The 288,358-nt window shown below is 40.2% G+C and overlaps 1 protein-coding gene across 3 annotated transcripts; it reads right to left on the minus strand.

Moving 5' to 3' along the window:
* Positions 1 to 4,639: 4,639 nt before the first annotated feature.
* On the minus strand, positions 4,640 to 203,636 carry phip (pleckstrin homology domain interacting protein). 3 transcript variants are annotated; one of them, XM_048530796.2, is made up of 41 exons: positions 203,304 to 203,636; positions 203,143 to 203,201; positions 203,029 to 203,058; positions 202,822 to 202,881; positions 193,087 to 193,237; positions 192,891 to 192,989; positions 169,053 to 169,213; positions 139,625 to 139,846; positions 124,539 to 124,639; positions 118,947 to 119,017; positions 109,110 to 109,210; positions 106,049 to 106,089; positions 104,761 to 104,859; positions 97,257 to 97,410; positions 95,957 to 96,091; positions 91,406 to 91,534; positions 85,263 to 85,488; positions 84,288 to 84,422; positions 82,742 to 82,925; positions 81,021 to 81,123; positions 73,707 to 73,757; positions 67,590 to 67,733; positions 63,026 to 63,105; positions 58,772 to 59,006; positions 58,468 to 58,587; positions 50,704 to 50,811; positions 47,833 to 47,957; positions 46,576 to 46,658; positions 45,702 to 45,813; positions 41,366 to 41,427; positions 39,283 to 39,438; positions 34,621 to 34,741; positions 33,156 to 33,281; positions 30,619 to 30,685; positions 28,715 to 28,768; positions 27,305 to 27,454; positions 24,584 to 24,736; positions 22,374 to 22,537; positions 20,477 to 20,742; positions 11,541 to 11,696; positions 4,640 to 9,635 (listed from the first exon to the last, which is right to left on the minus strand). In XM_048530796.2, exons 1-41 carry the CDS (start codon positions 203,341 to 203,343, stop codon positions 8,974 to 8,976), a joined length of 5,496 nt encoding a protein of 1,831 aa, XP_048386753.1. In that variant the 5' UTR covers positions 203,344 to 203,636; the 3' UTR covers positions 4,640 to 8,973. The 3 variants fall into 3 exon arrangements, with proteins under 3 accessions (XP_048386753.1, XP_048386751.1, XP_048386754.1); XM_048530794.2 differs by having other exon boundaries at positions 11,541 to 11,699; XM_048530797.2 differs by lacking the exon at positions 73,707 to 73,757 and having other exon boundaries at positions 11,541 to 11,699; positions 203,304 to 203,634.
* Between the last annotated feature and the right edge of the window lie 84,722 nt (positions 203,637 to 288,358).

Genomic DNA, 288,358 nt, shown 5'->3' on the forward strand with positions numbered 1-288,358 from the left:
ATAAGACTTCCAAGACACCCACTCTTACTGCATCTGTAACACTGTCCTTAATTAGTAATGCAGCTCCCCCACCCCTTGTACACCCCTCTCTATCACGCCCAAAACATCTAAACTGGTTCGATGAGCTGCCAGTCTTGCCCTTCTCTCAATCAAGTTTCTGTAATGCTACATCATAATTCCATATACTAATCCAGACACTAAACTAATTTGCCGTTACCTGTTATACTCTTTGCAATAAAATAAATAGACTTCAGACCACTAGTCCCAACATGTCCATTAATCTGGCTCTGCTTGTTCTTCCTATTTAGACTTACTTGACTTAACTTCTACCTTCCCCTCAATCACTCCACATGCTGACCTACTGCTCTGGCTACTGTTCCCCTGCCACACTAGTTTAAACCCTTCCAAGTAGCACTAGCAAGCCTCCCTGCAAGGATATCGGTGTCCCTCTGTTTTTGGTGCAACCTGTTCTTCTTGTACAGATCCCTCCAGCCCTGAACAGATCCCAATGATCCAGATTTCTGATGCCCTCCCTCCTATACCAGTTCTTAGCCACACATTAAACTGTATATCTTCCTATTTATGGCCTCAACAGCCCATGAAACAGGAACAAATCCCAAGATTATAACCTTAGGAGGTTCTGCTTTCCAACTTACTGTGTAACTCCCTAAATTCCCTTTGCAGGACTTCATCTCTCTTTCTGCCTATGTTGTTTGTAACAATATGGACCACCACTGACTATTCAACCTCTGGTGTCCTGCGCACACCCCTAGACATCCTGGACCCTTGGACAAGGGAGGAAACACATCATCCTGGAGTCTCACTCACGGTCACAAAAACACCTATCTATGCCCCTGACTACAGAGTCCCGTTTCACTACCACTCACTCAATTACACTTCGACTCTCCCTGTTTTACAAAAGTGCCAGTCATGGTGCCACTGATCTGGTTGCTGCTTTGCTCTCCCCCAAGAGGACATTTTCCCCACCAGTATCTAAAACAGTACACTTGTTAGAGAGGGGTATAGCCATGGGGATTCTTGCACTGGTCACCCATCTACTGGGCTTAATCTTTGGTATGGCCACATTCTTGAAACTTTAATCTAACACACCCTCTGCCTCCTGTGTGCTCCTCAGTGAATCCAAATGCCGCTCTAACTGATCCATGAGGTCTCAGAGGAGCTGTAGGTGGCTACACTTCCTGCAGACATAGTTGTCAGGGATGATTAACTTCACCCTCATCTCACAGGAGGAGTACACCACTCCACTAACTGCCACTACTATCCCTCTAGTAACTATCAGATTTAAAGACCCTACCTTACCATATCTTAATACTGCTCACTCTCCTTAGTAAAGCCTAATGCTCACCAAAGCTTGGAGACAAGGAGGACTGCAGATGCTGGAAGCTAGAGTGTATAGGAATGAGGCTGAAAAAGCACAGCAGATCAAACGGCAGGAAAGTCAACGTTTCAGGCTGAAACCCTTCATCATAAACTCGACTGTCCGGGTCAACCCATTGTCTCTACCTGTTCCTGGCCCACTGAGCTCACCAAAGCTTGCACTTTGACCTCAACAATAGCACTTCTACCTCAGATCCTCTCTTCAAAATGGCCACCCATTAGAGCTTATATACGCTAACAGTAGGAAGACAAAACTCTTTCAGAATCTCCCACAGTCACTTCTCACCACTGCCCTCTGTTTGATGCCCTTTGTCCTGTTGAGCACCATGTCCTCTGCAATCCCCCTCTCGGTTGTGGTGACAAAGCCAACTTCTCCCAGATTCTTTCTTAGTCTTTTCTCACTACCATCCTCAGTTTAAAACTGAGCATGTATAAAATACTGCATTTAAAATCTAAGTAAGTTGACATCCATACCTTGCCTCACAGGTCATTTCACAGATATCTCATCAAAATACCCAAAAGCAGAATGTGATCATCAGATTTGAGACTCCACACTTACTTGCAAACAGACATTTGTTATACCGAGGCACTCAACTGGCCACACAGCATCTGTGGAGACAGAAAAGCAAACAGAAACCTGCAAATGTTGGAAATCTATGGGTTTTAATGAATAATCTGAAACATTAAACCTACCAATTTCTCTCCTCTGATATTTCTGCTGACTTCTTATTCTATGCTCTATTTTTATTCAAGTGCACACACTGCTGAAAAATACGACTGCAAGAAAGATTGCTCCAGAACAAATATTTCCAAAGGATAGCTGTACACCTGCTCTGTCTGAAACTAGCAGTTAGGGTTAACGGTCTGAACAATACAGTGGTGTAATTGAAATGTTCTGTCCTCTTCGAATTTTCCCAAACTGGAACAAATCCTATGCTTTGTCAAACTGGTGCTGCTATTCTAAATTGACAAATGCATCTTCCCTTGCAACAAGACTTCTATAGAGATACTTAACAGGTTTGCAATTTGGCTAATTTGAAATGTATTCACTGGTGGTGAAAGGTAAAGTTGTCATCATTCTAAACAACTATATGACTGTTGTCTCACTAGAGAGAGAGACAACTGGTGGTGAATTTAATCCGAGGGTGACCACGCTTCAGGTGGGGCCTTCATGGTAACCTCAGCTGGCGTGAGAATTGAATCCTCATTGTTGGCATCATTCTGCATCACAAACCAGCCATCCAACCAACTGGGCCGACCAATGTTCTCAGAAGGATGCAGTGGCCTGACAATCTATTACAACAATGACCGTGACTGGGAAAGCCATAACACAGAATCTCTAAAGTTTATTCTGCAGAAGCCTCACTTTGGAAGGGATAGAACTGGATAGGTAGGTTCGAGGGGATGCATGGCCTCCTTACCTGTTTTCGACATTCCTTTTCCAAGACTGCTTTTCTCTGAGTAAATGTTCCTGGAGTAAATGTTGGCATGTACACAATACCTGAGATACAGCAGGATAGGCTTTCTTAACCCTCAAGGTCTGCTGTTACTCCTCCAAATCCAAGCACACCAAAATGAATTTTCCATTCACTGGAAGATGCAAAAGGAATATCAGCTGAAACCAAGACAGTTATAACAGGAAATGAATGTTCTGCAAAGCAAAAAATAATTAACATTAAGTTAAAATCTAAAGGAAGCAATGCATTGATTATAAACCTATCCAAGTGACAATTAAAAGCTGAAACTATTTTAAGACTTTTACTCTCCATTTTCAAGTAGGCAAGCAGTGTTTCTGATAAGAAAGCAAAGAATCATTGGGGAATATTTTAGTTTGCCTTTTAAAGCATCACTGATGTTGATCACTTTGCAAAATCCAACAATGCTTTTTCTGGCCATAAATGGGTACATTACGAACTGGGCATGCAACCTTCATGTCTGATGCTGTAGCCTGCATTTGCAGGATGTTACACTGCCATATGAGTGAAAATTAGGAAAAATGGATAATACTGTGTAAGTATTTTAAATCAACCTATTCTCAAATGTTATGACACCTTTCTGGCAAAGGTGGGACTTGAACTCTGATCTTCTGCCCTAGAGGCAGAGACACTACTACTATGCCACAAATATCCAACCTCATAAATATGTATATAAAACAAAACACCAGGTGTAATCAGGCTCGTCTCAATTGATTTCTCATTTACCACTGGTTAAAATCTGTGAACAGGTGGCCTTGGTTATTATGGGGAGAGAAAAATAACTCAATCATGACACTTGAAAGAATAGTTGTCAGAGAAACAGTGGAGTTAATGCAATCTTCTCTCTGATAGTTGGCGACCAATTTTGTTTAGAATCCAGCTAAGTCGTAGCTGTGTTGTACATTTTTTAAAAACAGATTGCATACAACTTTATACATTAATAAATAAATAATGCTACCAATTGGATGATTAATGCCCTTTATACAGTACTGCACTGTTGTGCATCAACAGTGAATATTTAAGACCTGGGTTTTGTTTGCAATGAAACAGCTACAGTTGTTGTTGTCAAAAACTTGAAATGTTACTCGTAACTGTCCTGAAAATCATGCAATTATATCTGGCACGGTGTAAAAGAACGATTTGAATGGACTGAACTCCTATATAAAATTCATTATAGTACCTAGATAGCATTTACTCAAATAACAGTAGAAAACGGTGTAACCGATTAATGCAAGAAGCTCTAATTAAGTATTCGGATTTATACCAACAAAACGTCTTTAAACCTTAGTTAACAAGTCCAATGAATTACTCATTTTTGCACTGTCAAACATGAACTGGCAATTCATGACAGACATAAATGGGCACAACATTGTGCAATCCTGGCCCTCAAATGAATTGGCTCAAGAAGCTGATAGTGGATGTCCCTAGGCAGATCACGAAAAAAAAAGCTGTTTGATTGTGTGGAACCACTCTTATGAATGTCACTAATGCAGACCATTAAAGGTGTATAGGTGACTTAGATAGAGGTGGAGAATGATGACATTGTCAGGAGGTGGTCAACATCATGACAAAAATGACTGTAGCTTCAGTGAGGTGCTGGTAGGAGCACTCCTATTCTGTCACACATTATGGTTTATCTTGGGTCAAGGTTACAAAAAAATTACGAACAATAAGAGATAAATTTATGTTCAGGTAGTTAAAATTGTCGGAGAATCACATGTCACGTATTAAAAACTGGCATCACTAAATACTGAAAAGACAAAAAGTGCTGAGGAGAAATTATTTTTATTTGTTATCCGAGGTAATAGTATCAAAAATAATATGTTGGCAAATAGGAACATAGGAGCACGGGAATGTCATTCAACCCCTCGAACCTGGTCCACCATTCAATGGGATCATAGCTGATCTGTGATCTGTTTTAAAAACAAAACTGAATTCTTAAGCCAAACTAATAAATTAATCCACAAAATTCAAGTGTGTGAAATATAACATTTAAAATAGGATTATAGCTAAAACTTAACTCATATTTATGTTTTTTTCACAAAATATTAATTTACGGTCTTTATGTCTCATACTTTATACGGAGAAGGTTTTGGAATCTCCATTAAATTCAAGTGGATGGTGGCGGGGGAGGAAGAAAGGAAAGGTTTAAGTTGCAATTACTGACTGTTAACCAGTATTAAATCTTGCATGTCTTTTGACAGATGATTGCAGCTCCTTAGCCCAGGAGCTAAATTTTAGAACAGGTTTCTAAATAATACCATAATTGTAAAAGGACAGGAATTCAGCATAAGCAAAATCAACACTTTACATTTTCCATGAAAATGTTTTGTGGAATATTTACATATAGTTTCCTCTTTTTTATTCAAATTGAAGTGAGCAAAATATATAAACCAACAATGTTAATAAACTTAAAAGATTTACTCTTTTTTGCCCCACCAAGGACAAAAGAGGAGGACACAGTTTAGATAGCTCAGTTGCATGTTCATGTACAAATAAATCATGAATGTTCAAACTTAATAAAGACAAAGATCAAATTCTCATGAAATACTTTTCTCGAATTCAGTTTTATTTTAAAAATAGGATCGGAATAAGGATCCTAAGGGAAATGGCAAAATGCTGTTCTGCAGATATGAACAGTATAAAGGAAATATATATAATATATACGGTGTATGGAGTTTCCCTGTATCCCACTGCAACTTATTTTTGATAAACCCACAATAATGTGTCTCAAGGGAATAAATATTTCTCAAAATAAGTACCATTTTGGTTACACACCAATGTTCCAAAATGCTCTTAAGACCTTAAGAATCCCACATATTTTCACAAAACAGCAATAACGCAAGTTAAATTCCAAACACAGTATACATTATAGGACAAACATATCAGTGAGTGATTTCAAATGTTAACCTAATCTAGGGGTTCTGATGACATTCATGAACAGTTCAGATTTAATTCTTATCAGAATCCCTTAAATAGGATATGGCCTCAAAATCCACTCATAAGAATCCATTATTTATTTACATCATGTTTGACAAAGAATTACAAAAGGGAAAGAGACACCTTAATTCAGTTTGTGGGTTCATTACTGTTAAGGACCAGTAAGAATGAAAACAAGGTCACATTAAACTTGTACAGAAAATAACAATTATTTCTTGGTTCACTGGCTATTGAAAAAAAAAATGTTAACAGAGGCAAATACTTAAACAAAAGCCAGAATGATGCACGAGTACATATCATAGCAACAGTTTCCAACTTGACTGGATAGAATGCAATGGTATCTTGACGAGTATGATGCTCCTCCAATCTGCATTATCTGTATTATTTGTAAGTGACGAATTGCAAAAATGATTTCTAAACAGTTCATACAAAAATAACGGGTAAGAGGGTGATGCTTATATAAAAACAACTAACTGTTTTAAAAATCCAATCAAATAAAAATGGTAAACCAAGAAATAAAAACTATCACATTACTTCAGAAAAATGAACAGCAAAAGAAATCAAGTTCACTTCAGTGAGAAGTTTGCCATCAAATAAAACATCACCCTTACATTGCCAAGGGGAAATCAGAACTGGGACAAAATTCTGAAATGTCTTAAAGAAATATTCTGCTTCAGAATGTACTGTTTACATTTGGCAGTTTGGAAGAAAATTGATCTGCAATCATGTATACATTCACTGCATGCAGTGCATGGTATCTCATCACTTTCAAAAGTGATTTCTGTGCTCTCATGTTTAAAAACACAGTTTTGCTTGTTATTTACATACAAGTAGGTTATGTCAAAAGATAGAAAACCTCTGGAGTGTAATAATCTTTGTCCCAGCCCTAACCATTAACAAGAAAATAGAAAAAAAATATATTCAAGGCACAATCACCAAATGCTATTCCTTTTGTGGGAAGATACTGACTCAATGTAGCATAACAGACATAGGCAGAAAGTGCACAAAAACGACACTGTGTAGTAATGTACTATTTGCAAGCATCCAATAAAAAGTAATTTGACCACTTCATTACTGATTACAAAAAAGTCAACTTTCCTTTAAAATCAGAAAATAGGGTGCAAGCTCCAGAACAGATTACTGCATGGAATGAATGTTTCTCCCTAGAAAGCCCAGTAAGCATAATTGAGCTAATATTCATATACAATGGGATCTTTAAACCATGACGTTTATTAATTGCGTACCAGTGCCAAGTAAGTTCCCATGAAATCCTGTATCATTGAAAGGGTGGGGGAAATTCTCACAAACTAAAGAAGTCTGGAAATTTCAGCACAATTCACATGCTTGGTAGTTCTAAAATCTCATAACGTTACCCAGTTAAAGGAGCTGGGCATGTTCTCATAAACCCTTTATAAAGAGTTCATATGTGAGTGTGCTATAAAGCCATTTGAATAGATGACACATCTCAACCCCATCCCTGCACTATATCTTAAAATATTTTTTCTACTTACAATATACAAGTGTGTGTGTGTGTGTGTGTGTGTGTGTGTGTGTGTGTGAGTGAGAGAGAGAGAGAGAGAGAGAGACAGACAGACAGAGAGAGAGAGAGAGAGAGAGAGAGAGAGAGAGTGAGTGAGTGAGTGAGAGAGAGGGTGAGAGAGAGAGAGAGAGAGTGTACGCAAGTGAAAAACATAACTAAAATCAGACTCCTTCTTCGGCAACATATTTTTCCTGATTGTGTAAGACAAGCAAGAGACAACCACTCAGTTCCAGTGCAATGCAGTCTTTTTTGTTTGTCTCTACATTCAACAAATGGGAGAAGCAGCTTATAATTGCTTCATAATAGTGGGAAAATGACAGGGTATTTGTGCAATTCTTTGGAAAGCTTGAATTGCAGGTGCCCAAATGCACTTGAAGTCAACTGTCGATTATCTGCAGTACATTATGGCTGACAAATAAGCAAGGACTGATTGTTAGCTTCTGAAGGTGAACTGAGGAGAGCATGTACAACCTAAAACACATGATAAAATAACTATCAAAATGTATTTTTTGTGATAAAAATAAATTATATTTGCTTAATTGTATCGTGGTCAATTATACATAATTGGTAGTGCAAGTACTTGCAAAATTTGCTGATTGTAAATGAGTACGTGAAACATCAAAAACTGGAAAAGAAAGAATTGCAATCAAGAGATTTTGATGGTAGGTGCTTTGGGGTTCTAAGTAAAAGTGAAAGTCAAGTCTTATCATCCTTGGTCGGCATTTAAGATTTCAACTTAAATATGCTTATTGAAGAATGGGATATATTTGCTGATGTGCAAACCAATCAATGATAAACAACGCTATTCTACCCAGCACAGCATAAATGTGTTACATTTTGAAAAAAATGTAGGTAATATTACACAAACAAATCTATCTCAATGCTAAGGAATCGAAGGGAACATTAAAGAATTTCATAAAATACTGACCAACATACATTTCCAAACTTAACTGACCACCAATGCAAACTTTTGAGAGTTACAAATACCTAACAAATATTAAATGTGTTTTCAGGGATGCTGAAACATGGCAGTCACAGTTTTAATTTATTGTTTTAGATTACTTTTATAAATTCTTGGTGATAGAAATTTAAAAACAGAATGGAATACCTAATTTTTTTCTAAACATGAAATAACGAAATGGAAAATTTAAAAGGTATCTTTTTTAAAAAAAGGAACTTGTCCAGTTTAATGCTAACTAATTGTCAATCATTGTTCCATTTTTATGAAGTTGTAAATACTAATTGAGCCCATCCTCTAAACTGCAAATTTGTCTTCAATTCCAAAGCAAAAGCAAAATCTGCAGTTCTTCAGAAAACAGAAGATGGAAGTAGGTGAAAATATACTTCACAATGTCAAAATTCTACCATGAAGTACTGCTAGCAAAACATCAACGATTTCTTGATTATAATGTAACAAGACAGTAACTAGTGAATATTAATCAAGAAATTAAATTGTTTTTAAACAATTCAGTCCTTGCTCATTTTGTCTTCTGATAAAATCCCAAATCATGTCGTTAATCAATCTGCATGTCACAATGCAGTGACCTCAAGTGCAAAATTCCCTTACCCGTTCTTGTTAAAACAAGAAACTTCATTGATTAGACAAAACGCTATAGTTGTTTACCAACCAATCAGGTTAGCCTTTGCTTTTTCAGTCAGTTTCCGCAGCCTGCCCCTACTGGATGTTCCAAAAGTTAAAGAGGAATCTTCAAACAGTAGCTGCCTTTGTTCCTCCTCTGAATCCTCCTCATTGTAGCATGTTGTCCGTCTACCTTGATTCCTCGTTTTCATGACCGATTTAGAGCCCACGGCCTCCTCAGTCCTTTCGTCATCTTCCACAGGCTCTATGGTCTCAATGGGTTCCAGAGGCTCCTCATGTTTCCTACTGTTGCTTCTTGTCTGCATTTTTCGTTTAGCAGCAGCTATCAATTTGGATTTAGCTTTTAGACTCTTTCCTTTGGGTTTCCTGCCTCTTGGTTTCTTCTGCAAAGATTTTCTTTGTGTGTGGGTCTCTGAACTAAAGCTGCTTTCTGAGGTAGCTTCTTCACCATTCTCATTGGATGCGTCTTTTTTAACTTCTGCTTTCTTCATTGCATTCTGATGTTCAATATCAAGTAGCTCTTTTTTACTTTTCCTACCTCTTTTCTTACCAGGTCCTTTAAGACTTTTTACCTCCTGTGGTTTCCTTCCAGGACCTCTCTTGACCACAGATTCAGAGATGCACACACTGTGTCCATTTATTTGTGGGGTTTTCTGTGCTGAAGATTCAGCTTTGATGTCACCTGTATATTGAAGGGAAAATAAATATCTACGTTGAAAAGACACACATATATGAGGGGACTAGGGAATGTAAGCAACATGCATTATTCTAAATAAGTTAATTGAATTTGGTATAGTTCAATTTTAAGACAACGTTTTTAGTTAGTCAGTTACAAGTTAGGCTTGAATCAAAGGTATAAGTTTGTCGACACTTTTTCATATTTAGGCACAGCCATTATCGTTATTAATTATTCAATTTAGTTAAAGTTATGAAACAAATGGGATTCTAATATAGCATCTCTTACCCTCAAGCCTTTTACTACTGTGTTTCTCTTCTCAAATTTTAGAAACTTACTCAAAATACATTTTTCTGAAAACTGTTTGTTACGATTGGTAATCTCTCCCTCAATAGATTGAAGCCATTCCCATATCTAACTCCATTGTGAAACAGATTGGAACAATTCGTATATTATAATTACAATATAAATGACAACACATTCAGAAGTCTAATCTTGTTCTTGTTGGCCTGCAAACTTCTACTGTCATAAATTCTAAATTTACAAAAACTTAGCCACCCATATCAAATGCTACACTAATTCCTGATCACCTCTTATTGACTTACACAAGTTCCATATTTTATAACCTATTAAATTTAAAATCATTATCTCAATCTTCAAATCCTTCTATAATTCTCATTTCTTACAGCAAACTTTTGACTTCTTAATCTGAATATTTGTTTCTCCTACCCTTTCTTTGTCTATTCAGTCAGAACAGAGTTTATGGAAGCTTCTGCTCTAACCATTGAAACTTCCAACATAAAGGCCTTTACATTACTAATTTAAAACTTGTATCACTCTGCCTAATTCATTAAGAAGTTTGTGGAAATTTTCTTTTCATTAAAGGCCCAACGTAAATCTAATGCTGTTATTGCAAGGGAATCAGCACAGCATAAGTATAGTAAACAGCTGATATACAGAACATAATTAGTTTAAGATCTGAAGGAACAAATTCTTCTGTTTATTGTGTCTGCAAAATTACAAACACAGCTAGAGATTTGTTCTCATTGCCAGGCATTAGCAACACTGCAATCACAACAGCAAAGTGTCCTCTGGTTGCTACGGATTAGAAGCATTGGAAATCTGACAGGAATAGTACTCAGTTAGCAATATTGCAAACATGTAAACTTGCTACAGGCTGTTCTCTCATATTGACACTGCAAATCTAAATGGGAAAAGTTCCTCAACACTATTAAGGGATTAGTCAAAAGCATGCTTTTTCTCCCTTTATTCTTTGATAGAATGTAGGTGTCACTAGCAAGGCCAGCATTGGTTGCCATCCTTAACTGTTCTTTGCGCTGAGTGACTTGCTAGGTTCTTCCAGGCAGCGGTTTAAGTCAACCATGCTGCTATGGGTCTGGAGTCACATGTATGCCAGACCTGATAAGGATGGCAAACTTCCCACCCTGAAGGGCAATGAGCTTTTACAACTCTCAACTGGATGCCATGGTCATTAAATCAAAAAATATCAGTGATAATGATGGAATTGAATTTCCACCAGCTATCCTAGCAGGATTTGAACCCAGGTAGCTAGCACATTAGCCTGGGCTTCTGGTTTAGTGGTCCAGTGACATTATTAGAGTGCCATCACATCCTCTTCTTACAGCAGTTTAATACTTTCATTGGAAATAAAAATCTTCTCAATTATATTTATTAAGTTAGTAATATATATTAACAAGACAACATTTTCTTTGCAGATTTTAACATAAAACTCCCTTTCCTGTACTTCTAAAAAGAAATTGTATTGCTACATTTGTACTGGATAAAGACGCAAACAGGTCTACACATCATCAGGTTGCTGCCCACTAGGATACATCCATCAAGATAATCAATTAGATATTTGACTGGTGTAAGATGGTTTAGGATACTTGCCTTTTGGTTGTTTGTATGGTGTTGATTTATTTCTACGTGTTAACTTTCTTTTTTCAGGTTCCTCATCTGTCAATGTAGTCTGTGCACTGTGTTTTGATTCAGATAGTTCAGGATAACTGAGATTGTTCTGAGCTTTTGATGGCTTAGCATTATAATCTGCTAAAACAATTAGAAAAACATTTTACATTTGTAATGTCTGGCTTGTTACTACCTACTCTTGTGCACTCAAGTGTCCCCTCGAAGTTCCAAAATATCTGTAGATGTGTAAATTGCGCTAGGTGCCATACTGGTGAGGGTTTTCATACACTGATGCACAGCATGCAAGCTGGAGACATTAACTTCTGTGCAACACCAATTTAACAACAACACTGACACATTTGAGCTAAGCATTGCAGGTATTGCTCTTTCTTAACTTAGCAAAACTGAGTACACATTCAGCAACAAGAGGGTCACTCAACCATCAGTGCCACTTTAAGGAATCAACAATTAATTTCAGATTGCTTGCTGGTTGAGTACTTCTAATTGTTGCTACAGTTCAACAAGCATTTGGTGCTTGCTAGAGTTACCCTAAGCATCAAAAGCCAACAATGGGATTCATAGCAAATGCTGAAGAAGCTTTACCAATTTCAAGGCTTCTGCACAAACCACTCACTCCCAAATTGCACATCAGTGGGCAGGCCCCCTGAAATGCAGCATTATTTGGAGAATGACAGTGGTCACACAGAGGAAGCTGTTGGAAGAGTGAAAAGATGTAGAAGCAAAACTTAGATAATGGGAATTGGAACTGAGATAATGGGAACTGCAGATGCTGGAGAATCCAAGATAATAACGTGTGGAGCTGGATGAACACAGCAGGCCAAGCAGCATGCTCCTAAGATGCTGCTTGGCCTGCTGTGTTCATCCAGCTCCATACTTGATTATTACAGTTGATCGTGTTTTCTCAGTGTGTTCAGGAAGTAGTTGCACTGCCTAAGCCTCAGTGAAGTTCCTGAGATTCAATAACAATGTCCTCACTGAAATTTGACACCAGCTGCAGGCAGAACTATAACACTGGGGCAAGAACTGTACAAGATATGTTCCAAGTAGACCATATCTGGTATCTTGTGGTATTGGCCAGCCCTCCTAAACTAACTTTATGGTTGGTTCACAAAGTTCATTACCACAAATCGTCTTTTAGATTAGATTACCTACAGTGTGAAAACTGGCCCTTCGGCTCTCCAAGTCCACACCGCCCCTTGAAGCATCCCATCCAGACCCATGCCTGTATAACCCACACCTGAACACTATGAGCAATTTAGCATGGCCAATCCACCTAGCCTGCACATCTTTGGATTGTGGGAGGAAACCAGAGCACCCGGAGGAAACCCATGCAGACACGGGGAGAATGGGCAAACTTCACACAGTCGCCCAAGGCTGGAATCGAACCCGGGTCCCTGGCGCTGTGAGGCTGTAGTGCTGACCACTGAGCCATCGTGCCGCCCAAGTTTTGAGTTTACTTTATCCGGGCCTATCTTGTGATTAGCGGTATAGCTTCCACCTTTGTAGAGGGGCACTGCTAGATAGCAAGAAAGCTTATCGCATGAAAACAATAAGTAAACTACATTTGGTCAGTCATAATTAAAAGGACTTAAGGGAACTGGTGTAGATATACTATAATCCTAGTTTTCCCCACAGGCTGACTGTGCTCAGTAGAATTAGTGTAGCCAAGAATCAGAAACAAAATGTAAAAACAGTGAGCTGGTGACTGGCTGTATTCTGCACTTGTCTTCTTCCACGCTGGGGTGGGAGATATTTGCAACATCCTGCCATCTGCTGTTGTGAAAGGGAGGTCACTAAATTTTTCTACTGATGAGAACGAACTACCTTTATACTCTTCTTTCAAAGGTAAGAAGGTGGAAAATTCCAGCCTTCCCAATGCCAATGTCTGAATGCACATTTGTTTTTTGGGTGCTACCTGCCAACACTACCCTATACTAGAAGTGAAAAGGATTCCACTCTCTCAACGTCTATCTAGTAGGTGATCATAGGCAGAGAACATAAGAACATAAGAACAAAAGAACTAGGAGCAGGAGTAGGCCATCTGGTCCCTCGAGCCTGCCCCGCCATTCAATAAGATCATGGCTGATCTTTTTGAGACTCAGCTCCACTCACCCGCCAACACACCATAACCCTTAATTCCTTTACTGTTTAAAAATTTATATAGCCTTTCCGTAAAAGCATTCAGTGAGGTAGCTTCGACCGCTTCACCGGGCAGGGAATTCCACAGATTCACAACCCTTCAGGTGAAGAAGTTCCTCCTGACCTCAGTACTACATCTGCTTCCCTTTATTTTGAGGATATGCCCCCTAGTCCTAGTTTCACCTGCTATTGGAAACAACCTCCCTGCCTCTACCTTATCTATTCCCTCAATTATATGTTTCTATAAGGTCTCCCCTCATTCCTCTGAATTCCAATGAGTGTAATCCCAGCATATTCAGTCTCTCCTCATAATCCAACCCTCTCAACTCTGGAATCAACCGAGTGAATCTCCAAGTGAATCAAGCAGGTCACCAAGCTCAGGTATCCTGATAACAGTCACGATGCTTTAATTCCGCATCTATTTGCTATACCAATTGCATTTAAGCCACATCAAACCAAAAAAAACTACTGCGGATGCTGGAACAAGCACAGAGGATGCCAAAGTTCCAGATCTGCTGAGTTTCTATCAGAGCTGAAGAGTTATACTGGCTCAAAACCTCTAAACGCAGTCTTCCATGTTACAATTTTTCACTGTGACCTGGGTCAGATTTGCTTTTGACATGACTGTCAGCACATGTTCCAGCCACAATGCATCTCCATGCTTAGGAGGTGCAGTCTAGTTTTAACCATCGTTGGCTATATTTAAGAAGTGCTCTTCATGCATAATTGTGAGTTTCCTGCTAATGCTTGCAGTCCTCAAACAGCAGATACATCACTGGCTGCATGAAGCAATAATTCAAATGGCCATGCAGCATAAAAGTTGCATGTTGCCTACATTTCATTGAACAGGTATTGATTAATCATGTACTTTAATCCTGTATTTGTTGCTGGTAGTGCAACAATTGACCCCACTATGTTTTCCCTTTTCCTACAGAGTAATTGCATTTAATATTTCCTACAAGGCACTTACTTCCAATAAGATAGCATTAGATAGCACTAAGTAGTCATAGCAGCTATTACACCAATGTAAATTATTTAAAAATTTCTGATAAATAAAATATGTATTCTGGGTCCAATCGCCTCAAATGACAAGAGTGCTCAACTCCTGAAAAATAAATCATAAAGGATTCAAAAGCCAGACAACCACATGGAATTTGGAGTTCCAATCACAGCCAAGCCATTTCAATCCTCCCCACCCAGCAGCAGTGCTATCAGTATTAACTGAAAGGAAATGAAAGCAAAAAGTGCTGGAGAAACTGAAAAGGTCTGGCAGCTTCTGTGGAGAGAAAAACAATTCATATCTCGATTGCGGTATGACATCTTCTTCAGAAGAAGGACAAGATGACTTATTTGGAACTGAAGAGAAATGCCAAAAAGTGATGTGATTTATACTGTAAGGGAAGGTGGGGAACAGCATGCAAAACAGAAGAGGCAGTCGGGGAAGCTTGGAGGAATTGAGAGAATAGAGATCACAGGTATCACAGAACAAAAAGAAAGGTGAACGGTTAGAGAAAAGTCCAGAGCAGGCGTTCACAGCAGAATACAAGACAGTTGTGAACTAGGGGAAAGATGAAGGCCAGAGTTCATGATCTGAAGCTGTTGAACCCAGTGTTCTGTCCTGAAGGCTGTAAGGTGCATAAATAGAAAATGAGGTACTGTTCCTCCAATTTGCTATGGACTTCAGAGGACCACTGCAGCAGGCTAGGACAGAAATGTCAGCATCAGAGCAGGGTAGCGTATTAAAACAACAAGCACCGTGGAAGGTGGATGGAACTGAATCAATGTGTTCTACAAAGCAGTTACCAAGTCTGTGTTTGGTCTCATCAACTAAGATTAAACTTCTCTCTTCAATTGTGAGCAAGTCATATCAGAGTTAACATTAACTAAGCTTATCTCTTTCCCAGCGCTACCAGACCTGCTGAATTTCTCCACCATATTTTTTGTCTCTTTAAGATCTCTACAATGTGCAATAGTTTGCCTTTGTGTTAAAGTGGAGGGATGAGCTGATTATCAAGAAGAATTTAAGTGTAGTCTAGTGAACTGGAGTTCAAACACCAGTATGGGAGTTTAAGAACTGGAATTCAGTTAAAACAAATGCTGGGAGTCAAAAACTGGCATCAGTAAAAATGACAATGAAGCTTCTGTATTATTAGTAAGGTCCAATCATTTCACTGTTCCATAATGAAAGGATAGCTAAAACCTTTACTTTAGCTGGCCTACAATGATTCCAGTTTCACACAGACATGGTTGATTCTTAACGTCCTTTGTAAATATTTGAGCTGCATCGAATTGTTACACGTCAGTAGTTCAAGCAGAAAGTAATAACAGAGCTTTCCATATCCCACAAATCCATAAAATTGGTCAGAAAAAAAAATCATGCATGGAATGAGAAGACTGCTGAGAGGTCTAACATTTGTTGCCAGCCATAATTGTCCTTGGAAAGATATGATGGACCATCTTCTTGAGCCATTGTAGTTCAACTGATGGTTAAGAGGTTTCCAGGTTTTGCCAGTGTAAAGACAGCAATGATAGTTCCAAGTCAGGATGGTTTATGGCCATAAGGAAAGCTTGCAGGCGTGAAGTGTTCCCAACTGTTTGCTGCCCTTGTCCTTCTAGGTGGTAGATGTTGCAGTGTTGGAATGTGCTACAGAGTTAGGCATGGTGAGTTGATGCTGTACATCTTTTGATAGAAAATACTGCTGCCACTATGGATTTGTGATGGACAATGACTGTTTATGATGATAGACAGGGTACCAAACAAGCAGACTCCTTTATCCTGGATGGTGCTGATTTACTTGACTGTTGTTGGACTTGCACTCATCTAGACAAATGGAGAGCATGTCATCACACTCCTGCCTTGAAGATGGTCGAGACAATGTGGGGAGTCAGGAAGCATATTGCTCACTGTAGAATTTCTGGCTTTGGACCTGCTCCAATAGCTACAGTATTTATATGATGGGTTCTGTTAAAGTTACTGGTCAATGGGATCCACTAGGATGTTGACGGTTGGATATTCAGTGATGGAAATGCCACTAAATGTCAAGGGAGATGGTCAGATTCTCTTTTATTGGTTGTGGTCATTCTGAGCACTTGTATGGCACAAATGGTCCTTGATAATTAATAGCATAAGGCTGAATTGTGTCCAGGCCAATAGCTGGGGAGTTACGAATGTATTGAATGGTATCAATGAATGTCCCCACTTCTCACCTTATGATGGAGGAAAGTCATTGATGAAGCAGCTGTGAATAGTTAAGACATTACTTTGAAGATTTCTGTTGCAATATTCTGAGAATGAGATGATTTGCAATTACAACCATCTTCCTACTTTATAGGTGTGACTTCAGTTACTGGAGCTTTCTCTAATCTTCACTGACCTAATTCTTGTTTTGGACCTTATTTTACGTTAGACACCAAGAATATAATGAGTTGTATTCTAAGTAGTTCTGCTGGAAACCAAACTAAGCATCAGAGAGCCAGTGTATCAATGAGTAAGTGCTACTTGATAGCGCCGTCAATGACATCTTTCATTGCTTTGCTGACGACTGACTGAAAAGCCCAATAGCATTTTCATCAGCCAGAATGGAATCATCCTGATTTAATGAATAGGATACACCTTGGGCAATTTTTCAGCGCTGAGTACTTTTCAATATTAAGCTATTCTGGAACATCTTGGCTACAGACATTGCTAGTTCTGCTATATAGGTTTACAGCACCATAGCTAGGTGTTGTCATGGCCCAGCACTTTTGCCATTTCCAGTACCTTCAGCTGTTTCTTGATAATACTGTTAATTGATGTTGTTGGAGTAAATCAAATTGACTGAAGACTGGCATTCAAAACACTACAGATCTCAGGAAGAGACCAAAATGGACTATTCACCTCAGCTCATGTGGCTGAAATGGTTACAAATGCTTCAGCTTAGTATTCTGCAAACAAGTGTTGTCCTACATCATTGGGGGATTGAGGTTTTTGTGCGGCATTCTTCTCCGTCTATTTATCTAATTCTCCATCCTCATTTACAATTGGAGTTGGCAGGAAATGCAAAGTGTCAACAGGTTCCACAAGTTCAGGAATGGTTAAACTCAGTCTTTAGCATGATACATTTGCTGTTTAGCATACATCTAGTTCTGAACTGTGGCTTCATTAGGTTCGTAGGTGTCATTTTTAGATATGGTCAGTGCTGCTCCTGGCATGGTCTCCTGCATTCCTCACAGACCTGGCTTGATGGTATTGGTAGGGTGAGAAATGCTAGGCCATGGGGTTACAGATTATGCTTGAATAAAATTTTGTTGCTGCCACTGTTTTCGCACAGTGCCTGATGGATATTCAGTTTAGTGCTGCTAGATATGATCTTAATCTCTCCTGGAATTGCGGTCATTTCACACAATATACAACAGAACTTAGTCTGAACAATAACGTCATGGACAGGTCTGCTGCAAAGGTTGACTGGTCAGAATGAGATCAGGGAGAATCCTTTAGTGGATTCCACCATCCGCTGCAGCAGATCTGGTCACGCAGATATGAACTTCAGGGCTCAGCCAGATTAGTCAGTCATGGTACTATCAAACTACTTTTCTTCAAGCAATGTTGAAATATCCACTTGGAATATTTTCCACACTCTTGCTACACTGAGTGCTTCTTCACATCAATGAACGAGGTGGATTTGTTTTTACAACAAATCCGTAGATTCACGTTAACCAATTTCTTGCGAGTTTTAAAAATTCATTTTCAATAATTGAATTAAATCCAGCAGATGTCAGAGTGGATCTGAGCTTGAGTCGCTGAAGGCCTCTGGATTCTTATTCCTGTGACGCTGCTGCTATCATGCAATGATTTTATAAATGAGCAGTATCAAGGAGGTGGAGGATTTAAATGGTCAAGGACATAATTCAAAAGAACTGATCCATTAAAAATATGACATGATTGCCCATCCACCACTTGAGGCAGTGGTATGGATGAGAGCACAGGCTTGTGGTGCATGCAGGGAAGATGCCGAAAAGTCTGTGGATGGAGGAGTAATGTCAAAAGCAGACTCGATGGGCTGGACTTCTGTTGAAGTCTGTTGCTATGTTACTAAGTGCTATGAACTTCTGTTCCTATGTTGTACAGTCTGGAAGAGTGGGTGAGGGGGGTCCACTGAGGTGGTGATAAACAAGATTTTGAATCCTATATCTGAGGTACTAAAATTAACTAATGCCAGGTGAGGACAGTGGTGATGGGCAAGCATTACTTATGTGGGAATACAGGTGTATGCACATTGGCTCAAATTTACGAACAGCTTCATCAGCAACAGCATCCAGAAGTGGACTGCAGCAATTGAGTCTGGAATTTCCATGAATTCCATTAGAGATTCACATTTTGCTGAAGAAGGTAAATTCCTTCTATTAAAGAAGATATGACGACAGAAGTTCTGCTTGGGTGCCGCCTCTCGTTTACGCTGGAGAGAAGATGGTGGCGATGCTACTGAGTGTGCAGTAAGAAGTGAAAATGATGTGAGGACTGAAGTACATTCCCAGTGTTTGGATGAATTGTAGCAACAAAAAAAGAAACGGAGATGCAACGAAAAGATCTGGAAAACCATCAGTGACACCTTTCATTGCTTTGCTAACGACTGACGGAAAAGCCCAACAGCATCTTCATCAGCCAGAATGGAATCATCCTGATTTAATGAATAGGATACACCTTGGGCAATTTTTCAGCGCTGAGTACTTATCAATATTAAGCTATTCTGGAACAGCTTGGCTACAGACATTGCTAGTTCTGCTGCACAGGTTTACAGCACCATAGCTAGGTGTTGTCACGGCCCAGCATTTTTGCCATATCCAGTACCTTCAGCTGTGTCTTGATATCACTGTTAATTGATGTTGTTGGAGTAAATGAAATTGATTGAAGATTGGCATTCAAAACACTACAGACCTCAGGATCTAACTCTAACCCTAACATTTGTCCATTATTAGCAGCCCACACAAACCCAAGTGCCCAAAACATAGCTATGTTCCACAAGAGAATATTGGAAATTTGACTACAAATGATAATGATCCCTGAATGTTTATCACTTTACTAATTCACATTCTATTAAAAAAAATTCCTAAAATTCCTTCAGTATTCATAAAATAAAATAAATTATACTGTTCTAACATCAGGTGCAGTTAAGATTTTTCTAGTTTATTTAAACGTATTTCTATTTCAAGATGCACCTGATCTTATCACAGAATCATTGAATCCCTATTGTGAGGAAGCAGGGCATTCAGCCCATCAAGTCCATATCAAGCCTCCGAACAGCATCACACCCAGACTCACCCGCCCTACCCGAGGCCTGTAAACCTGCATTTGCCATGGTTAATTCACCTTGCCTGCACATCTTTGGACACTATAAGCAACTTAGCATGGCCAATCCGCCTAACTAGCACATCTTTGGACTGTGGGAGGAAACCAGAACACGCAGAGGAAACTCAGGAAGATCAGGACACAAAAGCAAACTCCGCACAGATAGTCGCCGAAGGTATAACCGAACCTGGATCCCTGGAGTTCTGAGGCAGCAGTGTTAACCACGGAGACACCGTGCTCTGGCCATTATATTGTGGGAAATCTAGGAGTTGAGAGTGAACATGGCTCCGTCCAATACCAACAGAAATGAACAGTCTATTTAACCATTTATTTATAATTCAACAGCTCTTCTTAATTTTGTTTAGCAAGTCAGTGGTATTGGAAATTTTATTACCAGAGTAAATAAGTACAAACAACAAAATCAATCTCTTACTTGAAGGTCCTGATGAAGCTGCAACAGAAGACTTGGAAACAGCAGCCACTGCTGCCAATGAAGATGATGCTTCTGTCCCAGAGGTAATTCCTAGGCGTAGCCTTGTTCTTCTGGTCCGCACAATAGTAGAAGATTCACTTGCCTTGCCATTGGCCTGAATAACAGATGTTTTCACACTTGTTGATCTGACAGGCACAGATAAGGGTGAAGAAATGGACTCCTCTATCTTGGCTTGGGGTTTTAAAAACCTTCGTTTCCTTTCAGGGCTGCAATTAAAATATAGATCGTCAGCATATATCCATAGATGAAAGCTTCACACCTTTGAAATCTTTTTTCTTTTTCAAAATTATTCATGGGAAGAGGTAATTGAATACCATCTTACCCTCTTAACTCTTGTTACAATAATTAGCTAAGTAAAAGGCAGCAAATAATTCAAGTTCACACCATTGTTTGTTTGAGGACAGCAAATCCAAGAACGATCAAATTCCTAACCGTGTCTTTGTATTTATAAAGTGCTCCTTGTTTTTAAATTTTTGGTAATTCAAAATCACCAGAATGAATATGTTGTTACAACTCCACCAACAATAACAATGCATCTACCAACAAAATCACGGAATCTTAGGGCACATTCAGCCATCATGCTTCTGCGAAAGAACTGTTCAATTTATTTTCACACCCTTGTTCATTTCTCAAAGCTTTTAAATCCTTCCATTGGCACAGTGATTAGAACTGCTGCCTCACGGTACCTGGGACCCACGTTTGATTCCAGCCTCGGGCAACTGTCTATGTGGAGTTTGCATATTCTCCCCATGTCTGTGTGGGTTTCCTCCCACAGTCCAAAGACATTTAGGTTAGGTGGATTGGCCATGCTAAATTGCCCATTGTGTCTGGGGTGGGAAATGCAGGGATAGGATAGGGGGTGGGCCGGGGTGGGATGCACTTCAGAGGGTTGGTGTGGACTCGATGGGTTGAATGGCCTGCTTCCACATTCTAAAGGTTCTGTGACTCTTCCAATATTTTCAACCTTCTCTCCATTTGTCACCAATGCATAGTGGGAGTAATGTGTACCACCTACAAGATGCAATGCAATAATTCACCAAGGCTTCTTAGGACAGCACCTTCCATACCCTGAGAAGGACAGATACATGGGAACATCACTACGTTCAAGTCACTGTATTGTCGACGTCTGTGGTCAAAATCCTGGAACCTCCTTCCTAGCACTGTGGATGTACTGACGCACCAAGGATTGCAACAGTTCAAGAAGGCAGCTCACCACCACTTCATTGAAGGCAATTAGAAATGGGTAATAAAGGCTGGTCTGGCCAGTGATAACAACATCACGTGAATGTGTAAAACAAAATCTTACAATGAAGTACTGATAAACATTTTTGTGTCACAAGGAATATTTCTGCATTCCGCGTAACTTTAAACTGTCACCTTTGACCTACAACAGCAGCATTATGAAAACCTTTCCAAAATAGCGAAAATAATTTGAATACTTTCAAAGCTTCATTAAATGACTACAACATGCATGAACAAGAACAATTTATTAAGATAACAAAGTGTGGAGCTGGATGAACACAGCAGGCCAAGCAGCATCTTAGGAGCATAAAAGCTGACGTTTCAGGCCTAGGCCCTTCATCAGAAAAACAATTTATTAACACATTGTCAGCAGAATAGCATTAGAATAGGATAACAGTTCATCAACTTGTGGCCACATACATAGTTTTATTCAAAACATCCAGTCTGTGTCTAGAAGAAAACAAGATAATATCGGATCTGCATCCTCAAAACAAAACCACTTTCATGCACACGGTACCTAATAACAGCACGGATAGTGCAAGAGGTTAAGACTGCAGTTTATGAGCCGTTCTTTAACCTTCTGGTATTAACATACCTCGATGCTGCACTGCTCGAGGGAGAGCTACTCCTTCTTCGTTTCCGCCTTTGGCTGGAAGCCTTCTTTCTCGAATAAAATCGAACTGCTGCCTTGTAGTCAGATATAATGGAGCTCATGTGTTCTTCAAATAATGCTGACAACCGTAAACTCATACTATAGATCTAGTGAGAATAAACACTTAATTATGAGACTGATTTAATGCAATACACATGCCCATTTAATTGTCTAATTAACAAGTAATTCTCTAGCAATACGCTCAACAATTCTTGCCAGTCCATTAGATTACTTCAGGGATTTATTAATTATTCTGTTAAACAAACACAATGCTTCTCAAACAAGGGGTGACAATTCCAAGTGAGATTCAAAGACATGGAGGAGGTATATGCCTTTGCATCCTGAAGGTAAGTTGATGGTCAGCTGGCAGGTCTGGAAAAGGCCCACCCCACAATAATAAAGTGCTATGGTCAGGCTATATTGATAGATAGTAAGGCTTCTGTCCTCACAATTAAGTCATCCCACCCCATGGAGCCAAATCCTGCAATCCTCTGGCAATGTCAGAGCTCTGACATTGCCAATATCAGGACTGCATGTACACTTCATATAGGAAATCTGACAAATTCCAGAGTGAGGTAAATCAAAGGGGCTCAATCATGGAGCGTTTAATACCTCAGAGAAGGAAAGGACGGGGCCTGTGAGGAAATTTAGGGGCTGGATTCTGTATAATAGGCTCATTGGAAGGAACAGGGGTAGAATCTTCTCAGGGGTGCCACTGATGGGTCAAAGACACACCTTTCCCTCTCTGCCTTAAACATAAAAAATGTCAATTTCTGTGCTTTGCTGACAAAATTGAGGCATGGGCAGTATAATAGCAGGGTTATTGACATTCAATACTTCTTTACATATGGTAGACAGTTGTCAATTTCAGTAGCACGGGGTTGAGCGTGGGTGTGAATGGAAAGTTGGTGCTCTAGCCACTTGGAAACGCACTCAGCAGAGGCATGTACTATTCAGCTCTGGTTACATCACATCATCACCGATTTACATCACATCACTGACTTAGGGAACTTTGGTGAGTTCTGCAACTTCATAAACGTAATTTTTTTTTGATTTTTTTTTATCAAAGAACAGCAACGTTCTCCCAGTACAGTCTAATGTTTAAGGTTCAACCAATATGTCACTGATTAACAAGTCAGTTATTTCATTTATTTTGGATAAAGTGGTCTTCAAGTGACCATTCTGCTTGCTTATAATATAACAAGGTTGCAATCTAAAAAAATAAAATGTCCTTCCTTGGCTGAGAAGCACTTTGGCAAATCTTCACATCATTAAAGTATGTTTGTTCTTTCCACTTCAGAGCAAATACAACTGGTGATCTGATGTCACAGCCTAAAACATTTGCATGGCTTTACAGTTAAAGATACAAGAGTTGGTTAGTTCAGCTGACTGGATAGCTGGATGGAGATGCAGTGATGCCAACAGCATGGGTTCAATTCTCATAACAGCTCAGGTCATCATAAAGATCTCATCCTCCCAAATTTGCCGCTCACCTGAGGTGTGGTGACCCTCAGGTTGCTATCACCACCAGTTGTCTTTCTAATGAGTGATTAGCGCTATGGGACTGTGGAAACTTTACCTTTAACAACTAAAGGGCTAAAAAAATTACAATTTCCAAGAATTCCTATGCAGTAGTGAGCACATCCCTATGGACAGTGACAACTTACTTTTGTCTCAAAAATTTCAGCAGAGTTTTGCAGAGGTCAGGGTAGGTAACTGAGTTGTAATGCCACTTCCCCCAGATCAAGGGGAACAGGTGGAAGTCATTCGGCTATTTTTCTAGACATCAAACAGCTAATCATTTCACTGCCAATTCTTTGCCTTTTGCCCATTTCAACAAGCAAGTTAATATATTGAGAAAGGGTGCAGTTGGTGGGGGTATTGAAGTGAGAGAGAGACAGAGAGAGAATGGGAAAGAATGCATGATTATTTTAGCCATGTTATATTTTTATGAGTTTAAAATTAACAGGAAGATATATTTGGACATTGGTTGCAGCAATGTCCCCAAAAATAAATGTAATTTTGTATTTTATCCACAACTAAGAGGCCAAAAATGCAAAGAGCACACTAATTTCTTAAGTATCGATCAACGACACATTCTGACTTTCTTATTATTTAGGTTTGCTGATGTGACATTTTAACTGTTAGCTTACCCTTGACTTTTTGCTGGGAGTATAAGACTTGGAATTACTAAAAATAAGGCGCACATCTTTACGCAATTCCAACGGTGTCTCATAATTTCCAGCTTCGAGAGTCTCCTGAACTGTTCCAAAATCCATTGGTGTATCTATGATATCTCTATAATCCTGAAAGAAAAGTTGCTTATAAAAATAAGACTGCTAACAATGAGAAATGAAGGTAAAGTTTAAGAATGTGAAAATGATCTAATGGACCAATGTGATTATTCTCCCGTGCTGAAATGTGCCCAATTAATTTCTTCACCAATTTCCAAATTGATTTGTAGAAACATCAATAACATTGCACAAGCATTTGATGGAAATAAATTTGCAGCATTATAGGGATCCAGAAGGGGAATGGGTACTGACTGGAGTGCTTAACAGAGAGCTGACACGGACTCTCTGTGCTGAATGGTCTCCTCCTTTGCTGCAAATTACATTAAATTTCTGCTAAGGCTGCAATAGCTGATGGTCAGAATCCCTGATATGTTTCCTACTGTTGATCTATGTCTCATGATGGTAATTGTGAATGTGTAAAAATGTAACAAGTAAATGGACACAGAAAATGTGGAAAACACTCAGCACAACAAACAGCAACTGTGGAGAGAAAAAGGTGAAGTTCAAGGTTGAGATGACCTTCCAAACAACCTGAAACATTAAAACTATTTCTCTCGACAGATGGTGTCAGATCTACTGAATGCTTCCAGCACTTGCTTTTATTCCAGAATTCTAACTTTGGAAGTATTTTACTTTTGCAGCAATAACATAAGGTGCCCAGTAATTCTCGGTGCATACATAAGTGACATTTTTAAAATAAATTTAAAAAGAAGTCCAAATACTGGAAAGCAGAAACAAAAATATTTGGTGTAGTAGGCCATAGATAAGTTAATATCTGAAGAGACAGATTAATGTTTCAGGTGGGACAGCAATTTATTTTACATTTTTCTTTTACTGACATAAATTCTATTGCATGTTCTTTCTAATATGATATCTACTTGTCTGAATTCCTTGGTCAGATCCTGTCGCTTGGTCACAGTGATAAATGCCAATTTACTCTAGGATAGATTTTTCTCAACTACGTAAAATCTCAGCCAATAAACCACAAGAACTACCACACATGGATAAGGTTACTTTCCACAAGCTTCCATATATTGTTATACAAAATTTTCTCTCACAACTGGTCTACTTATGTCAGATATGGTGATTTTATGCTGCATTTCATCAGCTTGACCTTTAGAATTAGAAGGTTTGCTAACTTGCAAAATTTTGGGGAGACAGGAGCTGAATGGCCGTGAAGAATGGTTTAAAATACTGATCAATATACAAATAATGATACAGTTTCAACAAAGATCAATACTGGTGTTTCATCTGGATTTTATGTTTATGTTGTTTTCAGCAAATCAGAGCAAACCATCCCCTGAGAAAAAGAACAGGAAATGACATCACCAACCCAAGGAAACCTAACCAGATAACTAAAAAGCGGGACATAACACCAGTGCTTCGTCGGAGGCTCACCGATGATGTTACCTAGAATGGTGACGAAACGTCTGAAAACTAACCTTCCAGCTCAGCGAGCAAACTCACATCCAGAGTTTGGTTTAATGTCTGCTATTTACCAGTTCACATAATATTTTGAAATATGCATCCCTGACTATACCTGTCTGATTATTCACAATCCTGCAAATTTCTGTGCTTCTCAAAAATGACGATTAAGGTTTGCCATGAACGTTTTGATTTCTCTTTTCAATCAATGTGCAGCAATGGGATATGGATGTTGCTGGCTTGCTCATCCCTAATTTCCCTTTGGAAGGTGATCCAACCTCTTCAATCACAAATAGGACGTCCAGGATTTTAACCAAGTGACACTGAATGGACATGATGGGCCAAAGGTCCTTCTCCCATGACTTCTACGATAATGAGTAAATGGTGATTATATTCTGAAAGTAGACTGGCCTGTGTTTTGGAGGGAAATTTACATGTAGTGCATCTACTTGCCTGTTGCTCTTGTTCTCCTAAATGATTGACATTAGGACTTTGGGACATGCTCCTGAAGAACATGTGGGGACTTCTTGCAGTGCATCTTGTAGATGGTACGCACTGCTGCCACTGTGCATTGATTGTTCAAGCAGTGACTGCTTCAGGTGATGGGTGGGAACCCAAATGGATGGAGGAGTGCAGGAAACAAACAAAAGGTAACTATAGGGCAGTAAACTGTGCAGCTCTCAGATCTGAATCCTCCTGTAAGTTAGCCTAATTCTGAATCCGAATAGCTCAGCCCCGAACCAAATCTAGCACTTTCCAAACAGTGCAGGAAACTGCAAAGATGTGTCAACGTTTAAATCCAGGCCACATAAAGAGTAACATGTGCATGTTATGGAAGGGAGAGATCCACTTTGGGGAAAGAGATAATAACGTATAAAGATCTGGCATGTTATTTATTTCAACAGTAATTAGATGCAGATCAACAGCAAAGCCTCTAGAATCCTGCATAGCAAAACAGGGACAAGATCCGATCCCTACACCCAATTTTAAAGTCCGCACTCCCAGGATGATGTAGCGCCTGACTGTGAGCGGTCTCCAACATCTTCCTTTGTCTACCTTTTCAAAGCACCCTGTTAAAATACCTTAGTTACTTTAAAAAATATTCAGTAATGTAAACAGTATATAAATAAATGTTATATCAAGTTATATACATACGGGATATTGAAATAAATCCACAGGCCGACGGAAAGGCTCCGAATCTTCACACTGAAAGATTAAATGCAGCAGCTCTCTACAGCGCACCTTCCAGGCATTAATATCATGTGACCGGACACGATTACGCTGCGTCCTTCTTGGCTGGTATTCCTGGACTCCCCAAAATACCAGAATTAAAAGCTTATTCCCACAACAATGTGGATAATTATTAAATGTTACCATGTGACAAGTTCTCATTTGCTGATTGACTTCATCCTGGAGTTTTAAAAGAGCAGGTGTTGAGGTAGAAGATGATATGTTGGTTTTACTTTTCCAAAATTAATTTGGTGGGAGACAATGGCCTAGTGGTATTATCACGAGACTATTAATCCAGAAACCCAGACCATGTTCTGGGTATCCGAGTTCAAATCTCGCCACAGTAGATGGTAGAATTTGAATTCAGTGAAAAGAATCTGGGGAATTAAGGATCTAATGATGGCCATGAACCCATTGTTGATTTTTGGAAAAATCCATCCGGTTCACTAATGTCCTTTAAAGGGTGGAAACCTCTCATCCTTACCTGATCTAGCTTAAACGTGAATCCAGACTCACAGTAAACTGGTTGACTCTTAATGGCTAATAAATATTGGTCCAGCCACAGGCTGGTTCCATCGGACTTCAAAGTAGTGAAATATAACTCCTCTATACAGGAGGGATGGAGGCTTGAAGGGCCAAATGGTCTACCTTTGTTCCTAGTTCATGTCATATGGGTATTTAAGTTTGAGGAATAGTTTTAAGTACTTTGTAAATCTCACAGAATTACATTTTACGTTCATACTTATTGATGAGTAAAGAATTAGGGCTTTATTCAAGATATTTTTCAAAGATATTTTTCGAAGCAAAAAAGAAAGACAAAATAAAAGAAGAAAATTCTCAGCAGATCAGGCAGCATTGATGCAGAGTAAAACAGAATTATTAGGCTGTATTATATGGTGAGCTCAGGCTCCTCGCACTCCAACCTCTACTCGACTGCTTCGCCCCTCTTTAAATTTTGGGCTGATTGCCAAGAGGCAACAAAAATAATGAATGCAAGAAATTTGGAGATCAACAAAGGCTGTTCGCTTCATTTGAGTCAATAAACATCGCAGCTAAAATAATGGCTAGTTTCACATTTAGTAGACTGGCTACTTCTTTAAAAAATGATATTTTGACATTTGTTCAGGTATTTTTTGGTAATGCGCACTTTTTTCCGTCCCTAAAACACCATAAGACCATAAGGTATAGGAGTGGAAGTAAGGCCATTCGGCCCATTGAGTCCACTCCGCCATTTAATCACAGCCACAGGTAAACAAAAATACATTACACGAGCTGACGCTGGCTTACATATGTACATGCTCCAGCTTCTGTTACACAGGACTAAGATCAGATTACCTTCTTATTCCTGGTAGAAGTTCCTGGAACATCAGAATTCTCTGCTTCATCATCCTTTTAACCAGAACAGAACAATGTAACACAAACATTACAATTAGAAAGAACTTCTAATGACACAATGTGGATAATTATTAAATGTTACCATGTGACAAGTTCTCATTTGCTGATTGACTTCATCCTGGAGTTTTAAAAGAGCAGGTGTTGAGGTAGAAGATGATATGTTGGTTTTTCTTTTCCAAAATTAATTAATTTGGTGGGAGACAACGGCCTAGTGGTATTATCACGAGACTATTAATCCAGAAACCCAGACCATATTCTGGGTATCCGAGTTCAAATCTCGCCACAGTAGATGGTAGAATTTGAATTCAATGAAAAGAATTTGGGGAATTAAGGATCTAATGATGGCCATGAACCCATTGTTGATTTTTGGAAAAATCCATCCGGTTCACTAATGTCCTTTAAAGGTGGAAACCTCTCATCCTTACCTGATCTAGCCTAAACGTGAATCCAGACTCTCAGTAAAGTGGTTGACTCTTAATGGCTAATAAATATTGGTCCAGCCAGAGGCTGGTTCCATCGGACTTCAAAGTAGTGAAATATAACTCCTCTATACAGGAGGGATGGAGGCTTGAAGGGCCAAATGGTCTACCTTTGTTCCTAGTTCATGTCATATGGGTATTTAAGTTTAAAGAATAGTTTTAAGTACTTTGTAAATCTCACAGAATTACATTTTACGTTCATACTTATTGATGAGTAAAGAATTAGGGCTTTATTCAAGCAATGAAATTCAAACAAATTCACAGTAGATTGATCAGTCTCATCAATGATCCATATCAAACTCTGTCTAAGTACAGCACTTTGCATTTAAGTAACGCTGGGCCAGATCAAGTCGGGGCAGCAGTGGCCCCACCGCAGGCCACAAAGTTAAGGGCAGCCCTGCTTTGACCATTTCCAGGAGTCGCAAGCCAATTCTCTGGCAATCAAGTAACTTACTGACAGTTGTTGGTGCTCCCGCTGATACGAAGATTTTGATCATACAAGATCAGCTAATCCTTCATTTTCGGTACTGCCACCCTGGGATTAAGCCAATTGAGGTCATGTCACCGGGGCCTGTCAGGCATGTCCCAGTGGATGGTGGGTGAGCACAGAATGTGGGGGAGCTGGGGAATGAATTCTGTGAAGCTCATCTTAGAAGGATTACAGAGAGCCTACAGAGAGAGCCCGAGGTGTTACAGGACAGTCCTCCAGTGTGGGTGCAGGAAGAATCCCTTAGTTAACTTGAGTCTAAAATCAATTGCTTTGTGGATGGTCATGGTCCACCACCCCCACTGCTAAGAGAATACTACAGCGCTAGGCAAGCCACACACAACCTCCCTGCTCAATTCTCCAAATGCCTCCACTTCCTAAAGACCCAATTAAAAAATGTCCATTGTATGGAATTCTAACAATGCATTCATCTTCTTAGCATGTTAAGATCTGTGGCATTTATACAGCAGAGATTAGGGGTCATTTCTTCAGTTCCATTAGCACAGCCAGTGCTCCAGAATCCAACTGCCCATTCATTTATGTGGTACTGACGTATCAAATTCTGATCTTATCCGGGTATAAAAGGCAAACATTGGCACTTTATAGTAACCATTAGTATGAACAGTAATCACCAAGAGGAATGGTGACAAATTTATTTTCTCCTGTGGCACCAAAGATGCTGAGGTCAATTAATCTTGCCAACTACTGTCCTTGATGAGATCAGTTAAGCACCCTTATCCTGAATGAACATTGTAATCCCGTGTAAAATACTCCATGCAACTGATGGAATTTATATTTTTAAACATAATTAAAGAAACTACTTTGTCAGATTTCAGCCTTTTAACATCACTCTGTTCAATTTCTCAATCTTATTTTACCTCATCTGAAATCATTTTCTTCTTCAAATTATTGTAGAATGGAAGGATGTCAGTAGAATTCTGGTCTCTGCAACAATAAAAAGTAAAATGTAAAAGAGTCAAGATCACACTATTCATGAATTCCAGATATCCCATTTAAAACTAACGAAATACTTTTCGAAGCTTATTCACCGCTGCAATGTACAAAACGTGTGAGCCAATTTACAAATAGCAAGTTCCAAAAACAACATGTTAGTGACTAGATAATCTGTTTATTTTTTGAAAAGCTGTTTGAGAGATTAACATTGCCTGGGATACCAGAGATGAGTCTCCTGGTGTCTCTCCAAATAAGATCATTGACTGAAACAGCAGACGTGTCATCTGAAAGAGGCACCTCTGGCAATATGACACTTGGTTTTGGGGTTCAAGAACTGGAGACAAGACTTGAGCTTTATAACTCAAAAGCTGAGAATGCTACTAACTGCTACAAAAATAAATGAATGTGACTAGTTGAATCTCTGGATATGTTTAGAAGGCCTTTTCATCAACCAAAGGACTACCAGCAGTTCATAGTTATCACTGGAAATGGAATAATAGCAAGGAAATGACAGTTTATAATTGGTTGTAGCACCAGTCATGACATATCATTTCCATTTTAAATCTTAAGATGAAATAAGTAACCTCATAACATTATGCCACTACATCACTTTATCAAAGAATACAATTAATTAATTAATAGGTTGGATTTATTTTATTATATTTGTATTTAATTATGAGAATTACAACAAAAATATTTAAAATATTTACTATAATGTGTATTTTAATATTACAACGTACAAAAGGAAATATAATTTTCTAATAAAACACCAACACAGGATAATTTTTGGTGAGTTTTTTTTTGAAGGAATTAACATGCATGAAGTTGGTCTTACTATAGTCAAAGACCAGACCCCCAAGATTTTGTTGTGATCTGTTTAAGGACCTGTAACATTTTGTTTAAAAATAGTCTTAGTACAGAATTCTGGGTATTTACAATGAGAATAGCTACAAAAGAAAGTAAACTTTGTTATGCAAAGCCAGGCTAGCAAACAATCTACAATATCTATCTTATACCCAAACATGTTGAATTAACACCAAGCAAATATAGCTTCATGGGCAATCCAAACATACTAATCTGTACATTATATGCCACATGTGCCCAAGGCCACAGATTTGTCAGCAGCCCATGCTGATGTAAATAATCACAGAGTCAAGGAAGTCTTGTTAACACTGTCATTCTCCTGAGGGATTTCACATCTTTATGTCTTATGTCCAAAGTACAAATTCATAGCTACAATTTCAGATCTTTAGCCAGTCTGAGCACAACACCAATGCATGAAAGGGTTTCCTTTACCACAATGGCCAGCAGCAGAAAGAAGGTGACTTCAACAGCCCACAATGGCGGTCATATCCTTATGCCTGATGGGGCCATCCCTCAGTGTGGCAGTCTCAATTAAGAGCGGTGGTCCTGGCCTGGCATGGAGGTCTTCTTTGGCAGCTCCCAGGTATTCCAGCAGCCCAGTGTGAAGGTCTAGTCCCGGCACGGAGGTCTCGTCTTGGCATGGAAGACTTATCCTGGCTTCACAGGCAGCTTCTACGTCTTCCAGCAGCCAGCATGGATGTCTAGTCCTGGTGTGGAGGTCTAGTCCCGGTGCGGCAGGGCAGTCTCAGCCCAGACCTGCGTGGGGGTCATGGCTTAGTTTTCCAGCGTACCGCAAATCCAGGAGACATTAACTGAACAGTGATGAACTTCTATTTCTTTTCTTCCTTATTTATGGCTTCTGTCATCAATTTAGGTGCTGCCGTATGGCAACTTATAAAACCTTTCACTGATTTTTTGGTAAAAATACATGAGACAATAAACTGTTGTTCTCGTCTAGCTCAGAGGCACAGCGTCTGCACCCCAGCTGCAGCAAATGGCTTGCTCAGCTCTTCTTCAGTCTCAACCCTGATTCTTGACTTCAACTGAGGGCTCCAAGGGCTTCTCTCCACCCTTACTGCCTGCAGCCAACTAAGAACAGCTGTTCTCTGCCTGTTGCCTCTTCCTCTCCAGGAGGTCTCTCATCTCTATGGCATGGACTCCCTTTTATACTGCCGTATCATGCTATTCTCACTGTACAGGTGCAGAGTTTCCTATAAATGGCTGGATCCTTCATCTGTAAAATAAACCTTGAACAGTGCATGCATAGCCTGAAAATATGCTACATTCTGTCTATGGTCCAGAACTTTCCAGCTGGTTTGGAAATGGAGTTCATGCTGGAGTCTGGAAGAAGGTAAGTTCACGTTTCATAACAGTTTGCTTGAAGCTTTATGACATCTGAATTTGAACCACCATTTACAGGCAAACCCCAGCAGCTATGCTTGAATTTTGTTTAAAAAAATCCTGCAGTACATTTTCTTTCTTAGGATGTGAAAATCATACAATCAAATAGCGAATCACAGTCATGTTTCACATCAAAGTGTTGGATTAAATAAAGGGAAGGAGAACTTAGTTCTGTTTGGAGGAAAGAAAAACTTACTTTATGAACTGCAGGAGAACATCGATGACTAATTTGGCTGATCTAACTATAGGGCTTCCAGGTTCATTGAAAGTCCGGGCATTATGTTCAATATATCGTACCTCCCACATCAAGGATGACAAGCGTCTGAAAAATAACAGCTTCACTTTACTTAACCATACTAAGCTTGTACAGCAATTACAGAATGATAGCAACAAAGTGTGGGTAGGAGAAGATACGACAGAATATGCTATATACAATCCAGCATGTGGAGAATACTACACCCAGCATAACATCCATTCAAATGAGAACTAAAATAAGTTTCTATTGATTTTTGATCATGTCATCCTTCGCAATACTGATCAGTATGAAAGCTGAGAGTCAGGACTGAAATAAATTAAGGAATAAACAGCCAAAAAATAATTAAGTGAAATATCATTCATTGAATAGGTCTATTCTTTTCAGTAATGCAGCAAAAAGAGGATAAGTGCTTTTCATTCTAAATTTCTGTTGTTATATTATATGTAACATAAAGTTAATAGAAGATCATGTTAATGTCTGCATCTAAAATCTCAATGTTAACCACCAGAAATGCAAATTTTCCATAGCAGGGGCATGAATTTGCAAAATTTAACCGTATAAATCACTGCAGCTGTCATTCAGACTGTGCTGCAAATTCTCCACAGCAGATGCACCATTATCACATCAATATATACCGAAAAGTATGAAACAGACTACAGTATCAGCCCAGATTGTAAGCTTAAATCTTATTGAGGATCTTAACAAGCTTCTGGCTGAATACCAGAATGCCAACACTCAGCCGTAGATGACACCAGTGTTCTTTCTGAAGAATGACATTGTCAATAATAATTGAAAGTAAACACTGCCAATGAATTCTACACAAGTTAAAAATTGAGAGCCTGTTTTGAACAAATGCAATTCTATTGTTTCTTTCTCTAATACTGATCACAGATGACAAAATTTAAGAGTTTTTCAGACAGCAGTTTCCCCCTTCAATAAACTACTTGGGTATGGGCATTTCCCATCCACTGTCAATGGCACTTTTAAGAATTTTTTAACCTCATAAAATCTGTTAATCATTGCCCTAATTGAGTGGGAAAACAAAGATGAGTCAGTGCAGAAGAATTCACCCTTTAACTTTTTCTTTTTTTCATCTGTCTAACAGCAGCTTAAAGACAACACAGTGCAACATCCTGCTACTAAATTGAGATAATGTTTGAAAAACACAGCATGAGCTTTTGATCAGTTATTCCACGCTCTGGTGTGTAAACTCTGTTGTCCATTTGGCTACACTGCTGCAAATCCAGAAATGATTTGTTTATTCTAACTAAGAAAGAATCTTTTGTTATATTATTGTCCTACCTCTGAAACAAGTAGATCACCAACTCATCAACATTGTAACAGCACATGTGGATTAGCACTGCACCTTTATTCCTGCTCTAGACTAAATACTGTGTAAACTCACCTGTAAAACCTATTCTCCACCCTCTGTTTAATTGTGTTCAGGTCTGTAGGATAAGCCACTACTGTACAATATAAAGGATAAGCCTGGAGATCCACGGGTGCCACAAATGGAGCAGCAATATCTGAAATGAGATCGTTAAAGTTCAAATAATTTGTAACTTAAACATTATGACACTTGTGGAGAGGCGGCAGGGAAGATTTACTGCAATTAGATCAGGGATGTGCTACTTCAGTTACATGGTGAGATTGTGGAGGTGGGATGGTTGCCACTGAGTATTGATAATTCAGGAAAGGTTTAATAGATGTGTTCTAAGTTACAATAGAGTTTGATGCTCTATAAGGCAAAAAGATCGGTAACCAAGTCTGGCTGCATATGAAATTCTGTGTTATCTCAGGAATTGGACACGGAACTAAACACTGCACAATCATCAGCGAACATTTCCACATCTTAGTTTAAGATAGAGGAAATTAACTAAAGTATCTGAAGGTGACTTGGTCTGGGGCACTATCTGAAAAACATTTTGTAATTACAACCTGGGACTAATACGAATGGCCTCCATTAATCACAACGATCATCCTTTATTCTAGGTCTAACTCAACTACAGAAATGCTTTGTGAGGTTGTCGAATGTATGCCGAGGCAGCTTGTTTTCATTCAGCCATTTCGTCACCATGCTAGGTAACATCATCAGTGAGGCCTCCGATGCAGTGATGTTGTTCTATTCCAATTGGAATTTATACTGTTACGTCTGTTATGGGGAGTTGTGTCATTTCTGGTTTTGTTCTGTATTGCTTTGTATATGGGGTCCAATTCTATACGTTTGTTGATTGCATTATGGGCTGAGAACTATGCCTCTAGGAATTCCCATGTGTGTCCACGTTTGGCTTGGGCTACTATAATTATGTTGTCCCAGTTAAATTTATGGCCTCCATTTTCCAAGTGTACGGAAATTAATTAAAGATCGTTGTGTCATTTTATTGCCAGCTGATGTTTGTGTATTCTGATGGCTAGTTTCCTTCCTATCTAGGTAGGGTGTAATGCTTGTGGCAATCATTGCATGGTATTTTGTAAACCATGTTTGTTCTGCATGTTATGGGAACAGGGTCTTTAATACTTGTGAGCATTTGTCGTAGAGTGGCTGTGGGCTTGTGTGTTATCATGATTCCTAATGGTCGTTGGAATCTTATTGTCAGCTCAGACAGATTCTCGATGTAAGGCAGTGTGGCCAGTGTGTTAGGGCATACTATTTAGTAGGCACCTGCAGGTGAAGGCATGGGGATATGCATTCATAGCGAAGATTCTGTATGGGTGCTTTTTCTCTTTCCTGCGTAGTTGTAGTGTGTCGCAGTGGGTGGTGGCCCATTTAAATCGTGTCCTAATACAGAGGAAGGGTCACTGGACCCAAAACGTTAACTCGGTTTTCTCCTCCAGAGATACTGCCAGACCTGCTGAGCTTTTCCAGCAACTTTGTTTTTGTTCCTCATACAGATTTGTTTGTGGACGCTGGGGTGGTTGCTATGGAATTTGAGGATTTGGTCTGTATGGGTTACTTTCCTGTATACCGCCGTTGTGAACTCCCTGTTGGTCATACGCTCAGTTCTGACATCCAAAAATGGCAGCTAATCGTTGTTTTCTTCTTGTCTGATAAATTTAATCCCAGAAAATACATTGTTGATGAGGTGTTAGGTCTCTTCTAGTTTGGTGCGTTTAATGATGACAAATGTGTCGTCCACGTACTGGATCCAATTTAGGTTGAATATGGGGGAGGGTGGTGTGTTCTAGTTTTTGCTTGAATGGCTCTGCAATGAGTCCTGAGATAGGTGACTCAATAGGTGCACCATTGATCTGTTTGTGAACTACACATTAAAGACAAAGTGTGTGGTGAGGCATAAGTCTAGTAGTTTGATTATGTTGTCATTGCTGATGGAGCTGCTAGTCTATGTTCTTGCCTCCCCTAGTGAAGTAGCCAGTGTTTCTCTGGCTAGTGGGATGTAAATTGACATCAATAATGCTGTGACTCAAAGGATACAATAATTTCATTGTTGTTGATTTTTATTTTCTTAAAGGGTATTGAGGCATTCTTGGATTGAGTAGATGGAATGGGGTGATTCGTCAACTAGGTGTTTCGGTCTCTGTTATAGGTCCTTGGCCAGATAGTGTGAAGGTGTGCCCAGTAGGGAGACATGCTTCTGTGGGGATGTCTGGTTTGTGTACTTCAGAAATTCCACAGAAGCGGGGTGTGGGGGGTGAGGGTGTTCGTGCCTTCTGGTTTCATTCTAATCTAGTCCATCGTGGTTATCTGTCCTGTTTCCTTTAGTCTCTCCAGGGTCTGAGAGATCCTATCACCTAGCTGCGGTGTTGGGTCTATCGCCACCTGTTGGTAAGTGTTTGTATCTGCGAACAGTGCCTGTGCTTTCTCAACATAGTTTGTTCATAACGACAGTGATGCGCCCTTTGTCACCTGGTAGGATTATAATGTTCTTGTGTTTCTTTAGTTTATCTCGTGCTTTTCTTTCTGCTGTGTTCCGGTTGTCCCATTTGTTTCTTCGGTTTAGTGTGGGGATTACAGTTTCTTCGGATGGCTTGTTGACAAACAAGGGGACACAGTACACCCTAACACACTAGCCTCACTGCCGTACATCAAGAACTATCAGAACTGACAACAAGACTCCTACTACCACTAAGAATCATGGTAATAGACAAGCCCACGGCTAATGTACGACAAACACTCACAAGGATTAAAGACCCTATTCCCACAAACATGCAGAACAAATGCAGTTTACAAAATACCACATAACGACTGCCACAAACATTACATCAGACAGACGGGAAGGAAACTGGCCATCAGAATACACAAACATCAGCTGGCAGCAAAATGACACAACAAACTCTCCTTAATATCAGTACACTCAGACAATGAAGGCCATCAGTTTAATTTGGACAACGTAACCATAGTAGCCCAAGCCAAACATAGACGTGCACTGGAATTCCTAGAACCCACAATGCAATCAACAAACGTATAGAATTGGACCCCATATACAAACCCATACGGATCAAAACTGGAAATGACACAACTCACCGTAATGAACCGGAAAGTATAAATTCCAAGCGGAGTAGAACAACATCACTTCATCGGAGGCCTCACTGATGATGTCACCTAGCATGGTGACAAAGCGTCTGAACAAAAACAAGCCAGCTTGGCAAGCAAGTCAACAACCTCACGCATAACCCAAGCTACAGATCTTTGTTAAAGTCTTAAAACTGAAATGCTTTCTATGTGTTCCCGTTGACATCAATTTTACAAGGGCCCCTAATGTCCTACTCAGTGAAATGCTGCCTTGATGTCAAGGACAGCAAGCTTCATGTCATCTCTGAATATGATTATAATCGCCCACCTTTGCTCTGATGCTACAGTAAGTGCAGGAGCTTACTGAAACCTAATCAGAACATCAGTGAGCAGGTTAATCGATACCACTGTCAATTATACTTTCCATTAATTTGATGAAGATTGAGAGTATACTAGTTGAGCACTAAATGTTGGAATGGACTTGTCTTGCTTTTTTATAGACGGGACATTCTTGGGACAATTTTCCACTCTATCCAGTGCTGGGGCACAAGTTTTCAGAATTTTGGCAGGGATGTTATCAAGAGTCCTTAGCCTTTGTCATATATGGAACTTCAATCTAATTCATTAGTTGTGACATACCTTTGCTCTCTCCACAGAATATTGCAAGTGCTGTTTAGCATGCATTTATGGGATCTTCACCAGCATGACAAACTATTTTCAAGAATGCCTGGTTCTGTTCCTTACATATTGTCCTACATTTTTCACTGATCGTGTGGCTTGTTGTTAATGGAAAAGATAGAGATATGTATGGCCAAAAGGTTACAAATTGTAATGGAATATAATTTCATTGCTGTTGACGGTTCATCCAACTCATGGATATCCAATTTTGAGCTGCCTGCTTTGTTTTGACTTTAACACATTTTGCACAGCGGTAATGTCAAAATGGAGTATATACTCAAGTGTTAAAACTGAACTTCAATTACATAATATTGTGAAGTGGTCAGTTGTATCAATACTGTCGCAAGAAATAGTTGGTGAGGATGAGGTTTATTCCTCGTGGTAGTTTTCTCAGCGTCTGCTATAGGCTCGGTTTGGCCGATCAATCAGCAAAAACTAACCACTATACATTCTGTACCCCTGATCCCTCAATGCTTCTTCCAGCTGGTATTCAGGAAAAACACTGATTCATCAGCTAAAGGAAGACAATTAGCAAGATATTATTTTCAAAAAAATAACAAAAATTCTGAATACTTCAGGTATCATTCTTCAGAGACGAGCCAAGAATCACAATATATTTTTGACTTCTGATGGTGAATCGGAAGAATCTGAGATTTCAATCACCTCAAGTCAAAGTCAAATGTTTACTAATTAGTTACAGAGGCACTATTAGAAACTGGTAAAGAAAAAGGCATTGAATTTTTTTTTGTGCAGGATCTAGCAAGTACCATGCAGACAACTGGTATATGGAGAGTGCGGTTATGAAGAAAATGTGAACTTAATTCAAAAGGACACCTAAGAATTTGGTCAAAGCTGCTTGTCCAACTGAACGTTCAACTTTAATTTAGTTAATTCAGGTTTTCTTGGATAAGAACATACCAAGTGTTATGAGCTGACAGATCCCATTATAAATTCTGTCACATTCATCATCTCTCTTTCTGCAGCCCCATTCTCCTTCCTGAGATTTGTACAGCTGTATCTTATGATCAGCAGCAGTCAAGGGAACACTTGATCCAGGTTCAGTGGGGAAAACAGCTGAAATACAACAAGCACAGTTAATCCAAAGGAAATAATATGATGACACAGTCTCATTAATGAAAGGTTAAAGCTAGCCAAACCCAGTTCAGATAAAGTTTACGACAAGGTTCTCTCTCTTTTTTAAAAAAACAACTAGCTATGAGTAGCTGGACACACAACAGTGAAATGAAATTCCTTCCAAGTTTTGAATGTTTAATAAGATCACCTCAATTTTCCATATTCTATATAAAACAGCCCTAACTTACTCAGACTTTCATGATAACTATACCCCCCTATTCCTTCCATTATCCTTTAAATTTTTTTTTTCCCAATGCTCCTACATTCTTTTTTTATAATATGGGCACCAGAACTGCACATAAAATTCTCAATGCAGAATAAGAAAGGTGTCATAGACCATTTTTACCAGAATTTGTCTGTATTTCAGTTCTGTTCCTCTAGAAAAGGTCCTTTTGTTTGCACTTTTTATGGTTTCGTTAAACTGTGGGTTAGCACAGCAGGAAGGCAAAACAGTAAGGAGACACAATGGGACTAAATGCACTACAATAAGTAGAGAATGGCAAAAGGAGTCATGCAGCCAGGTTTTACCCACAACATCAACCCAATATACAGACAGCAGTTATCAATGCCTTTTCCAAACAAAAAGCATAAAGAAAATGCAGACAGCACTGAGGAAGATATCAGGGATGAAAACATAATAAATTTAAAGAGAAAAGTAATAAAGAAAAAGGGACAAGTAGCAGAAGACAGGGAAAGAAACAGCAACATGAAGGCATTGGATGACTGAGAAAGACCAACTTGTCATGTGCACTGCTACACATAACATTTACTTTGCAATGCAATGGCTATGATTTAAGGCTTCATTCTTGGGCTAGGATATATCCGTGAAGCCTTACACAGAATAATTATTTGATGTTCTTGTGTAACATTAAATAATTTTGGAGAAGAATCAAATAGAAACTACCAAGGCTTGACAAAGTTACAAATCTTGCACAGCTCTGTGCAAAGGTTATCAAATTCAAGCTCAGAACTTTCAGAAGCTAAAATATTCAATCAAAACTGTGGCAAGTAACTCACCTCCTGACTCCCCAAAGCCTTTCCATTATCTACAAGGCGCAAGTGAAAAGTGTGTTGGAATACTCGCCACTTTTCTGGATGGAAGTACCTCCAACAACACGCAAGAAGCATGACACCATCCAGGGCAAAGCAGCCCACTTGACTGGTACCACATCAACAAGCATCCACTCCCTCTACCACCGATGCTCAGTGGCAGCAGTGTGTCCAGTCTACAAGATGCACTGTAGAAAATGAAAACACCATCCCCTGCAACTTCCCATCCAAGCCACTCACCACCCTGACTTGGAAATATATTGCTGTTCCTTCAGTGTCGCTGGATCAAAATCCTGGAATTCCCTCCCTAAGGGCATTGTGAGTCAATCAATAGCAGGTGGACTGCAGCAGTTCAAACAGGCAGCCCATCATCACCTTCTCAAGGGTAATTCAGTTTGGGCAATAAATGCTGGTCAGCTAGTTACAATCATATGCCATGAATGAATAATCAATATAAAAACCCAATAAACATAACAACAACCTACACAAAACATGGTACAAAGTAAGGAGATAGACAGCGGTTCCATCTAGGCTTCATTTTGTATAAAATACCTGACCATTCCTTACACATTTTGGAACTCTAAAAACATAATGGTTGCCCAGATGAAAAAACAGAAACTCATGAAACAGAAAAAAGGCACAGGAATGCAGGTGATCAGACACAATTCAATCATGAATGATTATTCCAATAGCATCTCAACACCAATTCAATTTATCAGTATTCTCTATTATGGACGTACAAAAGATTTGACAAACTGTAAGCTGTAGTTAAAGCAAAAATATTCTTGGGTGAATGCTGCATTTTCTCTGTACCTACCATCAGGTGGTATCACTTCCATATCCCAAGGGCTCATCTTTTCAGTATCTCCGTTATCCCAGCTAGAAGTAGAAAGGCAAAATATAAGCTTCTAAAGACTGTACTAATAGTTACAAATCAAACTCCGAAATAGGTTGAGCTTAAACTGTAAACTTCGTTGTAATCTCTAGAAATGTAGGACTGTAGGAAAAGGAGTAGGCCAGTTAGGTCCTCGAGCCTGTTCCGCCATTCAGTGGCATTATGTTTGATGTGCGACTTAATTCTGTATACTCATGAATGCCCTTCCCAGCAATTTGGGTATTATAAAATTGATTTCTGCATGAGGAATATTGATGTGTCTTGGAGTAAGGCTTGCCAGATTTAATATACAGAAGAAAATAGATACATTAGGCACCTTATTTTCTAACACACTGGACATTAAAACAGCAAATAAACACTCAAATAACATTCTGACAACTAATGGATCACTGAATGTTCAAACCTTATAAATACACATGATAAAAATTTAACTGCCAAGTTTAGTTTGCACATGCACACCTGAAGCAACGGCACTTCTGGTGGGGGATGGGGCTGATATATGATCTCCTCAGTTAACCAGGTTGCTAAGAAGCAGAAATGAAACAGTCATGGTGGTGATTTACAGCGAAAGCCAAAAGCAACTATGTCCATAAAAGCAATTCAGCTTAACTATGACAGTAATCTCCCTCAATATGCATCTTCTGTCCTCCCATTTAAATTTTGCCTCAAGATCTGCTTGCACATCCTCCGACGACATTATGAAATATATTTGAAAATAATTCATACAGGTTACTCTATGCATGTACAAAATAAGTAAAATGGATAAAATCTTCCCTTGTTAAATTGTTGACCATTTTTTAATGGTCTTAAAGATGATAGCAAATGTATTCGCCCATGAACTTAATTCTGGCCAGTAAGTTTTCAAATACTGCATTTGCTGATTGATCACAGAAAAACCTGAAGGCAACAGTGTCTTCATTATCAATCACTGCACACACTTGCAAAGACGATGTGTCACAAATTCATCCCTTGACACACAATAAACTTAAGACATTAAAAAAAGTAACTTGATAACCAGAAGAATCAGGATTTAAGTGGTGAACTGCCCTGTTGTATTCACTGCCAACACATTATGCAATCAGATATTCAGAACATGTCACACACCAATTTCTGTTTCACAAGCTATTTTTAGCAATTTGCTTTCACTTCCTGAGTCAATCTTCAAATATGACAATAACATTTCAATTTCATAATCAAAGGGTGCTAACATTCATACAAAAATAAACTGGGCAATGGTATACCCAATTATTTTTTTCCAAATATATTGCATTATTAGTTACAAAAAATAATAAAATTCAAGCTATTGTTGCAAGTTAAGTACAGCTGTTTCTATAAACATCACTTTAATAAAAGCGACCAGGCATTTTGCATATATAGTTGACATGTGACTCAACTCTGTCTACTCATCTTTGCCATCAATAAGTTTGCTGAACAAAACTTAACAATTTAGCTTTTTAAACTTTCCCATTTGAGAAGTGAATTCCAAACTTCCAACACCCGCAGTACGTACAAGCGTTTCCTAATTTCATCCCGGGATGTCTGGTTCTAACTTTTGGACTGCTCAGCCTTGTTCAAGACACCCCAAACACTGGAAATTAAAGTTCTCACATTCCTGAAATCCTTCTAATATCTTGAAAACTTCAGTCAAATTGCGCCTTAAACTTGGAAACTCCAGGGTGACAGTACTGAGAGAGATCTCTTTATAAATTTCACCAGAGGCAGTGTTTAGGGTTTTGGGCTGTGGCAGGGTCAAATGGGGGTGGGGTTCAGGCATGTGTAGACAGCTGTCACTCATCAGTGATTTTCTCTAAACATGTTCTCTAACATGTACACGCTGTGGACTGGTTGTTCAGGCAACCCTTCTTATTGCTTGTCCTCCTGCAGAGATAGTTATATTACACCCCCAGAACACTAATATCGTGGCACCACCTATACCTGATTCCAAGTACTACATTCTATCTTTATTTCATTTACATGTGGGACATGGGCATTGCTGGCTGGGCCAGAATTTATTGCCAATCCCAAGTTGCCCTTGAGAAGGTGGTTGTGAGCTGCCTTCTTGAACCACTGCAATCTATGCGCTGTAAATACATCCATAAAGCTGTTCGGGAGGGAGTTCCAGGATTTTGACCAAGCAACAGCAAAGGAGCAGTGATGTACTTCCAAATCAGGACAGTGTGCAGCAATAAAAAGTTATTTTTTTAAATTCTCTGATTTTTTTTAGCTTAAGGTGGTAACGAGAAGGCAAAGTACTGGGCTAATGGTATGTATGACCTTGGTGTGTCATGTCTTCTTAGTATAACTGCAAGTTGCCATTTTTTGACTTCTCACACTCTCTCTTTCTGACAATGAGAGACAAAATTCTGGTCTGTTTTTTGCCAAATATCGCTTGTACTTCATTTCTCTCCTCTTGACCATTTCCTGGATAATTCAGTAGAATGTAAGCTTCAACATTTTTTCAGAAGTTGGCAGTTTTGTAATAGAGGAGGTGACAGTGCAACAATGTTCAAAGGTGTGTTTCAGTGCTCAAGCAGGGACTTCCTGTATTTTTTCAGCAGGTTCTTTATAGTCTGAATGGCTCTGTCAAACTTGACCATCTGACTGTGGAAACCCTGGATTTGATGTAACTATCCCTGCATGAATGCTTGAATTTCTCAGCTGCTTGCAAAGTTTCAGAACTCCTGAGCTGGCAAATGTTGTCTTCAACAAGAATCCCATACCTTACAAAGTTGGACTTCATTGCTATAATGACTTGCTTGCTTGTAGTTTCTCTCAATTTGGAGATTTGAGGATATTATTTTAAAAAAAAAACAGGCACAGAAGATACTCTCTACTGTTGTCATGAAACAGATCAAACCCAACTTTTGGCACAACTCATTCAGGTATCTGACGACAAATGAGAGGATTTTGTGCTTTGTTGTTCGTGGAAGAGTTGCATGCTGAACACCTTGATGCAAAATCTTCAATCCGTTTCGCTATCCCTTGCTTGTTCTTTGCACTTGGTTCTTAGGTGAGCCTCAAATTTTATCAAGCATTTCCTTTTCAGTGGAAGACTAGTTCTTGCAAAAGTAATCCCACTGAATAGGTCAGAACTACTCTAAATGTCCAACAGTGCTGGATCTTCTTTGAAATTTTTCTTCTAGATTCCAGCTATCCCTTAAGCAGCTCTTCATTTACTATGCAACTCTTCATCCTCTTATGTTGTTGTCTTGAACTTTTCCAATTTCTCTTCTGAGACAGGAAGTTGACATGTGATCATATTATTTTCCAACCTGTTCTCACTGTTTTCTTTGAAATGGGATAAACTCAGTGTATCAGCCACATGCACTTCTTTGTGTGGTTTGTATTTAGGTGTAAGCAGGATCTCGTAGCTAGCTAGCTAATAGAAAGCCGACCAACTCAGGAGGAGCTGTTGCCTGCCATTTCAGATGTGAGAGAGAGGCCACATCCATTCTGAGGTGCACTCCCAGCACTTTTAAAATGTCTCCATTTTAAACACCCAGGTCAACATCATCAATGGGAAAACTCCTCCAGAGGGCAGCAGAGGTGTGACCAGCTAGAAAGGGCTGCAGAGTTGTACCTCAGCTCTACTACTGTGACACCTTTCCTGGTGCTGTCATCAGTAGGAGATGCAGGCCAGCTGAAACTGAACATTGGCCTTAGTTGATAGTTGATTTGTTAATATCTTAATTATCTCCCATTGTCCATGGATGGAGGTACAGCCCAATGTCCTTTTACTGCTTCTGGAAAGATAGCTCTGTGGAGCAGGTTACTGGCAAACCAGTGCACTGATCATCAGTGTAATTGCACCCTTGTATTTATCTATTTCTTTTCCAGTTATCATTATGATAAAGGCAGATGGTGGGAATGTTCAGTTACTTAGTGTTCATCTGAAGTGAATAATTAGTTCAACTTCAAAGTAGATAACTAAGCTTTTCACACCCAAATCGTACTACAAATGAAAAATGTTGAATTTTCCTCTTTGTGCTTTAGTCCCAACCTAAATGTACGTCGTGTGCAATCAGCTTGGAAATCAGTGGTAATCAATTCTTGGAATGTAATTGGGGTATGACGGTGGAGGAAAAAGCTTTGGAATTATTCAGGAGATAGTTATGTCTGGTAGGGAGGTTAAGCTCTAAGGGAGGGAACAGAAGTCGATGGGTCAAATTACCTCTCTCACATTTATGTAACTTTGTGACTACACAATTTAAGTCAGTTAAGTTACTCTTAATATACATGCTGTCAGAGATTACCTTACCAGACATTGTAGCACTGGAATAGACTATCAGGATATTCTGGTTGTAGGGGCTCCTGGCTCTCAATGGTCCCAAACCACCATGCATCATCGATAACTGACCGAAATCGATCTCCTAAAGAATGGTAGGTCAAAACAACACTGATGTTCATACTGGAATTAAAGTGTCTCCATGTCAACCAAACTAAAATAAATACAATGCAATTTTAAATAGACTACAGTTTAATAAGCTAATGTGCCAAGTAAAGAATATGTCTGTAATCCCACCTCAGAACCTTTATTTATCATACAATAGAATAATTTTCCAAGATTTGAGAGCGGTTATTAATTCTATAATGTCCTACATAAACTTGGATAATTTTATGTCAAATTGTAGGAGTCCCTCAGCAAACATTTTATTAATAGTTCAAGGGTGGGCATTTCCCTTCATTGGAGGTGGCAAGGAGAGCAAATAATTGGATGAAATGGCCCAGAGAGGTGCTCAATCCTTCCTTGCCATCTCAGCAATTAAACACTGGTGATAAGTTTATGGTGAACCATCTCATACCATCTCCAATCCAGGCCCTTAAGTGATCAATTAATGAGCACTTAAGGGCCTCAGTTTGCAACTGATCCAATTACTAACACTCCTGGCATTGTTTTGTAAAACTGATATATGGTACATACATTTTAGTTATAAAGTTTATTTCTTCAAATTACAACAGTCAATCACAATTCTACAAGATAGCTACAAGCATTGTCCATTAACCAGAGATAACATCTAATCTTATTAACATTGTCACTGCAGTATAATGAGCATTGGAATTTGTAGCTAATGTCAATTTGAACTAATGTCAAAAACGAATAACATTCATTTGATTTGCCTTTACATACATACCAATCTTCCACTGTCGAGATTTTGTCTCATCAAACTGCTGTCGTAGCACTAGAAAATCAATAACATCTGGCATATCATGGTACCTACAATCAGGATAAAAACAAATACTTAAAATATCAACTTACATTCTTTACACACTGTACAGTGAACACTAAGTCTGTTTCAAAGATGGCAAGCAAACTCAGTGTGAAAACAAAAAAGGATTAACAGAATAATATTGTAGAATTTTAAACATTTTGCTCAGTAGCTATATATAATGAGCCATTTGGAAATTAGAGAGATTTCAGCAGCAGAAATAATCTAACCTTGGCTGTTCATAACTGAATAATGACTGATGATGTCTGGGTACAGCGAACCATGTGCAGCACCAAGGCATGCTGTAACACATTTTAAATTTTTACAATCATGTTCAAAGTGTGACAGCGGATTGAAAGCCCTTTTCACATTTCTCAGTTCTATATGCATTGACTTCATAAAGTCAATTCTACTCCATTGTGCGGTCCATTTGTAAAAATGTTAAAATAACAATTTAAAATTTGTTCTAAGCTAATTAATAAAAGAAGAGACCACTTTTTAAATTTAAATCTTGCCACCTGTCTCCCACCATCAAGACAGGACATGGAATTTTTGAGAAATTTGTCCATTTGACAATAAGTATATTCACACTGTCTGATTTTAACACTGATTACTTGGCCAGAATGGACAAGTAGATTGGACTGCCTTCTTGATGTATTTCTATTCATTGTGATTTAACTTTTGAATATTTGGCAAATCCATAGTACCTTTTGAATACAAGCAAGGGTCTAGTTAATATAAATGTCATGCACCTAAGATACAATTTCGACCCTGGCATGATGTTAATTGCTGTTTGCAGCAGTCATGCACAATTATATCAATTATATATCAAGTGTACACGAACACTGAGCAGGAACTGGCTCAGAAAGAGTCCAAAAAAGTCAGTAAAATATTTGTTTTTTGTTTCTTTTCAGACTGGGTATGGTCTTGCTGGCACAAGGATATACCTTGGGTGTCCCACCTCAAGTTGCCCTCCAGCTCACCTGATAAAGTTCACCTTGCGATCACCATCAACCTGGCCTCTTTACCCTCCCTTCCTCAGTATTCATCTGCTCATAAGGACCATCCCTACAGATCACCAGCAGTAGATTCCTGGTAGTGAAATCGCCCATTCATCCTGCAGGCAAGTCAATCCAATTCATCAAGATTTAATTATTACTTTCCGTAAAAGACTGCTCTTACTTCATAGAGAATGAACCTCCTGTCAGTTTGCCTGTGTCTGTATCGATGAAAGCCAGTTTGAGACAGCACAGAGATGGGGGTCCCACTTCATATTTGATCCCAACTATTTTCACCAGCTCTTGCTCCTGCCAAAAGTACAAAATATGTTTAAGGCTGAACTTTCAAACTTGCATTAAAATCTTTCCCCAAGTATTACAGAAAAGTAAACTATTTAGACCTTTGTACAAAATCATTTCAAGAGCAACCCAATGTGACAAAGGCTCCAAATATGTTATTATTTGGACACTTAGGTTTTAAAATTGAGCAAAATGGAGTTTAGTCCTCAGTTTTATGATGGCCTGATCTTTTCTTTTAACGCTTAGAATGTCATTTTGATTAGCAAGTTAAAGCCAGCATTTCCAGGAAATCATTTGATTACTAGGTGAATGACAAGCATGGTACTCCACCACCCCAAGATAGTTACTAAGGTTGGTTTACCATGCATTTTACAACTCAGAGGGGGATGGGAAGAGGGTTCCAGAAACAAATTAATTCAGACAAAAACTGGTTCCATCACAGAGAGAAGATCCTTAACAGCAGAAGCACTGTTACCAGCAGTTCAAGAATTCAGTGTTCGAAAGTATCTACTGCAGGGAAAGAAGGCCTTTGTCCCATGGCGTCTGGGAAAGTCATCAAACAGCTGTCTATTCCAACAATGTTTTCCAGCACTTGGCCAGCAGTCTTGCGTGCAATGGCATTTCATGTGCTCACCTAAATAATTTTTTATATGCCTTTCAGGCAATGAGTCACTACTAGCGAATAAAACCTTTGAGTTGCTTAGGAGAAAGCCAGTAACAGAAGGCTGTGGGTGAGTTAGAGTGGAAGCTAAATGGATGCCTTCAAGAGCCTCATAGGGTAAGAAATGCCTGCTAAGCAGTAAGTGAGCTCAGTAAGCAGCTTTTTAAGGGTGTCAGGAACACACATTAATTGAAGAGATCTGCACTCAATGAATGAACAAAAAAGATGCCAAGAAGAGAACTGATGACAGTTCTTCCAACTAAACAAGGATCCTTCAACTAAGATTTGAGTACTCTAAGCCTGTTGTTGTGGTTAGAAGTTCAGACCATCAGCCATAGGAGTAAAAGCAGAAGCAAAAATAGGCCATTTGTCTCATCGAGTCTACTCTACCACTCAATGAATTCATGGCTGATCTGACAATCTTCAGCTTCACTTTCCTCCCATTACCTCATACTCAGTTCCCTGATTAAAAATCTGCCCATCTCAGCCCTGGATATAATTTATGGCCCAACCCTGACAACAGATTCATCACTCTCTCAAGGAAGAATTTCTCCTCAACTTCATCTTAAGTGGGTTGAATCTTTCTTTCTGATTTTTGTAGTGAGACCTTTTCAAATAGTCCTTGAATAATGTAATATGAATGCTTTTGCTTTGTGCAGTAAACTTTCACGTTCTTTTGTTAAAAGTAAATTGGCTACCATGGCAAACATAAAGGAAAAATAAACTTATGGTCTAACGAGCCACGGAGCTCACTGCAGGATGTGACTGGTCCAGTATTATCATCAGTTGGGAACTGCACATCAGCGTTGCATTTCTGTCATTTATATACTGCATATTCTAAGAGCTTTCAAGTAAAATGAAAATGCTCTTCAGTGCAATTTTTTTTTTTTGGCCTGGAGTCTGGTTGGACAAAGACCCATTCCCAATTTTATAAGTCTCTAAATCATATCAAATAAGCAATCCAATGAGGGAAAGTATCTGTTTGCTCAACATAGTACACACATTCTCCAAACCCCACAGCTTACAAAGTACATGTCAGGTCTAAGACCCTGTTAGCTGTGGAAGAGGGAAAAGTGTGGACAGCTGAGAAGTTGGACTCATTAGCACCACAATATCTGCAGAAATAAGCATAAATATAATTTGTTAGCAAATACTCAGAACAGGCAGTTCCAGGCCATTCTCTATATTGTTTTCAAATAACATAACCGATGAAGCATGAGTCCAATCCCCAAAGGCAGATGCAAGAGAAAGAGAGATGGAGAGAGACAGAGAGAGGTTTTAGTACAATGAATTTTCTATTCTGGAAAAAAATTGTGATTCTGCTCAATACTAGCTTTCGGTTACTTCTGTGTTACACAAACCACCAGTTTGCCTTTCTCACAAATATTGATATTGCAAAGTGAATTTTCCGGAAACTTATTCCTCGTTCCAATAGTTTATTCACAAAACAAAAATAGCTGGTAGAAAGGAATGGATTGTAGATACAACAAAATAAGTCACTTTTAAAGGCGGCACGGTGGCTCAGTGGTTAGCACTGCAGCCTCACAGCGCCAGGGACCCGGGTTCAATTCCAGCCTCGGGCGACTGTCTGTTTGCACATTCTCCCCATGTCTGCGTGGCTTTCCTCCGGGTGCTCCAGTTTCTTCCCACAGTCCAAAGATGTGTAGGTTCGGTGGATTGGCCATGCTAAATTTCCCGTAATGTTCAGGGGTGTGTGGGTTATGGGGGATGAGTCTGGGTGGGATGCTGCAAGGGGTGGTGTGGACTTGTTGGGCCGAAGGGTCTGTTTCCACACTGTAGGAAATTTAATCTAAACTGACAGTTTATGGGAAGGCCACGTATCTCCAATCATTGTGGGGCACGTGGGATACCGGAAGGATCAGCCATTCTGCTCGACTTAACAGCAACAGTTAGAGCACAGCCTTGACGGGATCCTGATATAATCATCACTGAGTATATTCAGCCGACTCTCAATTACCAACAGAAAACATTTTGTCCCCACTCTTCAAGATTCTCATAAAATGAATGTTACCTGTTGACTAGAACAAAATTATAATGCAACTTTTCTCAGACAAACTTCCAATGATACTTTACCCGTAAATCCATCTTGTGCCATGCCTGCTTTTTAGGATTTATACGAAAAAGTTTTAACTTCTTAGCCATTTCAACGTAGGCTTCATGACCCTGTCGAAAATAGTAAACCTAGAATTTAAACACAAAAAAAGTAGCTAGCTTGCTATTCCCAAGACAGAGCACAAGTATGGATGGATAACATATTCTTACAAAATAATGATTTAGTGCAGACAGTAATGAAAAATCCCTGGGCTAATGAATAACAAGTCAACCATGGTCAATGAAAATGCCTCAATTTGTCAGGTGAGATATGCAATATTACAAACACAATTATTATGTGAATTTATCTCTATTCTAAAGCCTACATACACAGAAATTAGATATGGGAAAACAACGCTATCTTTAGCGCAAATGCATAGAAAGGATGAAAAGAGATTGCATATATATTATAAATCAAATTATGGACATTCACTCATGCATAATTCACACAATTATGAGCATGAAATACATCATTTAGATATTGGAATCAATGTAATAGAAAGGTTAGCACAGTGAGAACCTGACATTGGATTTTTTTAAGGTGGGGGTGAAGTTATGTGTTCCTCAAGATGCCAGATATTAGTACTGAGGAATGGAGCAGTTTCTCAGTTGCAACACGCAGTAACATATCAAGCAACACCAAATCAAACACAGCACCAAAAAACAAAATCTAAGCAAGCAATGTGCATCAACCCCAAAAGAACAACCACAGCAATTCCATTCTCTGCACCATGTATATCTATGCTCGAAGCCAGGAACTGCCGGAGAAATTCACCAGGTCTCATAGCACCTGCAGAGATCGTGCAGATCACAAATGCCCTGAACATGGTACTAACAAACTAACTACTAATATTGATCGGAGAGACCGGAAGGATAAGATAAAACAAAGAACTATAGGTGCTAGAAATATGAAATAAAAACAGAAATTGTTGGAGAAATTCAGCAAATCTGGTAGCATCTGTGGAGAGAGAAACAGAGTAATCAGATTTCCAGCATCCACAGTTCCTTGTTTTGTTTCATACTTATGGTCTTTCTGATCAATATTGCCAAGTTAATACCAAATTCAGGACATTTGTGGTCTGCACTGTTAACAGTCAACTTTTGTCAAGCTCCTTCATTTCTTAAAGAAATACAGGAACTAAGAGTAGGAATAGGCCGTTCAACATTCCAAGCCTGCGCTGCCATTCAATATGATCATGGCTGACCTTCTACCTTCAATGCTATATTTATTTCCTCTTCATACTTCATGATACCTTTGAAATTTACAAATTCATCCAACTCTTTCTTGTACATATTCAGTGACTTGACCTCCACAGCTTTGTGTGGTAGAGAATTCCACGAGTTCATTACCATTTTGAGTGAAGAAATATTTTGTCATCTCAGTTCACCCTATCACAAGAACCAGCCTTCCGTCCATTGACTACATCTATACTTCCACTGCCTTGGGAGAGGAGCCAACATTGTCAAAGACTCCTCCACCCTGGTGATACTGTCTCCACAAGGTAGAAGATGCAAAAGTTTAGAATTACATACCAACAGATTCAAGAACTGCTTCTTCCCTGCTGTTATCAGACTTGTGAATGGGCCTCTTGTATATTAGACTTGATCTTTCTCTGCAGTTTCTCTGTAGCTATAATACTATATTCTGGACTTTGTTAGTACCCTGATCTACTTATGTAAGGTATGATTTGTCTGGTTGGTACACAAAACAAAATTTTTCAAAGTATCTTGGTACGTGTGACAATAATAAAGCAAATCAAATTAAAAACGGTCTCCCCTGCATCTTGAAACCCTCTCTTCTGTTTCTAGATTCTTCACCCTGGGAAAATGTACTTCCCACATCTTAACACAGCGTGGAGCTGAAGGAACACAGCAGGCCAGGCAGCATCAGAAAAACAGGAAAGCTGATGTTTCGGGTCAGGACCCTTCTTCAGAAATGGACACGTTTCTGAAGAAGGGTCCCCACGTGAAACATCAGCTTTCCTGCTCCTCTGTTGCTGCCTGACATGCTGTATTTCTCCAGCTCCACACTGTGTTATCTCTGACTCCAGCATCAGCAGTTCTTACTAGCTCTCTCCCCACAACTTGTCTGTCCAGCCCAGTTAGGCTTTTGTATATTTCAATCAAATCCCTTCTCATTCTTCTAAACTCTGGTGAATACAGGCCCAGTCAAACTAATCTCTCCTCATATGACAGCCCTGCCATCCCCCGTATCAGCCTAGTGAACCTTTGCTGCACATGCTCTGTGTCAAATATATCCTTTCTTCGGTGTTGAGACCAAAACTGCACGCAATACTCCAGGTGTGGACTCACCAAAGTCCTGTAATAACTTGAGTAAGATATCCCTACTTCCAAACTCAGGTCTTCCTGCAATGAAGGCCAACATACTGTTTGATTGAGCTGTTCTTGAAACCGTTCAGAAGTAACTTTATCAAACTGTAAATCAGTTTGTATTATGGCCGATAGATTCCTCTACCTAATTTCATTAGGCTATGTTCACTATCCTCCAAAGTTATACTTTGTTCATACTTGTCTTAACTTATTTCCTCAAAAAACATTTTTGCCAGATAGTATTCAAACATCAATAGCAGATAACATTCCCTGTCTTTTTCTCATGGCTCCACAAAACTATTTTGTTTGCATTGGAATGCCTATTAATCCAAGATAAAAGAAAGAACATGTGGTTCAGGTAATCAGTGATTAAATACCTCCAAATTGTAGCAGACAATGGATATTCCCAGTTGGGCACAGGAACACTCCAACTTCTACCAAAACCTCAGTAGCCTTGTGCTTATGAGGCCTAAGCACAGCAAAAATTGGAGACTTTTGGTAAAAAAAATCTTATTGTCCTGTATCAGTCCACACAGATGATCACAAACTGCAATTCTCTAAAACCAGGTACATGGCTGGGTTTACATAGAACATAGAACATTACAGCACAGTACAGGCCCTTCGGCCCTCAATGTTGTGCCGACCTGTCATACCGATCTCAAGCCCATCTAACCTACACTGTTCCATGTACGTCCATATGCTTGTCCAATGACGACTTAAATGTACCTAAAGTTGGCAAATCTACTACCGGTGCAGGCAAAGCGTTCCATTCCGTTACTACTCTCTGAGTAAAGAAACTACCTCTGACATCTGTCCTATATCTTACATCCCTCAATTTAACGCTATGCCCCCTCGTGTTCGCTGTCACCATCCTAGGAAAAAGGCTCTCCCTATCCACCCTATCTAACCCTCTGATTATTTTATATGTTTCAATTAAGTCACCTCTCAACCTTCTTCTCTCGAATGAAAACAGCCTCAAGTCCCTCAGCCTTTCCTTGTAAGACCTTCCCTCCATACCAGGCAACATCCTAGTAAATCTCCTCTGCACCCTTTCCAAAGCTTCCACATCCTTTTTATAATGCGGTGACCAGAACTGTACACAATACTCCAAGTGCAGCCGCACCAGAGTTTTGTACAGCTTCACCATAACCTCTTGGTTCCGGAACTCGATCCCTCTATTAATAAAAGCTAAAACACTGTATGCCTTCTTAACAGCCCTGTCAACCTGGGTGGCAACTTTCAAGGATCTGTGTACATGGACACCGAGATCTCTCTGCTCATCTACACTACTAAGAATCTTACCATTAGCCCTGTACTTTGCCTTCTGGTTACTCCTACCAAAGTGCATCACCTCACACTTGTCTGCATTAAACTCCATTTGCCACCTCTCAGCCCAGCTCTGCAGCTTATCTATGTCTCTCTGCAACCTACAGCATCCTTCGTCACTATCCACAACTCCACCAACCTTAGTGTCGTCTGCAAATTTACTAAACCATCCTTCTACGCCCTCATCCAGGTCATTTATAAAAATGACAAACAGCAGTGGACCCAACACAAACCCTTGCGGTACACCACTAGTAACTGGTTGCCAGGATGAACATTTCCCATCAACTACCACCCTCTGTCTTCTTTCAGCAAGCCAATTTCCGATCCGAACTGCTATATCTCCCACAATTCCATTCCTCCGCATTTTGTACAATAGCCTATTGTGGGGAACCTTATCGAACGCCTTGCTGAAATCCATATACACCACATCAACCGGTTTACTCTCATCTACCTGTTTGGTCACCTTCTCAAAGAACTCAATAAGGTTTGAGAGGCACGACCTTCCCTTCACAAAACCGTGCTGACTATCCCTAATCAATTTATTCTTTTCTAGATGATTATAAATCCTATCCCTTATAACCTTTTCCAACACTTTAGCAACAACTGAGGTAAGGCTCACTGGTCTATAATTATCAGGGTTGTCTCTACTCCCCTTCTTGAACAGGGGAACCACATTTGCTATCCTCCAGTCATCTGGCACTATTCCTGCAGACAATGACGAGTTAAGGATCAATTCCAAAGGCTCAGCAATCTCCTCCCTGGCTTCCCAGAGGATCCGAGGATAAATCCCATCCAGCCCAGGGGACTTATCTATCTACGCTCTCTGAAGGATTTCTAATACCTCTTCCTTGTGAGCCTCAATCCCACCTAGTCTAGTAGCCTGTATCTCAGTATTCTCCTCGACAACATTGTCATTTTCTAGAGTGAATACTGTTGAAAAATATTCATTTAGCGCTTCCCCTATCTCATCTGACTCCACACACAACTTACCACTACTATCCTTGATTGGGCCTAATCTTACTTTCGTCATTCTTTTATTCCTGAAATACTTATAGAAAGCCTTAGGGTTTACACTGATCCTATCCGCCAACAACTTCTCATGTCTCCTCCTGGCTCTTCTGAGCTCTCTCTTTAGGTCTTTCCTGGCTACCTCGTAGCCCTCAAGTGCCCTAACTGAGCCTTCACATCTCATCCTAACATAAGCCTTCTTCTTCCTCTTCACCAGAGATTCCACCTCCTTCGTAAACCATGGCTCCCGCACTCTACAGCTTCCTCCCTACCTGACAGGTACATATTTATCTCGGACACACAGGAGCTTTTCCTTGAATAAGCTCCACATTTCTACTGTGCCCATCCCCTGCAGTTTCCTTCCCCATCCTATGCTCCCTAAATCTTGCCTAATCTCATCGTAATTGCCTTTCTCCCAGCTATAACTCTTGCCCAGTGGTATACAACTATCCCTTTCCATCACTAAAGTAAACATAACAAAATTGTGATCGCTATCACCAAAGTGCTCACCTACTTCCAAATCTAACACCTGGCCAGGCTCATTACCCAGTACCAAATCTAATGTGGCTTCGCCCCTTGTTGGCCTATCTACACACTGTGTCAGGAAGCCCTCCTGCACGCACTGGACAAAATCTGACCCATCTATAGTACTCGAACTATAGTGTTCCCAGTCAATATTTGGAAAATTGAAGTCCCCCATGACAACTACCCTGTGTCTCTCACTCCTATCGAGAATCATCTTTGCTATCCTTAAAGCAAACTTAGACAGGATCGCATGAAAAAGACTTTTTGATGAAAAGACAGTCTTGCAATAGAATAATTCGTACAGAATTAAGCCTGGAATAATTGCATCCAGTGTTAATGTAAAATGCATTATGGGTCACACACCTACTTCCCAATCAATTATAGTTTTTGACCCCACTCATAAATGGCCATGTTAACAACTTGAACTAATATTAGGCTAAATACATTTTCTCTGGCTACTGATCCTTAGCTTTCTTTCAGGTTCACCTTCAGCGATTACAGCATCATTCCAAGTAAGGTGCAACTTTTTTTTTTATTTTTATTACAGTTCTTTACTCTTTTCTAAATTAAGCTTCATCTGCCATTTTGGTGAAAATTTCCATGTCTGGTTCAACTTCAATTTCTAATCTGGCTCCTCCAATTTCACCACTTCTCTTAGCTTGATTCATCTCCATATTTTCACATTTTGAATTAATTTTGATTCCAGGTCATTTACATATGTGTCACATTCCGACATATCCATTCAGTCTCTTCTCCATTATGACATAATTCCTCTAGTATTATTAATTCCTGTCCTTCAGAAGTTTCTTATTTATGTCCAGAGTGCAACCTGAAATCCTAAAAGCCCAATGAACATCTACAATAAAAACGATCATTTCATTATGAAATCTAATTGGACAAGCATCACATTGTATGTTTAAGTGGTTTTGGAATTTGAATACATTGCATGTTGCACTGAACATTGTACAAGAAACATCAATATTTTGAGATAATGGTATCCATAAGACCATAAGACACAGGAGTGGAAGTCAGGCCATTCGGCCCATTGAGTCCACTCTGCCATTTAAATCATGGCTGATGGGCATTTCAACTCCACTTGCTTCACTCTCCCCGTAGCCCTTGATTCCTTGTGAGATCAAGAATTTATTGATCTCTGCCTTGAAGGTTTCTAACGTCTCGGCCTCCACTGCACTCCGTGGCAATGAATTCCACAAGCCCACCACTCTCTGGGTGTAGAAATGTCTCCTCATTTCAGTTTTAAATTTACCCCCTCTAATTCTGAGGCTGTGCCCACAGGTCCTAGTCTCCGCGCCTAACGGAAACAACTTCCCAGCATCCACCCTTTCTATGCCATACATTAACTTGTAAGTTTGTATTAGATCTCCCCTCAACCTTCTAAACTCTAATGAATACAATCCCAGGATCCTTAGCCATTCATCATACGTTAAACCTACCATTCCAGTAATCATCCGTGTGAATCTCCACTGGACACGCTCCAGGGCCAGTATGTCCTTCCTGGGGTGTGGGGTCCAAAACTGGACACTCAAGGACTCCCTCAATAAGTAAGTGTATATGTGCACAATGCACTCCCAGAATTGACAGTGAAAAGTCTTGTGATGTCCTACTGACGGTGATGAATTTAATGAAGCAATTTTCTCAGCCTGATTTTCTGCACTGCTAGCCAACAACAGCACACCTGTCTTAGGGAAGGAAAGGGAATGCAAATTGCTTGTCCCGTGTAATCAATAAAGTTCAAGAGAAACTCTGTCACAAGCCATCCCCTGAATGGATTTCCACGCTAGATACAAGGGAAGGAAACAGAAATTTTTGTTTGCAGGACTACAACAATACAAAAACAAACTACCAAGGATGTTGGTAAACTGAAATAGAAATGAGAAAATATGCTGAAAAAAACTCAGTAGTGCAGGCACCATCTTTGAAGAAAAACAGAGTTAACATTTTAGGTCAGCTCCGTCTGAGGCTGCCTGATCTATTGAGTAATTCCAGCATTTATTTTTGTATGCATTAAGAATGTTTATTTCATACTTTCTTTTACACACTCATCCACCATTACCATTATGAAACATGGTCCCATTTGATGATATTTAAACATGGTGGAGATTTCTTAATTTGACAATGCATCTTTCTAACCAAATCAACATTAACATTTTATTTTGGCATGAAGAAGTTGTATACATTCCATCAGTCATCACTGGTCTATAGTTGGTCTGCTGCCCATTCCCAATAGGGGCTTGAGTTTGAGAGATTACAGAAGGAGAACAGTAAACGGGAAAAGAAGGTACAATATTTTCTGATATTACAACGTCAAAACGGCATTCGCTTTCTGAGTACGATCAACCACCAAACATTAATTTCTCAGAACTAAGCACCACAAATGAACATTAGAAACTGCAAAGATGAAGAGGATTGATAGAACTGAACAAATCTTCCATCTCTATGGCAGTGAGATAAACCAAACAAATTAGGACAAAAATATCCCATGTTGAATAAAGAGTAGGCCGTTATCCTGATAGTAGAAATATAAAATTGTAATACCTCATCACCCATTTGTGGTACAAAAGGACAACGTCTGGGCATAGTGTCAGTAATCCACACTGGTGGAAGCCACTCTTCCAGAGTCTCTCCCTGCTTCGGTATGACTCCAGCTGGTGGTCTCTGGAAAATGACAACATTTTCTATCTATTAAACTGGCTCAGTGCAATCATTTACAAATGACCTCTGTACTGCACCAGTAATCATAAGTAACCTTTGACTTGACATTCTTTCATGAGCTGATTCCTCACCATTTCTACTTTTGTCTACTGAGGGACTAAAAAGCACTTTCCACATAAACTATTACCTTTATTCTTTTCTCCCTTGGTTTCCTTCTTATCTTTGGAGTTGCAGTACCATCTTTGTCTTCTTTATGTTTCTTCCTTTCCTTCTTTATTTCTTTTTCTTTCCCCTTCTCTTTTTCTCCTTCATCTTCTGAACTACTAACAGCTTTCTTTGCTTGTTGCCGTGAAGATTTTTTTGGTGGCTGGAGGTTAATGCCAGCATCAGCAGTCCAGTCAGAATAGTCACTTGAATAGTCACTAGAAACAGAAAACTACAATAAGTGAAAAGGCCATTGATCTGAAACATTAACTCTGGTTCTGTCTTCACACAGAATAATACAGCATAGAAACAGGCCCTTCGGTCCAACCAATCCATGCCAAACATAATCCCAAACTAAACTACTCCTGTCCCATATCCCTCCAAACCGTTTCCATTCATGTACTTATCCTAATGTCTTTTAAATGCTGTAATTGTACCCACATCCACCACTTCATCAGGAAATTCATTCCACATGAGAATCACTCTCTGCATAAAAATGTTGCCCCTTGTGTCTTTATTAAATCTCTCTCTTCTCTCCTTTAAAAAAAACCCTAGCTTTGAAATTCCCCGTCCGAGGGAAAGAACAACTACCATTAAGTCTATCTGTACCTCTCCTTATTTTATAGACTTCTTTCAGGTTGCTTCTCAATATCCTATGCTCCAGTAAAATAAAATCCCAGGCTATCCAGCCTTTCTTTATAACTCAAACCTTCCATACCAAGCAACATCCTGGTAAATCTTTTCTGAAACCTTTCCAGCTTAATAAAGTCCTTCCTATAACTGGACAACCAGAACAGGACACAGTATTCCAGAAAAGGCCTCACCAATGTCCTGTACAATCTCAACATGATTTCTCAATTCTTGTACTCAAAGGTACAGCAGCGAAGTCAAGTGTGCCAAACGCTTTTTTAACCGCCCTGTCTAGATGGGACGCAAGCTTCACAGAATTATGTAACTGCACCCCTAGATCTCGCTGTTCTGCAACACTGTCCATGTTGAATGATGAGCTTCATTCTTCCAGCATTTTCTGTTTATCATTTCGCAATTACTCAATAGACATCTCCTCCAGACTACTTTCTTAATAATTCATACAGCTTCCTCCAGAAAAGCAAATGCAGAAGCCCAAATTTTCTTGGTATTTGTGGCAAAATGTAATCTTGTCATCATTCACTTTTCAAAGACAGCTAATTTGGAAAGTTGGACAGGTGCAGGTGCACTATGGGCTGTACAACTTTTAGCTGTAACATTAAACAGCCAATGCAATACATCCTCATTTTAAGTACTTCATTTTAGATTGTTTTGATTTAACCTTGTGTTTCTAACAGGTCTAGTTTTTGCATTTAGCTTTATAGATTCACAGACATAGTGTTGTTTCATGTCATGTCTTGTTAAGTCCCAATTGGTACCATTTTGGAGCTGCCTCTTCCATTTCCTAATTCTCTCAGTCACTGCTAAATCTTCTGATCAGCATCTCCCACCTCTTCCAGCTTGACACTGCTCAGTGCGGCACAGTGGCTCAGTGGTTAGCGCTGCAGCCTCACAGCACCAGGGACCTGGGTTCGATTCCAGCCTCAGGCAACTGTCTGTGTGGAGTTTGCACATTCTCCCTGTGTCTGAGTGGGTTTCCTCCGGGTGCTCTGGTTTCCTCCCACAGTCCAAAGGTGTGTAGGCTAGGTGGATTGGCCATGCTAAATTGCCCATAGTGTTCAAGGGCGTATGGGTTATAGGGTCTGGGTGGGACGCTTCAAGGGGCAGTGTGGACTTGCTGGGCCGAAGGGCCTGTTTCCACACTGTAGGGAATCTAATCAAACTGGTACCATTTGGTATTATCAGTACAGGATGTGAAACAACATTAAGACTGCAAATCCATGAGGCTAAATGCAAATGCTGGGCCCATTAAAAATATTCGGTTATATCAAAATTAAAATTAAGTAACTTAAAAAGTGAGGACATACCATATTGGCTGTTCAATGTTATAGTCAACTCAAACTCAATAATGTTGTCAGTATGTAGGTCGCTTCCTGCCTCTTGCCTTTCATCTTCCAGACCATCGCTTGCACAACAGTTTGGAAAAGGGATGTGGCCAGGAGGGTAGGTGGAAGTTTGGGGAATGGGGCAGTCAGGAAGCACTGTCAGTAGAAAGCCAGATGACCAAAGTAAAATATTCCTGGATAACCTTATGTCATATAAAGGCACTAAATAAATTCCTTACTTTTCCAATAACATGGGTACCAGTTTCATGTAAACATTGTTTATGACTTGAAATATGAATACTCCTAATGCCATTTTCCTTATCTTTCAGGAACTACATCATTACATGCATATTGCGTACAAAGTGTTTGCATTTAAGAAAACAAAGATATTTTTGTTCCACAGAATATATGACATACCTGAAACATCCATACCTGAAATTCATACCTAATGGCCGAGCAAAATCCCTTAAAAGCAACATTTATAGCCTTAGTTACTCTTATTAATTGAGCTGGTCACAAACTACAATACTGTAATCAATTAATTAGATTCCTGCAATCTGGAAGCAATGAAGAGAGTATCTTATCTAGTACTGGCAACATACTGTAGCCCACAAAGGGCCATAAGCATCTCTTTACACTAGAAAAAGCCAACTGGTTATATACTGTATAACATAATTTGAGAGATATCACTCCACATCAAGAGCAGGTGAGGCAATTAAACAGACAGTACCAAGGTTGAGCCTCTGCTGTTGCCATCATTCTCCAGGCACCTAGGCAAACAAGCTCACCCACCTTCTATTTATTCTGTGGCCAACAATAATGTGCAAAACTATAAGTCATAGCCAACCAAGGTAACATCAAGGGGAGAGAAGCAATATGAAAAACAATGAAATGAACAAAGTGAAAAGCACAAGGGTAGATGTTTTTACATTCTCAATGATTACTGAGTATTATCTGTGCTGTATTCCTTGGCAGCTGAAGTTGAGTACCTATTAAGTTTTGTGGATGTGAGTTTGCTCGCTGAGCTGGAAGTTTCGTTTTCAGACGTTTCCTTACCATTCTAGGTAACATCATCAGTGAGCCTCTGACGAAGCGCTGGTGTTATGTCCCGCTTTCTATTTATCTGGTTAGGTTTCCTTGGGTTGGTGATGTCATTTCCTGCGTTGGTGATGTCATTTTTCTCAGGGATGGTAGATTGGCTCCAAATCAATGTGTTTGTTGATGGAGTTCCGGTTGGAATGCCATGCTTCTAGGAATTCTCGTGCGTGTCTCTGTTTGGCTTGTCCTAGGATGGATGTGTTGTCCCAATCAAAGTGGTGTCCTTCCTCATCTGTATGTAAGGATATGAGTGATAGTGGGTCATGTCGTTTTGTGGCTAGTTGATGTTCATGTATCCTGGTGGCTAGCTTTCTGCCAGTTTGTCCAATGTAGTGTTTGTCATAGTTCAGAACTGTGACAAACACTACATTGGACAAACTGGCAGAAAGCTAGCCACCAGGATACATGAACATCAACTAGCCACAAAACGACATGACCCACTATCACTCGTATCCTTACATACAGATGAGGAAGGACACCACTTTGATTGGGACAACACATCCATCCTAGGACAAGCCAAACAGAGACACGCACGAGAATTCCTAGAAGCATGGCATTCCAACCGGAACTCCATCAACAAACACATTGATTTGGAGCCAATCTACCATCCCCGAGAAAAATGACATCACCAACGCAGGAAATGACATCACCAACCCAAGGAAACCTAACCAGATAAATAGAAAGCGGGACATAACACCTGCGCTTCGTCAGAGACTCACTGATGATGTTACCTAGAATGGTAACGAAATGTCTACAAACGAAACTTCCAGCTCAGCGAGCAAACTCACATCCAGAACCTCAACCTGAGCTACAAATCTTCTCAAAACTCATTAAGTTTTGTTTCAGGATGGCTCTCTATCATACCTGGTTATAACAGATTACAAAACCTGTTTTGTAACAGTGACCAAGACACAGGTTAAAACTGTTCAGTGTGTTTCAGAGCAAACTAGTCCCCACTTACCCACCTCTTGCCACCCTTCTGGTAAGCTTGCTTATTTTTCACATTTGAGCATAAGTTTGTTCAACACACAAATTCTTCAGAATTTGGTATAGGTTTTGATTCTGCAACTCTCCGCATCACAAGCAGAAAATAGCAGTAAATATATTTTTAATCATTGAATAATGTTAAGAACTTAAAAAAGAAAATCATTTAAAACATGACTTGCCTAGAGCTGCTGCTTTCATTGTGCCAGGCATCCCCATCCTCTTCTGACGTCACACCATTGACAGCACAGACTTCGGCCTCCTAAAGATTAAAATCAAATTTGCTGAAGACATGTATTTCTATAATTGAAGGCATTTCACACAATATGTATTCCTGGTGCTGCCAGTAATGACATGCATTTTAGAATTACAGAGACGTGTCAGATGCAATTTATTAATGATGAAATTTAAAAAGTGTTGGCATCTGAAGTCATGGATGGTCACACCAATTAGAAGTTCAGAAATTGCTGTGTGATGGGACTCTTGTGAGTGCCCATACACAAATAAAGTCAAAACATAAATGTTTCTTTCAAAATGTCCTATTTATAACAGCAAGAGGAGGCACTTACCTCTCCTCTCTGTGTCTTCTCTCCCCTCTCACATGCAGTAGAACACATCGCAGTTCTAGGATGCGGGAGGGAGCCAAAATAATATACTCAAAAACAGAGGTTGGTAACCCCTAGTACAAGCTTTAAAACCATTTTTTAAGTTCAAAATTACACAATAAATTATCACTGCAATTCAATTTTTACTTTGCAAAGATGCTCCTCCTGTTCCTTCCCATTGGATTTTTCAGAAGGCGAGTGCTGTTATGTCCCTAGGAACTTCTCAACTTTACCAATTGTGAGAGGTGCCAATGCCTGACATGCCTCTAAAGACAGTTTACCCATTTGAACAGAAAGTGAAAGCGAGGGGCATACTTCAAAATGATCCCAGTAAATGTTAGCAAAGGCCCATACATACAAAGATTTGGTCATACTTCATAATGCAAAGTATTTCAAAGTTATACAGGCCAAATGCTGGCAAAAGGGACTAGATTAATTGAGTGTATCTGGTCCCATGGATGAGTTAAACCAAAGGGTGTGTTTCCATGCTGTACAACTCTATGATTCGATGATTCATGTCCAAATAACAGAGGTAAAACCTAACAACTTTTTACTCCAATAGTTCCAAAGAACTTTTCTTTTGGAAATGAATTCAGCTCAACTGAAAAAACATCACTAAGATGCCTCACTGAAAGCAAATACACTGTAGCAACAGATATAATAGATAAGACACCCAATACGAAAATCTAGCTCTGATGACATAAAATCAAACTTTATATTTACTACGTACTGATTACAGTTACATCTCAAAAGCTGACACAAGTCAATTCAATAATCACAACTGGGAGGAATACATCTGAGTGTATAGCAAATGTAATACAAGCAAGTTATCGAGAAGATTCAAAGAGAACAGAATCAAAGCAAATTACTACAAAAGATGGAAATCTGAAACAAACATAGAAAATGTTGGAGAAAATCAGCTGGTCTGGCAGCATCTGTGGAAAGAGAGAGACAGAATTAACGCTTAATAACTCTTCTTCAGAGCCGAAAGGGATTTGTACATGGTTGTTTTTACGCATTTAACAGAGGAAAAGGTGAAGCAAGGGGGAAACGGATAGTGTGCAGCAGAGACCCAGTGCAAAGCACAAAGGGATTGCTAATTCGGGTGAAAGAGAGATGTAAAATAAACGTCTGCAAGGGTGAAAATGGCCTTCTTGGTCAAGAGCTAAATGAAGGAAACATATGCAACATAAGCCTGTTTTTTTTTTGGGAGAGGCATGCCATTGGGTGGACATTGAATGCAAGTAGAATGGAGGATGAACTTCATGAGGTTGTGGTCACATTCTGGAAACTCTAAAATGCCTAAGCAGAAAATGGGGTCTTTGGTCCTCAAGCTTGTGTCATTCTTAACTGGAGCATTGCAGTAGTCCCAAAAATGAAATTTTAACATGAGAACAAAGTGGCTTATTGAGATATCAAACAACTGGAAGGGAGGGGTAGTTCTTACAGGCAAGTGTGGAGGTGTTCTGCAGAACAGTTACCCAGTCTGAGCTTCATCTCACCAATGTGAAGGACACCGCATTGTGAGCAATGAGTACAGTAGGCTAGATTGAACAAAGTACTAAGCTCCTCTTCTGAGGAAAAACATTATATCTACAGAGAGAATGCAACAAAGGTTTACCAGACTGACTCCCTGAATGGTAGGACTGACGTTTGAAGACAGACTGGATTGGTTAGGACAATAATCACTGGCATTTAGCACAATGTTGTGGGGGAAATCTCATAGATTCTGACAAGACTAGTAGGGTAAACTCAGGAGAGATAATCCCGATGACTGGGTGAGCCTAGAACCAAGGGCCACAGTCTAAGGATACAGGGTTGGCAGAGATAAGGAGAAATTTTTTCACAAAGAGAGTGGTAAGCCTGTGGAATTCTCTATCACGGAAAGTGAGTGAGGCCAAACCATTTAATGATTTCAACGAGTTAGATGATATTTTTAGGACTAAAGGGATCAATGGTAACAGAGACAAAGTGGGAATAGGGCACTAAAGTGAATGATTAGCCATGACTGTACTGAATGGAGGAGCAGGGTGAAGGTCCGAATGACTTAAACCTGCTCCGATTTGCTAAGTTTCTATGTTATACCTTCTGACATTGCATGGGAAGATGTCACAGGGAAACGATGAAGCATTAAGAATGATGGAGGAGTAGACCAGGGTGTTGTGGCAGATACTGTCCCTGCAGAATGTTGATAATGGAGAGGAGAAGAAGGTGTGTTTGATAGTGGCATTCTGCAAGACACGGCAGGAATGGTGCAGGATAATCCTTTGAGTAAAGTAGTGGGATGGAAAGTGAGGACAAGGGTAGCTCTATCATTGTTCTGGAAAGGAGAGAAAAGGGCAAGAGCAGAAGGGCAGAAAATATGTCAGGATGTTCACCACAGCAGAAGGCATGAGGGGAATGCTTGCTTAAGGAAAAGGAGATCATGTTGGAGGAAGCTATTATAAGAGTCAGAGAAACTGGGAGAACGGAAGGAGGATGTGAGGGGTGTAGTCGAAGTAACTGTGAGAGTTGATGAATTCACAGTGGATATTGGTGGGTGTCCTATCCCTAGAAATGGAAACAGAGAAGCAAAGGAAGGAGAGGGAAGACTCAGAGATGAAGGAGAGAGAAGTAGATTAGAAGCAAAACTGATGAATTTTCCTGGGCCTAGATGCAAGCAGGAGTGGCACCAATGACAGCATCAATGAATCGAAAAAAGATTTGGGCGTTGTGGCCCCAAGAAGGACTGGAAAAGGAATATTCCATATGCACCACAAAGAGACAGGCGTAACAGGGATCCACACAAGTACCCATAGTATTACCTTTGATTTAGAGAAAGTGAGAGGACTTAAAGGAAAAGTTGTTCAAAGTGAGAACAAACTCATCCAGGCAAAGGAGGGTAGTTCAGGATGGAGACGATTCAGAGCTCTTTTCAAGAAGCAGAGAACCTTCAGACTATTTAGATGTGAAATGGATGTGTAGAGGATTGCAATTCTACGGCAAAGAGGAGGCTGCTACAGCCAGAAAATTGGAATTTATGGAAGCATCAGAAGAATCATGAATGTTTGTGGGAAGAGACTGAACAAGGGATGAAAAACAAAGCCAGGATAGTAAGAGAGATAATGGGAACTGCAGATGCTGGAGAATTCCAAGATAATAAAATGTGAGGCTGGATGAACACAGCAGGCCAAGCAGCATCTCAGGAGCACAAAAGCTGACGGGATGAAGGGTCTAGGCCCGAAACGTCAGCTTTTGTGCTCCTGAGATGCTGCTTGGCCTGCTGTGTTCATCCAGCCTCACATTTTATTATCCAGGATAGTAAGAAATAAGTTTAGAGGAGCACAAACAGGCTGAAATAATGGGTGTGCCAGGGCTGTCCATTTGTGGGTATTGGGAAGGAGGTAGAAGCAGGCTGTGCATGGCTGGGGCACTATGGGGTGGGAAACTGTGGAAGGGAGGTCTCCAGAGAAGATGCGGGCAATGACAATCCTTGAAGTAACAGCTTGATGCTAAGTGGTGGGCTCATGACCAAGGGGGAGATAGGAGGGTGAGTGTCATGTTTAATGCTCAGCGCCTGCAAGGTAAGTATCAGCATACCAGCTGACAGTAACATCACCCTAACTAGTAGGACTGATAACCAAGTCAGAGATGGATATGAGAGAACACAGTGCATCAAGTTCCTAGGGTGACAGAATAGAGGTGGTGAGGAAAAGCAGGCAAAGTAAAGCATCCAATATCACATCGGCAGTTTTCAATGAAAAGATCAAGTGTAAGCAAAAGCCCAGAGGAGGCCAGATAGAGGGGGTGTACTGGAGATAGATGGAAGAGGCTGTGCAACTGGAACAGACAGACAAAGAGAACTGAATTAAGTATTTAAGTATTCAATAAATCAAGTGCCCAAAATTCATTGTGGAGGGTGCACAAAGAAAATACCTAAACAATCAATGCACTTCATTATGCAAAGTGCTTCGAGATGCAAATGATATTTGTATACATATCTATGCATAAAATATACACGTTTACATTTTTAGATATCAAACATCTGTAAATAACATTTCACTTGCAGTAAGCCATCTTACAAAGAGATAGAGGCTGATTAAATTATCCAGTCCAAACCCAATCATAAAAGGAGATACTTTTTGTTCCTTGACAAGCTCACCTCTGAAGAGCTGTTGTAATCAACGTTCTGTGGTAAACTTCTACTTCCATCATCCATTGCTGATCTTGTGCAATAATTGTGTATATTTTGGCGGCTCTGCTTCTTCCCTTCTCCACTTTCTTGCAAACGCTCATAGGAATGCACCTAGGAAGCAAAACATGGACAGAATATAATATTAGAACAGATTCAATCCTAAGACACTTGTTAAAAACTAACATGTAAAAGAAAATAAAATGTGAGGCTGGATGAACACAGTAGGCCAAGCAGCATCTCAGGAGCACAAAAGCTGACGTTTCGGGCCTAGACCCTTCATCAGAGAGGGGGATGGGGAGAGGGAACTGGAATAAATAGGGAGAGAGGGGGAGGCGGACCGAAGATGGAGAGAAAAGAAGATAGGTGGAGAGAGTATAGGTGGGGAGGTAGGGAGGGGATAGGTCAGTCCAGGGAAGACGGACAGGTCAAGGAGGTGGGATGAGGTTAGTAGGTAGATGGGGGTGTGGCTTGGGGTGGGAGGAAGGGATGGGTGAGAGGAAGAACCGGTTAGGGAGGCAGAGACAGGTTGGGCTGGTTTTGGGATGCAGTGGGTGGGGGGCAAGAGCTGGGCTGGTTGTGTGGTGCAGTGGGGGGAGGGGACGAACTGGGCTGGTTTAGGGATGCAGTAGGGGAAGGGGAGATTTTGAAACTGGTGAAGTCCACATTGATACCATTAGGCTGCAGGGTTCCCAGGCGAAATATGAGTTGCTGTTCCTGCAACCTTCGGGTGGCATCATTGTGGCAGTGCAGGAGGCCCATGATGGACATGTCATCTAGAGAATGGGAGGGGGAGTGGAAATGGTTTGCGACTGGGAGGTGCAGTTGTTTGTTGCAAACTGAGCGGAGGTGTTCTGCAAAGCGGTCTCCAAGCCTCCGCTTGGTTTCCCCAATGTAGAGGAAGCCACACCGGGTACAGTGGATGCAGTATACCACATTGGCAGATGTGCAGGTGAACCTCTGCTTAATGTGGAATGTCATCTTGGGGCCTGGGATAGGGGTGAGGGAAGAGGTGTGGGGGCAAGTGTAGCATTTCCTGCAGTTGCAGGGGAAGGTGCCGGGTGTGGTGGGGTTGGAGGGCAGTGTGGAGCGAACAAGGGAGTCACGGAGAGAGTGGTCTCTCCGGAAAGCAGACAGGGGTAGGGATGGAAAAATGTCTTGGGTGGTGGGGTCGGATTGTAAATGGCGAAAGTGTCGGAGGATGATGCGTTGTATCCGGAGGTTGGTATGGTGGCGTGTGAGAACGAGGGGGATCCTCTTAGGGCGGTTGTGGCAGGGGCATTGACTTTTCCAACTCATTTTTCGATATTAATTGAATAACTAAGTTTTTTAAGTTTAAACCATTATACAGTAAAAGCAGTGTGATATGAGCCGTGGTTGAGGGCTGTACTCGATACAGTTCAGAAGGATGGAACATATATCAGTGAAGGTATAGAATATGGAGAGGAAAGGAAACAAGAAGCTGAGATGCTGGAACTCAGAAACAAAAGCAGAAATTGCTGGAAAAAAACTCAGCAAGTCTAGCAGTATCTGTGGAGAAGTTGGCTAGGAAAAGGTTGGATATGTGTAATAGGCACAGGCTGAATATGGAGTGCGAAGAGGGGGAAGGTTGAGAAGCAGCCGACAGAGAGAGTGAGAGCGGGAGAGCAACAGTTGTACAGACAAACAATTGATCAAATGTCAGCCTGGGAGAATGAATAGCTGCTAATAGGGTTTGTTAGTGACTGACAATGGGTTGGTGTGGTGACAGCCCATTTGATGACAAGTCATGGTGTGTGGGGTTGAGTCAAGGATATGGGAGAAGGTGCTCAAGTCCGAAATTTGCTGAATTTGATATTGAGTCCAGAAGGCTGTACAGTTGCCTGGTGGAGAACGAGGTGCAGTTCTTCCAGCTTTCACCGAGCTTTAGGGGAGCACCGCAGCAAGCCGAAGGCAGAGGTATTGGCCGAGGACAATGAAGTTGTATTGAAGGCAACAGGAAGCTCACTGTCGTTTTTGCAGACAGAATTAGTCTGCATTCTGTCTCCCCAATGTAGAGCGTACTATATTGTGAGCAGCGGATACAGTAGACTAGATTGAAGATAAATCACTGCTTCACCTGGAAGGTGTTCGGGGCCTTAGATAGTGAGAACAGAGGAAAAGATGGAAACTCACTCACTCACTCTCTCTCTCCACCTATATTTACACCTTCCCTCTTCCCCACCTTCAGTATATATACCAATCTTTTCCCAGCTAAAACTAGCTCTGATGAATGGCCACATGACCCAAAACATTAACTCTGATTTCTCTACACAGATGCTGCCAGTCTGGCCGAGTTCTTCAAGCAATTTATGTCTTTGTTTCAGAACACCAAGAGGCCTGAATAGAATGGATGGCGAGAAAATGTTTCCACTAGTAGGAAAGATGAGAAAGATCTCAGCGTGAAGGGGCAACTCTTTAAAAGGTGATGAGCGGGAATTTCTTCAGCCAGAGGGTGGGCAATCTGTGAAAATCATGGCCATAGAAGGCTATGGAGGCAAGTCGTTGAGTGTATTTATGATAGAATGATTAGTAAGGGGATCAAGGGTTACGGGGAGAAGGTAGTAGAATGAGGTTAGGAATCAGGTCAGCCATAATTGAATGGTGGAATAGACTCAATGGGCTGAATGGCCTAATTCCTTTATCTTACGGTGATGCGTTGCTGCAGTTTAACTTAATACCACCATTTTTACTTCCAACTAGACAAGATTGATTCAATTTGAAATATATTTAGTTTCTAATATGGTTGATAATTTCCTACATAAAAATACATTTTCCAAATAGAGGAAATAACATGCCTGAAACGTACTAATCAGGAGTGAAGATAAGAGTAAGTGGCTTTCAGAGCAGATCAGACAGAGGGTCAGCTGTTGCTCCTGCAACCTGCCCACACCAATTTTGCCATTTCCAAAAAAAAACACCAGGTAGAAATTTTAAAAATGAGGTTTACAGAACCTCATACCATAGATACACAGTCAATACAGCCATCTGCTTAACACCTCTGTTCCCTGGCCAAATGGTTTCATGCAAAATATATCGAGCCAGCTATTGCCGGTATTCTGCTTGTGGCTCCAAGTAGTTCTGTGTAAAAATTGGACCCATACTTTTAAAAGAAGCCACAGGCTTTAATTTGAGTATAATAAGAGTATATGTTGGAATGTGGGACAGCCCAAGGCAATTCAGGAATGGCTAATGATTTTACATGTGTTCAATCACTCACCTACAAGATGCCTGCTTATGACATTGGTGATCAAAGTCAGAAATTAATGCAGAGCTGGTGATGTTACTGTTTGCAAAGTTACAGTTTGAAAAGATCTCAAACTACTATTTTCAAAAATTGATCAGGCTCACTTAATTTAGTTATTTAGCTATTTTATTTATTTATCTAGTTAGTACCTGTGCAAAATCACTGAAGGATAGTACATGGTGGAGTTCTCCAGGAGTCAGGATTAGGAGCCCTGTTCTCTCTGATATCAATTAAAGATCCTAGACTCTTGTGTACAACACACAAATTCAAAATTTGCAGCCAAAACAAAACTTGGAAGTATTGTGAACTGTGAGGAAGACAGTGTAGAGCTTCAAAAGGACAGAGATGTTGGTGAAATGGACAATCAAGTGGCAGATGAAACAATGCAGAAAAATGTGATGGAACTCATTTTCTTAAAAAAATGAAGTGCTGCATTATAAAGTAAAGCATAAAACTTTAAAGGCAATGCCAGAGCAGAGGGACCAGATTATATATGTGCATGTATCATTGAGGGGTACAGGATTAGTTGAGAAAGCAGTTAATAAAGCTTACAGCATCCTGAACATTATACACTGCGATACGGAGTACAAAAAAGATGCCTTGAACTTGTATAAAGCGCTGGTTCAGCTTCAAATGGAATATTGCATCCAATTCTAGGAACCACACTTTATGAAGGATGAGAAAGCATGTGAGAGGATACAGGAAAAAAAAAAGCACAAGCATGGTTTCAGAGGAACTTCAGTTGCATAGATAGATCAGTGAAGATGGACTGTTTGCCTTGGAAGAGAAAAGGCGGAGAAGAGATTTGATAGTGATATTCAAAATCACGATGGACTTGGAAACGGTACATAGAGAGAAACTGTGGTGGTAGGGTCGAGAACCAGAGGCCTCAGAGCTAAGACAATTGGCAAAAGTAATGATGACATGAGGAAACCTTTGTCACTGGCTGTGAATGGGTTCCGTAAGGTACTGCCTAAGAAATGGTGTAGGAGGTTCAATCAGGGGATTCAAGAAGAAATCAGATTATTTTCTGAAAAGGAAGAATGGACAAGGCCAAGGGAGGCAGAGGGGAATGCAGGTAGAGGAAATTACCCAGAATGCACGGGCTCAACAGCCTCTTCCTGTGCCTTAGCAATTCTATGGTGCTGAGATTTCATTTTCAAGCATTTAATACTAACTATCCCCAGGAACATCCTTAAAGTCCCTACATGAAACTTGTCTAAAAGTTTGATTAACTCACACCAATACCACCATGCACATTTCTGATCGCCTTATTAGGTAAGGGTAACAAAAGCAGTTCTAAAAGTGCAACAGAAATTTCCAAGTGGATGCCAGGATTAGGATGTACAATCAGTCAATAAAGACTAAACTGATCGTGGCTCACACTATCTCACTAAAATGCACTCAAAAATCTTCTTGTAGTTGTTGAGAACAGTAAATATGCAAGATGTTGCTGATGCGATGTTAAAGTTACACAAACTAAATTTATAATTTTTGACTTATATTGCAAATATTGCACGATTCAGCCTGTCTAGATAATTATGATGGTTTGTGGAAAAATTGATTCATTTTAAATTCTGTGAATTCTTGGCTTTTTTTAAACAAGGCTTTTCTTGGAAATGATAGTTCAGCTAATTGCTGGTCTTGCTTTCCAGAGATCACCTGCTTGTGTTTTATGACTGCCAAGAATTAGGTTTAGTTTAAGCAGTGATTTGCATGCAATTATATTGTTTGATATTCAGTTGGGGGAAAAAATTCCTTGCAAGGAAAAGATTGTTCCATTCACCTCCCTGCCTTTCTGAAACATCATTGTCAGAGTCCAGTGCAATACCAGATTTCTTAAGGGTATCTACAAGACATCTTGATACTAAATTTTGAAATGGCACTTACCAAGAACCAGACACAACTGCATGTTTCTAGTGATTGTCGGTGTGTGCCAGGTCGCCAACCATCTGAACATTCCATATCTTTTATATTTTTTCTTAAAGAACTGAGCATTATTAGCCATAGGTATCCTTTTCACAAAGTGAATTTCTGCAGAGAGGAATTCTTTTCTTGGTTTCTTTTAACTGTTGTGTGTTTTGTTTTTGTTTGTTTAGAGAGGTAAACATTTATACTTTTGTATTGTGTATGAGCTAGTTTTGCATCTTAGCTGAATAAAGTTAGCTTTACAATCAACAATTTCGCATTTGTTAAATATAGCTTGATAATCGATGTTATTGTTCTATGTCTAACATAGACAAAACATGCAATTGACCATATCAGGAACCCGGTAAAACATTTATGCTGTGAAGTTGGCGGGAGGGACAAGAGGGAGCACACTCCTTCCATCTTGGTCATAGCATAAAATTAGAGACTTGCAACAGGATGTCCGACGCTGACAATGTCCAATCGAACTGAGGCGACAATCATGGAAAAAGGACAAAAAGAAAAGACTTCAGATTTCCACAGCATTTTAAAAAGAAAACGGCCTTGATGATAGGAAAAACTTTTTTGGATATGCAAGATTTAGCTCCAAATGATGTATGAAAAATAAATCATCCTAGCTTATTAAAATTGGTGGATAAGTTGAAGTTAGAATTAAAAGCAGAGGCGAGGAAACAGACATAATTGGGATAACAGCACACCATTCGAAACTCAACGAGTTTAAAAGATTGATTTATCAAAGATTTAAAAAATGAGGCAGGAGAGAGGAAGGGAGTAAAAAACGACGACAAGCTTAGAAAGCTGGAACAGAAAAAGGATTCAGACTCCAATGAATCTTCCAATGAGGAAGATTCCGAGTTTAACCCAAGGCCCAACAGAGAGATGTTTAAACTCACTGAAGTCCTTCTGTGACGTTTGGCAAAAGGGACGAAAAGGCATCTTGATTTCTTTGGGAAGAAAAGGGAAAGAGAAAAGATCATAATTAGGTCTATTGTCACGAGCTCACATGAGTGTAGTAAAAAGTTTACAAAGTCACCACTTAGGGTGCCTTTTTGAGTACAAATGTAACTAGGTACAGGCTTTTAGGAATGAATTAGTAAAATAAAGAAATAAAAAATTTAGCATTACAACCCTTCAGCAGGCCGGGCCTCACCACCAGGAAAAAGGACACAGCGCTGCTCCAGGCGCCAAGATCCACTGCTGCCAATGGCCTACCTAAGCCAGGAGTCCTTGATCTGGACACCACCACCATCATTGCCAATGCCCCCCCTCACACCGCTCCAGCCTCCCCATGATGTCAGATGAAAGAAAAGAGAGAGAAAGAAAAAGTTGGAAAAGGAGACAGAGAGAGAGAGAGAGAGAGCGCGAGAGAGAGAGAGCGCGAGAGAGAGAGAGAGAGAGAGCGCGAGAGAGAGAGAGAGAGCGCGAGAGAGAGAGACACAGAGAGAGAGAGAGAGAGAGTGTGTGTGTGTGTGAAAACTCCCTACTATGCCAGCACCATCATCTTGGAAAGGCATCCAACAGAAAACTGGACATTGCTCAGGAAAGCAAATTGATGGACAGAGGGCGCTTCTACAGATTATAAGGTGGTAAAAAGTGCATTCAAGTTAGACACAAATGATGAGAAACAGAAATTTCAGAACATCCAGAAGAGGCCGAGGCAGATTTATATCGACTTTGAGCAGATAAAATAACTTTTGACTATTGAACATTGGTATTAAAGATGAAGACAATGTGTGATGCACTGAGGGAAGTGATTCTCTTGGAATAATTGAAAAATTCACTCTGTCAATAAGTAAGAACTCATCTAGAGACCTAGAAGGTTTCAACAGATAGACAAGCAAATAAGATGGCTGCTAATTACAAATGTGTTCATAGATCCAAAAATATTTTCTACAATCCCCTGAAACCCAAAAATGGTAACAGATGACAGGATGACAGTAAGGCCAGTACCTGATGATGAGAAGGGAGAGCTATGAGTGCTTCAGGTTCTCTTTTCTCAAGCTAGAAAGGAAGGTGCTGAGAGTGGAAGTGATGAACAATGGCCTAAGTATCTCTACTATCACAAGGGGGAACACCTTTGTGTAGGCTGCTGGAAGTTCCAGAGTAAGCCTACGGGACTTTTGGGGTCCACCAGGTTATTGAACAGTAAGAAGCCTTGGCTGACAGTACACTAGACTAAAAACTGTAACCGTAAATGATACTAATTATAAACACTTCTGTGAACGTAGAGGTAAACAAGAGTTACAGAGAATATCTGTCAAAAGGAAATTTAACTCCTACGTCCTCAAGCAAAGTGAAGTAAAATTGTACTTATGCTAAGTAATGCAGGATCTAATCGCTTGGGAAAAACACGAAAATTCCACCAGAAATCAAAATGAATGTCAAGGATTTGCAGGGTTTTTTTGTTTAAAAAGCTCAATGAAAACTTCTACTCTGGACAAGCCTTCTGCTCAAGCAAATGGCAGATGCTGAATGTTGACTGTGACCTGATAGAGAGGCAACCAGCAATGAAAAAAGGTCAGAGTTTGAGCTAGTTTTTGGACTGTGTTTAGGTCAAAAGAAATGCTAGAGAAAGGAAGTTTGATGCTTTGTGCTCTCATTACAAACTCTTTGAATGTTCTGAGAACAAAATCTCAGTTATAAGAATTAAACGAATGTTCCTCCCAGCCTACTGGAAAATATTTGCATACATTGGCGTAGTCAGAAACCAAGCAAGATATAATCCTATTTTCCTGTGTAACAATAATGTTACAATTGTGGAGTCTGCTTAAGTGAACCAGCCAGATACAACTCTTTATTTTTTTCCTTTTTATTAATCCACTAACTGTGACTGTTTGTCTGTCTTTGAGAGAATGGGGCTAGAATCAAGGAAAATAACATTTAATTAGATTACCTTATGATTTAACTCTGCTCTGCTAAAACTACCAGATTAATAACTTGTTTTATGCCATAAACCTGGGATCTGATATTGATTATTCACAAAGTCTGGTTGTTCACAAGTCTGGTTAAGAATGAATGCAGTCTATTTTTAGGGTCTTTGAAGGTTTTAATGTTGCTTTGTTGCAAATACAGAGGTTGGAAGGTTGATGTGGTTTGGCTGCCTGTTGCCCACAGCTTGCCCCTAGGCAGAGTTGATCGACTCTTAACGAACGATTTGGCCAGAATAAAAGTAACAGCTTCTCCAGTAGTCACACAGAAAAAGCTGTTACAGGAAAAGTTTCCAAGAATGTTTACTTCATATTTAGTGACCTGAGCACTGCCTGAACAAAGTCCATCAAAGGTTAAATTAACACTTGGCACAGATAACTGGTTATCTGCAAATTTCTTTGGGAATTCAAATAATTTGTGGGCAATGCTCAATTAGTCTTCTCCAACTGAGGTTTAGCAAGTCAATCCAGAGTAATGTATCACAAGTGACTCATACTAAAGTTGAAGCTAAGGTAGTTCCAGAATGTAAGAGCAAATTACTGCAGATGCTGGAATCTGCACTGAAATCAAAGAATGCTATAAAGTACAACTAGTCAAACAGTATCTATGAAGAGACAGCTGTGGAGTGACTCTATGAAGAGTCTTCTAGACTTGAAACGTTAGCTTGCTCTCTCTCCACAAATGCTGCCTGGCCAGCTATAGTTCCAAAAGGTTATGGTTTTAAAAATGGGATTCTGATGAGGAAGAGTAGGCCTCCACACAAATCTGTGACGAAGACTGGACAGTAGTTCACCAGATGGTGGTGGTGCCCAAATATCACCTGTAAATACTGAGGATAGCTCATGAAATTCCTATGGCAAAACTGGTACAATTCAGAAGACCTAAGCATTCATAAATCATTAGATTTACTGGCCAGATCTTCACAGGAACATGGTATAACTCATGCATTCGTTGATAGATTGTTGGAAAGCCACAACCTGCAATCAACCTTTAATTCCCACTTTTTGAGGAACCATTTAGTAAAATTTTAATAGACTGTGTGAGACTTTTACCCAAAATCAAAAGCAGGACATGAGTATGCCCTTACCATCATGGATATGATTCCTCAGCTCCCAGAGGTCATTCCTTTGAGAACAATTTCTGCAAAGGTAGTGGTCAAGAAGTTAACCCAGCTGTTCACTCAATACAAATTATCAGTGGAAACAAAATGGATCAAAGTTTAAATCTTATGTCTAAAGGTTGTTGAGGAAGTCTGGGTGTAACAGAGGTAAAGTAATCAACATACCATCCAAAGACACAACGTACATTAGAACTGTAATATCAAACTCTTAAAGCGATGGTCAGGGCATACTATCAGAACATTTTCATGATTAAGACAAAGGATTGGAATTTCTTCACTATGTCTCCCAAGATTCATCTCACGAATCTGTAAGCCTTGGTCTTTTTGAATTAGTTTAAAACAGGTCTTCTGAAATAAATCGAAGAAAAAAAAAGTACAAGAAGGATATTAAATCTGCATTCTGGACACAGTTCCCAGGAGGCTCCAAAGTGTTTAAGGAACATCACAGAGCTTCACAAACATCGTGAAAACGAGTTCCGAATAAAGGTCATTGGACTCGAAATATGAACTCTGCTTTTTTTCCATGGATGCTACCAGACCTTCTGAGTTTGTTGAGCAATTTCTGTTTTAGTTTCAAGAAGAAATGGGCAGACAGGCACACCAAGGCCTACACTTCAACCATGGGATGACGTGCCAGTATTATTGCCTTTACACTGTGAACCACTGAAAGCAAGAATAATCAAAAAGCTTGGTGAAGTATTTGACTGACACCCAGATTGCTGAAAAAAATCGGTTATCGCATGTCATTATTTTGATGCAATGTGACCACTGAGAGGAGAATAAGCAAGTACGAAGGCGCTAGGTAGTAAAGACAGTGGAGGATGAAATAGATAATGAGGGAAAGTCATGACTAGATAACTCCCAAATTGAACCTCCTATCATCCAATTAGTTTACCTTGTAGTGATATGGATGTTAGAAACCATGCTTTAATATTTACAGGCAGAACAGTGAAGAGACCTAACAAAATTTCAAGGAGTCTGTAGGGTCAAACCAGGGTGTACAAATTTAGTCATTTGTGATGGGGATGTAGGAGAAATCCTTCCTATAAAATGTCACCTTGATGGTTTAGGTTCAGGGAAAAGCCCCAGGTGAAAACAGAAATGGAGCACATATTAGAAAACCAACTCAATGAATGAAGTCAAAATAGCTGGAGTTCCCCAGTCATATTAGTGTCGAAGCCTCACGCTTCCAGATTCTGCGCACACTGCAGCAAGTTCAATACGGTAACAAAGATAGACTCCTATATAATTCCTGATTTACTGACAGATTTGGCAGTGTCGTACCTTCTACTAAAATTGACTTATTAAAAGGATATTAAAACGCACCTTTAAAAGCTAAAGCAAAAGAGATAATTATCCTTTGTCAGTCTTCTCTAATACAGTCTGATGCCGTTCAAGCCAAAAATATTCAAACCCTACTTTCCAGAACTTAACGAGTCAAGCATGAAACAGTGTTCTAAACTGTATTAAATACTTTGATGGTGTGCTGGTAAGCAGTGACACCCGGAAGGGCCACTTAAAACAGTTAGGAGGTTTATTAAAATAAAATTATAATCAGCTGGTTTAGTAATAAAACTTGCCGAAAGTATCAGAGATAGTGGGAACTGCAGATGCTGGAGAATCCAAGATAACAAAGTGTGAAGCTGGGTGAACACAGCAGGCCCAGCAGCATCTCAGGAGCACAAAAGCTGACGTTTCGGGCCTAGTCCCTCTCTGATGAAGGGTCTAGGCCCGAAACGTCAGCTTTCCTGCCGAAAGTATGTTTGCAAAAGCATGGGTAAACCTCCCTGTCATATAGCAAGGCAAAGAAATGTATTGCCAACAACAGCAACTACAAACTTACACACAAATGTAGCACAAGAATAGGCACAATCAGTCCCTCGAGTCTGTTCTGTCACTCAATAATATTATGGCTGATCTGATTTAACCTCAAGCCCATATTTCCTGCTTACTCCCAATAACTTTACATCCCTGAAAAAAAATCAAAGATTCTGCCTCCAGCTCCTTTTAAAGAAAGGACTTCCAGATATTCACAGCCTTCAGAGGCAAAAATTTACCTCATCTAATTTTAAATGACTTGGTAAACATTGACTCCTAATTCTAGATTCTCCAAATACAGCGCACAGCTTTTCCACATCAAATCTGTCAAGACTTTCAGGATTTTGCACATTTCAATCAAGTCACTTCTTACTTTAGTAAGCACCAACAGGCAGAAGCTGAACTGTCCAGCATTCATGAAATGTCTGACTGTCCTTGCTGGCAAAGCAACCAGGCAGAGTTATTCAAGTCATAGGTGTTCATCAGTTCCAAAGTTGAGCATTGAAGTGGTGTCTGAAGTTGGTCTGAGAGCAGGCATGATGATGTGGTGAAGCTTGTAACCTTCTGATGCAGAACTGTGTGCATGAAGGGCCAAAGAGGATGATGGCCATGAACCATGCAGGAACACTATGTAAAAAAAAGCTGTAAGATAACATCCAGGGCATGCATTCATCAAGCTGCAAACAACAGGTATCCGCACTGTTATACCTGTCTGGAGTCTGTCTTAGTTTCTCAGTACAGGAAAGGAGAACTTATGTAGGACATAAATAAGGGAAACTGGCACTTTAGTGAAATGCAAGTGAACAGAAATAGATAATCACTACTCACAGGCAAGACTCTGAAATTGCCATTTTAGGTTCAAAGGGAAAACCAGGAATATTTTTCACAATGCCAGAAATCTGATGTTGTCATTCCCAAACTAATTTGTCACCATGCTCACCATGGACAGAAAATGACCCCATGATTTCTGTTCATCCCATTGCTTTAAATCTGCATTAGGTACACAATCATGTGTGTGTACAAATTTTCAGAAATTCTGATAACAGTCACTTCATTCTGTGGCAGGATTAACTTATCTAGCCATATTGTTGGAATTCATTCAGTCTTCTTTTGACAACATGTTATTTGCTGGTTATGGTGAATCATATAAATACAAATAAGTGATTGAATACCTTCACAGGCAAAATGACAAAGAAAGCTTCAGCAAAATTTGCAGCCAGAATTTCAAGTGCGTTAAGTAAAAACAGGCAGCGATAAGTAAAGTGTTTTACCGTGTAAGCAAGAAGAACAGATGATGATTTATTCAGAAATGGTAACAACTGCCGAGGCTGGAGTCAGAGATAACGCTGTGCGGAGGTGGAAGAACACAGCGGGCCAGGCAGCGTCAGAGGACCAGGAAAGTTGATGTTTCAGATTGGGTCCCTTCTTCAGAAGGCCCTTGATTTCTGAAGAAGGGTCCCGAACCAAAACATCAGCTTTCCTGCTCCTGCGGTGCTGCCTGGCCTGCTGCGTTCCTCCAGCTCTACATGATGATTTATTCAGGCCACCTTTTTCCACCTCCCAGTGGTCAGCTCAAGTGTGAAATTATCAAGATGCTAGAAAAGGTGTCTGACCTCTTAATTTCTGCTGCGCTACAACATGCCTCTGTTAAGTAAGTATTGTTAACCCTTTTGATTCAAAATTCGCTTTTCAGTTTCACATTCTCACAAAGTCTTTTTCATTACCTATGTGGAAGGAGTCTCTGCAAAGCTCTAATAACAAATAATGCAAATGTTATTTAATTATACTGGACCATCAAATCCTTATTTGTAGTGTCCCTGTGCAAACAATCTGATTTTAAAATCACTGGATATTTATACATCAGGTTCATAGATTATGTCATTATTCCAAAGGACTGATTTATTTTCCTTTTATAAATCGGAAATCATCTACAAAGAGTGTTACCTTAGAAAGCAACTCATCAAGCAATATAAAACTTTTTGAAAATGGTTGTTAAATATTCTGTAACTATAGGAAAAGGGGCACAATTAATATCATGGTTCATTGCCAAGCAGAAATATTCAGAAACAGTATTAGTATTTGAGAATGTATAACTTGAGAAATACACAGGAATATGTAAGATTCAGAACATGTAATACTTCCAGAAAAGAAATCTAGAAAATTAACTTTCCTGTAATCAATGATACTACTGCAGTACTTGAGACTCTCTCGAGTGAAACGAGCAGTTAGAAGTAAGCAATATCCTTACAACTATCAAACGGTCAGCTGACTTTTAAAGGCAAGCATCTCACTTCTTTCAAGCTATTCATCAATTGCTAAAGGCATCTGATTAAGTTGTTACCTTGTTTTCTCGCTGAACCTGAGCTGCTGACTTCTTTTTCTTCTCAAATTTAAAAATGTTTACTTCCTCTTCTCCTTTGGCCGTTCTACAGTCCTCCTGTTTACTGCAATATTGGAGAAAGAGAAAACTTAGAAGCATTCTCATACATCTAGCACATGGCTAATGCAGGAGAAGAAATTAATTTGTCCAATTACATCACAAAGCAGTAGGTTAATCAAGCACAGAGCAAAACAAAACAAAAACCTGATGCCTTATATTAATCAGGTGCCTGCCTCTTTGCAGCACCAAGTATCCTATGTGTAAATGCACGGCTCCGTTGAATTCAGCAACACTTTGAGGACTGACCAAAAAATTTCCACTTCGTTTTCAAGAGGGGAAAAAAAAACAAAATTCTTTTCCAACTCGTGATACTGAGGCTGGTACGCTGGTGGCAGCTTACATTATGACATGACTGCTTTCTTCAAAATTTAAATGACATCTTAGCCTTGGAATAAAATGAGAACATCTGACAACTAAACAATCATTAAATAAAAACTGTCTTGTAAGTTTAACGGGTAGTGATCTTCAGGACAAACCTTCCTTAAATTTGTTATTAAAAATCTTTAGTTATGCAAATCTTGCTCCAAGATACAACAAGTTCACAGGATACTGAAAACTGCGAATTGTGATTTCAGAGTAGAAGAGCTCTGCAAGGGAACATAGAATGAAGTCAGATTTATATCTGTCCTGTGAGAGTGTGATTTGCAAAAAAAATGCCAACCCTGTTTACCACCCTATATTTTCACTTCAAAGTTCAACATTTTAAATTGCAAAACAGAGTTTAAAAACAAATAATATTTAAGATACTCAGTACATTTACACAACACTTTACAACAAACACTGGAATTTGTCAGAATGGATGTTGAGAATACGTTCCCTTTACTAGAAATAATAGAAACCGGCAAAGCAGATTAAATATAAAGTGAATTGCCATTTAAGAAAGATTTCTTTTTTGCCCTCTGGTTGGAGGTAGGGTCAATGAAAATTTTTAAGGGTGAATTATGATATATTCTTGATTAACAATAGAGACAAGGAAAACAGAGGGTGGGCAGTAAAATGGAGTTAGAATCATAGAATCCCTACAGTGCAGAAAGAGGCTATTTGGACCACCAACCCTCCAAAGAACATTCCAGCAGACCCACCCCCTACCCTATCCTCTTAATCCCACATTTACCAAGGCTAATCAATCTAACCTGCACATCCCTGAACACTACAAGACAATTTAGCTCAGCCAATTCACCTAACCTGCAATTCTTTGGACGGTGGGAGGAAACTGGGGTATCCGAGGAAATCCATGCAACACTCAGAGAACATGCAAGCTCCATGCAGACAGACATCCAAGGCTGGAATCGAACCCAGGTCTCTGACACTGTGAGGCGGTAATGCTCACCACTGTGCCCCACTATGTGGCAACTGAAGCCAGAATCAGATCAGCCACATGTTATGAGAGGACACAGTAAGCTCAACGGGCTGATTGGCCAGTACTGTTCCTAATTGATATATACATATGTAACTGCTTATCGTCAGTAGGTGCTTCAGAAAGCACACTGTAGGTAGACTACAATATTCCAAAAGGCTACACGGTGAAAACTTTAAGATTATTACTCATATTCGAAAGAGTGAACTATTTAAATAAGGGCATACAAGGCTACAGTTCTCTTCTAAGCAGTATGTGTTCCCACCTGGCTACACCTTGAGATAGTTCTGGGACTACCACCCTTCGACTCCAGGCCACAAGGTCCCGTTCAGTGGCAATTTCACTCCTTGGTGCATTACTGTGCATCTGCCGCACACCTTCAATTTGTCCACTGCGTCTCAGTCCGACGTTTGGAGGTGAATGTATCTCTGAGGTAGAACTCTGAGAGCCTAGTATGAACAAATTCAGAAATTTTCTAATGTATATCACTATACCAAAATCTTAATGTGGAATTAAGTTAGCAGAAACATGATACAAACAATTTTATTTTTGGAAGCGTTGGTAAGCAGCCCACTGTTGAGAAAGAGGGAAGTTGTAATCACCATTAGATGACACAAAGCTTGGAAAAATAGTAAAATATGAGCAGATCAATTTAAAAGAACATCTACAAGTTGGAGAAGTGAGCAGATGAAGTTCAATACAAGTGTGTGTTGTGTGATGTGCTGCTCTTTGGTACAAGGAATATGGAAAGACATGCAAGATGAAAAGTGCTATTAATAGATATGTAGGAGCAGAGAGACCTGGGTATATAGATACATTAATAATTAAAGGTGGCAGGACAAGAAGAAGGATCTGTTAATAAAGCACACAGTGTTCTAGTCTTGATTAATACGGGCATACAGTACAACAGCAGGGAGGAAGAATTTATATAGGACTTGAGTTAATAGGTTAGACTCCAGCAGGAGTGCTGTGTACAGTTTTGAGGGCCACACCATTGAAGGTTGTCAATGTGCTAGAGGAAGTGCAGGAAAGATTTATGAAAATGATTCCAAATATAAGACATTTAAGTTACGAGCACAGATTAGACAAATTTGGACTGTTTTCCTTCGAGTGGAGAAAGCTAAGGAGGAGATTTCACACAAGTTATCAAAATCATGTACAAGCTTGACACAGTGGATAGGGAGAAGCTGTTGCTCTCATAAAAGGATCACAAAATAGTGGGTACAGCTTTACAATGTTTTGCAAAAGAAGTGAACGCTAAGTAAGATAAACATTTTCACCAAGTGAGCAGTTAGAATATGGAATGCACTGCCTGGAAGTATGGCGGAGGCAGTTTCAATTGAGGCATTCAATAAGGCATTGGATGAATATTTAAACAGAAATATCATACAGGTTTATGGGAAAAAGGCAAGAGGTTAGCACTAAAATGCTCACAGTGATGGTGCAGACATGATGGGCCAAACAGCCTCCTTCTGCATCATAGCAATTCTGTGAAGTGTGCAGGAACAGAGAGAACTAAATTGCTGTTGAAGTTTGCCAAGTCTTCAAAGGAGTATTGAGACAATTGTTTCTTACAAAAATCCAAGAGTTCATGCCTATTTCAGAAAAGAATCTTGATATCTAATGACATGTGATACCTGAGAGCCAACAAAATCCTGCAGGTGTCTTCTGAAGTGACACCTTCTTTCCTCAAGGGCAGATGGATGAATGGCCTAAACCAGAACTGTCCTTCTCTTAGTTTAATGCTTTCTAATCTGCAAAGGAAAAAGCTACAACAATATATTTATCGATCAGTTGTTAGATTACCGTACCTATTCTTCCTCTGTTCAGGGTGTTGTTGGTACCTGCGGTCAGTCTCTGGTCCTGTTCCTGTTGTAATCGTTGGATTATGTTGTCTAAAGGACTAATTTCATGGCTTGCTTGCTGACTTAGAACCTGGTTCAACCCTGAAGAGATAGTGGCAAAGAGAAAACATGAAGTGTAAGCACAAATACATAATTTTATTGTTCATATAAAGAATAAATAAGTATTCACTGTCACATGTGATGGTTGCATGGTCATATTTTCCAACAACGGTAACTTAACAGAGTCTCACCTGGGCCCATTATTTTATTAAAGGCCAATTCTTAAACAAGGGATAACAAAATTCAGCGTAATACAGATGTTGTATAATTGACAGAAGTAACATTTAAAACTTGACACCATTTGCTACACTTAACATATACTATACATACCTCTTTCTACACATTTGTTGTGCTCTGGTCAATGACATCCCTATACCTAAAACATGCAGCATGGACTACGAAATGTCTTAATCATGTGTTTGTATTTTTAAAGAATATGATAATACATTTCATTCAGCACAACTTAAATGTAATGTAAGGTTTTGTCAAGACATTGATGTTTAACACTTGGTGAAAAACCATTACTTTGCAAGTGACTCATGGATCATGGGTGTGGTTGGCTCAGCCAGCATTTAATGCCCTTGAGAAGGTGATTGTGAGCTGCCTTCTTGATATCTTCCACATGTAGTATTCAGAAAAATATCAACATCACTGATCAACATAAACTCCATCTATTCTACAGAAAAGTAGCAAACTAAAGTAGAAAATATTAATAGGTAATCTGCCCGCTTTTTAGTCTTTTGATTAATGTAAAAATAATTTTAGGTGAACATTATCCAAGTTCAGGAGAACAATCATCTGTTTCAGATTGTTTCATAGCGGACCCTAATCCTGGATCAGTCTTTAATGATCTCAAAACCTTGGGCTGACATTTCATTTTACCTGTGGCAGACACGCCCATCTGTGGGATGAGTTGGTCATCGTTACAGTTCTCCCGGCCAGGTACTAGTCGTTGGTACTTTGGTGGATGGGGATTGCCATCCACATCCACGAGGAATGGAGGTGGCATAAGATGTGGTGCCTGTTGTGTCTGCTCATCCAAGACATAGTTGTTAGCATCACGAATTAAAGGTCGATAATCCGTGTGGAAGAACATCTGATCAGAAATCTGCATTGGGGGGTTTCAAAAGAAACTGGATTTTATTTTTGAAAGCTTTGCTAAAATTGTTAATTTATTAAAACACCTGACTGAAATGGATAAAGGAGAAATTTCGCATTTGAGGTTAAAATCATATCAGCCATGATCTTGCTGAATGGCAGAGGAGACTTAAGGGACCGAATAGTCTACTTCTGCTCCTAAGTCTTATGTTTATGCTGTATTTATCTGGAGTTTCCTCCACTCGAAACAATATAAAATAACCAACAGGAAGAAACCATTTACTTCTGAGAAGAAGCGCATGTTGCTGAAGCTTTTGTGTTGCACTCATCGGAACAACTGTATAATGTCAAATTTTAAACAATCACAACAATTCATTCTGGTGGCGAAAAACATGCTGACTGGTTGGGAAATCAATGGGGATTGGCAGCTGCCAATGCCATGGAGAAGACAATGGGAAAGTACAGGTACAAAGATGTAAAGGTTAAACATATCAAAGAATTGACTCTTGCGTATAAACACATGCTTTAATGAAATCACAGTTGCTGGATGCTAAAGATTCCCAACAGCTAATACAGGGAAAGAAGAAATAAAACAGGGGATCTCTGTGGCACCCTCCTCTGATATTTCTAAGTTGTAGTCTATTCTTGAAAAGCGATAGTTCATCACTAATCCACATTTTCTGTGTTCCAAAGTAAATTATTTTTTATATATCAAACTGCATATTATGCAATGGTTTCCATTAATCTGTTGTGCACTGGAAGTTTAAACTAATGAAAGCCAATAACGACTCTCCTGCGAGTCTGGAAAGTCTTAAAGGTGGTGTTTATTTGTGATTGTACTAACAAAACACTGAAAAGAAAGACTTTTTTTAAATAGTCAAGTACTTACTGAGTTGTCATATCTAAAATTTGCAGGCCTAGTTTGTTTAACCAGGAAGAAATCAAACATAAGTAAACTATGATTTACCAAGACAATTCTAAATTAATTAAAAGATTTTTACAAATATGATAACACATGAAACTGCAAGAAAAAGCAGAATGGGGAAATGCTATCAAGTCCAAAGTACCAGGTATGGCCAGGCCTCCAGGTAGCACTATGCAAAATTCCCAAGGAGTGTGCTTTATACCAGAATAATTACAAAGCAAATGTCCTCCTTCCATGCCAGGTAACAAACAACATAGCAGAAATGTTCCATACTATTTGATCAATTAGGCCAAGATCTACTCTGGTAGAAGTTAGTTCCATATATATGCATGAGAAAATACGTTTGTCAGAATCTCCAGCCGAGGATGAGGTGCCAATGTATCGAGTCTATGTCCTCTACACATCATCTGAAGCCAAAACGTCTTATAACATCCATATGGGCCATTAATTCTTCATTTAAAAGTGGTGAATTGAGATTCCTTCCACTCTTTTTGTAGCTTAAAACCTATTCTTTCAGATGCTGGTTATGGTACATGATCACCATGACAAGTTGCAAAAACCAATTTATTAAATCCTGCAATTTGTGGGCAGGTGCCAAAAAATGAGTGTGAGCTAGGTTTCTGAGGGAGTACAACTAATGCCCTTTGAAGAAGGATTCCTGCTATCTTGACTTTTGTCTCCAATTTTCGATTATATGATTGACTCTTGATGGTCTCAAAGAAACAATAAAAGGCTAAAATTTTAATTATAATCAATCAACTGAAAGAAAAAGTAGGAAGTGCTTCATCCGTCATTTGCATTTAAAATCAATTAATTCAATAAGATAATAATTTAGTAGTATAGACCAGTACTTGGGTTTTACTGAAATAAAGATATTTTGTCAAAGCTTTGCATCTTGCACTAATTAATTCACAAGACAATTCAGAATAATACTAAAACAGTCACAGTGTGAGAGAGAACAATGCTGCACTGGTTCCCCTTGGATTCTGATCAGAATGCTGCATTGGTAAACACACCAGTTAATGACGCTTTATAGCTAAATTGCTGGGCTATGTTTGAATTTTATACCAGCGAAGTTGACCCTGATTTGTCTGTAAATATGTATTAATGCACGTAGCTTCCAGAATCCTCATGTGCACTATGTCATAAACCCAAGTAAGATCTTGAATTGTGGTCAGCATAATTCTTCACACATTTAGGATTATCCAGGGAACCAAGTCCAATTGCAGAATCACATCCCACATTATTCCAAGTTTTGCAATCATGGTCTAGTTTGATATAGTCAGTACTTTCCTTGTAATGAATAGCTGAATGGATATGCTATCTGATATGATCTGCCAGTCTTTGGAATGTTTGCCCTGCATTTCTGGCGTCACATTGCACTGAAATTAATATATCATGTTAGTCATTTATCTTGACAGCAGCAGAATCTTGCCACTGGCAAACATCACTGTTGTTGCTACTGCACAGTAACTTCACATTTTGCTTAAACATTTGAAATACCTTAACTTCTACAGTAAACTGCAGCAGACTGAGCACTTTTCAGGACCAAGAATGACAGCTTTAGGGCCATCATTATATAGCAAGGTGCCAATATGATCAGGGTAGCCAGTATCCCACAAGATAGCTTTGATGTGTCCTATTTCAACCAAGCAGGGCAAGAAAATGACACTGGTCCTAATTACAAGGGTGCTAGTAAGGCCAATTTTACAGCACGGAAAGATTTCAGAATTAATGGTTCGAGTCTGATGACTCTTCATCAGAAAGGTTAGTTTCTAGGAAAATGTGATACCTATTTCGAAGCAGAAGACTTTTTTTTGGGAGGGTAGGGACGAGTGGACAAGTGGAGGTACAGCCTGGAGAGAAAAAGAGTGACAGATAGGTGGAGACATGAAATGATTAGGTAGACAAGGAGACTATGTATAGCAGGCCTGAGACAGGAAAAGCTAAATAAATGATAATAACAGCTAAGAGTGAGAAAATGAGTTAGCTGTGCTGAATACAACCCATAAAATGTGATAATGGGCCTTGGAGTACATGAGAATGGGTGACTGTGTTAAAAGCAACCCATGTCATAACAAAACTAGGCGTGGGGTCAATAAAAAGCATGGAATGACAGAGTCTTATTTTCACTCGGGCACCCTGCAGTCTCTAGGACTCAACATCAAGTTCAATAACTTTAGAGCCTGATTCCAATCTTATGTTCACCACTAACAGGATGCTGCTGTTATACCAAAACATATTCTATCACGTAGACAGTAGATACAATTCCACTACTGGATATTTGCTGGACAATCCAGACCATGCACAAAATTATGCTGACAACCAATTCAGGATTGTTAATCAGGCCTGCCAGGTGAGTTACTTGCATGGATTAGAAATTATATATTTCAATGTCCAGTGTCTTGCCATTTTCTAGCAGAAAGAATTAGTCTCAATTACTAGGGGTCATAAGTTCAAAGTGAGAGGAGGAAAGTTTATGGGAGATATGCGTGGAAAGTTCTTCATGCAGAAGGTGGTGGGTGCCTGGAACACGTTGTCAGCGAAGGTGGTAGAGTTAGTGTCTTTTAAGATGTATCTGGACAGGTACATGGATGGGCAGGGAGCAAAGGGATACAGATCCCTAGAAAATAGATGACAGGTTTAGAGACAGGATTTCGACCCACACAGGCTTGGAGGGCCGAAGGGCCTGTTCCTGTGCTGTAATTTTCTTTGTACTTTGTTCTTTGAATGTACCCACACATCACACAAATTTAAAACAAGAAAATAGGTCACTCGCCAGTTTATTTCTCAGGGCAACGTTTGACCAATGACTACCAAAGTATCTGATTTGAAATTATATGAAGCCTGCCAAGTAATTGTCATACATCATTAACTGTTGCATTTCCCATTGGAGTATCTCTACCCAATCAAAGCCCATTTGCCAACCAATTAGCAATCTCGTCTCATACAGTATAAATGTTGGGTTTCACTTAAATTAGTATTCTTATGAAATGTTCCATTAAGTACAAGTAAGTAGTCTAAAACAAAATCATCTTCTTTCAAAAATTAATCATACCATAATAAAATACTGTTGGCTCACAATGATAGGTTAATGTAATGTGTCTTAAATTTATTTCTGCAACCGAGTGGAAAACCTCCTACATCAACAATACTGATTTATTCATTTCCTTTTCCCCCATTTTTTGTATTGTAATTTCGCTCATCATGGAAAAATGAAAAAAAAAAATGACAAACTGAAAAACACATCATGGACTAATAGCCTGTAAAGGAAGTACAAGTCTGGATAACTTTGTACCATACTCTTCTGATCACCAGTGTTATGCCTTCATTGCAAACTAGCAGCAAAGAGGAATTAAACATTTCACTGAAGTCAAATATTCGCATAATCTGAATGAAACAAAAGCAATGCAAAAACAAAGAATTATAAAGTTGTTGACTTGCTCGCCAAGCTAGCTTGTTTTTTTTTCCAGATGTTTCATCACCATGCTAGGTGACATCATCAGTGCAGCATTTGAGGAAGCAATGTTATTCTAGTCTGCTTGGAATTTATACTGTCCGGTCTGTTAAGGGGAGTAGTGTCATTTCTGGTTTTTAAAGCGGCAACAAGATTTTGATATCCTTTGACATCACAGCATTATTCACATCAATCGACATCCCACTAGCCAAAGGAACAGTGGCCACATTACTCAGGGAAACAGCAATGCAGGCCAGCAGCTCCATCAGCAAGGACAACATACTTAAAGTACAAGACCCCTGCCTCACCACACACTTCGTCTTTAATGATCAAACTTACAAAAGAGATCACCAGTACATCAGCAGGGTCACGCATCTCAGGACTCATCATAGAAACAGTCATGCAAAGACTACAACACACCACTCTCTCACACATTTAATTTAAATTGTGGATCCAGTGGGTAGACGACACATTTGTCATTATTAAACAATGAAATTAGAAAAGACCCATCACCTCAACAACAGCGTATTCACAGGGATTAAATTCACAAGGGAAGAAGAAACCCACAATCATCGTCTGATTCTGGATGTTCAAGTAGAAGTTCCAAACGTCAGTGTACAAAAAAGCAACCCCAATGGATCAAATCCTCAACTTCCACAGCAACCACTCCAACGTCCACAAACAAAGCTGCATTAGGATGCTATTTAAATGGGCCAAGACACACGACAACACTCCAGAACTATGCTGGGAAAAGGCAGAACACTTATACAAGATTGTCGCATTAAAATGGATATCCCCGCAGCTTCATCCACAGATACCTACATAACAGACAACAACAGGAGGACAAGTATGACCTAACACACAGACCACGCTGCCCTATATCAAGAACATAAGGAACTGACGAGTCCCCTAAGACCACTAGGTATCACGGTTGCCCACAAGCCTACGACAAACAAGGATTAAAGACCCCATTCCCACACCATGCCGATCCAACATAGTTTACAAAATACCATGTAACGACTGCCAGATACATCATATCGGGGAGACAGGAAGGAAACTAGCCATCAGAATACACAAACATCAGCTAGCAGCAAAATGGCACAAAAACTCCCTTTAATAATTGGTCCGCTCAGGCAATAGAGGCCATCAGTTTAACTAGGATAAAGTAACCATAGTAGCCCAAGCCAAACGGAGACATGCACGGGAATTCCTACAGGCATGGTTCTCCACCCATACTCCAGTCAACAAAATTAGAGAATTGGACCCCATATATAAAACAAATCTGATCAAAACCAGAAATGACCCTACTCACCATAATGAACTGGACAGTAAGTAGAATAACATCACTTCATCGGAGGCGCCTCTGATCATGTCACCTAGCATGGTGATGAAACGTCTGAACAAAACAAGCCAGCTCAGCAAGCAAGTCAACAAACTCACCCACAACCCGAGCCCACAGATCGTTGCCAAAGCTTTAAACAGAGAATTATAAATTTTTCACAATAAGAGCAAACATAAAAATATGATTTTTTTTCTAACTCATACCTTATCATATTTACTGCTTGAGCCAAAGCCAAAGATAAGAAGGTGCCCATGGGAGTCAGTACATGCAAAATGCTGCCCGTCAGGGGAGCACTTACAGTCAAACACTGCTCCATGCCCCTGACCTTCAATCTGGAAGGTAAATGCACAGACAGTATGTTAAAAATAGCAAGGAATATGCACAGGTAAATCAGTTTCATACATTATGTAACAAAAAATAGTTTTTCTAACAAATCGTTTGGTCTAAACAGAATGATTATCAAAAGGAGAGTACATTTAATTTTACTATTGGTACCACATTCATGCAGAATTGCGTTTCTAGCATTCAAGATCTTCAAAATTAGAATTAAGCATACACTATATTCTACGGGGACGAAAATCATTCCGTGACCACACACATCACAGAAATTAAACTACAATTAAGAAATTAGAAACCAAAGACAAAAAAAAAATCAGTAGTAACAGAACAGGGGCTATTCTCTGTTCCTGACACTTGAAAGAAGTCTAAAGCCTTTTTATTGTATTGCCTAAAGAATAAAACAATTACTGAACTCATGCCCAAGGCTACCCATTGAGAACAACCAGAAAGTGTTTCAGGAACATGAATTACACTCATTATCCCCACATGACTTGAATGGCTTTAAATAGAAATAAAGTTCTCACTATTACCAAATAAATGTGCTGACAACAGTATGTACGCTTGCATTTTTTAGTGATTATTTTAAAGGAGGAAGGAGATAGCAGTTTAGACTCTGGAAACAGCAATCATACGCAGTGCCAAGTACACAGAGATTGGACCAATCAGGAGATTACAGGCTAATAAAATTAAACTGAGCCACAATTTTTATTCATAATTAGCTTTGTAAAAACCTATTTGCATACAGTGTCACCTTTTTCTTCCCAATATCAATTGAAGTTAATAACGAGGGATTTCACAGGAAGGAAATACCAAAATCAGGCTTAAACTTACTCAATTTCAAAATTAGAACTTTAATTCCAATTGTCAAGGATCCTTGCACTAATTCATCTGGTCTTGTTTACTGTTATCTGAAAACTCCAACAGCTTGTTCAGTTTTAACAGGAAAGATAGGAAGTTATCAAAAACAAAGCGCAGACATGTTCCAGGACAGAAGCCGTTTTTAAGTCAGCGCCCTGCTGCTGGGCAATCAATTTCATCTATCACTGGCACTTTCTGACATAATGCACACAGCCTGAGGATTCACTGCCATAAATCACCACAGCACCTCGTTCCCTTGCCACATCTACCAGCAAAAATGACAAGTTCAGCAACATTTTGAGAATGCATTGACTTCCAACTTCTCCAGTGTACATACAACAGTTCCTTCATGCCTGCTGGGTACCTGGCCTTCAACTCCCTGCCTAACATCATTATGGAAACAGCATCACCACAGCCACTGAGGTAATTCATTTAACGAGAAGGCAAACTACAGAATAAAAAGTCCACTTCCAGAGAACAAATAACATAAACAGAGGGGAAAGAAACAATGATTACATGCACCAACCACTTGATTGAATAGATAAACACATTCTAAAATACCGCACAGGTACTAGGAGGTGTAACCAAATTTTTGTTTGAAGTTTGTTTTTGAGGATGTGTTTCAAGAAGAACCATTTCATCCTCTGGGTTTCCAGAGGGAGCTACAGAATATAGGATTCATACAGGTATACAAACAGTCTCCTGAAGTAGATTTAGGGGAGGCAGTTCCGAGGCAAAGAAATACACAAAAAGGTTGATGAATTAGGGAAATGTAAATTTTGAGGGGCTGGGGTTAACGATGTGGGGGGGGGGGGGGGGAAATCACTGAACTACAGATCATGACAAAAATCAAAAGGGATTGGTCTGGAAGGATTTTCAATTTGTGACATTGTTTGCTGCTATACGTCAGTGAGGATATGAACAATGGATAAGCAGGATAAAGTGTGGTACAGGATAAGGGGAGCAGATATTAAACTAACTGCAATTTAAAAATGAAGGGGGCTGAGTGACTGACAATAAAGAATTATGGTGATGAGTCTGGAGATGGCAACCAGTTTTTGTTGGTTGAGCTTTGAGAGTAAGCTTTAGTTATGATTTTACAGCCTCATCTAGTGAATATATTTTTAGCAGTGAAACCAGGATCTGAATCTCCGACCTATAACAGTGATCCTGAGGTTCACTGTTGCATCTAATTAAACCAAGACTGAGGCTCTTAAAAAGTTATAAGCTCCCCAATCTATTAAAAATAATGAAAACTGTACAATAACACTGAGGTTTGACAGTGTCAGGGTTGTACGAACACATGATACATGTGAAGAAATGAAGGAACAACAGTGGACCACTCAGGTCTTCGAGTCTGTTCTTCCATACAATAAGATCGTGGCTGATCTGGCTTTGAACTCAGGCCCAGCCTTGCCACATAAGGCAATCTGCTCATTCCCTTATTAATGCAGTAAGCTGCCCCTGCACTGGTTACCAAGGAATGTGACTATGTTGTAAGTATTGCACAGTACTGAGAACACTGCTCAGAGCACACCATTTAGAAAATATGCTTCTTTTTTGGATGTGTTTCCTGATACCGATGCAAGCTCACTACGCCAGTTTGAATCGCACATAAACAAATTTTGAGGAGGAGGTCAAGATGATGGGGAGGAAGAAGAATCATGACTTGTTGGGCGGGATGCAGTTTGGCATTTGTGAGAGGACTGGGGTGGGAAGGGGTTTTGGAGCAGATCAAGAGGACCTGGAAGTGGGTGGAGGGTTGGAGAGAAAGAGAAGATCAGCATTGGTGTCGGGGGCAAGATCAGGATTGATGGCGGCTCAGAAATTTGGAGCAGCAGCTCAGGAGGACTCAGGAAGAAACGGGTATGAGATCAGGATCTGGTTGGGGGGGGATTGGTGAAAAGACAGGCCTAGAAGATCAGTAAATGCAGAAAGGAGACAAGGCAGAGAGGGCCTCCACGCCTCTGGGCTCTCCTTGTCAAGCCCAATCCCGGGTTCCTGGGCTCTCCTTCAATTCGCTCTGCAGTTCAGGGATTTCCCACCACCCATGTCTGCGTCTGGCATCCCACTACCCACCTCTGAAGCCCACGTCAAAATCATGCTGCTGCCCTGTGCATGCACAGTCATGCATTTGTGCATAACATCATAGCTTTGAACTGTACACTCCTGGTGAATGCACACACACATTCACCTACTGTTGTCAGTGGCAGAAATCAGTGCCATCTTTTTATTCTTTGTGTCAAGACTGACAATTTCACACTTTCACACATAAGCCATTTGCCAGATCTTTGCCCACTCATTTAATCTATCCATATCCTGCTGTAGGCTTCTTATGACCTCTTCACAACTCAATTTCCGACTTATCTTTGTGTCATCTGCAAGCTTAGGTACTGTATCATAGCTGTGGTCCCTTTATTCAAATCATTTTTATGAATCCACCATGTTTTTTCCACATTTAAATAAAGAATCATAATATTCAACAAACAAGTTTCAAGAGCTTTCAAATTATTTCAGCCCAATTGCAGCACAGCTACATCACTGCGTATCCATTATCTGGGATGTTATGACTCAATCACAATAATGACTATGGAAACAATTTAAATTGTGTTCTCCCACAACGTGAATGGAATACAAAAGGGCACTCTAACAATTTTCATTGCTATCAAATGTCTCCATTTTCTTAAATACTTGCATCACAAAAGTGGTTTTCTTCTTACTGTTACTTCAGTAATGTAAGTCAGTCACGGTGTTTAAGACTTTATGCATTTGCAACCTTACAACACAGCTGAAAATATCACAGTTGATTAAAGAAAATCAATTTCAGCTTTCCTCTGACAATAATACCCTTTCAAATTCTTATGGCATGAACTTGTCAAAATTAAATAATAAGCAACCACAACTTTTCTGATCCTTGGGCTGTGGGGGACATAATATTGGTCAGAGATTTGGATTCTTCTCTGCAAGTATTCAATTGGCACTGTTCACAAATCCAATGACTAACTGAAAGCTCAGGTATATCTATTGAGAGAGAAACAGGTCCATGGTTCTATCTTTGTACAACAAAACTGCCTGCAGCCCTCACTCTTTAGGCACTTAAAAGCCATAACCTCCAACAGAACATGGAAATAATTATTTTTAAATTCTTGCTTATTTAGAGCTGTGTAAATAATATGCAGTCATTTGTAAAGTGAATGCTTGCAGATAGTGACAGCAAAAAAAAATCACTGTTACGTCTTTCTCAGTAATGCCTCTCTACAGCTTAAGTTTAATAGACTTTTTTTATGCTGGCATATTTAACAATCTTCACTGTGTGCAAAAAGGCATACCTAAACAAAATAAATGTAATAATGCTTGGAAAAATGACAAAGCACCAAATCACCGGAACATTCAAAGGAACTGAGATCTCTATCATCTGAAAATAAATAATTGTAACAAATAATAATACTAATTATTCATCTTCAGATGATAGAGATCTCAGATCCTTATCATGGGAATAATGCTAAACTCATCCCCAAATTCCAACTGTTCCCTTAAGAATACATAAATATGCACACCATGTTGAAATACGATCGGATTTTCACGCCCCTCACTATGTCCCAAACGATTACGTTGCCATCATGCCCTGCAGAAAAGAGGACCCTGGGATCAAAGGGGTGTGGCTCAAGTACAAACACTTCGTCTTCATGTCCCTGCAACAACAATGGTGAATGATTAATCATCAGTAATCAATAATATAAATCATGATGGTCATTACGCAGGCTTTAAAAAGAAATGTCACAAATAAAAGTATGGCGTCACACTTATTTATATGTATTTATATGCTAAAGCTACTGAACTTCTCCCAAACAAGCTCACTTTTCAGACTTAATGATTCTACCCATTCCTTGAGACTGCCAATAAACATCAAGTCATGGATAAATAAAAATTGCAGAAAATTACAAAAATTACATTAAAAAAGATAAATTAGGAAGGTCAGTCTTGTAGAAAACTTTTCAGTTTAAACAAAAATGAATTATTTCTGAATTACATGGCATGCTACTGAATTAGAGTCCAAAATTGATCATTGGTCTCAATAGCATCAGCGAGTATAAATTTGTAGCAACAAGGGAGGAGATTGGTGGTCAGTGATCCAGATGCAGGAAGAGTGAAAAAGAGCCAATCTCCCTATTGCTATTCAGTGTTTCTGCTGAAAGATGTAGTCTTGGACAGAATCATGACATCAGAAGTCACACAACACCAGTTAATAGTCCAGCAGGTTTGTTTGAAATCACAAGCTTTCTGAGTGATGCTCTCTCATCAAGTGATTTCACGACACTAGAGACAGAAGGTAGGAAGAGCCAGCAGCTTTAGGACAGAATAGTAGAAAAATGGAGAAAACTTAGTGTTTCAAAAAAAATTTGTTTTACACAATAAGTAGCTTCAATCCATGTCATAGAGAGATGGCAGCCCAGTGGTTTTATCACTAGATAACTAATCCAGGAAATGTTCTAGGGACCTGGTTTCAAATCCTCCTATGGCAGATATAGGAATTTGAATGTAATACAAATTTCAAAATTAAGGATTTAATGATGACCATGAAACTGTTGTTGTTTAATGTCCTTTAGGGAAGGAAATCTGTCATCCTTACCTGGAATGGCCAGGTAAGTGATATGTGACTCCAGACCCACAGCAATGTGGTTGACACTTAATTGCCCTTTGGACAATTAGGGGTGGACAATAAATGCTGGCCTAACCAGTGGCACATACATATCATGATTACTTAAAAAATGGCATTCTTCATTATCTAGTACAGATTGAAAAATGTTTGTGATGTCCTAAAACAGATTACTCAAAATCAGGAATACAGCTTCTTACCATTAGGACATGTATGAGCTGACCAGTGCAAGAATTCCAAACCTTCAAAGTAAGGTTATTGACTGCTGTTATAACAGTGTTGTCATGACGATCCCATGCCACCATGGTTACTTTCAATTTATTCACTTTATCTTCTAATCCTTGTGGATTATATCTTTAAGCACAAGAATGGCGTATGTCAATAAAATTCTTTCTAAAAAAGTAAACCTACTCAAAACTTAAAAAATGTTTGCATTGATAAAGTACTTCACAATATCCCTTACATATATCTCCAAGCTGCTTTGTATTTGATAACATTTTCTGAACTTCACTGAGCGTTAGCAAAAAGTTATAACTAGCAATGATAAGCAACTAATTTGATACAACACTTGATGGTGTCAGTATATCAGATCAATAAGAAATTTTTGTTTTCTTCAAGTTATGCAAATGTTCATGATTCACAAGACCAAAGGATAGTACCTCTTAGCAATGCTAGATTCCTTCAAAATTCCATTAGAATATAAGATTTGTTCATGAAATCAAATGTCTAACATGGAACATAAATCTACAACCTACTAATTCAATGGCAAAAACGCCATCAACAGAGATAGAGATAGTAGTAACTGCCGATGCTGGAGAATCTGAGATAACACGGTGTGAAGCTGAATGAGCACAGCAGGCCAAACAGCATCAGAGGAGCAGGAAAGCTTGACGATTCAGGTCGGGACCTTTCTGAAGAAGGGTCCCGACCTGAAATGTCAAGCTTTCCTGCTCCTCTGATGCTGCTTGGCCTGCTGTGTTCATCCAGCTTCACACCATGTTACCAACAGAAATATGCTGATATTCTTGTTAGTTGTTAAATATGTTGCATCTTTCAAATATATTCTTAACGTACATTCAACATGTCGCTAAACTTTATCTTTCCCAGTAAAGTTCAGATTAGCGTCTAATTGTATATACTTCGAATCAGGAGAGGGAAAAACTGTTGTCAACAGTCATGACAATTAATTTAATCTAGGTTTTCGTACTTGACACTCCCATAAGAATAATTTCATTATCTTCCTCTAATTTCTAAGTTAACATACATAACAGATGCACATTTCTGAACTACTTCCTAGTTACACTAAGTGTACTAAATCTATTGTCAGAATCCAATTAACGTTTGAGGCACAGTTATTCAGAACAGTAGTGAGAAGTACTTGATATTCATTTGGAACATCATCTTTAACAAAATGTTAACCTATGTTTTTAACACCCACAATTTATCATAGTAACAGTATATCACATTTGTATAAAAGACACAACTGAATTTAATTATTGGATTTAATAATTTAATTTCTTTGTGATTCCCATAGACTGCAGCTTTGGTAAGGCTCTTTCCTCCGCTGTAGTCAAATGCTACCTTGATGTCCAGGGTAGTTAACTTCAGTTGCTCTCGTGAGTCCAGCTCTTTTGTCTATGTTGGCACCAAGACTGTAATGAGGTCAGGATCTGAGACGGCCTGATGGAACTCAAATTGAGCATCAGTGTCATTCCTTTGTAAATACCATTTGATGCCCTGTTGATGACCATCCATTATTTGGCTGATGACTGAAAGTCGACTGATTGGTTAGGAATTGGCAGATTGGATTTGTCCTGTTTTTTCCCCCCGACAGAACATGCCTGGGCAATTTTCCACATTTTCGGGTACAGTCCAGCACTGTAGCTGTACAGGAACAATTCGGCTGGGGTTTTGGCTAGCTCCAAAGCACAAGTCTTCAGTGTCATTGCCAGAATTATTCCCAGTGTATGGCAACATTATAGACGGCCGCTGTTTGCTCATAACACTATGCACGGCAAGAATCTCAGTTGCCAGCACCACCCCCCCAAACTCAGATAATGTCATAAATAATCAAAAATCAGCTAAGATTTTAAGTTAATGTTCAAAATGAAATTGGAAACTCACAGGACTGAATGTCAACTAAATCAGCCTCAAGTATAAATTCAGGCTTCTTGGTCACAAAATAACCAACACCACCTGCCACTGTCCCTGCCCCGTCCCCATATGTCCACTTCACAGCGAGAGGCAAATTAAGCCTCTTATGTATAGGCAAAGAGATACGGTTGGACAAGAAAGAACCAAGTTTCATTGAGTCATCTTGCTATTAACCTGGGGGGTGCGATACCATGTGAAATTAGGTGAACTGACTGAAGCTTAGAATTCGTGATGCTGTGGACTTCAGGAGGCAGCAGAGATAGGTCACACCCTCACCACTTCTGGCAGAAGGTACCTGCAGTGTTTCAGCCTCATCTTTTGCACTGACATGTTGGCTTCCCCATTATTGAGAATGAGGACATTAGGGGAGCAACTTCCTCCTGTTAGCTGTTCAACTGTCCACCACCATTCATGATTGGAGGGCTGAAGAAGCCTGAATCTATATTTGAGGCTAATTTATTTGACAATCCGACACCCAGGTTTCCAGCTTCACACTGAAAATTAACATCAAATCTCAAGTCATTCTTGATCTTACGTGACATCATTTGTGCATGTGCGGGGGTTGCTGGTGACGGCATTTCCTGACACAGGAAACCAGCATCATGGGTGTAGCAAGACTGTAGACTTAGATCTGGTCTGTTGGCTGTGGAACCAGTTAGCTTGGTTTATTGCCTGCTGCGTATGCTACTTGGAAATATTCCACTGTTGCGGCTGCACCAAGTTGACACCTCACTTTTATGTAGGCTTGATGTTGCTCCTGGCAAGTCCTCCTGCACTCTTCATTGAACTTTTTAGTCATACAACCCTTTGACAAAGCAAAACATTCCCAGGTACTTCACAGAAGTGTTGTCTAAATTTGATACTAGCTCACAGTAACAGACATCATTCCAAAAGAAGTAATTGTTAAGGAACACTGTGAAGAATGAGAGAGCGCGGTAGAGGGTGGAGTACTTTAAGGGAGGGATTTCCAGAGCTAGGGCCAGGGTTAAAAGCATTGTTACCAATAGTTGGGAATTAAAATCAGGAAGTGCAGGAGACTAGAAATGGAACAGGACAGACACTACAAATGCTTGGAAGGTTGGAGGTGGTTACAGAGATGGGGAAAGAAAAGGATTCAGAGGATTTTGAAGACAAGAATGAGAATTTGTAAGATTGAGGTACTACTGTACTAGGAGTGAAGGCAGCTTATCAAATAGATGGGTAATGTGTAGCAGGGATCTGGTGTCAGTTAAAATATAATTATAATAATGTAGTTTCTACTGAACACAAGTTTATTTACAATCCAAGCTGGGAGCTAATATTTGTGATTTTGAAAATTGGGTTATTTTACTATTGTGATAGCAATCCTGGCCTACTTGGAGGGAATCAATCATGGAATTGTCAGAAAGATGGGCACCAATTTGGAGGCTGAAAAACATTCAAGCACTTTAGAGAGAAAAAGGATTGAGGTGGTACTTCTCAAGGACAAAGGGGTCATTTCATCAGGGTAGTGGCAATGGCAGCAAATTTGGAGGGAGGGGAACAGAACCTGAGAAGAGATAAGCATTAAATTTAATCAGCTAACACAGAGAAGAAAAAGAGAAGTTGGGACATCACAGTTTGGAGAGAAAGGATTAATGAGTAGTAGATGGATAAGGATCTCATGGACAAGTTGCATTCAGAGCAAGTTAAAAAGCAACTGGAATAGAATCTAAAGAATCAGGGAGATCAGAGATGAGGCTGTGGAAATACAGACAAAATTTGTATTAGTGGGCCATGAAAAGAGAAGAAAATTGCAGAGGTAGCTGAACAAATTGTCTTACTGACTGTCACAAAATGTCCACAAGCTCCTTTGTACATTGCTGGAGATGATGGTGAAGGAGGTATGAATAGTGGTTTAAGTGGATGGTTAATGTTGGAGAGAAGCCAGGTGCCTCTGAGATCTGATTCTATGAAGAAGTAAAAGGGGCTAAATAGTCTAATTCAGTTTCTGATGACCCCTTGATAATGGCTGAAGATAACAACAAAGACAAGGAGGCTTTGCAGATTCAGATTTAGTCAGGGGAATAGATCAGTGTATAACAAATTTGTTTCAACATGGATAAGAGTGGTTTCACGCAACTACCTTACAGATTCTTTTTAATATTCAAAGCCACAAGGAGTCAAGATTCAGATGTCACCGATTATTGTTGACTGGTAAAGAAAAACAGAAGTATCACGAGGGAAAACTTTTCAGGTAGGCAAGGTCCAGCTGAGTCAGTGATGGAGGAAATTGCTACTGTGTCTTACAGAAGGAAATTCTTATCAAAAAAGAGAAAACTGCAGGATGATGGAACCACCCACGTTCTCCTTCAGCGAGCCAACACAAAGGAAACACATAAATGGGTTTGTACCTCAGACTGAAAGTGGTAGGAACGAAGCTGTTGGTATCACAGATGTTTCTGCAGTGGGGAATAGGGCTGGCAGCCAAATATCCAAGGATACAATTTCTAGCGATTGGACAGACAAATGGGCAAGGGAAGCAGGGTTACCTTGTCAACAAGAAACAAAACTAAATCAATAGCAAGAAAAGGATATAGAGTCACCAGGTGCAGGATCTGTGTAGGTAGAATTGACAAACCGTGAAGGGAAAATAGTCCCTAATGGGAGTAAAGTGCAGGCCTCCTAGCAATAGTTAGGATGTGGCGAAGAATACAAATCAGGAGACAGAAAAGGCATGTAAGAAATAACTAGTAGTTATGGTGGACTTCAATGCGCAGGTAGACTTTTTTTCAGAGCAGCCTGTGGCAGAGCCCACTAGGGAACAGGTAATTCCAGATTTGGTGATGAGTAACAAGGGCAGACTTGATTAGGGAGCTTAAGGTGAAGGAGCCTCTAGGAGCAGTGACAATAATATGATAGAATTCACCCCACAGTTTTGTTGGGAGAAGCTCAAATCAGATGCAACAATATTGCAATTGAGTAAAGGTAACCACAAAGACACAGGGGAGGTGCTAGTCGGAGCTGTTTGGAAGGGGGAGCCTAATAGGGAAGACGATGAAGCAGCAAAGGCAAGAGTTTTGTGAAGTAATTTGGGAGGTACAGGAGAAATTTAACCCATGGAAGAAGCAGCATATTGAGGGGAGGATGAGGCAGTTGTGGCTGAAAAGCTAAGTCAGGGACAGCACACTAGCAAAACAGAAAGCATAGAATGTGGTGAAGACTAGCTAGGAATCTGAAGATCGAGTTCAGATTAAAATAAGCAGAGGATATCTATAAAAACCATAATGGGAGACAAGATGAAATATGATAGTGACCCAAGTAGTAATATAAAAGAAAATTGCAAGAGTTTTTTTAAGATATCAAAAAGCTAAGACAGAGGGGCAAGAGTGGACAGTGGACCACTGGAAAATGAGGCTGGAGAAATAGTAATAAGGAACAAATAAATAGACGAGGAACTGAATAGGTACTTTGCATTGGTCTTTACAGTGGAAGACACCAGCAGCATACCAGAACTTCAAGACAGCCAGGGGGCAGATGTGAGTATTGTGGCCATCATTAAGGAGGTGCTGGGGAAGCTGAAAGGTCTGAAGATAAATAAATCAGATAGGCTACACACCAGAGCTCTGAATGCAATAGCTGAGCAGATTACAGAAGTATTGGTTATAATCTTTCAGGAATCACTGGAGTAAGGGAGGGTCCCAGAGGGCTGAAAAATGGCCAATGTAACACGCCTGCTGAATTAGAGAGGGAGGCAGAAGACAAAACACAGACCATTTAGCCTGGTTGTTGATAAGATTTGAGAGTCCATTGTAAAGGATGAGATTGCACAATACTTGGAAGTGCTTGATAAAGTAGTCCTGAGTCAGCATACCTTCATCAGGCTGGGGATAGGGGTGATGGTGTCATGCCTGGCAAATCTGTTAAAATTCCTTACGGAGGTAACAAGCAAGTTAGACGAAGGAGAGCCAGTTGACGTTATTCAATTTGAATTTCCAAAAGGTCTCTGACAAGGAACCGCACAGGACATTGCTAAATAAGATAGTGGCGGGGGAAGGTACTGACATGGATGGTGGCTCCGCAGGGGATCATGCTGGGATCACAACTATACACGTTATATATTCACAATATGATTAAAGGAGTTGAGGAGATGGTTACTAAGTTGCAGATGACATAAAGACAGCTGGAGGGACAGGTGGTGTTGAGGAAGCAGGTAGTCTGCAGAAGAACTTGGCCAGGCTGGGAGAGTGCGCAAAGAAGTGCCAGATGAAACAAAGTGGGTAAGTGTGAGCCTATGCACTCTGGGAGGAAGAACAGAACACAGACCACTTTCGAAATGGGGAAAAGCTTCAGAAATTTGAAGCAAAAACATACTTCAGACCTCGTTCAGAATTCTCTTTAGGTTAACTTTCAAGTTCAGTTGGCAATTAGGAAGGCAAATGCAATGTTGACATTCATTTCAAGAGGACTAGAATACGAGAGCAGAAATATAGAGCCAAGGCTGTATAAAGCTCTGGGTAGACTGCATTTGGAATTCCATAAGCAGATTTGGTCCCCATACCTACGGAACGTGGTGATGGCGTGAGAGGGGGTCCAGAAGAGATTCAAAAGGATGATCCCAAGGACGAACAGCTTGTCATACCGGAAGCGGTTGAGGACTGTGGGTTTATATTCAATGGATTTTAGAAGGATGAGGGAGGATCTGATTGAAACTTATAGAAGACTGAGAGGCCTGATAAAGTGGGTGTGGAGAAGATACTTCCATCAGCAGGAGAGACTAGGACCAGAGAGCACAGACTTAAAGTGAAGGAATTTTTTTCAGCTAGGTGTTAATCTGTGGGACATATTGCTGCAGGCGTCTCTGGTGGACAAATTATTGAGTGTATTTAAGGCAGAGATAGATAGGTTCTCGATTGTCAAAGAAATCACGGTTACAGGAGTAAAGTAGGAGGTTGGGGTTGAGAAGCACATCAGTCAAGATCAAATGGAGCAGAATTGATGGGTCAAAAAGCCTAATTCTTCTCCTGTACCTTATGGTCTGTTATGAATAGCCTATTTGGCCTCCTCATGTGTTGTAATGGTTTATCGTTCAATGAGAGGATACACTGTTAAATCAGGTCAAGGGAAAGATTTTGTGGCTGACAGTACAATGTAAAGATGGGCCTGCAGTATGAGATGGTTACACTGAGGACAAGAGGGTTTTTGTGTGTACTAAAACACTATATTTACACAATACACAAACTGAGCCTAACTATATCTGGATAATGTCATTGTTCCATGCAGACTCTGAGAAAGATGCTAAGGCGTGTGTACCAGACTGACAACGGCTTTCGAACAATCAGATGCTAGAATAAACGGTTCACCTTAGCAATGAACAAAACTTGACTAAATTTAGTAAGATTGCATTGTCCCAGAGTGCGGTTCTCTCATTAGAGAAACCCTGTTAAGGAAACCTTGACAAGGGAACCATTTTTACAGTTTTCCTGCATAATTTGCAAAAGGCATATTTCCAGATTAACATCCACATTGTCACGACAATAATTCTTTACAGTACAGGGCGAAGTCAGTGTACGGATAGAGCTAGTCACTCACCCAGCAGGTTTAACAGCCATATCCAGTAAAATGCTCTTCCATTCTTGACGTCGAAACTGCCAGATCCTTGCAGTACCATCTCGACTTCCACTAACAAACCTACCAATAGAGTCAAGACTTTAAATGTAATTTACATAAACCATGACGGGTTTTCTCTCCAATGAGGAAGCAGTCCGATGTCGAACTAGTAGGACTACGGTGACTTCACATTTTTTTCCCTTTTACATACTACAAGTGGTTAGGGAGGTGACAGCAGAAGTGTCCTATTAAACAACAGAAAACGGAATAGTGCTAAAGGATTGGGAGACAGCTAATGTCACCCATATATTTTAAACAGAAAACAGCATAAACCTAAGGAACTATAGAGTAGTTAGCATAATGTCAGTGGCAAGAAACAGAATGTAATCTTAGTTCTAAGATGGAATAGCAACACTTCAAGAAACCATAAACAAGGGTAGAGTTTCAATCTATCCACCATATTACAGTATTGTAATAAAGTAGGTCAAAAATATTTACGCAGAAGATGATCAGTATGTGCTTTTTAAGCAAAACAAAAATTGTGGGAATTGGGTATCTTCAGCAAGGACACCTTTTACCGCCTATTCCTAACTGCCCTTGAATTGAGTGGCCTTCTAGACCACTTCTTGGGCAATTAAGAGTCAACCATATTACCACCGATCAGAAGTCACGCATAAGATAGACTGGAAAGAATGGCAAATTACCTTCCCTAAATCAGATGGAATTTTATGATAATCAATTATAGTTTCATGTTCAACATCACTAAGACCAATTTTCAATTTAAGAATTAAGTGAATTTAAACTACCATGCAGGATTTGAATCTATGTCCTCGGAGCATTAACCTGGACTTCTAGATTACCAGTCCAGTTATGGTTACATTAAGATGTCGTCATTATTCAATACTTCAAATTCTGCATGAATTCTTCCAGGTGGAAATTAAATACAGCTACTCTAAAAAAAAACAATGATAAAGGTTACTGAAGGTGTAGAGGAGCAAATACTCAAGAAAATGTTGAGGTAGTGGCATTAGATTAGTGTTACTCTGGCAAAGGGCTGGCACAGTCATGCCAAATAGTTCTCTTTTGTGCTGAATAAATATATGATTATATATGGAAAAAGGCAATTCTTTGCTTGATGGCTAACAGTTCAGTTTCTGCTCTGTAGTAACATTTTAAGATTCTAGCAATTTACATTTTCTGAAGTTCTGAAAGTATGAGTATCAAGTTTAGTACATCAGGAAGCACAGGATATAGTAAGTATAACTCTTACCTGTCACTCATGTTGGAGAACTGAATACTGTCAACTTTGTCCTAACAAAAATGTAAACAGGAGCTAAAATTAGATGGCAATAATCATACTGGTCCCCTTCTTTATTAAAACCCCAAAGTATAATCAGTATGTACCTCAGATGCTCCATTTTCTAGATAGGTAAACCTTATGCATGGATCTTCCAATATTCAAAGGTATCTTCTTTCATCATTCCTTGCCAGGCTTATGTTGGGACCCTCATTAGGACTGCCTTTTGCAAAGCTAACAGTATTGAGCTGTCCTGGTCCAAGTCACACAAACTGATTCAAGCTCTATTAAATAGGTGAGCTCAAAGCCTCCACATGCCCACAACACTATCCTGCACCACAGGCATTTCCCACATGCAGAACAAAACCATTATGTGACTCTGGAATCTTGCCCCAGAATGGAGATAGCTCAATCTGAGTCTTTCTTGCATTCCTCCCTCATGTATTTTTATTCCCATAATGAATTCTATGTTTGTTTTTGAAATTCTCTCTAATAACATGCATTAGACTCCTGCATATCACTCCTCCTGCTTCTCAAACTGGGAACGAACCCCACTGGCCATCCTGTTTCCCCAGGATCAACATGTGGGTGCAATGTGCTCGCTGTTTACCTCATTATTTTTAATTACTTAATCTTTACCTTTGTCTTTAATACGAATAACTGTGTTAAATCAGGTTATTGGCACAGACTGTGTAAGTGGTTTGTGATGACAATGATAGGGGAAGAGAAAGAAAAACAGGAAAGAAGTGAGAGAGGGCTTTGGGTATGGTGATGAGAAGGAACAGAAGGGTAAGAAATGGGGAGGGAATAAGTGAAGAGAGAAAGGACTCAATGTGAACTCGAACACATGGAAGAGTAATTAAGTGTGCAAGAAGGGAAAGGAATGAGAGAGTTTAAAAGAAAGTTTTGCTTCACTTGCATCCCAGTTCAGACTTCACCAAACTTCAATTTGAGACAGTTTTGAAGCTGTAACAATCATGGTGGAGTTGCATTTCTTTTTGCAGCAATGACAGAAGCAATCAACCCTTCAATCAAAACCGAAGAGATAATAAATCATTCAATGCATGGGATCAAGCCATAGCAGAAAATTAAATAGCCATTCCATCAGAGAACGGGTGAGGGGTAAAGTACATTGGGAAGTTAAAGACATACAATAGAAGGTGCAGTTGGTCTGCAGCTGCTAAAAATGGAGAGGGGGAAACCAGATGGGGCAGACTCAACGACCAGCATGGTCTACTCCTGTTCCTGCGTTCTTGAAAGATTAAAAAGGGAAAATTTTCAAGGGGGGCAATCCACCAACAGGCTCAGCAAAATGGTGACAGCAGGCAATTGGAAGAAGACATGAACTTCTTCAGGGATGTGGCTGAATGGTAGTCCTGTATTAAAACATCAATAACATTTGGTATGTCGAGCCCTGTGGAACACTATGGTACCCTAGTTAAAAGATCAACAATTAAAGGAATTTCCTATCAATCATCAGTTGTATGGAGGTATAATATGGAATTAAATGTTTTGAGTATTATATTGTCACACATTAAACTTGGCTTGATTAGACAGCTATTTCTGGCCCCAGGTCTGAAAATGAGAACAACTAGGTTAATCATCTTCTAACCAGGCTTCCTTTAACAGCCCAATGCACCACATGTGGAACTTGTGCTGCACTTAATGACCACTTTCTTACTGTTTTCCACATTGACAGAATCTGATATAGAAGCTTAGAATTAATTTGAAACTGAATAGTACAGCACACAGTAAGTCTAATATGTAATAGGCTATTGATTACTGTTTTATCAGTAAAATATAAATGAATTGCACAATATCAAAATAGGTGAGAGAAAACTTGAAAGCAATGTAAATAGTGACTAGGTCAGTGTCAGGTTTCAGGAGATCAAAATCAGGCAGATGAAATAAGCAGTCACATGAGGTAAAATACAATTTAAAGTCAATAATGTGAAGTGATGTACTTTGGAAGAAACAATGTGGAGACAAGTCTATTCCTAAGGGTGCTGACGTGGGGATATTGCGAAGAAATCTGCGGCTGCATATTCACAGATCTTAGGTCACAAGCCAAATTGATAAAGTACTTAAGAAAGTTCATGAGATATTTAGGATAACCCAGTGTGAAGCTGGATGTACACATCAGGCCAAGCAGCATCGGAGGAGCAGGAAAGTTTGACGCTTTGGGTCGAGACCCTTCTTCAGACCCGAAACGTCAAACTTTCCGGCTCCTCTGACGCTGCTTGGCCTGCTGCGTTCATCCAGCTTCACACCGTGTTGTCTCAGATTCTCCAGCATCAGCAGCTCCTACTATCTCATGAGTTAATTAGTTGGATTTGTAAGTAGCAGCTCCAAATGAGTAAAAACAAGAAGTCATGCTAGCTCTTTACAAATCACAGATTTGGCCTCAACTCAAGTATTGTGTGCAATTCCTTATTTTAGGAAGTATACACAGAAGATCAGAGACAGTTTCCTGGGGACGAGTGACTTAAATTATGTGCAGTGATTGGACAAACTGGAATTCTTTTCCTTAAGGATTTAACATAGGTTTTCGAACTTGTTAGGGGATTCGATGCTTTCTTAGTAATTGTACGACTTCCTCGGAGATGCAAGGAGGTAACCAGATATCATCAATTCAAAATAATGGCCAAAGGTGAGCAAATTAGGAATAACTTTTTCACAAAACTGTTTTTTTTTCAAATTTGGTAAATACCACCTGAAGCAGTGGTGGAAACAGATTCTATATGCGATTTCACAAAAACATTCACATATGTTTGATGATGACAAATTAGGTGGGTTACGGAAAATAAAGGCTTAGTAAGAGACTAAGTTGGACAGCTTTTCCAAAGAGCAAACATAAGCCATAAGGTCTCCTTCGCAGTTGTAAGATTCTTTGATCATATTTAATAATGGTGATTTTAACATTGATCATTTCTTACAATTAATGTATTTCATTATATTATTTCACGTTCATGTCATTCATTTCCTTTCCAACATGAGAATTCATATAAAATTCCTATAAAATAAAGACTCTTACAGTATGAAATTCCAACTCTGAAATCTTCTCAGGTTGCCCTGACCCAAAGTAGTAAACTCTTATAATATGATCTGTGCTCCCCGTTGCCAAAAACATTCCACCTGAAATAAAAGAGACAGACTCATGTAGGCACACATTATACACATATGACTAATATTTTGAAGATATTTTGTTTAGTTGTCATATTTCTCACAAAGACATAGAGATAAGTGCACATGCAGAAATAAGCTCTCAGTATGACTTTTACTCTCAGAATGAGCAAAGCATCCTAATCAGATTTACAAGCCTTTTTTAAATATCCCTTTTATCTCCCTTTTCCTCCACACAACCTAACTTGAAGTGATGACACGATTTATGCAGAAGAAATCACTTCCCATTCTGAATTTAATGGCGATAATGAGGATGAGACCAGCAATATCACTGTTCTATTGGAGAAACTCTGACAACCTCTAGCATCTGTAGCTGAGCAGTCAAATATGAAAATCAGGAATTTTTTTTGTCAGAAATATCCACTCCTCCATATGTCCTGTCATTGTGCTTCATGTTGCAATCATTACCATGGCATGAAGTTGGTGCAGCTGCATACCAAGAACCCACAAAATGTGTCACAAGAAGTTAGAGCTGGTATAATCAACTGCAAGTGAATTTTTAACAACCATAACAACATGCCAGATACTGATGTGCTCACCCAAGCTGGTATGCCAAGCATCAACACCATATTGAGATAATCACAACTGAGCTGGCTGGTTATGCAGCCAGAATTCAGAACATTTGCTTACTAACTACGCACTTGTATGGGCAGTTTGAATCTGGAATGTGCTTTCATGGCAGTCAAAGGAAAGTATTACAAGCAGTTGCTCAGAGGTTCCGCACACACTGATCAAAATGTGGGCGTATTCACTTCTCTGTTGCCTTTGTGTATGAACCTCAAAGGTCTGTGCAGCAGCAGGAAAATTTAGTGACAAAATAAGTACAGTGTGAAGGTACTGTTCATGAATTGTGATGTCAAGCCAGATTCTGGAGATGTCTGCCCAAATTCACAGCAACTGGTACAACCAATGAAGGGTGGGGCCTGAACCAAATGCATGTCAGAGGCAGATAGAAAACAAGGAGAGAAGCTCAAAAACAAATGTGCTGGAAAAGCTCAGCAGATCTGGCAGTATCTGTGAAGGAAAAAAAAGTGTTAACGTCTCAGGTCTGGTGACACTTCCTCAGAACAGTTCTGGGCTGTTGGGCTTTTCCAGCAACTTTGTTTTTGTTCCTGACTTACAAAATCCGCAGTTCTTTTGGCTTTTATTTGAGGAGAGAAGCTCAATCATCTGTGAGCTCCCATCCTATCTGCAACACAATGTTCCAGTCCCAGTTCAGCTTTAAGAGTTATTTGCATATTTTGCAGAACCCTACCAAACGTCCTAAAGGATGGACGTGATTCTCTTTATCTCAAAAGACAACCAAGTGATAATCACTGCTCCCCACCCTTGGAACACTAATTTTAAAAGTTCAATTTCAATTGTTTCATAGGTTAATTGGCACTGGAGAATTTTTCAATTAGAGCTGAATCAAAATTGCTATTTTCTGAGTTCAAACTTGAGCTAAGGATTTACATCAACTTGAAAGGAAGAGTAGGAGCAATGAACAAAGGAAGAAAAAGGCGAAAGAAAATGAAAATAAAACAGCTGAGGAATGTGGGAAAGAGAAGTAAAGGCAGCAGAGAAATGCTGCAAACTGCAGAATAGGGTGGGTGAGGATATAATAAGAAAGGGGATAGGTGAGTGGGGTAGCACAAGTCTATGACAAAGCCTGAATAGAATGAGGCACAAGTGGTATTTCTGAATTTGGTACAGATGAGAATCTATCTGGTGAGCGAGTTTAGAAGCCTAGTTAACAAAACTCCCCGGCAATGGCAGGTATCAGTCACTGAGCTAAAAGTGAATAGATGTTAACCACTAACGCAGCAACCTGCGTTAGTGGTTGCAAGTTGGATGAGAGTCGTCTATAAAAGTAGATTTTGCTTGTACACAGGTGTGACAAGGCCTCAGTGCTAATTTGGTAATTCAGTGCAGGTGGAAATTAAATGTAGAAGGGGAAGGGGATGCTGCTTTTTATAACATTTATTTCAGTCTTCAGAAGCTGAAGAGTGTTCAAATTGCTAATTTTCTATGATTTCATCCCTCACACAGCATGGACAGAATCTTAAACTGGTATGGAATAAAATATAAGCATGGTATTCAATTTATAGTTTAGCTTGTTGAACTACTTAGTATTAACCACAGGAAACAATTGAGTGATATTTCTAAATAGGAAGCCTAATTTGTTAAATTAAACACAATAAAGCTGGTAAGGGGAGGTGAGGAAGGCCTTCTTGTGGCACAGTGGTAATGTCCCAATCCGCTCTGGCTTTTTCCTGACAGTGGTATTATCACTAGACTATTAATCCAGGTAATGTTCTAGGGACCTGGTTTCAAATCCTGCTATGGCAGATGTAGGAATTTAAACTCAACACAAATCCTGAAAGTAAGGACTTAATGATGGCCATGAAGCTGTTGTTGTTGTTGTTTATCAGGAAAGAGAAGGAACAATGTGGCAGGGTTGTGTTGAGGGTAATATCAACCAAATACAATAGAACTGGGCAGGGAGTGCAAATAAAGTCACAGTAGGGAAAAAAGATATGGAGAAAAAAAGGAAATAAAAATTTACTGCACATGCGGGAGCTTGCATTATTGGATGCGGTACATTTACGTGGGTAGAGAATCAGCTCTTAACATGAAATAGAGAGCCCGTAGGCAGCACGGTGGCTCAGTAGTTAGCACTGCTACTCCACATAGCCAGGAACCCAGATTTGAATCCAGCCTATGGCAACTGTCTGTGTGGAGTCTGCACTTTCTTCTAGTGTCTGCATGAGCTCCCTCTGGATGTTCCTGTTTTCTCCCATAGTCCAAAAATATGTAGGTTAAATGGACTGGCCATGCTATATTGTCCATGGTGTCCAGGGATGTGTGAATTAACCATGGGAATTGCAGGGTTACAGGGATAGGGAGGCAGGGTGGGTCTGGGAGGAATGCTCTTTGGAGAGGAGTGTGAACTCGATGGGCTGAATGGCCTGCTTGCACACTATAGGGATTCCAGGAAATGGGTCATCTTCAGGTTGGTAAACTGTAACCATTTTTGATAACGTGACAGTGTTGACTCAACAAATTCAAGGCTCCACCAACAATATAGCAAACTCCTGGTCCTATTCCAAGAGGAGGCAATGACCTAGTGCTTTTATCACCAGAATATTATCTAGTGGCCTGGGTAATGTTTTGAGGACCTGGGTTCAAAACCTGCAATGACAGCTGGTGGAACCTGACATCCATAACAAATCTACAGGCAGGACTCTAGTGAAACTGTTGCCATTTGCTGGAAAACCCATCTGGTTCACCAATGCCCTTTAGAGAAGGAAATTGGCCTTCCTTACCCAGTCTGTCCTACACGTGACTCCAGACTCTCATGCAATGTGGTCGACTCTTCATTGCCCTCTGGGCAATTAGGGACAGGCAAGTGCTAACTTACCTTGTGTCGCCTCCATCCTGTGAACCTTTAAAATATTCTTAGGATCTTTAGTACATGAGGTAGAAGATGATTATTTGAAAGAGGAGTTGGAGAGTATGGGGTAAACAAGGAAACAAGAGGACTGATAAAGATTCGGCACAGTTGAGTCAGAAAACTGAGTAAGGGAAGGAGGCCAGGAGCTGGATTTTCCTGTCTCAATACAAAAGCAAATTGCACAACATGCTTTTTAAAAATCGCAGGGAGCATCTGATTCCAGAATTCCTGGCCTCTATTTCAATCAAGGCAATTTTGATTGGTTTGGTACAAGCGGGTGGTCTGTAACCTCACCTCAAGGTGTCTCAACATTGCCAGCCATGTTCTGGAGGTGAGACTTTCAGGACTTCAAGCATACATTCAAAAGGACATGTCAACTTCACATCAAAATAAAATGTTGCATCATAAGTTATATACATTTTAAGTAGAGTCCTGTTTCAGCAAGGTATTTCAACTATTATCTTGTACTACATTATGAAAATGGAAAGGCCTTTAGATATATTAGAGTTTATTATTCCCAGGGTAAAAGAGTCTATTTGCATTGCTTAAATGTGAAGTTTAGATTTGATTTGGTGAACTTTCCCTTTCCTTTTGAATTTTCCTTCGAGTTCAGCTCAACCATTGTTTAACTGTTTCAAAGTTTTGACAGATGTCTGAGTTTTTGGCTGACATCAGGGTTTTACAGGGTTCAGCTTTGGAGGTTTTGCGAATGACTGTCCAACAAAATCTCATTCCAAGTTCCTTATTAAAACTCACTTTGGAAAGCCTGGCCAAGTATGAAACCAAATAATACATTCCGCTTGACACAGCTTTCAAGTGGATTGAGAGCTCAGTTGTACCTGCAGATTCATGACTTGCCAAGAAAATTATTTTGTTTTAAACATGCACATTGAAGTAACGTGTTTTGATTTGACAGTTTTATGAGCTTCTCAAAGACTTCTCAATATTATTATCGGGCACTATTACTATAGAGAAATCAAAGTAGAAGTAAAGATGTGAGGGGTTAAGATGGTGGAACCAGATGAAAGGAGAACTGGGGGGCCTCACATCCATCTCCAGAACTGAGACCATAACTCAGTAACAGAGATAATAGGAACTGCAGATGCTGGAAAATCCGAGATAACAAAGTGTGAAGCTGGATGAACACAGCAGCCCAAGCAGCATCTCAGGAGCACAAAAGCTGGTGTTTTGGTCTTGACCCTTCATCAGAAAAAAGGGTCTGTTGAAGGGTCAAGGCCCGAAATGTCAGCTTTTGTGGTCCTAAGATGCTGCTTGGCCTGCTGTGTTCATCCGGCACCACACTCAGTGACATATGCATGCCTTTTCACATCCTGTGCCTGTCTTTGTTTCTACCTTGAGCCTACTGCTTAAGTCAGAAATTTCAACTCCAGTCCACCCTCAATTCTTCACAATCAAAATAGCATAGTAAGGGACTGTCAGACCAGGAAGAGGAAACATGCCTCGAGAAAATTCCCAAATTCCTGATTTCTGCCTCTAACATGAAAATCATGCCAAGGCATACAACAGACAATGAAACCACAGTGTAACCCATTTGACTGGCTTAACGTGACTTGTTATCCATCATCTTTTCCAAATTCCTCCCTCCTTCCACTAACACTTCAAAATCCGTCTAAAATTTTGCTTGAATCTTCCCCAAACATTCTCTGTTTGTTGACGGAACATACCGAAAAATTAAAGGGAAAGTAAACAGAAAAGTTAAGCAAAGCTAATGAGAAACAGAGAAAATAAGAACAATCGTGCAAATGCAGCAAGCAATTGGGAAGATACGTGGTACTTTGTCCTTCATTGTAATGGGATTTAAAGTGAGGAAGTCTTGGTGCAATTATACTGATTCTTGGTGAGACTGCGCCTGGAGTATCGTGTACAGCTTTAGTCTTCCCATCTAAGGAAGATGATACTTGCAACAGGCGGGGATGGTTTACCAAATTAATCCCTATGATAGCAGGATTATTTTAAAGAAGAGACAGAATAAACAAGGCCCAAATTTGAGGTTTTGAGGAATGAGAGGTAATTTAATTGAAACTTACATAATTCTGAATAGGATGTAAAAGGTAGATGCGGACAAGATATTTCACGGACTAGTGAGTAGAATCGGAAACATGGTCTCAGAATAAACTGCTGGCCAATTAAGACTGATATGAGCACAGATTTCTTCACTTAGAGGATGGTGAAACTTTGGGCTTCTCCACCCAAGAATGCGTAGTTTAATGCTTGAGAAAAAGGCAGAAGAGATTTTAAAAATTGGCTGTTTTGTTGCCTAGTAACAAAGTGTCTTATAACATGAGAAAGGTTCTTTTCAGAAAGAAAGAACCACCTAGAAGGTTAGTAGTGTGCCTGCTTCTGTTAGAGATGAAAGTCTATGGTAGCAAAGGAGCTATTAGCTAAGCAGTGTCCAAAGCAGTGAAAGCTATAAAGCCACCATGACGAGTTTACTGTTAGTAAGATAAAGCTTCAGTAGCCGAGGGGTGTGGAAGTAGAGTTTAGGCAGTCTGTGTTAAAAACAAATTAAGCCATACTGTCAATTTGTTTGAGGACTTGTGAAGAGACATTAACTAAAACACTGGTGAATGCACAAATTTATTAAAAGAAACCAAGTGCAGTCACAAGAAAGAATTTGAAAGCAGAAACAGGGATAACCCTTCACTAAGGTTTGAGTATACGTGAGATTGTTGTTGAAGGTAAAAGTGTTGAATGTTTATTTCTGATATCTGTAATGACAGCATTTCCATTATTTCATGTATAGCATAAAACTGTTTGAGACTTTTTTTCTCCTTATGTAATTTTTGTTGTCTTTTATTAAAAGTACATTGCCAGCGTCTTGTGAATATAGTAACCAAATTGCAAGAAGAACACTTACACCTACCAAGGCAGATTTTATTTTGGGATCTGATTTGTTCAGATTTAGCATTCAGCTGTGATCAGACCTGTCCAATTTTATCACCAGCTGGGATCATAACGCAAAGGCAAACTTCCCTCCATTGGATAGAAGTTCTTTGTAATCATATTAACAATAAGAACACCAGAAATGGTCTCAGCAAAACCAAAGCAGAAGTCACTCACTGGTCCTGATGAATATTTACGCTTCAAAAAAAATACCAAAACTATCTGTGAATAACAGATAAGGCTCTGCAGAGCTGATATTTTCCATCTTCTACACAGAAGAAATTAACAACCTCAGAAAATTAATTCAATGACTGTCATCTCACTAACTGTGTTCAATGTACAGATGACCCAAGTAGAAATTGGTCCACAGATGAAGCAGCACATTTTTCTGGCTGTGAGCCCAGCACTTGTCAGTGCAAAAGATAAAGCTGAAGATTTTGCAGCAATCTTCAGCTAGAAGTGCCACGTGGGCGATCCATCTTGGCCTCCTCCAGTGGTCCCCAGCATTACAGATACCAGTCTTTGGCCAATTTGATTCAATCCACATGAAATCAAGAAACGGTTGAGACACTGGATACTGCAACGGCTATGGGCCCTGACAATTTTTGGCAACAGTACTGAAGACTTGCGCTCCAGAACTGCCGCTCCCCTCGCCAAGCTGTTCCAGGAGTTACAACACTGGCATCTACCTGACAATGTGGAAAATCACCCAGGTATATCCTGTATATAAAAAGCAGAACAAATCCAACCCAGGATAACAAAGTGTGGAGCTGGATGAAGACAGCAGGCCAAGCAGCATCTTAGGAGTTTTTGTGCTCTTTGTTATCTCGGATACTCCAGCATCTGCAGTTCCCGTTATCTCTGATCACAAATCCAACTCATCCAGTTACTGCCCCATCAGTGTGTTCTTGATCATCAGTAAAAGTGATGTAAGGTGTTATCAACAGTGCTATCAAATAGCACCCGCTCAGCCAAACCCAGTTTGGGCACCACCAGGGCCACTCAGCTCCTGACCTCATTACAGCCTTGGTTCAAACATGGACAAAAGAGCTGAATTTCAGATGTGATGTCAGAGTGATAGCCCTTGTCATCACGGCTACATTTGACTGAATATAGCATCAAGGAACTTTAGCAAAACTGGAATCAATTGGTATTGGGGGAAAACTCTCTGCCAGGTGGAGTCATACCAGACACTTAGGAATATAGTTATGGTTGTTGATGGTCAGTCATCACATCTATAAGACATCTCTGCAGGAGTTCCTCAGGGTGGTCTCCTCGGCCCACCCATCCTCAACTGCTTCATCAATGACCTTCCCTCCATCATAAGGTCAGAAGTGAGATATTCATCAATGAGTGCACAATGTTCAGCACAATTCGTGACTCCTCAGATATCAAATTAGTCCATGTTCAAATGAAACAAAATCTGGGCAGTATCCAGGCTGGGGCTGAAAAGTGACAAATAATATTTGTGCCACACAAATGCCAGGCTATGACCATCACCAATAACAGACAGACAATCTAACCACTGCCCTTTGACGATCAATGGTATTACCTTCAGTGAATCCCCCACTATCAACATCCTGGGGGTTATCATTGGCCAGAAACTCAACTGGACTCAACACATAAAAACAGTGGCTACAAGGGCAGGTCAGAGGTTAGGAACACCATGGTGAGCAACTCACCTCCTGACTCCTCAAAGTCTGTTGCCATCTACAAGGCACGACTCAAGAGTGTGATGGAATACTCCCCACTTGCTTGGACGAACACAGCTCCAGTGACACTCAAGAAGTTTGACTCCATCCAGTACCCTTGATTGGCACTAGATTCACAAGCATGCACTTCTTCTACCACTGATACTCAGTAGCAGCAGTGTGTACTATCTACAAAATGCACTGCAGAACCTCACTACAGATTGTCAGACAGCACCTCCCAAACTCATGGCCACTTCTATCTAGAAAACAGGGGCAGCACCACCACCACCTTCAAGTTCCTTTCCAAGTCATTTATCATCCTGACTTGGAAATATATCGCCTTTCCTTCACTACAACTGAGTCAAAATCCCGGAATTCCCTCCCTAATGGCATTGTGGGACAGCAGCAATTCAAAAAGGCAACTCACCATCACGTTCCCAAGGGCAAATAGGGATGGCAATAAATGCAGGCCCAGCCTGCCACATACACATTCCACAAATGAATAAATAAAAAGAAAACGGGAAGAAATAAGAAACACTTTACCAACGCATATTTACATAGCAAATTCAACAGAATGAAACATCAAGGTTCATAGGGATGTAAGAACAGGAGTAGGGAATTGAGGATCTCGAGCCTGTTTCACTGTTTGATGCGATCATGGCTCATCTGCGGCAAAAGCATTACCAATCTCAGATTTAAAATGAACAACTCTTCATCTCTTTCAATATTCCATATAGTGAATTTGCATTAGCCTCAGCAACGAAAGTAAAATTAAATGACAGAAGTTATTCACCTGAAACCAAGCACCAGTGTACAGTTTCTAGAAAAAAAAATTACCGCAACAGCCTAAATTTTCTAGAGTTAGAACATTGTTAAAAAGTGTGTTTTGAAAATTAAGGTTCTTTTTAAATTAAATTACAGGATGTTGGCATGGCTGATTGGACAACATTTATTGTGGATCTCTAATTGCCATGAAGGTGGTGTTCATTAGTTATCTTTTTAAATGCTGCAGCCCATGCAGGGTTAGAACACCCAAAATGTTGTTAGGAAGGGAGCTTCCAGATTTTGACCAAGCAAAACTGAAGGAATGCAATGCACTTCCAAGTTAGAATCATGCATGATTGACAGGTGAACTTGCACATGATGGTACTCCCATGTATCTGCAACAGTTGTCCTTCCATGCAATAGAGGTTGCATTTGGAAAGTATTGTCTTAGGGACCTTTGTGAATGTTTCAGCGCATCTTGTAGATGGTACATACTGCTGCCACTGAGCATCATGGTGGAGGTATGTCAATCAAGCAGGTTGCTCTTTCCTGGATAGTTTCAAGCTTCTTGAATATTAATGAAGCAGCACAAATGCAGACAAGCAGTCAGAATCATCGCAGCTCTTAAGTTCTGTTCTTTTGTCTGTGTTTGTACCTATGTTTTACTGAGGACAAGCACTAATTGGCCCTGGTAGAGCCCAATTAATGATCAACAAACAGTTTTTTTCCTGAACAAGTGCCATTTGACAATACTATTCACAACCTCTTCCAGCATTTTGCCAATAACTTGTCCATGTTTGATATGTTCTGCTTTAGTGGACACATGCTAACACTAAGATATAAAAAAAATTACTGTCAGCCTTCAACCTTTAAAATCTGCAATGGCACTTACCAGCACTGAAAGAAGAACAGATCATTTGAACCCCTGGCCTTGGTCGCTCAGTAAATTTAATTGGCCGATGGCTGTATTAAAAAAAGAGTGATGAAAATAATTTAGAATAATTGTGGTCTTGCCAACTTACCTCATTTTAAAACTAATACGTAAAACATTTTCCATTTGCATTGAAATGTACTATCCTCTTCCATAAACTGACATTTAATATTATTCGAAAAAAAATTTGACAATGGGAATAATAATTAATATTGACTGACATGAGAATTCTTTTGAAAACCAATGCCGCATTTATATCAAACTAATCACTAAGGCTGTATCAGTTATTAGGCTAATAGAATAGTATTTTGAAGCTAATACGCGAATAGTCTCTTAGTACAACATATCGGGGCGGCACAGTGGCTCAGTGGTTAGCACTGTTGCCTCACAACACCAGAAATCCGGGTTCGATTCCGGCCTGCGGCAACTGTCTGTGTGGAGTTTGCACATTCTCCTAGTGTCTGCGTGGGTTTCCTCCGGGTGCTCCGGTTTCCTCCCACAGTCCAGAGATGTGCAGGCTAGGTGGATTGGCCATGTTAAATTGCCCGTAGTGTTCAGGGATGCATAGGTTAGGTGGGTTATAGGGGTATGGGTCTGAATGGGATGCTCCTAGGGTGGACTTGTTCAGCCGAAGGGCCTGTTTCCACACTGTAGGGATTCTATGATATGAAAGAAAACAAAAGTTTGATATAAAGTCCTTTAAAAATGTCTTGATGAGATATAGACATGAAATTAAATGCTTGCAAATAAAATATAAAAAGAAACTGCCCTTTTAGAAACAGGTGAATTTTATGTTTCGCTCATACAGTAATTGTAGAAGAACAAAACATCTACCTATCACACACTAACAATACAGGACAGTAAGTCTTGTTAGGTCTGGACAATCAACAAATATTGTCTGATGTACTCCCAAAACAAATATTTCATGTAAAGAGATTAATCTACAGATACATTTTTAGTATCTTCAGTTCAAAGGAATCATAATTAAAATGTTAGATCAATGTTCTAACATCCATCAGTAGGATTACTGTTCCAGCAGAATCTAGACCTTGAGATTTTTTTCAACAGGAAAACAACACTAAATGGCAAGTTATTAATGATGGATATTACCTTATGCATCATTATATGCTCGAAGCACTCCCTGTCAAGTTTGTATTGAAAAACTGCTTCTCCACACATGAAGGTCCTTTTAGTTTTTGACTAGATGATATTGCAGCCATTGGACAACGTTCTGCTTTTTGTTAATAATGTAATAAATAATTTTGAGAACTCGGTTATATAATGTTATAACATTAGGGGCTGGTTGTTTCAGTTGGATGTCTGGTTTGTAATGCAAAGTGACAGCAACAGCGTAGGTTCAATTTCCACACCAGTTGAGGTTACCGTGAAGGACCCTCCTTCTCAACCTCTTCCCTCACCTAAGGCATGGTGACCCTCAGCTTACATCACCTCCCACCATACCTCTCTAATGAGACAGCAGCTCATGTTCCAGTTGGACGGTGGTGTCTTTAATGTTATGTTATATTTTACAACAACCCTTGCTCCTTTACTAGTAAGTGACCCTGATTTGCACATAAATAGTAAATCAAAAATCAAAACCACACACACACACACACACACACACACACACACACACACACACACACACACACACAAGAAAGAGAGACAGATGGCAGCATGCTCCTTGTGCGAGGTTCCATATCGATTCAACAACTACACAATTGTTAAAGAGATGGTTCCATGAATCACTCTCTTGGCATCATACATTAATTTGCTTCACATCACAGCTAAGACGCACTGAGTTAACTACGCACATTTAATAATTTAGAGGAGGAGGCAGTTCATTCAGTGCCAAGTTGAGCAACCCAAGGAAAAATAGCAAGTATTTAGAGTTGCACAAGTTACTCAAATTTATACAGCCTGTATACATTGTACCAGCGGTTTCACAAAATTTTTGGAAACTCTGGCTCACATTTTGAAACTCTGAAAAAGATAGTAACACTGGAATTGGGATAGTCAGCTCCACGTGAAAGCAAACATTCAGAGGCAAATGGGCTGGCGCTAAAATTCTCAAAGCAAAGATGATAAACATGGTCAACAGCTCATTTTGAAACTTGGAAACTTTCAACCTGGTCTGCATTTATGAGTATTCAGGAATTAGGAATGGTGGTGGTCAGCCCTCTTGAACAATTGCAGTCCATGGGACTTAGGTATACACACAGTGCTGTTGGAAGCAAGTTCAGGATTTTGACCCAGTGACAGCAAAGGAATGGTGATACTGTTACAAATTAGGATGCTGCGTGGCTTGGAGGTGGACTTGCAGGTGATAGCAATCCCTGCCTTTGTCCAACTAAGTGGTGAATGTCATGGTTCTGGAAGGAGCTGTTGAGTGAACCTTACTGTGCTGCTACAGTGCATCCTACAGAAGAGACACACTGTTGCCACTGTCCATTGGTGCTGGAGGGTGTGAACATTAAAGATGTTGGATGGGGTACCATTCAAACTGGCTGCATCATTCTGGATAGTATCGACAGTTGTTGAAACTACACTCAACCAGCTAAGTGGAGGAGTATTTCAGCACACTCCTCACTTGCGCTTTGTAGATGGTGGGCAGACTCTGAGGACGCAGTGGTGAAGTAATCACCGCAGCATTTCAAGTCTCCAGCCTGTTCTCTAGACACAGTATGTGTGTGGCTCATCTGGTTCAGTCTCCATTCAAAGGTAAATTCCAGAATTTTGATAGCTGACATTCAGCAATGGTAATGCCATTTAAATGCAGTATTAATTTAAGTTATTGATTTTATTCCATTTAAGATGGGGATAGAGCAGCTCAAATACAGTGGACTAACCAACATCTTTCTGAGATGTAAACCTTTACAAAACTACTCAAGGTTTTTCTTCCTCCCAAAGGAGCTCAAGACTCTCCGCTAAACAGTAGAGGAGGCAGGGTAATTGAATACTTTCAGCCAATTGTAGATAGATTCTTTACTATCGAGGGAGACAAAGGTTATCATGCGTAGGCAGGAACATGGATATGAGATCACAAACAAATCAGTCATGATCCTATTGAAGGGCGAAGCAGGCTAGAGGACTCTAGAATGGTCTAGTCCTGTCCCTAGTTCATATTTTCACATACAGATTATTACAGATTATGGATATTATGAATGTAATGGAAAGATGGTTAAACTCACACTTGTTGGAGAATAATGACATAAACATAGGGCTGGCAGCAAGAAGGACTGAATGTCTTCAGGAGCAAATGAACAGGATGCTAGAATGGCAGCAAGTTCCATTTAATGTTAAGAAATGTGAAATGATGCATGTTGGGTGAGAACCCATACAGTATGCATCCAAGCAAATGACAAAGGGTGAGGAGGAACAGAGACTTGGAGATGCAAGTCCATAAAACCGTGAAGTAAAAGTTCAGTAAGAATAGCAACGTAAAAGGGCAATACTGATTTAGGTTTACTAAGTAGTAGGGAATACGCAAGCAATGAGATTAGAATCTTCTTTCCCCAAAGGTTAATCACAGTTGTAGTACTGTGTGCAACTTTGCAGAAGAGACATTAGAACCAGATAAGTAAAGTGTGAATTCTTCAGGAATAAGAACTATGAAAAATATGAGAAAATAAATTATTTCTACTGGTGCAGAGAAGGCCAAGCAGAGATTAAATGAAGGTGTTTAAATTTATGAAATGTAAAGGAAAGACTGTTTTTACATTTGGACAATTGTAATGAACAGGTTAAGCATGGGAAAAGGGGAGATTAGATTCATTTAGACTCCTTCATTCATATAGCAGCTCAAATATAGTAGACTAACCAATATCCTTCTAAGATGTAAACCTTTATGAAACTACTCAAGGATAATCGAATTCAAACAGAAATACTCTACGGACTTGGAAATTGACTTGGTTGAGAATGGAAATGCTTTCCTTAAAAAAAATCCTTCGTTCCAAGTGCAGATGCTCATCATTTTGGTTTTCATGAAATGTGCAGACCTGAGTTACCTTCTTGACTGGTTTTCAAACCTTCTAACCCAAACTTAGTCAAAAGTTCACGAGCATACTTGAAATTTATCCCTATACCACCCAACATTTTAACATGTACATGTTAATTTCTCATACCCTTAAATTCTATCTGTAAAGTATTATCAGCGTCATTGTGAGAATATAATGGGACAAGAATATAACAGAATAACCGTGAAGGTACACCATTCATGAGAATAAAAATTGTATGACAAATTATCTTCATGTTCTGACATAACAGTTTGTAAGAACTGGATATGAAATAGCTAAGTTATCATCTGTTCAAAAGGGAAAGGACGTTTAACTCAAAACAATTACAAACCTCATGTTATGTGACTGATAATGTTGTATGTCAAAGTTAGAGTTGAAATCTCAGCCAAATCACATTCAGTTGCCTTTGAATTTATACTATGGGATGCAATCATGTTGGAAGGAAGCCATTTCTCATTCAGTTTTTTTTGGAAGCATCACTCAGACTGAATACATTTACTATTTCCATTTTGATTATTCAAATGTATGTCCATTTTTGGGAGAAATGGTGCATTCATGCAGCTTGAAAATAATTACAAGAACATGATGGAGGGCTGCTAATTTGTACCTTCATATGAATGCACAGTATCTTACGAAAAGGTAAACAAATAAACAAACGTGCATAATTATCACCCTCAGAATGGAAATTAAATTGTGTTTTTTGTTCTTTGAGGATGACGATAGGATGTGCTTTTGTTCAAAATATTCCCTCTTTAATAGAATAAAATAACATTCACCCAAGAGTCCTTCGACTTTGATTTTGAATTGTGTTGCACATTTCCCAGTATATGAGATTTCCTAGGATCAGCCAACTCCAAAGTAGACTATAAATCCATTTAAAGGGACATTAACTGCTGTACACCAGTCCCTCTGGTCTTTTTTTTTTGAAAGGAGGTAGCATAATAGTTCCGATATTGGACAACGCTCCAAAAAGCCTTGACTAATGATCCAAAGATTAAAATTTCAATTTGAAGCTTGTTAGCTGAGGAACTAAATCGGGAATAAAATGCTAATATCAGCAGTAATGATCATAAGACTATCTGATTGCTGTAAAAATCTGTCTGGTTCACTAATGACCTTTAAGGGAAGGAGATCTGCCATTCTTGATTTGACTGCAGTCCCATATCAATGTGGTCAGCTCTTTACTGACCTCTGATATGATCTGTTTTCAAGAGGTCGGCGCATCAGTATCCTTCTCCAGGTGCATTTAAGCACTGCCAATAAAAGGTTGAATTTACCAATGACACCCACATTCCTTGAACAAATGAGATAAAACTGAATTTCTCAAATAAAAAGGCCTCCTGTACTTCTTTACTGAAACTGCTCAATTGATATTGGGATAATTCAATAATTATGGCAGCAAAAACAGCTTTAAAATAATGTGTGAAATCAAAATCATTAAGCTTTGCAGAACTCAGATACTAAATAATTCCAAAATATTTAACAACTGTGAAGCACATAACATAATTTGCCTTAAAAGTAAAGCTCATTAACTTACTTAAATTTGTACATGCCAGCATCCCACTGCCAGAAGCAAACTGTACCATCTGCCCCTGTGGAAGACAGGAACCTCAAAGAGCCAGTGCACATTGGTGAAAACTGAAAAGCAACAAAATTATAAGTTAGTACTGGGTAACATGTTAAAGCACATTTTACTGTCAAAATGTGCTATGAACATCAATGGAAACATTTGATAGCTAAGGTGATTATGTGGGCCAGCTATAAAGGCAAATCAGTTTCTGACTAGCTACCCAACAATGATCCAGCTGCTGTCATTTTTGGGCACTTTCAGCTTGCAACATCCTGACGGATAACACACCCAATGATTCAGGGGGCAGGGAAGAAGTGTTCTGACCAGCGATGGTGCAAACAAATAAATCATTTTGCCCTACACTGAATTGAAAGTTAAGGACAGTCCAAATTACCTGTGAAGCTGTGAAGATTACAGTGGAACACAAGTGGAATTGGTCCAGTATCAAAGTTGGAAGAAAACTCAGTAAAATCCCAACTAGCCAATTCCTACCCTATCAATCTACTCTTGATCATCAGCAAAGTCATGGAAGAAGTTATAAATGTGCTATCAAGTGGCACCAGCAACAAAATAACTTTCTCTCTGACACTCAGTTTAGGTTCTACCATGGTGCTGCTGACCTCGTCATAGCCTTGGTTCAAGCATGGACTAATGCTGAACTGATGTGGCATGAGCGACTGTCCTTGATGTTAAGGCAATATGTGACAGTAGGATATCAGGGACCCTGAGCAACAATTTGGGCACACCTGGCATAAATGACAATGGTTGTGGTGCTGGAAGTCAACCATCTCAGCCCTAGGACATCACTACAGGAGGTCCTCAGGTCAAACCTTCATGTTCTTCACCAACCAGTTCCATCACAGGGCAGACATGGGATGTTCACTGATGACTGAGCAACCTTCACAAATTCATGACTCCTCAGATATTGAAGGAGCCTGTGTTCAAGTACACAAGATCTGGACAATATCCATGGGCTAATAAGCAGCAAGTAACATTCAGGCCCCAAAAATGCCTGGCAATAATCATGTTCAAGAAGTGAGAATCTAATGAACTAGCCTTGACATTCAAAGGCATTACCACCTTTGAATCTCTTAATATCAACATCCTGGGGCTACCTTTCACCCAAAACTGAGCCAAAAGAAGTGTATAAATACTGTGGTTACAAGAGCAGATCAGAGGTTAGGAAATCAATGGCCGGTAACTCACACCTCTGTCTCCCTTGCCTGTCCACCATCTACAAGGCATGACACCACTGTGACAGAATACGCCCATTTGACTGGGTGAGTGCCGTTTGAACGACAATCAAGAAGCTTGACACAATCCAGGACAAGGCATCACTTAACTGGTACCACATCCACCACCCGAAACATTTACTCTCTTCACCAGAGAAGCACAGTGGCTGCAGTGTTTTCCATCTCCGAGGTACACTACCATAACTCACCAAGTTCCACCTTTCAAACGTATGACCCATATCACCTCAAAGCATAAGGGAAATAGACACATGGAAACATCACCATTTGCATACTCGATATAATCAAGAAACATCTGATAAGGGGAAGTCTCAGCCAATACAATCAAGTGATAGAAGTAATCCAAAGCAGAATAAAGTTAATTTGAGGAAAATTAAAACATGGCTGCACAGCTCAGTCAGGTGGAATGTATGGCCTGTAATGTTCAGAAAGTCATGGACCCTACCAATATCCTGGATGCCCTCAAGTGCAGAGAATGCTGCCAGTTGCAGGAACTTGAGCTCCAGATTTCAGGGCACAAGTATTGACTGGAGTCGCTGTGGTGCATCCATGAGGATAACTGTTATTTGGGTAGTACATTTAGAAAGGTAGTGAAACTGCAACAAAGTCTTGGAGGCAGAACAGTAAGGCAGCTCGAGAGAAACAGGCAGGTTTTACAAGAGTTCCATGGAGTTGTACGCAAAAATCAGTTTCCCGTTTTCAAAGCTGACGAGTGCACTAGTTCTTCAAGGGAGCATATTCAGAGCCACATTTACAGCACCATAAACAGTTCAACTGTGCAAAAGGGATAAAGAAAGGGATAAAGAAAGGAACAGCAGTAGTGACAGTTAGGAGGTTGGTTAGTTAGTTAGGGGAACAGACAGATGTTTCTGCGGCCACAAATGTAAATGTGATGACGGTGATGCTGATAGTGATGGTGTGTTGCCTCTCTGATTCTACAGTCAAGGATATTGTTGAATGGATGGAGTAGCTTGAGTGGGAAGGATCCTCACTGGAACCAACATCTTACAAAGGAAAGGAGATATGGTCCTGTAGTCAGAATTTAGGAGCAAGATAGAAAATTAGCAAGTAGAATGTCAAAAATAGTAACCTCTGAATTAATGTCAGTGCCACATCCTAGACGGTCCAGAAATTGGAGGACAAGACAAATGATTGTGCACCTAAAACGGTGGACATTGGGACTAGTACTGGCCGATACAGGCCAAAAAACCTGAACCCAACCAGAGCTGGAACTAAGACCCTTGTTGATTGTTTTGCTAGTGCTGATGGGGAGGGTTTAAACTAGCTCAGCAACAATACAGGAACCAGAACAGATAACATCAGAAAATAATATTAAGTTACACAAAACACTGGGAGCATTAGGTAGCACTAGCACAGAAAATAAAAGTTAATAAATAGAATCAAAGTAAGATGGAAAGTAATAAATCCTACATCAAGGTTACTGTGCATATACATGAATCTTTGGAGTGTGGTAAATAAGACTGGGGAGCTGCAAGTGCAAATTGCTAATATAAATACTATGTATAACAGAGACTTGATTCGAGGAAGGGCAAAACTGGGTACTAAGTATCTCAGATATAAACTGTTCAGGAAAATTAGGAAAGAATGAGAAGTGGGAGAGGTGACAAATTTAAGGTTTTGACAAAGATCTGTGGCTCAGGTTGTGGGTGAGGTTGTTTACTTGCTCACTGAGCTGGCTTGTTTTTGTTCAGACGTTTCATGACGATGCTCGGTAACATCATCAGTGAGGCCTCTGATGATGTCTGGAATTTATACTGTCTGGTCTATTATGGTGAGTAGCGTCATTCCCAGTTTTGTTCTGTATGGGTTTATATATGTGATCCAATTCTACATGTTTGTTGATTGCATTATGGGTTGAGAACTATGCCTCTGGGAATTCCTATGCGTGTCTATGTTTGACTTGGGTTACCATGGTTTAAATGGGACAATGTAACCAGTGTACAAAGCCACTGTATGGTGCTGGTCCTGCATTACTAACATGTACAGCTTTTAGATCATTTCCAGCAGCATTAGAAGGTCAGGAGGAATGGGATACAGGGGAACTTAGCTGATTGGATACAGAATTGGCTGGCCAACAGAAGACAGCGAGTGGTAGTAGAAGGAAAATATTCTGCCTGGAAGTCAGTGGTGAGTGGGGTTCCACAGGGCTCTGTCCTTGGGCCTCTACTGTTTGTAATTTTTATTAATGACTTGGACGAGGGAATTGAAGGATGGGTCAGCAAGTTTGCAGACGACACAAAGGTCGGAGGTGTCGTTGACAGTGTAGAGGGCTGTTGTAGGCTGCAGCGGGACATTGACAGGATGCAGAGATGGGCTGAGAGGTGGCAGATGGAGTTCAACCTGGATAAATGCGAGGTGATGCATTTTGGAAGGTCGAATTTGAAAGCTGAGTACAGGATTAAGGATAGGATTCTTGGCAGCGTGGAGGAACAGAGGGATCTTGGTGTGCAGATACATAGATCCCTTAAAATGGCCACCCAAGTGGACAGGGTTGTTAAGAAAGCATATGGTGTTTTGGCTTTCATTAACAGGGGGATTGAGTTTAAGAGTCGTGAGATCTTGTTGCAGCTCTATAAAACTTTGGTTAGACCGCACTTGGAATACTGCGTCCAGTTCTGGGCGCCCTATTATAGGAAAGATGTGGATGCTTTGGAGAGGGTTCAGAGGAGGTTTACCAGGATGCTGCCTGGACTGGAGGGCTTATCTTATGAAGAGAGGTTGACTGAGCTCGGTCTCTTTTCATTGGAGAAAAGGAGGAGGAGAGGGGACCTAATTGAGGTATACAAGATAATGAGAGGCATAGATAGAGTCGATAGCCAGAGACTATTTCCCAGGGCAGAAATGGCTAGCACGAGGGGTCATAGTTTTAAGCTGGTTGGTGGAAAGTATAGAGGGGATGTCAGAGGCAGGTTCTTTACGCAGAGAGTTGTGAGAGCATGGAATGCGTTGCCAGCAGCAGTTGTGGAAGCAAGGTCATTGGGGTCATTTAAGAGACTGCTGGACATGCATATGGTCACAGAAATTTGAGGGTGCATCCATGAGGATCAATGGTCGGCACAACATTGTGGGCTGAAGGGCCTGTTCTGTGCTGTACTGTTCTATGTTCTATGTTCTATGTTCTATTACCTCTGCAACACTTAAGATTTGCTGACAGGATCAGTTCAGAAATATTGAAGTCCTAGAAAGAGTTGACAAAAAGAGCATTGAGGCCATCCTCCTGCAAAACTAACTACAGTGCATGGGTCATGGTGTTAAGATGAATGCCAGTCACCTGCCTTTGATCACATTGCATGGTGAGGTTTCCACTGGAAAGAAATTCCATGCAATTATTTATAAGACTTTTTGAAGGGGTTCATCACTGTGCCACATCAAACATTGCCAACAGGAAGTACAGGTGGTGAGCTATGATGTCTGGAGATGCTACAAACTGAGTCAGCATGAAAGAGAAAAAGAGACAGATGGATCGAGTTGTGAACACACTTTCACTTGCAGCCACTGAGAGAATCTGCTGGTCCTAGATAGATCTGGCCCATGACGAATGCAATTAGTGAATACAACATTGCTAAAATTGCCATCCATGAAGTAGTGCCAGGCTGGATTTGGCAGTGTGCACACTCCCCAAATGAGCATCAACTGCATCAGAATTCAAAACAAAATACAGCATGCAGAGCAGGATGTCATCAGAGAACTCCCACACTAACTACCTGTCCACTTCTGTTTGTCTGGTGGTCACACCTTTGCACATTCCATGCATTTGAAGCTGTGGGATGACTACATCTACAAATGTGCTACTCATTTAAGTCTCAGCCTCTCAGAGGTGTGCCATAATATACTAGCTTTACTCAAGTTCTGAAAAGCACAGGTCAAGCTGCTGCAGCCAACAACACTTCCTCCAGAAATGGCTATCCAGAATAGAGTGCCAGGCAATGACTATCTTTAAAAAGAGAGAATCTAACAATCACCACATGACATTCAGTGGCATTACCATCACTGACTCTACTACTATCTTCAGCCCGAGGATTACCATTAATCAGAAAATGAACTGGACGAGCCATGTTAAGTACTGTGGCTACAAAAGCAAGTCAGAGACCAGGCATCTGCATCAGATAACTCACCTCTGAAATACCCAAAACTTGTCCATAAATAATAAATAGAAGAATGATTAAGAGAAGCCATTTCCAGGTGCTGAAATGTCGATAATCAGTTCTTACACCAGTTACATATTGTCCTTTTCCAAAAGACCATAAGATGTAGGAACAGAATTCAGTCATTTGACCCATCAAGTCTGCTTTACCATTCAATCATGCCTGATATATTTCTCAACCCTATTCTCCTGCTCTCTTCCTGTAACCTCTGACACCCATATTAATCAAGAACCTATCCAGCTCCGTCCTAAATACACTCCACAACCCTCTGCAGCAATGAGTTCCACAGATTAACCACACCCTGGCTGAAGAAATTCCTCCTCAGCTCAGTTCTAAAGGGTTGTTCCTTCACTCTTGAGGTTGTGCCCTCAGGTTCTAGTCTCTCCCACTACAGGAAACATATCTTCAGTCACTGCTTTAAGCCATATGGCAGATTTCGGATTGTTGCCTCTAACCCTTTTTCCAAAATGGTTCTGTTTTTAACACGGCTAATCACTGTAAATCGAGAATGTACCTGCTGAATGGTGGAAGCAGATTCAACAGCAACATTTTAAAGAACTGCGTAGATCTAACAAAAGATAGAACAGTATGAGGGGACCAAATTGCTTCCTTCCATACTGCGTCATTCTATTAATATTTATTAATCTTAGAACTTAGCAATACCTGGAGCAAGTGAAGTATCCATTACTGGTCTAATGAGACATTCAGTTTCATTGTGCATTCAGACATGCATAAGATTAATTAAATACTCAATTACAGCATTTGTGCTGGAATAAAAGGAAATAGAACTACATTGAACTTCGAACAGTACAGCATAGGAATGAGCCCTACGTCCCACAATGTTGTGCCAAACGTGATTCCAAATGAAACTAATCCTTTCTGCCTGCTCTCAGTCCATATCCCTTCACTCCTTCCATATGTTCATGTCAACGTCCCTTAAATGCCCTTATCATATCTGCCTCCACCACAACCACTCCTGGCAGCATGTTCCAGATGCCTGCCACTCTGTGTCAAAAACTTGGCCTTTACATCTCCTGTTAACTTTCCCCCTCTCATCTCAAATGCATGACCCCTAGTATCAGGCATTTCAACACTAGGAAAATGACTCCGACCATCAACCTATCTATGTATCTCATAATTTTATAGACTTCTATCAAGTCTCCCCTCAACCTCCACTGCTCCAGGGAAAACAAACAGGTTTTCTAGTCTCTCCTTCTAGCTCATGCCCACTAATCCAGGCAGCATCCTGGTAAACCTCTTCTGCACCCTCTCCAAAGCTTCCACATCCTTCCCATAACGTGACAACCAGGATTAAATGTAATATTCTTAAGTGTAGCCGAACCAAAGTCTTATTAAGCTGTAACTTGACATCCTGACTCTTGTATTCAGTTCCCCAACCAATAAAGGCAAGCATGCCATAAGCATTCTTCACCACCCTTTCTAGTTGTGTGGTCGCTTTCAGGGAGCTATAGACTTGAACTCCAAGATCCCTCTGCACATCAATGCTGTTCAGGGTCCTGCCATTAACTGTATACTTTTCCTTAACATTTAATTTCCCAAAGTACAGCACCTCATACTTATCTAGATTAAACTCCGTCTGCCATTTCTTTGCCCACATCTGCAAGTGACTTATGTCCTGTTATATTCACTGGCAACCTTCCAAGCTATACACAACTCCACCGATCTTTGTGTCTTCTGCAAACATACTGACCCACCCATCTACGTTTTCATCCAAGTCATTTATATATATCACAAACAGTAGAGATCCCAGTATGAATCCCTGTAGAGCACCACTAGTCGTGGACCTCCAGCTTAAAAAACACTCTTCCACCATTACCTTCTGCCTTCTATGAGCAAGCCAATTCTGAATCCAAATGGCCCAAGTCACTGTGGATCCCATGCATCTTAAACTTTTGCATGGGCCTACCATGAGGGACTTTGTCAAAAGCCTTACTAAGATCCATGCAGACAACATGCATTGCCCTACCTTCATTGGTCACCTTTGTCACCTCCTCAAAAAATGTAATCAAGTTAGTAAGACATGACCTGTCCCACACAAAGCCATGCTGACTGCCCCTAATTAGGCCATACTTTTCCAAATGCGCATAAATCCTATCCATAAGACTTCTCTCCAATAGCTTCCTAACCACCAATGTGAAGCTCACCGGTCTATAGTTTCCTCGATTATCTCTATTTCCCTTCTTGAACAGAGGAACAACATTAGCTACTCAACAGTCCTCCATGACCTCTCCAGTGGCTAGTGAGGATACAAAGATCTTGGTCAAGACCACAGCAATCTCCTCTCTTGCCTCTCTCAATAATCACGGGTAGATATCATTGGGCCCTGGGACTTAGCCACCTTAATACTCTTCAAGAGACCCAACACGACTTCTTTACTGATCTCAAAACACCCTAGTGTATCAATATGTTCCACACTAATCTCACAATCCTCCATATCCTGCTCCTGTGTAAATACCAAAGCAAAGCACTCATTTAGGATCTTGTCAACATCCTCTACCTCCAAGCTCAAGTTCCCTCCTTTATCCTCGAATGGTCCATAGTTATCAGCTTGGCATGCAAATTCCACATGAGTACACAAAATTAGCTCTGTACAGTTTTGAAATGTCTGAGAGTGTGCTTCCTTCTCCCAAGTTCTCTGCAGCTCTGAAACATGCTTTAAACATTCAAAATTAACAGCAACAGCTTGGGGACCGCTTTGCAGAACACCTCCGCTCAGTTCGCAACAAACAACTGCACCTCCCAGTCGCAAACCATTTCCACTCCCCCTCCCATTCTCTTGATGACATGTCCATCATGGGCCTCCTGCACTGCCACAATGATGCCACCCGAAGGTTGCAGGAACAGCAACTCATATTCCGCCTGGGAACCCTGCAGCCATATGGTATCAATGTGGACTTCACCAGTTTCAAAATCTCCCCTTCCCCCACTGCATCCCTAAACCAGCCCAGTTCATCCCCTCCCCCCACTGCACCACACAACCAGCCCAGCTCTTCCCCCCCACCCACTGCATCCCAAAACCAGTCCAACCTGTCTCTGCCTCCCTAACCGGTTCTTCCTCTCACCCATCCCTTCCTCCCACCCCCAGCCGCACCCCCAGCTACCTACTAACCTCATCCCACCTCCTTGACCTGTCCGTCTTCCCTGGACTGACCTATCCCCTCCCTACCTCCCCACCTACACCCTCTCCACCTATCTTCTTTGCTCTCCATCTTCGGTCCGCCTCCCCCTCTCTCCCTATTTATTCCAGTTCCCTCCCCCCATCCCCCTCTCTGATGAAGGGTCTAGGCCCGAAACGTCAGCTTTTGTGCTCCTGAGATGCTGCTTGGCCTGCTGTGTTCATCCAGCCTCACATTTTATTATGTTTAAAAAGCAGCCTGTTTTAAAGAAAATATCTAATATTTATAGCAGAACATGTATTATAATTAGTCATTAACTAGAAAATCTGGGCTCTATGTCCATCCCATGACTGACTGTTATCATCATCAATAATCACTCACTAACGAGTATGATTGTCCACCATTCCACATCACTGGTCATGAGTTGTGTGGATCCTTATGTGGCTTATGAGCCCAATCCTTGACCTACATCTCTGACAACATATTTGACAGGTGTTCTGGGAAATCGCCGACATTCCTTTCTCCTGTTCCTTTTCAGTACTTTGTCTTGCCAACAGGTGTTCTTTAAGGATTGTGTCCCTTCATACCGGAGCTTTATCCAAGTCTGTTTCTTCTGAAAGACGGTCTCCTGCAACTTGACATCAAAGCTGCATTTCTTGAGGGAAGCCTTTCAGGGAGTCTCTTAAACATTTCCTTCGTACTCAAGTCCATTTGAAATCAAAGAACAACATCAATCTTGGTTGTGGAAATACACTTCACTGATGGCAATGTCAGCCCTACTCTCTCCGAACAGAATCTTCAAGCCTCACTTAACACCTGTACAGAAGCATACTGAAGGTTTGGAGTCAGCCTCAACCTCAAGATGATTGAGGGGTGGGAGGCAGCCGTATTAAAGATTAGGAATTACACAGTAGAACTCCCAGCCCACCATCTATGTACTTAGCAGCATTCTTGCTAGCTAAATGACATGCATTTGACCCATCTTGGAAAGACAAGACACCACTTTTTTATCAATTTTAAATCAGGTTCCTACAGGACACTGGAAGTCTGATTTAAATCTATACCTGCGGCTGCATTTCCCATGGCTCAGGCAACTTCCGCAGTTTGATGCCAAATAAAATGCTATTTACAGCACTTCTTATGGGGCCTGGAAGAACAGCAATGCTCAAAGACCGCCCCTATCACACCAGCACAGCAACAACATTGCCCCAAAACTTTGCCTCTTTATGCAAACACTTCCTTGCTGCCACAATCAGTTGCCTGCCCCAGTGCCCATGACCTCAATCTTCTGCCTGAACTGCCAGTCCACCACCACCTCCATGTCAACTCTCCATATTTTGCTCCCTTTCTTCCAATTGCTGCTTTCCTTAATCTTTGCAATTTCCTACCCTCTCAATTGCCAATCCAAACATCCCCACTGGTCCCCGGCAGAGGCTGTCAGCTGCCAGTTTTCCCAACTGGCAGCTGACAGCCTTTCAATCTACCCGGGTGTAGGGGGAACAAAATGATGATGAGACCCTGCTGTTACATTTGGCAGTGTTCCCATCGCCCTGGGATTTCCAGAATTTTTCCACCACACTCTATGCAAACAACAGAGCAATTAACTCTGTCTCTTGCTCACAGATGGCATCACAACCCTTTCATTTTCATTTTGAAATTTCAGCATTTGCAGTGTGCTTTGTTTTATTTAAAGTTTCAGTTGGTACTAAATTTATTTTTAAGTGTTTATAGCTTGTCAATTTAATGTGCTGGTATCAAGTTTTAGATGGCAAAATCAATAACAGTTGAATCAAATCAATCAGAAAGTAATTGAGATTACGAAGAATATTTGATTTCACATTCAAAGAATCACAGTTATTATTATGTAGGCAGACAAAATTTTATCTCAACAATCCACAATGAAGGCACACTAACAAAGTGGAACAAATTGCTCTTAACTCTGAAAATACATTCCTATTCTGCAAACAGTAAACATTATAATCAAATTGAATAAATGAAAATGCTCGTTACTGTTTCAAATACATGGAAATCTAGCAACTCCACAACCTTCAGTTTCATGTTTTTTTTTCTATCTGTAGGAACACAGGATGCACATTAACATTTTTATTATATCTGCTAACAGAAATGCACTTTGTCGAAACATTTGCAGTTTTCCCATTAATGTCAAGCAGCTCTTGCAAAATTCGTAGTCATCAGTGGAAAATGCTGCTAGGCAGTCATTCCACAGCAGTTAGCAGCTTTTACCCGGAAAGTAAAAATATTCACTAATTTTTACTCTGTAAAGGCTAATTCACCAAAATTGTCACCAAAAATAACATACTTCATAAGTGTTCTGATCGTTTACTAGTATACATCATTGAAATTAGCTTTTTAACAGTGCTAACAAATGCCCACAACTTCTCTGAATAAATTAAAATAATACAACTAAGTACCTTTGCTTAATGTGTAAAACTCTTATTCTGGATCCAGATTTCATCCAGCTAAATATGTCAGCCTGCATTTGATACAATAATACATTGCTGTCTGGTCAAACTTTTGTAAGAACCATTATTTGGCATCTACAGTGATTACACTCCTAAGAATTAAAACTATGGGGCCAATTTTCATGTATACTATAATCCAGAGATGAGTACACATTATGTATGATGAACTTCAAAAATGTGGAATATATTTATTCTGGGTATCTGTCTGTTTGTTTGTTACACATTTTAATAGCGAAGAACCATATTAGGTGCAAAAATCAAGCAAGGGGGCTGTGATATACTCGAACAAATTACAATCGAAAGGGATGAAGTATTAGCAGATCTAGTGGGCTTAAAATTCGATAGGTTCCCAGGACCAGATGAGATGTATCCCAGGCAGCAGTGGAAGACAAAAGAGGAGACTGCAGAAGCCTTAATATTTAATTTCCAAATCCTCTCTGGACACAGGAGAAGTGCTACAGGACTGGAGGACATTATTTAAGAAGGTGGAGGAGATAACGCATGGAAGCCAAAGAGTGCAACAATGGTGGTAGGGATGTATCACTTCACATGGATGATCCCTGGAATGGTAGGTTTAACGTATGATGAACAGCTAAGGATCCTGGGATTGTACTCATTAGAGTTTAGAAGGTTGAGGGGAGATCTAATAGAAACTTACAAGATAATGTATCGTTCAGAAGGGGTGGGAAGTTGTTTCCATTAGGCGGGGAGACTAGGACCCATGGGCACAGCCTTAAAATTAGAGGGGGTAAATTTAAAACTGAAATGAGATGACATTTCTTCAGCCAGAAAGTGGTGGGCTTGTGCAATTCATTGCCGCAGAGTGCGGTGAAGGCCGGGACTTTGGATGCCTTCAAGGCAGAGATCGACAAATTCTTGATCTCAGAAGGAATCAAGGGCTATGGGGAGAGAGCAGGGAAGTGGTGTTGAAATGCCCATCAGCCATGATTTAAGTGGCGGAGTGGACTTGATGGGTCGAATGGCCTTACTTCCACTCCTATGTCTTATGGTCTTATCTACTGGAAGAAAGTCTGAAATTCAGAATTAATCTATACTTACAACAGGTTTGGATTAATCAAGAATAGTCAGCATTGCTTTGTTAGAGGGAGATTGTGCCTGACAAGATTAATTGAGATTTCTTTTGGTAAGGTGACTAAATGAATAGATGAGAGTAGTTCGGTGGATGTAGTCTAAATGAACTTCATTAAGGCTTTTGATATGGCAGACTTTTCAATTTGATAAGAGCCCTTGAGATCCAGAGCAAACTGGAAACGAAACTGGCAGGAGGCAGTGGGTGATTGTCAATGCTTTTTTTGTTTTGTGACTGAAAGCATCAACTGATACAACACAGGGTGTCTTTGCTGCTTATAGTTACATGAATATCTAGGTATGAGTTTGAAAGATTTAATCAGTAACTTTACAGGTGATACAAAATGGTTCTATAGATGGGCCTGATCAGGTGAACAGAACAACGGCAATTCGAATTTAATCCAGCAAAATGTGAGACAGTTAGGGAGGACCAACAAGGCAAGTGAATATGTGGTATGGTGGTATCCCTTAGGAAGTGCATAGGATCAGAGGGGCATCAGTGTGCATTCTACAATCCTTGAAGGTAGCAGGACAAGTTGATTGTTACAAAGGCATGTGGAATATTTGAAACAAAAGCAGCATTTATCACTCTCTTGGCTTATCATTAGTCTCCTTGTTTGCTTCTCTCCTTCTCTCTCTCTCTCTCTCTCTCTCTCTCTCTCTCTAGACACTGGCTCCAAAGTGCTGTACTCACTCCCACCCAAACACAGCCCCATCCCATTACTAAAAGGTAACACAGAAAATTAAAGCTCATGGTGTAGGTGGTAACATATTATGGATAAAAGATTGGCTAGCTAACTGGCATAAATGAGGGGATTTTTTTGGCTAGCAAATGTAACAAGTGGCATGCCAAAAGGATCAGTTTGAGGCCTCATATTTTTACAATTTATATCAGCAATTTAGATGAAGGAACCAAAGGGATGGCGTTACTAAATTTGCTGGTGACCACAAAGAAAGCAAAAGAAATAAGCCTTGAAGAAGGTGCGAGGACAAAGGGATAGATCGTTAAGTGAGTAGGAAAAGATCCATCAATGGAACATAATATGGGTAACAGTGAAACTGTCCATTTTGGCAAGAAGAATAAAACAAGAGTTTTTGAACTCTTCTTCAAAAGGTGATAAAAGTAGATTGTTCGAATATTTTCAAGGCAGAGATAGGTAGGTTATATGAGGGCAAGGGGGTAGAAAAGTTGTCGGGGCCGGATGGAAAATTGGATTTGAGGTTACAATTAAATCAAATGGGATCTGATAAAATGGTGAAGCAGACTTCGGGGGTCAAATGGTCAACTTCAGCTCCTGACTCCTATTTGTATACAAAAGCAGAGATTCTGAACTTGTCAAAAATTGATTACCTTAAAAAGTAAAAGAAAACTTATGGAAAGCCCTGGGCAATTTTTGGTAAAGATAATGAGGGCCTGAGTAGAATATTTGGTGGAATGGACTGAATAGCATCTGACTTGACACTTGGTTTTCAAATGGCTCAAGATTTCCTCTTGCTATTCTCACAACGTTCCCTTCTCTCAAGGTTTCTTGATCCCACCCTCAACCCATCCCTGCTCTGCCAGACTTCCCTTTCCATATCCAATTCCCACTCTATCCCCTCCACTCTTTGATTTTCCATCTCTTTGTTCCATTCACACCTTCTCTCTGCTCCCACACGTATACCCCAGGTTTTCACTTTTAGTCTATCATTCCCATCCTATTTCCTTTCGCTTAGGTTTTACATTCCAGTAACTCCTTCTTATCCTCCTCCTAAGACTGTTCTTTCAAGTATCCCATTCTTAAACTCACCTGGGTCTCTTCACTCTCATGTTCTCTTCCCTGCCTTATCCTAGCTCTACTTCCTCCTTTCTCAGGCATTCCTTCCTGCTTTTCATACCTGTTCAACTAAGTTCTATTACTTCACTTCCCAGCTTCTAGTTATTAGAACAGCCACAGAACCACTGATATGATACTTCAAAGAACGAGGCCATTTTGTCAATGCCAACTCAAAGACATCTAAATGCCCTTTCCAATCCCAACATCCTACTCATGGTCCAAAGCCCTGTAGCTTATAGTGCTTAAGGTGCAGATCCAGGTACTTTTTTTTAAAAACAGAGTTTAGTGTCGCTGTCTCCTCCACCAACTCAGGCAGCAAATTCCAGACACCTAATTCCCTCTATGTAAAAAAGTTTCTCCTCACTAATCCTTCTGCCACTAAGTTGAATCTAATGACAGCTGGTTTTTGCCAAGGGAAACAGGTTCCCTTTATCTACTCTATCTCTACCCCTCACAATTTTGTATACCTCAATCATGTCGCCCCTTCTCTGTTTTAAGGAAAACAACTCCAACCTCTCCAATCTCTCCTCATTTTACAATTCTCCAGTCCTGGTAATATTCTAGCAAATCTTCTCTGCACTCTCTCTGGAGCAGTTACGTCCTTCCCCGCCAATCTACGTATATCATGTTGGAGCTTACAGCTATCCTCCTCCATACGGCCAATTTTTGTTATCTGCAAATTTCCTAATTGTGTCCCACAAGTTCAAGTCCAAATTATTAACAAAATTAACAGCAGGGTTCCAAATCCAAGCCCTGCAGAACACCACTTGAAAGAGCTTTCCATTCAGAAGGGCTGCCATTAATCATTACCCTTGTTTCTTGTTGCTAAGCCAACTTTGGATCCAATTTGACACTACCCTATGTCACATGGGCTTTTACTTTTTTGACCATGTGAGACTTTGTCAAATGCCTTACTAAAATCCATGTAGACAACATACACTGCACTACCTTCACCGATCCACCTTGTCACTTTCTCACAGAATTCAAACAAATTTGGAAAGGACGGCCTTCTCTTATTGCATCAGGAAAAAAATTAAATCACAATAACCAAACACATTAATTGCAAAAGTTAGCTGCGGTTAATCATGGTATTATCAATGGTTTACTTTACCTGCACAGATGTAATGGATGCAGTGTGGCCCTGCAAAACAGCCAAAGGGGCGCATGTCCGAAGGCACCAAACCCGGATGATTTTATCACAGCTGCCTGCAGCAATCATGGTATTTTCATAGTTTACTGCCATGTCTGAGATTTCAGCAGAATGTCCTCGCAAAGTTGCCAGTAGCCTGCCATCATCGGTTGTCCAGATCTTCACCAGACAATCATCAGATCCCTGTTAATCAAGTTGGAAGATGATCAATGTTTAGCTTGATGATCCCTATTAGTAACAGCTACTTTATCACACAGAATTATTTACTAGGTTTCCATTCACACATATATGCGTTATATACATATACATAATGTTCATTAAAAGTCTTGACTTTAAAATTCACATCACTTTCAAATCCCTCCATGGTGTAACCTTTCTCTAACTCTGGAATTTTCACTAGCCCTACTGCCTTCCAAACTTTCTGCACTTATACAAGTGGCTTTCTGAGAATCCCAATTTGATTGACAACCTTTCCTCCACTTACTTGGATCCTAGGTTTTGAAAGTTCCTTCCTAAATATATCTCTATCTCCATTTTCATTTCAAGATTTATCTTAGAACAACATTTTTGACCATCTATCCCAATATACATTTATGTAGCTTGGCATCAGATTTGGTTTTATAGTAATCCTGCGAACTTTGTTGGAAAACTTCATCATATTAAGGGTACCGGATAATATAGGTTGAGTTTATTACTGACCAGGATACAGAATTGATGATAGTCACCTGGTAAAGTGCTATGGTAATTTTCAAACAAGTCATTTTCAAAACAGGAAACAGTTTAACAAATTTTCCAATGTAATATCACAAATAAATTCTCAAAAATCCATAAGTATGTGCAGTAATTTTATTTATCATTCCTGTGATAAAAGCAGTGTATGATATTGTCTACAGCAGCTGTTACCCTGGAGGTATAAACAACTGGATGTGAGTTTTCTCACTGAGCTGGAAGGTTAGTTTTCAGACGTTTCGTCACCATTCTAGGTAACATCATCAGTGAGCCTCCGACGAAGCGCTGGTGTTATGTCCCGCTTTCTATTTATCTATAAATAGAAAACGGGACGTAACACCAGCGCTTCGTCGGAGGCTCACTGATGATGTTACCTAGAATGGTGACGAAATGTCTGAAAACTAACCTTCCAGCTCAGCGAGCAAACTCACATCCAGAACCTCAAATCTTCTCAAAACTCGCTAGTATACACGCCTTTTGTCAGAAAAGAAATCAAGTAGTTTAATTTTCAGTACAATGCGATATCCTGATTGATGAAATGAGCAAACAAATTGTCTCAAAACTCATCTTCTTAAAAGTCACTCACGGACATTATTTATTGCTCAGCCCTAATTGTCCAGAGGCAGTTAAGAATGGTCTGTTTGTGGGTCTATATGTAGGTCAGATGAGAGGATTCCTTCCCTGAAAGGCATATGTGCACCAGATGAGTTTTTACAATAATGGCCAGTGGTTACACGGTCACCATTAGGCTAACTTCTTATTACGGCTCATTCATTGCATTGAAATGTCACCATCTATCTCAGTGGGATTCAAACCCATGTCCCCAAAATATGAGTCTGGAGTTCTGGGTTACTATTCCAGTGAAATTACCACTCGCTACCACCTCCCCTACACACACTATCTGCACTAATTTCATCTATTTGATAACACAAACTCTGAGAATACATCTTCATGTGAAATGTGAAATGGACTTTTATCAGTAACACACAGCCTAGTTATAATGCAGCTGTAACAATAAACTCTAAATACAAAATTATGTGATTATTTTAACATCAATAGACCTCACTTCACCAAATTCAAAACGCACAGGATGTAGACAACCTATTAAGGGATCCAGGAATGCTGTGAATTTAGGAATCCTAGGGTTGTGAATTATGATAAATTCAGATAAATATGAGATTGTAGTTGCTCTATACATTTTTATAGCCTCTGACTTCACTGAGATAAAGAAGAGTTTAAATAATTTAGATTTCTGTAATGCTCCTCTAGTTCAAGGAGATATTTTAGAGTTTCACAGAGAAAAAGACATCACATATTAAAAGGAGGAACACTAGTCAGGGGAAAGAAAAGGATAATGGAAGGGTTTTGGCAGGGTTGGAAGATGATGAAAGTGGGAAAAGTACTGTCAAACAGAATTGTTTCTTAGGAGTTGTTTTGAAAGTCAGAATCCAGAGGCAGGAAGGAGAACATATGCTAGTGAGCTCCAGACAAAGAGATCATGATGATAAATCAAGCAACTGCCAAAGGGATGCAACAGGAGCTTTTTTTTAATGTTTCAGTTTACTTGTTTATGCATTATGAACATTGCTGGCTAAGGCAACACTTATTGTCAATCCCTAACTTCCCTAGTCCCTGATTTATCTGGTCTCTGCTATTTTTTCAATCTTCAGTATAGTTGTACACTGAGATCTTCGCCTCTTCACCTGGACTTTGCAATTAATTAAATTTAGGTTACCTCTTCATAGTCAGCATATCCATACTCACATAGAAATTACAATATAGAAGTCAGCTATGCATCAAATCAGTTCTAGTAGATTTTCATCCTCCAGATGAGCGAACTGTTCAATTCAAATTTAACCACACAGTTCACCAAGTCTCAGTCTCCTCTCTGTGCGGACTGTTCCCAGTGAATTAAGACCCACAAAAAGTATGTGTCTTTTTAAACTAAAACGTTCTTATCCCTACACATAATTGAATGTTAGGAAAGACCATTAGCTTTCATGCGCATGCTAAAAGCAGCATTCTGAACAACAGCTATGCTGTCACAAACAGGAGGTCTGGACTAATTGATTAAAATGATCACTGTTCACACAGCCAAAATGACAAAACCAATAATTTTTGCTACTTTGAAAATCCACAAGATATTTTGCTAAACTATCAGATACCACAGTACCTTAGTCCAAGATATATTTTCATTCTTATATATTGAACTACTTAAGAAGCCAAAGTGTACTATGGTCTATTTCTATTAAATCAAAGTACATGTGTATTTGAAAAAATTCAAATTATTTAGTCATCTGAACTAAATTTAAATGGCAGCAGAGGAGCTATTTGAACATCATCCATTCAAGCCAATGCATAATTCAAAGTAAGTTACTGTCAACTAAGAACAGATAATACTTATATTCATATCAAAATAGAACAGTATTTATCCAAAGTTGAGCCCCAATATACCTGTGTACATACGCATATACACCATTCAATTGCATCCACCAGATAAATATATGTAGCATCCAGCTGATCTGATACCTACCTCCATATATCTTTTGAGCCTCAAACAATATGTAATTTACTTACTTTTGTTATACCAATTTATACTTGAATTCATTTGGGAGCACAGGTAAGATCAAGAGACCTATGTTTTAGACTTGAGTAATAGTTGACCTCATGTTACAGTCGATACCCAATCTGTCATGAAAAATTCCAAAATTCTTTGCACTTCACACTTGCTCACCACTGAACTCAATCTCACCTTAGTGCAAGCCTACTTGAATGATTCTCCCCTAGCCTATAACACACAGCTTGTCAATCAAAACAGTCCGGCTATGCTGCCTGTGCCAGCAAAAAGCGGATCGGTCACAGTGAGCATTTGCATCTGGGTTCATTTCATCATTCGTAACAATCTGGGTGGTCGTCCTCACTCTCTGAAAATCCAGCTATGTGTCATCAGCAATTTGGACTTTACACTTCGGAATTCCATCTCTAAAACCTCATTTTTCTATTCATTTGCCTTAAAAAGAAATCTGGCCAAGTTTTTAAAATGTATGTTCTAACATTTTTGCTGATTTTTAAATATGATTATGCCTCTAGGAAGCACTTAGATATTTTATACATTATTAGCACTTTACAATGGAAAGTTGAAACACCCTGTCATACATTATTCTGTAAAAAGTGATAAATAAATGCAGATTGCTTATTGATTTTAAATTGCACATTTTCATGCCTACACTGAATCTTATCACGATGTATGAAGACAAACGAACAAGGACGGAATCCCAATACTCAAGGCACATTATCAAATCAAGCCTAAGAAATAAATGTGATTCCATCCAGTGAACAGAAGCATTGCAATGCTGAAGTATTTGATATTCCTCCCGGAAGTTTAAAGATTAATATCGAGTTTTGAGAAGATTTGGAGCTCAGGTTGAGGTTCTGGATGTGAGTTTGCTCACTGAGCTGGAAGGTTAGTTTTCAGACGTTTCATCACCATTCCAGGTAACATTATCAGAGAGCCTCCGATGAAGCACTGGTGTTATGTCCCACTTTCTACTTATCTGTTTCCTTGGGTTGGTGATGTCATTTCCTGCATTGGTGATGTCATTTCCTGTTCTTTTTCTCAGGGATGGCTCCAAATCAATGTGTTTGTTGATGGAGTTCCAGTTGGAATGCCATGCTTCTAGGAATTCTCGTGCGTGTCTCTGTTTGGCTTGTCCTAGGATGGATGTGTTGTCCTTCCTCATCTGTATGTAAGGATACGAGTGACTGTGGGTCATGTCGTTTTGTGGCTAGTTGATGTACAGGTATCCTGGTGGCTAGAAAACTAACCTTCCAGCTCAGCGAGCAAACTCACATCCAAAGATTAATATATTTTAAGTTAAATACCACTTATTTATTGCTGTTGCCTATTTTCTGTAAATTATAATATATATAAGGCTGACAATTCATCATGTTATCTTTGTAATTGTTTGCTTCCTATTTTATCTAGATGCTAGTTGTGCTCAGCTTGACTTGCAGAACTATGAAGATGATCTGTGTTCTACAATAATGGTGGTCTTGGATATTTCTCAGTAAAGCCCTCAAAGTTGTGAAGCAAGTCGTGAGATTTGCATAATAAATCTTGGAAGCAATGGAAATCATTCCGGTTTTTATGCTATTCAGTAAACTACACTGTAGAAAAAAAAAGAAGTATCTCGGTACAGAATTTAAAATGACTCACAGCTTCATAACAGGTCTTGTAGCTAACATGGAAGAAATCTGATGGCATACTTATTGATCAAACCAACTTCAATACATATAACTGCTTAAGACATTTTTACTAATGCGTTCAAATAAACTAAAATTTATTAGTAGATTCTTAAATCTGTAAGCAGACAGTGTCATTAATAAAAATGTTTTACTTATTGCTTTAAAGTGCTTTATAAACTTGGACTTAGAAAATGCAGAGAAAAGAAATCAGCCAAGGTTTTCATTCCTGATCATTACTTCTGCTATGCAGTGTGCATGAACGTATGATGAGGAATACTGTAGTCTGCACAGGTTAATCCACTCAATGCCCCCATTACCCTAAGACAGCCAAGTATTTTGCTCAGCCTTTCTTTTTCAGGCTTAACTACAAGTGACTGGTTATGTAAGATGCTATGCTTCCTTCAAAAGAACAAGAAAACAACTGAATGGGTGAAACTGAAAAATAATTAATAAACATATGTCAGCATGAAATGGTACCCAAACGCTTATTGCGTCAATTGGCAATGTAGAGGACTGTGGCTTCAAATGTACAAGACAACACATAAAACATTTCTATTTCAAATAGTCCCCATACATGCTAAAGATTTAGGTTCCTTGGAAGCTGCATTGAGCGATGATTCCAATTCGTCATTTTAAGGATAAGCAATAACTAATTTACTTTCAGTAAACACAAAAGAAATCCTTTGAAATTAAGAGTCAGAACAATTCAATTAGATACTTTTCTTAGTTCAGACTGGGATATCAGGGGGAGAGGTCATCCCCATAAATGTGGTCAGATTCTCAAAAAGTGCTTCTTTCAGCAAGACTGCCACCGCTACTTTGAACATACTGCCAGAGATAAATATGAACCTTTACATTCCTTTAAAGGGGAACTTGGCACGTTTCTGAGATAGGACAATATAACCCCAATAGGGGAGTGGATTTGTTGTTAGATGTAATTATTCTGAGTGATGGACTATGGCAGTCAAGGTAGTTTCTTGATTTTCCTTAGGAACTAAGAAAGGAATTTACTGAAGTTTTGCTGAATTGACAGCTTTTTTCCATCTCCTAATAATTGATTGGAGAACTATGTTACCAAGGTTGCATTGTTGACTACAGATGGGCTTTCTTTTCTCTTTTTTAGATCTTCATAGTAATCACTGTACAGTTTTCACTCTTTTATACTTCTATTTCTTTACAAGTGAAAGGATAAAATATGTTTGCTAAAATCTAGTTCTTCAATTAAGCCCAATTAAGCACATCTGAAACAATATATCTGAAACAACCAGCCCAGCCTGTCTCCGCTTCCCTAACCTGTTCTTCTTCTCACCCATCCCTTCCTCCCACCTCAAGCCGCACCTCCATTTCCGATCTACCACCTCATCCCGCCTCCTTGACCTGTCCATCTTCCCTGGACTGACCTATCCCCTCACTACCTCCTCACCTATACTCTCCTCTCTACCTATCTTCTTTTCTCTCCATCTTTGGTCCGCCTCCCCCTCTCTCCCTATTTATTCCAGAACCCTCTCCCCATCCCCCTCCCTGGCCCCACGCCTCTTCCCTCACGCCCATCCCAGGCCCCAAGATGACTTTCCACATCAAGCAGATGTTCACCTGCACATCTGCCAATGTGGTATACTGCATCCGCTGTAGATGGTGTGGCTTCCTCTACATTGGGGAAACCAAGCAGAGGCTTGGGGGCCGCTTTGAAGAACACCTATGCTCGGTTTGCAATAAACAACTAAACCTCCCAGTTGCAAACCATTATAGCTCCCCCTCCCATTCCTTAGACGACATGTCCATCCTGGGCATCCTGCAGTGCCATAATGATGCCACCCATAGGTTGCAGGAAGAGCAATGCATATTCCGCTTGGAAACCCTGCAGCCCAATGGTTTCAATGTGGATTTCACAAGTTTCAAAATCTCTCCTTCCCCCACTGCATCCCAAAACCAGCCCAGCTCATCCCCACCTCCCTAACCTGTTCTTCCTCCCACCTCAAGCCACACCTCCATTTCCTACCTACTAACCTCATCCCGCCCCCTTGACCTGTCCCCTCCCTACCTCCCTACCCATACTGTCCTCTCCACCTATCTTCTCCTCTATCCATCTTCGGTCCACCTCCCCCTCTCTCCCTACTTATTTCAGAATCCTCTCCCCATCCCCGTTTCTGATGAAGGGGCTAGGCCCGAAATGTCTGCTTTTGTGCTCCTACGATTCTGCTTGGCCTGCTGTGTTCAGCCAGCTCCGCACTTTGTTATCTCAGATTCTCCAGCATCTGCAGTTCCCATTATCTCTGATCACTCTTTAAATTGAGAAGCTTTCATTCCATCAGTCTGGGCCCAATCGAAACAGAGGTCGTGCACTGATAGAACAGTCTGCTTGCACAGTGTGCCACGAACTGCATGTCATAGAATCACAGAATCCCTACAGTGTGGAAACAGGCCATTCATCCCAGCAAGTGCACACCGCCCTTCCGGACAACATCCCACCCAGACCCATTCCCCTTTCCCTGCAATTCCCATGTCTAATCCAGCTAACCTAAATACCCCTGGGCACTATGGGAATGTTAGCATGGTCAATCCACCTACCCTGCATATCTTTGGACTGTGGGAGGAAACCCACGCAGACATGGGGAAAATACGCAAATTCCACACAGACAGTCGCCCGAAGCTGGTATCGAACCCGGGTCTCTGGCGCTGTGAGACACAGCAGTGCTAACCACTGAGCCACCATGCCACCCCATAACTATCTCACCGCCCCATGTGTTATATGATTTCCAAACATGTAACTGTTCTGAAATCTGTTAGTAATTGCATCTTTCACAGTTGTATGTGTGTATTGTATGTGGCGGCACAGGCGAAGCTAAAATCCTTGAGGGATGAGGTAAGATTGGACAACATTCTCTTTTCCCATTCTGCCCTTCAAACCCACAATGCTCTACTGACTTTTTTAAAAATCAGTTGCAAAGTAAACAGTTACCAATGTCACTTATATTGAAACATACTGTAATTAATCCATAACAAATCAATATTGAAAGAAATAAGTCTGTGTGTGTTTTCCATAGCCATCAGGTAAACAAAAGGCTGTTGTTAGGATAATTCAATTTCAATGAGAGCTGAGCCTGATGTTACACAAATATACAAAGCAAGAATGGAAGGCTCCAATGCAATTGGACATTGACCTGACCATCTAATATATATTGTATTTGATATTCACAATAACAACTGAATAACTGTCTTCTGACATTTGATAGAAACATACCAAACCTACCAAATTCAGACAGACAAGAAGCTAGGTGGACCAGTCCACCCCACAGTAGACTATACTAACTGTTGTGAAGTCCACAACAGAAGCCATTCTGCTTCACCAGATGAATGGGAAGCACAGGCATGTATTGCCTCATAGTAGTGACAAATTATCAGGCTGGGACAACATGATGGGGCAGGATGGTAAATGGGGCTTTTTTAAAAAAAAACTCATTCATGAGTCATGAGCATCATTGCCAAGGTCACTACTGAATACCCATCCATAACTATCTCACCATCCCAAGAAGGAGGTAGTGAGCAACTACCTTGAATTCTTGCAATCCAGTTGATGGAAGGACACCTGCAGTGCTGTTAGGGAGGGTGCTCCAAAATTTTGATCCAGTGACAGTGAAAGAACAGCCATACAATTTCCCCTCAGGATGGTGTGCGACTTGGAGGGGAACTTGCAGGTGCCGGTGTTCCAAGGCATGTGCCATCCTTGGCGATCTGGGTCGTGGAGGTCATGCTTTGAAAAGGTTCTGCTGAAAGAGCTTTGGTAAAGTGATGCTGTAGATCTTCTACATTTTATACTTCTACAATTGTGTGTCGGTGGTGGAGGGAGTGAACATTTAAGGTGATAGATCAGTGCCAATCAAGTTGACTGCTTTTTCCAGAGCTTCTCATGTCTGGAGCTGCAATCATCCATGCAACTAAAGATTATTCCATCACACTTCAGGTTGTCCCTTGTAGATGACTGACAGGCTTTGATGACTCAGAAACTGCATTACTTGCTACAGAATTCTCAGCCTCTGACCTGCTCTTGGAGCCATACTGTTCAAATTGTTGCAAAAAAGTGCTTTATAATTCATACTGCTTGGAGGACTTAACTTTTCAAGGATATGGAAAAGAGACTTATTTTGAGTTTTGTTGAAACACCTGGAGCTGCTTCTTTGAAAGAGGTCATTATAAGTTCACTACCGATATCGGCCTTTCTTTAAAAAAGGTTTCCTGTAAATCACATAATCAGTAATAACTACATGCTTTGCAACAGCTTGCTTTTGCAGCTGCTTTGAACAGTGCCTTGCTTGGAGAGGGTCTCTGTGGAAATTTTTCTTTTTATTTTCAGGAAAATTAATTGTTCTGTTTCATTCATGTTTGGACCATGACAGTAATAGCAGAATCCAAACTGGTATCAACAGTCTTTGTTGAGCAGGTGCCAGTCTTGAACCATATACAATGGTATATGACACCTTCTATTAATTTATTGTTGATTGAGAGTAGACTGATGTGAAATTAATTGGCTGGGTTAGATTAAAATTATTATGTTAGTAATGACATGCTTATGGCTTAGCAACTCATTGGCTTATGTAGCTAAGCCATCACAGACGACAGCATGACCTCCATTTCGATATCTACTGCATTCTGCAGCAACTTCAAGAGACATTTACTTAGTAATTACCACTGCTGTAATCTTTACATTGATATTTATTGAAAGGAAGCCTAATGGTGAAAAATATGAATCGGTTACTCCAAAATAATCTTTCAATTTGTGAAACAGACTTTGTTAATTTGGTGATAAAACTATAATGACCACAGGCAAATACACACACACACACACACACACACACACACACACACACACACACAAAAAAAGTGGTTAGTGATTACCATTTCTGAACAAATTGCAAAATATTGGTGTCCATTTTAAATGGTTGGTTTTAAAAGCCAAAAGGCATGAAAGCACACCCCATAACTAAGCAGTGAGTTTTCTACGTATCTGAAAAACCTGTCGTCATTTTCCAACCATTAAATGTAAGTGATTTTAATTTCTGATTTTAGTTACGGCATTTAGATGTTGAAATATTTTAATTTACTCTTATTCCACTCACCTGGCTAGTTTCATAATTAATGAACTGTCCAGCATTTAGAATCAGAACGTTAACTTGCAGTATTCAACATACAAAATTAACACATTTTTGTTTTATTTAAGTTTGATGTTATTTTGACAGTGAGGGTATTTTAGTGCTATCTATGATTACTGATCCAGAGGCTAGAAAACAAACAGGATTCTATTCAAAGCATTAAGGGTTGACCGTGGCTCAGTGGTTGGCACTGCAGCCTCACATCACCAGGAACTTGGGTTCAATTGCACCCTTAAGAGACTGTCTGCGTGCAGCTTGCACATTCTTCCCATGTCTGCATGCATTACGCGGGGTGCCCTGATTTCATCCCACATCCAAAATGTTCAGGTTACGTATATTAGCCATGGTAAACGTGAGCTTACAGGGATAGAGTAGGGAAGTGGGTTTGGGTAGGATAATCTCCAGAGGGTCAATGTGGAATTCAATGGGTCAAATGTCTTTTATTTTCTGCACTGCGGAGATTTTATGATTTTGTAAGTGTTAGTATCAATTACTCTCATTCTTTTCATGCTGCAACCTAAATGCAAGGGGCCACGCTCTTCCCCTCTTATTCTGTCCTCATAGTATACTTCTGTCAAATTTCCAGAACAGCATCCCTCAGATGATCAGTGAGGGATTTCCACCTTTCATAAATACCTGTAACTTTTGTATAAATTGGGGCGATATAAAAATACTAATACTACTAAGGTAGAAACAGTAATATTCTCATTTGTAAGCAAGTTAGACAAAAATGAAAAAATGTGAACAAGGATCCAACACATAGTTAGGTAAAAACATATTGTTACATTTCTTGTAACTCTAAACAATGTTATATCATTAAAATAGAATACCTTTTCCCTCTCACAACTTCCACGATCAACTGATAGCAATATGAACTAACAGCGCAACGTGACGTCAAATTTAGGACCAACAGGTTTCAGCAGACTTTAAGAACCAAGCAAAATGAATGATCAACAGTGAACAACTGCCAAAGCAGCCCCATATTTTTCAAAACAGTGTTAAGGCAGAGATAGGAGGCTTGTACTTTCTTTCCAGTTGTATAGCCCATAGGCCATAACAGTTTCTGATGTGGCCTATTTGTATGCCTTCTCTAAATTAAATATTAATTAAAAAAAGCCATCAACCAGATTTCTTCAGCAAACTCAAAATTATTGGTTTATTGTGAACAAAGCTTATTCAATGACATTGTGAAATTATTTAACACATTTAAGCTGTAATAAGAAAATATAAATGTTCACCCCCTAAATAAACACACACGAATAGGCATTCTTACAAACAAGTAAAAGGGGAAATAGATTTTTTTTGTCTGCAGAGATTCACCTTAGAAGTTAAAAATACTTTAGACTAGAAGTCTTAGTTCTCAAAAGCCAAAAACTGAATAAGCCATGGAATGTTCAGAGAGATGCTGGTCTGACATTAGGTCTTACAAAAATGGACATCAACAATCACAAGATGTATGCCCTGGGATCTTTGACAACACAACACAACTTCCTCAGGGGATTCTTCAGGGCATTCTTCAAGAAGACAAGGCCAGGGTGTCAGGCACAACACTGGACATGCAACAAAAGGTTCATCAGACAGAGGACAGCTGAGCTGGGTAGCTCTCTACCTTGCCCAAGTTGGGCACGAACAGAAAAATACAACCAACCAATCTCCAAAATGGGAGTTGCAACCTGAGAGTTGTAAACCCCAGGCAGGGTGTGTGTATTAAACAGGCAGTTATCATGAAATATGTAACTTTCAAGAAACGTATGGTTAAACATTCACTGACATTTAAAAAAAAGTCCATGCAACCATAATCTTTCAAACCCAATCTCAATAATTCTTAATTTTGAAATTTTCACAACTGGAGAGATTCCATTCAATGATAACTAATTATTAGAAGTTATTTAAACATTGGAAACATGTTGGAAAAGTTTCCACTGCAATAAGTTATTGTAGTATTTGAAGTTCTCTTCCACCCACAGACCTTATGTTTGAAGATGGACTTTGGAAAGTGTGGGAGGTTATAGAAGATAGAACATAGAAAAGTACAGCACAGTACAGGCCCTTCGGCCCACGATGTTGTGCTGTGAAATAATCCTAATCCAAAAATAAAATAACCTAACCTACATTCCCCTCAATTCACTGCTGTCCATGTGCATGTCCAGCAGTCGCTTAAATGTCACTAATGACTCCACTTCCACGACTACCACTGGTAAACTATTCCATGTGCTCACAACTCTCTGGGTGAAGAACCTCCCTCTGACGTCTCCTCTATACCTTCCTCCTATCACCTTAAAACTATGACCCCTCATGGCAGTCAATCCTGCCCTGGGGAAACTGCTCCAAACTACTGATCTTAATCACCAACTGTGGGCTTTAGTACAATGATTTCCCATTAGGATCAAAGCACACTCCAATGAGACAAGCAGTTCCTTGCACATGCACTAGGCTTGCACATGTGCAGATTAGAGGGGTGCCTGATCTGCGGATACTGCCTTCAACATGAGATACAGATCGTCCAGAGTAGGGACGAAGATGGATGTGACCTCAACGCTCAGGCAACGTGGCACTGCTTCCTGAAAATTTTATGGCACACATCTCACCTTGTCAGGTCACAACAGTTCAAAATCATTCTCTCTCCATTTAGATTCCTGTAGGAGAGGAGAAAAGCATTGTCTGCCCCAAAAAGAGTCTCCACAGGAATCTGGTTCCTCTGCAATCCCAAGCTAATTGGATGACATTGTGCTGGGCGAGATGTCATCATATGGTAAAGCTTTATTACAACAGAATTGGTAGTTACTTTTTTCTCCTTGGTGGGTCTGATGCGTTAGAATTATTGATTTAAGATCTCCCAGAGTGTTTTCTTTGGCCACCGGAACACTGAAGCCGACTACGACAGACTCCTAACAATTCCAGTAGGATTGGCAACCCAACCCGGAGTACCAACTTTAGGTGTTACTATTTAAGATCTCTCCTCAAATTCCAATAAAACTGAAGCAACTGGAAGAAAGCAGTCAATTTTCACATTTATGTTCCACTGGTTCATTTGCATTGACCATAATTTAAGGGAGGTTCCAGGTCATGATTCCACATCAAATGTATCTTTGCTAAGAAAAAGAGGAGGAAAACAGCAACTATGGCACAGTGTGGAGCTGGAGGAACATACCAGGTCAGTCAGCATCAGAGGAATCAACAGTATCGTTTTCTGAAGAAGGGTCCCGACCCAAAATGTCATCTTTTCTGTTCCTCTGATGCTGCCTGGGCTGTTGTGTTCCCCCAGCTCCACACTGTGTTATCTCAGACTCCAGCATTGGCAGTTCTTACCATCTCTGAAGAAAACAGCAACTTCAGTATTTATGTAATTTTGTTTGAATTCACTTCCTCTCAGGATCACAATCGTTACTTGTAAACTAAGAGAGGTACATATGAATCCAGCAGAAAATGTGGTAAACAAAGGCATCACCAGAATCACTCAACTCATGAAGCTGTCACAGATCCTTGGTATAACTTCCTTTATTCTTTTCAGAGATGCAGGTGGCTCTGTTTTTCTTCCCATTCCTAACTGCCCAAGAACTGAAGGGCTTGTGAGACTATTTTCAGAGTGCGGATAACAGTCGGCCACATCACCGTGGGTCTGGAGTCACATATAGCTCAGATCAAGAAAGGAGAGCAGATTCCCTTCCTTCAAAGACATTAGTGAACCAGCTAGATTTTACAATAATTGATGACAGTTGTCATGGTTATTAGTTTTTGTTCATCATTCATGGGATGTCAGCATCACTGGCCAGGCCAGCATTTATTACCCATCCTTAATTACCCAGAGAGCAGTTAAGAGTCAACCACATTGCTGTGGGTCTGGAGTCACGTGCAGGCCTGACCAGGTAAGGGTTGTAGATTTCAACAGTGAACCAGCGGAGTTCCAGGTTTACTAATCGAATTCAAATTTCACCAGTGACCAAGAAAAGATTTGAATCCTTGTCCCTAAAGCATTAGCCTGGGCTTCTCAATTACTGGTTCACTGACATTACCCGAGTGCCACCATTTCACCCTAAAATTAAAATCGGAGTTAACATAACTTTATAAGAATTTCTCACCAGCTTTTTTGAAAAATCATAAAATTTAACTCAACTACTCAAATATCACCACTGGCACATCATACAAACCGCCCAATCTACACATCCAGTTATGATGCCTCTCAGTGGACACCCAGAATGTTGAAAACAGGAGAAAATTCAGAATATTAATTCACTCTCACTAATCTCCAAGATAAGTAATGTGAGCTCCTTTCTGTAGGAAAAAAACCTTAACATAATTGTTCTATACTAGATCCATCAAACTGACATGTACAGGATTTCACACAAGAAATCAGACAAACAAATGCAACAAAAATAGTGGATAATACCAATTAACTTTGCAGGTAAATCCAAAAACAGATGGTTCTAAGGTACTTAATTGCTGCCCCTTGTTGTAAATGGCTAAGTAATCCATGTATCTTCTGCAGCAGACTGTCAAACAAATGGAACTTCAAAGCTGACAGATGCTCCATAGGTTAGGAAATAAGCTGCATCACTGGACCAGTTATGTACTAACAATATAAGCAACAAGTGATAGACAAGGCATAGCAATTGCATGACCAACAGATCAGATCTAAACTCAGCAGGCTTGCCACATCTGCTTGTGAACAGCAGTCGGCAATTAAACAATTTTCTGGAGGAAGTGGCTGCTGCACAAATATCCCCATCTTCAGTGAAAAGTAAAAAGAAACTGCGGATGCTAGAGACCTGAAATGCTGGAGAAACTCAGGAGTTCTGGAAGCATCTGTGCAGAGAAAAAAGTGAACAATTCCAGTCAAGTGATCCTTCTTCTGGTATCCATCAAAGTGTTTTTTCAAGGTTGTGTGGTTACTCACCTCAACTAATCTCCCAGGCAGTGCATTCCAGATAGCCACCAAACCCTGCAAATCCCCTCCAAACCTCCTGCTTTTCATCTTAAAATTATGCCCCGTTGTTATTGACTCCTTAGTTGTTCAGCTGCTTTCTATTCATCCATCCATGCCCTTCAATCTTAGATACCTCTATCTGGATTCCCCCAGCCTTCTTGCCTCCAAATAAAACAACCCAAGCTTATCCAGCTCTCTTCCTAGGTAAACTGCTCCATCGCAGGTAACATCCTGGTGAATCTCCTTTTGCCAGTGCAAGCACATATCTCCTATAGCTTGGTAACCAAAACCACACACAATACTCCAGGTGCAGTGTAACCAAAGTTTTGTGCAGCTCCAAGATAACCTCCCTGCTATTATAATCTATGCATCGACTGATAAGGCAAGCATCCTGTATGTCTGCTTAACTACACTATTAACCTGTCCTGCCACCTTCAGGGATCTGTGGATCATGCCAAGTTCCCCCTGTTCCTCCGAGTTTCCTAGTGTCCTGGCCATTCATAGAATACTCCCTCATCTTGTTACTTCATCCAAAGTGCATGACCTCTCATTTATCAGGATTAAATTCCACCTACTGCTCATGAGCCCATCTGACCAATTCATTTATGTCCTGCTGTAACCTAAGACCACCCTCCTCACTGTCAACCATCCTATCACTCTTTGTGTAATCAGGAAACTTATTTATCGTCACTCACTTCCCCACACACCTTCTCATCATTTATGAGCCTCACAAACAGGAAGGGACCCAGCACTGATTCCTGTCAAATGCCACTCAACACTGGCCTTCAGTCACACAAACAGCCATCTACCATCACCCTCTTTCTCCTGCCACTAAGCTGACTTTGGATCCAACTTACCAAATTAATCTGTATCCCATGAATGTTTTCCTTCTTTATCAGTTTCCCATGTTGGACTTTGCCAAAGGCCTTGCTACAATCCATATAAACTATGTTAACTGCTCTACACTCACCTACACAGCTGATCACCTCCTTGAAATATTCAAATTCATTAGTCATGGTCTCCCTCTGACAAAACTACACTTACTATCCCTGATCAAACCTTCCCTCTCTAAATGGAGATTAATTTTCTCCTTCACTATTTTCTCCAATAGTTTTCCAACCACTGATGAGAGACTCAATGGTCTATAGTTCCATGGTCTCTGTCACCCTTGTCAAGTGGAGCCAGGTTTACTGTCTTTCAGTCCTCTGGCACCTCCCCTGTGGCCAGAGACAATTTTAAAAATTGGGTCAAGGCCCCTATTATTTCCTCATTTATCTCTGACTACAACCTGAGACAACTCATACCGAAGATAACCACTTAGCCTGTCATGAGCCCTTTCCCTATATCCCTGTGGTTTTACTTTTCCCTCCTGCAGGTATTCACCTACTTCCTTTCGAAAACTTCTGTTTGTTGAATCTGTTTCTGCCACCCTGTCAGGCTGGACATTCTAAATCTGAACCATGTTGGAGTGAAACTGCATTTCCTCATGTCACATTCAGTTCTTCTGCCAGTCATTCAGCAATGGGAGAGCAGCTCTTTATTTATCATACCTGAGCATGTCATAACTTTTAACACATCGTCCAAATCTCCTCAGCCTATCTTCACAGCCTTCTCTGATCTGAGGAGAACAACCTTGGCTTCTCCAGACTATCCACATATCAATTAATCCTCAGGCTTGGAACCACTGTCGTAAATCTCTTCTGTGCCCTTTCCAGGGCTATCACTAAGATTTTTCAAACGTATTTCCCAGAATTGCTCACAATATTTTAGGTGGGGCTGGACACATCTTAATTAGGTTTAGCCTAATCTTGCGGCTTTTGAAGTCTTCGCTTCTATTTGTAAAGCCCTGGATCCCACAAGTTTGAAATGTTCTAATGTCCTGACACTTACACATAAACTACCCTTGGTCTCTAGGTTCTTGGACAACATTTATTTTTCTACCATTTAACATCTGTTGTTATCTCTACACATGCCCAGTACACCATCATATATGGAGTTTCAAATTTATTTTGATGCCATTTTATACACGATTTTAATATCATCATCAGCAAAGTTGACTGGACCCAGAATAAGACACAATTGAACATATTTATAGAGTCATAGAGTTTTACAGCACACAAAAAAGACTCTGGTCCAACTCATCAGCGCCAACTAGATATCTTAAATTGACCTAGTCCCATTTGCCAGCATTTAGCCCAGAGCTTTCTAAATGCTTTCCAATCATGTACCCATCCAGATGCCTTTTAAATATTGTCATTTCACCCACATCCACCACTGCACCATTCAAGCTCCACATTCACTCTACAGACTACCAGTGCAACTAGAATGTGTATTGCAAATTTCTAAGTGCACAATAGAGTGGGAAAAAAATTCACGATTTTGCTCCATTTATCATACAATCACTACAGTGTGGAAGTAGGCGATTCTGCCCATCAGATCCACACCAACCTTCTAGAGAGGATCCTACTAGGCCCACCCTTGCTACCCTATCTCTAACTCTACATTTCCCATGGCTAATTCACCTAGCACAACTCTGGACACTTATGGTCAATTTAGCATAGCCAATCGACCTAATCTTCATATCTTTGGGCTGTGAGAGGAAACCAGAGCACCCAGATGAAACCCACAGACACAGGGAGAATATACAAACATCACACAGACAGTCACCCAAGGCTGGAATCAAACCCATGTCCCTGGCTCTGTGAGGCAGCAGTGCTAACAACTGAAACCCTGATCTCTCTGAACTAATTACAAAGATACCAGTCAAAGATTGATTCCGGTAAGAATCAGCTTAAATCTTTTAATTTAAAGTCCATTTTTTGTAGATTAAATTTACATCAGCATTATTTCTAGTTCAATTTACAAAAGCATAACCATTCCTTGCCCCCATTACTCCATACAGAACAGGTTTTACTGACTCCACTTTTCTGCCAATGAGCAGAAATGAACAGAGGGAAAAATTGTTGTATTTTTAAAATCAGCATTATCCTCAGTATCTGGGAGTCACTGGCAAAGTATTCGTTAACTTTGAGCTAGTGATGGCTTTCCTTCTTCAGCAGCAGCATCTTATAGAGAAGGTAAGCTCAGTTTCCAAGACAGAGTTCCAGAGTTTCGAACCAACAGCAATGATGGAACAGCATATGTTCAGGAGGTGAGTAACACATGGCAGGACACAGCCTTTCAGCTGCTCTATTACTCACTGTTTATTAATCGTCCTTTCCACTCACGCTGAGCTACATCATTGTTGAGAATAGGGATAACCATGGAGCTCTCTCTCCTCCTGTTGCTCAACTGTCTAATGTAACTTATAACTGGATGCTTCAGGATTGCTGAGCTTTGGTCTGATGTCTTTGTGGGCAGATTCACTTTGTCTACAGCATATTGCTTCTATTTTTCAGAATGCATGTAATTCTGGACAGGATTTCATTTTCAAGTACATCTAGGGCCATTCCTAACATATGTCTCTACATGTCTTATTGAATAAGGTCTGTCATCTGATTTGATAATGATTAGAGATGTGAAGGTTATTGTGACCACCAGGTTAAAGATTGCAATGGGTTGCAATTCTCCTACTGTTGATATATTTTTAACACCCAGTTTGGAGGTGCTGCCTCAGTTCAGAACCTCTGAATACGATAGTGAACCACAACACAGTTTATGGCATCCTTACTGCAAAATCAGAATTGGCCAATGACTATACTGATACTGCCATTGATAGTTATTCTCCCCACTTCTGCCACAGGTCCAATCTGTTAGTTACACGTTATACGTATTGTTACGTGTATATAAAAGAAAAACATTTGGCCTCACTGAATCATGCTGGAGTTTATGCTCCACCAGATCTTCCACCCAGTATTCCACACCTATCATTGTGAGGCTCTAATCCCTTCTTCGTCATTTGTTTGCCTTGCTTCCCTTTAAATGCACCAATGCTATATGTGTCAGCCACCTTGTGATGGGGAGTTTCACATTCTTACCACTTTTTGACTAAAGAAGTTGCTTCAGAATTGTCTACTGGAGTTTTTGGTGACCATCCAGTTTACATTGATGCCTTTTTTTGAATGTTCTTCCCACACAGGAAACATTCTACTTGTACCCACTCCTTCCAATACTTAAATAACAACTTTAAGGGCACAACTTTCACTTTTCTAGAGAAGAAGCCTAGCTTGTCAGTTTTTGCCTCAAATGTATACCCATGAATTTCAAATATAATTCTGCTACATTTTCTCTCCACACTCTCCAATACCTTGATATCCTTCTATTAATTTTAAATTGTGAAAGTGTGCGCAATACCAGCTCTTGTGGAAAAGAGTTTCTAACCTTCTTGAATATATATTCTTTACTCTCAGTTCCTGCTTTCAACCTTAAAACCAGCTTGCAATCCATTCTGCCACTGGTCCCCAATTCCACATTCTCTGGCCAAAATCACTGATGTATTACACAGAACCCCTAAACAAAAGTCTACTGACAAGTACATCTACTGCATTAATATTACATTCTCTCTCTGGAACCTAAAAATCAGTAAGACTGATCAAGGTAGAATTTCTATTTCGAAGTTCATGTAATTATATTTTGACTTTCTAGATGTTCTTTTCTGTTATTTCAGATGAATTGCATTACCCTTTCACTGAGCAAGAGGGGTAGGGAGGGAACAGAAGAAGTGACTGAGAGCAAGACGGACAGAGCACGCGCGAAACAGACTGGATCGTGGGACGGCGGGAGCATGAGAGAGATCGTGAGAGTGAAACACACGACTGGTGAACTTGACCTGAAGCCTCAAGCAAGGGGCAAGGAGGTGAGGCTAAGAAAGCAGTACCTTCTTGACAACCTCAGCCAATGCAGAAACTAGACCCACACTATTGCTTTCACTCTCCATTGCAAACTAATTGACATCCATTATTCAAAAAGAATGCAAGAGAGAGACCAAATAATTATAGGTCAGTCAGACTGACCTCCGTGCCGGGCAAATTACTAGAATAAATATTGAGAGAGAATTAACTATTAATCAGAAAGTCACAGATTAATCCCCAAACACATCCCCATTAAAAGTCAGCATGGTTTTATTAAGGAAATGGCTGTTTACCGTCTCATGTTCACTCTGTCTGTCTCATGCTCTGTCCTTCTTGCACTTGCTCGCTCTCCCTCTTGCTTGCTTCCTTTTGTTCTCTCCCTATCCCTCTCGCTCCCCTCCACCACCTCCCTCCAAATGTTTTTGTAACATGATTTATCGTTTTAAAAAGAAATAAGGACGAATGATGAGCATAGTCCAAAGGATATTGGTTATCCACATGGATTTTATTAAGGTATTTCACAAGGTGCCACATGACAGATCGGCCAAAAAATTAAAGCCCATGCAAACAGAATGTTGTAAGTCAAATTCAAAATTGGGAATTGGTGGACAGATATTTTTGCAAATAGAAAGCAGTCTTCAATTGTGTTCCACAAAGCTCAGTGTCAGGTCTTTTGTTATTTGTGGTGTATATTAATACTTTACACTTAAATGATTGAGAAATTTACAGACAGCACAAACATTGGCCAGCTAAACAATAGTAAAAATGATGGCTATTAACTGCAGAATTATATCAATGGTTTGACTGAGTGAAAGGTTGGGCATTTGGGGAGCTATATAGCAAGGGAATACACAACAAACAGGAAATGACAGATGCTAGAGTGTATGGCCACAAGTCCCTGAAAGTAGCAGGGCAGCCACTTAGTTAAGATGGTAAAGAAGGCATGCGTGATGCATTACTTCATTGGGCGAAGTACTGAACACAAAAGCAGAGATGTGATGCTGGAAAAGCATAAGGCACTAGATGGGCTACAGCTGGAGCTGTATACGCTGCTCTGGTCACCATATTAGAAAGGATGCAAAGAAGATTTAATATTGCCAGGGCTTGAAAACTAAGCATTGAAGATACATCGAATAGGCTCGAATTGTTTCCTTTAGAACAGAGGAGGCAGAGAGGTGATGTAATCATGGTACAGAAATAAGATGTATGTTAATAGAGTGGACAGGCTCGACCCGTTTCCCCAAGCGGCAGAGATTTGAGGTAAGCTGCAGAGGAACTAAAGGAGGCATGAGGAAAAATACTTTCCCTTAGAGGATGGTGGATGTCTGGAATTCATTCCTCAGATGGTGGTGAGGTGAAAGCCTTCAACTCAGTTAATTTGAAAGAAACCTGAAAATGCATCTAAAGCTAAGAAGTGGGATTAGAATGGTTAGCTAGTTCATTTGGTCAGTGCAAACATGATGTGCTGAATGGTTGCCTTCTACGCCATAACTCTATGGTTCTTGTTTGTATGTCCAAATTATTTGTCGAAATGCAAAATAAAATTACTGCCATGTGCGCAGACGCCTGTAAAATATCCTTATCCACATCCAACATCTACTTACTGCTATTCTTTGCTTTGTCTGTTCAACCCATGTTGTTCAAGTCCATTTAAATACAAAATACATTTTTTTACATAATATGGCATGGGCTCAAAGACAATGGAATAAATAGGGATGAGTCACAAAATTGATTCCTGGAATAACAGCTTCTAGTTCTGAAAACTAGCTATGAAAATTTTGGGACTTTTTGTTGAAACAAAACAATTACACTGGAGAATGGAGCAGATGTTTTCAAGTTATATTATTGCAGATAGTGAATGGTAGTTTCCAAATTGTTAAATTGATAACAAGGAGAGATGAACTTAATAATGCTGGACAATAAGTAGGCAAATAACAAAGATTAAATAGAAAGTTCATAAAACATGGAATACTTTGTCACAAATAGCTATCATGTCAATGTCTGTAGCATTCAAAAGGAATTTTTTTTAAAGTAAAGAATAATACTGATATGGAAGAAATGGCAAAGGAATGTGACTGAAAAGAATACATAATTCCAGTTGAAAAGTTAAAATCCAGCAGATGTGCAACAGACCAGTTGACTACCTACATTACTGTAGAATCGTAATGTTCTTCAAAGCTGTCCCTTGCTGAACTCATTCTAAAAATGTAACTACCAACCTTCAGGAATATGAAATCTTCCAGCAACAGACGGATCAGTAACTACATGACACAGATTTAAGATAACTGGCAAAAGGACCAAAGGTGATATGAGTTAAGCGAACTGCGTAGCAAGTTGTTATAATTTGGAATGCGGAACCTGAAAGGGTGGGAGAAGCAGCTTCAGCATTAACCTTCAAAAGGGAATTTAAGAAATACTGGTCTTGAAAAGAAAAAACTTGCAAGGTTTCAGAAAAAGCGAAGTAGTAGGACCAATCTGATAGCCCTTTCAGAGAGCTAGGACACACAACACATAAATGTCCTGTTACAGTGCTAAATCATTCAATATGTCACTTTATTGTTCCACTGCACATTGAACATGTTTTCATGAAAAGTGGCAAAATGCTTCAGTAGCATTAGCATGTTGTTGTGAGTCAGCTAGCTACTTTTCCATGCATAAGCAGAAATGCTCAAAGCTGTGAAGTGTGAAAAATCCCATGAAAATACAGTAGGAATACAATAAATTACTACTGCCAATGTCACTGAGGTCCCTGGCATGCAACTGAGGAGGACAAATCAGTTACAATTTAAAGCTCATCTTCAGCAACTTACATTTCGAATTACAGTTTCTTTCTCTCTGTAATTTGAGTGATGACATTACTAATGTGGGAGTAGGTGGCATCGTGGTAATGTCACTGAGCTAGTAATCCAGAAAACCAGGCAGATAGATTGGGAACATCGATTCAAATCCCACCATGGCAGATGGCAAAGTTTGAATTTAATAAAGATCTAGAATCAAAATCTATGTGTCGACTGATGATTGTCATAAAAACTTTGAAGGAAGGAAATGTGCCATCAGGCTCAGACATTGTGGTAACTTCTTAACTGCCATCTGAAATAGTTCAAGCAAACTACTCAGTCCAGGAGCACTTAGAGATAGGCATTAAATGCTGGCCTGGCCAGCTCTGCCGACGACACATGAATGAATTAAAAAACTTTTATATTCCTTTTATTTTACTTTTCAAAACATCGATCATACTGGACTATAGCTGGACATAACAGCACATGAGAAACACATTAAATGCAAGCTAAACTACAAGTCTGATTCCCTCAGGGCATACTTATATTCTACTTGTGATCAACTACGAATAACTAACTGGTAACAAGCCACAACCAACTTTTCTATTCTTTAGGATAAGCACAATCACAAAATAAAATTCAAAACCTTTGCATAAATTTAGCCCTCATAATATATTTATTTAATACTCTGTCATTTAGACGTGTAATGAGCACTCACTAAAATTGGAATATTTTTGCATAAAGCACATATTCTCATAATACACAACTGCACTCTAATCCTTTGACAATGTAAAATAGAGCAGATTATGCAGGCAGAAAATGTCAGTGCTTGTTTACATGAAAATTATCTGCACTTACACAAATACTGAATGCAGAACTTTATTACAAATTATATAGATTGTTTTAATCACCCTAGTGATGATTATCCCAAAACATTTTTATTTATTTTTCGCACCAAGCTGCTCACTCCCGTACCCTCTCCTACGTTTTATGGATAGCTCCATTAACAGTCACTCAAGGGTTCATTCCTCATGTGCGAGTTTGTCAGCAACTGACTCAATCATATGCAGCAGTATATCTACTCTGATGCCCATGCAACTGCACCTCCAGCAGAGGGAGTCAACAGATCAAAAGGTGGAACCGTGACTGATTTAATACTTACATCTGAGGACTGCCGAAGTCAACTTGTGGTACCTACACAGAGTGAAATCACCGAACCAGAACAGGTCTCGACCCAATTCTTAGGACTGTATTTTTGTGCCTCAGTCTCTGTCAGAATGGAACCAGACTGGCAGGAATCATGGCAATCAGACCGAATTCCAGAATACCCATTGCCAATGACTTTTTTAGCGGTGCAGTATGAAGGTATGGGTCGCCAGCCCACTAAGGGTGCAATTTTGATGGAGCAAGGACGGCATCTGAGGTAACAAGGGTGTTGCTATCATGCGAGAACCCTAGACTGGAATAGAAACTTTGATAGGTAAGTTTAAAAAGTATTGCTAACTTCTTACACCGACAGAAATAGGTTGCTTACTGTAGCAGTTGCTATTCGAGAAAAGACAATATTTCATTTGCTTAAAAGTGGCATTGATACCAAAGTAAGAGGAAAACAGGTGTACTGATGATAAGCCGTTACACCAAACTGAGGAAAAGTAGGTATCTGGTGATGTTGTAAAGAGACTAGGTGTATTAACATATTGAAAATAAAGACTGGAAAGAGATTCGATTGGTGACAGGTGGACTATTAGCTTGACAGAGAAAATGCGGTGAAAGGAGAGTACAAGAACGCACCTATATTCCATATTCCTCCAACAAGCCAAGATGAAATGCAGAAAAACCCAAAGGTTTGCTAGTAGCACAGAGAATAGAGAGAAACGTTTGCCAAGATCTTTGAGTAAGACAAATCAATTAATATCACAGTCCTAGCCAGGCTTGACAAAGTCAAAGATATTGTGAGAGTATAGTCAAACTAGTGGAAATGAAAGCAGAAACAGACAGAAAAAAAAAGAGGAAAAACAACTTAGTTAGGTTCATCAGAAGTATGTGAGAAGGAGGAAGAAATAAGTTGCTCTTTTCATTATTTATTGTTAAATGATGATATTTGTGTTAAATGCACACTAATGTTAAGAAATACCTTTTTTATTAAAATACGCTTAGGTAATCAGTCATGATCTCATTAAATAGTGGAGCAAGATCAAGGAGTGAATGAAATCTCCCTCATTTCTTGTTCACTTGTTCTCTGACTGTATCGATCATGGATATCTTTTGGTTGTGATTGCAGTAAAAACAAGTGCACAAACCAATCTGTTAAATTTTCATGTATTTTTGATGTTGGTTATGTCATATTGTAGTCTGGAAGATAGGTACATGTATCATTGTATATGTTATTGTATCAGCTGTTTTTCAAGTCTTAAGGAAGCACATTGCATGATCAAGATGCGTTGCTGTATTACCCTCTCTGTTGAGAAGGTGTAAATAAAGTTAGCTTGAAAATGATTGCCCTCAGATGAGCATGTTAAATCAAGGTAGTGAAAGAGGAAGAAGGCAAAAAGAGATAAAAATGACATCTGGGCAACAGTCAATGCTACTTCAACAATTCCTCCCTCATTTTCCATTTAAACATGTGTTAATCACCCACATTGAAGACTGTTAGAATAAATGGTTACAAAGGTTCCAAAAGAAATAGGGGTTGAAAGAAACAGCCAGCATATTTGCACGAAGTAAATTCTACTTCTTCTTCTGCTTCAATACGATATGAAAGGTGCGTAGTACCCTCATATGCAGCGAGTAATGAGAACAGTTCCATTGGCAAACAACTGACCTTCAAGTAGCACGGCGCCTATGGCTCTTACAAATTCAAAGCTTACCCCTCACTGCAATATTCCATCTCTGACAGTTTGAAGCATTAATCTAGCTGACTATCCGAACACTTAACAGCACTATTAGTCTCCTAGTGAGCAAATGTTAAATTTAAGTCCTGTGAATATAATTTTTTTATAAAGCATTTGTGCATAGCAGCAAAATGTCAAGGCTTTTCTCAAGAAAATCTTGAATGTTTTACAGGCTGAATAAAATCTGAAGGTGTGACTGGGATGACATGGCTTGATTACAGTCTCCTGGGTAGTTCTTGTTATTTGCTAATAAATTGCTCAGCTTCTACATTTCCATGATTTGTACAACTAATTTCACCTTCAAGCTCAATGTCACTTTTCCCCATAAATCCAAAGCAAATATCAAGTTATAGAATAGCCAACAACCATATAGCAGTATATCTTAATTTGTCACTTTTTTGTAGACACATTCATAAAATCATAATTTTTCAACATAATAATCCTTCATGAAGAACACTGGATGTTGGTTGACTCACTTGGCTAGATGGCTCGGGTGTGATTCAGAATCATGCCAATGGTGCAGGTTCAAACCACATGTTGGCATTGACAGTTCATGGAGGCCCACCTCCTCAACTTGCCCCTGGTGTGCAGCATGGTGCTCCTCAAACTATACATTACCAACTGCTTCTCTCTAATGGAAAAACGTGCCTCAGTACTTTGTGGACTATACTAATTACCCACAAAGAGCATACTAGACGTTTCACTGCAAGCTTGGCAGAATGGCTTATCTACTTAGCAGCCATATACAGAAAGCCAAGTATTTATCTGGGTTCCAAAACTTCAGAATGATTATGTACATTTATTCATACAGGGATTTCTTCATTGTACAACATAATGAGTTACAATTGATACCTTATATTTTGTTGCTGCTCTTGCAGATTCTAGTTTTGTTTAGAAAAAAGCAGCAACATGTCTAGAGATAGATTTATGTCACTATCCCTTTCTCCACAGCATTTGCCATATTTTAATCAAAGCAAAATTATGAAATAAAATAAGGTAAAAACTGATATTTATTGAGGATTTGTGCAGCTTTTCTATCTTCAGATTATTTCAATTTTGTTAGAGCTAAAGAACACTGTCTACCAGCAAAGTACTCTTCCCAAAATAGAAGAAGTGGTAAAACAATATGTCTTGTCAATAAGAGATAGCAAGAACTACAGATGCTGGAGTGAGAGACAACAGTGTGGAGCTGGAGCAATACAGCAGGCCAGGCAGCATCAGAAGAGCAGGAAAGCTGCAGCTTCGGGTCGGGATCTGAAGAAGGGTCTTGACCCAAAATGTCAACTTTTCCGCTCCTCTGATGCTGCCTGGCCTGCTATGTTCCTCCAGCTCCACACTGTGTTATCTCCATCATCACTACCTCACTTTCTTTCCATTCCAAATACTGGTCAGAAAGTTAACCAGGAGAAACAACTAAACCTTACAAAATTATATTCAAAACTTGCTGATTTTTTGCTGCATGTTTGGCAGGATCATTTGAATTTTTTTTCTGAGAAAAATATATTACATAGCACCAGTGTACAATTTTACAGAAATTTAGATTATGTAGTTTGCTCTGTAATAAACATTTGGGTTCATCTAATGATGAGGACAGTAATATTATTTAACATGCAAAATATATCAAAAGCTAATAACTTTTGTGACCACATCAGCTTTAATATCCTTTTCATTGTAATTTGTCATAGGGATTTAATCAATTGGATATGTGCCATCTTTTTTTTAAAACACACTCAAGACTAATTCTTTAAACTTCAGTTCAAATACTTGTCTACTGTATGCTTACAAGTTCACAAAACTCTTCAGAGACTTATTTAAATAATAGATTATTTATTATATATGGATTGTTATAGAACCATTTCTGAGAAACAAGAACCTTTATTTATATAAAACACATCAATAATTGCATATTTTCGTCAGAACCAGCCTAACCTCTAGTAAATTCTATTCTAGATGAAATTTCTTTATCTACAAGCCTGTCAAATATATTTGTAAATGATTATTACTAAAATGCATATTTTTCCATTTCATCTGTGATTTCTTTGGGCAACAATTTGCTAAAGTAAAAGAAGCACCACAAAATCCTCCTAGCACAGAAGGAAGAACAAAAAGTAGAACTCCAACAAGCAACCAGCGACTTTATTTAGAACTGCACAAGCAATGTAGCTGAAAGCACTAACATAGACTGATTCAACTCTAAATCCTCATGGGTATTTCAGAGATATTACATTTTACACGCATACAAAATAACTGCTGGAGACAGTCACAACCAGTGTTTCATACTTATAAATCAAACACAACAAAATGGTGCATTGCTATTGTCTATTTAAGAATGAATACCAATGCTCTTACTTTCTATAACCCAATTTCTTTACACCATCAAATTACTTGTACTTCATACTTTTCAAAGAAGTCGATTGTGGAGCATTGCCGCCATTTCAAAAAAAAACTTGTATCCCTATAGTGAATGTCAAGTGTAGTCAGATCTTAGAACACTTGACAGGGTAAAGGATGCCAAGCAAGAAGGGAAGAGAGGGGTTTAGGGGCACATGGCATCACAAATGAAAAGGTATTTTGAAAGCTACTGAAAAGAGAAGTTCAAGAAGATGTGGAATAGCAGCTGAAGGATTTACTGATGGCTGGGCAGTAATTGAATTTCACACAGTGGAGGATACATCGAGAATTACACAAGTTGCAGAAGAGGATGAGATCTTGAACAGATTTGACTGTGTTGATTACAGAGGAAGATATTTTAAAGTCAATTCTTTTGGAGCTCAAAGAGACAGCAGGTGATAGGAAGTGATACGGCTGTAACCCCAAACATGGTTGAGAACATAGACTCTAATTGTAACTTGGTTACCGTAGTTTAAAGAGTATCGAACAAGAGATGACAAAAAAAACTGGATAAATATATATTTTCAAAGTAATAAAAGCAAGATTTAATATTTCATAACCAAAGGGGGAAATATAAGGGGCAGAGGGAGATAAAATTTTAGAGGTCAAAGAAAGCAATTTCAATATATGATCAGATTTCAGACAGAAAACAGAAATCAGGATCAAACCTTAAGGTCAATATTCCACACCTCTGATCTTAAGCTGAACTGACAGCTGGCAGTTTAAATAAAGTTAGAGATGGCCAGAGTTTCAGGAAGCTGAAAGGGATGACTCAAGCTTTGCCTACATTTATGTGAATAAAGTTCATCACAAAAGAATCAAAAATTAACAGAACATGAACTGATAGCCAGGGACCAGAAGGATAATTGTCCATTTGGAGAAACCTGATATGGGTGAAGTCACATCATTCTTTTTTGAAGGTATTTGCTTTCAATGTAGGGGCTCCATATGTCATTCATTGCCACTGCCAAATCCATACAGCAAAATAATATAGCAAACAAGGGGAAATTGGGTTAATTGAAAGATAAGAATGTGCAGACTTACAATTAGAAGGCAGGGAAATGACACAAGGTATATTGCTCATTCAGAGAGCCTGGACAAACATGGCAGGCTGAATAGACTACTTCAGTGATGTCACCACTCTCATCCCTGATGACGTCAGCCACAAGATTTCTTTCTGTTCTCCCTTCCCCAAAATATACAAATGAGCAAATATTTGCTTTCCACAAAATTTAAAACCGGTAATGTTACCGGACACCCACCAAGAATCTCATCAATAAATTGAATTATTGTGACAGAGAATTATGAGAAACAACTCTTGGTGTTACAGCCTACAGCTAAAGTATGGGGAAAAGAGTGTTGTAATACATATTATTTTACAGGGAAATTTTAACCTTTCTGCTATTTGAAATAAAAACTTCAACCAATATTTAACTTGGCAATAGATGAGAAAAATATGTAAAACACTTCAAAGAGAAGGTCAAAAGAAACTCACAGTAAATATTCTCCTCCCTGTTCGATCAAAAGTAACACAGTAAACAGATGATAGGTGCCCCAGAATTCGCTTATGCATCTTCATATGTAGATACACAGCTGTTGGAACAAGCTGACTGAGTCGAAAGCTCCCAGTAAGTTGTCGAGCCCGAATGGTATCCACTGCAAATCAGAAAAAGCACATTTATAACCTGCAAACTATAAGAGATTTTTCTTTTTTGAAAATGTGCATGTTGTGGAGCAGAAAAATATAGCAATTATCATGACACATTCTTTGACATTTATAATGACACCAAACATATGAAGTATTCTCCAAAAAGTAAAGAAACCATTGCACTACTTACTAAAGGAAATGCACATCAAATAAAGCACAAGATTACAAGCTTAGTGTTTTAACTTTAGATTGAAGTTCCTACCATAAAACCAACCTCACACCACTGAGGTTAGAACTCGTGGTCTCTTCAAGAACATCAAAATTTAGATTTTTATTTTAAATTTTAACAAAGTTGTAGGTATAAAAGAATCAGGCAGAGATCAATGCTTACTCTTCAATCAGTTTATAAATATCCTACAGCACTGCCACAGCAATCATTTCAGGGAAGGACAGATGTATTGCACATCATTATGGAAATTATCGTTTTGCAATTCAGTAAATTAAAAATATTATTGAAAACAAATGACTGACGTGGTCTCATAACTTCATTGGTTTAACCCACAACTACATGACATTTGACCTGAATCAATTTTGAGTAACATGCAAATTTTGGCATCCTGTGAAGAACATAAATTACTAGCCTTGGTGGAATTATTTACAACAGTCATCTCCCCTGTATCCAGCATGCATGGGGACTGGGAGTACCAGTTATCTGGGTCTGCTCATTATATGAAATACTAGTGGCAGCTGGGAGAACACTACTCGCCACTGCAACAAGATGCATGTGCATTTTAAAAATGAGTCACCAAGACTAGTCATAAATACCTAGCCATGATTGGTAATTCTTTCTCTATCTGTAAGGTAAATCTTGCATTATCTTTAATAAAGGCATCTAGTCCAATATTCCCTTCCAATTGCTAATACAGTCAAATCCAGATTATCCAAATTTCTCATGTAACCAGCATTCGAGATTCAAAAGGGGAATTTCAGGTGCTGGGATTTGATAGTGGTGGCTTTAGAGTATAGAGGAATATGAGGGGTGACAGGAAGGGGGAAAAAGTCAACTGGAAATGTTCAGTTAAAAGGGGAAGAAAAAAATGTAGAATTATAAATTTACTGCATATACAAGAACATACAGAATTATAGAATTTGGTGACTGCAGCAGTCTAAAAGTTGTGTACAGAACATGCATTTACTGATATGGTTTTATCTAAATATTAGAAGTATCAATTTCATTCAGTGTTTGTCTTCTATGATACATATCTGTACTTTGGAACAATCACTGTCAGAATTTCAAACATTCTCATTACAAAAATGCAGTTCTCCCGTTATTGGATTAAAGGCCATGTAACCAGTGTCGACTGTCATGAAAACCCAACTGGTTCACTGATGTTCTTACCTGGTCTGGCCTACTTGTGGTTCCAGTGCCATAGCAATGTGGTCAACACTTAAATAGTTCCACTAAGCAATTTGGAATGGGCAATAAATGCTGACCTAGCCAGCAGCAAAGCACATTATAAATTAATACAAAGGGTTAATCTGTTTACATGTAATTTTATTTATATATCACACATCAATTCCACATCGTATATTTCTGAGTGTCCTTATTTTTTCCTTTGTGGTCACAATGAAATTATACGAATCCTGAATTCTGTCAAAATGTAGTTAAGAAGAGCTGCAACCACTAGTGAAAAATAATCGTCAATTCCACCCCCTCCCCCACCAATCGACACAAATTGCCCTCCTTCTCCTCTTTGAAACAGATCCGCTACACAAAATATGAAATAATACAACTTGTAGACACTTGCAAACCATCAACATTGCACATTAGTCTCAAGACTCAGAGAGTCAAAAGAATTAAGCAAATTTAATTCAATATAGACATGCATATACAGGAATGTATTTTGATCAATAGCTGTTTATAAGAAGTCCCAATTTGAAAGTCCATTAGCAAAGGTAGGCAAGGGGGGAAAAAAATTGAGTGCAAGTTTTGTTTAAACTTATTCTTTCATGGGACATGGGAATTGCCACAATGCCAGCATTTGTTGTCCAACCCTAACTGTCCCTTGAATGGACTGACTGACTGCTAGTCCACTTTGAAGGACAGTTAAGAGTCAACCACATTGCTGTGGGACATGACCAGACCAAGTAAGGATGACAGACTTCCTTCTGCAGAGGTTAATTGTGAACCAGGTAGGTTTTATGACAATCAATAACGTTTATGATTACCATGCTGAGAACTAATTTTCAATTCCAGATTAATTGAATTTAAATTCCACCATCTGCTGTTGTGAGATGTGAACTAGTGTCCCTGGACTATTAGCCTGGGCATCTGGATTACTAAGTGACATTACCAATACAACACAGGGTTGCCATAAACTTCCTGAAAGCTTTTTGTCAAAATGAAGTACTGTACTGTTGACATACACCTGGAACACAAGTCTATCAGAACAACATACTTGTAACTTAACATCTAAATATCACTTCTCTGCAGTATTGTTTCTATTTATGGGCACACTACAATCAACTATATCACTGCCGTTTCATTACTACTGGATCTAAAACTTGGAACCTGCTTCCCAATAATATTATGGTTATAACTACATTACATGGACAGTAGTAGGTCAAGACAGCAGTTCACGTTTTCAAGGGCAATCAGGGCTGGGCAACAAATGTAGACCTTTCCAAAGATACTCAGGTCCAATGGAAGACTAAAAAAAAAATTTCTTTATCAGCACTCTTGTAAAATAGACTTGCATCCTCCTCCTCCAACACAGCAGCAGTTCATATTATAGTGTTATGTTGACAGCATTGCATCCCCAACATCCCAAGGACAAGAGCAGCAGCATAACCAATGTACCATTATATCCAAGTCAATTCCTTAATCTAAGATCACAAAGTATAGAGCTGGATGAACACAGAGGCCAAGCAGCATCAGAGGAGCAGGAAGGCTGACGTTTCAGGCCTAGACCCTTCGTCAGAAATGGGGGAGGGGAAGGGGGTTCTGAAATAAATGGGGAGAGAGGGGGAGGTGAATCGAAGATGGATAGAGGAGAAGTGGCAAGGAGACACACAAGTCAAAGAGGCGGGGATGGAGCCAGTAAAGGTGAGTGTAGGTGGGGAGGTAGGGAGGAGATAGGTCAGTCCAGGGAGGACGGACAGGTCAAGGGGGCGGGATGAGGTTAGTAGGTAGAAAATGGCGGTGCAGCTTGAGGTGGGAGGAGGGAATAGGTGAAAGGAAGAACAGGTTAGGGAGGCAGGGATGAGCTGGGCTGCTTTTGGGATGCAGAAGGAGGAGAGATTTTGAAGCTTGTGAAATCCACATAGATACCATTGGGCTGCAGGGTTCTCAAGCGGAATATGAGTTGCTGTTCCTGCAACCTTCGGGTGCCATCATTATGGCACTGCAGGAGGCCCAGGATGGACATGTCATCTAAGGAATGGGGGGGGGGGTTAAAATGGTTGGCAGGTACAGTTGTTTATTGCAAACTGAACGTAGGTGTTCTGCAAAGCTGTCCTCAAGCCTCTGCTTGGTTTCCCCGATGTAGAGGAGGCCACAACAGGTACCGCGGATGCAGTATACCACATTAGCAGACATGCAGGTGAACATCTGCTTGATGTGTTAAGTCTTCTTGGGACCCGGGATGGGGGTGGAGGAGGAGGTGTGGGGGCAGGTGTCACACTTCCTGCAGTTACAGGAAGAAGTGCCAGGTGTGGTGTGGTTGGAGGGGAGTGTGGAGCAGACAAGGGAGTCACGGAGAGAGTGGTCCCTCCGGAAAGCAGACAAGGGTGGGAGGGAAAAATGTCTTTGTTGGTGGGGTCGGATTGTAGATGGCGGAAGTGTCTGAGGATGATGCGTTGGATCCGAAGGTTGTTGGGGTGGTAAGTGAGAACAAGGGGGATTCTTTCTTGGTTGTTATTGCAGGGACGGGGTGTGAGGGATGAGTTGCAGGAAATGCGGGAGAGAAGATCAAGGGCGTTCTCGACCACTGCAGGGGGAAAGCTGCAGTCCTTGAAAAACGTGGACATCTGAGATATACGGGAGTGGAATGCCTCATCCTGGGAGCAGATACGGCAGAGGCAAAGGAATTGGGAATAGGAGATGGCATTTTTGCAGAAAGGTGGGTGGAAGGAGGTGAATTCTAGGTAGCTGTGGGAGTCGGTGGGCTTGAAATGGATATCACATTCTAGGTAGTTGCCTGAGATGGAGACAGAGAGGTCCAAGAAGTCAGAGAGTTGTTAGAGATGGTCCAGGTAAACTTGAGGTTGGGGTGGAAGGTGTTGGTGAAGTGGACGGACTGTTCGAGCTCCTCGTGGGAGCACAAGGCGGCGCCTATACAGTCATCAATGTAACGGAGGAAGACGTGGGGTTTAGGGCGAGTGTAGGTATGGAAGAGGGATTGTTCCACGTAACCTACAAAGAGGCAGGCTTCAAAATCTCCCCTCCCCCTACCGCATCCCAAAAGCAGCCCAGCTCATCCCCGCCTCCGTAACCTGTTCTTCCTCTCACGTATCCCCTCCTCCCACCTCAAACCGCACTCCCATTTGCTACCTACTAACTTCATTCCGCCCCCTTGACCTGTCCATCCTCCCTGGACTGACCTATCTCCTCCCTACCTCACCACCTACACTCCCCTTTACTGGCTCCATCCCCACCTCTTTAACTTGTCTGCCTCCTCTCCACCTATCTTCTCTGTCCATCTTCGATCCAACTCCCCCTCTTCCTATTTATTTCAGAACCCCCTTCCCCTCCCCCATTTCTGATGAAGGGTCTAGGCCCGAAACATCGGCCTTCCAGCTCTTATGTTGCTGTTTGGCCTGCTGTGTTCATCCAGCTCTACACCTTGTTCCTGTTATCTCTTATACATAGAACATAGAACATAGAACATTACAGCACAGTACAGGCCCTTCGGCCCTCGATGTTGTGCCGACCTGTCATACCAATCTGAAGCCATCTAACCTACACTATTCCATGTACGTCCATATGCTTGTCCAATGACGACTTAAATGTACTTAAAGTTGGCGAATCTACTACCATTACAGGCAAGCATTCCATTCTCTTACTACTCTCTGAGTAAAGAAACCACCTCTGACATCTGTCCTATATCTTTCACCCCTCAATTTAAAGCTATGCCCCCTCATGCTCGCCGTCACCATCCGAGGAAAAAGGCTCTCCCTATCCACCTTATCTAACTCTCTGATTATTTTATATGTTTCAATTAAGTCACCTCTCAACCTTCTTCTCCCTAATGAAACATGATTAAGACAGACAAAAGACAAATGATTAAACAATAAGTGATTGGTAGACAGAGCATTCTGAAAATCAAAATTACAGAGCACAAAGTGGAAATTCCTTTTTCTGTTCCAATGATTTTGATTTTTGCAATGTTGAAACGTATCTTCTGTAAGATTAGACTCTGCCCTTAATTTCGTGATTGATTTGATGAACCTAGGACTTTTTCTAGTATGCATTTTTTAAACGTTTTCCAGTATTTCCTGACTTTATCTTCACATGGAGAGAGCGAGATGCTGTCTGACTGCAGGGTCTGAATGCTTTTACCTTCTTCTGCTCTGAGCACTTCAACATTTTCTTAAAAACACTTCCTTAATCTTGTACTGGGTCAGAAGTTTGAAATTGCTTACCCTATACATTGTAGAAGTGCCTTTTCTAGGAATAGCCAGCAAATATAGTCTTAGTAGCATAGCAATATTTAGTTATGTAAAAGTAGAAAATAATTGGAACATCAAAAATCAACAGGAGCGAATCTGATACTTAGGGCTTTAAGTTGAGAGATGTAATAAGAGAAGAGATAACCAGGTGTAGAGCTGGATGAACACAGCAGGCCAAGCAGCATCAGCGGAGCAGGAAGGCTGCCGTTTCGGGCCTAGGCCTTTCTTCTGAAGAAGGGACTAGGACCAAAACCTCAGCCTTCCTTCTCCTCTGATGCTGCTTGGCCTGCTGTGTTCATCCAGCTCTACACCTTGTTACATCGGATACTCCAGCATCTGCAGTTCCTACTATCTCTGAAACAGATGTAAGAAGATTTTTTTTTGAGGGGGGACATTGTTGAAGGTGGATTTATTCCTTCACAGAATGTTCACCCTGCTAAAGCCAGTGCTTATTGTCAATCCCTTACTGCTTCTGAGAAGGACCGGGGTGGGCAGCCTTCTTGAGATGTTGCAGTCCATCTGGTACAGCTGTACATACAGCACAATTAGAACAGGAGTCCAAGCTTTGTTGATCCAGCAAAAGTAAAGACAAACGATCAAGAGCACTGTGTTCATTTAACTAAATTAATTTGCTTTTGAATTGAGAGTAAAGAATTTGAAAAAAAAAGCCTCAGTTTTAAAATTCAGCAAGCTCCCAGAAAGACTACATTAGAATAAAGTTTCACCACACAGAATAATAGGTATGCGGAAAAGGGATCCGTCAAAAGCAAATAATATGCCAATTAGTTCCTTCAAAAGAATTATTTCAAATATGTTGACAGAATGGGAAGCAGATACCATAATCAAAGGTAGCACTTCAGTACAGTACTGAAAGGGGGATGGCATTGTTGGATAGTGATAATGGTTGGATGTAATAATTGTTTATACCGTATTATGCTTTTTGGAGTTTAAAACAGATACATATGGAGTTTGGTTTCAGATCTTTGATCATTTTCTTTTTAAAAAGTTCATACAGCCATTTGGATCTACAACCCAAAACCTATGCGGCTCAATCAAGTGCCCAGCGAGAAACCTGTGCTGTTAATCGACGGGATGTTATGCTGCTGAGTTTATGATAAATAAAACTGATTAGGAACCATTGCTTTTATTTTTGACTTTAGTTTGGAAAAGTCAAATTTGTAGGAGAACAGTCACCCTAACATAAGGCTGCTACTATGTGAACCCTCCAAACTGAGAGACTTGGTAAAGAAGTTTTCAACTTGTGAGAACTGAAAGCGCTTAAAGCTAGCAGACCTAGAATGATGCTGTAAAAGCCATATCAACAGTCCAAATAGTTAACTGGCTCTGCTGGTTCTCAGAGATTAAGGAGACAGAAATGATATTTCTCTGGAATTAAAGTACCTGTAACAGATACTGCTGGGAAACAGTTGGAAACTTTCGGTTTTGCTGATAATGTTAAGCCATCTTACGTACAGCTTGGCTTTTTCCTCATTAACATCACAAACCTGTGTTCTTTCATTAAAGAACATTTGCAGCCTTTTGCAAACTTGTTTTGATGACTAATCACCATGGCAACCAACTGCAAAAATTACACTTACGATCGATATTGCCAGGTTTTCACCCTTGTCTTGTCAAGTGTTGCCATTAGCTGGGATTATAACATGCCTTTCAGATGAGATACCAAATTGTGATTGGTCATGGACGCGTCAGTGGAAGTAAACTTACAGTATGGCCTACAGTACATACAAGAACCAGAAAGGAGTAATTACTGGGACATTAATTATTTTAATGGGAAAATAAGAATGTTAGGGCAAGTGTTGGGGATGGTTTGTGGAAAGGGGGAAAACATTCTTAAATCGGAAGTTTTTTTTTGCTAAGTGTATTTCCAGCCTAGCATGGAAGGAACAGATCTCAATCTAGGGAATGAAGTGGGCAAGTGGAGCATAAATGCAGAAACATTTCGGAAACAGTGATCACAATACCATTTGGTTTAAAATGGGTTTGTAAAAGCAGAGGAACAATTAACAGTACAACTACTCAACTGTAAGAATACTAATTTAAAAGCAAATTGGAACCAACGAAATTCAGAGAAAACAACAAATGGGAACTGGAAAAAAAAGAAATTGATTATGTAAAAATTGAACAAAATTCTGATAGGGAAAAGAAGGGGCAACATTTTAGCTTTCTGGATGACCAAAACCATTGTGGTAATTTTCACTGAGTTGGCTTCAGGCCAGATATTTGAATTTTAAATCTGCTCACTTCTGGGCATTACAGAGACAGAGTAAGGACTGGCAACCAATCTCTTTCCAAAAGGCAGGTTGGTCGTTTAAATACTTTATTGAGGCTGGAAATTTCTGATGCAAGCTGTTTTGAAGACTTTGAAATGGACAGGCAGGTATCTAATCTTCGAGAAACCCAGCAGCTGAAATGAGGCAAGGGCATCTTTCAAGCAAATAAATGCTTTCACAGCAATGCAAACCAGCCATAGCAATGAATGCCAGACACTGCCCAACATCAAATCCAAAATTCCCAGTTCCCAATAAAAGCCCCAAGTATCAGGGAGCAGACACCCATGCTCTGATTGGACGCCATCCTTCTCAATTCTCAAGATCCCTTGGAACTGAATTGGCCTGTTGAGCTACCTTCGCATACAGAAACCAAACTTATCAATGATTTTGGGGGCTTGGGGCACCAGCGAGTTTAAGAAAAGACATCATTATGATGTTAAAAGTTGATGGCATACTGGTGATTGGCTTCCTACACAACTCTTTACCTCTACTATCATATCCCATCACCTAAATGACCCTGCCCGCTAAATATCCAGAGAGATTAAAGGGTAAAAGGGGAAAAAGTAAAGCTGGTGGTAAATGCCAGGGTCATCATATGATAGCAAATAAAGTTACATCTAAAAAATATATTGGAGAAATTAGGAAAAACTAAGCATGGAAAAGCAAGCATGTGACAATAGATTAGCAGGTTATATAAAACGGATCTCAATCATCTTTTAAAAAGGCCGGGTAAATTGATTGGGCACCAAAAGGGAAACGTTCTTGTGGAGACACGAGTGCACGGCTGAGGTACTAAATGAACACTTTTGATCTGTCTTCGTAGAAGAGGAATGTCACTGTGAAGGATGAGGTTGAAAAATTGAACAGATCAAAAATAGACAAAAAAGGAGGCATTGAAAAGACTGAAAGAACAAAGTAAAAAATTCACCTAGTGCAGAAAGAATACCTTCCTTACAGTTAAGGAGATTAAGAGAGGGAACAGTGAAGGCTGTGGCCACAATCTTAGAATTCTCCTCAGATAAGGCTGTGATGCTGGGGGATCGAGCATTACACTTGTACAAAAATGGTGAAGGATACACCTAATTGCTACAGACCTGTTGGCAAACTGTCAGTGTTGAGAGAAATTACACAAACACTGAGCTGAAACAAAATTAAACCTGTGCAAAGGTATATTTTAGTAAGTTACAACCTGCGTGATTTGTTAAAATGAAATCATGTCTAATTTGATGGAGTAACAGAAGGACTGATGAAAGCAGGGCAGTTCAGGTCGCATGCATGGACTTTAAAATGTGTTTTGTAACATATCACTCATCAGGATCATTTGCAAAATTGAAGCCCAGGGAAATAAAGAAGCGGTGTCAACCTTTGCAATATATAGAAAGCAGACAGGAGAGGTGAATGATCGTCAGACTGGAGGGAAACGTGCAGTGGAGTTCTCAAAGGATTCAAGAACATAGGAAATAGGAGAAAAGGACATAGCTACAGAGATACTGAATGTAAATCTTTGAACAATTCTTACATTCTGAAAAAGTACCAGAGGATTGGAAAACTGCCAGTAGAACATTCACGTTCAAAAAGGGAGACAGATAATAAACAGGAATACAGTTATCCCTAAAGGTTAGGGATCTGGAGGTGAGTTGAGAGATATGAAGAGACTAGGTCACACCACAGTGTTGTCATTTAAACAAACTAAAAGTGTTCATTAAACAAACTATCAGTACATCAATTACTCAAAATGCAAGTATCATACTAGTACTGCAGAGGGTGCTGTTCTAAAGTCAGGACCTATGGAAAACTGGTAGGCACAAGAACTTTACTCAGTATTTGCTATTTGTCCTCTGATCTGAAGACAAATAATATTAAGTACTTAAAATGATAAAATACTCCATTCCGCTGCACTAACATTCCTTACATAGTTGAGGAAAGAAAATCACCAAACATGTAGGAGGTCGAGGGTGACCTTATTGAGGCTTATACAATAGTGGGGAACATACTTAAGGTGAAAGACAAGGAATTTTTTCCCCCCCAGGGTGGGGAGTTCAAAACTAGGGGACATATTTTTACGGTGAGAGGAGAAACACTTAAAAAGGGCGTGATGGGCAACTGTTTTTTTTCACACAGAAAGTGGTTCATGTGTGGAATGAACTGCCAGAAAAAGTAGTGGACGCAGATACAATTATAACATTTAACAGTAATTTGGACGAATGCAAAGGCTTGGAGAGATACAGGCCGAGCACAAGCAAGTGGGACTAGTTTAGTTTGAGAACATGGTCAGCATGGACTAGTTGGACCAAAGGATCGGTTTCCACTTTGTATGACTCTATGACTCTGTTCAAAGCTTCTATCCTCTTTCTGTTACCTCTCACAATGAAGTTTAAATAAAGCTCACCTTAAAATGATCCCTACCCATGGACCAAGAGGCCCGGTTTCAGGTCCCACTTCCTCCAGAGGTGTGTGCCAACATCTCTGAACAGGTTGATGAGGGAAAAAAAAGGTTACATTTCTAAAAGAAAAGTCGAAAAACCGACCACCACTCCATCTGTACTGTAGTGGTTATTACATTCACTTGACAAATCAATGGGCCCTGGTTAAAAGCCTTGCAAAATATCTGTCTTGGGCCTTTTTCCAGCAGCGTGGTAGTGTCGGTACCCCGGAATCAGGGGGACCAGGAAGAAAACAGAAGTAGTCAACTGTTAGGGCTCTTGTGACAAAGGGGTAGTGTCCCTACCCCGAGAGGCTGGTGTTCAAGTCCCACCTGCTACAAAGTTGTGTAATAATATACCTTTGAACAGATTGATTAGAAGAATAGGTTAATAAAAAAAAAATACTGTTTCCTAGTGTATTCTCCGTAGCTACAAAATTAGAAACAAAAAGGGAAAACTGAAGACGGCTCCTCTCGTGATAGTGCTCCTACTGCCAGATCAGGAGGCCCAAGTTCAAGTTCCACCTGCTCCAAAGATGTGTAACACCAGATCTGGACAGGCTGGTTACCAAAATGACATGAAAGGAAAATTAAAATGCAGTATAGATTAAATTAAAATCTTTAATTTTTTTAAAAAATTTGATAGTTAACACAATACTATCTTAAGAACACAGCCCTCTCAGCTCCACAAAACGTTTTAATTTAATATTGTGCTGGCATTTGCTTAAAGGCCAAATCAGCTCTTCAAGAACTTTAGTTAGACTCAGCTCCCACATTAAGCTACTTCATCCAGTTGATGAATTTCTTTAAAGACTGTCTCCACTTCCCTCCTTTAGAGAGGGAGAGTTTCAACACCGTGCATATCTCTAACTGATCTAAACAAAAGCTGTGAGCAAAGTGTGTGAATGTCACTAATTGACACAACTGTTTTAGCACAGAGGGAGGCCATTCATCTGATCCTGTCTGCATTGGTCTATTACCCATTGATAATCTCCTGCCTCTTCCCCATATCACTGCATGCCATTTCTAACAAAATAATCATCCCATGCCCCTGTGAATACCTGAATGGAACCTGCCTCCACAACATTCCCAGGCAGTTTATTTCGGGCCCTAAATACTTGCTGTGCAATAAATTTTATGCTCACATCACTCTTGCTTTGTTTGCATATCACTTTAAATATATGCCCTTTTTTGCTTAAGTGGGGAAAACCTTCTCCCTATCTACACTGCTCATGATTTTGTAAACATCTATCAAATCTTCTCTCAGCCAGTTCTCTCCAAGGAGAACACAGTCTTAACTTCTTCAATCTATCCTCATTATTGATGTTTTGCATGCCTAGAACCATCCTTGTACATCATCTCTGCACTGAGGATGAAGCTCAGAATGAACATCCACCCAACTTTCCATTCTTCTTTAGGGAATGCTGCAATCTTCCAGTGTTACGCCTCACTCAGATAGCATGCTGAAAATCATGCTCCACTATTTCCAAAGGCATCACAAAAGTTGAAGATTTATTAGAAGTTTTCAGGGTGGCAGAAAGCACAGACCAGGTGTCTGTACTTAAGAATGATTATAAGATTCTAGCTACAGGTAAACATTTACAATTTGCCAACATGTAACTCTTGCTTCTTAAAACTCTAACCTACTTATAAACACTGCTCTACTCACACACCTACACTAAAATGTTAAGGGTGGAAGTAAGACTGGAAATGCAACTGAACAGTTTCTCTCCACAGAGTTCATGGAGGTGATCCTTTTGGTTTGTCAGGACCTGCTGCTCCTCAGTTACGAATCCCTACAGTGCAGAAGCAGGCCTTTTCACCCATCAAGTCCACACTGATCCTCCAAACAGTAATCCCACTCACACCCAGCCCCCTTGCCTATCCTTGTGATCTGCATTTCCCATGGTTTACTCACCTAGCCTGCATGTCCTTGGACACTATGGGCAATTTAACATGGCCAATCCACCTAACCTGCACATCTTTGGACTGTGTGAGGAAACCTGAGCGACCACAGGAAACCCACGCAGACACGAGGAGAATGTACAAACTCCAAACAGCCAGTTGCCAGACGGTGGAATTGAATCCAGGTCCCTGGTGCTGTGAGGCAGCATGCTAACCACTACGCCACTATGCCACCACTTCTTCCTCCCCCAGGTACTTTCACTCACTTAGGGAGGCACAGGGCGACTGAATCACTCACATAACATCTCTGACTTGTTGGATAGGAGGCACTTGAGGTTTTTCTTTTAAATTGCAAAAAAAAGAACAGCTCCTTCCTTTCAGAGATTGTAGGAACTGCCGATGCGGGAGAATCTAAGATAACACAGTGTGAAGCTGGATGACCACAGCAGGCCAAGCAGCACCAGAGGAGCAGGAAAGTTTGACGTTTTGGGTCGAGACCCTTCTTCATAAATGCTTTTCTGAAGAAGGTTCTCGACCCAAAATGTCAAACTTTCCAGCTCCTCTGGTGCTGCTTGGCCTGCTGTGTTCATCCAGCTTCACACCGTGTTAGCTCCTTCCTTTCCACAGGTCCAATAGCTTCTGACCCAAACATTCCCAACCACAATCTGTTTAGCTGCCTAGGTGCCATTCGCATAGTTGTTGGCAGACAGAAGACCTCTGTCTTTGAAAACTAGTCCAAAAACCAATCAGAAACCTGTTGCTGGCCAAATCACCGTTCGTATGCACCCCTTAGCTCCAGTTCATCTGCAACTTAGCTTTCTCTACTGCTTGAACAGACAGCAATGTAAACAACACATACAATGAGCGTCAGGTAACTTGCTTTCAAAAAGTACAGCAATCTGTTCCTTATCTTTTGTTTTTACAACATCCCTTTTCCGATTTCAGTTCACAATCAAAAATACAGAAAAATAATAGGTCATGATCTGCATAGAAGGCATTATAACAAAATTAATGCATGCATGTGTGGCTAATACAAACAGTGTGTTAACAACATATGGGTTTAACAAGATCTATGCATAACATCAGCAAAGAAAAATCACATACTTGAGAACTGCTGAAAAACTACACATTTTGTCAAAGCCTCTAGTGGCATTTTTACCAATCAGCACTCTTTTCTCACACAGTATAAAAATATTGTTTTCCTTTTATACTGATATTCTTTAGAAATGTCGTGATGAGTGCAAGACAAAAATACCTATAACAAAATGTGTCTTTTCTTATTCCCCAGAAGAACTCAAATTCTGTACCAAAAATTATAATTGCAGGCTGACAGAATTGTATCCAAGTGCCCTCTAGTGTATCCGTAGAATAAAGAGAGAAAACAACATCCCTATTAACCACTCATTTTCCCTGAAATAGACTTCCTGAGCACAATGCCTCACTTCACCATTTAGTCACTATCCTTGAACGAGTATGACTAAAAACAGAAATTTGGAATTTCCCCAAATATAGTATATTACAACATCTGACCTTTTTTTGTATTAGTCTCTGCTGCCCAGTCTGTTGGGGAAGTGAAAATTAGTTCAGTAATAATGGGAACTGCAGATGCTGGAGAATCCTGATGAAGGGTCTAGGCCCGAAACGTCAGCTTTTGTGCTCCTGAGATGCTGCTGGGCCTGCTGTGTTCATCCAACCTCACATTTCATTATTAGTTCAGTAATGGCTGCTTTACAGTGAATCCTCATAGTGGGTTTTTCTCAATGAAACAGAAAGATGGCAACAAAAATAGGATGGACTTTTCTTTTGCATTTCATTTGGGCAATTATGTACTGTTAAACATTCAATCACATTTTTGGAACACCTAACAGTGACTTTGAGGAAGTCTCAGCAATTTGAAAGGTTTCTCAATATGCACATGATGTTCAGATACTTAGTCAATTGAAAATAAAACATGGCACTGATGGCACTTTTGGGAATAAGGGAAGAATTCAATCCTAAGAGGACTGATGAAATTAAAAATGTAGGCTACAAATTTGACTGAAAGCAAAAACAAGGAGTTGTTGGTGCAATAATATTTTCCTCACCAAGATGGAACCAGATGCTTCAGAGATGATGTTAAAGCAGTGTTGCCCAATGACACTAAAATGCTGAAATTAATGAGAATCTCGACTCATACTGTGGCACAACTGAGAATTAAATTACATCTAGGAGTTATGTTCTGATAAAGAAGTAGTTGCCAAGTGAGGTGACTGCATGTTACATTCTCAAATTTAACGAATTTCCTAGTTGGTATTGGTTAGAAATTAACTTTACAGCCACATTTATGGGAGACCCAATGGATAATGAAATCCAGGTGAAGCTTTTGGACAAAAGTAAGAAGTTGAATGTGAAAGATCTGCTATAAAGCCACTGCCGTGCCAAGTTGCAGAAAGACATAGTTACAAATTACAAGGGTGCTCTTTCCCTGAGTTGGAAGAAAAGTCAATGGATTTCAATGAATTTCAGGTCACAGTAGAATTCAGGAAGAGTACATTTGTGAATGGGGATGTATTAAGGGAGCAAAACAAGGCCTTTGAGCAAGAAGATCAAATGATAACATTAGGTATCACAAAAATAAGACAAAGGATGACATACAGTCAATATTTTATAGCAATGAGACCAGCACCTCACGTACAATTAGAAGCTGCAACAAGGATAAATAGGTTTGAAAAAATGGGCAATAATGAGGAGGATGAGTAACAAACCTGCTGTATCCACTGTGTTTATTCAATATATCCTTTTGCATTTGTGGAGGCTTTACCGTTTGTGTATATTATACCTACTCTCAAACTTTCAGGATAGATTTGCTATCTAACTTAATGAAGGAAAAGTTTCCAGTCACTTAGATTTCTCAAATGCATATTTGCGATTAAAACTAACTAGCAAGAGCAAGAAGCTGTTTATCAGTCATTCACACAAAGGACTTTATCAGTCTGAACAGCTACCATTTGTGAGATGTGATGCTTCTGAGTATCATGGATCAGATACAGTGGATGCAAGGAGTATGCAGTTTCATAGGTGTCATTTTAATTAGCAGTCAAACAGGGAAAGAGTACATTGTAAGGTTGTACAAACACCTAGATCGAACATTGACATCAAAGCTAAAAGGTTTCATGGATTCAGATGTAGCATGCCTGGATCACCAATTAGATTGCAAAATTATCCAACCAATGTAGGAGAGCATTCATGTGATTCTGACACAGTGGAGAGACTAGAGAATGAGGAAGAACTCAGAATGTTAACAGGGATTGTTGTGTTATATACTAAGTTTATCCCTGACCTAGCTAACAGGTTCACTCCACCGCATTAGTTGATCAAAGATGGAACAGTTTGGGAGCAGTCTGTGATGTGCCATAAAGCATTTGAAGAAGTGGAGAAACAACTGACCAGAGATGGTGGTTTGAACCTTGATCTTTGAATGTGCTATGTCCCCAGAGGGGTTAGGTTTGGTTTTATCTCAAAAATAGAAGACTGGATAGAGAATCCTCCCATATGTGCTTCATATACTTTAACACAGTCAAGCAAAACTATGCAAGTTTAGAAAGAGACATTAACAGTCACACAAGGAAAACATGAAAACACACAACAGTACAGCACAGGACAAGCCCTTTAGCCCACCATATCTGTGCCAACCATGATGCTATTCTAAACTAATCCCATCTGCCTGCACAAGGTCCATACCAGTCCATTCCCTTGCTGTTCACATACTGGTCAAAATGCCTTTTAAACTTTGCTATCTCACCTGCTCCCACCAGTTTCCACCCTCTGATTAAAAGACTTACTTCACATATCTCCTTTAAACTTGCCCTTTCTCACTTTAAAACTACACCTCCTAGTATTTGATATTCCCACCCTGGATAAAAGACTCTGACTATCCACCATATCCGTGCTTCTCGTGACATTATATAGATATATCGAGTCGCCCCTTAGTCCCCAATACTTCAGTAAAACAATCCTTATAGCAAATGCACTGTAATCCAGGCAACATCCTGGTAAACGTCTTTTGCACTGTCCCCAAAGCCTCCAAGTCCTTTCTAAAATGTGACAACCAGAACTGCATGTGATACTCCAAATGCGGACTAACTAAAGTTTTACACAGTTGCAACATGATTTGCCAACTTTTATTCTCAATGCCTCGAACAATGATGGCAAGCAGGCCTTATGCCTTCTTTACCACCTTACCTAGTGGTGTTGCCACTTTCAGGGACTTGCACCTCTATTCCAACTCAATGTTGCTAATTTCCACAAACACTTGTATAGTGGATGTTCACTTTGTTACATATCAGTCATTCAGGTAATTTTGGTCATTAATGCATTTGTTGTTATTTTCAATGACACAGAATACTAAAAGGATTAATAGACAGTATGCCTCATTTAAAAAGAGCAACAGGATCAAAATAATCATCTGCCTGACCATGGCATTTTGTATCATTGTTCCACAACTGTTCACCAAATAACATTTGATATCGTTCTGTGGATTAACTGGTCTTTAAATAATTACTCCCACAGTTGCCAATTTAAAAAAGGTAAATTTTCTTCCTGACAACTACTAAAATCTACTGATACATCCCAAAAAGTTCATTAAAACTAAAAAATCCTCACAAAATTCCAAAACATTGAAAACAATAACAAACACGTTTAAATAAGTCATCTGATTACTTACCACAAGTGCCTCAAACCTCCAAGAAAATGGATCATACAGCTCTTTATGCTTATTCCATAAATTAGGCTGGTGATAGTTTCCACCCAACCTGTTATCCCGCTTCTTCATCATTAGCATCACTTCCATCTATAAGCTTAAACTCTCAACTTCAACAAATGAAAACACTTATGAAAATCTGCAAATTCTAGTCAAATAATGCTTTTGAATGTGCATATTTTTAAATACCTTTTCTTATCAACATCGTACATCAGCATCATTTTTGGTCTGTCTGTCTCCGTCTCTCATACAGCCACTCAAAACTAACATTTCCACAAAGATTAGAGCTATTTCAGCTCTGGAATTTACAGATCCTTGCATCTAATTTCAAAATAATATGAATAGGGCAGGCTCCCCAGATACTGCCAATATTCTTGACCTTCTAGTCAATAGTACTTTTCAAATAATTACCTACTATTGTCTTCTTAATTTGCTTCTGATCATCTCCTTTCAATCTTTAAATTATTCCTAAAACTTTTCTGTCTGTTTTTCACCAAGAGATCAACTCTGCGGGTTATTTCAACCATCTCCACTCACATCAACAAGGCAGTTCTATCATCTGATTGAACGTCATCAAATAGCATACAGAAAATTACATATGGTCAATTTTATTATTTGAAAGGCCTCAATCAGATCATCCATAGGTCTTGTATTTTTTTTTAAGAGAAAGGAGTTCCAGGCTACTCAGTGTTTCCCCAGAAGTAGAGTTTCTGAGTTCTGTAATAATTCTCATAATTCCTCCCACAGTCCAAAGATGAGCAGGCTAGGTGGATTGGCCACGCTAAATTGCCCATAGTGTTCAGGGGTGTGCAGATTAGGTGGATCATAGGGGGATGGGTTTGGGTGGGTGCTCTGACAGTTGGTGTGGGCTTGTTGGGCTGAAGGGCCTGTTTCCACACTGTAGGGGTTATATGAATATGAACATGAATTCTTTCAAGCTGTCTTTTTTTTTGTAATATGGAGACCAGAACTGTGGATACCAAGTAAGGTCCAATCAAGATTCTACTCAAGTCGAACAGAAGATCTTGTGTTTGATTTGTACTCCTCCAGAAATAAGCCCCATTGTTTTGATTGCATTTCGAACCTTTCTTTTGGAAGTGTATCTCCAATTATGTTTTGCATCCATCTCTCCTCTGATTTAGTCAATTACTCTAATTATGTGTCCTCTAGTTACCAACCTGGCTACAATTTTGCAAGAAGTCTCCCTTATTCCAAGCAGTAATCCAAATAGGTTTCACGCTTCTCCAGTCCCTCCATATCCTAAAAGCACATCTACACCTTATGCTTTTTATTTTGTTCACTACCACCTCCCGTTTAGTTACAGAATGACTACTGTTTGAAAATGAAATTGTCAGATATGCACAATTGAAAATCAAATTCAGATGTATCTGACATTCCTCTGACACAGGTAGGACCCCAACCCAGGCTCATCAGCAGAGGCACTATCACTGCACCAAAAGAGCCTCAAGAGTTCCGGTTTCATACTACCTTCTATGTGATGAAATATCTCCTGACATAACTGCTGAACACAGCAGCTCAAAAAGGCATTCTTGTTGCCCCCACTTCTGTTAAGTTCTCGAGTAATTAACAGTTCTCCATCCAATCAAGTCATTTAATTAACTTAGTCCATTATGGTCAAGGGAACAGCAGCTCAGTCTTGACAACGTGTCCCCATAATTTCACCCTTTAGCACTAATCTCATTCTGATGAATCTGTATTGTACCCTATCCAAGCGAAATTAATCCTCCCAGAGATGCAATGCCAAGAAATGAATGTGGTCCTTTAATGGGATCTAACCAGAATTTTCATAACTATTGCACGACATCCACTCCTTTGGCATCCCAGCCCTCTGTTAACCCTCTATTAACCACATCCCAATGTGCCAAATCTCTTCTCAGAATTAACTTCCTACTTCTCACATTACTTTGATGAATCAATGCTTTCCAGCAATTTAATGTTCTTTATATTCTTTGAATGGCATCCAAATTGAGGAGCAGTAAACTAACTGTGGTTGAACCAATGCAGTATTCAAATTCATTCTTATTTATTTCCTCAATTTATTCTATGGTAGTTATGCCTATAAAGCCTTAAATGCTATTGGCATTTTTTAATAATTTTATCTCAGTAAACATTCAATTAACAGATAACTTGAATCCCTTGGTCACTACTTATCATCATTGCTCAGCAACTTTTATTGGTACATACATGTTATTCCTACATGCTCAATCAAATGTTTAAACTGTGTTTAAACACTGCTGTCCTGAACTGAACATATTTATACTTTCCACATAATTATTGCATACAGCTTCAAGACACTTTTCATGCCATTCAACGATCCTGGGAACCTGTGCACCACAAGACTAGCTGAAGCATTATTATGGCACTATCCTTCAGACCAAAAACAATAATGTATAATTTCCTGCTATTCTGTCACTTAGACTGATCCAGAATAAAACTGATGTCTTAACAGCGCTGTGACTGGTAATGAAGAAAAGAAGAGTAAGACATTTCCTTGAGGAAATTCAACTAATAAGACAGTGGTTTAATAAAAGTTAAATTGAACCAATGATATTTAGCAAATTAAGCATTTTGAGACATGCTATGCACAATTAGCAAAACGACTGAAACACTTCTTTGTTGAAATCACTGATGAAGCTGTAGAAGAAATATTACTCTATGCAAATATCAAGGTCTTTAATAATTATCTAAAAAGCAACTATGAGTGCTTTAGTTTGATAGTTCATTCACCCTAGCAGGGAACTGAAAGAGAAAACAGGGTCTCTATCATATGCATATAACTTCACAAATAAATTGGTGCCAATTTTCCTGAGCACAAAATTATGAGCAATTTTATGAGCAACTTTGGTAAGTATTTGGCCTTTTCCTTTAATAGGGTTTGTGGAGGGAGCAGACAGGCGGAAGGAGAGAGTTCACACAGCCAATACAATTTCTCCAATCTTTGATTTTACACAATCCATTGCCAATTACATATGCAATATTGCCATCATTTTAAAACATACGCAAACTCATCTAGGGTGGTGCCACCACAGGTTCAGGATGACTGCTTGAAACAAGTCTTTTGTTTCTTATTCTATATTTTACTTCTTTGCTCAGGCACTTAATCCTAACATCAGAATATTGTTTAGTGTTTTTACTCCAAAACATTTTTTAAACAGGTTTCTCTAACATGGTTTGTCTGATAATGCTTCTGAGATTTTTACTGTCCCTAACAATGTTCAGACATAGCCATTCAACTTCAAGCAACATAACACCACTATGCTTGTAGCTAATCTTCATCAATGCCTGAAGTCAAACTCACTTATAGACAAACATGCGCTGTTTCTCTATCATCTGGTTGCTAATCTTAGGTGCTACTCCTTTGCATTAGAATCAAAAAACAAATTTTGATCAGACTGAAACTACTTCTGCCCTACTTTAACTAAGTTACAGAAATTTAAAAGTTTGATACACCACAATTGCAACATTTTATCAAGCTCAAAATATTTTACAAAAGAAAAGTACCTTCTCACATATCTCACAAACATCATAAATGTGATTCAAAGAATCACTTTTAAGTGCAATGACTTAAGCATGGAAATGCTTCAGCCATATTTCACATGAGATTCTATGAACAGCAACAAGGTGAATAACTAGTTAACCTGTTTTTAGCAGCTTTGGTTAAGCAAAAGTGGATGACAAGGACTCTGGGGATATACCTGCACTTTGCCAGAGTATCATGAGATATTTAATATCTGCTGGAACAGGCAAACAGGACTAGTGTTTAATACCTCAGTAAAGAGCTACAGTGTTGATAATGCCATCCTCTTTACTTCATCTGAACGAAAGTCTGGATGATAAGCTTAAAGTCATGGACTGGGGCTTGATTTCTCAACCTCCTAACTAGCTTAAACTTGTTCAACTCAACTGATCATTGACTGTTATCAATAATCACCTTCCTACCTTTATTTTCACCAAGCTTATTCAACAAAATTGCACTATTGACAACTCATAGCTAAATTCAAATCTTTTTTTAAAACTTACTCCACTAATCAATATCCAATTGGCGTAATCCCAAGCAGTGTACCAAATCTCCTGACACAATTTCCTGAAATTAAGTGCATACCAGTTAGCATGTATAAAACTGAATTTTAATGTTATCATGCAAAGGCTGTTCATTCCTAATATTTATATTCAAAGACTTTTCAAATTTCATCTTATTGCTTCATCCCTTTACAGACAGTGTCCATTAACGTAAACATACACAGACTCCTTTACAGCTAGAATTCCAATTCTCATGTTCACAATACAATGTGGATAGTCATTACCCAAGGTCATAGCGAAAATTTGTAGCTTGGTTGGGGAAGCAGTCATTCGTTAACTCACCGAGCTGGTTGTTCTGTGGTGTGCAGATGTTTCATTACCATTCTAGGCAACATCATCAGTGCAACCTCTAATTGAAGAGTTGGTGCTCTGCTCCATTACGAATTTACATGATTCTCTGGTATGGTGGGTCTTGTCACTTCCAGTTCTGTTTTTTTAGCAACTATTTCTATGTGTTTGTTAATGGAGTCCAACGTTGAGAACCAGGCCTCCAGAAATTCCCTTGCATGTCTGTTGTTCGCCTGTCCCAGTATAGTCACTTTGTCCCAGTTGAACTGATGTCATTGTCTGTGTGTATCGAGACGAGTGAATATTGGTTGTATCTTTTTACTACCAGTTGGTGTTCATGTAACAAAGCGTGAAGCTGGATGCACACAGAAGGTCAAACAGCATCTCAAGAGCACAGCTTTTGTGCTCCTGAGATGCTGCTTGGCCTGCTGTGTTCATCCAGCTTCACGCTTTGTTATCTTGGATTCTCCAGCATCTGCAGTTCCCATCATCTCTGGTGTTCATGTATCCTGATTGTCAATTTCCTCCCCGTTTGTCCGAAGTAATGTTTACTGCACTAGCTGCATGGGATTCTGTACATCATGTTAGTCCTGTTTACTGTCAATATAGGGTCTTTAGTCTTTTATAGCATTTGATGCAATACTGATATAGGTTTTATGCAATCATGATCTTATACAGTCTGAAGAGTCTGGTTGTTATGGCTTACATATTTTTGATATATCCATAAATAAGATATATGGACGACACATTCATAATAATCAAAACACATAAAAGTAGAAGAAACCCACCAACTTGTTAACAAAATCTAAAATTCACTAGAGAGGAGTAAAACAACAAACAGCTCCCATTCTTAGAAGTAATGGTAGAGAGATTAACGAGGGTGAATTGCGAACCTGTGTACAGGAAGGCCATACGCACAGACCAAATCCTGAACTTCAATAGCAACTATCCCACTATACATAAACAGACCTGCATTAAGACATTATTTAAACAAGCCATATCACACCACAACACCCCAGAACTCCGGAGAATGGAAGAGGAATACCTGCATTGACAATGGATACCCAAGATGTTCCTACTCTCCATCTTCGGTCCGCCTCCCCCTCTCTCCCTATTTATTCCAGTTCCCTCTCCCCATCCCCCTCTCTGATGAAGGGTCTAGGCCCGAAACGTCAGCTTTTGTGCTCCTGAGATGCTGCTTGGCCTGCTGTGTTCATCCAGCCTCACATTTTATTATCTATGTTTCATCCACCAGTGCCTACAAAACAAATGACGCAGGACACAGTACAACAGAAGACACAAGTAACGCCACCCTACATCAAAAGTATATCAGAAATGACAATCAAACTCCTTAGGCCATACAGGATCATGATTGCATACAAACCTACATCAACACTGCATCAAATGCTATCAAAGACTAAAGACCCCATACCAACAGTAATCAGGACTAACATGATATACAGAATCCCACGCGAGTACTATAAACATTACCTTGGACAAATGGGGAGGAAATTGGCATCCAGGAAACACGAACAACAGCCACCAGTAAAAAGACACGATCAACATTCACTTGTCTCGATACACACAGACAATGAAGGCCTTCAGTTCAACTGGGACAAAGTGATTATACTGAGACAAGTGAACACCAGATATGCAAGGGAATTTCTGGAGGCCCTGTTCTCAGTGTGGGACTCCATTAACAAACACTTAGAAGCAGACCTCCTATACAGACCACTGCTTAAAAAAAACAGAACGGGAAGTGACGAGGCCCACCATACCAGAGGATCATGTAAATTCAGAACGCAGCAGAACACCCAATGCTTCAATTAGAGGCTGCACTGATGACATTGCCTAGAATGGTAATGAAATGTATGCACATCACGGAACAACCAGCTCAGCGAGCAAATGAACAACTGCAGTCATTACCCAATTTTTACTGGGGTACTAACTGACAACACAAACGTGCTTTAATTCAGCACGCAAGGACAATAAACTCACACCTCACTGAGTGACAGGTAGCATCATTCATTTTAATACAAAAGTAATGATGTTCTTTCAGTCAGGCACATCAATTCTACATTCAAATATAAAATTGCAGGAAAACAGGTAAACCATATGCTTCACCGTATGACATCTAATGATAGAAAAACTTGAAGGCTACGCAATTCTCCCAGTATTGACAGACCTCAGTTAATTCTATGAAAAATGCAAAAGGCAGCAAAGACCACTATCAAAATAAAACTGAACCCAACATAAACATAAAAACATACCTATATTAGGTGGGCTACCATAATTGATTGGTGGCTCAGGGGGTCTTCCTCGATGCAATGCAGCAAGTGCTGATCCTTTCCATACCACATGCTTACAACCTGTTTTGTTTCAAAAATTAACAGAAATCCAGAATCACTACAAAACCAACCACCATGAAAGATGCATAATATTGTTTTACTACTGAGCTGTTCATACTTTTGTTTGTTCTAAGCAAAGACTGTCTTCCAGCTCCCAGTAACGAATGCACCCCTGGAACACTCTGTGGGGTCTCTTTCTCTAAGAGAGGTCCAAGTCGCTGACATATTTGAAGGAGATGATCTGGAGCTACATGTCTATGAGTCTTCACCTTTTTAGTAAACAGAACAAAAGAAGTGCTGTCAGAAATAAAGCATGAGACGTTATCAGATACTAGGCTTCATGCATTGTAAAAGAACATTTTTGCCATGGTAATGATGGTTAAACTGTCAACAGTCACTGTTCTCTCTCCTCTATAAGTGATGGTGATTCCTGAATGCAGACATGCGTAGTTAATAATAAAAATCAGAAGTGATTGTCAATGATTCCACGTTTCTCCACAGGGTACGCTATTGAAGCCCAACAGGCTACAATCAAAAAATTTGCCCTTTAAGACTCAGGCTCTCGATTCCTTACAAAACCCTTAAAAAACTGATCTTGATAAATGAGGTGAAGCTGGATTGTTACTCTGTGTTCATAACTATTTCTGGAAACCTCAAGGGCCATTAAATGTGATTTTATTATTTTTGGCATGTCAAATTTCTGAATTCTGATCAAAACTACACAATTAATAAAATACACAATTCAGTTTCTGCTTTGATCCCAGTTTTATGCCCCAACCATTTATTTTTGCTCTTTGTAAAATGGTAATAAAGTGAAGGCTGACCAATGTATTTACTTCCTGATTTAGTCTGTGCCTATACTTCAACGTAATTGCTCTTTATCCTGTTGGTTACTGGACACCCAGGGACTCCATGATTTATAGATGCTTACAGCTCAAAAAGAGGTCATTCGGCCCATTGCATCCGCACTGTTCATCAGAGATCTGACTACACAAATTTCATTTTCCAGCTTTTGGGTAGTAGCCTGTGAGGCTATGGCAATGCAAGTATTGTCTGATTACAACTTAAGCGCTACAAGGGTTTCTGACTAAACCATCCTTTCAAACAGTGAGTTCCAGATTCCCACCATCTTCTAAGAGAAACAAATTTATGCTCAACTCTCCTCTTAGCCTTGTACCTCTTATTTTAAATCTATGCTCCTTGGTTATCTACACTCACTGCAAAAGTGTGTTCCTATCCACCCTGTCCATGTCCTTCATAATCCTTACAACATTGTCAGATCCTCTCTAAACCTTTGCTGTTTCAAAGAAAAGAAACCCAGCCTATCCAATTTTTCTTCAATGCTCAAATCTTCCAAACCAGCCAGCATCATCATCATTTTCTCACTCTTCTATTCTAAGCCTCAGCTATTAAGGACAATTAATTCATTCTGCCAGATTCAAATCGGTTTCAGGAATGGAAACATTTATGCCAACTAACACTGGTATATCTTTACAGACTATTTTCTTTGAGGTCAGCAACAAACACCAACACTTCATTATGACAATAAAATCTGGATCTTTGGATTTTTTTTTAAATAAAAAAGCATTCACTTTTTTCTTTTCAATGCATTTTCACTTAAAAAAAATAAACACAACATACTTTCAACTTACCAATGTACTGAGTCATGCATACCTTAATATACCTATTATATATATTATGTAAGACATTTCTTTCCCAGCTACTTTTTATTTACAGCATGGATCAAGGAAGTTCTCCAGCTTGCACATTATGCTGTACAACACATCTAGTTAGACAAGAGGGCTTGAGAAAGCAGTTATGACTGTCAGTCTTTTAAATATAGTTCAGAGCACTGCTACTCAGATCACATGAAAATAAACCTCCAGAAAATTTGAATGCCAACTCATTTCTCGAGATCTTAATATTAAATCTCATTTTCATTGTTGCTCTGCGCAGAATACATTTTGGATACAAAACTTGGTATTGAAGAAGAAAGCTGTAGATAACTTAAAAGACAAATGAATGGATCAGTTGGGGAGAAAAATGCTGAATGGAATTCAATCCAGACAGTGTGCACCAACGCATTTAGGAACAGCAAACAAAGCAATAAAATAAACAAATAAAGAGACTAGGATAGTGAGAAGCATGGAGGAACAGAGGAGTTTTGGAATACATGTCCTCAAATCCCTGAAGGCAAAACAGGCAGGTATAGTGGCCAAGATGGTAAACAATATGCCTCCCTTTACTAGCTAAACATAGGATAAGCAGGTTATACTAAAATGGTATACAGCATTTAGTCAGCTCACAGCTACAGTATTGGTCACTATATTACAGGACGGATGCAATTGCTTTAGAGATTACAAATACAATTTACTAGGATGTGTCAGGATCAGAGAATTTTAGCACTGAGAGAAGATTTGACAAGTTTAAGGTTCTTTTCTTTGGAACAGATAAAGCCAAGGAAGATTTAATTGAGCTTTGTATAAAATTATGAAGATCCTAACTAGATAGCTAGGAGAAATCTATTTACCTTTGCAGAAAAGTCAATGGCACAGATGTATATTAGCCTGCAGAAAAATTTAGCAGAGACAAGGAAAAACTTTTTTCACCCAGAGTGTGGTGGGTATCTTGAATTTACTGTCAGAAAGCTACAGGCAGAAACTACATGACATTTAAAACATACCCGGATATATGTTTTTGCAGTGCAATAATCTCCAAAGCTATAGACCAAAAGCTGGAGAGTGAGATTAGGCCAAATAAAGTTTTTTCTCTTAGCATTGATACGATGGGCCAAATGGTTACTTTCTGCCTGTTAACTGTCTACGTTTCTACTTGTGGCACATCAGGATTAATGCATGGTGGGAAAGAGTAAGAAGGACCTTTATTCTACTGAAATCCAGAAGAAATAACTGAAATTACTTTCTTGGATGAAGTACAGATTGGGATCTCCTCAGTTTATATTGAAGGCAGAGTCCTCCAGATTCACACATTGACAAGCAACGACAGTGAAGCAAAAAGAATTCTAAATGGTATAAATGCAGGCTAACTATAACAAAGGTTCCAATATCCCTAACAAATACATAGCACTCAATTAAATACTTCAACTACTGAAACAAGTAACGTATTTCAATTTTTAAAAGCTTAAATCAAAGGCATCACATTCTTTTAAAGCACTCCTGAAGTGATTTTCTGTAACAGATAGCAAATTCTTCAACACAAAAAGAAGGCTCACGTCACAAGGTGATTCACCATTCATGTTAAATTTTGATCATGGAAAGTGATTTCAACTTATTCACACACCCAACTTCCTACAGCGAAGAGTCCTTGGAAGAGGAGAGTAAACATATGAAGAAGGAGATAGCATGAAGGACAGACAGAGAGCTTAAGATCAAGGCAAAGAGTTCTTGCAGACAGAAAAAGAAAAGGAAATAGAGCCAAGAATCATGGACGCATGAAGAAAGCTACTGTTGTTTCTCTTTCTCCAATTTGGAAAAATGAACAGCTCTGTTACAAGTCTATTAAGCTATACATCCATATGTATATTGTTCATAACTGTATGATGCTGGAAGTCTTCATGATAGAGAATACAAAAAAGTTTTGCTTGGCTGGTTGAGCGCACACAATGTTGGTAAGAGCATCTAGAATAACAATAATGCTTTGTTAGGCAATTCTCCTTCTAGTTGGAAGTATCTATGTATCTGCTTTACAGAAACAAAAAAAAGACTAAACTCTTAATTAAAATAACAAAGTTGATCCAATATCACAAAATTATAGTAACCAGTAAGCATAGCCTGATAAACAGCCATAGAGAATGCTCTACAGATTATTTCTTTTCCGTGAACAACCGAAATGGACCAATTTCACGTTGACGGACATCAGCCAGGCAAAAGAAATTGGTCGATATCCTCAGGTAGAGGCCTGAGTCAGATGGAGAAGTCTACTTCGTCCACACATCAGAAATCTGCAAACATCTTGCCAATAGGGTCAGCAGCAACATGGAAAGTTGGTCACTCCCCTGCAAAATAACTGAAATTACTTTCTTGGATGAAGTACAGATTGGGATCACCTCAGTATATATTGAAGGCAGAGTCCTCCAGATTCACATATTGACAAGCAACGACAGTTCAGACTAAAAAAAAGGGAGGAGGATGCAATCACAGGAGATGTGGTACGCCAGATTCCATTTGGGTTCCTTCTGGCTTTACAAAAGGAACATCAAAACCACAGGTAACTTACTACATTTCGGGAACTGCCAGGGCTGATTTGGCCACTCTGTGCCTCATACCTTAAATGAATCCAGCATGACTCACCGTCATCCCAGTTGTATCCAAAAACTGAACTGGGGTAGAATCCTAAATTTTATATTTGAAGAAGCTGGTAGCAGGTGGACCAGGAATAACAGCGAGTAATAAAGTCAGCACTTCAACCTTTGGTATGCTTACCATCCAAATATTGCCCAGCATAAAGAACTCCAAATGTACAGCACCATCCCACACCATCTTCCTACTCCCAATGTGACAGACAACGGAATCAACCACCACAGAATCTCAAAATTGAATAACCCTTTTACAGCCATCAAGTCCATTTTAACTTTCACCAGAATAGCTGCGGGGCGTCCACAACGTCTAGTGTTCTTCAGGACTCAAGAAATAAAAAAGGTCGCTTAGCTCATGAACAGCACTTAAATCGGACCAACATTCTGAGCATTGTAATCCAAAGGATAACAAAATCAAAAGGCAAAATTTGTACAAGTTTTTTGGGAGGGGTCAATATGAGCATTTATGTCTCAGAATATGTTTATTTTGTTAGCTTATTTTGCTGCGTAGTGAATTTATAACAGATGAATAAAATGCTCATTAAATTAAGAAAATAGCTCTACACTACCCCAAAATGTAAACATTTCAAAATAGCTTTTCTTAAAAAAATGACAAGTTATTTTCCCAGCAGCAATGATACAACAGAACAATTATAAAATGCTGAATATTTTCTGCTACTGGAATAAAAATTTGCTACAATAACAGAAACATCAAAATATAACGAAGTGAAAAACTAAGATGTAATCAATGACACAGGAGTTTAAAAAAAAATATAGGAGCATATTATTTTAAACTTGTGAAAATAAATAGTGGAAAATTATTTCCACATGTTATTAGCAGGAGGTAGAAATTAGGAGCAGAATCTTGCTGCGGCAGAGGGGGTTTTGCTTGCTGACTGAAGAGCTGGTATGGCACCCACAATGTCTCTTTTCAGAAAGGCTCAGCAAACCACTGTAGGAAGGCAACTAGCGGGCCTACCTTTCGGGCCAACACACCAGGGGCAGAAAATTTGTTTACTGAGATCTCTCAGCACAACGTCACAGAAATAGATGATGAGTCTTCCCACCCAAAACTACAACATCACCCCCATGTTCACCAAATATGTTTGATGAAGGTATTGCCTTAGGACTTTATATAAAAGTAGAGATAATTAAGAATTATTTCCACACAAAAGATTACAATATACAGTGTGCCTACAATTACTGTACTTGAGTGGACAAAAAGCCAAAAGGACAACAGGTAAATTTAATAGGTCAGTGTTGTATCTACCCTTGTAGCCTATTCTGTCTGAAATTTACATAATTTTAAACTTTTTTTACTCTACATTACTGGAGTCCTTATATCTGCTGCGCAGATTTAAAAATATATTGCAAGAAATTCACTGTTAAAAACACTTTAATTAGCCATGAGAGAAAAAAAAAGTTCTTCTGAGAGTTTTGTGATGCATTGTTTCATATTCATATTTGGCCTAAGGCAAAAAGGTCCTGCAAATTAGATGTGTCAGCCCATCTCATACATCTTGCAAAAAACATGTCAAAGTCCCCAAAAAACTGCATGTGCACATCAATACTACAAATTAATTATGTTCTTTGTCTTTTCAAAAAAACATCCGCTTATATGTGTTGCAAACAAAGACATGAAACTGTAGAGATGCAACACCCATGAATGTTTTTAATCACATTTAATAAGCATTTGTTAGTTAATCTATTCACCCATGCCATAAATATTAGGCTTCTATTCTGGGAATACATAGTGTACCTGCATGAAGACATTTTGTTAAAATTAAAAACGTAGTTTACTTTGTGATTATTGAAAAAAATTTAAACGCGTAGTTTTGATTTGCCAAAAGCACAGAAAGCTCTCAAAATGTGACGACATTTTATAAAATAGTTGTAAAGAAAGGAGACTTCCAAAAATATAGACCATTTATGGTTGTAAATTCTCAGGCAATGCTTGAGATTAAAAATGTAATGGTTCAAAATTATCTAAAAGCATATTTCAGTTACACAATTAAAAGCAAGCTAAAGGGGATGTGTGCTATGATGATAAAATTTAATCCTATGCAGAGTTAGCAACAACCTGGAGTAACCTAGAGGTAGACTTCAATTTTTTTTTTGGAAATGCACAATGCTTAAGTCACATTTTAAATTTAAAGGAGACAAAAACTTTCTAAAACAGAGATGAAATTCAGACACATCTGCTGTAAGCACAGGATAACGCTCCTTAGTTCACATTCTATTACATGTCACATATCTATCAGTGAGCTCAGATTGTGACATTATGTTACAATAAAACATATAGGTACAAGTAACACCATTCAGCAGTATTCATAATTGAGCTTCAACTGAGAATGGTGAGCCCTTTTGTTAGGTTCTTCCATGTCCTCAAGAATAGTAATCAATAAAAAAGGATTAAGAGAAATTTGGGGTTTGTTTTATCCTTGGAAAGTTGTACCCAAGATGCATTCCCATGACGGTATATAACATTACAATAAGCAAGAGGAAACCCAGGAAACTGCCTTAAAATTGAGAAAGTGGGACAAAAAGACGTAGACATTTTTACAAGTGGTTCAAGTACAATTTCTTCAGAGCGTTTATAGAGTGCTACAAAGTTATTTCAAAACAGATGGAAATATAGCCAAACAAAAAGCATTTGCAAACAATTCAGTAATTTTCTGATGGTTCAGTCATGAACTAATGTTGCTGGCGTCCACAACAATCTCCATAAACTAAACTACGCCAACCTTCAGAACAATTAACTAAAACAAATGTTGAGAGAAGGCATTCGGGGAATTTTTTAAAACAACATGCTCGGCTATTTTATTACACATTTTATAGCTAAAAGACTATAAAAAATGACACATTTGAAAATGTTAATCAATTAGAAAAATGTAATGTTTTATGGTTTTCCATTATCTGTAGGACTGCATATTTATATGTTCTTTTAACATTAGATTGACAATAAATTCTTAAACCATGTGACCTAATCCCTCCAAAACACCTGTAAGTTTGAAGAATCTTGTATTTAAATTGGGTTGGGAATGTTTGAGCACATTCTCACTAGGATAGGGAATATCTGTGTTTGAAGCTTACAATGTTTGACTTGACAGAGATACAAGAACCATTGAATCCTTACAGTGTGGGAACAGGCCATTGGTCCATCGAGTCCACAATGATCCTCATAAAAAGAAATGTACCCACAACGATACCCTATCCTGTATTGTGGGTTGCAAACTTTCAACAAACTCCCTTAAAAAAGCAATAATCAAATTTGATTTCAAGTCTGGTTTTGGCCACAGAAAACACTAGCAATGCTTCTACAGTAGTTTAATTTGTCAATATTTTATTAAAGAAATGGTTTGAATGCAATATTGTAAAGACTAAATTAAATCAGAAATTTGATGAAGACTATTTTCCAAAATAAGATGATTTAAATATTTAGCTTTCTGCAGATTATCTGCCAGCAACCATGAAAGAGGATGATTTGTCACTGTAATGAACTGACACCCAGAATACAAGTCCCTTCTCAAATCATCACTTTACAGAATAGAGATCTCATTTTAGTGAACATGTGCACCAGAAAATGTTTACAGAATAAAAAAGTAAAAAGGGGCAAATGCACAAAGCATTATAGTATATAGTACAAATCTGAACATTGTACTCATCACATTTGTGTGTGTTTCAAAAATACCACAGAATTTCAATGCTGATTTTAACAGCCATCTTTATTTGGTTTTCTTCGAATTTAAAATCAGAAAGAAACATCTATATGATTGTACCTGCAACAGGCAACTGGTGTAAACACACGTGCACACAAAGTTTAGCAAACTATTATCCATTTCACCATGCAGTTCTTACAGGCTATTTTAGGGAAGGCCAGGTTGAGGAGGGAAAAGATCTATTTTTACCAATCAAAATTAACATTCTTGGAAGGATTAATTCATTTCCAATCCAAATTTAGCAATGGGGAAAATATACAAAAAAACCGTATACATTCACACAAACTATCTGCCAGACTTTCTAATAAAAGGAATATTCATAAATATTCTGAATAAACAGGTCTCCTTGTGCAGTTGAGGCCAAAAATCACTGATTTTAATCCATACATCCCATTACTGACCTTTTTCAACATACAATTTTGCTTACTCTTAAGGAAAGGTTCTGCAACATTTTCAGTGATTTGGCCAATACCTTAGAAGCAACTGTGCAGAATTTATGTTTTAAAAAAAAAAGCTACTGAACTGCATAAAAGTTGGAATATATGTGTGCAGTTCTCTTGGCAGATGCCTGGAATCATGTCACAACAGATATAGGACCAAATTAGCAATATCCTGAAACATTTGCCAAAACGAACCTTGAAATAATCTCAGTTTTAGCCTTAATAAAAGTATTTAACCATTCTATGTAAAGGGTACGAGTATTTAAGTTTTGCATGCAAAAGTAAATATATAATGATTAGACATTTAAAATTTTAAAATGCTGTGTCGAGATTTCTATTTCACATATGCATGTTCCCATTCTTTCTTCCTTCCTCTTCTCTCCAAATCCACACCCCTCAATCAACTGGACAGGTGCAATGTTTTCAATTTTACACTGCTTACACATCAAAAAAATCCTTTCACCCTAGTTTCCGAACACAGTTTTGCACAGTTCAGCTTCAGTTCTAGTATTTTATAGCTCAGAATTCTGAAGTATTGACTTGCAAGTACTTTTTTAATCATTTGTATTCGTATTGACAATATGATAATATATACCTAAATATATTCTTAAAAATTAATGAACTTCATCCATGCCACAGCAATACTTACTACAATTACTGCGAAGTAGAATTCACAAAATTATCTATCCCATTACTGACCTAAAAGCATTTCATACAATATAGGATATCTGTTCTTAATCGTTTGTTTTTTTTCCCAAAAGAATCTGGAAAATGTCCCCATCAACCAAAACTCTAGCTCATCTCCACCACCCGCCCCCCCCAAGTTATTTTAACTATGTGCTCATTCTTTTAAAAACAAATCCCCGAGGCTGCTTTTTTTTGCTGGATGTGAATAAATTCGCTGCTGCAAAAATAAAACTCATTTCTGTAAATTCTGATGTTGTTTTGATTTTGCGTGTGTGTTTGTGAGCAGATCTGTAAATGAACTAGAGAAGCTTTCAGACCAATCAGGGTTGCCAAGCTGCATTAGTGCTACGAGTATATATAAAGAGAGAGAGAGAGTCAAAGCGCCTCCCTGCACACTGCTGCTTTCTCACCACATTGAGCGCTCGAGTCACTCAGGCAGCCCTGCTCCTGCACAATAATCATGACGTATCTTTATTTCCACTATACTTAAAACTACATATTTTTTCTGATAATCATAATTTTAATCCAAATCTTCTAATACATTCCCAGTCATCTGCCGCTCACTACTGGCTGCTCTATTTTCTTTCTAAAGCGCTATTTTGGGGGGGCTAATCCGGTTTTCCTAGTAAAATTTTTGCGGGAGATTCAATTTTTCCTCTCTAAAAGTTTTCTCAGTGATATGAATCTCTCACCAAATTTTCGTAGGTCCTGGGATGCTCGTTGCCCTTCCAGTCTATCCGTTTCGGCAGCAGCTGGAAAAAATAAAACACGGTTACAATCCCCCAATTCCTCCCGAAATCCTCGCCACGCATCTTTTCTTAAAATATCAAAAGGCGATAGTTTGAAATTAGAATCAAAAGTCCTCTGCAGAGTTAGAATGCGAGCTGAATACAGCCTACCTGCTTCTCCTCCACTTCGCGTATCAGGACCTGAAAGAGCAGAGAAAACCCGCTTATTGTACATAAAAATCAGCAACAAGACATTATCAAACCCCAAAAGGTAGATTTACTCACCTCTGTCGCCTTCTGACAGGGTCCCGATGCCAAAAATCTGGCTATTAGGAAGTACAATTCTATTAAAATAATAAGACAGTGTTCAGTCATCAGATGCCTGATGGTGGCTGTAAATTTAAAAATAACCCACATAATCCTTTCTGCTTCATGTGTTTACTCACCAGATTCCAACTCATAGATTTGTTTAGTATCAGCAGGCATGTTTGGGGGTGATTTTTTAGTGTTAAACGGTGAGAGATCCGATGTAATCAGCTAGTCTGTGCGTGAGTGTTTACTCTCCAGGAAGACTCTCCTCCATTCACCCACATAGAGAGGAGCCGACTCCTCCAACAGAGCGACTCCTTCCGCACCAAAAACAGAGTCCCCCGCCCGACAACAAGCACATACACTCACAACACAGAGAGCAGAGAGAGAGAAAAAAAATCACCCTCCCTCCATCATCCACATTTTGCAAATGCAAAAACAAAATAAAATGAAAAGCGGGAGGGAAACCTTGCGTGAGATTTGTGACACGCGTATCAGCGTAGGGAGGTGAAGCTTTACGGTTTTCGATTTTTTTTGTGTGTGGTGGTGGTAGACGCTTTTTTGTGAGCTTGTGCTAAGCGGATGGATCTGACGCATGGTTTGGGTTCGGTAGGAGGAGGGGGTTGGGGTGAGCTGACATTACGCACGGTTACAGGAATGAGCGCAGCTACAATGTAGCGAGGGCAGGGGAAGGAAATGTAGCGAGAGAGACAGACGGATACCGCGCGCGCTCCGGGACCCAGCCCAGCCCCTCTCTTTCTCTGTCTCTCTCTCTCAAGGCATCCACCCTTCACAATACAATGTCCCCGACAACAAAACTAACAACAGGGCAGAAACCTCCCCTTCGAGCAGTTTTGTTCGAAACCGAAAGTGGGCTGCCGAAGACGGTCTGAAGGAGGAGAGAGAGGAAAAAAAAGAGGAAGGGGGAAAGAGAGAAAAAGAAAGAAACCACCAGAGCACGCTCATTTTTTTCCTTTTTTTTCGGAAGTCAGGGGCTTTGGTCACAAAAGCATTCCTTCGGGGTCGAGCTGTTCCTTCACAAGGTTTGCCGGTAACTGGAGCGACCAATTTATACAGTCAATCTTGATCGGTGCGAGAAAGCGAATCTTGGTCGTTTCCGTCGCTGCAAATGGTGAATCGTTGCGGGGAGATAGACAGCGCTAACAAAACTTATCTTACCAGTCCTGCCTTTTAATTTTCTTAACCTACTTCAAAATTTGGGAACAGACACGTGTCTTAGTTTTTAATTTTGTTCTTTTTTTCTTTGCGAAGCCCTGTGTGGAAAGGCTTTATTTATCGTGAGTTGTGTTGTGACCTTTGCTGTTTCGCAAAAGGAATATGACGATAATGTGTGAATGGTATATTTGGCATCATCTAAGATACCTGAAAACATTAGTGTAAGTTATCTGATTAATAATTTGAAGTTGTAATAGATTTTGGAAAAAAATGATTTCTGATTTCATGCTACAACATGGTTCTTTTATTTGGATTTGTCATAAACCGCATGAATTTGTGTATAGTTTAGCTGGTAAACGGGATAACTCAAAATAAACGCCATTCGTTACTTAATTTTTAAAATTATAATATATGTAATTATTCATCTTTAATTTTTGATTTGCATTAATTCCTTAAAGTGTCTGTCGAAGCTGGTCTCTGTAATCTGTACTATGGCAGTAACTATTTCGTAGGATTATTAAAATGATTAATTTGGTTTTAAATATGCAAAATTGTTGTAGAATGTATACATCTGTTTGTTGAGTACGTGTGTTTAGAATGTGCCCTATGTAATTTGCATTACAATGAACAGTATTTGGATTCTTGTTACATCAATTTATTTGGAAGGAAACGATCGGATTTTAAATTGTTGCTGTCATCGTCATGTCCAATGTTACATATAGAACATATTTGGCATAAGCTTACCAAGAGTGCCATGCTCCTCAAGATAACATTGATGTGGGCTGTTTCCTGTTAATACAAAATTTACCCTCCATTGTAATCAATTGAAAAAAAAGCCTTGATTATAAATGTATCAATTTTTGTTTCACATTAATGCATCATATATAAATATTATTTTTTAGTTCTGTATAACTAAATGGCTTTAGTTGGGGAAAAAAAAATCAACTGAATCAGTACAGTGAATCCACAAGGGGAATTTTTTTTCCATAGAAATTGGTAGCCAATCTGAGAATTTCCATTTGTATTTCAAATTCTTAATTCCTATTTAAGAAAATTAAATATTTTAAATATGCATATAATGTATTAAAAATCTTAAAAATGTTTGCCACTTATTTGCATCTTAAATGTGCTGCATTGTGAAAATGTGTGTTCTGCTGAAGTTCCAATGCTACTTCTCCACTAGGAGATTGGAATTCCAAAAAAAAATTAGTGTTGGTATCCAGACTGGTCTCATGTAGATTTGCATTAACAATTCTGCACAGTGGCGGTATTCTTACAACAGCAACCTTAAGCAGAGAGGGATTTCTTCCACTCAACATGAGTACAGAGATCAACACACTGTTGTACCGTGTGTGTTTCTATAAATTCCGATTTCAGTCCAAAAGAGAATCATTCATCCACAGTAAATAAACCATCCTGCTAAAGCAACAAACAAGGTTTGTTTGTTTTGTATTTTATACCTGATTCTTGTCACCAATGTTGCTGTTCTTCAGTCACCACAGTGGAAAGACATAGTTTCACATCATTGTTGAAGAGGATCGGATCAGCCTCTGTCAGCTCGTCATTCATCAAGTAGAGTGCTGTGCCCCTCTGAGATGCTGCCAGTGATCCACCATAAAACTCCCAGATAAATTCATTGAATCATGATAAGAAAGTTGGAATGTAACATCATGAGATGAGAATTCCAGCTTGTAACATGAGGTAAGTCCCTGATCCATATAACTGCAAATCTTTTGATTAGTTTTCTGGTGAATGACAGTGCAATGACAGCACTGACCCTCAGGATCTTAACTGCTTGAGCCTTCAGTATGTATCATCCTGGTGGGGAAATTGGCATGGTATTTTGCAGTACAAGGCATCGCAACTGACCCTAATCCTATTGTTATTTGGCATCCATACATGTTTGATTTCCAACAGGAGTTGTTGGACAGCAGTCAGAAGTGGGAACTGCAGCTGTTCCTTGCATCTTCTCCTCTAGCCAAGGACACTGGAACTAAATGCAACCTCATCATTGTCTTGGCTAAGATCGATTAACTCAGCATATGCTAAAAATGGACCTTGATCCTTTATGGGTTTCACATTGAGCGAATTATCAAAGAGGTTGGTAATTAAAGCAATAGTTTGTGCCTACAGCATTGTGCTCCATTGGCTTTTCAAACAAACTGGCACATTCTTATTCTAGTTGCTGAACCTTTCTCATTTGGCTTGCACAGTGCTAAATGTGACTGATATTTGAATGTCAACATTAATTGCTGGAGAAACTCAGCAGATCTGGCAACATCTGTGGAGAAAAAGTAACGTTCAACATTTTGGTTCCACTAACCCTTTGTCCGACGCTGTTTTTGCTCCATGGATGCTGTAAGACTTGCTGACGTTCTCTGGAAATTACTTTTTGTTTCAGCTTTTCAGTGTCCACAATTCTATATATTCTGTTTTCGGCAATTTGAATAGCTTATATCTTTAATTTGGGTTTGTTGTTTTTGTGTGTATGCAGTAATTTGGTGAAGCTGTTGGCTGAATTCAAGTTGATTCATTTATGAAAAAGAGACGCTTGTAAACAGACCAGGTCTTCTGCTTCTTGTACTTGCTAAACCTTTAGCTGAGTTCAGACTTGATATGCAAAAACAAACATGATTCTGGGGATTTTGAAATCCTCTGAGTAAGCTACGAACAGCATCCATGCCAAAAAGACCCCAGTGTTGTGAAATATCTTAAAGTTTCTACTGCCACGTAGTTGACCTTCAGCATTTGTAAGAACAATCAGCTTACATAATAATAATTTAAGGCTTGATATTTTTATGTTAGAAATGAGCGTTATAATTCACCATAAGTCAATGTTGTAAAATTTAGTATTGTCTAACGTCAATTGAATCTTGTTTTAATGATTAGAGTGTATATAAGATTTTAAATGTACATTTTCCGACATGTTTAAGTCACTCCGTAATCGAAAAGTAATGTTTAGTAAGACAGAGGCCAGGAATTATGAAATAAGTTTTGACAACACTGTGAAGATTTCTATGGCACGCTAGCAATAATTTTCAATTCCTGTCTGGTCACAGGCCAGGTGCCAAAACTGGTTCCATTATTCTGGAACAAGGTAGTGGCGAAACTATTGGAAGCAATCTGAGGGATAGCACTAATCTGACAGTGATAAATCAGAAACAGCCAGCATGGCTTTGCTAATGGAAGTTCATGTCTGACCAACTTGATTGGCTGATGTCTGAGGGTGTTAAAGGAAGTGGCAACAGAGATAGTAAATCCATTGGTTATAATAATGTTCCCTGGATGTGGGAAAGGTTCCAGAAGATTCAAATACTGCTAATATTCAAATATCTTATTCAAAGAAGGAGAGAGACAGAAAGTAGGAAACTAGACAGCAGTTAGCTTAAGATAACAAAGTGTGGAGCTGGATGAACACAGTAGGTCAAGCAGCATCTTAGGAGCACAAAAGCTGGCGTTTCAGGCCCAGGCCCTTCATCAGAAAAGTTGGGGGAGAGGGTTCTGAAATAAATGGTTGGGGGGGGGGGGGGGGGGTGGGCGTGGATCGAAGATGGATAGAGGTGAAGATAGGTGGAGAGGAGTCGGACAAGTTAAAGGGACAGGGATGGAGCCGGTAGAGGTGAGCGTAGGTAGGGAGGAGATAGGTCAGTCCAGGGAAGATGGACAGGGCACGGGCGCGGGATGAGGTTAATAAGTAGGAAATTGAGGTGGGATGAGGGGACAGGTGAGAGGAAGAACAGGTTAGGGAGGTGGCGACGAGCTGGGCTGGTTTTGGGATGCAGTGGGGGAAGGAGAGGTTTTGAAACTTGTGAAATCCACATGATACCATTGGGCTGCAGGGTTCCCAAGCGGAATATGAGTTGCTGTTCCGGCAACCTTCAGGTGGCATCATTGTGTCTCTGCAGGAGGCCCAGGATGGACATGTTGTCTAAGGAATGGGTGGAGGAGTTGAAATGGTTCGCGACTGTGAGGTGCAGTTGTTAATTGCGAACCGAGCATAGGTGTTCTGCAGAGCGGTACTCAAGCCTCCGCTCGGTTTCTGCGATGTAGAGGACGCCACAACAAGTACAGCAGATGCAGTATACCACATTGGCAGATGTGCAGGTGAACGTCTGCTTGATGTGGAAAGTCTTCTTGGAACCTGGGATGGAGGTGAGGGAGGAGGTGTGGGGGCAAGTGTAGCACTTCCTGCGGTTGCAGGGGAGAGTGCTGGGTGCAGTGGGGTTGGAGGGGAGTGTGGAGCGGACAATGGAGTCATGGAGAGAGTGGTCCCTCCGGAAAGCGTACAAGGGTGGGGATGGGAAAATGTCTTTGGTGGTGGGGTCAGATTGCAGATGGCAGAAGTGTCAGAGGATGATGCTTGGATCCGGAGGTTGCTGGGATGGTATGTGAGGACGAGGAGGATTCTCTTTTGGTGGTTATTGCGGGGACAAGATGTGAAGGATGAGTTGTGGGAAATGCGGGAGATACGGTCAAAGGCGTTCTCGACCACTGCGGTGGGGGGAAGTTGCGGTCCTTGAAGAACAAAGGGTATCTGAGATGCACAGGATTGGAATGCCTCATCCTGGGAGCAGATGCAGTGGAGGCGAAGGAATTGGGAATGGGGATGGAGTTATGGCAGGACGGTGGGTGGGACGAGGTGTATTCTCGGTAGCTGTGGGAGTTGCTGGGCTTGAAATGGATATCGGTTTCTCAGTGGTTGCCTGAGATGGAGGCAGAGAGGTCCAGGGAGGTGAGGGATGTGTTGGATATGGTCCAGGTGAACTTGAGGTTGCAGTGGAAGGTGTTGGTGAAGTGGATGAACTGCTCAAGCTCCTCTTGGGAACACAAGGTCCATGTCATCGGCAAATTGTTAGAATCTATTGTCAAGAAATTAATGGAGCATTTGGAAAGTCAGAATACCATCCATCATAGTCAACATGATCTTATGAAGAGTAAATTACATTTTTACTAATTTTCTAGAGTTCTTTGAAGATGTGGATAATGGGAATCCTGTAGACGTAGCACGTATGGACTTCCAAAAGGTATTTGATGAGGTGGTACACAAAGGGTAACATAGAAGTTAAGATCACATAGGGTTAGGCATAATTTGTTAGTTTTGAAGGTGGATTGGCTAACCAATAGAGAGCAGAGAATTGAAATAAATGGATCTAGTGGCAAGATGCAACTAGTGGGATACACAAGGTTCGATCCTTGTGGCCCCACCTATTTCCAATCTATATTAATAACTTGTATGTTGGGAGATAGAGAAAAACTGTAGCCATATTTACAGATAACAGTGAACTAGGTAGGAAAGTAAGTTGCTAAAGAGATAAGTTTACAAATGGATATGAATAGATTAGTGAATGGGCCAATATTTGGCAGATGAAGTTTAACATGGATAAGTGTGAGGACATCTATTTTGGTCAGAGGAATAGGAAGGCAGTTTGTTATCTAAATGGAGAAAAACTTTGAAGAGTTATGTAGAATGAACAGGAAAGTAGAATTGAGGCCAAGATGAGATTAGCCGTGATCGTTTCAAATGATAGAGCAGGTTTGAGGAGCTAAATTGGCCATTCCTGCTCTTTCACAGAATCTCTACAGTGTGGAAACAGGCTCTTTCGCCCAACAAGTCCGTACCAACCCTAGGAGCATCCCACCCTCACCCATTCCCTATATAGCCCATCTAAGCTACACATCCCTAAACACTACAGGCAATTTAGCATGGCCAAGCCAACCAGCCTGCACATCTTTGGACCCTGGGAGGAAACCGGAGCACCCGGAGGAAATCCATGCAGACACGGGAAGAATGTGCAAACTCCACACAGGCAGTCACCTGATGGTGAAATCGAACCCGGGCTCTTGGTGCTCTGAGACAGCAGTGCTAACCACTGAGCCACTGTACTCCATAGTCCTTATGTAAAGTTTAACAGGTTAGATTATTAAAATGGCTCAGAACTGACAAAAAGATGCGTTTCTGTCATATTAAATTTGCTCCTACATTTAGAGACAGTGGATAGATTCATGACCATTGTGGAATGTGCAGGTCTTTGACTTCATACTGCCGTCTCTGAAGCATAAAAGTAATACAGAGTGGCCACACCAAAACCTAGCACATAGTGAAATGCTGTGTAATGGTGGGAAATTGCTGTCAGAAAGTGAGTACATTAAGTAAATGACACCTGCTGTGGTATTTTCTTTTCAGTACACAAGCAGCGCTTAGAGGGCACAGGTTTCCTAGTTGTTTTGCACTGGCCTTTAATGGCAACATAATGTGGCCTCCTGTAATTGTGCTTCCATGTATAGTACAAGGAAACCATGCCACAGATTTTTCTGAAGCGATTGAATTGTGCTTTTTTTTTCAACTTTTTTTTGGCCAACTTGGAGCAGCGATCAGTGCAGTTCAGTTCTTTTGGTGAACCTCATGGTAAACTTTGGAAAAGGCCCACTTTGGTGTGATATTCAGTGACTGTGAATAAAGCCATCAGTAGTGTGAACGTTGCCCAGCTGCTCATCGCTTTTGAGAAGGGTCAGTGACTCAAGCTTTGGAGTAGGTATTAAGCAGATCTTCAATTTTTGTAATATAAATTGGAAATTAAGTATAAAGAGCAAAAAGTGGATGGAGTTCCTGAAATGTGCATGAGGATACTTGTTTGCTCATTTTTTTTTCCACCCAGTGAGGAAAGAAAGCAGTTCTGGGTCTAGTTCTAAGAAAGACATTATGACTAGCACAGTATGTTTCAGTCAGGGAGTGTGTGGGTTTCCATTGTCACAGTATTATTAGGTTTAGAGTTATGGTAAAGAACAATCAAATTCAAAAATATTCAGTTAAACAAGAGATAATTTCAGTAAATTGAAAAAGAATTTCAGAACATTGAAAAAAATTTGTCCAGGCAAATGAAAAAATGTTTTAATTCATGAGATGTGGATATTGTTGACAAAACAAGTGCTTTTGTGGTCTATCCCTAAATGTCGTTGAGAAGGTGGTGGAAGTCACCTTCTCAAACCACAGTGCTCCTAACACTGGTACATTGGAAGTTCCAGGATTTTGATCCAGCAAGCAATGAAGGAACATATATGTATTTGAATTTCTAGGTGATGTATAACTCTGAAGGAAGCATAATGATGCTTGTGTCCCCATACACCTGCTGCCCTTATCCTCAACAATAGAAATATCGGCTTTCAGAGATGCCATCCTAAAAGCCTTGGAGAGTTGATGCGTTGCATTCTGTACATTGTACACATTGCAACTATGGTGCACGGGTAGTGGAGTAAGTGAATGGCACCCATTCATTAACAATCAGGCAGGTTTGACAGGGAAAACAGTAAATGTGTAAAGGGTGCCATCAAATTTAATGCATACTGGATGTATTACTGAAAGGGAGGAAGGAGGCCCTTCCAAAATTCATGCTTCCTGAATTACTAAAGATTTAGACATTAACATACAAGAACAAGAGCAAACAGGTGATTAATATTATTCTTAAGAGAATGGACAGCCAACATGAATACAGAAATAGAACCAGAGAGCTGAAAAACAATATTAGGCACAAATGGTTGCATGAGAATAGATTATCAAGTGATATATGAAGGAGCCAAATGTTAAACGTAGATATTAAATGAATATATTAAAATGAGAGATATGACTGATTAGGTAGAATTGGAATCTTCTTTGAGAGGTGGACAGTGTTGGGGTGAGGTATTATGACTACTTTTCCTCTTCAGTGTGGGAAGGTGTAAAGTAAGAGAGAAACTTGTAAAATTGTAGACCTGACATCTGATTTCTGGGAAATACGAGAGTCGGCATTTAAGAATAGATTGACTGAACATCTGAACTTGCATGAAATCGAGCAGAATCAACATGGGTTCGTGCCCAACAAATTTGATTTGAACTTTTTAAAGAGGAACTGAAATAGCATAAAAACAAAACACTGGGGATGCTGGAAATCTGAAACAAACAGAATGCTGAAGTTCAGCGGGTCTGGCAGCATCTGCGGACAGAGAAACAAAGTTAATGTTTCGAATCTGGTATGACTTTTATGTTTGTCTTAAGTAGCAGATAAGGAAGTGCTAAAATACCGATGTTATTCATATAGATTTCTGGTCGACAATGCGTAAAGTCCAGCATTAGGAAGCAGCCTCTTATGCTGAAGCTCATGGAGTTGAAGACAAATTAATTGGCCAGCTTAGGAAATGATTGGGAAACACAAACAATGGGCAAGTGTGACCAATGATATCTTGCAGTAATCTGTGTTGGACTCTCTACTACTTGGTATATAGATTAACAATTTACGATAGAAATGTACTTTTCCAGGTTTGCTGCTACCACATAGAAATGGTTTTGTAAGTGGTGCTTTTGGAAATATAGCATCAGAGATGTTGACAGACTAAGTGATCGGGCAAAACTGACAGATGGTTTCAGTGTAGGATTTCAATCCTCTTTGGACATAAAAGTGCTAGAACAGAGTATTTTCTAGTAAGTGAAAGGCTAAAATAGCTGTGGAACTCCAAAGACGGGTTTCTAGAAAATTAAAATAATGTGCAAAGGTGCAGAAAATAATTAGACTAATACTACTGATTTATATCTACAGCATTATAATAGAGGGTAGAAGGCACACCTCACCTGTATCAAGCTGACGCTGAACCACATCAAGTGCTACGATAAGTTCTTGGGAGGGTTATGGTGGCTGTCAAAAGAATGCAGCATAGATTTAGCATAATGAAACGTAACATACAAGAGTCAAAGTTACGCAAGTTGCATTTCATGGAATCACAGAATCCCTACAGTGTGGAAACAACAGGCCATTCGGCCAAACAAGTCCGTACCGACCCTCCAAAGGGCATCCCACCCAGACCCAACTCCTTACCCTTTCCCTGTAACCCTGCATTTCTCATGTCTAATCCACCTAATTTACACAGCCCTGGACACTCCTGGCAATTTAGCTTGGCCAACCCCCCAAAGCCTGCACATCTTAGGACCGTGAGAGGAAACCAGAGGACCTGGAGGAAACTCACGCAGACAAGGTGAGTGTGTAAACTCTACACAGACAACTGCCCAAGCGTGGAATTGAACTCAGGCCTGTGGCACTGTGAGACAGCAGTGCTAACCACTGAGTCACCGTGCCCGTTTCCTGGCATTTAAAAAGGTCAAGGGGCAATTTGAATAAAGTTTTGTAAATATTACAGAAAGCAACTAGACGAAAGTGTGCAAGAAGTTTAGAATTCTTTCACAGATAGCAAAAGATGCTAAATCAATTCCAAAACTGAGATTTGATAGATTTTTGTCAACGGAGGATATGTAATATTGTGCAGAAAACCCAATGAATCCTAATCTCATTAGGATGATAGAACATGCCCAAGGCTGAAGAGTCTCCTCAAAACATTCTGCCAAAATGAAAGTAAAGGCTTTGGTGGCAAAGAACTTAAATAGGCTGAAAATAAGCAGAGGTACTGAAAGACTGAGCAGCACTCAAAACAGAAAAGGTCACCTGGTACAGGTGGGATGTCTCTAGATTTCTGACCACAGTACATGTGGAAATTACTGATAATCTTACATTACTTTTTATCTATGGGAATGATGCCAAAACACTAGATTATTGTAAATGTTATAACATTATTATAAAACAAGGAGAGGGATAAACCTAGCAACAGCCTTATGTGTTGGACAACTGAAACAATAATCCACCGTACAAATTACTGCTAATTTTAAAAAATCAATGAATTAACTGCACATATTTAATAAAGGCAGATAGTGTTTGATTAACTTGGTTCCATGGTTTGATAAATTAACAGAAAGGGTCAATAAGAATAACAAGAATGACATTGTCCATGTGAACCTTCTAAAGGGATTTATAACCTAGAACACAATAAACTTCTGACCAAAATTGAAATTGAGATTAAGTGACAGTGGCTGCATAGGGATGAAATTGTCTTTGGGATAGATGGTAGAGAATTACTGATTTTTGTTTTTTTTACAGTCTGGAGGTACGTACGTACTAGTGTCACCTAGGGGTTGGTATTTTGACAGCTGCTCTTTTTGATCTGTATTAATAAACTGCGCTTGGATGGATAAAGAAAATTTTCAAATTCTGCATGTGACACAGAACTTAGAACAGTGATAAATAGTGAGGAGGAAAGCAACAGACTTCAGGTGGGCATTGAATTGTGAAACAGGGCAAATGATATTTAATTCAGTGGCATGAAATGGTTCAAACTGCTACAGCCTTAAAGGGGACACAGGAACAGAGATACTTCAATGGCATGTGTATGCACATTTTTGAAGTCAGAATGATTTGACATATCTTAAAAATCATGCTAGAGATAAGAATTAATAGGAGTACTAATGAGGCTAAAGGCTGATAAGTCCCGTGGATCTGATGACCTGATCCTAGGGTCTTTAAAAGAGTGGATGCATTGCTCGTAATCTTCCAAAATCCCCTAAATTCTGGAGAGATCACAGCAGATTCGAAAGCTGTGAATGTGCTGCCACTTTTAGAAAGGAGGCTGACAAAAAGGAAACTATTGGCCAATAATCCTTTTTCCTGCCATGAGAAAATGTTAGAATCTAATTATTGATCTTTGATAGTCCCTCAAAATAGAGAATAACATTTGACAAGCTGGATAATTCTTCAAATGACTGAGCAGCCCAATTCTGGATGGCTATCACTTTTTTTCTGCAGAATATCACATTATTGCATAGGTTAATGGAGTTTACAACCCACGGCTGGCTTTCTTTTCCTTCCCCTGTTGCACCATTCTGACTTACGGGCTGAGTCACTAAACCTCAGAATAACTTGAATCATGGTAGATCAGGAGATGCCATAGTGAGCACACAGCAGCTTCCTCCCAGACGGTGGTGTCAATGCCTTTGTGCTTTGATTGGCCTTTGAATGTATCCTCATTTTCTTTTTCCCTTTGGTTGCCCTTTGAGTATTGGCCATTGGAAAGGTGGGAGGAGAAAACCTGCCAATGGAAGCATATTTTAGGCATTCGGACACAGTGGCCTATCCATTGTGGAGTTGGTTCTCCAGGAGCACATCTTTGACGCTGGTAGACATATTTTAATGGAGAATGGTTGCACTGAGCCCGTGGTGCTCCCATTTGATCTGTAGGATTCAACTTGGTTTCAAGCTCCTTCAAGCGACAAGGGTAGATGGCCCAGGTTTCACTCAGAGCAGAGTTGTCAACACAACAAGCTTATATACCAGGGCCTTTTCTTGACTTCCAAAGGTCCCTGGTCTGTTTTCATACTATATGACTCTGACACATTCTGTCTGCTTGAAAAAGACAATGCTGGCACAGCTGCCTCAGGACTTTGTCATTGATGGTGGTACATTGGACAGGGGCTGTTGAGAATTGGGAAATGTTGCACGTACTCCAGAGCTACCTGCCTATGTAGATAGATTGAGCATCCCTTGCACTACTTTCCTGGGGAATGTTGGTGAAAGATCTTGGTCTTGTCAATGTTTAAGGACAGGCCAAGCATCACGTATGAGATTCTGAAAAGGTCAGCATCGCTCGCATGCCCTGTATGGAACGAGTCCTCACACAGCAGTCACCTGCAAACTGGATGTCCATGGTGGTGATTATGGTTTTAGGCCTAGAAACAGCCAAGGTTGAAGAACTTCGTGCCCAGGCAATCTTGGATGAGCTAAATGCTGATGCTCAGGAAGATGATGAGTGAAAGTGGGGATAATCACACAAGTTTGTTTGACCCAGCCTGGGATTTGAGAGTTATCAGTTATAGATTCTCCTGTCATGACATCCGTGGTCATACAATCAGCTGGGATTTTCAGGACTAAGATAGACTTTGAGTGATCTGTCAGATTTCACCATTTAGAGAATGAAATATCTTGGTTGTATCTATGGAGGCAAGGAACAAATTTTTCTGCCGACAGTTTTCCTGGGTCCTCTATCATTTCAACATCAGAGTTACCACCCCTTGTAGTTTGGGCCAATAGTCTCATCTTCAGATCCCTGGATATATTCTTTTCATACCTGAGGCTGAGCTGATTGAGTCAGCAGATGAATTGAAAGTTGCTGGCAAGGTATTCCTGAGCAAAAATTGTTGGTTTTTTTAATCTGTTAGATACCCTGCTTAAGCTCAATGATGGTTGATGGATCACTGAGGGAGTTGTGGGATAGCTTGCCTCTGCTGGGGCAATGACATCTTGTTAAATAAACACAGCCTCAGATTAATCCAACATCTCAAGAACTTGCATTTTAAACTGCACATTCACGACCTCCCCTGTATCAGATACACTCTCTGTTTGAAGTTTTTGTGAAGATTTATAGCTCAGGTTGTGGATGAGGTCGTAGACATGCTCACAGGGCTGGTGGATGTGGTTGCAAATGTTCTGTCCCAGTGGTAGATATCATTGTCAGTGCGCCTCCGGTGAAGCATTGGTGTTTCATTCTGCTTGTTATTTATATACCTTTGTTTGTTGGGATGATTGGTATTACTTTAGGTTTTGTTTGTCAGTGCTTTGCTCGCTGGGTCTAATTCAATGTGTTGATGGAGTTCTCATTGGAATACCAGGCCTCCAGGAATTCGCTGGCATATCTCTGTTTGGCTTGTGCAATTATCGATGTGTTGTCCCAGTCTCTTCTGTGCGTAGTGAGACAAATGAGAATTGGTTATGTCTCTTGGTGACTAGCTGGTGTTCATTGTATCCGTACTGTCAATTTTTTCTGGTTTGGCTTGTGTAGGGTTTCTGACTGTCTTTTCTCACGAAGGACACAAATAATTCTCACTGTCTCAATACACACGGATAACAGGAGGGATACGAATTTAACTGGGACACACGTCAATAATGCAAGCCAAGAGAGAGACATCAGGAAATTCCTGGAGGGCTGGTGTTCCAATCAGAACTACATCAACAAACACATTGTATTAGACCCTGTATACAAACCAGTGAGAAACGCAACTGGATATAATACAATTACCGCAGCAAGCTGAGGCGTATAAGTAACAAGCAGGACAGGACACCAATGTTTCACCGGAGGTGCACTGATGGTACCTAACAGGGTGATGAAACATTTGCAACCAAACCCACTGGCCTCATGAGCATGTCTACAACCTCAGTCGATCTGGTTTTCAATCTTTATACCTGTTTTTGATACTCTTTTTGGAGTTGGTAGGTAGGTAGTAGTAAGGGAAGGAGTGATACAGTAGTAATGTCAATGGACTGGTAATCCAGAACCCCAAGTTAATATTCTGGGGACATGGGTTCAAATCTGCTGCTCCAGATGGTGAAACTTGAATTCAGTAAAAAGTATGGAATGAAAAGCTAGCCCAATAACAACCATGTTAACACCGTGAATTGTAAACCCTATGTGGTTCAGCAGTGTCCTTTAGGGGGAAAAAAACCTACCTATCCTTACCTAGTCTAGCCTATGTGCAACTTCAGAACTACAACAATGTGATTGACTCTAAATGGGAAATAAACGCTGCAATAAGATGAGCCAGTGATGTCCATTTCCTGTCAACAAATAAAATAATAGAAACACACAATAGGAGGAGGAGTAGGCCATTTGGCTGTTTGAGCCTACCCACAATTCTATATGATCATGAAACTTGGGATTCTTCCTGCTTTCTTCTCCATATTCTTCGATCCCTTTAGCCCTAAGAAGTATATCTAACTCCTTCGAAACATTCAGTGTTTTGGCCTCAAGCTGCTTTCTGTGACAGAGAATTTACAGGCTCAACACTCAATGCGTGAAGAAATTACTCCTCATCTCAGTCCTAAATAGTCTACTCCTGTAGCCTTCGATGAGGATTCCCGCCTGATTTTGGACCCCTGGTCATTGTGGACATCCTTCTGGCATCTAGAACTATGTAGCAGATTCAAAAGTGGGTCTCCTACTTAAGCTGGAAATGCAGAGGAGCTTCTTCCATCTGAGAGTAGGTAATATTTGGGACCACCTTCACCATTGCATATATTCAAGGTTGAGTTAGGAGCTTCGATTGACCAGAGATTAAAGATCTCGGGATCAGGCAGCTGTGTGGAGATAAGGCCACATCGCATCATCCACAATATCGTTGAATAGTGGTGGACCAGGCTGCATTGGCCAAAAGTCTCACTTTCTGTCTTTATTTCTTGTTCTTATGCATACTTGGCTTTGTGAGCCAAAGAAAGTTATTCTCAACCTTTGTAAGCACAACTTGGGCCTCAGCTGGAGTATTACTTTTTTTTTCCAGGGGAAAACACTCCAGAAAGACAGTCACATCTTGGTGAGGTTGCAGAGGAAAGTTGTTTGGAATAATACCAGTTAACAAAGTGTAGAGCTGGATAAACACAGCAGGCCAAGCAGCATCTTAAGAGCAGAAAAGCTGACGTTTCAGGCCTAGACCCTTCATCAGAAAAAATGATGACGGGTCTAGGCCTGAAACGTCAGCTTTTCTGCTCCCAAGATGCTGCTTGGCCGGCTGTGTTCATCCAGCTTCACACTTTGTTATCTCGGATTCTCCAGCATCTGCAGTTCCTGTTATCTCAGAATAATACCAGTAATGTGCATAGATCAGCAGGACCATTTATTCCCTTCTCCCCCTGCTTACCAGCTACCCCTTGATGCATAATTTGCTCTTGCTATTCATTTCCTCATCACTCTGTGCTAGTAAATTTCTTGCTCGGTTTTCATTTTGAATGTTTTGTGTAAAAACTCCACCTAGTCTCTCAAAATCGTTTGTGATGTGGAGGTGCCACTGTTAGACTGGGATGGACAAAATCAGAAATCACACAACACCAGGTTATAGTCCTAAAGGCGTATTTGAAATCACAAGCTTTCGGGGCACTCAGCATGAAGGAGCAGCACACCGAAAGCTTGTGATTTTAAATAAACCTGTTGGACAATAACCTGTTGTTGCATGACTTATGAAAATCTTTTATAGTTTTACAGATCTCAATTCAGTCATTCAGCCTTCAATTTTCAAGAGAAATGGAGCTCGACATGTCTATCCTTTTCGTATGTATGTGTATATGTATTAAAAACTTACAGTATCATTCCCATAAATTTCTCTTTTTCATATTTCTATTGCCTCTTTATCCTTCTAATAATATATGACCAGAACTGCGCACAATATTCCAAAGTGTGGTCTAACCAAATTTTGATACAAGTTCAGCACAATATACTTACCTTGCAGTTCTATCTCACTAAAAATAAACCCTATTGCCTCTTTTATGGCCTTATTAACCTGAAATACTAGCAGCGATTTATATACTGGTACTTCTGATCCCTTTGCTCTTCTACCCAATTTAGATTCTTACTTTCTGAGTAATACGTGACAATCTTATTTTTCGTAGCAAAATGTAATAGCTCACACTTATTTATGTTCAAATTTATTTATTGAATATATGTCCATTCTGCAGTTTATTAATGTTTTGTATTTTGTTTCACTGTACCGTGGTATTAACTGTTTGTATATTTAGAAGTCATGGGTTTTGATTCCAAATTGTTTATTAGACTTGAACCCCCGTGAACTTGGCCTACATTTGTGTGAGGACCCCTCTTCCCATCTTCTGCTGTTTTGAATAGCTACCCTTCGCCCTGACTGTCTACTTGCTCTCTTCTAGCCAGCTGGCATGGTGTTAATTTTTCCCTGACTTTGCATGCTCTAACCTTATTATATGTCTTATGACGTGGCACCTTTTGAAGGCTGTTTGGAAAGTGGGATAAATATCATGTACCCTTCTCTCTGTGACGTCTTGAAAGAATTCAGTGAGGTTGGTTAAGCCAGGATTTTTTTTTTAATCCATGCTGATTTCTGTTGTTTTGTTTTTAGTTTAGCTCTAGTTTTCTAAATGATATTCGGTTTTTTTTCCCCTTTACTAGGATTTTAATTATATTTCCAATTGCCCACATTAAGCTGACTGGTCTATATTTGCTGATACATGTAAAAATGCATTTAAGTCAGCATTGTCACTTTTTAGTTTTGCAGATTTACCAACTGATGAGACATAGCTGCATTATGCATCAAGAAGCTGTAGGGGGTGAAAGGGCCATCCAACATTTGGTCACTGATGTGCGAATCCAAGCTGCTAGCTATATTCACACAACTGTCTTCACTGACTGCCAGTTTGAAAATCTAATCTGCTGGTGAGCTTAATACACAATATAACCTAGTTTTCTTCAATATTTTATGCTGATTCAATGTAGCATAATGTTAAGTTTTAGGGTTTTTGAACAACAAAATGAAATCCTCGTGGATAGATCCAGAAATGACACAAAGCAGATTTTAACACAGCAAGTTGTTTGGAGTGCATTGTCTGAAAAAGTACTGGAAGCAGATGCATTAATAACTTTCAAAATGGGATTGGATAAGTACTTTGATACAAAGTTTCCAGTGCTGTGCTGCACTGTAAGTATTGGAACATTTGAAGCCATGGTTGCACTTCTGTCTCCAAATCCATATCCCCCTAACTACTGATTTCATTCCTTTCACTGGCAACAGTTGGAGATTAAGACATCGACTGTCAGTTTACAGCCTTAGTATTGTGTTCAACCCCAAGATGAGTTTCTGGCTGACTGTTAAAACCTGTCCATTTCCACTTCACAATTTAACCGCAGTCTCAGCCTCACACGTGGTTTTGTTATCTCTAGACTTGTCTATTCCAAAACACATTGAAGTGGTCTCTCATACCATACATGCCATTAAGCTTAATCTTTTTTTAAAACTCATTCATGGGATAAGGGTGTTTCTTGCTAGGCAGCATTTATTGCCCATCCCTAATTGCCCAGAGGACAGTTCAGAGTCAATCACATTGCTGTGGGTCTGCAGTCACATGGAGGCCAGACCAGGTAAGGATGGCAGTTTCCTTCCCTAAAGGACATTAGTGAACCAGTTGGGTTTTCCCCACAATCAACAATGGATTCACAGTCATAATTAGATTCTTAACTCCAAATGTTTATTGAATTCAATTTCCACCATTTGCCTTGGCAGGATTTGAATCTTGGTCCCCAGAAAGTTATCTGGGTCTCTGGATTAACAGTCCAGAGATAATACCACAAGGTTATCACCCTCCCCGAAGGGCTATCCAAAGTCCTGCAACTCATCTCTTAACTTGTATCCAGATGTGTTCCTGTATAACCCTCATACTGCTGATTGATCTAATTGGACTCCCAGTGAAGTAATACAATTTTAAAACTCTAATCCTTGTTTTCAAATCCCTCTATGAATTACTTGTAGTCTCCATAAGTCCAACAATGCTGTAAGAAATCTGTGCTCTTCTAATTCTGATGTTTTGTACATCATTTAGTTTTAATTGTTTCACCATTAGGAGCCCTGCCTTCAATTGACTAGCCGCAAGCTTTGGAATATCCCATTTAGATCTCTCCATCCCACTTTCTTCTCTAATACATGTCTTAAAGCTAATCTCTTTGACCATGCATTTAGTCAATTTGACTCAAGTACTTGTCCAAGTTTGCTTTATAATGTTCCTGTGAAGTACCTTGGAATATTTCATTACATGAAAGGTGCTCCATAAACCTTATTGATAGGAAAGGAAGAGGAGTCAGAATTGTGCACAAATTCATGGCTAGCTAATAGTATTTTGATCAATCTTTCAAATACCTTGAATCGTTTTAAGATGATGCTGTTTGGGAATGTACAAGTCATGACAGCTGTTTAGCTAGGTGTGGGTTTTTCAGCTGAAACTTCATGTGTTTAGAAATTAATTGCCTGAATTTGTGCACCCCTAATATAATGCAGGAATATCTGAAGAGACTTATTAACTACAAATGTGAGAAATCCTTGTGGATCTGATCAAGATCTTGTGAAATCATCTCCGTATTTGACACAATGCATTCCTTCATGTATCAGAGGTTTTCATCATCATGCACTGTATACCCACCTCATGTTGTCACCTTCAACATGTGGGTTCCATTCAACAATAAACAAATGTTCAGGAGATTTCCTTATTCACAAGAAAGTTGGTGGTAAGCCTGAAAGGGAAGTGTTGCAAAGTTGGGTAGAGTACTTGTGAATTAGGAGGCAGGAAGTTAGAATTTGTTGTTTGTAAAATGCTAAGGGGGAGGGGGTGAAAGCATTGTGTGGTCCCTTTAAAAGATGATGTACTTTTTCTCCTCGGAGATTTTTTAAAAATATCTGAGTAGCAGCTTGAAAGTTTGCATCTTCATGGAGAGCACCCGAATTGAAACATTTGTATCAAAAGGCTTTACAGTTAGTAGGCCAAGCAGCAGTTATTACCAAGACAACAAGTTTTTAATTTAGCCAATCAATTTGAAGCAGACATTTGGATACCAAAGACCAATTAAATTTAAATCTGATGGTTGTGACAACATAGGAGCAATCCTATTTTAAGAAAATGATAGGTCATCAAGGATATAAAAGAAGGGCAAATAGTAAAAACAGTTGGGTAGAGACCTAACTGCCACCTGCCAGAGTTAACAGCCCTCAGCCCTCCAGACAACTGCTGGCTTTCACAGACTCCTCTAAGTCTTGGAGAAATCACCATCACAAAGGTACCCACAGCACAACTAGTGAATATTCCTGTCAGAAGAATCGATGGAGAAGGCGCAGAGGATTCCAGAAGATGTAACTTCACTGAAATTTCGAGAGACTAAATTCTAATTTTTAAAACTTTTATTTTATATGAGTGCTGACTTGTATTTATTGGAACAGCATACTATTAGAATCTTGTTTTATTTGAGAATAGTTAGTAGTTAGAAGTGATTTCTTGGTTTGTTAATAGTTTAGTTAATTTGCTCATTGTTAGAATTAGATAAATAAGTTGATACTTGTTGATTGTAAAGTGAGTGTCAGGAGTTCATTTTGTTTAATGAGTAGAATTTACTGAAAGGTGGGTTACACCAGTTTTCACACACCTTTTACAAATTAAGGGGTTAGGTGCTCCTCATTGGGTGTTTCAGGTTTGGTGCTCGGAGCGGGTCAACCTTTGCTTTGTAACAGATTGGGGGCTCGTGACTGGGATTTGGACGGATCTGAACGGATTTGGATGGATTTGAATGGATCTGAATGGATTTGAACAAATTTAAGGTACAAAAGATCCCAAAAGATTTAAACGGATTGGGGATTAGTATCCTAGAACTCTAAATAAAACTTAAGTGAGAAGTGGAAAATCTGTTAAATTTTGGTTGCTTGTTAGTTAAATCAGAAGTGGGGAAATGGCTCTTAATATTGCTAAAGAGGTTCTGGGAGTTGAGGATGCTTCCCAAATTTGCCAAGAAAGCTTAGAAAGACAGAGAAAGGAAGCACTTTTAGAATTAGCATGCAAGCTAAAATTTGGTTTAAGTAGGTATAATAAGAAAGCTGACATTGTAAGTTAGTCAAGCATTTAAGTATATCAGAGAAACAGGTGCAGTTGGGTTTAGAAAAAAAAATTAAACTGCGAATGAGACTACTGGAGTTAGAAGAGAAAGAAAGGGAAAGAAGATTCCTAGCTTAAGAAAGAGAAATGGAAAGAAGAGCCCTGGCTAAAGAGAAAGAAAGGTAACTGAAACAGCTTGAATTACAGTTAAAAGAGGACAAAAAGAATTTGAACTTCAGAAGTTAACAATGGAACAGGACAGTTGACGTAACAGGATGGACATGAAGATAGAAGGTCGGCTTAGTGAGGAGGATAGTGATGATGAGCAAACCCATCATAGCTAAAGGTCTGGTAGGGATATATACAAATATGTCAAAACATTACCAAATTCAAAGAAAAACACATAGAAGCCTTTTTCATTTCCTTTTTGAAATTGACTAAACAGATGAACTGGCCATACACAATGTGGGAAATGTTAATTCAGACCAAGTTGGAAGGCAGGGCTGGTGAGGTGTTTGCAATGCTGCCAGAGGAGGGGAATATGAAGAACTAAAACAGGCTATTCTGAGTGCATGTGAATTGATACCAGAAGCACATAAACAACAGTTCAAAAATGTAAGGAAGGAACCAAGTCAGACTTGCGTCGAGTTTGAAAGAATTAAACAGAGCAACTTGGATAGATGGATGAAAGCTTTAAAAAGCAAAGATGAGGATCTTAAAGATGATTATTCTGCTGGATGAATTTTAAAAAATTACTTCCAGAAGTAATAAGAGCTCATGGTGAGGAATAGAAAGTTAAAACAGCAAGAAGAACTGCAGAGATGGTGGATGAATACGCAATAGTGTGCAAGTCAAAGTCTAACTTCCGAAAGCAGTTTCATTCCATGAGGGAGGGAAATTGGGAAAGATAGAGATCCTTTAATGAAAACCAAAAGTAGATCACACTGGGTAAAATTGACCACATATGAAATAAAGAACCCCAAGATGGTGGAAAAGAGGTGAAAGCCCTTAGGTGTTTGCACTGCAATAATGTGGGGCCACACAAAGTCACAGTGCTGGTGGTTTAAGAAAAGCACTGGGAAAATTGATATGGTCGAAATTGCTAAACCAGTGGTGTTGGTTGAGGTAGTGAAGGAAATCCCAAGAGAAGTTGAGGAGCCGCTGGAGAGTGCACAGCCTAGCCACGGGCTGGATAGTAAGATAACCCCTGATCTTTTCAAAACCTTAGCCTGTGTGGGGTAAGGTTTACTCAGGTACAGCAGGGGGGCATGGTATGTAAATAAATTAATGGTACAAGAGCTGGTCAGTCTGCCATAGTAAGAGATGAAATTATTTGCACTCCTAAAATATCCCTGAGAGAGTGATTATCTGTAGAATAAATAGAGGATTAGTGTTCCCCTGTGTAAGATAAGGGTAGAAAGTATTGTGGAAGTGATAGTGGGAGTGACTGAAAAATTGGCTATACCAGGAATACAGTTTGTTGTTAGAAATGATATAGCTGGACCACAAGTCGGAGTGATGTCCATTGTAGTGGAGAAGCCAAAAGAAAGCCAGGGAATTGAGGAGTTAAAAGAAAACTACCTGGCAATTTTTCCAGACTGTGTGGTGACAAGATCCCACAGCCATAGAAGGGACAAGAACAAAAGGAAAGAAGAAGGGAAACTTTACTATGACAGGGAAAGGGAACTGGAGAAACAGGTATTAGTTACTGCTGCTTGGGGTGATGAATCAAACAGGAAGAAAAAACAAAAGAGAAAGACAAAAGAGTTGAGGTCCATTTAGCTGACATTGTTTGATGAGATGGTAAAGGAAAAACTAAGCAGGTAGAGGATCAGGCAGAGGTATTTAGTTCTGAAAGATTAATGGAGTTACAGCAAAAACCTGAGATGATAAAGGATTTATATCATAAAGCCTACTCTGAAAAAGAATCAGAATGTATTGCAGAGTGCTATTACCTTAAGGATAAAATCTTAAAGCAGAACTGGAGACCTTAGCAGGTTAGTGCAGATCGGAAATGAATGGAAGTTCACCAGATTGAGTTGTTGGTAGCATACAGACAGGAAGTATGTGGGTAACACATGAATTACCTGTAGGTGGTCTTCGAGCAGTGAGGAAGATTCAAGCTAAGATACAGAAGCATTTCTCTTGGCTTGGATTACTTAATGATATGGTTAAATTTTGCCATACCTGTTATACATTTGAGATGGTAGAAAAGCCAGGGGCTGTAATAAAACCAGTGCCTTTGGTACCAATTCCTGTATTTCAAGAACCTTTCATGCAGGTTATAATTGATTGTGTAGGCCCCCTCCATAAAACTGTAAGTGGAAACCAGTACTTAGTAACCATGATAGATGTGTTTACCAGGTTTCCAGATGCAATTCCATTACGGAATATCAATGCACAAAGATTGTGGAGAAGTTGCTTATTTGCTTTACCCATTGTGGACTACCCAGGGAGATTCAGTCAGACCAAGGGTCCAATTTCACTGCCAAACCATTTAAGGAAGGAATGGATAGTTTAGGCATCGAACACTTCAAATAAAGTGTGTACCATCCTGATTCCCAGGGAGCATTGGAAAGGTGGCATCAGATGCTAAAGATAATGCAAAAAGTTTATTACCAGGATTACCTGAATGATTGGGTAAAGGTATCCCATTTATATTGTTTGCTATTAGAAATGCTCCAAATGAATCGATTCAATTTACTCAATTTGAATTGAAATTCAGACACAAAGTAAGGCAGCTTTTAAAGTTAATTAAGGAAATGTTGATAGGTCCGAAGTCAGAGATCTCATAGTTGGACTATGTATCTGAGATGAAAGACAGATTAAACACAGTAAAGAAATTAGTTAGACAATATTTGAAGGTGGCACGGCACGTAATGAAGCAAGAAGCAGGTAAGAATTCTAAAATTTGTATGTTTGCCCATGGGGATAAAGTACTGGTGCTATTACCAGTGGTAGGAGATCCCCTCAAATGCTCATTCCTATTAGATTGAAAAGAAGTTAAGTCAGATGAATTATCTGATAAAGATGCTGAAATTTTGCTGTCATAGGGAAAGGGAACTGGAGAAACAGGTATTAGTTCCTGCTGCTGAGGGTGATGAATCAAATTAGATGATTTTGATTTGACTCAAAATAAATTGAATAATGAGGAAGCCCTTAAGGAATGGGTTGGGGAAGTGAGCTATCCATTCCCTGGAATTGTGAATTGAATTAAAGACTAGTTGCAGTGCTATAAGGACATATTTGGAAATAGATTTGGGAGGATTAACACGATAGTTTGAGGTTTATGTAAGGAACACTGTTCCAATAAAACAACACCCCTACAGGCTTAATCCTCTCAAAGTAGCATAGTTTCAGAAGTAGAAGCAACATTCCAAGGAGACGACATTGAGTCAAAGTGAGTGAAGTTCGCTGATCATGTTGGTTTCCAAACCTAATGGTACTCAATGATTCTGCATCGATTGTCGGAAGGTCAACACTGTGACCAAATCTTATTCGTACCCAATTCCAAGGCTAGAGAATTATATGGAAGAAGTAGGACAACCCACTTACATCACAAAGTTGGACTTACTTTGTGGTTACTGGCCAGTACTTTTGTTGGAGAGAACGAATGAAATTTCTGCTTTTGCAACTCCAGAAAGGGCTGTATCAATTTAAAGTAATGTCCTTTGGAATGAAAAACGTACCAGCCACTTTTCGAAGGCTTGGGAACAGAGTTGTAGCAGTATTGACTAATTGTGCCTTACAGAATTTAGTGATCATTACCCATTCATGGAAAGACCACATGGAGCATTTGGCAAAGTTCTTTGAGAGATTAAGGAAGGCAAAGTTAGCCGTAAACTTGGCAAAAACAATTTGCGAAGGCGGAAGTGACACTCTTAAGGCACAACATTGGACACGACGGGTGACACTGGGGAGCAGGAAGATGAAGACCATCGAGGAATTTCTAAAACCATCCTCAAAGGATGAAGTGCTGCGATTTTTAGAATTGAGCAGATTCTACAGGAAGTTTATACAAAACTTTAATAGTGTAGTGGTACTGTTTACAAATTTATTAAAAACATGCAATCTTGGTAGACAGAACAATGCCAGGAGGCATTTGAGAATTTAGAAGCAGTGTTATTCACCACACCAGTTTTAGTCACGCCAATTTTTTGAACTCCTTAAAATCACCATCGACGCAAACAATATAGGTGTTAGAATTGTGTGGTTACGGGAGGATGGTTGTAGAATTGAAAGACCAATCAGTTGATGTTCAAAAACATTCAATATCCACCAGAAAAAAAACCATTGAAAAAGAGATTTTTAGTTTCGTAATTGCCTTATAACATTTTAATATTTACATTGCAAATAATGCATCAGAAACAATTGTGTATACCAATCACAATCCTTTAACATTTCTGGGAAGATTTAAAGACAAGAACACCAGATTATTTCTTTGGAGTCTTGTATACAAGCTGTTAGAATTTGTAATACAAGTATTACAATTTCTTGTAATGTTTTGGGGTTGTGAAAATATTATTGCGGCTGCTTTACTGTGAGTTTAAAAGAAAATTGTTTATGTAAGAAGAAAATGATAATGTTCCATGTTATATACATGTAGAATTAATAAGAAATGTATAACTTGAGATTAATGGGCTGTGGATCTAGTAGTATAATGGAGTTAGGGTGTTAAAAGAGGGGGGGAGAAAAAGCCTTCTTTTCATAATGATGGTTTTTTCTTAAAGGAGAGGTGTTGTGAAGTTGGGTAGAGTACTTGCGGATTGTGCGGTAGGAAGTTAAAATTTTGAGTTTGTAAAATGCTTGGTGGAAAGTATTGCATGATCCCTTTAAATGATAATGTGCTTTTCCTATACTTAAGATTCAAAAAAAGTCTGAGCAGCAGCTATAAGTTTGCAAGTACACAGCACCCAAATTGAAACATTTGTATTGAAAGGCCATTCAGTTAATAGGCCAAACAACAGTTTTTAACCAAGACAAGTTTTGAATTTAGCCAATCAATTTGAACCAGGCACCAGATACCAAAAACCAACTAAATTAAACATTTTCTGAAGAAGGGCCTAGGCCCGAAACATTAGCTTTCCTGCTCCTCTGATGCTGCTTGACCTGCTGTGTTCATCCAGCTCTGCAATTTGTTATCTTGAATTTAAATGTGATGGCTTTGACAAAACAGGACTAATTCTATTTTAAGAAATTGGTTTGTCATCAAGGATATAAAAGAAGGGGCAGTTGGACAGAAACAGGAGATCTAACTGCCACCTGCCAGGGCTAACAGCCCTCGTCTCTCAAGAGAGAGAACTGCTGGCTTTCACAGACTCCTCTAAGTCTTGGAGAAAGCACCATCTAAAGAACAAAGGTACCCACAGCACAACTAGTTAATATTCCTGATGGAAGAATTGAAGGAGAAGACACAGAACATTCCAGAAGACACATAACCTTGCTGTAATTTTGAGAAACTAAATTCTACTTTTGTTTGTAAACTTTACTCAAGTCTGACTTGTATTTATTGGAACGGAGCACGATTAGAATCTGGTTTTATTCAGGAACAGTTACTCGTGGGAAATGATTGTTCTGGTTTGTTAGTTGTTTAATTACTTTGTTCACTGTTAGGGTTAGATAAATAAATTGATACTTGTTGATTGTAAAGTGAGTGTCAGGAGTTTATTTTGTTTAATGAGTAAAAGTTAATGAAAGGCATGTTACACCAGTTTTCACACACCTTTTACAGGTTATAGGGTTACGTGTACCTCTTTTGGTTTTTCGGTTTTAGTTCTCAGAGGAGGGGTCAACATCCGTTTTACAACAGAAGCAAGCCTAGATCTCTATTTTGGAAACATTTGGCAAAATTATTGTGTGAGAAATACTTATCGAAGAAATGTTAAAATGTTCTCTTGGTAAATCCAATAGTGGTGATTGCATTGTTGAATGTGATACTTATAACAAACTTAATTATACCTAGTACATTAATCATTTGCAACATGAGTCATTATGACACATAAGCCTATACCACTCTCTAGAGCTGCTCAATCACTCCTATTCATCTGCTGTATTTGTAACACTGTTGATGTGTTTCCCTCAAATATAGGGAAATATACACCACCTCCATCATCTTCATAGACAGACAGTTCCATTTAGTTAATAAAATGTGAGGCTGGATGAACACAGCAGGCCAAGCAGCATCTCAGGAGCACAAAAGCTGACGTTTTGGGCCTAGACCCTTCATCAGAGAGGGGGATGGGGTGAGGGTTCTGGAATAAATAGGGAGCGAGGGGGAGGCGGACCGAAGATGGAGAGAAAAGAAGATAGGTGGAGAGAGTATAGGTGGGGAGGTAGGGAGGGGATAGGTCAGTCCAGGGAAGATGGACAGGTCAAGGAGGTGGGATGAGGTTAGTATGTAGATGGGGGTGCGGCTTGGGGTGGGAGGAAGGGATGGGTGAGAGGAAGAACAGGTTAGGGAGGCAGAGACAGGTTGGACTGGTTTTGGGATGCAGTGGGTGGAGGGGAAGAGCTGGGCTGGTTGTGTGGTGCAGTGGGGGGAGGGGACGAACTGGGCTGGTTTAGGGATGCGGTGGGGGAAGGGGAGATTTTGAAACTGGTGAAGTCCACATTGATACCATTAGGCTGCAGGGTTCCCAGGCGGAATATGAGTTGCTGTTCCTGCAACCTTCAGGTGGCATCATTGTGGCACTGCAGGAGGCCCATGATGGACATGTCATCTAGAGAATGGGAGGGGGAGTGGAAATGGTTTGCGACTGGGAGGTGCAGCTGTTTGTTGCGAACTGAGCAGAGGTGTTCTGCAAAGCGGGCCCCAAGCCTCTGCTTGGTTTCCCCAATGTAGAGGAAGCCACACCGGGTACAGTGGATGCAGTATACCACATTGGCAGATGTGCAGGTGAACCTCTGCTTGATGTGGAATGTCATCTTGGGGCCTGGGATAGGGGTGAGGGAGGAGGTGTGGGGGCAAGTGTAGCATTTCCTGCGGTTGCAGGGGAAGGTGCCGGGTGTGGTGGGGTTGGAGGGCAGTGTGGAGCGAACAAGGGAGTCACGGAGAGAGTAGTCTCTCCGGAAAGCAGACAGGGGTGGGGATGGAAAAATGTCTTGGGTGGTGGGGTCGGATTGTAGATGGCGGAAGTGTCCGAGGATGTTGCGTTGTATCCGGAGATTGGTGGGGTGTTATGTGAGAATGAGGGAGATCCTCTTTGGGCGGTTGTGGCGGGGGCGGGGTGTGAGGGATGTGTTGCGGGAAATACGGGAGACGCGGTCAAGGGCGTTCTCGATCACTGTGGGGGGGAAGTTGCGGTCCTTGAAGAACTTGGACATCTGGGATGTGTGGGAGTGGTATGTCTTATCGTGGGAGCAGATGCGGCGGAGGCGGAGGAATTGGGAATACGGGATGGTATTTTTGCAGGAGGGTGGGTGGGAGGAGGTGTATTCTAGGTAGCTGTGGGAGTCGGTGGGCTTGAAATGGACATCAGTTACAAGCTGGTTGCCTGAGATGGAGACTGAGAGGCCCAGGAAGGTGAGGGATGTGCTGGAGATGGCCCAGGTGAACTGAAGGTTGGGGTGGAAGGTGTTGGTGAAGTGGATGAACTGTTCGAGCTCCTCTGGGGAGCAAGAGGCGGCGCCGATACAGTCATCAATGTACTGGAGGAAGAGGTGGGGTTTGGGGCCTGTGTAGGTGCGGAAGAGGGACTGTTCCACGTAACCTACAAAGAGGCAGGCATAGCTGGGGCCCATGCGAGTGCCCATGGCCACCATTCCATTTAGTTATTGCTTGCTTCACACGGATGGTCCTTCCTTGTATTTCCCCACAATTTCTTCCCCAATTATTAAATACACCAATAAATAATATCATCAGCTATTGGGAACAACTTTTCTTTGTATACCTATATCTAAAATCTTACAGACCTCTGTCAAATCTCCTCACAAGCTTTTCTACTCCAAAGAAAAAAAAAAACTCCAGCTTTTCCAACCTGACATTGTTACTAAGGTCCTCAATCTTTGAAACCACTCTTTGGTAAGTATCTTTGCATCCTTTCAAGGGTCTTCTCATCCTTTTGTCCTAAAAAGTGGTAACCACAATTGGATGCAATACTGTACTGCATTTGTAGCCTTAACCAGAGCTTTGTACAGGTTCAACACGCCCCTCTGATGTTATGCTATACTGTGGAGCCTAATCCATAAGCTCAGAAGGTTTGATATCATACATTATGCTGTATCCTGCCATTGATTTAAAAATCATCCTCACAAATATATCTTTGCATGTAAGTTGCAAAGACGTTAGTTTGTGGAAAATGTAGAACTCTCTGTATTCCTACAGTTGTTCAGTGTGCCATGACTGAAAATGCTTTAAATTATTTTTAGGAATACTTTAGGTGAAGGTACTCCACTGAACATACATGGTAATGTGTCCAGTAGAAGTTATTTACCACAGCTACTATTTCTGTACAGCAACATTTTTTTTTTACAAGTATTCGTAGTTTTGGCCATCTCATTCTGAGAACCTGTAAGTGCCCAGAGCAGTTTCTGATTCCAAATACCTGGAGGTGATACCTTCTAATTGGATAGCCAAGGCTCATTGGAAAGCATCTGCTTCTGTCTTTACAGAATACTATGTGAAATGTTGTCATCACTTGCATGCCTTTAATCCTCTAACATCTGTTCTCTGTAAAGGTTTACAAACATTAACTTCACTATTGTCTTCTTTCGGCCACAATGCAAACCATATTGTGAATAAATTTCACACCCTTCCCTGCACATTTGCATACATAACTTATACACCTAACTGTCAAACAAGGTTTGCAATGGAATATATTACCACACAGGCATTGAGTCTGTTCAATATATTAGCTGTGTTGGTTTGTGCAGTTTATTTTAATATGTGCAAAATAAATAACATTTATTTGTGCATTTACACTTTAAAATTAAGTCCACAACAGCTGTTTTGTTTTTAAAAAAAAGCTATGACTGGCTTTGAAAAGAATCATTTATTTGTCATCTATTTTATTTTCCATTCAGCTGTCATTTGCCATTTCAAAATTTTGAAAAGCGGCATTGGGGCTTCAAAAGGCTGCACCATCCTGTCACAAATCTTCCATTACATGGAAATAACCCTGTGAAAACAGATTTTTAATCTGACTCTAAAAGGATCTGTTTTAGTTTGTGAACATTTAAATGTGCCCTCCACTGGTAATTGCCACTCAAAAATGCAATCATAGGATAATACACTACATTAGGAGGATGTTTTGCCTCTTCGGTCAGTACAACCTCTTTGTAGCTTTCTTCAACTGATTCCACACCCCTGCTTTTTCCTTCATGCTTTGTAAATTATTCCTTTAAATATGCTTTTATCTAATTCTCTTTGCATTGAACTATTGAATCTTCCACTATCTATTCACGCAATCAATTCCAAATATCAATAATCAATTCAGAACCAGAGGACACAGTTTAAAAATAAGGGTAGGCCATTTAGAACAGAGTTGAGGAAAAACTTCTTCACCCAGAGAGTGATGGATATGTGGAATGCTCTGCCCCAGAAGGCAGTGGGGGCCAACTCTCTGGATACTTTCAAGAAAGAGATAGATAGAGCTCTTAAAGATAGTGGTATGAAGGGTTATGGGGATAAGGCAGGAACAGGATACTGATTGTGGATGATCAGCCATGATCATAATGAATGGTGGTGCTGGCTCGAAGGGCTGGATGGCCTACTCCAGCACCTATTGTCTATAATGCATGCAGAAATACAACTTTTTGAGAGAGTATGGAGTTTAATTCATAGTTTTAATAATGATTTTTTTGAAGCAACGATGTCAAAGCAGTTACAAATTTTAATTGCAAAGATAAAAATGACATTTATTTTGGAGTATTTCAAAGTGTTTTACAGCCAAATAAAGTAGTTTTGAAGTGTAGTCACTGTTGTAGGATATATAACAATCTCAGCCCACAGCTCAAATTTTGGCCCCACCAGCAAAGTTTTGAATAATATCTAATCTAGGTTTCAGAGGGAAATTTAATTGTTATACCGCTGAGTTCAGATACAAACTAGGAATCAAACTGGTAACTTTCTTTATTGCATGGCTTAGCTACTCAATGGGTAAACATATTGACCATTGAAATGACCTTGGTTTTATTGGCATGAACTGGAGAAACAATTGCTTCATCTAATCAACTTCTTGTCTGGTGGGAAATCAGTAGTGACTAAATCATAATGCCACATCTAAACTTATAAATTTGAGTTATTACAGATCTCTGACATTCACAAAGAGGAACTAATTCATAAAGTTTTGAAGAATGAAAGGGTTACATTGCCACTGAAAGAGAGGAGAAAAATACCAATAATGACACAGGAAAAAAATGCAGGTTATGCAGCATCTGTGGTAAGAAGCACCTTCAAGTCTGAGCTGGGAGAGATTAAAAATTTGCTAATTTTATGAAATACAATGAAATATTTAAAAAAAGGACTAAGATGGAAGGGCAGGAGTGATTGAGTGTGCAACAAAAGTGTATGGTGACCACTGCCCTTAGTTCCTTTTTGGACAGAACTTGTCATATGTGCTGTGCAGCTTCTGAACTGTTTTATTGATGAAGTTACCATCAATTTTGGAATTCAAAAAAGCAGTAGGTTGAAATGTATTTTTGTGAGGAATGCTACTCTAGACTCATGGGAATAATGAGTCTAATTCATTATCCTAACCGCACTTCCTAGAATTACCTTTCCACCCCCAGTGGGAATTTGGGACTTGAAATTGCTCTAAGTTCTTCAATTCTAGCACAAACTCTGCCAGTTAGCCAGAGATTTGACCTGAAGTCTTCAGAGCAAAATCATGAAAAAAAGGAAGGAAACATAGTTAACTGTTGAATCTACAACAACAGCTGTTTATATTGATACGGTACCTATGGCATTAAGTATCTTTTGGTGTTTCATTGGAAATCAAATGCAATACTGTATCTTGACAATTAGTCAATTAAGTTGATGAAAGTTTGTACTTGCAATATATGTACTTTGGCACCTGTGCACAACAAATTTTAAAAAATTGTCTAGCTCCTGATAGATGCAGTTCAGGATCATATTAGCACACGATCATGTTCTTGCAGTGTGCTGTATTGACCCAATATTTTTGGACCTCTGTCCATCAGGGAGTGCAACAGAGCTGAAATATTTGCATTGTTGTGGTTTATTGACTGAGTCTGTAAATCCAGTAGCAATATATACAATTTTATACATATAAAATGGGAGATCTTACACAGTGGATATTCTCCCTCCCTGTGCATCGGAAGCTTCAAGTTCAAGTTTGACCACAGAACTTGACCAAGGAAGGTGCATTCATAACATGGCTAAACAGTTTGAATATCGAACTGCAAATCCTCCTCAAACATGCCAATGGAAGGCAATAAGAGGGGATGAGATTCCTGATCAGTCCAGTTTGACAACATAAAATTATACGTTGCCACAGCTGCTCAGACTCCCTGAGTGAATTGCCTGACACTATCATTCTAAGTAATGTGCAGTTAAGTTCTGCATCCCTGGTATAATAAATGTAAATATGCAAGGTTTGTTTATTTACCTCCAAAGAGCAGAGGAGAGCCATTTAAAATCTCAAGCCTGTTGTACCACTTGATTAGATCATGATGATCGCTATCTCAGTTCAGTTTAGCTGCTTCCTCCTACATCCATCAGGTCACTAGATTCTCCTGATTCAGCACCACTATTGCATTCCTATTTAGTGCATTATCCACAGTAACGTTCTGTTTGTTAAACCTGACCACCTTATATTCCTCTTTTCAGGTTTCATCTTTCACTTCTCTGCTCAATGAGTTTGTTGAGAGTCCTTCTATATTTATTGATGTAATAAATTATGCCATTGCTCTGAATTTGGAATTGTTGATGAATTTGGACACTTCCTTCCTCAAAAGACTTTGTAACAAATTCCAGTAGAGATTCTTGAGTCACTCCACAGTAAGTAGCAGTCAACAAACTACCCTTCAATGCACTGTCAATCTGTAATATGTACCAATTGACATTTGCCAGTCTATTTTAATACAAACAAGGAACAAGAATACCTCACTTGACTCTTATAGCCTGCTTCACCAGTCAATAAGATTGTAGCTGATCTGATTTTAATACATTTCTATTTATTTCATAATCTTAGAAAACAGGTTACCATATCAGATCTAAGATGGTGTCACATACTTTCCCAAAGTCCAGACAGAAATCAGAGGTAACTCTTAACTTCAGCAGGGGCCACAGTGGAATGGGAGAATTGTACATATAGCCGATATGGTGCAGCCAGTGTTTTATCTCTGCCAAAGTTGAAAGTTACCCTAAGCATCCATTGTCTTTTCCTTGTTAATTTAGATCTGCTAATATTATATAACACCACTGTTTCACAAAATATACCTCAGCTGACACTGCTATTGATTCGTGTCTCCAGTTAAGGACTTCCCAGGGACACCTGACATCTAAACGTTATCTTCTGTCATTGAGTGGCACAGCACACTGTTGCAGCAGTACATTACATGCTTCAAGAAGCAATGAGAAAGTGTGTAAATGGTTAAATTAAATAATCTCAAACAGTCAGAGCACATTTTGAATAAAATCCATTAATACAATTTTTGACTAAGTTTGTGCTAAATTCTTCCTTGCCCACTACCTGCCACACATTGGCCCCATGAATAACAAGTGAAAACTACTGGCGTGATTTCTATTTCTCAATAGTTTACTGCTCAAAAGTGTTGAAGCATTGTTAGCAGTATTACTTTATGGGTGCCAGTAAACAGCTTGCTATGCCTGACTTTGGACGTCTGGCATCCTTTCATAGAGTCAAAGAGTTATACAGCATGGAAACAGACTCTTCAGTCTAATTTGTCCATGCTGACCAGCTATCCTAAATTAATCCATTCGCCAGCATTTGGCCCATACCCCTCTTAAACCCTTCCTATTCAAATACCATCCAGATGACTTTTAAATGTTGTAATTGTACCAGTCTTAACCACCTCCTCTAGCAGTTCATGCCATACACCAACGTCTCTCTACATAAAAAGCTTGCCCCTTAAGTCCCTTTTATACATTTTTCCTCTCACCTTAAACGGTAGTAGATTCGCCAACTTTAGGTACATTGAAGTCATCATTGGATAAGCATATGGATGTACATGGAATAGTGTAGGTTAGCCGGGCTTCAGATCGGTATGACAGGTCGGCACAACATCGAGGGCCGAAGGGCCTGTACTGTGCTGTAATGTTCTATTTTCTATGTTAAACCTATAGCCTCTAGTTTCGGACTCCCCCCACCCCAGGGAAAGACTTTGTCTATTTATCCTTTCCATACCCTCATGATTTTAGAAACCTCCAACACATGCCCCTCAGCCTTCAAAGCTCCAGGGAAAATAGCCCCAGCCTATTCAGCCTCTCTAATGATCAAACCTTCCAACCCCAGCAACAGCCTTGAAAATCTTTTCTGAACCCTTTCAAGTTTCACAACATCTCTCCTCTAGCAGGGAGACTAGGATTGCATGCAGCATTTCAATACACAGTATTGCCTAACGAATGTCCTGCACAGCTACAACGTGACCTCTCAACTCCTGTACTGAATGGTCTGGCCAATAAGTGTAAGCATCCCAAAATAATATTAAATACTGTTGCCACAGCTGCTCAGACTCCCTGAGTGAATTGTATGACACCATCATTCTAAGTAACGTACAGTTAAGTTCTGCATTCCTGGTATAATAAGTGTAAATATACAAGGTTTGTTTATTTGTCCTCAAAGAGCAGAGGAGAACCATTTAAAATCTCAAGCCTCTTTCAGTATCCTGTCTACCTGTGGCTCCACTTTCAAAGAATTATGAACCTACACTCCAAGGTCTCTTTGTTCAGCAACACTCCCCAGAACCTTACCACCACTTGTAGAAATCCTGCTTGATTTGTCTTTCCTAAATGCGTCACCTCATGTTTATCTGAAGTGAACTCCATCTGCCATTTATTGGCCCATTGGCCCAACCAATCAAGATTCCGTTTTACTCTAAGGTAACCTTCTTTACTGTCATTGGCTCAGTGGTTAGCACTGCTGCCTCACAGTGCCAGGGACCTGGGTTTGATTCCACCCTTGGGCAACCATATGTGTGGATTTTGCACATTCTCCCCATGTCTGCACAGGTTTCCTCTGGGTGATCCAGTTTCCTCCCACAGTCCAAAGTTGTGCAGTTAGATGAGTTGGCTGTACTAAATTGTTTATAGTGTCTAGGGATGTGTAGATTAGGTGGGTTATAGGAGTTTGGGGCTGAAGAGCCTGTTTCCACTCTGTAGGGATTCTACAGATCTATGACTGACCACTACACCTCCAATTTTGGTATCATCTGCAAACTTAGTAACTCTACCTCCTATGTTCACGTCCAAATCATTCATGTAAATGGCAAAAAGTGGGTGAGTTCTGCATACTCACCACCCTCTACATACAGAAGTTGTTCCTTAAATTTCCTGCGCTTTACCTTCAATCTATGCCCCTAGTTATTGATCCCTCTATTATGGGTAAACACTTATTCCTATCTGTGGCTCTCATACTACTGCACATCTCAAACTGGATACCACCCCCTCCCCGCCCCCCCCCCCCCCCACCCTGGGCATCAACCCACCTTCAGTCTTCTCAGAAAATAACACCAGCATGTCCAGCTTCACTTCATAGCTGAAACCCTCCAGCCCGGGCAACAAGTGCTGTTCTGTTTACAAGCCAAAACAAAATCACTGCTTTTCTTTGTTGCAGAATTATCATTGTGTATCTGTTCAATCATTGAAGCTTTCAATATGAGCAAATGAAGACCCAATGTAGTGCAACTGCACAATCTCCCCCACCCATCCCCACACACACACACACACACAGTTCCCCCCCCCCCGCCAAATGTCAGCAATTACAACACAGGCTGCCGATTCTGCGGCTATCCGCGTTGACCTTGCATGAGAAACTTCAGGCGTGAGAGGAGCCACTGAAAACAACGTAGCTACTGCTTGGATATACCTAAATAACAAGGAGTCTACCACCATTCAGTCATGAGAGAGAGGCAGGGAAGGAAACCTTCCAACTGGGCAACAAGGAATGGGCAAGAAACACTGGCCTAGCCAGCAATGCCCCATTGCATGAATAACCTAAAAACAATTCAGAGTGGCAGAGCTTTTAAAACGGAGAGCAAAAAATGGACAAAGTTTATTTATGCTAAGTGCCATGGTAAGAGGCTTGACTTTTGAATGTAACGGTTTTTCTGCAGGGTATATGGTCTTTGTAAGGGAACAGGCTGATGAGAACTTCGAACATAAAAATATAAAATGCACGCATATTTGCAGTGAACAATCATTACATATTGTATTTATTGCTTAGAAATATTATGCTAGCTCAGTGTCACTAACAAAAAGATTACTGTGAGGTGGAATTAGGCTTTTAGAGTCATAACCATAGACCTGTACAGCATGGAGAGAGATCCTTTGGTCCAAATCTTCCATGCCAACCAGATATCCAAAATTAATCTGGTCCTATTTGCCAGCATTTGGCCCCTATTCCTCTAAATCCTTCCGATTCATATACCTATCCAGATGGCTTTTAAATGTTGTCATTGTACCAGCCTCAAACATCACCTCTGGCAGCTCATTCTATACACAAACCACTCTCTACATAAAAAGGTTGCCCATCAGGTCCTTTTATATCTTTTCCATCTCACCTTAAACTTGTGCCCTCTAGTTTTGGACTCCACCACCCCAAGGAAAAGACCTTGGCTATTCATCCTATCCATGCCTTTCATGATCTTATAAACTTCCAAAAGGTCACCTCTCAGCCTCTGATGCACCAGGCAAAATAACCCCAGCCTATTCAGCCTCTCCCTATAACTCAAACCCTCCAACCCTGGTAACATCCTTGTAAATCTTTTCTGAACCCTTTCTTGTTTCACAACATCCTTCCTACAGCAAGGAGACCAGGATTACCCACAGTATTCCAATAGTGGCCGAACCAATGTCCTGTCCGGCCACTACACAACCTCCCAACCCATATACTCAATGCATTGACCAACAAAGGCAAGCATACCAAACACAGCCTTCACTATCCTATCTACTTGCAACTCCAATTCCAAGGAACCATGCACTTGCACTCCAAGGTCTCTTCATACGGCAACACTCCCCAGGGCCTTACCATTAAGTGTATAAGTCCTGCCCTGATTTTCTTGTCAGTTGTGGCTCTGCTGGTAGCAAATCTACAGTCTGAAGGCTGTAATTTTAAATCCCACTCTCGCACTTTGAGCTCAAAAAGCAAAGGTAACACTTATGCAGTACAAAGAAAATGCTGCACTAACAGAGGTGCAGTTTTCAAATTAAATGTTGAACTGAGAGCCCTATATTTTCTCAGGTAGACTAATTATGATGATGCATCATGAGTGAAATAATTGTCTCTTGTGGTCTGGACAATATTTCTCCACCAATCAGAATCATAAAAAAAATTATCCAGTCATTATCACTACTGTTTGTGGGATCTTGCTGTGAGCTTACCATGTTCCTATACATCAGTGAAAACACTTTAAATCGGCATAATTAACTGCAGTCCGCTTGTAATATCCCATACAAATATATAGTACGTTGCACATTTTAGTTGATATGCTAGTAATTGTGCCAGAGCATGTGCACGTCAGATAAAAAAAAAGTAGGACATGGCTATAATTGCACCATTCTGCTTGAATAGTATAACATGATCCATGTGGTTCACTAATGTCCTTTAAGGAAAGAAATCCGCCATCCTTACATGATTTGACTTACATGTGACTGCAGACCCAGAGTGAAGTTGTTAACTCTCAAACGCATGCTGAAATGGTCTAGTTGACCACTTGGTTATATAAAAATGTTCTGGAAAAGTTTAATTAGAATAAAACTTGACATACGATCCAACAGCAATCTATCTATGTGGTATACAAAACATTCTGTCCAATCAGCTCTGCAAAATCCCTTAAACTAACATCTGTGGCCTTTTGCCAAAATTGGAAGAACTGAGACTAGTCCTACAGACCAATCAAGCAAGAGACAGACACAGTCATATTCATCAAATCATTCATAACCACATACAAATTTGAAGGAGTAGACTATTCAGCCATTCAACAAAATTCTAATTGATCTGGTTATTCCACATTCCTGCCACCTTGATAAACATTCACCTCCTATTTATCAAGACACTCTCCATTTCAACTTTAAAAATATCTGCTAATGCTCATTGCCGTGATCCATACTGACCCCACATGATGATTCAATACTCTTGTTGAGCACCAATGTAGTAGCACTGTTGATAATAAGGGCACAAAATGTGCTCTGGGTGGTAGACCTGAATGATAGCACCACTACTCAGTAGCAGACTTAATCCTGAAGGATTTATTTGCCATGCTTTATCTGGGTCTGGAATCAATGGTGAAGGAACTAATGTGATGAAAAAACCTGCTTTAATTCATCCTCAGCAGTTTACCTATCATAGATACATGCGTCTGTAATATACTTTTAGGTACAACTGTTGCAGAGATTCTCTAGAAACAAACTTAGCCTGAGAACAACCGTTGTGTGGCATTACCACCGCACCAAAATAGAAAGGTTCACCGTAGGTTTAGTGGCTCACAAGAGGACATTGCTGAGGTAATGTGGACAATCAGCAGCAGCAGAATTTAATGTCACCACAATTTGTAGCCTCATGGCCCAAGGTTTCTTTTGATAGTGATAATGTCCCTACCTCTAAGCCAGTAGGCCCAGGTTCAAGTTTCACCCTCCCCAAAGATGGATGCTGACATCTATGAGAAGGTTGATTAAAAATATTTAGCTTTATCCTCTTTGCACAATTATTATTAAACAAGAGTACCAGCATGGCTCATTAAGGATTGAATGACAACCTGCCAAGGACATCACAAATGAAACTCCAACATGTTGAAGCTGCAATGCAGGTGTCATGTATACTAAGAAAAAGCTAGGTAATCCCACCAATGACAGATCAAAGCCCTGCAGACCTTCCACAACCATTCTCATCCTTAACGATTGTACAGCTCAACATGAGTGCAAAATACAAGAATGAAGTATTTGCAACCATCTTCTGCAGTGGAAAATCCATCTTGGCCTCCTCCACAATACAGATGCCAGTCTTCAACCAATTTGATTCACTGCATGTGATATCAAGAATAGCCGAGTCCACTCAACATATGAAAGGCAGTGAGCCCTGACAACATCCCAGCTTTGGTACTGAAAACTAGTGCTCCAGAACTAGCCACATCTCTAGCAAAGCTCTTTCAGTACAGGCATTACCTGGCAATGTGGTAAACTGCCCAGCTATATCTTGTCCATAAAAGGTTGCTGAAATCCAGTCTGGCGAAAGTATCCACGGATCCATCTTGATCCTCGGGGGACTGAAGGAAGGTGACATCAATAGTGCTATCAAGCAGCTGATGATTACTGTTTCAGCTTGATTTGTGCCTCCTAAAGTAATGAAACAATCTTCATAGGTATACAGCAAGATCTGGATGATATTCAGGCTTGGGGTAATAAGTGGTAAGTTGTTTTAAAAATTAATTCACAAGACATGGAGGTTGCTGGCTAGGCCATGATTTATAGCCCATCCCTAATTGCCCAGAGGGCAGTTAGGAGTCAAGCATATTTCTGTGTGTCTGGAGTCATATGTAGGTCAGAATGGGTACGTAGGCTAATGGCCCAATGAGTCTGCTCCACCATTCTATCATGGCCGATATGTTTCTGAACCCGTTCTCCTACTTCCCCTCCATAACCATTGGTCTTCTTATTAATCAAGAACCTTGCTATCTCTTACTTAAATGCACTCAATGGCTTGGCCTCCACTGTCTCCTGTAGCAATGGGTTCCACAGATTAACCACCCTCTGGCTGAAGAAATTAAACCTCGTCTCAGTTGTATAGGGTCATCCTTTCATTGTGAGTCAATGCTCTTGGGTCCTACTCTCTCTTACTCATGGAAACATCTTCTCCACATCCATTTTATCCAAGCCTTTCAGTATTCAAAGCTTCTATGAGATCCCTGCACCCCCCCACCCCCATCCATCTAAACGCCATTGAGTACAGACCTAGGGTTTTCATCCACTTTTCATACAACAAGCCCTTTAGCCCCAGGATCATTCTTGTAAACCTCCTCCAGACCCCTCCAATGCCAGCACATCCTTCCTTTGATACAGAGCCCAAAACTGCTCACAATAGTCCAAGTGCAGTCTGATCAGAGCCTTATACAGCCTCAGCAGTACATCTTTGCACTTGTATTCTAGCCCTCTTGAAATGAATGTTAACATTGCATTTACCTTCGTACTGTCAAATGAAGCTGCAGGTTAACCTGAGAGAATTTTGAACTAGGACTCCCAAGTCCCTTTGTGCTTCAGATTTTTGAAGCCTTTTTCCAGATGGGTTTTTCCAATTATCGTCAACTGTTTGAGGATCATCATTTTGGACTCTTAATCCCAGACTTTCATTGAATTCAAATTTGACCATCAGCCATGGTGGGATTTGAACTTGTGTCCCCAGCACATTACATGAGTCTGTGGATTAATAGTATAGTGATAATGCCACTGGGCCATCACCTTCCCTGTAAGTAAAATTCACACCATACATTTCTCAGGCAATGACCACCACCATAAAGATAGAATCTTAACCCTATCCCCTTCGTAATCAAACCAGACCAATCACTTAATTACCATGGCTATAGATAGGCTGTGGATTCTCCAGCAAGTACGTCAGCTCGTGACTCCTCACTTCAGACTACCACCTACAAGGCACAAGTCAGAAAAGTGATGCCATTTCTACACCCCCACCCTTCACATCTAGGGACAAAGCAATCTTAATTAGCCACCCTATCCACTGATGCTAAGGTTTGTTATTGTAAACAATAATCATTACTGCAATGCAACAGCTATGTGTAGCATTTTACAAGATTCATTATCACAATTTATCAAGAAACCTCTTACAGTACCTTCCAAAACCATCTCTATCACCTGAAAGTGGTCGGGTAGCAAAAGTATGGGAGCCACATGACCACCTGCAAGTTTTCCTCCAAGTCACATTCTATTCTGGCTTTCTCTATTAGGCCACTAGTTCAAACATCGTGGAACTTGTTTCCTAACAGCACATCACATCAACTGCAGTGATTCAAGAAGGTTGCTCATCAACATTTTGTTACAGGAAATTAGCGATAAGTCAATAGATGCTGACTTTGCAGTTAAACCCACACACAATGTAAGGAAAAATAAAGGAAAATGTTCTTCTTCTGCTTACGTGGAGAGAATAATCACAGGGGATATGCAGATAGGCTACAGTGCATTTGGACCCTTTAGTAAGCTATCAAAATCTGCAAAAGTAGAAAACTTTGTTTTTAATTGTCAGTTCATTAGTGTCCATACACCACAGATGAAAATAAAGAATTCTTATATTGACAATAAAAAATGCATTAATTGCCGTTTATTGCACACAAGAGAGGAAAGTTGCTGTCATGTTCAATGTAATGTGCAAATTAAATGTACTATAAATAGGTTCTTCCATTTAGATAAAGCACTATTGCTGCTTTCAGTAGTTATTGAAGATAAAAAAAAAGGTTGCATTTAGTGCTAGCTTTCTGCTTTGGACTTTTGCTCACATGGAACTCATTGAGTTACTAAACTCATTTTATATGGGCTAGCACAGAAAAGAATGATTCATTTCAAAGAAACACGATGGTTTACAACACAAAGTGAGGCTGCCTAGTCCATGTTTGCTAGAAAAATTCTCCCTATATCCTGTTTTGCATCAAATATGCATACATGTTCCATTTTCTTTACTTCAGCTCTTCTCTGTGATAAATCTTCCCATGATCCGGTAATCTGCTGGTGACCAGGTTGGACTACATTCAAATTCCAGATGTAAATGGAAAATATTTTAATTCATTCTACAATTTAGTCACTGTCTGCGTTCTCTAATTCAGTTTTGATTTAGTTGACATTTATTCAGGTGGTAGATATTTCCAAGCTAATGAATGATCACATCTATCCTGAAGGCTGACAGTGTTACTGTGAGTTCATCAGATGAAAATCAACAGTTGAATTCTTGGAAACTGCCAGTAAAATACCATGGAATAACACAGCACAAAACATTTTTTTTGCTTCAACATGCAAGTACTCTAACATGCTCCAACTTGTCACCTACAAAACCAGGTTCATTTGTAACTGCACTCTTGTAATTGTAAAAAATAGGTTTATATTGGATTTCTTCATTCTTTGTACCAAAAAGCATAATTTCACAATTCTTTGCACTTCATGCACAATGTATGTCATTTCACCATCTGTCTATTTTTCTACACTCCACACTGGCCACCACATATTTGACTTCCATGTGTAATCTGCAAACTCTGGAACTATGCCCTAAGCACTTCCACATATTTATATATTTATCAGCAACAGTTAATATTAAAAATCTTCTAAAATGAAACTCTGAGGTACAGTGCGAGACAGTAAAGTCTGGAATTGGAAGAAATTGAAAAAATGTAATCATAGAAAAGTTTTAACATTAAAAGAGGCTATCCAGTTCATTATCTCTCACAAGCTGAATAACACAGCTGCCCATTCTAATCCCATTTACCAGCACCTGGTCTGGAACTTTCGGGTTACAGTGTTTCAGATATAAATCTGCTTTCCTTTTAAAAGTGTTAAGGGATTCCACTGCAACCACCAAACTGGACGGTGAATTCCAGCAATTTTTTTCTCGTGTCTCCTCTGATCCTTCTACCAATCATTTTAAAATAATCAGCACTGTTTTATGTCTCTTAGCCTTATACCTGGACCAAAAAACCATAACACAATGGATCAGAAATCAAAAACCAAAACAGAAATTGCAAGAAAACCTCAGCAATTCTGGCAGCATCTGAAAAGACAATGCAGGGTTGATGTTTTAGGTCCAGTGACCCTTCTTTATTCTGAACCATGCATGTTCTTCATCACTTCTGAAGAAGGGTCACTTGACCTGAAACATTAACTCTGCTTGGTCTCCAAAGCTGCTGCCAGAGCTGCTGAGTATTTCCAGCAACTGCTGTTTTATATCTGGACTGAAACTGTAACTTTATTCCCATCGACTTCAGTTTTGTTTTTAAGCCTGTGACACTTTTGAAAGCCATTCTATGCAATATTAGTTGCATTACTTTCATCGACATTTTTTTACTAAGCCTTCAAAAGACTTTAAAATGTTGATAAAATTAGTGAAAACAATTTCACACGAACAAATTCCTGTTGGTTATCATTTATTAAACCATGTTGCTTGAAGTTAGAATTAATTTTGTTTACAGTTATTGTCTTGAGAGCTTTCATCATGTATGACCTTAGGCTGACTGGCATACCGTTTCTGGCATTATTTTGCTCTTTATCTTTGAACAGGATGTGATATTTGCAATCTTCTAGTCCTTGGGCACCAGTTATCAAGAGAATTCGAAGACTGTAGTTCATAATTTCCACCTTTACTTTTGTCAACCATCCAGAATGCAGCCCTTTCTGACTCAATGACATGTCTACTTTAAGCAATGCAAACCTATAATGTGCAGTTGCCTAGTTTACTTTTATCCTATCCAGTTTCTGTACTGCATAACCTTGACATCATCAATGCCTTCTTTAATGGAAACAGATGCAGGTATTTATGTGTACCTCAGCTGTGCACTTACTGCCACAAGAAAATGTCCTAATTGTTGCATAATCTTTCAATATTTTCTTTGACCGCTCACTTATTTGTAAAAGACTTTTCAGTTTCCTTTCTAACTTTACCCCCTCTCTTTGTTTTATATGGCAAATAATAGTCTGCAGGACAAAGCAATAATCATCCTACTTTACTCATGAAACTATTCCAATTCAGACACTTTGTCATTTCTTTTTTCCCATCCTCCTGGTTAAAACCGTTTTGTGAGGACAGTTATCTAGTTACACTACAGAGGGTTGGTTAGCTCAGCTAGTTAGATGGGTAGCATGTGAATCAGATTAACATTGATACCACTGGGTTCAAATGCCATTTTGGTCCAGGTAGATTCAGGGTTTACAACCACACCCTGATGATAATGGGGAAAAAAAATCACAGCACTGCCATGGATTGGCAAATAATCATCATTGACCTTTCTTCAGGCAGCGATCTCAATAAATTATTCTCCATACATTGAATTGATGAGAAATAGCTTTAATTTTGCATTAATGCAATATGTAAGGTTAACTCAGGTATGAAGTTACCAAATTAATTCAGTAATTATATCTTACTTCATTAATTATAATATTAACCAATTCATTAATTACATTTTGTGTAAGACACAAGAAGCTAGTCTTACAACAATTGTGCTAGAAGTATAATTACAGAGGGGTACATTACAATCCTTAATATGTAAATTGACTTTTTTCTGCCACTAATTTGTAAGTATATATAATGTATCTATACTCTTTTCAGTTGGCATTCGCTACAATACTTAAGGTAATTAAGGGAAAAAAGAAAAACTCTGAATAATGGTAATCTGAAATAAAAGCAGACAGTTCTATAAAGCCACAGTAAGCCATTGATTTCTGAACAAGGAAGAAATTTTGATTAGTTTTGAGTCTTGAACATTTTCTTATGTTACTGCAAGTAGTTTTGATTCAATATCTTTGCAGCTGTTTTCAGCTGAGATCCATATCCACCTTTATCCTCACTATATTTTATCTTATCAAGTTTATTTTTTTCTGATTGTACTCAAATCATTCTTGCATAAAATTTCATCTTCGATGCAGGCCCTTAAGGGATAATTCATTTAATTGCCATTGATCTTCACTGATTCTTTGTTCATACTTTGATCTTTCATCTTATTTCTTATTCACTATCTTCATTTCCTCCTTTGTTGTCCCTTATTCTATCATTCTACTTTATTCCTGTCTCTCTTTAATACAAAGCCAGGGTGCCACAATAATGTATAGACAGCATCTGCATTATATATTTAAGGATAAATTTGAACAAGTAAGAAGAGACCTGCTGTGGGTTTAATTAAAGACTGGTACCATGATTGTGGGGAAGGCAATTCTTTGGATCTTATTCCACTACGACGGGCCAGATTTTCAAACTGATGTCAGAGTCACAGATGAATACTATGCCTCGTGTCACAACTGTGTCACTCATGCAACAAAAGTAAATGTCCCAGTTGGAGATGAGGTGAGTTGAGCACCAAATTAATGGTGCTGAGCACCTTCAGGAGATGGGGTCTATGTGCCAATGACAAAGGCAGGTGCCAAGAGTGCTGGGGTCTGGTGTTTTCTTGACGAAGAGAACAGGTAGCTCATCAGATGGTCACTGGGAATGCAGTTTTCAGAATAAAGGAAACCAAAGATAATGTGAATAATCTGGCAGTTAATGATCAATGAAATCATTATGAAAAATACATTTGTCCATTCTGCAGCCTTAACAATTGCTTCTAAGTTTAATAAACAAACGGGCTTTGTCATCCGCTTAGAGTCATAGAGTTATGCAGCATGGAAACTGACCCTTTGGTTCAACTCGTCCATGCTGACCAGAAATCGTAAACTGGTCTAGTCCCATTTGGCCCACTTAAATGCTATAATTGTACCCATCTCCACCATCACCTCTGGCAGCTTGTTCCATACATGAACTATGCTCTGCATGACAACGTTGCCCCTCAGGTTCCTTTTAAAGCTTTCCTTCTCACTTTAAATCTGTGCTATCTCATTTTGGACTCCCTTAGCCCAGAAAAAAAAGCCCTGGCTATTAAGCTCATCCATGCCCCTCATGACTTTATAAATCTCTTCTGAAAGCATCTTGAAAAAGCTTAGACTCTTTCTAGAGGAATCAGAATCCTAAGATGATTTCCAGGACCATAATTTTCAAATTGCACCCACATCAGTTACTGGTCTGGCCAGTATATGAAAATCCATCAAATTTTTCTGAAAATGTTCCCTATTGTTAGGGTGATGTGGCTGCCATATCTGAATAACAGAAAATATTATCTGGCAAGGAGAAATGGTGTAAGACTGGCAGCATCATGAGTATTGTAAAGGTAAGGTGGAGTAGTTGGGAGTTAAGCACAAGCCCTGGGTGCTGGGGAGTGCTACATTGAGAGGCTGGTGGCATGATGGGTAGGAGGTGTCATGTGATAGTGCATTCACTGACCTTGACCACCCATGTGAAGTTGTGACATTTCTTGTGCTGCTGATTTCAGATCATGAGGACCATTTACAAGTGTATATTTGTAAATAAGTTGCTATTGAAGGACATAGTAGCACAAATTACCTGACCCTAGTGTTAACCCTGTCTTAAGGAGTGCTACTCTTTTCCGAAAGCTCAATGTACCTAACATCTTCTCAATGTTCAATGTGGGTGCAACACTCCTGACTGGCTATAAATTGGGAGAGAGAAACGTGCAGCGGGACCTGGGTGTTGTTGCGTTCTAGTTGCTGAAAGTAAGCATGCAGGTGCAGCAGGTGGTAAAGAAGGCAAATGGTATGTCGGCCTTCATTGCCAGAGGTTTTGAATACAGGAGCATGAACATGTTGTTCTAGTTGTACAAGGCCTTGGTGAGGCCACACCTGGAATATTGTGTGCAGTTTTAGTCTCCTTTTCTGGAGGGAGAGCAGTGAAGATTTACCAGGCTGATTCCAGGGAAGGCAGAGCTGATGTATGAAGAGAGATTGAATAGGTTGGGATTGTTTTCACTGAAGTTCAGACGAATGAAGGGAGATCTCATGGAGCCTTGTAAAATTCTAACAGGATTAGACAGGGTAGATGCAGGGAAGATGTTCCTGATGGTGGATGTGTCCAGAACTAGGGATCACAGTCTGAGGATTCAGGGTAGACCATTTAGGAAGGAGATGAGGAGACATTTCTTCCCCCAGAGAGTGGTGAGCCTGTGGAATTCATTACCGCAGGAAGTGGTTGATGTCAAAAAATTGGATGTATTCAGGAGGCAGCTAGATATAGCATTTGGGCAAATGGGATCAAAAATTGTGGGGAGAAAGCAGGATTGGCTATTGAGTTGGATGATCATTCTTGATCATGATGAATAGTGGAGCAGGCTTGAGGGGTTGAATGGCCTCCTCCTGCGCTTATCTTCTATGTTTCTATGTTTGTGTGTACTGGAAAGTATTCAAATAGTTGAGAATGGTCTCCTTTATTCAACAAAGCAGAAGTGGAGAAAAGAAACTGCCTTTGTCTCTGGGAACAGTGAAGGACACTTTCCCGTGAAATAACAATAAATTTACAGTCAATTGGAAGTGTCCTTTCTGGCATGTGTCTAATGCTGCAATGCTCTTTTATACAACTGGTAATGTTCCTCCTGCTCAATGCCTTCATCATCTTTTCGGTCACTCTCCCAGTTTTTCAGTGTTCATCACTTCACTGCTTTGCCTGCTCCAGTTGTGCAGAGCATAGAATGCTAGGATCATGTGGCACACTCAGTTTGGAGTGTATTACAAGCCCCATCCCACTCCAGGCCCCACACAGACAGATCCGAACACTAGAACCTCATCTTCAGGAGACTTATTCTCTGATCCATGGTGGGTTTGGTTGAAGAATGGGCTGCATTGTGTCTATGCTTGGCCTCAGTCCATTGGTTGCATGGAGTAATCTGCCATGGTCTTAGCCACCATCCTTAAAAGGCACCCAGCCTCGAAATTGAGAAGGAAATTGAGAATTCTCAAAGATGTAGGCATCAGGGCGGCTCACAGGCTGTGGTGCAGACTTCTAAGATTTTGTAGAATTGAATACAGATCACATCAACACTGATGGAATAGAATCCTTTTCTGCTAGTGTGTCATGACATAGTGTTCTCAACGTAATGTGAGTACAGTCTACAGCCTGCAACTCGGGCAAATCCTACTTACTGACCAGGCTGCAGCATTGATCTCATCGTGGAGAAATGACATGAAATCGTATGCTCTGGCACAATTTGCATTAGTTTCAACTGCATTGGATCCTTGGAAGTAGCCTGTTGTATAAAAGTAGAGTGCAGCTGCCCCCTTGGCAGCAACTGGGACAGGATGGCCACCCACTCTTGCAGGCCATAGGGCCTACAGGAGGCATAGTTCTACAGTAGTGTGTTAGGATGTTGTCAGTGTGTGGTGACACTGTGCCTCAATCATCTGGAGGACATGGCACCAAGGCCAATAGACTCTGGGCTTCCAGTACCTCCTCTGCATCCTGAGGAGAACACTGGCTGTGACCTTTTCAAGAGTATATTGTTCAGCAGCTGCTGGGGTTTACTGCAGGGCTTATTGGCACATCTGTACCAGCTCCATTTCTCAGCACCTTTGCATCCCTGCAACAGAGGTGATGACCCCTGCTGTGTTTAGATCTATCAATCATACATCCAGTGAATCTGTGTGAGGAATATACAAACCAAACAGTATGATGGTTTACAATAGTCGTTTATTCTGTAAGGATGTCCCTTTGTTCGAGACTCCCCCATTAGTGGAAATATCTTCCCAGTCAAATGCCCTCAGAATCTTGTTATGTTTCATTGCTATCACCCCTCATTCTTCTCAGCATTTTGTTTTTTTTCACGGGATGTAGGCATTGCTGGTCAAGCCATTATTTATAGTCCAGAGGGCAGTTGAAAATCAATCATATTGCTCTGGATCTGGAGTCACATGCAGGCAGCCAGACCAGGCAAGGATGATAGTTTCTTTCCTCACAGAGCCTTTCCTGATAATCAACAATGGTTTTATGGCCACTATTACCTTCTAATTGCAGATTTTTATTGAGCTCAAGTACTACCAGCTACTGTGGTGGGTTGCAAACCTGCATCCCCAGAACAATATCTTTTTTTTTCTGGATTAATAGTCTTGTGACCTTGTTTTTTGTTAATCCACTCATGGGATGTAGACATTCCTGGCCGGCCGGCATTTGTTGCCTGTCCCTAGTTGCCCTCGGGAAGGTGATGATGAGCTGCCTACTAGAACTTCTGCAGGCTTCATGCTGTAGGTTGTCCCACAATTACCTTAGGGAGGGAATTCCAGGATTTTGACCCAGTGTTGCAGCTTGTGGTGTTTCCATGTATCTGCAGCCCATGTCCTTCTAGATGGAAGTGGGTATGGGTTTGGAAGTCGTTGTTTGAGGGTCTTTGGTGAATTTCTGCTGTGTATTCTGTAGATAGTACACTCTGCTGCTGCAGAGAGTCGGTGGTGGAGAGAGTCAATGTGGAGCCAGTCGAGGGGTCTGCTTCGTTCTGAGCGCCAGAGGAACAGTACCTATCAAGGCAAGTGAGGAGTATTCCATCACGCTCCTGACATGCGCCTTGTAGATGGTGGACAGGTTTTGGGGAGTCAGGAGGTGAGCTGTTTGATACAGTATTCCTTGCCTGTGGTCTGCTCTTACAGCTGCTGTATTTTTGCTGTGAGTCCATTTGAGTTTCTGGTCAATGGTAACTCCATGCATGTGGATAGTGGGGAATTGAATGATGGTAACACCATTGAATGTCAAGGGGCAGTGTCTTTATTGGAGTTGATCATTGTCTGGCATTTCTATTATGCTTAACGCAAGCCTGGTATAGTCTACATCTTGTTTATTTGAACACAAACTGCATCAGTACTTGAAGAGTAATGAATTGTGCTGAACGTTGTGCAATCGGTGGCTAACAATCCCACTTCTGACCTTATGATGGAGGGAAGGTCATTGATGAAACTGATGAAGATGGTTCAGCTTAGGGCACTACCCTGAGGAACTCTTACAGAGATATAATGGAGCTGAGATGACTGACCTCCAAAAACCACAACCATCTTCTGTGTAACAAAGTGTGGAGCTGGATGAACACAACAGGCCAAGCAGCATCTCAGGAGCACAAAAGCTGACGTTTCGGGCCTAGACCCTTCAGCAGAGAGGGGGATGGGGAGAGGGAACTGGAATAAATAGGGAGAGAGGGGGAGACGGACCGAAGATGGAGAGAAAAGTAGATAGGTGGAGAGGAGAGTATAGGTGGGGAGGTAGGGAAGGGATAGGTCAGTCCAGGGAAGATGGACAGGTCAAGGACGCGGTATGAGGTGGTGGGTAGGAAATGGTGGTGCAGCTTGAGGTGGGAGGAAGGGGTGGGTGAGAGGAAGAACAGGTTAGGGAGGCAGAGACAGGCTGGGCTGGTTTTGGGATGTAGTGGGGGGAGGGGACGAGCTGGGCTGGTTTTGTGATACAGTGGGGGGAGGGGAAGAACTGGGCTGGTTTTGGGATGCAGTGGGGGAAGGGGAGATTTTGAAGCTTGTGAAGTCCACATTGATACCATTGGGCTGCAGGGTTCCCAAGCGGAATATGAGTTGCTGTTCCTGCAACCTTCGGGTGGCATCATTGTGGCACTGCAGGAGGCCCATGATGGACATGTCGTCTGAGGAATGGGGCGGGGTGTGAGGGATGTGTTGCGGGAAATGCAGGAGACGCGGTCAAGGGCATTCTCGACCACTGCAGAATACACCTCCTCCCACCCACCCTCCTGCAAAAATTCCATCACCTATTCCCAGTTCCCCTGCCTCCGCCGCATCTGCTCCCAGGATGAGGCATTCCACTCCCGCGCATCCAGGATGTCCACGTTCTTCAAGGACCACAACTTTCCCCCCGCAGTGGTCGAGAACGCCCTTGACCGCGTCTCCCGTATTTCGCACAACACATCCTTCACACCCTGCCCCCACCACAACCGCCCCCAGAGGATCCCCCTCGTTCTCACATAACACCCCACCAACCTCCGGATACAACGCATCATCCTCCGACACTTCCGCCATCTACAATGCGACCCCACCACCCAAGCTATTTTTCCATTCCCACCCTTGTCTGCCTTCCAGAGAGACCACTCTCTCCGTGACTCCCTTGTCCGCTCCACATTCCCCTCCAACCCCACCACACCCGGCACCTTCCCCTGCAACCACAGGAAGTGCTACACTTGCCCCCACACCTCCTCCCTCACCCCTATCCCAGGCCCCAAGATGACCTTCCATACCAAGCAGATGTTCACCTGCACATCTGCGAATGTGGTATACTGTATCCATTGTACCCAGTGTGGCTTCCTCTGCATTGGGGAAACCAAGTGGAGGCTTGGGGACTGCTTTGCAGAACACCTCCGCTCGGTTCGCAACGAACAACTGCACCTCCCTGTCGCGAACCATTTTAACTCCCCCTCCCATTCCTCAGACGACATGTCCATCATGGGCCTCCTGCAGTGCCACAATGATGCCACCCAAAGGTTGCAAGAACAGCAACTCATATTCCGTTTGGGAACCTTGCAGCCCGATGGTATCAATGTGGACTTCACAAGCTTCAAAATCTCACTTCCCCCTACTGCATCCCAAAACCAGCCCAGCTCGTCCCCGCCTCCCTAACCTGTTCTTCCTCTCACCCATCCCTTCCTCCCACCTCAAGCCGCACCCCCATTTCCTACCCACCACCTCATCCCGCCTCCTTGTCCTATCCGTCTTCCCTGGACTGACCTATCCCCTCCCTACCTCCTCAACTATACTCTCCTCTCTACCTATCTTCTTTTCTCTCCATCTTTGGTCCACCTCCCCCTCTCTCCCTATTTATTCTGGTTCCCTCTCCCCATCCCACTCTCTGATGAAGGGTCTAGGCCCGAAATGTCAGCTTTTGTGCTCCTGAGATCCTGCTTGGCCTGCTGTGTTCATCCAGCTCCACACTGTGTTATCTTGGATTCTCCAGCATCTGCAGTTCCCATTATCACCATCTTCTGTGTGCCAGATATGACCCCAATGAGCAGATACTCTTTGATTCCAGTTTTGTGAGTGCTGCTTGATGCCACAATTGGTCAAATGCAGCCATGATGTCAAGGGCTGTCACTCTCACATCACCTCTAAAATTCAGCTCTTTAGAATGATTTGAACGAAGGCCGTAATGACATCAGGAGCTGAGTGGCACTGGTGGTAGAACCCAACTGGGTATCACTGAGCAGTTTTTTGCTGAGCAGGAGTTACTTGATAACATTGTTGAATACACCTTCCATCCCTTTACTGATGATCAAGAGTAGACCCCAATTGGCCAGATTGGATTTGTTTTGTTTTGTGTATACAGGACATACCTGGGCAATTTTCCACATTGTCAAGTAAATGCCAGTGTGGTAGCTGTACTAGAACAGCTTGGCTATGTGTGTGGGTACTTCTGGTGCACAAGTCTTCAGTGTTATTTGCAGAATGATGTAAGGGTCCATAGCCTTTGCAGTATCCAGTGTCTCCAACCATACCTTGACATCATGGGGAGTGAAACAAACTGGCTGAAAGACTAGTACCTGTAGTGCTGGAGACCATTGGAGAAGGCTGAGATGGATTATCTACTCGGCGCTTCTGGCTGAAGATTGCTGTGAATGATTCAGCCTTATCTTTTGCACTGATGTGCAGGGCTCTTCCATCATTGAGAATGGTAATACTTGTGCATTCTCCTCCAGTTCATAGGATCTCTTTTGTGCAGATAGAGGGCATTTGGCCTATCGAGTCTGCACTGACCGTCCAAAAACTTCTCACGGACCCACCCCCCACCCTATTCCCATTTCCTCATATTTACCATGGCTCATCCTCCTAATTTGCACATACTGGGACTCTATGGGGAAATTTAGCATGGCCAGTCCAGCTGACCTGCACATCTTTGGACTTTGCGAGGAAACTACTAGGAGGAAACCTATGCAGACACAGTGAAAACGTACAAACTCCACACAGAAAGTTACTCAAAGCTGTAATCAAGTCTGGGTCCCTGGCGCTGTAGGAGAGCAATGCTAACCACTGCGCCATCATGCCACTCAAGTTGTTTACTTGTCCACCACCATTTATGATTGGATATGGCAGGACTGCAGAGCTTATATCTGATCATTTGGTTACCATCCAGTGCCATTAGGCTATCACCTCTCCAGTGATGCTGAAGTCTGAAACTGTTTACCCATCCTTGATAAATCTATCTCTTCATACTAGGAATCAACCTAGTGACTCTCTTTTGAACAGCTTCCAACGCCAGGGGTGTCCTTTCTTAAATACAGACACAAACTGTACACAGTATTCCAGGTGTTGCCTCATTGATACTGTGTACAGTTTACAGAACCACAGAGCTGTTACAATGCAGAAGGGAGCCATTTGACCCATTGTGCTTACATTGGCTCTTTTATCTAACCCCAATCTCCTCTCTATTTCCCATATCCCTGCGCACAATTTATATCCAAACACCCATCTAAAGCCCTCTTTAATGCTTCAATTGAATTAGCCTCCATCCATATTTCTAGGCAATGCATTCCATAGCCTAACAACTCTTTATGTGATGAAAAGAATTTCTCAGATTACCCTACCTCCTCTTAATTTTGAAAACCTCAATAAATTTCTCCTCAGTCTTTTTCTCCAAGGAAAATAATTCCAACTTCTTCAATCTTTCCTCATAACTGAAGTTTCTTAGAATTGGAACCAGTCTGGTAAATTGCCCCTGCACTGTCTTCAATGCATTCACTTCATGTCTATAATCGACACCCACAACGGTACACAATATTCTACCTGAGGTCTAACATGTCTCTTGTACAGGTTCCACATCACCTTATCTATGCCTCTATTAATAAAGCCGAGAACCCTGTATGCTTTATTTGCTGCTTTCTTCACCTGTCAATGCCACCTTCAATTATACATGCACATAATCCTAAGTAGCTCTGCTCCTGCACCCACATTAGAATTGTACCCATTTTATAGTGTTTTCATTGTTTTTCTGTCCTTACACCTCTTCACACTTCTCTGCATTGAATGTCATCTTCCTCCTATCTGCCTACTCCACTTGTCATCGTCCTCTTGGCGTTCCACATTGTCTTCTTCACAGATCACAATTCTTCCAAGTTTAGTGTCAATTGCAAACTTGGAAACTTACTCTGCACACCAAGATTCAGATCATTAATATATCAAAAAAATCAGGTATGCCTATGTGGACCTCTGGGGAATTCCATTGCAAACCTCCTTCCAACCCAAAAAAAGTTCATTGACTGTTGCCCTCTGTTTTCTATCATTCAGCTAATTTTATATCCATGTTGCCATTATCCCTCTTATTATATGACCATAACTTTCCTTACAAGTCTGTTATGAGGCACAGCATCAAATACATGTTTACTATGTAAAAAAATGTTACTCTTGTAGCGTTATGTCTTCAAAAAATTCCAGCAAGTTATTTTAAGCATGATTTCCCCTTTAGAAATCCATGTTGGTTCTACCCTGAATAATTGTTTCCAAAAGTTTCCCACCATCCAAGTTAAACTAACTGGTCTGTGCTTGACGACATTATCCTTGCAATCTTTTTAAAACAAGGCCAAAATGTTGGCAATTCTCCAGTCTTCTGGCATTTCCCCAGAGTCCAGGGAAGACTGGCCCATTATGGCCTCTGCATTTTCTACCCTCAATTCCTTGAAAGTTCCTGGATGGATTTCGTCTATTCCCAGTGACCTGTTAAATTTAAGAGCCAACGATCTATCCAAGACTTCATCCTTATTAATTCGAATCCTTCCAGTGACAGAGTTTCCTCCTCCATCACCATGGCCTGCACAAGATCCTCCCTTTTGTAAAGACAGATGCAAAGTAATAACATCTCAATCATGCTCCCTACGTCCATCTGTAAATCCCTTTTGTGGTCTCTGATTCGGTCAACTCCTCCTTTAACCACATTCTTTCTGTTAATAAGCCTACAGAAGACTTTGGAATTGCCTTTATGTTAGCGACTAGTCTTTTCTCATATCTCCTCTTTGCTTTTCTTTTTTTTTGCACCACTGCTAAACCTTTGATATTCCTGTTGATTCTCAGTTGTGTTGCCTGACATCTGTCTTAAGCAGACTCTTCTTTCCAATGTTAATTTCTATTTCCTTTGTCATCCAGAGAAACCTGGATTTGTTTGTCCTACTTTTTCTCCAATAGAAACAATGACCCTTGACTGTACCTGAACCATCTGCTGTTTGAAGGTTGCTGTTCACATCGTTCAGTTGCTGATCATCTGCCAACCTCTTACCCCAATTAATCCTGCACCAGTCTGTTCTATCTCCATTGAAGCCAAATCTCTGCTAATTGTATTTTCTGGATCTGGTTTGTTGCATGTCATTCTGCAACATTAACTTGAACATGTTGTAACAAGACACCCTATTCTTCAGCTCCAAACCCATAGCAATAAAAGACAAAATTCTATTTGCCTTCTTAATGACTTGCTGTAGCAGTATCCTAATATATTGTGCTTTTTTGCACAGGAACATCTAGAAAGCTCTTTGCTGAACTTTACCCAAAGCCTTTCTCTGTTTAAGTCATAACCTGTCTTTTGATATTTCCTACCAAAGTGCATAAACACACACTTGCCTATATTATACTTCACCCTCTAGGTTTTTGACCACAATCTCAATCTAGCTATCCCCTTCTCAAATTTTTAATGTGCTCATCACACCACATCCTCCCACCTATTTTTTATATCATCATTAAATTTGGCTACATTACACTGTGTCCCTTCCTCCAAATCATTAACATTGATATAAATGATTGAGACTCTTGGATTATTACTTTTGGTTGTAGAGTCATACAGCACGGAAACGGACCCTTTGACCCAACTCTTCCATGCTGACCAGGTGTCCCAAACTTAACTAGTCCCATTTGGCTGTGCTTAGTCTATGTCACTCTAAACATTTCTGGTTCATGTACATGTCCAAATCTTTTTTTAAATATTGTAATTGTACCAGCCTCTACAAGCTTGTTTCATACACAAACCACTCTCTGTGTGAAAAAGCTGCCCCTCAGGTCCCTTTCAAATCTCTCCCTCTCACCTTGAACAAATTCCCTCTCATTTTGAACTCCCTTACCCCTGAAAAAAGATCTTGGCTTTTCACATTATCTGTACCCCTCATGATTTTATACACCTCTTTAAGGTCACCCCTCAGCCTCAGACGCTCCAGGGAAGAAGAAATTATAAAACAACATATGTTAGGATAATTGTCTTATAGTTTACTGCTTTGCATCTATCACATTTCTTGAAAAGGGCATCACTTTAGTAGATTTCCAATTCACTGGACCCCTTCCAAAATCCAATGAGTTCTAAAATATTTCAACTGATGCTTCCAAAATCTCTGCAGCAAAAACCTTTGGATGAAGGCCAATTGGTTTGCTAAATACTTTGTTGTCATGTTAGAGACCCTTACAAGACATTTCCTCTCATTAGCACCTTGTTTATCTGATATCTTTGGGATGTTTATACCATCATTCACATGAAGACGAATGAAAAGTCCCCAGTTAACAATTCCCCAATCATATCTTCTAAGGGTCCCACACTCACTGTAGGTGCTCTCTTTTTTATATATATTCCAATAGAAGCTGATGCCAGAGATAGCAGGAACTGTAGATGCTGGAGAATCTGAGATAACAGATTCTTCAAAAGAAAGGGTCTAGGCCCGAAATGTCAGTCTTACTGCTCCTCTGATGCCGCTTGACCTGCTGTGTTCATCCACCTCTACACCTTGTTATCTCAGAAGCTGATGCCATTTGTTTTCATATTTCTTGTTAATTTAGTTTCCTTATCAATTTTTTCCTTTTTTTATTAGCATTTTAGTTAACAGCTGCTTCTTCCTATAAACTTCCCAATCCTCTGGCCCACCACCAGCTTTCTCCACTTACATGCCTTCGTTTTTGATTGGATGATCTCCTTGATCACCTTTATTAACCATAAATCATTCACCTTCTTATCGAGTCCTACTTTTTGATGTGGATAATTTTCTGCTCCATGTAATTAAACATCTCTTTAAATGTCAGCCAATGCTCATCCACTGAGCCCCCCATTTAGACTATTAGACTTTAAGAAACCCTTTTGTCATATCTCTGTAAGTGCCCTTATTTAGCTGAGGACATTGGTTTGAGACGTTATTGCTTCCCTCAAACTGAATTTGAAATTCTACATTGTTGCGATCTCTACTCCATCCTATTCCACCAAAGATACTTAACCATGAGAACAAAGTGTGGAGCTGGATGAACACAGCAGGCCAAGCAGCATCTCAGGAGCACAAAAGCTTGGATTCTCCAGCATCTGCTGTTCCTATTATCTCTGATACTTAACCATGAGACCTGTTATGAACCCTACATCAATTCACATTGCTATGTCAAAAAAAAGCCTATTCCTAAGTTGGTTGTACAACATACTGCTCTAAGACAAAAATCCCTGAAACACTCTATCAATTTGTCTTCCGTGTTATCCTTGCCCGTCTGATTTGTCCAGTTAATAAGCCAATTAAAATAACATATGACCATTACAGTACCCTTTTTAGATGCCTCTACTATTTCTCATTTTATATAATGTTCTACAGTTAGGCAACTCTACCAGAGCCTATAGATAACTCCCCCCCATGACATCTTTCCCTTGCTATTCTTTATTTCTACCCACCTAATTTCACATCATGATTTATTGCACCTATATCACACCTTAACAATTCTCTGACGCATCTTTTTGTTAACAAAGCCACCCCACCTTTTGTCTTGTCCATCCTTCAAGAACAACATAACCCTTGAACATTGAGTTCCCAGCCCTGGTCATGCTAGAGTCAGGTCTCCATGCTGTCAAGTCATATCTATTTATGACTTCTCATGTTGTGAACTTATTTATCTTGTTACAACTACTGCATGCATTCAGAAAAAGACCACCAGTATTGGACATTTTAACATTATTATTCTGGTCCTAATTTCTGCTGAACTCTTTATAGCTTCTAGCCTTTCTTGAACTGATTTGATTATCTGAAGAATTCCAAAGAGTCATACCAGGCTTGAAACATTAACTCTGTTTCTGTAGAAATGCTGCCAGACCTGCTGAGTTTCTACAGCAATTTCCATTTTTGTTCTAGGAGGATCTTGAATTCACTTGGTGCATTGTGGCCTCCAGCTGACACTTTAAGGACACTGTGATTACTTCTATTTCACAGAGATGACTATGTTCAATCTGTAATGACCAGTGACATAGTCAACATCACTTGTGTTCAGAAACCTTTATGCCACGATTGGCCACTGAGTATATTTCACGTGCAGGATAGTATGATTATGGATTACTTGAACCTGTATTGTGAAAGTACCTGATTAATGGATTTGGCTCTTGAAGGGGAATGGTGGAACTCTGGGGTTAATGTTCATTTTGTACTCTGAGCCAGTGGTGAGATCATATCTTCCTCTTCAGCTGCCTTCAGTGAAAGAACAATTTCTTTAGTTGTTATGTAGATGTTTGTAGACGTAGCAAATATCTGGCCATTCACTTTCACCACATGCAATGGAAATGACGACTGCCAAACACATGTTCCAAGCATCGAATGTTTACATTCTGACTGCATTCTCTTTTTTTCTTTATTTTCTACTTAAAACTAAGAAAGTCTGCAATGTGTAACTTTTATTTTATATGTTTTACACTATGTGATAATCACTGGAATGTTTAACTTTTAACTTTGTTCTTCTTTTCTACCTGGTTCTTGAGAACCTGTACCTAGATACTTGTACCTAAAATGATGCCTTACACAGTGACATTATACATTTTTCACTGTACTCCTGTATCTTTGTACCTGTGTACATGTGACAATAAAAAATCAAGATAAAAAACAATGAGGAAAGGTCACTGGACCCGAAATGTTAACTCTGATTTTCCTTCACTCATGCTGCCCAACCTGCTGAGCTTTTCCAGCGGTTCTGCTTTTGTTCCTGATTTACAGCATCTGCAGTTCTTTCAGTTTTCAAAAATATCAATGTTCAGCTCCGTCTATAACCTAGCAAAGTGAAACTTGATTTAATGAAGTATCATATTGAAATTTTAACTCCTGATTCTGGATTCAGTAGTTTCTCATTACTGGAAGAATAGTTTAGGGTCAAACACCTTTAGTTGCATCAACAATGACCTTTCCTTTTTTTTCCATCTTAATGTCAGAAATGGAGATGTTTGTCGATAATTCCACCAAGTTCATCACAATTCAGAACTCCTCAGATATGGAAGCAGTTCACGCTCAAATACAACAAAACCTGGTCAATATCCAGGCTTGGACTAAAAAGTGACAATTAACATCCTGTCTTCCCCCAAACCCCCACCCTGCCTCACAAGACCTAAGTAATAACCATCTCCAACAACAGTAAGTCTAACCCATTACCTATTGGCATACAATGGTAAACCACTACAGAATTGCAGAGTATTAATATCCTGCAGGTTACATTTGACCAAAGATTGAACTGGACTAGTCAAATAAATAGTGTCTACAAGAGCAGGTCAGACATTATGAATCCTGCAGCAAGTAACTGGACTGCCTGATTCCCCAAAGTCTGTCCATCATCAATTGGGCACAAATCAGGAACACGATGGAATACACTGTTCTTATCTGGATGGGTTCTTCCCTTACAGCACTCAAGAAGTTTGATATCATCCAGGACAAAGCAGATTGAAAAGAATAACCACAAGTTTTAGTCCATCTGCCACTGATGCTCAGTTGCAGCTGTTTGAACTGTCGACCAGATGCACTGTAGAAATTCCATCCATTTCCATCTAGAAGGACAAGGACAATAGATAGTTGGGAAAACCACCACTTACAAATTACCCTCCAAGTCACTGATCATCCTGATTTGGTATTTCCTGTGTGTCACTGGATTAATACTTTGGAAATCCCTCCCTACAGTGTGGATGTGGATGTCCTTACACCAAATGAACTGCTGTGATTCAAGAAGATAGCTCCGCTACTACCTTCTCAAAAGTAATTCAGGATTACTGAATTAATAAATGAATAAATATTGACCTAGCCAGTGAACCCCACTCCCTTCAATGAAGAAAAATGCATTTGAGCTGCTACTTTCTATGCCTTTTTCCACTCAAGGATTGTCTTGTACAAGTTTATGCTGAACTTTGTTCAATTTCTTTATAATCACTTAGGATTTTTTTCACTGCCCAACCTCAGCCCTTTGAGATGATTAGGGATAGTGTGGAGATGAAGTATTGTGTTGAATTACCCAATTTTCTGTGAAGCAGTTAATTCTTCGCTCATGAACTGTTGCCCATTGTCACTTATCACAATGTATGTTATTCCATGACAACTGAAGTGTGTTTTCTCCAAACTCACTGGCAGGCACTGTCTTCTTCTGATTGCGTCAACCGTGACAACGTAAATAGTTCCCGTGAGAGTTCATCCTTGATCTGCCTGGGATGTCATATGTTTTTAGTGGCTCTTTAGCTAGCTTGGCTTAGTGTTTATTATAAGCACTGCACTAGCTGATGTGAAGGAGCGGGCCAGAGGAGGACCCGAGACAGGAAGTCAGCAGTACCTGAGGAAACAGGCAAGAAAAGAGCCCCAAGAAGGCAATGGTTCCTTTCTGAGGGCAGAACAACAGTCAGGAGAAGCAGAATTACAGCGTGGAGATTGCATTTTGGCCTTTTTTACCTGCAAGTGGTACAGAGGCAGTTCGAAGCATCACAAATATATGCTGGGTGTTGAAGAAACTGTCTGCAAAAAAAAAGCTGAGACATTACAGGAAGCTGAGACAACAAAATGTGAGGCTGGATGAACACAGCAGGCCAAGCAGCATCTCAGGAGCACAAAAGCTGACGTTTCGGGCCTAGACCCTTCATCAGAGAGGGGGATGGGGAGAGGGAACTGGAATAAATAGGGAGAGAGGGGGAGGCGGACCGAAGATGGAGAGAAAAGAAGATAGGTGGAAAGAGTATAGGTGGGGAGGTAGGGAGGGGATAGGTCAGTCCAGGGAAGACGGACAGGTCAAGGAGTTGGGATGAGGTTAGTAGGTAGATGGGGGTGCGGCTTGGGGTGGGAGGAAGGGATGGGTGAGAGGAAGAACAGGTTAGGGAGGCAGAGACAGGTTGGACTGGTTTTGGGATGCAGTGGGTGGAGTGGAGGAGCTGGGCTGGTTGTGTGGTGCAGTGGAGGGAGGGGACGAACTGGGCTGGTTTAGGGATGCAGTTGGGGAAGGGGAGATTTTGAAACTGGTGAAGTCCACATTGATACCATTAGGCTGCAGGGTTCCCAGGTGGAATATGAGTTGCTGTTCCTATAACCTTCGGGTGGCATCATTGTGGCACCGCAGGAGGCCTATGATGGACATGTCATCTAAAGAATGGGAGGGGGAGTGGAAATGGTTTGCGACTGGGAGGTGCAGTAGTTTGTTGCAAACTGAGCGGAGGTGTTCTGCAAAGCGGTCTCCAAGTCTCCGCTTGGTTTCCCCAATGTAGAGGAAGCCACACCGGGTACAGTGGATGCAGTATACCACATTGGCAGATGCGCAGGTGAACCTCTGCTTAATGTGGAATGTCATCTTGGGGCCTGGGATAGGGGTGAGGGAGGAGGTGTGGGGGCAAGTGTAGCATTTCCTGCGGTTGCAGGGGAAGGTGCCGGGTGTGGTGGGGTTGGAGGGCAGTGTGGAGCGAACAAGGGAGTCACGGAGAGAGTGGTCTCTCCGGAAAGCAGAAAGGGGTGGGGATGGAAAAACGTCTTGGGTGGTGGGGTCGGATTGTAGATGGCGGAAGTGTCGGAGGATGATGCGTTGTATCCGGAGGTTGGTGGGGTGGTGTGTGAGAACAAGGGGGATCCTCTTTGGGCGGTTCACACCACCCCACCAACCTCTGGATACAACGCATCATCCTCCGACACTTCCGCCATCTACAATCCGACCCCACCACCCAAGACATTTTTCCATCCCCACCCCTGTCTGCTTTCCGGAGAGACCACTCTCTCCGTGACTCCCTTGTTCGCTCCACACTGCCCTCCAACCCCACCACACCCGGCACCTTCCCCTGCAACCGCAGGAAATGCTACGCTTGCCCCCACACCTCCCCCCTCACCCCTATCCCAGGCCCCAAGATGACATTCCACATTAAGCAGAGGTTCACCTGCACATCTGCCAATGTGGTATACTGCATCCACTGTACCCGGTGTGGCTTCCTCTACATTGGGGAAACCAAGCGGAGGCTTGGAGACCGCTTTGCAGAACACCTCCGCTCAGTTCGCAACAAACTACTGCACCTCCCAGTCGCAAACCATTTCCACTCCCCCTCCCATTCTTTAGATGACATGTCCATCATGGCCCTCCTGCAGTGCCACAATGATGCCACCCGAAGGTTGCAGGAAAAGCAACTCATATTCCGCCTGGGAACCCTGCAGCCTAATGGTATCAATGTGGACTTCACCAGTTTCAAAATCTCCCCTTCCCCTACTGTATCCCTAAACCAGCCCAGTTCGTCCCCTCCCCCCACTGCACCGCACAACCAGCCCAGCTCTTCCCCCCCACCCACTGCATCCCAAAACCAGTCCAACCTGTCTCCGCCTCCCTAACCTGTTCTTCCTCTCACCCATCCCCTCCTCCCACCCCAAGCCACACCCCCATCTACCTACTAACCTCATCCCACCTCCTTGACCTGTCCGTCTTCCCTGGACTGACCTATCCCCTCCCTACCTCCCCACCTATACTCTTTCCACCTATCTTCTTTTCTCTCCATCTTCGGTCCGCCTCCCCCTCACTCCCTATTTATTCCAGTTCCCTCTCCCCATCCCCCTCTCTGATGAAGGGTCTAGGCCCGAAACCTCAGCTTTTGTGCTCCTGAGATGCTGCTTGGCCTGCTGTGTTCATCCAGCTTCACATTTTGTTGTCTTGGATTCTCCAGCATCTGCAGTTCCCATTATCTCTCACATTACAGGAAGCTCATATGTTGATTAGCTGGTAAGTACTTGTTGTAAAGGAGAGTAGGTTAGTAGCTAGAGTGGGACATCAGAGTTAGGGCAGTTCTATAAATAAAACTTAAAAATAAAATAAGTAATGTATAACATAAGTAAATAACTAACACAGAAAATAATTAAAATAAGCCCATATTTGCATAATTAACATAAATATAACTTTGGTTGTAGGTGGTAATAGCATTTAATAAGCACAATAAACTCTATTATTCTTGGGAATTCTTCTCAGTTAATTACAGAAGTAATTAAAGTAAATTAACTAAATAGCATAAATAAAAAGGGCAAGGCAGGTGACATATTGCAGCTGTAGAATGTGAGAGCTTTAATATGAAAAGGTAATCCAGGACAAATGCGCTTCCAGAAATTGCCAGCAGCCAGAGGAATACCAGATCAGGATTACTGACCTGGAAGTTGACCTGTAGATGCTGCACAACATAGGGAAGAGAGAGAAATTCCCGGACACTTTATCACATCTCTTAGTACGGGATTATCTGTTTATGTCACTCAGGACAGACAGGAGGATGTGACCAGGCGTGTAGCAGGAATAGAGACCTAACAGACAGTAGTGGAGGAGCAATTTTCAAACAGGTTTGAGAATCTCTCAACCAATGTGGAGGAAAGCAAGGTCTGCAAGTTGGATGAGCAGACTAGCCATGCCACCATGGTGTAGGAGGCTGTTGCAGAAGTAGCGAAAAGGAATATAGTTGTCGCAGAGAACAGTGTAGTGATGGGGATTGATATTGTCTCTGCAGCAAAGGATGAGAGAGCTGATGGTTGAGTTGCCTGCCCAGTGTCAGAATTTGCGACATTAGCTCAGGGAAGAAGAGACCTGGAGTGAAAAGTGAAGGGCCCAGTTGTTATGGCCTATTGAGGTGCCAATGATATAAGCAGGATGAGGAAAGGCGTTCTACATTGTCAGTATGAGGAGCTAGGCATTAAATGAAGAAATACTATCCAAACCATGTACAAATAGGTACAAACAAATCGGCTTAGAAGGATAATTTGTTAGGTACTGGCACCAGTACTGGAGAAATTATGGGCTGTACTATTGGGACAATCTACACCCAGAACATGTTAGGATTGATACTCTTGTGAGCTTCATGGAAGGAGAATTGGAGAGGGTTTTGAGCTAAATAGTGGGAGAAGGGAGAAAATTCAGGAATAGGTGGAAAATTGAGGAGTAGAGACAAGGCAAGAGAATATAGTATAAATGTACAAAATTATGAACAGACCAGGAGAGGAAGGGATAAAAGTATAGATCTTACTGTGACTCCGCAGAAGACAGTAGAGGTTACAAAAATAATAAAAGACAAAATGTAGGGTTATTTATCTAAATCCGTGTAGCATTCATTACAAACTACCCAATGTTATGATTGTACTAATTGAGATAAGCAAGTATGCTCTTATGACTATGAAAGAAACATAGCTGCAGGATAACCTTGGGATTGCTTTCAGATTTCAAAATGAGATTGACACCAAATATTGAATGATATTTGACATCTAAGTAGGACAAGAAGCTAGGAAAAGTTGAAACAGTGGTTCTGTTGATTAATGATAATGTGAGTGCAATGTAGAAAGATGCCATCCTTCTCTATAGTGTGTTTGGGGAATAGTTTGGTTAGAAATGAGTGACTTGTGGGACTGGTGTACAAGCAATGTAACAATAGCCACACATTAGGTTGGGGTATCAAAGAATGCACAATAGGATCTTAGAAGGATTTTACAGTTACCATGGACAATTTTAATTTTTAGACTGGCAAAGTCAGATGGACAAATATAGCCTAATGAAGAATTTGCAAAAGGTCAGAACAGTTTCTTAGAACAATGCATCCTGGCATTGACCAAAGCATGGCTTTACCATCCCTTCCATTGACCAATGAGAGAGAATTAATAGTGACGTCAGTGAATGTATCCCTAGGCAGCAATGATCGTAATATGATTGATTTTTATGTAGATATGAAGAAGCAAAGAATAGGTCTAAAACTAGAATTTTAAACTAAATTAAGAGCATGAAAACAGAACTGGCTCAAATGAGTTGGTAATTTAGGTTTAAGAATAAATCGATAGTGAAGCAGTAGCAAATATTTCAGAATACAGAAAATAAGTCCATTCTAAAGAGTAATGTAAATTTCAACAGATGGATTCACCATCTGCGATTAACTAGAAATGTTAAAGATAATTTCAAACTTAAAGAAAATGCATATAATTATGCAAACATATGTAGCAGGTAAGAAGACTGGACTGCACGTACAAAGAAGGAAGAGTGCAAAAAGTTAAGAAGGATGGAAGAATTAGTGTTCAAGAGAAAGCTAGTCATAAATGTAAACATATAAAACTGTTTTAGAAAGAGAAGAGTTTAATGAAGTGAGTGCTAGTCCTGTAGAATTTCAGACTGGAGACCATAAGAAATTGCAAAAGAAGTAGAACATCTGGCCCCTCAAGTCAGCTCCACCAACCAAAAGGATCCTGGCTGACCCAACATTCCTCATATTCACTTTCCTTCCCCTTCCCCATATCCTTTATTACCCTACTGATCAAGAATCTATTTCAACCTTAAATATGCACAAGAACCCTATCCTAATACTCTCTGTGGCAAGGAGTTGCAAACACTCACAATCCCATGAGAGAGAAAATTCCTTTTCACCTCAGTCTTAAATTGACACCTCTTTATTCTAAGGCAGTTTGTGCTCCTGAGATGCTGCTTGGCCTGTTGTGTTCATCCAGCTTCATACTTTGTTGTCTTGGATTCTCCAGCATCTGCAGTTCCCCTTATCATTAATTGAACTGACACTTTGTATCTGGCTTCATTCGAAGATACAAGTAATGTCTTAGAAGCAATGGTAACTCAGGAAATGGGAGGAAATAGGAATTCTGAAAAATTACAACTACCAGAGAAGTGCTAATGAGTAAAGTTTTGGAATTGCGGGATGTTATATGCCCAGGGCCTGATTAACTTTATCCTCAGGTCTTAAAAGAAGTGGCTCGTGAGATAAAACCTCCCTTGATTTAGGAGCAGTCCCAGCGGAAAGTAGCTAATATAACTCATTTATTCAAAAAAGGGGAATACAGAAAGCAAACAACTACTGTCATAGGGAAATTCTTAAAAACTATTATTAAAGAAGTTATAGCAAGGCTAGAACATTGGCATGCTGGAAGATGGTGGCAAATAGGAAGCAAAAAGTGCAGGCAGAACTATGTCTTTTTCAGATTGGCAGGATGTAAAAATAGATTAAACAAAGATTGCTGCTGGGACCGCACCATTTTTAGTTCATTTAAATATCTCAGATGATGGGACAAATGTTCCCGAATTTGCTGATCACATAAAGATGTATAGGAAAGTAAGTTGTGTAGGAGATATGGACCACACAAAATTACACTTGCAGACACCAAGTAATTGGGAAAGTTAATATACTGTTATAATTTATTACGAGGGGAATTGAATACAAAATTAAGAAATGTATGTTTCAGTTTTACAGGGCACAGGTGAGACCGCATCTGAAGTATTGTGCACAGCAATTGTCACCTTATAAGGAAGGATGTAAATTTAGGCTAGGGAGTCATTGTTTAAACTATATGGAGTCTAGGACAGAGATAAGGAGATTTTCTTTTCTCTCTGAGGTTTCTGAGTCTTTGAAATTCTTTCCCAGGCAGCAGGGTCAGAACCTTTGCATTGTTTGAAATCAGAGGTTCAAATTCTTGTTTTTTTTTATTCATTCACAGGATGAGGGCGTCACTGGCTGGGCAGCATGTATTGCCTGTCCCTAATTGCCCAGAGGGCAGTTCAGAGTCAACCACATTGCTGTGGGTCTGGAGTCACATGCAGACCAGACCAGGTAAAGGTGGCAGTTTCCTTCCCAAAAAGACGTTAGTGAGCCAGATGGGTTTATCCTGACAATCAGCAATGGATTCACGGTCATCATTAGATTCCTAATTCCAGATATTTATTGAATTCAAATTCCACCATTTGCCATGCCCGGATTCGAACCCAGGCCTCTAGAACGTTATCTGGGTCTCTGGATTAACAGTCCAGTAATAACCTACTACGTCATTGCCTCTCTATATTGCATGGGGATAAAGTTTATGCAGAGTTGAGCCATGATCAGACTGAATGGAGGTGCAGATTGAAGGGCCAAGTGGCTTATTCCTTGTCCTAATTTATATTTTTTTTGTGTGTCCATGTATCCCTAATCTCATACATCGTGTTCAATGAGTGGAGCACTTCTATTGCCTGCATCAGACTAGATTCAATTCCTTAATGGCTTGAATGAATGTGCTCAGACATTGCTTTTTCTCATCTGCTTTGGGATAATTTCCATTGCATAAGATGCCAACTTAGTCAATCAGTTAATCTCTGTAGTCTACCCAATAGTCTCTCATAGTAATAAATATGTACACAATGCTTTCAGATCATCCTTTTATCACCACTTCCTTCAGTGCTTGGAGAGTTGCATCTTGTTATGCGGTTTGCTTGATTTGAGTAAGACCTTTTTCTTTAAGAATCAATGGGAGGAGTCTTATAGGGGCTGAACGATGTGGGCTGTGGCAGGTAATATAAGGAATTATTTGAAATGTCCAACGAGGCCCATCTCAACATCAGGAGCAACTCACTGTATCTTTGAAATGAAGTCTAAGAGTCAAGGCGAGCTTCTCTCTGGGGAGTGGTGAGTTGCCAAATAAGAGTTACTTCTTAATGACTTAGTAACTACACATTTCACCTCATTAATATGCAGTTTCACATTCTACCATCTGCCCGAAGCAAGCTAAATGCTGAGAATTCTTGACATAGAAGTCAGAGATGATACCTGACCAACTCGCCACTGGCTGCGAAGATCTCCATGTTCCTCATCACATGACTGCATTGTAGGATACAATCCATGGGCACTCACCCCCTGCCGTAGACAACAACATCCAATAATTACCAGCCCTTCAGGATCTTCATGGAACCTCTCTCATTCACTTGCAGAACACCAATATATTTCCAAGTCTGGACGGTGATTGGCTTAGACAGGAACTTGCAGATTGTGGTGTGTCCATGTATCCCCTGCTCTTGTCATTCTAGATGTCAATGGTCGTGGGTTTAAGGAGCTGCTGTTTAAGAAACCTTGCTGAATTTTTGTAATGTATCTTGTAGATGGTATACACTGCCACTACTGAGTACTGGTGGTGAAGGGAGTGGACATTTGTGGATGTGGTGGCAAACAAGCGGGCTGCTTTGTCCTGGATGGTGCCAAACTTCTTGAATATTATTGGAAATTCACTCATTCAGACAAGTACAATTGACTCTATTACACCCCTGACTTTTGACTTGAAGATAGTGGACAGGCTTTGGGGAGCCATGAAGTGGGGTAATTGCTGCACGATTCTGCACTTTTAATATGCCTTTGTAGACACAATACTAAAATGACTAATCCAGTTCAATGTTCTGTCCATGTAAACCCACCGGATAATGGAGGATTCGGCAATGGTAATGCCATTGGATTTCAAGAGTCAATGGTTAGATTGCCTTTGTTGTCACTTGTGTGTTGCAAATGTGATGATTGATTGCAGTTCAAGAAAGAGTTTCACCTTCTCAAAGTCAGTGAGGGGAGAGCAACAAATGCAGGCCTTGCCAGCAACATTCATATGTCATGTATGAATAAGAAAACCATTGCGTCAGAGCTAACTGTCTTTCTTTCATTAACTGATATGAATATGTGGCTATCTATCCCATGGCTAACATTGTTAACAAATATAATGAATATTTTTTGCCCAAACACTGGCCAACTCTCACAAATTGCAACAAGGGATGTTATTTTAAAGTTGAGCTTCACTCATGATCTTACAAAACAACTCTGAAATCTCTTTTTATCCTGCTGCTGTCCCCGGCAGATGAAAATAAAATGCCATGTTGTCGATTGCACCCAGTTGGTATTTAGCAACAGGTTGCACGAATACACCAGGCCTGTGAAGCTGACCCTCCATCAATGTGTTTAATATCAGGATACTTAGGGTCAGCTTTTATTGCCCCTTGCTGTGACCAGCAATGGGATGAGACTAGTCACTATAGGCCCAAGCACCATTCAGTGACTGTCTGAGAAATACTTTAAAGCTGTTACCATTAGTTAAAGCCTTGATGTGTTTGGCAGAGTCCAGCATAATCTCCATACTGTTAAACTAGGTTAGAATGTAAATTAAAACAAGCCAGCAGCTACCTAATTCACATTCTCCAATGTTTCCTTTCTGATGTTCACTGACATTTGCTTGAGGAGCTGAGCCTAAGCAGGTTGCTGACGATCTGCTTGCTTTTTAATATTGCCTCCATCATATCCTACAAACTAACGTGCGCCACCTTTTAAAGAGGCAAATATCATGTTATTGTTAAAGGAGAATCACGCACTAATTGTATGCTGCAGTTTTATAATTACTACATGGTTTAAAACTCTTTTGTACAAATGCCTCTAGCATGAAAAATACATAGTATGACAGCACCGATTAGATTCATATTAAATAGAACCATGTCTAATAGAATAGATTTTGTGGGCCAATGTATAATTATTATTTTATGAAGAAACTTACTCCACATTTACAATTGAAATGGTAAAATACTGAATATGATTTTCCCACAAAATTATACATTTGAGCACAGGAAAATAATTATTGTGGTATCTTGATGATTAAATGCTGCAGAATGGTCATGCTGAAGTTATTTCTATATGCTTACAAGGCTTTTTGTTATTATGGTGATATATAATGAATGATCTCCATTCATGGCACTTTAATATGAGTGATCCATGGGCTGGAAACACATCAGCACCATAGACCTAGATTGTCCTTAGCCTTGATACTTTCATTAGGTCTTCACTTGCAACATCTGTAATTTGGATTTCTGTGTTTACATCATAAAATATACTACTTAATCCCAGAAATAAAATCAAGCGACAAGTCCAAGAAGCATCAAAATCAGCTGATAATAGAAGAGAGAACTGAAGCTTCATTGCACAGAGATTGCTCTTCAGTGGCTAAAACTGCTGGACTAAAAGCACAGAACTCCACTTATGCTTTTTTGGGAATTTTAATCAGCCTTCATTTGAAATGGAAAGAGGAAGAAAGTGTAAAGGGAAGGGGTGCAATGAGGCGAGGGGACTTTTAGTGCCACACTCTTTGCCTGCTTTTGAATTATTTTTCAAATAATCAACCTGTTCAGAGATGTTATTACACACTTCTAGCACAGATGGGACTTGAACCCAGGCCTCCTGGTCCAGGGGTACAGATAGTCCACTGTCCCACCAGCGGGCCCCTTCTACATCTGCTTTTATGACCATAGGCCAAATGTTGTTTCATATGACATAACAGACATTAAATTGGCCATCAATATGGTGTATAAACCAATGATATCAATGGATCTTGGTCTATGTTGGAAAAAAATAGCAACTCACGATCTTAATACTAATCTCTTGATTTATGCGGCAGTGAGTTTGGCTTAAGTACACACAGATCCTATGGTCCACCACAAGTCACATCCTACCAATGATCAAAATCCCACCTATTGCTCAGGCAGCCTCCTAATCTGGCCAATAGTTTGCCTTCAATTCCATGAACATCAACTTTAGCTAACAGTGGTTTATGATCGACTTTACTAAATGCCTCTGGAAGTTCATAAAAATAGCATTCCTAGATAGTCCTTTGTCCATTACATTAATCACTTCTTCAAATAAAGTTAATTAGTGCAAGTACAACCCCCAGACAGATTACAGCCACATTATCTATCTTCACAGGCACTAAACTTTCTTTCATACACATGCATAACATCAGATCTAAACCTATGTTCTCTTTTCTAAGAAATATTTGCATTTATTAGACATTTTCTGTCATTAACAAACAAAAGGAACTTTTTAATTGGTGTTTGTGCATTCCCCTGAATCAGTAACTAAATGAGTGTTAAATCCTTCAGAACTTCAGTAAAAAGTCCATCCTATTTAGAAAGATATTTATATTGTCCTACAGATCAAATAAGTAATTTCATCTTCCCTTGACTTTAACAGTGGTAGAATCAGAAACAGAACAGAACCACTTTGGTCTTCTTTACTCCAGTGTGCCTATTGGGTGGAGGTCTCTGAGTTCTGTTCATTTTAGAGTATGAGGGTTGTGTTTCTGTAGGGCCATGTGGGATTAAACTGCTGAAGTGTTACAGCTGCTTGTTGCAGTACTTCTGTAGTGTTTGGACCATTTAGATGTAGGCTCCTTCACACAGATTGGGTGAACCTTTAATACAAGGCTGGATCATACTCTGTTTGGCTAAGCGCTTATTTAATTGAGCTTCGTGGAATATTTTTCACCACGAGGCCTAGCATGGTTCTTCACTATGTCCTTCCAAACTCGCCTCATTAACGACTTCCCCAATCCTGTGGCACAGCTGTCATCTGAGTCTCACCTCCTCCTACCATTCGTCATACCCGGAGCAACTCGCCACTGTCAGGATATCTCAGAATGAACTTGCATTCCAGGTGCTGGCACCATTTTTGTAAGGCTATTGGATGTGGACAAGTGCTGTCGATCCACAGCTGCCCTGCCCAGTTCCTGACATTTTTCCCAGTCGTGGCAGAGAGGAGAGAATTTGCACCTTGCTTTGGGGGTAAGAATCACTTGGAGGTCCCAGTGGATGAAGTGGTGCAGAGGTGGGACGTCCTCTTCCCCAGGACCAAAAGAGGAAGCTGCAACACCAGACCAACCTCTCTCCAATACCTCAACCTCAGACTATCTCTGTACCTGCGTATAACTCACACCAAGGCTCATGCCCTACCATTCTCACTTTTGCCCGCAACATTTTGTCTCATTCACTGTCACCCAATCCAACCACTGACACCACTCACCCTTCATAACCTCCACGCTGCCTACTCACTCACTTGGCGCACCTTCTTCCACTCACTTCCATCTCCCATATTACCTACCACTTTCTCTTTCTCTCACACTTCAGGGAGAAAACAGTCCACAAAATGGCAGAAAGGATCATTGCAGTGATGGGCTGCCTGATACAGCAGTGCTATAAGCCTGATAGCTCTGGCTGAGAAGCAAGACACAAAAAAGATGAGGCGATGCAAGCATAGAAGCTGTAAGCATTTAGGTAGATACAGCATGAGTGAGCTGTAGGAGACCAAGTGAAACCTGGAGATGCATCTTTGTCTACTCTATGAGTTGAGTAATCCTCAGAGCACAGTGCCTTTCCTGCAGTATTTACAGTGGTAGCTGCTGGTGCTCCCCAAGGTGCGGCATTAAAGTACAGAGCTGTCATTTGGATTAGAGATGAGCCGTGAGCGTATCTGAAGTTTGGCAAGTGTCGGGTACCAATGCCTGTAGACAGGGGGCCCGTGTATCTGGTGCCCATGATGCTGTTGTGTACTGACCAACATGGAGACTATTTTCAGTCAGTGTTGAACTGAAGTTGCCAGGTACCTGCTCTGGCTTCCACATGAGGAATTCTCAGTGTCTAGTTTTCCCATGTGTGGGAAGACAGAAATTTGAACATTAATAAGGTGAAATCTGCAATTGATAAGATTGTTAACAAGCCACAATCTGCCTCAATAGATGCTTCACTGCTGCCTACCTGGAACCTTGCCTAGAAGCCCAGAACTCAGTTGACAAATACAATGAGTTCTTCTTAACATCTAGGTAGGCCCCACTGGATTTCTCACACAATCCTGCCACATTTCTCGCCATAGCCCATGTCATTCAGGACCCTACAAAATTCCACCAATGCTGTCTGAAGAGATGGATTTCAATTTGTTGTTATTTATGTTCCTGTGCCTTTTTCTGACCACTGTGTGAATATTTAGGGCTATTGGTAAGGTGGACAAACCCAATTTACTTGTGGAACCTCACACAGTAAATTGCATTCATGTTGAATGCTCTGGAAGAGCAGCAAAATCTAGAGGCACAGCTAAGTTTGCTTTGTCCTCTGCAGTCTCAGGATAGTTTATGATCCTTTATTGATACCTGACAGGGTAGATGTTGAGAAGATGTGTCCACTAGTGGGGAAAACTCAAACTAGGACACACAATTACATAATAAGGGGACACTTATTTAAAACTGTGATGGAAAGAGAGCTTCTTCTCCCAAAAGGTAGTGAACGGCTGGAATTTTCTACCCCAGAGAATTGTGGAGGCTGGATCACCGAAAACATTCAAAGAGGAGATCAATAGACTTTTGAAATATCAGGAAGTTGATGACTGTGCCCTGAGCTGCCACAAAAGAGGAGTTGAGGACTGGGCCAGATTTTGTTGAATGGCAGGGTGAATTTTAGGGGCCGAATGGCCTACTCCTGCTCCCATTTCCTATGCTGTTATAATCCCTATCAAAAAAAACACAGCTCCTGGAAAAAACTGATAAAAAGCCACCTTGACCTGAAATGTTATCTTTATTTCTCACTGTTAATGCTTCCTGACCTGCTGAGTATCTCAGCAATTTCTTGTTTACTTAACCATCTGCATTGTAGGGCTTATTCTCTACATTTTCAGATTCTGTGGAGCCTTGTGAAAGTGCCGTCCAAAATCTCAGTGTGCACTAATCTTGGAATCACTTAAGCCAGGTGCCTTTTAAAAGGAGCTCTTTATGTACTGTAATTTCTCCTGTCACTGTTCAACTTGGCACAGCCTGTTCTGAAGCTTTTATTCTTTTTTGTTCACCTAGCACTACAACAACTGCTCCAAGCAGTTCACAGTCTTTAGGAATTATATTATTTCATCTAAACTATTCTCACTTACTGTATCTTTTAACTCCATCTAATTTCTTTTCTATTAGAATCAGCTATTGGGAAGAAACCTGTTTCTCATCAATATCAAAGTGTACTGAACAGTTTTACAAACCATAATTTTCTCACTTTCTCTCTCTCCATTCATTTAAAATGCCATGAGCTTTTCTTATTAATTGCAGAATGCCTCCTGAAGGTGTTCTGTTCAAGAATTGTGATTTCTTTTTCGAACTTGATATAAATGTCCCTTATTTAGTAGGAGCCTGCCACATCCATTTGACATCTCTTTCTCAGAAGTCATTGCCCACATGCTGTATAAAATATCATAATTGCTGTTTTTCATTCGTTAATATTTACATTATTTACTGGCTCCCACCTGGTTACTCACTTACTGCATCATAGCATTTCTCTGTCATGGTTGAATTATTGGTTGAATATGAGTTAATTTGAAGACAGCAAGGACTGCAGATGCTAGGCGCCGAAGACACTAGACGTGAGGCTGGAAAAGCACAGCAGGTCAGATAGCACCCAAGGAGCAGGAAAATAAATGTCTTAGGCGAAAACCTTCATCAGGAATGGGGAGGGGCAGAGTAAATGAGGAGGGGTAGGGCAGGGAGAAGGGTAGGTGGGATGGTGATAGGTAGATGCAGGTAGGAGGTTATTGTGATTGCTCAGTAGGAAGAGTGGAGCACATAGGTGAGTAGGAAAATGGACAGGTTACATCAGGTCAGGGAGGTGATCAATAGAGGGGGAGGGGTGGACATGAGATAAAGCTAGAGGTGGAGGGATCTTGTAGCTGGTGAGGTCAATTTTGAGGCCATTGGGCTGTAAACTCCCAAAGCAAAATATCAGGTGGCATTCTTCCAGTTTATGTTTGGCCTCACTCTGACAGTGGAGGAGGCCAAGGATGGACATGTCACTAGGGGAGTGGGAGGGGGATTAAAGTGGATGGCAAACAGAATGTCGAGTCGGTTGCTGCATACAGAGCACAGATGCTCTGAGAACAGGTCCCCGAATCTGCGTTACGTCTCACTGGTGTAGAGACCAGATCGGGAGCAAAGGATGCAATAGATCAGGTTGGATTAAGTGCAGGTGAATCTCTGCTGGATTTGGAAGGATTGTTTGGCGCCCTGGACAGAGGTGAGACGGGAGGTGTAGGGGCAGGTGTTACACTTCTTGTGGCAGCAGGAAAAGGTACTGGGTGTGGTGGAGGAATTGGTGGGCAGCTTGGAGCTGATAAGGGAGTTGTGGAATGAGTGATCCCTGTGAACAGCGGACAGGTGTGGGGAAGGAAATATCTTTTAGGTGATGGGGTCTGATTGTAGGTGGCAGAAATGTCAGAGGATGTTGAATTGGATTCAGAGGTTGGTGGGTGGTAAATGAGGGCTAAAGGCACTCTATCCTTATTGTTGTTGGGGAGGCGGGTTTTGAGGGCAGAAGTGCAGGAAATGGAGGAGGTGCAGTTGAGATCATCATTAATTACAGAGGAAGAGAAATTCTGGTCCCTAAAGTAGGAGAATATTTGGGATGTCCTGGAGTAAAATGCCTGGGAGCAGCAGTGGAGGAATTGAAAGTATAAGATAGAAATTTTGCAGGAAGGTGGGTGAAAGGATGTGTAGTCGAGGCAGCTGTGGGAGTCCGTGTGCTTGAAATGCATGTCAGTGGTGAGATGGTTTCCAGAGATGGAGACGGAGATGTCCAGGAAGGGGAGGTGTGTTGAAAATGGCCCATGTGAATTTGGAGGTGGAGTAGATAGTGTTGGCAAAGTTGGTGAACTTCTCAAGCTCCTCACAGGAGCGCAAGGCAGCACCGATGCAGTCATCAATATAGCAGAGAAAGATGTGAGGGATGGTACTGGTGTAGTTGTGGAAGAGGGTCTGTTCCATGAACCCTACAAAGAGGCAGGCATAGACTCTTAAATCCCCAGCCCTCAACACCCTATCTTCACCAAGGATGTCCAGACCTTGTACACCTGTATCCCCCATCCAGAGTGCCTAAAAACCCTCTGGTTCTTCCTCTCCCCAGGCCCAACCATCCCCTCCACTGACACTCTCATTCACTTGGTATAACTTCGTCCTCAGCCTCAACAATTTTTCCTTTGATTTTTCCCACTTCCTACAAACCAAAGAGGTGGCCATGGGAATGCACATGGCACGAGCTACACCTGCCTCTTTGTAGGATTTATGGAACAGTCCCCCTTCCACAGCTACACCAGCACCATCTTTCTCTGCTATATTGCTGACTCCATTAGAGCTGCCTCATGCTCCTGCGAGGAACTCGAGCATTTCATCAACTTTACCAACACCTTCTACTCTGCCCTTAAATTCACATGGATCATTTCTGACACGTCCCTCCCCTTCCTGGATCTCTCCACCTCCATCTCCGGAAGCCGACTCATCACTGACATCCATTTCAAACCCACGGACTCCCACAATTAGCTTGACCACACTCCCTCTCACTCACTCTCCTGTAAAAATACTATCCCATTCTCTGCCTCTGCCCCAGGATTTCCCATATATCCTCCTACTTTAGGGGCCAGAATTTCCCCTTCTCTATAATTATGGATGATCTTAACCACATCTCCCCCATTTCCCGCACATCTGCCCTCAAACCATCTCCTCCCAACAACACAAGGATGGAGTACCCCTGGCCTTCATGTACCACCCTGCCAACCTCCGAATTCAACGCATCATCCTCTGACATTTCCGCCACCTACAATCAGAACCCACCACTTAAAAGATATTTCATTCCCCACACCTGGCTGCTTTTTGCGGGGATCATTCATTCCATGACTCCTTCATCAGGTCTACACCGCCCACCAACTCCTTTACCACATCTGGTACCTTTCCCTGCAGCTGCAACAGGTGCCACACATGCTCCTACATCTCCCCTCTCACCTCTGTCCAAGGCCCCAACCAATCCTCCCAAATCCAGCAGAAATTCACCTGCACTTCATCCAACCTGACCTATTGTATTCTTTGCTCCCAATGTGGTCTCCTCTATATTGGGGAGACCAAACGCAGATTCGGGGTCCAGTTCGCAGAGCATCTGCGCTCTGCATGCAGCAACAAGCACGACCATCCTATTGCCATCCACTTTAATTTCCCCCTCCCACTCCCCTAGTGACATGTCCATCCTTGGCCTCCTCCACGATCACAGTGAGGCCAAACATAAACTGGAAGAACACTATCTGATATTTTGCTTTGGGAGTTTACAGCCCAATGGCCTCAAAATTGACTTCACCAGCTCCAGAATTCCTCCTCCTCTAGTCTTTTCCCAAGTCCAGCCCTCCCTCTTTATTAATCCCTCCTTGACGTGACCTAACCTCTCCATATTCCACTCCACCCTTCCCACTGACTAAGCACAATAGCCTCCTACCTGTATCTACCTACTACCATCCCACATACCCTTTCCTCAGCCCCACCCCTACCCCCTAATTACCTCTGGACTCCCCTCCTTCTCCCCAGTCCTGAGAAGAGTTTTGGCCCAAAGTGTTGACTTTCCTGCTTCTTGAATGCTGTCTGACCTGCAGTGGTTTTCCAGCTTCACATCTATTGCCATGAGTTAACAGGACATGTTACAGTAATTGGTCACTCTTGTGGTCCCACTGCAATATGATCAGATATTTTATAAGATAGAGTACAGATACAATCTTTTCGCCAAGCAGCAAGAGGCTGTCAAGAAACTCTTCAGTGTTTTTTGGTACTTTTCTTGCTGTAACAAAATTCAACTTTTCAAAAATTGTGCTTCTCTTGTTTTCTGAAACAGATTCATTCTATTTCATACTCCACTGGTTTTGGGCAGTTGGTAAAACGGCAACCTTTTTATCTCGCTCATCAAATTTATGAACGTGACAGACTGATTAAATTTTGAATCTCTTGAATCATTCACTTCATCTTGGCCCTTTTGCTGGCTTTTTGAAATCAGCCTTCCCTATTGTATGAGAAGGAACAATGCCTCCAGGCAATCTCCTGCTGATTTTTAGACCCTGGAGCAGAATTTCCCTTGAAAATTTACCCAACCTTTGAATGTAACTGTTTCAGAAGGTCAACACCAAGTTGTTAAAGTGCTGAGAATTTCCCTTCACTCTCCAGGAATGAAACATTAGTATCTGGACAGGGGATGGGGAAAGAGGTTGGTGTTGGTGAGGGAACATTTTGGGGGGATGGGGAGGAATGCTTTTCCTTAATTTTCTTGAATGTTTTTGCTAGTTGTTTTTGTGTATTTGTATTGGGTTGTTGCTCAGAAGGTGGGAAGCGAAGAATCATCCACTTAGGCAATGTGGAGTGTATTCACTGAATGATTAGCAATGGAAGGTATTGAGCTATGAGCTGGGCATGCCGGGTGATCCACAGGGCAGCAGTGTGACCTGCATATTCGTGTGCACAGGAAATCATGTGATAAACCCTCCTAGAATATGTCCAACCCGAATTGGTAATTCCCCCTCAGCAAAACCCCAGTTGAACAGAGAAACTGACATTTTGCCAATTCACCCACCACAAAGTTAAAGTGGAAACTCAAAAAACTAGCCTGCAGAAACTCCAAGTATTTGCTTTTTCCAAACTTGTTTCTGATTGGCCTCTGATCATTTTTTTCTCTGCTTCTCATAATTTCAAGATTCCACTTTTAGCAAAAATAAAGAACAATATTAATATTAACTTTACCGTATATTGCCACCATTGGATTGTTTAGTTTAGTTTAGGCATATACTCAGACACAACAGATGTACAGAACAGAACTGTACTTCCAATTCTTCTGACAGTTTCTAGTTTCCAGCTAGGTCAGGAAAATTCTGTGATTGCAACCTCAGCCTCAAATTATTATTTTCATATATTTACTGTTACTCACCACTCCATCTGCTGGCGTTCAGTCACATTACACCAACATAAGATAGTACCAAGCCCCCAAAAAAGTTATCTACATTAGAACACATCCATTTGATGTGCACTTCCTATATGCATCAACCTTGTTTCCTGTATTGTGATGTTTTAGTGTAGTGAGCTAAAAGCCTGCGTTCACTTCAGTGCTGTTAAAAAGTTTTTTTTAAACTAATTGTTGCGAAAAAGTGCAACAGATAGCACCATGGAACAACCATACATCTAAAGTGATTAAATAAAACAAAGAAACGCAGCTAACTTTTTAAGTACCTTTGTTAACTAAAACCCAGTTGCCCAGCTCAGTGCTATGAAGCAATTTAACATTCATTCAGGTGCCTGAACAAGATCGGTACCCATTGCCAGTGTGTATGTGGCCTAAAGTAGAAATAAACCATGCCTCTGTTAGCTGACGGTAAGAAGCATACGCAGGCATCCAATAATAGTAAAAACCTTTAATAAATAGTCTGTACTATCTACAAGATTCACTGCAGTAACTTGCCAAAGCTTCTTTGACTGCACCTTTCTCATTTGTAGCCCCTACCACATAGAAGGATAAAAGCAACAGATGCATGGGAACATTGCCATCACCACTGAAGGTTCCCTGCAGGTCACACACCATCCTGATTTTGAAATGTATCGTTATTACTTCATCATGACCGAGCAAAATCTTATTCAGTTTGGTGAACTAGTGGTGATTGCTCCCTTCAAGCACTTAGGGCTGGAGAATCAGATGATCAGGTCTGCTGCTCAAACCTGGTGCAGAAATTATATGCTGTTACCAATCAGGTTGTGTTTTTAGCAATATCCATGTTGTTTCTTTGCATTTTTCCATTTAGTTATTTCCTGGGATGTGGGCGTTGTTGGCTAGGCCGGCATTTATTGTTTACTCCTAATTGCCCAGGAGAAGATGTCTATGGGCCGCCTTTTTGAACTTCCCATGATGTAGGTACACCCATTGCGTTGTTAGGAAAAGAGTTCCAGGAGTTTGACCCAGTGACAGTGAAGGAATGGTGATATGTTTCCATGTCAGGATGGCACACGCCTTGGAGGCGAATTTGCAGATGGTGGTATTAACATGCAATTTCTGCCCTTCTCTTTTGAGATGGTAGAAGCAATTGTGAGGTGCTGTTGAAGGAACTAGGTTGAGTTTCTGTGTATCTTGTCAAAACCACAGATCATAACTCCAGATTACCTATGGACCTATCGAACTTTAACTACAATATGTTTTTGTTTTTAAAACAGAAATACAATCAAAGGTTAACTGCTGATGTTGCTTCAGATTTTGCCTGGAGAGAGAAAGAGACTCTGGAATGTTTCATTTAAAGAGGTGTCAAAGATGCTTCAAATGGCTAAAATGCACCACTAACTGAATTATCAACTCCTGGAAGCATTTCTGACTGTGAATATGATGGTATAAAAAGAAACAGTAGCCTGGGCAGAAATATATTTACATTTTCTTCCTTTCAAAGATGCTCAGGGACAGGAGTCAAAAGTGAGCTTCAAGCCTGGTCTTTATCTGTTGGTAGCCTGTCCTCCTGGTACGTTAGATCAGAGTGCAGTGAGGGCCACAGCTTTGGGTACATCCATTTAAATACCCCATCACTGCAAGTAAAGAAAAGAGAAAAGACTCTCTCACTCTGAGCGCTGTCAGTCAGCCACAGCCAAAAGGAAGCAGGACAAAAGAGTTTTAACCAACATATAAAGCCACAAATTTCGAAATCAACTGTTGAATTACTGATGTCCGTGGGACTGGTAACATCCAATTTATCAATCACATTATTCAACTATCCACCTCCAAAAACAACCCAGACTTTTTTTTTTAAATTACCTTCTTGGGCTGCCCTCTTATTTCTAATCAATGTGTATCTGTGTTGCATTACTATTTCAGCTCACATTTATTATCCAACAAACTCATTCTTTTTGTTATTTCAAGAAAGCCTGGCTATATTGGTTTCTTTTAAAACATTGTTTAATTTGTATCAGTGGGAAAGGTTCCCTACAAAGGCAGGGATCTTTTTAAAATGAATCTTGTTGCAACCAACCAAAATGCCAGGTGAGTACCCGAAAGGTGCTAATCCATCGCTTCACAACCCAGAAGCAGAATGGTTTTAGATAGCCCAGCTGTAACAAAGCAGGGAAACTCACCGAGGGATCAGCTGTAATAATTACACAGATGGCACACTTTCCTACCGCTTTGTGTCTGAGGTGAGGGGAGCGCATACTTGTAGTGGTGAATAGGTCGCCAATCAATTGGCTGCTTTTCTTGCAGCATGTTGAGCTTTTCGATTGCTGTTCGAGCTCCACTCATCCAGGCAATTTCCCAGGGTTAAAAAGCACCAAACATCACCGAAAGCATGTCCCAAATGGTATGTCAATTGAGAAGCTGGAAGCAGTGTGTTTTGGAACTAATTTCTCCTCCACTTTCTGCATGATCCAGAAGGATTTCCATGATGTTTGCTCTGAGTTTGTACATTACTGGATATTTCAAATAATGACCTACACCAAATATGTCATCACCACTGCAAAAAATTATTGATAGATGTGATAATTGAATATATAACACAGCATAAATCATATAATAGAATTTTGCTGTCATGTTTCTTTGAAATCCTGCTCTGACATAATACAGAATGAATGCATTTATACATGTCAATAGAATTTCTCCGTATATTATTTTCACAAAGTAATTAATTTCTTTAGTAGAGTAGACAAAAAAATTGCACTAAATATTATTACACTTACACAGTTAACTTTCAACATAATGAAGACTTATGACTGTGGTTTGCTGGGGAAGTTTTGGGATATGATTGGAGCAAATATCTCTTCTGATAGGAGATCACATTGTGAAATTGACATTTCTATGTGATTTATTTGCAGACCCCTGTGGAATCATCAATATGATTTCTTGACCACTCAACTCTCCTTCCTAGCTCCATGTAAACTGTTAGTCCTGACACTTCTCTCTGCTCAGGTACTATCTTCTTCTTGAAATTGTCCGTCATCACCAGTTTCCTCAAAATATCCACTGTCGATACCCACTGCTGTTGTCCATGCAAATTACTTTTCCATGTCCACCTCCCCTTTTGTCTTCTCAGTTCTTGAAACCTCCCAAGTCTGTGTTCATGTTTCCCAGAATTCTCATAGATCTCATAGAATCCCTATAGTGTGGAAACAGGCCTTCGGCCCAACAAGTCCACACCAACCCTCAGAGCATCCATCCCAGTCTCATCCTCTATAACCCACCTAAACCACGCATCCCTGAACATTATGGGCAATTTAGCTTGGCCAATCCACCTAGCTGCACATCTTTCAACTGTGGGATGAAACTGGAGTACCTGGAGGAAACCCACACAGACACAGGGAGAATGTGCAAACTCCACACAGACAGTCGCCCGAGGGTGGAAACAAACCCAGGGTCCCTGGCACTGTGAGGCAACAGCGCTAACCACTGAGCCACCATATTGCCCCCTATTGGGATGTAATGACATCCACTAATCAGGTTTCACTTTGGCCTCAATACTAAACTGCCTAATATCAAAGTCACTAATCATCTGGTTACATTTTCTTACATCCAGTTGTAGACAACAGACTCACCTGCAAGCCCTTTTATTCTATCATTCACAACGTTATCTCTTGACACTGCTTAGAATCAATCTTCAGCTCCCTCCTACTTCTCATCTCTCTACTGCTTCTCCACATCTCATCCAAGATCATGTCAGATTTTGTACATACTTTGATGATACCCAGCTGTACTTTCTCACAAATTTTCCCTTGACCTCTCCATCATCTCTGATTTGTCACAATGTTTGTCAGATATCAAGGACCAGAAGTGCAAAAATCCTTCCACCCGAAAATTGGGAGAGATAAAGCCATTGTATTGGCCCCTTTTCCTGGTAACCTACCTTTGTACCCTTCTTTAATATTAAAATATAACGTGTGTATTCCTCCTTTCATATCCCTGTCTTTAATTGCTGTACCATTGGTGGACATGCTTTCAGCTATCTGGCCTTAATTCTGACAATATTTTCCCTTAACATCTCTAACTCCATCAGAACATAAGAAATAGTGGAAGGAGAAGACCATATGGGATCTCTAGGCTATTCTACCATCCAATAAGACCAGGACCGATATTCTGTAGCAATTTCATTTTCTACCACTATCCCTATATCCCTTTACTCACTTAGAGTTCAATCATTAACAATATCAGTCCCAAATAGAGCCAGAAGTCACATGACACCGGGTTATGGCCCAAGTGGTTTATTTGGAATCACAAGCTTTTGGAGCATAGCCCCTTCAGGTGACTTTACTTGACGAAGGGGCAATGCTCCAAAAGCTTACGATTTCATATAAACCTTTTGGACTATAACCTGGTGTCCTGTGACTTCTGACTTTCTGACAATCTCATCAACCTTTAAATTATTGTCTTAGTGTATGTATGTCCTTCCTTTTGTAAAGTCACCAGAAGTAGACTGCGTATGGCATCTCATCAAAATTTTATATAGATGAAACAAGACTTCCAATGAAGTCAAATATTTCTTTTGCCTCCCTAATTGCTAGCTGCAACTGCATGCTAACATTTAGTGTTTCACATACAGGAACACTTAACTCCTACTGGCTACCAAAGGTTACTAATCTCTTACCTTTTAAAATATATTCTGCTTTTCTATTCTTCTTTCGAAAGTGAAAAATTTAATTTTAAACTACCTGCAAATCTTGCTCAATTACTTAAACAATTTATATCCATTTTCTGTCACTTTATGAAATGCTCAGAATTAACTTGACTGGCTCGCTTATGCATCATCAGCAAATTTTGATGTTTTTGTCCAATCTCCTCATCCAGGTTATTGTTATAAATTTTTTAGTATCTGAAGCCCAAGCACTTATTCTTGAAACACTTCTCAGTTTGCATCCTGCTGTCCCAAAAGTAACCCATTGATTTCTGCTACCTGTTTTTTGTCAACTTGTGCTTATATATTTCCAATAATTTCATGCACTGTAATCCAGTGTCACCTCATTGATTGCTTTGTTCAAAATTTGAAAATACCACTGTATCCCCAAGTACCTCTGGTCCTGCACACCATTAAAGTGCTAGCCTTTATATTGTAATGTTTCTCTATGTCCTTTTCACCTCACACGTCTCTGCAGTGAACCTCATCTGCTACTTGTGTATCCATTCCAACAATTTGTCCATGTCCTTTTGAAATTGTATGCGAACTTCCTCACAGTTCATAATGATTTCTAGTTTCATATCATCTGTAAAAGTTGAAATTTTATACTAGAGACCAAAGACTACATCATTAGTACATATATCAGGAAAGCAAGGGCCCAAACACTGACTCGTGGTGAACTGTAGAATATATCTTCTTGAAGTCCAAAATACATCCATTAAACACAGCCTTCTGTTTCCTGTCACTCATCTGTAGACTGTATCTTCTTTTTGACTTGGTTTTGGTTTCTTTGAGTATTTCTGTCGACGAGGCATAGCAAAATCTTTCACCATATCTAACAAATGCATAGGCTACTGACTTTGTTACTATTGTGCCCTTCTCACTCAATTCTAGCCCTATCTCACCATACAATGTGCCCATGAAAACTTGCCATTCACTTGATATCAGCCAAAAGATGACACCGCTGGCACCCGTACCATCTTTAAAAGACTATTCTGTGTTAGCAACCCTACATTGCCCTTCACCTGTAAAGCAATGGTGCAGCAGCCATAAAACCACACTTCTCATGGCACATAGGCAACATGGCTAACATTCCCTCACTCAGGCAAAACTATTTAAGCACTCGTCAACATAGTTTACCTGTTCTTAGCTCCAATCTTAACTGACCATCTTCAGGTCACTGTAACTCTATCCCCCCCAATGCCCAATGTAGACTTACACCTTATCAATGTCCAAAAGGAGAGCATCACAAACAGGAAAGCAATTAGACAATTCCAAAGGTAAGCTTTTATTGACAGTCAGCAAAATGAAATACAAACAAAATGAGGAGAGCTGCAGTTCACCCTACAATGCAAACCAGCTGCTGGTATCATAACCAATGACTATTTTACATTCCATGATTGCCTGCTGTGCCCAGCTCTCATCTACTGGGAACAGGTATCAATCAGGTCCTGTCAAGCTTGTAGTACCTGATGAAGCTAAGCTCAACCATGCAGAGAGCTTCCCCTTCCCCATTGCTCTCAAGGTTAATCCCATTCCCCCAGCCTCTCAGAATTCAGCATAGCACCTCATTGTCTGCTTCACTCCTGCAGAGCACTGCACACCAGGTTGATGCAGCATATTCAGTCCAGGCTATGCCAAAGACACCCCACCCAGACCAGTCCTGCAACTTCCACAGCCCTGTATGGTGCTGCATTACAGCTGCTGTTGAAGTATGGGCCGCACTGTACATTAGTTATGGGGTAGTGCTATAGTGTCAGGAGCCATGGGTGCAGCAGGTAGCTCTTGTGGCCCAGTAACCATCTTGGTAGGGCATCTGCACTCTCCAATGCAGCAGGTACAAGAAAGTGCCCTATATGTAGGCGTGCTGGCAGTTGCCAGGGTTGTGGGCACATACTTTCAGGAAATGGTGTTGTTGAATGCAAATCGCCTGGACATTAAAAGGAACAGAGCCCCTTCCTGTTGATGAATTCTGCAGTGATGAGATACAGATCTCTCAGTGCTATGTGTGTACAGTCAATGACACCCTGCATCTGTGGGAACAAAATAAGCCAGCGTGATCTTTCGCCATTGGCCACTGTCCTGAAGCATTTGTGGGTAGGCACCTGAATGTCCCAGAAAGGTCACTGTCACTCCCTGGAAGGATCCATTTGCACAGAAGTTAAAAGTTGCTTTCATCTTCACAACCACTAGGAGAGGATGGCCTCCCATCCCCACAACCCGCAGGTCCCACTTCAGTATCTGATGTAGTTCCATCACAGTGTTCCAGGATATGTGATGCCTGCGTCGACACTGCGCCTCAATCATCCCCGGGAAATGGAGTCAGGGGCAAAAGTCTCTTGGGTCTCCTGTGGACCTCATATCTTGAGGGGCTTAGGACTGCAACCTGTACCTGAGCTGGGTGTTCCTCCGCAGAGATCTGTTCCTGCCCCTAGGCTTGCTGTTGGCTCCAGTCATCCTGCATCCACTGTTGATTTCTTACGAAGGCAGCCACAGTGAGCTACAGCCCAGCCGCAGCTGGATAGATCACTGTTGCAGGCAATGACTTAGTTAGGGAACGTAAGGAACACAGCAGGTTCTTAGCTGTCAAAACAGTCAGTGATGGCATAGCCTGTAGGTAAGGGCTGCACACCCTCCTGCAGACAGTGAGACGTACAGCACCCGATACTGAGGGGCCATGTCTCTGTCATACATTCAGCTTCAGCTTCATGCCCTCACCAGCTTAGTGAAGGTGCTGTGCCAACTGAGAGACTGACACAAGACATTGAAAAGTGATGGCCTTCTACGCTCTGATCCCCACTCCAT

The sequence above is a fragment of the Stegostoma tigrinum genome, chromosome 4 (genome assembly GCF_030684315.1).
Source record: "Stegostoma tigrinum isolate sSteTig4 chromosome 4, sSteTig4.hap1, whole genome shotgun sequence".
Lineage (NCBI taxonomy): Eukaryota > Metazoa > Chordata > Chondrichthyes > Orectolobiformes > Stegostomatidae > Stegostoma > Stegostoma tigrinum.

Coding starts and splice junctions, on each gene's coding strand:
- phip (XM_048530794.2), bottom strand. CDS start 203,343: ATGCCTGCTGATACTAAACAAATCTATGAGTTGGAATCTG. Junction 124,640..139,624: donor CATCCATTACATCTGTGCAG/GTAAAGTAAACC, acceptor GTTGCTTTTCAG/TTTTCACCAATGTGCACTGG. Junction 20,743..22,373: donor TCGAGCAGTGCAGCATCGAG/GTATGTTAATAC, acceptor TTTTAATTGCAG/CCCTGAAAGGAAACGAAGGT.